At 40.9% G+C, this 239,227-nt stretch overlaps 1 protein-coding gene and 4 long non-coding RNA genes across 10 annotated transcripts; 4 read left to right on the forward strand and 1 right to left on the reverse strand.

Moving 5' to 3' along the window:
- Positions 1-17,379: 17,379 nt before the first annotated feature.
- On the reverse strand, positions 17,380-225,951 carry LOC120723519 (beta-1,3-galactosyltransferase 1-like). Of its 6 annotated transcripts, XM_040015001.1 has the most exons (6): positions 225,599-225,951; positions 136,100-136,155; positions 85,920-86,063; positions 83,552-83,701; positions 80,963-81,054; positions 17,380-24,304 (listed from the first exon to the last, which is right to left on the reverse strand). In XM_040015001.1, exon 6 carries the CDS (start codon positions 24,044-24,046, stop codon positions 23,060-23,062), a length of 987 nt encoding a protein of 328 aa, XP_039870935.1. In that variant the 5' UTR covers positions 24,047-24,304; positions 80,963-81,054; positions 83,552-83,701; positions 85,920-86,063; positions 136,100-136,155; positions 225,599-225,951; the 3' UTR covers positions 17,380-23,059. The 6 variants fall into 6 exon arrangements, with proteins under 6 accessions (XP_039870935.1, XP_039870936.1, XP_039870937.1 ...); XM_040015002.1 differs by lacking the exon at positions 85,920-86,063 and having other exon boundaries at positions 83,552-85,883; XM_040015003.1 differs by lacking the exon at positions 83,552-83,701.
- LOC120723524 lies at positions 27,576-32,579 on the forward strand. The gene is made up of 3 exons (XR_005693768.1): positions 27,576-27,587; positions 31,168-31,176; positions 32,400-32,579. It is a non-coding gene; the product is annotated as an uncharacterized LOC120723524 (long non-coding RNA).
- LOC120723521 lies at positions 118,091-118,653 on the forward strand. The gene is made up of 2 exons (XR_005693765.1): positions 118,091-118,359; positions 118,558-118,653. It is a non-coding gene; the product is annotated as an uncharacterized LOC120723521 (long non-coding RNA).
- Positions 155,418-168,842, forward strand: LOC120723523. The gene is made up of 4 exons (XR_005693767.1): positions 155,418-155,429; positions 161,309-161,314; positions 166,171-166,176; positions 168,155-168,842. It is a non-coding gene; the product is annotated as an uncharacterized LOC120723523 (long non-coding RNA).
- Positions 206,161-207,263, forward strand: LOC120723522. The gene is made up of 2 exons (XR_005693766.1): positions 206,161-206,598; positions 206,754-207,263. It is a non-coding gene; the product is annotated as an uncharacterized LOC120723522 (long non-coding RNA).
- Positions 225,952-239,227: the final 13,276 nt, after the last annotated feature.

The following is a 239,227-nucleotide window of genomic DNA, read 5'->3' on the forward strand; positions in this document are numbered from 1 at the left end:
AGACGAGGAGGGGACCACCGTCCTGCACGGGTCTGTCCTCTAGTATGAGGCCCGTCTGGGTGGATTTAAGCGCGAGGATGTCAGGGTCACCGCTCTGATCGGCAGCCATGGCGGAGTAGTCTATGCCGAGAAAGACGGGAGAAACCAGCGCATGGGACAAACAGTCAGCCACATGATTGGATTTACCAGCCACGTGCCGAATGTCCGTGGTAAACTCAGAAATGGCTGCCAACTGGCGCTGCTGGCGTGCACTCCATGGATCGGAAACCTTGGACATGGCAAACGTCAAGGGTTTGTGGTCCACGTATGCGGTAAAGTGACGGCCCTCGAGAAAAAAACGGAAATGACGAGACGCCAGGTGGAGCGCCAGTAGCTCCCTGTCAAAAACGCTGTAATTGCGTTCGCTGTCACGTAGCGTACGGCTGAAAAAGGCGAGCGGTTGCCAGACACCCGAGATTCGCTGTTCCAGCACCGCACCCACCGCTATGTCCGACGCATCAGTGGTCAACGCAATCGGCGCTGAGGGGGATGGGTGGGCCAGAAGGGCAGCATTAGCTAACGCTGACTTAGCATCAGAAAACGCTTGGATGCTGTCCGGAAACCAGTCAACGGGGTCATTAGCTTTTTTACCCTTTAACGCCCCATAAAGGGGCTTCAGCAGATGTGCTGCTCTGGGGAGAAAACGGTTGTAAAAATTCACCATCCCCAAAAATTCCTGCAGTGCCTTAACAGTCGTGGGACGCGGAAATTCCGAAACAGCTCGGACTTTGTCAGGCAACGGAACCGCGCCCTCGGCGGAAACACGGTGCCCAAGGAAATCGAGAACGGGCAACCCAAACTGGCATTTAGACGGATTAATAATCAGTCCATGCTCCGCCAAACGCTGAAAAACCTGACGCAGATGGAACATGTGCTGCTCCTTCGAGCTGCTGGCCACCAGTATATCATCAAGATATACAAAAACAAAGGGCAGCCCGCGCAAGACCGAGTCCATCAACCGCTGGAAGGTTTGGGCGGCACCTTTCAGGCCAAACGGCATGCGCAGAAACTCGAAAAGGCCGAAAGGTGTAATTACGGCGGTTTTGGGGACATCCTCCGCGCGCACGGGAACCTGGTGATATCCCCGTACCAAATCGATCTTAGAAAAAACCGAGGTCCCCGCAAGATGGGCGGAAAAATCTTGGATGTGGGGAATGGGATAACGATCGTTCTCCGTGACATTATTAAGACGGCGGAAATCCCCACAAGGTCGCCACCGACCATCAGATTTAGGCACCATGTGTAACGGAGAAGCCCAGGCACTGTTCGAACGCTGCACGATGCCCAGACGCTCCATGGTGGCAAATTCTTCCCTAGCGACAACCAGTTTGGCGGGGTTGAGGCGGCGCGCGCGCGCGAACACCGGGGGCCCTACTGTAGTTATGTAATGCTCTACCCCATGCTTCGTCACCATGCTCGAGAAGGTGGGGACAGTGAGTGAGGGAAACTCAGAAAGCAAACACTGAAAAACGTCACCCGAATCTACTGAGTTAGCATGCACCACGGGCTGAGCACCCCGAGTCAAACAGGGTAATGAGGAAAAGGACACAGCATCAATTAAACGTCTGTTAGCCACATCAACCAGTAGTCCGTGAGCACAAAGAAAGTCAGCGCCTATTATAGGCACAGAGCTAGCAGCAACAACAAAGGTCCACTGAAAGTCACGGTCGTGAAAGCAAACAGTCACCAACCTTTCACCGAAGGTTTTGATGGGAGAGCCATTAGCCGCTGTTAGCAATGGCCCGCAACCCTCAGCTAGCCTGTCCGAGCCAGCCGGGGGGAGGAGGCTCTTCTGTGAGCCGGAGTCCACCAGGAAACGCCTCCCCGAGCGTGAGTCCTCTAAGAAAAGCAGCCTTTCCTTGTTGCCAGCGGTCGCGGCTGCTACAGAGCGCTGACATGCCCGTTTCCCTGGGTCTGGAAACTGCAAGGCGGGAGGCAGCGCCGTGCCTTCGCTCCAAAACGCTGGTGATAAAAACAAAGCCCCTTCCCGCGGTGCCGCCGTGCAGCGATTCCGGCCACCGTGGACGAGTCGGAGGGCCCGTGGAGCATCGGTGAGGGGGAGGGGGAAAACGCTGGTGGGTCCTGAACAACCGTCTGGACGCCGAAAGTCCTGGTAGCCAGGAGGATGCGATCCGCCTCTTCCGCAAGGGAGCGGTAATCCTTCGTGGCCAATAGCGGGGAGTTGGCAAGGCCAGCGTGCACTGGAGCCGGCAGCTGTCGAAGAAAGAGGTGGGTGAAGAGAAATCCTCCGTCCTCCGCGCCCAGCAAGGACAGCATGCTCTCCATGAGCTCGAGGGCGGTGCCGTCGCCCAGGCCCGCGATGGAAAGGAGTTTCTCGGCCCGCTCAGCATCAGAGAGGGAGTAACGCCGCAGCAGCAGCCCCTTGAGGGCGGCGTACTTGCCCTGGGCTGGGGGATCCCGGAGGAGAGTCATCACACGGCGGGTTGACAGCGGGTCAAGTGAGGCCACCACATGGTGGTATTTAGTGTCGTCGGCTGAAACTCCACGAAGAGCAAACTGAGCTTCTACGTGCATGAACCATGAAGGAGGATCGTGAAGCCAAAAATCCGGCAATTTAAGCGCCACAGCAAACGCAGCCATCGGCGGAGGTGAAGGTCCGGCGGCCGCCGATGCTTCCAGGCCAGAGCTGGCTTCGTCATCGAGCCTTAGCATGTTCACTACAGGGGTCACCAATGTGGAGGTAAAGTAACAACGACAGGAGAGGTCTCAGTGTCTCACTCCAACAACTTTATTAACTGACAGAACTTCACATATAATCAGCGCCAAAATCTCCACCCCCACACTTCCCTTCAACTTGTGTGTGAGTGGAGCCACCTGGTGGTCCGCCACACTAGTAACCTTTCATTACTTAGCCAAGATGCCCACCACCTAAGATGAGAAGTGTAGTTTTCCACGCTCAACATTTTAACCGTATGACAGCACCAACCAGGTATTCTTAGTGCATTGCGTGTTTCCATACTAACAATAGAAAGTATAAATATGTTAAAAGGGAGTATTTTCCTTCCAGTCTGACAGTGTCAAATTATTGGGGGTTTCTCTGAGATATGGCAGGATCTTTACCTTACATTACAAGAAGCAGAGTTCGAATCTCTGCTAAGACAGGTTACACACTGGGCAGTTTTTATGTTTAAGGGAATAGTGCTGATTTTTTTGTATATTCATTTTGTTTTCTTTGTTCTTTTTGAGCATTCTTTAACGCTTTAAATCAAATGAGGGTAGGTTGACACATGTTTACTTTGATTTCACAGACATTAGGAAGAGGTAATGGATAATAGGTGCTGATTTGTAAATAACTGAACATGAATAACTTGACCTTATTATATATATTATCTTGCAGTATATTTCTAACTAAGCAGTTCATTCTTTCACTTGACAATGCTTTCTTTAAAGATATAACACACATTAGTGTGAACTTTGCAAAAGGGCAGATGTGAAAATGTAAAAATGTAATTTATGGTAAATTACACACACTGAGCAGGTTACATTGGGGAGCAATGTGGCTGCATAATGACAAATGTACTGGAAACAAAGGATCTACTAAAAAAGATTCAAAAGAGTGGAATTAAAGGAACAAGGTTAGGCTCCTAAGGTTAATGATTATGGTCAGGGGAACCTTGTAATTATGGTTAATAAAAAGACAAAAGCTAATTTTAGAGCTTTGATTCTTTAACACCTTTACTTTCTTTGCATTTCAGTAAAAACACAAGGCTTCCTCAACCCTGAACAAGCACCAAACACTTGGAACAGATGTAATTTGTGAGGTCCAGACATACCCATTGTGCCCATTATTTTCAGCTAACAGATTCCTATTTTCTCTAAATAATTAAATTAGCAGTATCATGAATATTCAGTGGACTTGTGGTTGTTTTCAGCCTTCCATACTTGCCAGCTATTTAATGTAAGATGCCAGCTGTGAAATTCTGATAAATGGAAACATATTTGTGATGCACATCCATGTGCAGTATCTCAGGATGAAAGCCCTCAGAGTGACAGGCACAAAATGATTGCATTTTTCTCCATGCTGTTCTTACAAAGCATTTCGTGTTGACAAGTTCGGAGAAAAATGTCAAACAAGTGCAGAGAGAACATCTGAGTTTCTTCTACCCTCTACACTCTGTCTATAAATTCATACATTCCATCACTGCAAAGCCAGCTTGAAATAGCCTTGTTTTCACATTCGAAGCCGTGTTGTCTGTCAACAGCGTGGAACCAGCCGAACACTCTCTCAGGCATCTGCTGAGGATTTCCCAGGCCTTGGAGTAAGCATGGAATCAGAGAGGAGGCAAATGTGAAATGCAGATAGAGTAGATGGAGGCTTAAGCCTGGCTTAGATTTTCAGAGACAGAGAGAGATGGAAGAGGCTGTGGGAAACAGAGAAACTGGGCCACAATGTGTAGACAAAAATAAATAAATAGAAAAAGATACAAAAAGCTGACATGTAGTTATAAAGAGAAAGCATAGCTTCTTTTATTGTTGTGAACCTCTGGTCTTTTTCAGTCATCTGTCTTGATTTGATACAGTTTTCTGTGTGCTGTTGCACTCTTTTCATTATCATCTCTCTTAGTTTGTTGCCAGTGGTTTGTTCACTGACGTGCAAGGTGGGAACTGGTTTTAATGGAGCTTAATCACATGTCAGATGATGATTTGGATAATTACAGTGCACAGTGGTTATTGACAGAAAAAATCTATTCTGCGAGAATCGTATAATAGTTACATAGACCCTGTGAGAAAAGTGACCAAACCTGATAAGCTTACCCTGGCATGAAAACAGACAGAAAAACAACCGGCCTTGATGTGGAAAATATCCACAAGAACAATCACTCTAACTGCAACTAGGACATCCACTCCTTCCCATGAGTGCAAGTATAAGCAAATTAGGTTCTGCAACAGGAAATCTACAACACAACGATTCAAAAAGAAAAGGTAGCTGCTCATTCAAAGTCCCAACATCAAACCGGCTTAAGTGCTGTGGTGAGACCTTAAGAGAGCTGTGCAAAACAAAATGTCAACAAGCCTTAATGACCTGACACAAAGCTGTAAAGAAAGTCGGCCAAAGTTCCTCTATAATAGTGACACAGACTGATAAAGTCACACAGAAAACATGACTTGAAGTTATTGCTGTTAAACACGACCCTACACACTACTGGTTGTAGGGTTGTGTGTGGTGTGCACTTAGTTTTCACACACACACTTCTGTACTTTGGCTTTAGATTTTGCAAATTAAACAATAAAACAAAACTTAAAAAGAGTTTCATTTATTTTCACAACTATATTTTATGACTTTGACATACAGTAACAAATAAATAAATTAGATTAGATTTATATAGCACTTTTCAAGGCACCCAAAGCACTTTACAATGCCACTATTCTTACACTGGTGGAGGCAAGCTACAGTTGTAGCCACAGCTGCCCTGGGGTAGACTGACAGAAGCGAGGCTGCCATATCGCGCCATCAGCCCCTCTGGCCAACACCTACTGGCCAGAGGGGTGGCTCTACCGCCTACTGGCGGTGGGGTAAAGGGTCTTGTCCAAGGACACAGCGACGAGGGCAGAGAACCCGGGGATCGAACTGGCGACCTTCCGCTCTCTTAGAGATGCGCTTCCCAACCCTCTGAGCCACAGTCGCCCGTATAAAAGTATTGACAAACACACTAAGAAATTACAGTATTAATAAAAGAGCACCCTCGTGTGATGAGGTTTGGAATTCCAAGTGGAAACTGTTTAAAGAGAGGCTGATTCAGTTCTTTGAGTACATGCAATAACTAATTAACCATTTTCCCCAAAGTATTGTGGAAAACACCTTCAGGCCTCAGCAGCGTCATTTCACTAAGCTCTAATTAAGACAACAAGGATTTAGTATCCTCCTATCACATTAGCCGGAAGAAGAATTTTAAGTGGCCAAACTGTTTCTCTAGAGTTTGGAATAAATATGAAAGGGGTGCATTTATTGCTTTTGTTTTTTTTAAATAAGTTATGTGACTAATATATATGTTCCCCTTTGAAATGTTGCAAATATGGTGGATCGCAATTTCAGTAATGGAACTCCCAAGTCTCAGTGTACTCAACCATACAACAGTCAGTTAGCATTCACGATTTAAAAGGACAACATGAAAGAATACACTGAGACTGACTATGCAAGTGATTCACCAGCAGGCTCTCAAACACTCCAGGGGAATTTCTTCAGTAAACCCCATAATTCAGTCACTTGTCAGCTTCAGCAGCCATAATCTAAATTAATCATTTTCTGTATGACTTTATCTGTTTCTCATTGTTTCAGTTCTATGAGATATGCCAACATTTCTTTGTGCACAGCACTTAAAGGTCCTGTCACAGCATTTTAATTGGGTCTGGACTTTTACTGAGCCATTTCAACACCCTTGATTCTTTTCTTTTTCAGCTAGTCTGTAGTGTTTTACAGGAATGGACAGAGTGCAGGGTAAATCAATTTGGTGTGGACTATTAAACATTAGGTCTCATTCTCTCTTTTTATTAGTGAAACATGGTTAGAGTAGGATGAATGTAACAATGTAATGTAAATGACTCAACATGCCCCAAGTCATATTAACTTTCAAAATCCTCAACACAGGCCAAAGAGGAGGAGTGACAGCAATCTTTCACTCTAGCTTGTCAGTTAACCAAAGACCTGGACTGAGTTTTAGTTCATTTAAAAGCCTGGCTCTTAGCCCTGTCCGTGGTTGTTGCTCAGGCGACCTCTTTAAATATTTGGAAAAGGAGTCTGATATGAGGACTTGGTGAATAAACTCTCACATTTCATGGTGTGAAAATGTATTTAAACTGTTTATAAGAGGAAAGTGTGATTTTTAGGCTAACACCACCTGGCATAATGTTAGCTTATATCCAGCTATTGTTGTCTGCCTGTTTATGTCTACTCTACTGAGAATAAGTAATTGCAACAGTACTAACAATAAAAAAGCATGTTTACGCACTTTTTTCTGTGCTGCAGCCATGACCTAAGTTCAGAAGATGAGACTTTGAGGCGAAGAGGAAGAAGATGATGATGAGGTGAGAATGAAGGAGCAGAAAGACATAATGAGAAAGAGATTTTGAAAATATACATGTATCAATGTTAAATCATCATATAGAGTTTGAACGAGCTATTAGTGATCTTCAAATTAAAAGTGACTTCTAAGGTGCACTATCTATGTGGCTGGTCTCTGACCCCATACACAAAACATGATTAGGTGGAACAATAATGTGGGACAAGATGGCAATTTACATGGAAGCAAAACTATATCTTAACCAAGAGGGAGCCTTTTATTTATGGCCAGTGTTGGGAAGGTTACTTTTAAAATGTATTCCACTACAGATTACAGAATACATGCCCCAAAATGTATTTTGTAACGTATTCCATTACGTTACTCAATGAGAGTAACGTATTCTGAATACTTTGGATTACTCAATATATTATCATGCTTTTTTACAACTAATGAATGTACTATTGCTGTGTGAATTATTACTATTACTGAAGGCTACTCGCCATACCAATAGCAACTAGATTTTTAAATCTTAATATAAAATGAGTAACAGTAGGGTGAACATTAGGCAAGGCTGCACTTTTTGCAGCGATCTCGTATAGAAAACTATTCCGCACTTATATAAAACGGGTCCGCGGCCCCGAACCGTATTAAAGGGATCTCTGGCTAATAAGTCGGGTTCTGTGTCGGCTCGTAGCTGGAAACTAGCTTTACTTTGTTGTCTGGATCAACTTTGCTAGCGAGAGACAGAGAGAGGCATTGAAAGGCTGCTGCAACAGAACTTATTGTTTCGGAGGAAAACACGAACACAGTGTACAGTTGAGTCTTAATAGCTTACTTACAACTGGGCTCATCAGGCACTCTTCTTAGCTGCAGTGGTTATTATTATATTTACATGCTTCCAGCTCCCATTTCTGCTCAGTGACAGCTCGTACGTTTCCACTCTCCTTTTTTTCCCTCCCTCGCTCACAGACACATAACAGGTATGGTAGTCCATTCTCCCTGCAGCACGGACTACACTGCCCATGAGGCTACATTATTTAGGGCTATGCCTGTAACACTCTGCTATTGCCTTCATATTAAATCATTTTAAAAAATATATATTCTTATTATGAGATGCGAGATTCAGACACAGGCATTTGAGCCTCTTAATGCGTGTTTTGTTTGAAACTAAAAAAAGAGAGGGCATAGCCGAACATATGAAACAGGAAAAGACCGCTGTGTAATCCCTTTATTTCAACAAAGTAACTGTATTGTAAATACCACCCTTCTAAACGGTAACTGTAACGGAATACAGTTACTCATATTTTGTATTTTAAATACGTAACGGCGGTACATGTATTCCGTTACTCCCCAACACTGTTTATGGCTGGTGAAATATAACAAAACAAAAGGCAGAAGAAAACTAAGACAAAACTGTTAACACTAAACTGGGGAACTAAAACACTAAACACTAGAGGCAAAGAACATAAAATCTTGAACAATGGAAAAAACCTGAATGTGAGAATGTGAAACTTGACACGAGATAAACAGACGGCCTGACGAGGGACAAAGGGAAAGCAGACACAATATATACACAGAAGGGTGATGAGGGAATGGAAACACGTGTGGAACACAGCAGGAAGGAATCAGACGTGACGACACAGGGGGAAGGGAAATTGAACGCGCCGAACACAGTAACGAGACTGTCAAAATAAAACAGGGAACACACTGAGATGCATACTAAGACACGGAGGCTTGACACTAAGGTCGGGGAAGAAACAGAGATGGATGAAGGCAGGCTGAGGAGATAGAGAGGGTGAGAGAAGGAGGGACACATAGACGAAGACAAAGGCACAAAAGGAACTAAAAGACAAGAGAGCATAAACCGCGAATTACAAATAAACCCAGTAACATAAAAAGGACTAATCTAATTACTAACTGTAAAAACTTGAACTTAAACATCTTCCAAGTGTAGCAAAAGGACTCATGAATAAAAAATAAGCTCAAAATCCTGGATCAACGACTCAGCACCCTGACAGTAAGAGCTGCTGTTTATGTGTGAAGCAGAGTAATAATTCCCTTTGTTCACGTCACATAGACAGATTCATAAATCCTCTGCATACTGTGTAGCTCATGTAAAAGTAAGTGTCATATCTGTTTCAAGTTTACTAAATTATAACAAACACTCATATCAAATTCTCAAGAAGTCTTGGACACCTTGTTCCTCTGCCTGCTCTCTGAATCAAATGATCTTCATATTTCTAGCCCATCAGCTATTTATGCGACTGCACACTCATGTACTCATGCAAATATGCTCCTATTCCTCTGAAGCTTGCAGCTGGTCATAAATATGAGACTGCTGCTTTCAGGAGAAGGTGAGGCTGAGCTCTGTGCTTCTATCAGTTCCATGAGATCAGCTTCCATCCCAGGGCATTAAGAGTTAATTTATCGCTCACGCAATTCAAATTCAGCCCGGCTGTCACACTTATCTCTGTCAAATGCTTGCGGTGCCCCGCCTCACGTCCCGATGCATGCCTCCTATTTAAATTCCATCTATCTGCTGTGGGTGACAGAAAATAATTCATGCTGCCGAGATGCTGTCATCGACAAGGACAGTTTCTCCTGAAACATATCAATATTAATGCCACATATCAATATTTAGGCTTGTTTTACACATCTGAGTCGCTCTGCAGCAGGGGTTGACTTTTTTGCTTATGGACATGCATGAATAGCTTGGCGAATGTGGCTGCCTTTAAAACACACAGTGACAAATCCATCATTAATGGAGTGATGCAAACGTAAACACAATGGGAAGTCTGGAGCTCATTCTGTTCTTCTGCCATTGATTTGTTTTGCAGAGTAAAGTTATTTCAAAACAGATCTGAATGTTCAGTCCCGGTGGTGGCCAAAATCGACTTTGGTTTGATGCATATTTATCAAATTTTTAAAACTTGGCATATAGAACAAAGAGTAATAGCTTATGTGCTTTTCATAGATGAACTGCATCAAGGTTTGATTTTTGAAGAAGGGAATTTTCCTGCCTTGCTTCCTCTGTATGCAACAGCTAATGTTCCATGAAAATAAATGTCCACATGCAGGCCAGGGACACATTTTACGTGTATGCACATTTTTTCTCATTATCTCCAATTTCCTGTTTCTTTAGAGCAGATGTTACATTGTCACAGCCATGTTATAGAACCAACTTAGGAGGAGCTTTGTGCAACGTAACCTCCCCCCCCCAAAAAAAAGTTCAAATTTAAACATTTTTGTCCAATCATACTGTGGCACTCTCATGACAGGAGTCAGCTGATAATTCTACATTTCAAACGGATGGAATATTGTGTCATTATCGAGAACTCCTACATCTCAGTCAGACAGACCTAAAGACTAGTTGGCAATAGGTTCCCAATTGGCTTTTCCTGTTGCAAATGATTGTTACTAACTGCCGTCTCTTGGTGAATTTGCTCACAAAAAAAGGGGTGTTGCAGCTAAAACCCAATAGTGGTTGCTTAGGTTGCTGGCAAATTGCTGCAGTCCACCATAGGTGCACCTTTTACTTTGCTGGAACCACTTGCAGCATACATTTTTCTCTTGCAATCAGTAGTTGCCATGTGGTCACATACCAGTCACTTTGGTTTTTAGTGTTTCGGCCTGATTCTGTGTTATTCCTGCTTGCTTTAAATGGCAGTAGAACATCCTATTAATTCACTGTATTCTGCTTTGGTAATTTTATTTTGTCTTTTCTGTCCTTCGTTTTATTTTTTCTTGCTGATATTTATGCTGTAAAATATTTGATGTTTAACTAACTGTTTTGCCAGCTTTGTTTTTCATATCACTCGTTTCTTTTCTTATTTTTCCTGCCATAGTGATTTCCACAACTTTTCAGAAGCTCATGTTAGACCACAACTTGGGCTTCTTTTTATTTATTCCTGCAATTACATAGTTGCTGATCATGGTTTCCAGTAATGTTCCCACTAGACTGTGACCACAAGAGTGTGCAGTCAGATGATTGAATTCGGCTTTGCTAATCTAATTCTCTTTTGAGTTCTGCCTGAAAAATCAAAGACAGCAAGACTGGGTCGTGCTGCATGAGCCACTTTTTACTTTGGTTCTATTCATAGACATGTTTCCTGATATTTTCTCTTAGAAATCACTGTGTTAATTCAGGATAAATTGTTCCATAAATAATGGTAAGCCATCCTTGTGTGGGGAATGCATATTTTCTTTTCTCTTCAAAAAAGCTGTATATTGGTCTCATTCATCCATAAGACATCATTCAAACTGTCATCTGGTTTCTTTAGGAAACTGTGGCCAGTGTTGCTTTTGGAGAGCAGCAGCCTTGTCCTTGCAGCCCTGGTATGCACACTGCTGTTGCTCATTGTTCTCATTGTTATCGATGAGTTCAGTTGTTTACATTATACACTGGAGACCCTGCACAGTATTACATGCCACGCTCTTAGACTGTTCTTTGTTGGTCAACCACTCCTGGGGAATATAACAGTGCTATAGAAGCTCTTTTATGGTGGATTGGTAGAGTTCTAGCCTGATGTACAGCAATAATATCTCTGTCCACATGCAAATGTAATAAAAAATAGCATAATTAATTAATAATCTCCCTCAGTGATGTGACCTTCAGTTTAGATGAATGAAGTCTCAGCTGTATGATGTATCTATTAGTAATATCCTGTTGTGTTGTGGCTTCATGGAACCTCAGTTCTGTTTGATAGGCAGAGACAGGCATAGTCAGAAAATGGATTTTCATTTTTAATTGAATTTTTCACCCATTTCTAAGTGAATAACAGTTTAATTGTCAATACCCACCAGCATGAATGAATAAAAAAAAAGAATATTTTTGAACAGTTTAGAATCCTGAGTGAAATTCAGAATTTTGTCAGAATTGCACAAAAGTTTTATTTTGCTGTGTGAAAAGCATTTCCCCAAACCAAAGAGTAAACATTTTGTCTGGTTCGATGGGTAAAATTACACTGATGATGTAAACGTCTCAAAAAGTCATGTGATCAAATATGGCACACTTGGCTTTAAAGGGTTAACTTAGCTTTAGCAGCTCATTCTCATATCTTTGATCACTCTGTTGATGCTACAGCTCTGCACATCCTTCTTGTTCTTGAAGATCAGCACCAGCACACTTCTCCATTCCTCGGCTATGCTCTCACTCTCCCAAGACTATGTTAAAAAAATTCCACGGCCCTCTCTCCTCCACATCTGGAAACTACTTTCTACTCTTCATCCTCACAGCTGCCCTCACTCCTTTCTAATCCTCTGCACTTCATGATATATGAACCATCCCTCCTCCTTTGTCTCTCATTTTCTACATTCATCAGCTCATCAAAGTACTCTTTCTATTTCTCACCAAACTCTTCACTCATTACTTTTCCATCTTTGTCTTTAATCACTCTAACCCACTCCACATCCTTTCCTGCTCGATCTCTCTGCCCAGCCAATCAATACAATTCCTTTTCTCGCTCCTTAGTATCCAGTCTCACATACAGCTCAGTATAAGCCTTACTTTTGCCTTTACCACTTCTGTCTTTCCCATGTACTTTATACATTTGCCTTTTTAGGCAGCTTTGGCTCAGGTGGTAGAACAGGTAGCCTAGCAAATGGAAGGTCGGATTGATCCCCAGCTCCTCAACTTATCTCTGGGCAAGATACTGAACCCCAAATTACCCCCCGACCTATCACTGTGTGTGTGTGTATTCAATAAAAGCACTTGCTCAAATTGAGTATAAAAGTGTTATATAAGTGGCAGTCCATCTACAATTGCTTTTCTTCATCATTTAATCCTGGCCTCTGCCTTCACTCGCTTCCTCTTATTGTTTCCAAAGTCATGCTACAGACTCGCAATCCTATGCTGCCATACAGAATTCCTTTTTCTTTGCAACCGACATTCAGCCAAACACAAAGTTTTTAAATTTGACAATTAAAATACACCAAAATTGTTAACCGCCCAGTGGGCTGCACAGTGTCTCCCCAGCAGCTCTCAGCGAGCCCTTTTCCTTTTACCTTGGTGGAATTGTGAGTGCACAGGTGGCAGATTGCTCACTGCCCATTTTTCCAAGGCTATTTTCTCGTAAACGCACATCCTGTGTGTCTCGAAGGGCAGGTCATGATGAGGTCACATCAGCTGAAAGGCTTTAGGGTGACAGAAAATTCATAAATGCATCCATTATATAGAACGATTAAAAGAAGCAGCTTCTTCATGAGCTACAGATTACGCTGCATTAAGAAATGTTCTCCAGTTTTTGCATAATGTAGAGCATAATGCCAAACCAAGGTCTACTCTGTGCCCTAACAGTGCTTCATTTCTCCTCCAGGCTCTAGAGGGCTGAATTCCAATGCTTTGTTTGGAACGCTGAGCGTTCCCAGTTGTCTAGCACTCTGCCTTGCTCGTTATGAGCTTCATTTACCACAAGCCCTAGAATAATCACTGGCTTTTCATTTTCCCCAAGCTTTAGCCTTTTAAATTCTCTAACACTGGGTTGTTTGGCCAATTACAGAGCAGCCTTTATATTACTCAGCATATTAGATCAAACTGCATATACCATAGGGGGTGATCAGAGAAATGCACAACACAGCACCGAGGATAAGAAGCTGTGAATAACAATTATTTAACATGTACTACTGGGCATAATGTGTGTGTACATTTTAGAAGAAAATAAAGTCACTAAGTGATAACACGCTGCGGCTGCTGGAGGATGAACTCACATTTTTCCAAAAAGCATCATAAGCTAATCAAGCATAAGAAAACTGCTCCAATTATGTTTTAGTTTGGAAAACTGTTCTAGAAAGTGATCAAAAGAAGCATTTGATGCAAAGACACCAACCGGGAATACTTTTATTATGAAGAAATGATAACAGCATTGGCGTGTTTTCTGCCTACAAGCTCCCACAAGGATCACCAGTGAAACTGTCTGAGGAAAGAGCCACACCACTAGTGCTTCCCACATTTTCATGTTTGACTTTGCAAGTGCAGAACAGAAGACATTTTTCATTTCTCTGGCACTGAATCCCACAGGAGCACTGCACTTCCCTCGGATGATGATGAGAATGCCTGAAACAAGGAGTTCACAAACCCAATAGTCACCCACACCTGTAGGCATCTAATTACAGTGATGCTGCCTGATGCTGATTTATCCTCACTCACCGACACCGACTGTGTGTGTTACTGACGCACACACACACTGCAAAAATGCTCTGTGCTGAAGCTGCAAGCAAAGAAAATGAATGAACAGATCAATATTTCAGCTTTTTATTTATTTATTTATTGGTCAGGCAAATGGAAAATGGGAAAATTGTTGTTTAACTACTTGATTATCATAACTGAAAGGAAAAATTTTAAAAGTCTTATTTCTGATTTATTTTTTAAGATCATTACCTTATCACGGCTGAAAAGTGTGGGCCTGTAGAGGCATCATCAGCAACATATAGGCATTATTAGAATGTCTAACCTTTGGGTTAATAGTGCATGAAGGAGCAAATAAAATTAATGACTACAGACAAAGGACAAAACATCAAATTGCAGAAGATGCGGAAGAAAAAACTTGGTTGTTACATCATCCTCTAACGTTCAGACTATGCTACATGTGGCACAGGCACTGAACGTACAGTAAAGCTCCAGGTCTGGCAAGTGAAGCCATTACCAAAGTAAGGCCCAGTCTGTGACCTCAGTAAACACTTCCTGGTGAATTTACAGGCTCAGTCACTGACATGCATTCTTATCAAATACAACATAAACTTTATTTTGAACTGATTCATGTCCAGACGGATGATAAAGCTGGGTGTGACTATTATGTGACTATTATCAACTATGGTGTACGTCCTTGAAACCTGGATTTTTTTCCATGGCCACTAGGGGGCAATATATGTAATTGCAAAACGACTTCTGGTCCTATACAAGTGGACATTTTTCATACTTGGCTTATTGGCTACGGACTTGTAATTGAAGATTGAATGAGGTTTCATAGTTCCTCTCATCACATCCAGTTTCAAGACACCATGATTGGGACAAAAGTTAATCTCAAGGCTCCGAAGCATGACTTTACAAACAAGTGGGTGACATCTCTGTTCCTATGTTTATCCTTTTCTATCGATGGCTGTTCCACAGGGTTGGCTTACCTTTTAAGTGGCAAACTGCTATTCAATGTAGAGTGTCCTTCTGTCATAATGGCTGGTTTTAATGACCTAAGATGGTGACATCATTCAACTGAAGGGTTCAGGCTTGATAACCAGCGGGCAACTGGCTCACTTGCCACATAAATCTTCTATACCAACAAAACTTTAGTTCAGTGCTAGGACCAATTCTGTTTACATTATACATGCTTCCCCTAGGCAGTATCATTAGAAGACATAGCATACATTTTCACTGCTACGCAGATGACACCCAGCTCTATCTATCCATGAAGCCAGATAACACACACCAATTAGTTAAACTGGAGGAATGTCTTAAAGACATAAAGACCTGGATGGCCGCTAACTTTCTGCTTCTTAATTCAGATAAAACTGAGGTTATTGTACTTGTGTCACGGCCCAGCGGCACGAGGGAACAGAGATGGACACAGGTGCAGAAACCAACCCGGAAGCGAGACGATAAGGGAACAAAGGATTTATTTCCGCCCACAGGCGAACACAAGCAAAAACAAAACGACGCCACCACACTAGTGGCGCGTAGGATAATCTAAGATAACTGAGGGTGACCTAGACACCTCTAGGAGACGGCTGAACAGCAGAGGCAGCGGGGAGGTGGAAACGGGACTAGGTAGGGGCCGGAGCATTGGTTTCAGGTGGAGGGGACAGGTGGGGCGGTGGGTCGGCAGGCAACGTCGTATCAGCAGCGAGCGGCCCAGGTCCAGGAAGGCGGGAATGAGGGAGACAAGACCTCCACTCCAGGTGCTACCTCTGAGAACAAGAAGAACAGGTAAGTCATCACACAGATTCTGGACAGAGCAATGATGCTCCACTTGACTAACATGGGGATAACAGATACTCAGGCGATGAACGGTTGAGTGCGCAGGTCTGATATACTGCCGGAATAATTGCTCACAGGTGGTCAGCCAGGGAGGAGCAACCGAACTCCGCTTAAAGGAGGAGGAGCCGCTGTTGGAGACCTGCAGGTACCCACCCAGACCATGACAACTTGGCCCTGAAAATCTTAGAAATATGGTATCTAACCAGATTCTTACTCTGGATGGCATTACCTTGGCCTCCAGTAACCCTGTGAGGAACCTTGGAGTCATTTTTGACCAGGATATGTCCTTCAATGCACATATTAAACAAATATGTAAGACTGTTTTCTTCCATTTGCGCAACATCTCTAAAGTTAGAAATATCCTGTCTCAGAGTGACGCTGAAAAACTATTTCATGCATTCATACTTCCAGGCTGGACTACTGCAATTCGTTATTATCAGGAAGTCCAAAAAACTCGGTCCATTCGCACCAGAACCTCTCGCCATAAGAACAGTTTCTTCCCCTCTGCTGTTGGACACATGAACAATAACCACATGACTGTCCCCGCCACTAACACATGACCCTACGCTGTGTCACTGCATCATTTCATGTTTGGCACCGATCACCACCTGCACTCATGTATATATCTTTCTACGTAGCACTCATAAGTCTTATTCTCATGTATATATCTCATGTATATCTCATGCACATATCTTTCTTTCATATCTTTCATATCTTTCATATCTTTCTTTCTACATAGCACTTTAATTCTTATTGTTTGCACTGAAGCACCGCAGCAATTTCCTAATGTTGTAAACCTCAACATCTGGCAATAAACCCCATTCTGATTCTGATTCTGATTCTGATTCTGATTCTGATTCAGCTAATCCAAAATGCTGAAGGCAGCAAGAGTACTGACAGGGACTAGAAAGAGAGAGCATATTTCTCCTGTATTGGCTTCCTGTTGAATTCAAAATCCTGCTCCTCACATACAAGGTCTTAAATAATCAGGTCTATAAGCATATAGTTAGGGCTGGACCAGGTGACTCTGAATCCTCCCTTAGTTATGCTGCAATAGACGTAGGCTGCCGGGGATTCCCATGATGCATTGAGTTTTTACTTTCCAGTCACCTTTCTCACTCACTATGTATTAAGAGACCTCTCTTTATTGATCCACATCTGTTATTAATCTCTGTCTTTCTTCCACAGCATGTCTTTATCCTGTTTTGCATCTCCCACCTCAATCGGTTGCAGCAGATGGCCCCACCCCTCCCTTAGCCTGGTTCTGCCAGAGGTTTCTTCCTGTTAAAAGGGAGTTTTTCCTTTCCACTGTCGCCAAAGTGCTTGCTCATAGGGGTCATATGATTGTTGGGATTTTCTCTGTATCTACTTTACAATATAAATCTACCAGCTCTTGTTGTGATTTGGCGCTATATAAATAAAATTGAATTGAACTGAATTGAAAAACTGTATTGTGTGAAGCACATGCAATCAGCATGGTCCTTTATTGTCTTGTATTGCTGTTGCTGCATTCCTCACATTTGTACTCAGTTTTCACTGGCTTTGTCTTGTGCCAGAACCAATCTTGGAATAGGAGCTAAAAAAGGAGCCTCTCTCTATGGGTTATTCATAATACCTTAATGATGTTCATTTTTAAATTAGGGTTATGCAAATGGTAAAGCAAACAAACAAAAACATACAGTAAAAAAATAAATAATAGTAATGTCAAATATGATAACTGTAAGGGCCCATGAACAGACAGCAGTTCCCGTCTGTCAGGCTGTGACTGGCTGACAGGTCAGAGCACCTCTGAAATATAATTTGGAGTCTGGCCACAAAAAGCCTTAAATGTAATCCATAAAATCAGTCCTAAAACAAATTTGTAAGCAGTGTACTGGTGCTGTAATGTGATTCCCTGCTCCAACAATTAGCTGAAGCCCACTGAGTAATTTCTGACTAATAAAAGTCCTGTGTTGTAATCCAGTCGTGATGAGACAGAGAATTGAGAAGCAACACAAATCTGGTTAAATCTTGGTATTTTTAGATGGTGAAAAGAGGAGAGTTTACTGATGTGAAGACTGAATCCAGAATCAAAGAGTACCCCCACGCGTCTTACCATGGCCTTGATGTTGTTAGTGAGATTCAAATTGATCTGAGTGTGCAGGCTGCCCAGACAAATAAGAGAAATGTCAGCTTTAGACATGCACAAAGCATAGCTTTTCACCCATGCAAGCAGTATAATTAAGGCTTTACTTCTCTATAATATGAAACAATTACCTTGTAACCTAATAATTCCATGTTGGAGGACAATAGGCTGCATGTAACTTATGAAGGTCTCCAGTGTCTCTTAACATTAACGCTTTAAACAGTCAAATAAGTATGTCCACACGTCACAAAACACAAGTGCAATTACATCCACCAGATACCACAATCACTGTGACTGTTACAATAACCTGCTAATCCCAGAGAGGAGCCATGACCCACTGGGTTGAAGTTTCAGCATTTTGTGGCCTAAATCAAAAGCTAACATGGATTTCACATAGTTCAGAATGAATATGTCCCTTCGGCTACCCCAAATGTATATTTTTGGACATTTTCATCTTGCTTTTGATTAAAGGTGTTGAGACCATAGACATAGCTAATTTTTTTAGAATTCAACATGTTTCAACTCTAGGCAAAATGATGCACTTACAGCAATCACTATAGGCATGAATCTTCATGTTACTGTAGGTGTAATGAAAGGTTCCCAAGTCCTTCTAATTTCTACCTTATATCAGGGTTGCCAGCTTTCGTGTGGAGTCAGGTTTTTTTTTTTTTACTTTACAAAGTTTTGAGGTGAAAGTGTAAATATATGTAAAGATGTTTGCAATTTGCTTGCTTTGGAGACATACTCTATGGATCCTAACAAGCTTCAGGGATTTAATAAACTCAAACAGCTGGAAACAACAAAAACAGGTTCAGTCCCTGTTAATGTTTGGTCAAATGGGGACAAGGCTCAGCAGAGAAACTCATTAATCGTCTCTCACTGAGAGGTTGTGCGCCTCAGGCAAATCAAACACTGTTTTCAGTTCTCTAGTGTTTGCGTACCAGCAGATACACCAAAGCTGATGGTAAGACTAAGAAAGAAATTGAAATAAAGCAGTGGTTTGATTCTTCCCATTATCTGGTGTGAGATTTATTTTGGGTGTGAGTCATGTGTCATAGGCCAGAAGCCTGAGAGCTGGTAACACTGCCCATATCATGTCTTTCATAATGAGAATGAAATCAAATAAGTGAGGGAGAGAGACGGAGAAGTCAAAGGATTGACGATGCCTTCTGTCGTGTTTTGCCGTTGAGTTAAAAACTTTTGCAAAAATACAGAGAAAGGTTTTTGGTGTAGCAGGAGGGAAATGCTGACTGTTTGTTTTCAACTGCCTTTGCTAAGCAGTATCCTGCTAGCAACTGTTGCACTGCACAGAAAAAAAAAGGACACAAAATTGTGTAAACTCACTCTCCAGGATTGTTTTTGTGTCAAGGTTAGACTGATCTCCAAACTTCTGACCTGTGCTTTCCTTCAAAATATCTGGAAACGACTATTTTTAAAGCTAATTTGTGATTTTATATGTTTTATGAAACATAAAAGCTCAAATTCAAATACGTATACATTTAAAGCAAAACTCTTGAAAACATTTTTTTTCCACACACATCATCCACCAACAGGAGGACGTCTCTGCCCTCTGTCTCTGCTCTCTCTGCAGTACCGACTTATACTGAGTGGTACGTTTGTGCTTTTTGTTTTTTCATGCTAGCTTTTTTGTGAAACAGGACACTGTTACATCTGGATAAGAAGATTGCATATAGGTTGGAGATCTGGACGGGCTTTCAAAGCCACAACTGTGTGAAATTGAAAGCTGGTTCGGTTCCTTCGCTTTCACCTTCACGAGCAGGTTCTCATATGGGTGTTGGTGGATGCAATCCTCATTGATAGGTGAAATTAATAAAACATAAAATGTACTATAAACCTACTGTTTTAATCTTATAGCATTGGCATAAAGTCATCAAACATAATTGGTAGCTTTGGTTTGCTAATAGTTGAACTCTGGAGTCAGAATCACTTGGTGACTTGTCTGTAGCGTTTCCCACATAGTACCTATTAAGCAAAGTGTATCAGGATCATGTCTCACTCACTCTCTCCAAACAATGTAAAGATATGTTGATTTACGTCAGACGTTGCGATACGACTGATAGCAGCTCGCCCTCCTGCACTGATTTTTAATATCGTTTCTTTAATGTTTTAACATCAGTTAAAAACTGATTTTGACATATGTGATTATGTAAGATGTAACTTTACAGTATTATTACTTTACAGTATTTATTGTAGCATAAATTACATATTATCTAAACCAGTGTTTCCCAACCATTGTGCTGCGGCGTGTGTGCCGTGAAAAATGATCAGGTGAGCCATGGAAGATTATCTGGCTCCACCTGATTAGTACTGTAAGCGACTGGCGTGAGTGACGGGGAGAACAATTACATTCTCTTGCACAAGAGGGCACTACAACTACCTGCTCTAAATAAAAAGGTGCCAACTGCCAGAAAAACAGAAGAAGACTAAGAAGAAATGACATAATAGTGAGACAACGCAGCGCTTAATAGCAATAAATAAATATTTGAAATGAAAAAATAGTCAATCTGACCCGGGTCCTGGAAAAAACTCTAACCCAGATGAAGTCCCTAGCATGAGTAGTGGTCAGAAGAAAGCAAAAAAGGTATACTGGGGACAAATGGAGCCAATTCCGCTGCGCCTGGTGCGTGGGGAAAAATGATCAATATGCTTTTTGTGACATTTTTGTTTGGTGGTGTGCTGTGTGATTTTTCTAATGTGAAATATGTGCCGTGGCTCCAAAAGGTTGGGAAACACTGGTCTGAAGGACAGTATGTAATTTATGCTACAGTCAAAATAGGGAATATTGGTTTAGGACCATGGCACAACCAAAAGTACTGTTCACTGCCTTGTTGCCTTTTAAATGGTTGCTTCAAAAACAGGGATCTGATCTGTGACCACTTGCTGACAGTTACCAATTTTAAAGCAACTTTTAATTTTCAACCCTTGCTGAACCCCAATTTCCCACTTTACTGAGACATTTGCCCAGGATTCTGCTGGTTCACCTCATGCTACATTTTCTTTTCCCTTGAACCTCATCCTTTCTGGTCTCTTTGACAGCCCGCAGCCTCATAATTGAAAGATTGTTTTTCATATGCGTAAATTTTCAATATCTTTGGAGTCAAAGCTACTGTTTGTGTGTATTTGTATATTTCTTCAGAGGAAGGAGGTCACCTCCCCCCATGTTATCTAACAGCCAAGATTCATTGAGAGGGAGGGAGTTGCATAAACGCCATTAAACTTTCCTTCACATTTAGTCAGTGAGTTTGCACTTTAAGCCTTTATAATGTGAGTGTGCAAAAAGTCAAAGTAAAACATGCCAGGAAAACTAATAAACATTTGTCTTTTCACCTGAATTTTTTTTCTTTCACTGTCTTTAACAAAACAGAATTTACAATTAAACTGAATTTGCAGTGCGTGGTTTCACCCGCTTACTTGATCACACACCCCAAGATAAAAACATTTAAGTTCCCCAGTGTGAATAAACGAGAGACAGTGAAAACTAAGAAAGTGTTTTCGGATCAGTTCATTTGGACACATAAATCTACCGCAGCAATTCCTCTGATTCAGACAAAAAAACAAAACAAAAAAAAAAACCCAGTCAGTTGCTAATTACACATCTTATTTAATTACAAGTTGCAATGGTCTGCCTGCCTACTCACCTGCATGGAAAAGAACAGCAGGTCGTTTCCAGAACCATGCCGAGATTTCAGCTTGCGCCCATCAGCGAAGCGTTGGGAGCTGGGATCTGCTTCGACTGGAGCACAGCTGCTGCACAACTAATGAAAGGCTTTCACTTCTGCAGCTTCCACAGTGTTTTCCTTCAGAGACCAAAGAAGATCCCTTACAAGCTCACAGGCATATTAACTACCAGGTTATGTGTATAAATCTGAAGAATATAAACTTTCATATTATTTGCCTTAATAAATGCAACATGGAGTCTTATAAAAGCCTTTATTTAATCTCAAGTAATGGAAAAGAAGAAAGCAATCAAAAATGCAATATTTGTTCTCAATATACACTTCTGCTGCTCCTATAGTACATCTGCTCTCCTTCATGTTCAAGTAATAGAAAATAGAATGATCTGCAGCCTCCTGCCAGTACTGCCAGAGACAAATAACTGCACATTACACATCAACAGAAGTTACATTCACTTGGGAATGCAAGCAGCCCATATCTTCTCTCTGTATAGTTGCTTTATCTTTCCTCATTGTACAATAAGATCTGTTGGTCTCTTGTAAGAAAATATGTCTAATTCTGTAAAGAGCACTACACACTCTGATCATTAATTCCCCTAATCTGCTTTGCTAGAGGGAGAGCAATATGATCTAAATGAGTCATCACACTGTAAACTCATCGAGGTCCTCACGATGACGTGGCTGCTGCAGTGCCAGACAGTACATCCAAACGTTAACACCTTATTCAGAAGTGCACAACAGCTGAAAATACAAGAGGAACATTCATAATTAGAGCCTGTGATGAACCCAAGAAGAGAGCGTCCGGGTCCAGACAAGCATGTCAGCATTTATTCCATCTGCAGTTGACAATTTTGGGACAGTTTGAGTCTCGTGTAAATGAGGAGTTTAACACAAACCCCTCAGCTTCCTGATTTGTAATGTCTTATAAAAATCACTCTGGCAATCACAGCCAACCACCTGATTGTTTCACACATTTCTGGAAAGCATTTTCCCAAGTTTGTGCCTAATGTATGAGCACTCAAACAACTTGGAGTGACAGCAGGCAGGATAATACAGAGGGGTTTGCTTTGGCCTCGCACTGTAGAGCTTCATGGTTAAAGAACTGACAGCTTCATTGTTGATATTCAGTATTAGCCAATACAACCAGTAACAGAGAAACAAGTGGTAAGAGGGGATTCAATGCCACGCTGACTCTGTACTGGTGCCAACAGTCCTGCTAACATTTCAGGTGTTTCTTGCTGGTCATGTCGTTCCAGATGCGGTGCATCTCCTCAGGGGAGATCTGGTGGACGGTGACCACCCTGCGGTAGCGACAGAGGCTGTAGGCCATCTTCCAGTGGTTGAAGCCACTGTTCTGGAAAGGGTGAATTCCTAACCTCCGGAGGCACACACCAACGTACACGTCCTCCAAGTGCAGCAGCCTGGTGTGTAAGGACGTTTTGTAGATGAGTTCAGCCACGTCTGCTGAAAAAACGTAGCCGGTGCCAGAGCAGAACGGGGGATACTTGCTCTCTGGGTACAGATCCCTGGGCATGTACCACTTGCTGCGCATGTCTCTGATTGGCCCACCGTTGATGACATAACCAGTGAAGTACCTCCTTCGGGGCTTTGTGGTAGGCTTCAGGAGGCTAAAGATGAGGTTCTCCATGTTGACAAAGATGTCACTGTCTGTCTTGAGGACATATTGAGCTTTAGAGCAGAAGGTGGCCACCCAGCGCATGCCCATAAGAGTCTTGAGCGTCAGGTTGTGGTATGAGTCAATAAAATCCTCCACTATAATGTCATGAAAGATCTGACTCTCCTGCTCCACCATCTGGTTGAGGACAACATCAGTGCTTCGGCCTAACAGGAAGAGCGTGACCACGCGCACATCCTGAAACGTGCTCTCATCCCCCCATGTCTCTCTGATGGCTTGACGGGCATCGAATTCCTTGTGAGTGGTGCTGATGAGGATGACAAGGAACGGGGGCTCCGACTCACACTTCTTGTCCTCGTTGATGAGGTAGCCGAAGTCGTGTGGGTTGACAGAGCGCGTGCGGATGTTGCTGAATGTGGAGTTCTTGTTCACCTTGAGTGTATTGCGTATTGGGATGTTCACCTGGCCCACGTAGGAAGTAGAGGGGCGGGAAACACTCAGGTACCACAAAGCGCTGGCCCAGCATACCACTGTCAGCAAGTATAAGCAGGAAACCTTAGAAGGCATCTCTGTTCACTTGGCTGGTATTACCAGTGGCAACAGGGTTGGAAATGTTGAAGCCACGCCTCCATGGGTTGTTAGAGCTTGCAGCGCAGCGGGAGGCTGCCTCCGCAACGCAGCTGACATTAATTTCAAGACTTCTCTGTAGTCTAGTGCTGCTATTGTGATTGAAAAGCAGAATGGCAGAGATTTCTCATCATGTCCATGCCCTTACTGTGTCCCATCGCAGCTCACAGGATGACTTTCAACTCTTTCTGACAGCATCTAAAAAAAGATGAGAAAAACAGACATAAATCAGAACCACATAATGAAACAGCAGGAGTGAGACAAGGTGAGACATCTAGCATCCTGTGTCTTACATTTTTGAAAAGGCCAGATGTGTGACTTATTTAGCAGCAATTTTTTATTCTCTATTCATTATAGCCTATAACATCAACTCAGCGACTGTGCAAGCAGAAACGTGCCACAGCACATCATTCCATTGCTGCCTCTGACGAGAGGCGCCGTGAGCTGAAGAAAGTGAATATCCCACGAAACACTACCCTACTTTGCCTCGACTTTGACCATCTTCTGTTTGCAAACAGTTTATCTCCCTCTCATCCCAGTGAACTAGACACAGACTGACGAATCAGAGCAGTCACGGCGGAGCAGGAGGAGACGGTGATATTAAGGCAGAGAAGGTGTAATGAGCTCACGGTAAAAATGTAACCTCATTGCCATGGTTGTATTCACCATTCCCTCCCCAGCTATCCTTTCCACACCTTAATGTCACCACCAACTTAGCAGCTTAATTTTGCCCTGTAATGAGCTTCGTTAGTTGGATGTTGTGGAACTCTTTTAAGAATACACGCTGTAATTGGGCATGCTGACATGGGCTATAAGGATGAATATAACATGGAATATTTATTTGGATGCCAGAATTCATTCAAAGAAAACCAGATAAAAACATAATCCTTCACAAACAGACTTATTTGATCCAGGTGTAATCTCTTACGATATCGAAACAGCCTTCTTCTGTTTTTATTCTGAGAAAACACATTTTTGTGTTCTGCATAACTCATGACGAACCAGAGAAAGTGCTACAGATCCTATTAGAGATGCTTCTTGCGCTCTGTTTTAAGATGGAAGTCCTACGATAAGAGCAGCTTATTCTTTTATCAAGCCAAGATTTTGGAATGTCTTGTGGGGCCTGATGGTTCTTTTCATCGGGACTTTTTTCTTATTCCCCCTCACCCTCTCCACCCTCCCCTATCTCTTTTCTCTCTTTCTTAAGCAGAGCCATCAATCTCACGGTCCAGTAGAATCCATCTCATCATGACTGCTTTTCCACACCTCCACACTCTCCATCCACTCAATCACTCTTTCCTCTACTTCAGTGGGCGCTTGATCCATCTTTATATGTCTCACTGCCTCCCGCTCTCGCCTTTTTTATTATTTTTTTGGTCTGGTTTCACGTTTCCCACACCATCTTGTTTCTTTCCTCACATCAACCATGAACCTTTACCTTCTCTGCATATCATTATTTTTGGTGCGGTGCAATATTTATCACATCAGAGCTCAACTCCACCTAATTGGCAGCTTCTACTGCAATCGGTCTACCTCAAGTTCCACAGCCTCCTCCCTCCCACCCAGACAAAGTCACTACATCATCATATTCATCCCCTTGCCACGACCTCGCTCACCCTTCTTCCCTCTCCTCCCTCTCCCATCCACGTCGGTTTCTTTTCACCTTGAGGAAGCTCTGTCTGTTTCATAATCCTCCAGAACGACTTTATGCTCACAATAACAGATATCCCACTTTAGTGATTCATCTCACGAAATCCTGACACTTAACTTCCTCTCAGAGTAAACTGAAGGATGGCTGTATCGTTTCATGATGCTATGCGACATAAAATTACATTAGCATCTGAATACACTCTTTCCCAAATTATCTTACCCTTCTAAAGCAGTATTGGGTGCTTGGGATCACAGTTATTAACTGTGATGATCATTAACACCAGTGTCAGTGTTAATTTGTGGTTAGCAAGAGGTAATATTGAATGGCAAAAACAGCTCACGCAGTTTACTGATACAACCAACTTATTACCAGACAAAGAATGTTGGATGATAATAGTAGCAGTCACAAAACATAAAAACTTTATTTGGACATGTGGATTACTTTGTTTTGTACTTCTATTTATCCTGCTCACATGAATTATATACTCTCAGGTGCTGATGTTAATCAAATACACCTACTTAAAACTATCCAATCCAACAGTCATGCATACAGTTGTGGTTAAAAGCTTGCTTACACTCATTATGGTCATTTTAGACTTTTAATAATTTCTTTGACTATACATGCAGGCTTAAATATATACATGCAGTTATTTAAGTCTTTTTATGTGGTGCTGAAGGTTCTACAATGTTTTTTTTTTCAGATTAGCTCAAGTACAGTGTGTAAAAAGCTTCATGGAATGGGTTTCCATGGCCTAGCAATTGCACCCAAGCCTTGCATCACCAAGCACAATGCAAAGCATCGGATGCTGTGGTGTAAAGCAACTCACCCCACTAGCTACAACATGATCGCCCACCAGTGCACAAAGCAAGATCCATAAAAACATGGATGAATGAGTTTGGTGTGCGAGAACTTGCCTAGAAAAAGAACACCAATGGCATGAATTAGAGTGGAGACTGCATGCCAGGCTTTCTCATTCAATATCTTTCTGACCTCACAGATGCACTTTTGGAAGAATGGCCCAAAATTCCCAGAAACACATTCCTAAACCTTGTGGAAAACCTTCCCAGAAGGGGGTAAAGGCGTTATAGCTGGGATGTCACTCAAGTTCATATGGATGTGAAGGCAGACAAGCAAATACTTTTAGCAATATAGTGTAGTTTGGAACTATTTCTAAACAACTGCAGTCATCACTTTAAAAAACTCTACATTAAGTACAAGTTATCTTGATTTGTCACAACTTTGCCGAGGTCTGAAAGAAAAACCAAATGGTCAACTTCTGATGAGAAGAAATTGGTTAAAAACAACCTAGGAACCACCAAGGCTCAAGCCTTCCATGAGCTGGATACTGCTGGAACACCAGCTTCACTGGTCACAGTGACACAAGTCTGACATAATCATGGACTGTGAGTGTGCCGAGCAAGAAAGTAGCCCCTGCTCCAAAACCTTCAAGCTTCAGCAAACCTTCAGCCGCCAACATGAAAAAGCCAAATGCCTTTTGGAGAAACATTTTATGTTCACATGATACAAAGATTAAGCTATCTGGCCACAATGACAAGAGCAAGAGTATTTGGAGGAGCAAAGGTGAGGCCTTCAGAGCTAAGAAAAATGTCCCAGCTGACCAGCGTGGTGGTTGTAACATTATGCTCTGGATCTGTTTTGTTGCCATGGGTTCTAGTACATATCACAAAACAGATGTAATAATGAATACGGACTACTGCATCTCCTGTTGCTAGCAACAAGCATCATTGAAATGTCTTGAGCCTTGTGAGCAAAAAGATTCAGTGAAACAACCTGAACTGACCAAGGATGACATGGTAGTTTTGGGACCATGTCCCAAAACATGGTGAAGATCACTTCTATGATCTTCACCAAAATGTAATTCAAGTTGAACAGAGCGCTTTTTATATAATAGAAAAATCCAACATGAACAGGTGTCAAAGAGAGTAATCCAAAGGAAACAGGAGCTGGACGCAGTGCAGAGATAAATAGGGAGACAAATTCTTAAATACGACAAGGTCTTAAATAATCAGGCCCCATCTTATCTTAATGACCTTATAGTACCATATCACCCCATCAGAGCACTTCGCTCTCACACTGTAGGATTAGTTGTTATTTCTAGAGTATTTAAAAGTAGAATGGGAGCCAGAGCCTTCAGTTTTCAGGCCCCTCTTCTGTGGAACCAGCTTCTAGTTTGAATTCAGGAGCATATAGTTAGGGCTGGATCAGGTGACTCTGAATCCTCCCTTAGTTATGCTGCAATAGGTGTAGGCAGCTGGGGGATTCCCATGATGCATTGAGTATTTCTTCTTCAGTCACCTTTCTCACTCAGCATGTGTTAATAGACCTCTCTGCACTGAATCATACTTGTTATTAATCTCTGGCTCTCTTCCACAGCATGTCTTTATCCACGTCTTCCTTCTCTCACCCCAACCGGTCGTAGCAGATGGCCCCACCCCTCCCTGAGCCTGGTTCTGCCAGAGGTTTCTTCCTGTTAAAAGGGAGTTTTTCCTTCCCACTGTCGCCAAAGTGCTTGCTCATAGGGGGTCATATGATTGTTGAGTTTTTCTTTGTATGTATTATTGTAGGGTCTACCTTACAATATGAAGCGCCTTGAGGTGATTATTGTTGTGATTTGGTGCTATACAAATAAAATAAAATTGAATTTGGGCTTTGTAGTTTTTATTAGTGGAGTACAGGGACAAACCAAAGCATTTTGGAAACTCAACCGAATATATATCCTAAATAGTTAGAGACATACTGTAATTTCCTCTAAACCTCAACTTTAGAGGCAAGGAAAAATGAATGTATGGTGTTTTGAGAAAGAAAAGCATTCTGAAAATTGGCCAAAAGAATTATTTTGGACTTGCAATTTCATTTACTTAGGAAATAGAAATGGCAAATGGAAGGCTGTTGTCCTATAGTTCTAGTAACACTGACTTTTATTAGTAAAAAATGTTGAAAAGGTAATCATGAAAGCATAGAGTATAAGGCATCAGCACATACAAGTTTGTTTGCTTTTTTAAATATTGATGAGAGCACATGGGTGCTTATTTTATGAGTAATGAAGCTTTGGCAAAAAGCTCAATCATCTTTTTATTCTCTCTTCTTCTTCTTCTTCTTCTTCACTTCTTATTCCATCAAAATCCTTTTCATTTATTGTTTGTTTATTCAGAGATCATTCTGCTTTTATTCCTTGAATCAGTCCAAAGCAGTCATTCTTTAAATATAGTTTTACACTAAGAAATCTCCCTGAAAATACTCTGTTAGGAAATATCGAGGAAAATATGTTACCATGGATACCTAATCATTTGCACAAATGTATGACTCTTACAGATAACTTAAAAGGAAGTTTCTATGGGAGTTCATGGATACAACATTGATTTAAACAAAATTCATTTTTTACTTTTTTTTTGATTAAATGACATAACCACTACCACAGTGAGTGATACTGGTTATGCCAGAGAATATAGTTAGTATGGTCTCCCTTACCACCACAAAAGAAATTCAACTGTATTTTATCACATAGGTTAAAGATCCCCTCGAGGCATGCTAAGAAAAATACTCTGTTTGAATAATAAATTGTAGTGTTGCGATACGTGATAAAACCCTGTATGCAGGATTTAAAACTCACATTGCATATTAGAACCTGAAAACTCTCTTGTGCCAAACCCAGAGGACTTATCATTCTGCATAATAAAGAAGAGGAATCACTGATTGCAATTATTTTTGATTGGAAGGACATTATCCTCAAAAATCATAAAATTAATGACCCAAAATTGTCCATAATATGAGGTTGTGCATACCATAACTGAATGTCACATTTGCTTTTGGTGTGTGTGACAAACAGTGGGAGAAATCTTAAATTCTGCACTGGTGAACTGGATCCAAGATAAGATCACTCCACTGCTCTGTTTCAGTATTCGATCATAAGGGAAATATAAGAGCCAATTTTTCATGCTGCGTTACACGTCAAATCTGCTGAAAACTGATAAACCACTATTGAAGATGAACTTGCCAATATTAAAGACATGCCTTTTTGTAACCCTGCAGCAAAAGTTATTTTTGAGAGTTGGAGCTATGAAAAATGCTCATATTGCAGTGTATAGTATATATATATATATAGTGTTGTTTCTTCTTGTGATACTCAGTGACACACGTATTACAAGAGAAACACTGTGACAATTGCTAAGGACATGAAGTTGCCCTGAATGATTTGCTAAAAACTTGCAGTAAAGCTTAGCCAATGAATGAGGGAATAGATGTACTGTAATATAATGAAAACTGCATGCTAGTTCAGGCAAACAGCTCACACTGTACTGTTTGATGGTGATGGTATGTGATATGTCCATCAGGCTTGCAAAGTATATTTTTTCATCTCAACCTCATACTAAGCAAGTGTGAATGCGTTTGGCAATGTGCCTTTGGTGCCAACAGCTAGAACTGGTAACAGGTACATTACAGTTAATTAAGGATTCATAGGTCCTTATAGCAGCACTGTTTCTTCCATAACAACTTTTCATGCATTCATACTAATTTTCCTACTTCCTATTTTCCTTTCATACTAATGTTCCTAATGATTGACTAATAAATACACGCCAATAAATGTATCCCAGAAAGTTGAATCTCTTCATTTGGGAGAAATATTTAATCGCCCATTTAAGTGACTTCTTCAGACTCAGCTGAGTGCAGGTTTCATAACCTTCATAACCTTCAACCTTCATAATCAAGGATGCGTCAAGACATGTATTATACAAAAAACCCCAAATGAAAAATCCCAGTGCTAATAATCTGCTAATCTGAACTGGTCATGACAGCACTTTGACAGGCCAGAAAGAGACAGAGACAAAGAGTGAGAGAAAGAGAAATTGGAAGGAAATAGGTGGGGAGATTTGCAGTCAGTCTAATGTATGCCAGTGTTAAGTGCTAAAGTGTTTTACCCCCCACGTGCCGTGAAGTCAATTTAGCTCCCTCACACAAGTCTCTCCTGCCTTGTTCGCTGCTCGCTATGTGTGGCAGATAAGACAGTACAGTACTTTACAACAGTGATCCAACATCTAATTAATTCACAATATAGAAATTTAAAGAAAGTACATTAACTTTGCTGGCACAAATTATCTTATCAAATCTGATGTGCTGTAAAATGTGTTACAATAAGTTAATATTTCAACCAGAAATACCCGAAATTCTCTTTCTCAACATTCTGAAGGGTGAAGGTTTTGTCTCTTTTTGAATTTGACTGAGTCTAAGTTGAAATTTAAAGTTTTGATATAAAAAAAACAAGGCATTACCTTCAGCTTTAACAGACCTATATATGAAAAAAACTTTTTTGATTAGTGATTAGTAATGTGATTGGAGAACTTAGCAGTACAATAGTGCAATACTTCTGTAGGACACATCTATTTGAACTTAGCTGCCATTAGTGATTGGCTGAGACTGATGGGTTCCACTGCTACAAAACAAGCAAAAAGAAATTAACTGAGGTGGTTTACTTACTTATGGGCTCAGCTATTTATTTTACTGGACTGCTTCTCATTTATTATCAACCTGGACTACTTGGCAGTCAATTTATTCTTGTGCTGACTAAGCAGCTGCATTCATTTTCTATTTCAATGTTGGTGAAACTGCCTTTTCTTTATCTCTGGTCCTCCATAGTTGCTGCAAATCAGGGGTGACAAATGAGCAAGGCAGGGAAGACTATTATCTATGTAGCCTAGCAATGCATACCCCTAGGTAACATTCACAGTGAAGTTTGGTCTGTGTCACTGTATGAGCTGGCAGATCGTGCGGAGATGAGAATGAGGACGCAAATTCAGACACCGAAGACAAAGATGGATGTTGAACAGAACGCAAGCCTTTATTAAAGCCTTTACTAAACTGGGAAGACTAAACACTACATGAAACCTGAAAACTTGGAACAAGAAACCTGAAAACCTGGAGACACGGGGGAAATACACCGGGGAGGATACACAGACGATCCAACAGGGAACAAAGGAAAACACTCACTATATATCCAGATGGTAACGAGGAAGGGAGTAACCAAAAGGGGACACAGCTGAACCAAATCTGAGAAGAGAAGAAAGGAAGAACGCAAAACTAGATACACTCACAGAAGACACAAGACCGTCAACGTAAAACAGGAAATACAAGACAGACACTGAGGCGCAGACTCGACACTGAGGCGCCACTGACTAGATGGAAAACATGAAAAAAAGAAAGGCAAGGTGACAGAAAGCAACGGCAAGAACTATGAATATAACATAAACAGAAAACCATCAAGAGAATTTTATATATATATATATATATATATATATATTAGGGGTACAACGATACTCCTATCGATATTGAACCGTTCGATACAGTGCTTTCGGTTCGGTACGCATATGTATCGAAAAATACAACATTTTTAATTCATTTTATCAACTTTCCTTCTGACGATGCTGTCTGTGTTGAGCGCTCAGTGGATCTGCACTTGACAGTGCAGCCTAGGCGGAGTAGTCAGACGCAGATTCACTGAGCGCAGGGCAAGGTAGCCAGACAGAAGTTAAGCTCGCCTTGCAACATGGCAAATTGAACCTCCCCCACCCTATTTCAGATGTGGCATTTGGAACTATTTTGGTTTTCATGTGACGTATGACCCTGAAGGTGTCACGGTCCGGGGCAGCGGCCGTGTGAAGAGTGGAAAGGAGGACTCAAATGCAGCACTTACTCAGATGTGAAGGCGATTTATTGACAATATCAAACATAAAGTGGAGATGGCAAAACAGAACTAAGGATGAACTAAACTGGGTGAAACTACACAAAGGAGTGGCAAACCTGAACATGAAGGGAGAACAGCAGGGAGAGCACGCAGGGGATTTCACAGGGTATGAACACAGACGACGCGACGAGGAGCCGAGAAAAACACACACTATAAGTACACAGAGAGACACTGGGAAATCACACACAGGTGGGAGACACAGCTGGACCTGGTTAACCTGACGAGACAGGGGAACACTGACACCAGGGACCAATAGAGGGAGCACAAACCCAAAACCCAGTATCTAAAATCCCAAAACACAAACCATCCCAAAACAGCCACGAATAATAATGAAAGTAATAACAATAAAGAACACAAACACAAAGTCACCGAGTCATGGTCGCAGGACCATGACAGAAGGTAAGCGCGTCATGGACAAAAGTAAAACAGTATGTTGGATGTGCCACGCAATGCTCAGTTACATTGGTGGGAACTAGTGTGTTAGCGCAGTTAGCTCGTTAACGTGTTGGCCGTCCAGCCCCAGGCACAGGGCGATCCCCGGTAGCTCGTGAACGAAGAATTGCCATGTTGTGGCGTTAACGTCATTTCAATGAGATTAACGCTGACAGCACTAGTGGGAACACAACGAATATGACTGCACATTTACTCCGACAGCATCCTAGTGGAAGCAGACAAAAACAACAAGCACGCATGCTACAAACTTTACCCGAGTCATTTAGACAGCCATTAGTACATGATTCTCCTTATGGGGACCTGATATGTTTAATATGCTGCTGAGAATATAGCCCAGAAGAAGCGTATAGTATAGCTTTTATTTTTTGAAAGAGCCATTTCTCTGTAATAAACTCTCTTTTCCAAAGATGAGTGATTCCTCAATCAGATAGATTTATTTTTTTTGTTACTTTGTTGTTTCAGCAACATTAAATTTAAAAACTGTACTTTTGAGTTAAAATATATATTTATAATTTTAATAAATGACAAATGAAAAAGGCATGAACATTTTGTATCGAAAAAATATCGAATCGTGACACCAAAGTATCGAACCGAACCGTGAATTTTGTGTATCGTTGCACCACTAATATATATATATATATATATATATATATCTTCCACAGTGGAATGAAAGGGTTAGGCTATTCTTATGTTTTCCACCAGCTATTTCTACTCACTCTCTGAAGCTTCTAATGCACTATTAAGTGGAAAAACTTGAAATATTGATAGTGATTAAAGTTTAACTCAAAAGTTCTTCTAAGTTTGACCTGACACCATTGACATGATTAATTCTTCAGAGACAACTGGCAGCTCTTTTCTTCATGGAGAACTCACAAAAAACTGATACTACTATATCACAAACTCATATGTAAACCCAGCTCAAAACGAGAACCAGGTAATGAATCCAACTTTCAGTAAAGAGTCAAACAGCTGGATCCTACAACTCCCACGCAGTACTTAAAGGCACTAAGTCTAAAAAAAGCTCAAGTTCCAGCCCCCTAGGTGTCACTACAGAATTTCAGATAAAAATATCTGATGTCAGCAGCCAAAGTCAAGATAACCTTTATGTCATTACTGTGATAGTTTTGGAGGCTCCTCTATAGCTATAAGCTACATTATACAACTGTTCATGGCATTTGCATCGTGTAAGTACGACGTAAATTCGATCACCTACCTAGATCTTTTAGCTGTGAGGACGCCATCATGTTTTTTTCATCTGCAATTGTGAAAGTAAGCATATATACTTGCTGTACAAGCCCACTCTCAAAAAAGTTGTGACGCAATGTAAATGTAAATAAAAACAGAAAGCAATGAATGTCATGAACCCTTATTTTATCCACAATAGAACATAGAAAACACAGAAAATCTTTAAAGTGCAACATTTTACTATTTCATAGAAACTTTAAGCTTGTATTCAGCAAAAATCTGGGACATAGGGGAACAAAAGTTGAACACATATGTGGTGAGTAACTGGAGGTTCACCAGTCTGACAAGAAAAATCAGGCAAGAATGAGACAATCTGGAACATTTTTGAGATGTTTTGATGCCATCAGTTTAAAATAAGCTAATATTTTCCTTTAAATAGTAAAATGTTTAAGTTTAAATATTTTATTTTATTCACAGCAGATCAAAAAATTATTTTTTCTATGTGCCAAATATGGTTTTGAATGAGATTAGAATACTTTCATTTATTAGCATTTTACACACCATCCCAATTTTGGGGTAATTAGGGTTGTATACAAGAATGTGTAAATCCAGTTTTCTTTTATAACATGTATGACCTGTGATCAATTATCAGTTGAGTCAGACTTTTCAAGCCTCAAGGCTCTGCATCATGTGAGTAGCTCTTTGTTTTAACTGTTCAGTGTATTAACTGTGAAGGGATTATCAAAGTAGAATTCAATTCAGTTTAATTCACAACAACAGTTTCCTAAAATTGCTTTATATTGGAAGGTAAAGAACATACAATAATACAGAAAAAAAACAATCAGATGACCCCATATGAACATCATAGGGTTCACCACCTGGAACACTCCCCAGATTTGGCTCCCTGTAGTTCTGTCTACATCCACAAAAATTAACTTCAGCTTGAAGGTTCACATAGGAGCAAATCTTGTTCCTATCACAAAGGCACTTGTGCAATTGACCATAATAGGACTTTCACTGAGATAAGTAACGGAGTGCTAAAAAAGGATCCAGAGATATATCTTAACGGGCTCTTAAATACCTCTTTTCTACTTAAGCACTTTGGACTCACCGTTATTTCTATGCTTAAGTGATTTCTAACAAACATTCATATGTTGCCCAAGGATACTATGGCAACAGTCAGGGATCAAACCATCGACCGTCCAATTAGTGGGAAACTTCCTGAGTGATTGGATGACCTTGAATGTGAAATCCCAGGTAATGCTTTTGACTTTTATGAACCTAATATCAGCATATGTACAAGTTATGAGCCTAAAACTCTGGCTTCTTTCTACTCTTGGATTAGTATGGATTAGTATAGAGGGCGAGCTTCTGTTTGTTGGAGAAGCCAATCAACAGAAAGTTGGCTTGAAAATGAATGGAACTGAAACGGCTTATCCTAGCATAAGACAAACAAATTAATAAATAATTAATTAAAACAAATACATTCTTAAGAATAAAAATCTAGACAAGAATGGGATTTTTATTCAGATATATAATAATATATGGTGTTTCTGTCAGGGTGTAGGGTGGTTAAAATTTTTTTTGAAAGGCATGAATCATCAGCTCTGTTGTCTTTCTAATCAAGTGACCTCTATACGCCGGTGCAAAAAAGCTTGAAGGCTATGTAGATGTGGGAGTTTCAGTCTCGTTCAATGTTGCACCAGGTAATTGATTGCAATCATTAGTGCCGCGTAGAGTGACCTTGCTTACGGGAAAGAATGGGGTTGGGGGGGTTGGGGTGACTTTGCAGGAAGACAGAAAAACAAAGGCAGCACATGAGTGATTTAATAGACTGTAATGTGTGTCTTCATTGAATTGGAGGTGTAAGAGATGAGCTCAGAGGGCAGACACATCTGAAGGTAAATAAATCATATTCCCAGCGCTGGGCTGACATCTTACACTCCTGCTGCCTGCTCCCATATTACAGATTTAATGACTGACAGAGGGAAAAAAAACAGCAAGCAGCTACTACCACTGGCTGCTTTCATGACTGCTGATTTAAGCAATGCTGTCAAAACATTTACTTCTTTACATCGTAGCATTATGATGTGGAAATACCATTTGAAAGCGAGGCATGACCTGTAAATATAGCTCAACACAAATGAACAATGAAGTGGAAAACACACTTGCCACTCTGCATTGCTTAAACCAAGGCTGGTTTAAGCAGTACAGGCTGGTTTTGCATTATGGTGGTACTGCTTTTTAATATTTAATGATTTAATATTATTCCTGCTGAATGTGTGAATGTGTCTCCTGTTCATGTCATGATAGAAAAAGACATAGCAAAGAGTAGCAAGCCAGATGGATGAGTGAATAAGTATGAAGTGGATATTAAAACCACAGACTGTGTATAAAAGATGAATGTAGTCATGGCGATGTCACTCAATGGGTTTGGACAAGCTGCAGGTTTAGGGGTGCAACGAACAGATACGCATATCTGCTAATTGGTTAATGAGTTAATTAGTGCTTTCACTACCCAAAACAGAAGTAGGAATTTCTTGGAAGGTCTGTGTCATACAGCAGTCCATATTATTTCTTAGAAAATTCCATCAAAAATGCTCCAAAAGACACCAAACGCACACAAACAAACCTATGCCCCTCAACCTCAGATCCAGACAGATTAGATAAAAATATTCCTCCGTTGTATATATTTTCCTACAGGAGCTGTAAACATGCTTCTAATGCTGTAAAGTCAGCATTTTAACATGGGAGTCTATAGGGATTGACTCACTTTTGGAGCCATCCTCAAGTGGCTGTGCTGTTCTGTTTGTGCAGTAAATTTCAGGGACTTGGGCAGACGTTATAATCGTGGCTTTAATCTGCAAATTTAAACGATCTCAAATGCACATACACATTTTTCTCACTGATGCTGAAATGGGCTGTCCACAGCACATAACTCAACACCTTATCTCACGCTCCTGCTGTTCACTATGTGATAAGCTCAACAGGAGGTTTATAATTGTCAGTCACAAAAAAAGAAAAGCTATCTTCTGTTTAATGTTTGATCCTCTTTTCCTCCAATCTTCTGCCAAGTCTAAAATCCATTATGTCAGCTTCAAACATTCAAAAGAGGAATTAATGTGGGAAGAATTTAACAGCAATGGCCAAATTGGTTTGCATCCCACCTAATATGAAAGAGACGCAATTAAAATGTCAGGGCTGGAAGACTCCCAGTGTGGCACCAGCTCCGCTTTTGTTTCCTGGATAATAAAGGAGTCAATGATTGTTGAGGAGCAGCACAACCAGACATATAGTCAGTATTACAGTCCACAGGCTGGACATTGTGGGCTTAGTGGAAAGCCTCTGAATGCAAAGTAGCTTAGTAGTGCCAGAGGAAATGGGATATCAATAGCGGCCAACAGATTTGGCTGCTGTTCAGAAGCCTGATGCTCCACTTCAGTGCTGACTTGAGCCCAAACTGTGCTGGGGCATATTAGTTTATAGACAAGCAGTGTTTGCAGAAAATTCTCAGCATTTGTTTTAAGGTACCTGGAGAATTAATGTCTGCCTCAGAGGACATTCTAACACTTAGTTTCCCAAACTGCCTGAAATGTAGCAGATAATCTTTTGTGGTGTGCGGTGAACTCTGACTCCCACCCATCTTGGGGACTTATTTGCTAAAGTGACGTTTCTGCTGGATGACAAGGCGAGAAAAAACATGGAGTCTGGTTCCAAAACACAGCTGCATCTTAATCATGACAGTGTTGAGAAAAAAATAGCTACTACAGAAGACAAGGTGAGTTGTTTTTTTTTTTTATTATTATTATTTTGCAGTGCTGGGTATTGGAGGAGGCTTTTACTCCAAATAGATTCACTGTGCTCCCCACACCAGCCAGACCTGTGCTCTGAATGCTAAGCTCTCTCATAAATTGTAAATGACAACTTGATTCATGCAGGTAATACATTTTACTGTCCGACTGGGTGACATTGCGGTTATACATTATTGAAGATCTGGGACGATGCAGAGGGAGGACGTTGGAATTATGGTAATACCACTGAGGCATACTCAGCAACAAAAATTAAATATTACGACACCAGCTGGTGAGGACAAATGCTTGACTAGCAAGGACAAGGCTAGACACAGTGCTGCCCCCCTCCTGATTTTTTAGTGTTTTTGTTTTGGGGTTTTTTTGCATATTTTTCATACTTACATAGAGGAATTTTAAAATTAGCTTTTAAAACTCAGCTTTTAAATTTATGGAGGGGGAAAAAAATCTATCAAAAAGGACCAGAGAGATGGTGACTGTGAATCTAGGGCCCTCTTGCTATAAGACCAAACCACTGGGCCATGCTGCTCGTGGGCTGATGATCTCAAACATGTAAGCATGACATCAGAAAGGGGGCAAATACTTTTTCACCATGTATCACCATGCTGCAGGGGAGCAAAGGTGAAACTAGTGTAGGACTGACATTGGATAGTAAGATGGGAATAACCTTCAGAGATCTCCTGAAGATGTCAAACTTTTATAGTATTGATGGAATATTTCAGCTGTAGTCACTAGAGAGCCCAGTGGCAAGGCCTTTATCTGGGTGCACATACTCTCTGCACTTCAGCAGTGGCCTGCCTCACATCTCTATACCCACAGTGCAAGCACAATTTTCCACCTACAGGCACCTGGCATCTGCAGTGAAGTGGAAGTGCCAGATTCAGGGGCAAGTTATATTTGAATCTTTGTTTATTGATGTGAAAGTGCCGCAGAGCTGTTGACCACACATCACACCACTGACACCATGTTCGATGAGCAATAAAGTGTATACTTTATCACCTAGAGCAACATAAGAAAGTATTAGTCGGTAAAAAAATACAATAAATAACAACTTCCGCAATGCCTTGGCAAGGTCAATGTAATTCATCAATCCAACAGATGAAGAGAAACCTCTGTGAAAGAAGGAATCGATACTACCGCAACAAGCGGTGGACGTAAAGACACACCTGGTATCATCATCCTCACATAGCCATTTCTTTGGCTGTCGTTTAAACACCTCTTCTTTCTATGCAATCTCCCTCCCCCTTTCATTCAAACAATGACCTTAAACCTGTGAGTGTCTACAAGCAGAAGCAGCAGTGGTGAGTCTCTGATGAACTTGTAAATTCTCTGCTATTGATCCAGTTCTGCAGGGTCTGTTGGAGTGATTGGCTATAATTTTATTTTCCCTCAGTTACATCCATCAGCCAGGCAATTAATCAGACTTAATATTATATAATATTGTTAATATACTATTGTGTAAGTACAGTATCTTGGAATGGAAACTTCTATTAAAAGCACCAAATCCATACTACTGTGTAAAATTATAAGATAAGACAGCCTGACAGACATAAATGAGTACTTTTGCACCAACAAGATTCCCAAAGAGCTATTAGCCAAAAACTGGTATATGTCAACATGCTGTGCAGTGTGCCCTAAAAAATACTTGAGGAACCAGGAGAATGGAAATCCAAAGGAGAAGCAGATCAAGAAAAAAATATATACACTAGAAGAACAATATCAGAACGCAAGCAAGAGTAATAGGAATACTTCCAGCAAAGACCTGACACAGCACTTGAGACATGGATTTGGCCTTTCTGTTGATTCATTCACTGTTTGCTAAAGCCTCATCAGAAATGGTCTCGATGGAAGGATTGCTGTCATCAAGCCGTTCTTAATGATGGGACACAGAGAATGGAATAAAAGGCAGCCAGCATCCAAAGAAGAGCATCTTCTTTCTTTCAGGAAGCCTGTAGAATTATTCTGAAGAAGGAAAGAAAGCTAGCATTCAGCCTTAAGTTAAAATCAGAGCTTCCCAAGGTGTGGGGCCTGCCCCCCTAAGGGGGGCGCAGAGCCATTGCAGGGGGCATGAAAGGGAAAAAAAATAAAAAACGCTTCGACACTGCTAGCACGGGGCTCCCACACAAACGCAAAGCAGGAGATGAAGCATGGCTGAATATGTTTCCAAACCAACTTCATTCTAAGCCAAAGACTAGAAAATATGGTGAAGCATATCTTCCCTTTGGTTTCACCTGCACAAGTGCCGAGGTAGGTCTGCCCTGCATAATTGGTTTTCCCTTCCTCGGGAGCAGCGCTGGGCTCTCCAAATCACGGACAAACAGTATTCCACATTCTTGACTTTTAGTTCACAAACACTTGTTTTAATGACTAACTACTCCTGACATTTTGGAGATGTTAGCTCTTTATACAGTAAAGTTACAGTGGGATACAAATAATATCAGGCTGATCCTGCCACAATTTGTTCCCCCTGTTCAAATCACGGACAAACATTATCCTACAGTTGTTTATGTTTTTGAACCCATTTTGCACAGAGAGACATTTGTTGAAAAATGTATTAATAGCAATGTTGAATATTATTACACAGGGAAAAAAACAACTACACGTAAAATAATTACACCGTGACGCCTCTGCCTTTCCAAATGGAGGGACAGTAACTGCCATTCTGCAATTCATCTCATGTAAACAATAACGTGGCGCACAGCATGACGTGAAAAAAGGCACATACCTTTGACGTTGCATGACGAGCTCTATTCCTCGTCCACACGTAAACGCAAAAAAGGAGTTGTAAAAAATCTGTTTACGTGTGGACAAAAGGTCCAAACACATAGAAACACCTGCTTTTTTAAAAATACCCGTGTAGGCGTGGACATAGCGTAAAAGAGTTACGAGTTAGAGTACTTGTATTTGCTTAGTTGTTTACTAAAAGTTTGAGGTGTGAAATAAACCCCAATGGAGCAAAATATGGGTGTGTGTGGTTGGAGGATGTGTTTGTGCGTGCGTGCGTGCGGGGGGGAGGGGGTCGCGAACATTTTTCTTGTAAAACAAAGGGGGGCCTAGCAAAAAAAGTTTGGGAACCACTGAGTTAAAATAAAGAAAAATAAATGTGGTCATACAAAATATTTATTTTCAAGCTCATTAGACTCTGTTTTTGTCTCATATATCATATTTGTGCAGGGCTGCCACAAACGATTATTTTGATAGTCGACTAGTCACCGATTATTTTTGCGATTAGTCGACTAATCAGATCATGCATCCATTGTACGTAAAACGTACAGCTTATTGCACCAGCATGCATCTGCTCTTATATAACTATCATTAGCTTATAGCTTTAAGTGTTTAAGGTATGTCCTAACTAAAAATAAAGACAAGATGATAGTTTATTAAATTTTTATGAAATTTGCAGATTGTTTCGGTGGAGTTTAATAAACTCAGCCGTCTGCTTCTTGCTATCTAAATTATAACAGGACACCGGAGTATATTTTCGAGCATCTCACACTTCTGATAATCAGTTGTCTGCTTGACGTTTATTCAGCTGTGTAAAAACTGTAACTTTAATCTCAGCCAAACCGATTTACTCAGGAACAAAGAAAAAACTGAAAAATAATATTTTTAAGTTATCTAAGTGACTTATATATCATGTTTAGCCTGAGTAGCGAAAGACGGCGGTGGGTTTGAAAATGATTTGCCGGGAGTCCGGTGTTCTCACCGGCTCTAGTGAGCCTTGAACCCCGGCTAGCTAGAGCTGGTGGGTAACAGACGTCTCCGAAAATGTCGGAGCACTTTTGAAAATATGTGGTGTCTTGATAAACTGAGCAGATATTTGAGGTTTACACAGCTACAATCTTGTCTGAAAATATGTTAAACGTTTATTTTATGACCCAGAAAGAATAATAAGAGTAATATTAAAACTAGCTGCCGCCATTGTTGGAAACTGAGCAGGGCCGCACTTTGAATTCTGGGATAGGTTGGGCCACAAAGTATACACCGGACCCATCCTTCAAATCTGGGGAAATGAAGGGCGCATTTGACGGAGTCTTCGAATTCGGACAGTCTTCGTCGTGACGCTGTAATGTAATCGGCCTTATAAATGCGGGCATAGGAGGATGCGGCCCCTGTATTTGGACACAGCTACGATACTGGACACTGCTGCTGCTTCTTCGGGGTTTAACGGCAGCTGAAATCCTTGTACATGCAGTGCTGCCATCTTCTGTTTCAGTCCGTTATTACACTCTTAAATCCTACTACTTATTCCCACATCTTTTGGGATCTTACAAAGCTTCAAACGACGCGTCGACTATTAAATTAGTCGTCGACGATTTTGATAGTCGACGTAATCGTGACTAGTCGACTAATCATAGCAGCCCTATATTTGTGCACATTTCAATAAATTGAGTTGCCATTTCAATATGGCAAAAGAAATTGGGGGCACTAAGACTTGTGCACAGTATTGCATTTATAACTGAAATCACCACTAAAATTACCATTGTACCATTGATCACATTTGTTCTACCATGCTCCTCTGACCACATGGCAGCTTTGAGTGCAAAAAGATCAAAGATTCGGTATATGAATTACATTACTCAGATGAAGCGTTCACTCCAAAAATGAGCACCTATCAATTTAAAAAAGTGCCACTTGAGCACACGATGGGCAGTGCACATATCAATTTAAATAATATTCCATTGTGCACACAAATCGGTAATTTAGCACTTAGGTGATGAAATTACTTTGCTTTTAAGTTCACAATCTTTTCTGCTACATCTCTTCTATAATGAATGGTGATTAGAGGTAAGCATTAAATCAGCCAAAGTGAAGTGGAAGCATCCTTTAGCGCTTTTTTTGTTTTTCTATGAGCATATCTATGAGTATTTTCGATACTGACCAGATTTTCACTAAACTGAAACTAATGACAGGAAGGTCTGTGGACTGAGACATTTTTCTAGATGAGTTTTTAAGTGCTTTGCAGAGCAGGGAAAAATGTCTTTTCCTTTCAAATGAATTGAGGATCATAATTTAGTAAGTATTTCTTGATGGTGTAAAGGGTAGGAGAGGAAATATTTTGGTAACAAAGCCAATATGACTTTGTATGAATGCATGTAGTTTCTTGTTCCTGCAGAACTGCTGCAAACTTTCAATTAATCATGACCAGTGTAGGGACTAACGTTATTAAGTAACGCGTAACAGTAACTACGTTATTATTGTGGTAACGAGCACGGTAACTAGTTATTATGCCAAAATCAGGAACACGTTAATCGTTACTGGGATTTAGATTGGGTAATTTTTCGTTACTTCGCATGTTGTGTTTGCTTACCTCGGAAATCAGAACACGGACCTGGGAATAATGTCACACTTGAGTAAACGGAGTTCTGGTTAGCCTTGGAAATGAAAGATGGCGCCGGTGAGGTCGGCTGCCGTCACGACTGCTCCGACCACTTTTTCTTTGTCTTTGTTTTTTAAGTTAGTTTTCAGCGTTTCTAAATCGGCAAAATCATCACCATTGGGTACATTAGGTATGACAGTGACACTCTTGTTTCTATTGGTATACAATGTACTCACAATTCGAAGTTTTTAACTCCGGATCCGAGCTGGCCGAGTGAGATCTCGAGGGAGAACAAAGGGAAGCGGCGGCGGCCTAGAGGGAAGCGAGCCGGCGTCAGGAACAGGCTGAGAGCTCGTGCACACCGCACACCTCTGCCTAGCATCCTGCTCGCCAACGTCCAGTCACTGGAGAACAAGCTTGACGACCTCAGGGCCAGGATAAAGTTCCAGAGAGACATTCGGGACTGCAATCTCCTCTGCTTCACCGAGACATGGCTGAACCCAGCGGTGCCGGACCACGCCATCCAGCCGGCCGAGTTCTTCTCGGTTCACCGCATGGACAGGACACGGGACTCGGGGAAGTCAAGGGGAGGCGGCGTGTGTTTAATGGTGAACAACAACTGGTGCAACAGTGCGAACGTTGTTCCTCTCACACGCTCCTGCACACCAAATCTGGAACTACTGTCCATCATGTGTCGTCCTTTTTATCTACCTCGGGAATTTACATCGGTCATTGTAAGTGCCGTTTATATTCCACCACAAGCGGACACGGTCACCGCCTTATGCGAGCTGCATGAGGCACTCACACAGCACCAGACACAACACCGGGACGCTGCGCTTATTGTGATGGGGGACTTTAATAGCGCCAACCTCAAACGCGCAGCGCCGAACTTTTATCAACACATCACCTGCCCCACCAGAGGTGAAAGGACACTGGACCACTGCTACACTACGGTCAAGGATGGCTACAAGGCACAATCCCGCCCCCCGTTTGGCAAATCTGATCACGCCGCCATTTTCCTCATGCCAAAATACAAACAAAGGCTGAAACAGGAAGTTCCGGTTCAGAGGAAGGTCGCGCGCTGGACGGACCAATCGGTGGCCGCGTTACAGGACGCACTCGATGACGCAGACTGGGGCATGTTCAGGAACAGCTCCGACGATGACGTCAACGTGTTTACGGAAGCGGTTGTGGGATTCATCGGGAAACTAGCGGATGATACCGTGGAGACAAAGACTATCACAACGTTTCCCAACCAGAAGCCGTGGGTGGATAAAACCATCCGCCACGCTCTGAGATCCCGCACCGCTGCCTACAACACGGGACTCATGACGGGGGACATGGACCCGTACAAAGCCGCGTCATATAACGTGCGGAGGGCGGTGAAAGAGGCGAAGCAGCGCTACGGGAGGAAACTAGAGTCACAACTCCAACAGAGTGACTCTAGGAGCCTGTGGCGGGGACTAAGGACAATAACGGACTATAAAGCACCAACAACCGGTATGACGAACGCGGCCGTGACTCTGGCAGACGAGCTGAACACTTTCTATGCTCGCTTCGAGGCTGCAGCTAAGGTCTCCAACAATGCTAGTGTTAGCGGCGCTAACGGCTGCAGACAGGAAGATGCTGCCAGCACCGGAAACGTGCTCGTCATCTCCGAGCATGAAGTAAGGAGAGCCTTCAAGAGAGTGAACACCAGGAAAGCAGCAGGACCAGACGGCATCCCAGGTCGTATCCTAAGAGACTGCGCATACCAGCTAGCTCCTGTGTTCACTGAGATATTCAACATCTCTTTATCTCAGTCGGTGATCCCCACATGCTTCAAAGAGTCCATCATTGTTCCTGTCCCGAAGAAACCCCACCCTGCTTCTCTCAATGACTATCGCCCTGTAGCCCTCACCTCAGTAGTGATGAAGTGCTTTGAACGCCTGGTCAGAGACTTCATCATTTCTTCACTACCAGACACACTGGACCCACTACAGTTCGCTTACCGTCCAAATCGTTCCACAGACGATGCCATCTCTCATCTCCTCCACACATCACTCACTCACTTGGACACTAGAAGGGGGAATTATGTTAAAATGCTCTTCATAGACTACAGCTCTGCATTTAACACCATAATTCCCTCCACACTCACCACCAAGCTGGAGCATCTGGGACTCAGCTCATCTATGTGTCAGTGGATCTCCAACTTCCTAACTGGCAGACCACAGGCAGTAAGGATGGGCGGACATGTCTCAGCCTCCACCACTCTCAGCACTGGAGCACCCCAGGGGTGTGTTCTGAGCCCCCTGCTGTACTCTTTGTACACATATGACTGTGTGGCCACTACCAGCTCCACCACCATCATCAAGTTTGCTGACGACACCGTCGTGGTGGGCCTGATCTCTGATAACAACGAGACGGCCTACCTGAAGGAGATTAGGAATCTGGAGAACTGGTGCCAGAGGAACAACCTCCTTCTAAACGTCAGTAAGACAAAGGAGCTGATAGTGGACTTCAGCACTAAGCAGGAGAGGAACTACCAGACCCCCGTCATCAACGAGTGCCCAGTGGAGAGAGTGGACAGCTTCAAATACCTCGGAGTTCACATCACGCAGGACCTGTCATGGTCCTGTCACATCAACACCGTGGTGAAAAAGGCCCGACAGCGTCTCTACCACCTCAGACGCTTGAGAGACTTCCAACTGCCCTCCAAGGTGCTCAGGAACTTTTACTCGTGCACCATAGAGAGCATCCTGGCGGGAAACATCTTAACCTGGTTCGGGAACAGCACCATGCAGGACAGACGAGCTCTACAGAGGGTTGTGCGGTCAGCTGAGCGCACCATCCGCTCCGAGCTCCCTGACCTGCACTCAATCTACAGCAGGCGGTGCTGGACCAAGGCCAGGAAGATCGTGAAGGACCTCAGCCATCCCAACAACAGACTGTTCTCTCTGTTGAGGTCAGGAAAGCGATTCCGCTCCCTGAAGACCAACACAGAGAGACTGAGGAGGAGCTTCTTCCCGCAGGCGATACGGTCTCTCAATCACACCACCACACAGTACTGACCCACACATATGGTTCTTACACACACACTGGACTTTCTGGACTTTGTTTTTGCACAACACTGGTCACTATATTCTTCATTTCCGGTTAATACTTGTACAGCTGCTGTTATTGTGTATATATTTATTTATATTTAGATTTCTTCATACATTCTTATATAGTTCTATATTGTGTATTGTGTATTTTGTTGTACAGTTATTTTATTTTCAACTTTAATTTATATATTTTATCTTATTCTTCCCAGTTAAATTTACCCTTCATTCTAATTTGTGTTGTACAGTTATTTCATTTTTAACCTTAATTTATATTTTATTCCTTCCTAGTTAAATTTACCCTTTTTAATTTTTCTTTTTAATTTTTCATATTTATTTCCTATCTTATTCATAGCCTTTCCTTTTTTTGTTTTCTTTAGGTCACGAGCAGTTGTCCAAGCATTTCACTACATATCGTACTGTGTATGACTGTGTACGTGACAAATAAAATTTGAATTTGAATTTGAATTTGTCAGAGAAGTCGGGATTCCAATACGGCAATGCCCGCGAAAACGTTTGTTTTGCTAGCCCTCTACAAAAAGAAATTACTACTAAAGACATATGCAGCCATAGCTGGACTCTTTTTTTCCCGTTACAGTATAAACAATGAAAGGTGGTGGATTGGCCAGATGCTGGCAGATGTGTAAAAATAACTCAATTGTTTGGTGGTGGCTATGGCGACGCTTCCACAGATTCAGTAACATTAGCAAGTGGTGGTTGAGGGAAAGGTGAGGCAGAAGGAGGAGAGACCCGAGGCGAGTAGGGGTGCAACGATACACAAAATTCACGGTTCGGTTCGGTTCGATACTTTGGTGTCACGGTTCGATATTTTTTCGATACAAAAAAAAATGTTCATGCCTTTTTAATTTGTCATTTATTAAAATTATAAATATATATTTTAACTCAAAGGTACAGTTTTTAAATTTAACCCTAACCCTTGTGCGTGTTTTTTATTTTGACAGCGAATGCGCACCTGCGGACCACTTATGTGCAGCCCTGGTTATTTAGCTCGTCATATTGCAGCCACAGAAATTATTTTGTCCATGAAACCATAAAGCTGCACTTTCTTTTTGCCTTATAGTCTGATTTGTCATAACTTCTCCGTTTTGTGGTAAGCTTTTCTTTGGCTGTCACTTCTTCACCCTGACCTGTCTTATTTGGCTCAGCAGAACTAAAATATATATGCTGCTGGTTTTACACACGCACTCACATAAGCTCAGCGATTCTCTGCGCGATCAACCTCTCACATGTTTAAGCTTGCTGTGGGAGATTTCACTTGTCATGTTTGCATAGTAAGCTAACGATTGATAAGACGATGTCAGAGGAATTGGTGCACAAATTATCATCACTCACAGATCAGTGCTGTCGCTCTCTATACACAGTTCGCACGATTGCAAAGTGAAAGCAAAAAACAAGCGCAAATTCAAACGCGATTTCAATATGTCACATATTGACAGTGGCTCACCGATGCCAATGACATAATTACCCAGCTACATTTCTGAAAGAATGCAAAAGCATTGACATATATTTTTCCTTCCTACAATAGCCCGACGGGCAGGGAAGAGATAGATTTTGGTAGCCCGACTGAAAAAATCGCTAGCTCCAGGACGTCGGGCTAGCGATATTGCAAGCCCTGTATCTGATTGAGGAATCACTCATCTTTGGAAAAGAGAGTTTATTACAGAGAAATGTCTCAAAATAAAAGCTATACTATCCGCTTCTTCTGGGCTATGTTCTCAGCAGCATAAGGAGAATCATGTGCTAACAGCTGTCTAAATGACTCGGCTAAAGTTAGTAGCATGCTTGTTGTTTTTGTCTTTGCACTAGGATGATGTCGGCGTAAATGTGCAGTCATATTCGTTGTGTTCCCACTAGTGCTTTCAGGTTAATCTCGTTGAAATGACCTTAACGCCACAACAAGGCAAATCTCCGTTAACGAGCTACCGCCGATCGCCCCGTGCATGGGGCTAGACGGCCAACACGTTAACGAGCTAACTGCGCTAACACACTAGTTCCCACTAGTAATTGAGCATTGCATGACACATCCAACATACTGTTATACTTTAGTCCATGACTCGCTTACCTTCAGGGTCATACGTCACATGAAAACCAAAATAATTCCAAACGCCAGATCTGAATGAGAGTGGGGGAGGTCCATGTTGCAAGGAGAGCTTAACTTCTGTCTTGCTAGCTTGCCCTGCGCTCTTCCTTCTGACTATGCTGTCTGTGTTGAGCGCTCAGTGGATCTGCGCTCGACAGTGCAGCCTAGGCGGAGTAGTCGAACGCAGATTCACTGAGCGCTCAACACAGATGGCATCGTCAGAAGGAAAGTTGATAAAATAAATTACAAATGTTGTATTGTTCGATACATATGCATACCGAACCGAAAGCACTGTATCGAACGGTTCAATATCGATACGAATATCGTTGCACCCCTAGAGGCGAGTATTTTGACAGATGCATGAAACTATATCTTTTTGGATATAAGTTGTAACGGCCGCCATTTTCTTTGTGAGTATTTATTACATGCCATGCTGTGGGAAAAAACTGTTCCGACATTGGAGTCTAAGGTTTTTTTTGAGTACCTGCCGGCTCTTTTTTGCATCTCATCCGTAGAGACAGCTCAGTAGGTAGAGTGTTCACCCCATGACTGGAAGGTCTGGGGTTAAATCCACTGAAGTTCTACCCTGAGGTACCCCTGAGCAAAGTATCGTCTCTACACACTGCTCCCCAGGTGCTGTGTTGGTGGCTGCCCACTGCTTCACTGAGTGAATCTTTATATAACCTTAAGCAGACCAGTGCTAATCAAATTTTATTTGTTTATTCATCAGGGAGAATTCATTCTATGGAGCAACTCCCTTGCTCCAATTTCTAGTTTAAATACTGGTAGCCTTCCTGTCTTCTACTTTCCAACTGGCAGGCTGAATGTCATTATTGTGACAGTCCTCAATAACCCTCACCCTCCTTTGAAAGCCTCCTGTCTCCCAACTGAATAGACTCCAACTCCAACTTGACTGTAATTTGTTCTTGACTGTAACTCTTTGTTTTCTGAGAGCTTGCAGCAGATCTGCAGAGTGTGTAGCGGGGGGAGAAATGGTTTTTGAACCACAGAGAAATGAAAGAAGCAGCCAGGCACCCATGGTTTATTGGAATACATATGCATCAAATAAAAAAATTAAATGGTTTTCGATCAATAACTAATTATTATATTATTATTACCTCAGTTTGCCTCAGTAGTAGGAGCAAAGTGAAGGAGGAGATGAAAGCAGCACAGCAGGAGGTGAAACGCTGCCTGAGGGAAGCAAAGGACACCTACAGGAGGAAGGTGGAGCAGAAGTTGGAGAGGAACAATATGAGGGAGGTCTGGAATGGTGTGAAAACCATCACAGGCCACAACACCAAGAAAAGCACAGTGGGGGGGACTGTGGAGAAGGCAAACGAACTCAACAACTTCTTCAACAGGTTTGACCAGCCCACAACCCCCCCACCCTCACCCTCACCTTTACTACAGAGTCCTCTCCCCACTCTCCTACCTCCCTCGCTTCCCCCCCTTCCTGACATCATGACACTCCCCTCCTCCAATCACTCTCTCAGCAGCAAGACATCTCCCCCCCTCCCCTCCTCCCAAACATCTCCCAGTGTCACAGTGGATCAGGTCAGGAGACAACTGAGGAAGCTTCGCCCCAGAAAGGCAGCAGGCCCAGACAAGGTGTGTCCTAGGATGCTAAAGGCATGTGCTGCTGAACTTGGGGAGCCGCTACAACGAGTCTTCAATCTCAGTCTGCGACTGGGGAGAGTGCCCGCCCTATGGAAGACATCCTGCATCGTCCCGGTCCCCAAAAGGAACCGGCCCAATGAGCTGAATGACTTCCGACTGGTGGCACTGACGTCACATCTTATGAAGACTCTAGAGCGGCTCTTCCTCAACCTCCTCCAACCACAGGTACAACATGCCCAGGACCCACTACAGTTTGCATACAAGGCGGGTGTCGGAGTGGAGGATGCCATCCTGTACCTCCTGCATAGAGCCCACTCACACCTGGATGGGGGAAAAGGCACGGTCAGGATCCTGTTTCTTGACTGTTCCAGTGCCTTTAATACCATCCGGCCCTGTATGCTTCAGGAAAAACTGAACAGGATGGAGGTGGACCCCTGCCTGGTGGCTTGGATCTCTGACTACCTCACCGACAGGCCACAGTACATCAGGCTGAAGGACATCACGTCTGAGCTGTCCCCTCTTCTCTTCACCCTGTACACCTCTGACTTCTGCTACAACTCTGAATTATGCCACATTCAGAAGTTTGCAGACGACACAGCCATCATGGGGTGCATCTGGGATGACCAGGAAGAGGAGTACAGAAGTCTGGTGAGGAACTTTGTCGCATGGAGTCACACAAACCACCTGCAACTCAACACCTCAAAGACCAAGGAACTGGTTGTGGACTTCGGGAGGTCCAGAGAAGGTCCACTGCCGGTTCAGATAGAGGGGGAGGAGGTGGAGGTGGTCAACAAGTACAAGTACCTCGGGCTGTGGGAGGACAATAAACTGGACTGGTCATGCAACACAGAGCACCTGTATAAAAAAGCCCAAAGCCGACTGTACTTCCTCAGCAGGCTGAGGTCTTTTAACATCTGCAGGAAGCACCTGAGGATGTTTTACCAGTCAGTGGTTGCTGGAGTACTTTTCTATGCTGTGGTGTGCTGGGGGAGCAGCACAGCAAAGAAGGACTCATCCAGGCTGGAGAAACTGATCAGGAAGGCTAGCTCTGTGGTCGGCATGAAGCTGGACACTCTGGTGACAGTGGCAGAGAAAAGGACACTAAAAAAACTGCTGGACATTATGAACAATGCTTGGCATCCTCTGCACACGGCCATTAACAACCAGAAGAGTCTGTTCAGTGACAGGTTGCTTCTCCCCAAGACAAGAACTAACAGACTTAAAAACTCCTTTGTCCCACACGCCATCAGACTGTTTAACTCCTCTCTGGAGGGGAGAGGGAGGGGAAACAGGAGGACAAAGGAGGGGGGAACAACTAAGCTGTAGTGCCTCTTCACCTCACTGTGCAATACCTTTGTGCAATACTTTTGTAAATAGTCAATGGTGCAAATAGACCTCAATACTTGAAATGTGCAATTCACTTGTATTTTTATTTTTTATTCCTATTTATTCTATTTATCCCCTTCGTATATTTTATGTTTATTTATATTTGTCTCTGTATTTATATATATATGTGTGTGTGTGTGTGTGTGTGTATGTATATATATATATATATATATATGTATACATATATATATATATATATATATATACATATATATATAACATTCTGTAACTGTAACTTCTGTCGGTGCTGTGCTTTTGGAAACCGAATTTCCCAGAGGAACCCACCCGAGGGATTAATAAAGTTCTATCTTATCTTATCTTAGTGTGGCTCTAACATTAAAAGTCCATTTGTTTACCAGAGGGACTCTATGGGCATCAAATACTACTGACACAAATCATCACACAGACAAAAAGACTCCAGTTTTTGGTCGAAAAGCTGCCATGTTTAATTTCATGCAGCTAATTAATGTCTAGGTGTCAGAATAACCACATTTCTTCTTCATCTTAACTAACTTACCTATTTAAACATGTGGGAAACGCTAATGTGGACATAGATAAGAACATGAATGCAATGCTGCTGTCCACTGCTGTCTTTCACTGTGTTTCACCCAGCTGCAGAGTCACAGCCTCTATCAGGGGGGGTTGAGAATTATCGGGAACACCATCTCAGACCTAGCAGACAAGTACAGCATGGAACAGACTGAACACATCCCATTATACAGCAGGGTGCAGACAACCGCACCTGCCTAGGTAACACTCCAGTGATGCCGGGGGAGAACACACACACACACACACACACACACACACACACACACACACACACACACACACACACACACACACAAGGGTGATAAATGCAGACAAATATACTAGTGGGGTTGTTTTTATCTTTTCTTTCTTTTTTTTTATTGAACTTGTGCCTATGCACAGATGCCTTCCTGTTTCTCTTCATGTAAAAAAAGGCTATGGGCTTCATTTTTTTAAGCTTTTGTGCACACACTGGTGCCTACTCACATATCTCCACTGCAAGTTCAGCTGACAGAGCTCCTCTTTGTTGCTCTGTTGAACTTGAGGGGTGAGTGGAAGCCAGATGAAGGGTCCTGTGGTAATTACCTTGTCTCGCAGCCTGTCTACCACACGCACACACACACACACATACACGGTTGCACACAAAAACGTCCGTGCCACTGCTGATGGCAGCACAGGCTGAGGACATGCAACTTCAGCACTCCTTCCACTAAATAACACTACTCCTACTGAGGGGCACTAAGAACACCACATGCACACACACGCGCACATACACGGGTACTCTCTCCAGAGATGAAGTCTAAATTATCTTCCAACAGTGTATAAATCCAACAGTTGCTTCGTAGAGACCGCTCTTAACCCTGCGACAGATCACTGACCTGTCCAGGGCGTACCCTGCCTCTTGCCCTGTGACTGCTGTGATAGGCCCGAACTCCTAGTGACCCTGAATTTGGTAAGGAGAAGAAAATGGATGGAAAACAGAGATTTTAGTAGTATTCATTTCAATTCAATTTTATTTATATAGCACCAAATCACAACAACAGCTGCCTCAAGGCGCTTTGTATTATAAGGTAGACCCTACAATAACACATACAGAGAAAAAAACAAAAATCATATGAGCCCCTATGAGCAAGCACTTTGGCGACAATAGGAAGGAAAAACTCCCTTTTAACAGGAAGAAACCTCCAGCAGAACCAGGCTCAGGGAGGGGCAGGGCCATCTGCTGTGACCGGTTGGGGTGAGAGAAGGAAGACAGGATAAAGACATGCTGTGGAAGAGAGCCAGAGATTAGTAACAAGTATGATTCAGTGCAGAGAGGTCTATTAACACATAGTGAGTGAGAAAGGTGACTGAAGAAGAAATACTCAATGCATCATGGGAATCCCCCGGCAGCCTACGTCTATTGCAGCATAACTAAGTGAGGATTCAGCGTTACCTGGTCCAGCCCTAACTATATGCTTTAGCAAAAAGGCAAGTTTTAAACCTAATCTTAAAAGTAGAGATAGTGTCTGTCTTCTCAATCCAAACTGGAAGCTGGTTCCACATAAGGGGGGCCTGAAAACTGAAGGCTCTCCCTCCCATTCCACTTTTAAATATTCTAGGAACAACAAGTAAGCCTGCAGTGTGAGAGCGAAGTGCTCTGATGGGGTGATATGGTACTATAAGGTCATTAAGACTACTTTGCTATATATATTAGTACAACAGAGAAGATAAATGATGTGGCATATCATCATAATATTTCATCATAATATATCATCGTATATAAGTAGAGAGAGAGCAAAACAGAGATAGTAATGCTCATTATATTATTGTTTTATTTTTCTTTCACACACAGAAAAACATACTTATTTTTCTATTTTGTCTGCATTCATATTCATTACATTCATTCTGTTAATCTCTGAGCTGTAATAGACGGGTATTTATGTAAAATGTTTAATAAAAATTTATACTGATACTACTAAACTACTAAATTGATACTATTAAAAGTCGTCACAGTTTTAAAAGGTTGGTCAGGATTAGAAGTGCCCTTAACTCCTGAATTGTGTTTGTTAGGAGACCAGTCTCATATTCCAAGAATTCATAATAATATTTTTACGGTTGTTATGGTTGGACTGGTAATTGCATCGAGGATTATCCTTTGGCACTGGAAGACCATAGTACGTCCTGAGCTGAAAGACTGGATCGGATTAATGGCAGAGACTGCTTCCTATGAGTCCATGCTGAATAAACTTAAAAATGATGCAGAAGAAAAAGATAAACATTGGGACTACTCTTGGAGCTATCTGAAGCAAACAGGAAATCATGACCATAATATCATAATCTGAAGGATTATTAACTGTGACCACCGGTCCAAATGTTACTTTACTCTCAATTTAATTTGCTCGTTTCTGTGTTTCTTCTCTTGGAACCCACTATTAGTTAGTTTCTCTTTCCTTTTCTTAGACTTTTAAAGGGGGGGTGCACACCAGCAGTTTTCTTGTGTTTTTTGTGTATTTTTCCCCCCTCTTATACAGGTTTAAGTATATGTTTTCAAAAAAACTTGCAAAATCAATAAAAACTTAAATGCCAAAATTGATACTATAACATGTACATATAACAGACACATAAAACAGAGTATCTGTACGCTACCTAATATTGGTATTTTAGACTGTAATTTGTACAAGGCATTTTGGTTAATTTCTTAGTGAGACAAGTTTACTAGTTAGATCTGTGGCTGTCTCCAAGTACATCTATAAACCCAACTCCACAAAATTTCTACTGCGTGTAAATTGCAAATAAAAACAGAAAGCAATGATTTGCAAATCTTATAAACCAATATTTAAATGTTTAAACTGACTCATTTTAAATGTAATGGCACCAACACAAAACCCTGTCCAACTCAAAAAAAAAAAAAAAAAATGGGCCAAGGCCACTATTTTCCACTTTACATTAACTAACTTTCCTGTTATTTGTCTATTATATATTGTTACTTTTCAATAATCATGTGTGTAAGGAGTTTCCAAAGACATCCTTCTTTTCAGGAAATGACCAAACAGTCATTTAAAAGTTTCATTGGGAATAAGTACCAAACAAATCCAATTTCAAGGGTGGTGGGTGGGGTTTAAATGCTTCTTGATACCCATGTTTACCTGTGTGTGCACAGTTTGATATTTAATTTTAATGTCATCATCCAGCACAATATGACAGTTTGTTCAGTGGGACCCCCGAGTAACTCACATGAACCCAGCAAACCATCTTTGCGATGTGGTAGAACAGCAACACAAAGAAGAACTTCAAAATGTTTTGGAAACCAAGAATGATAGGACCGTAAATACAGGTCCTATTAGGGCTGCTCGATTATGGCAAAAATGATAATCACGATTATTTTCTTTTTTTTTTTTTTTCTTCGCTCTAAGGACTGTGAGTGCTGAATGAAATCAGATAGATTTGCTTGTGCTCCTGGTACTATGCAGAACATTGGTTAAAATAAGAAGGAAAGTAAGGCCATAGTAGCAAATGATGTGAACGTTTAAAGGTTTAAAAATATAACATAAAAAATGCTTCAAGTGTTATGCCAGACTCAGTGTAAACACTGAATTGTTTGAATTTGTTCTCTATTTAAATATACTTATCCAGTAAATGAAGCTTCTGGTCTGTATTTTTTTTTTTTTGCCTGTCCCGTTTGGCTCTCTTGCCATCAGAATTATTGTCTAAAGGCAAAGAAAGATGCCCAACGGATTTACTTTACCAAATTGACCATCCCAGCCTTGCCATAATGGTCCATTTGATTCACCTTTTATTGTTTATTTTATTTTCACTTGCTGAATACAGGACAGACTTGACTGGAGGAAAGAAGGGGAGAAAGAAAGAGGGAAAGAGAAACAGCTGAGAAGAGGGATGGGGGAGAAGGGCAAAAAACAAAAACCAACAGAATGGGCAGCAAAAAAAAAAAAAAAAGCATATATCGATCACCTGGATCACCTGTTGAGAAAGAAAAAAGAAAACAAGCAGAAGAGAACAAGAGTAATAGAATAAACAACATCACAATGATATATGGGAATATGACAGTAAATACTAAATATTAAACATTATTGTGCAGCACATAAGATCAACAGAACACAGTGTGCTTTGAGGTAGGAGCCAAAAAGGGTGTAGTTTGTGTGTGTGAGCACCCGTGTGTACACCTGTGAGCATGGACGCACTTGTTTTTTGTTTTTTAAAAGGTTCCTTCATGTAATGATCTGCTAGAGGGTGTGGGGGGGCCACTGCCCCGTCCTCCAGGGCATGAAGCAGGTATGGAGGAGATCAAAACTCCAGACATCTAGAGGCCCCCAGAACACAAGAGACCAAGGAAGACCAACAGAGGGGCAGCCGCGCCACTGTCCCAGAAAGAGCTGAGGAGAGTCCCAGATGAGGGCTCACCCAGCAGCCGCGGAGCAGAAGCCAGGGGGAGTTGCAGTGACGCGCCCGTGAGCTCCGCCGGCAGCCAGCTGTGCCTGAGTGACCGAGCCCCAGGCCGAGAGGCCGGGGGCACCCCACCTCCGAAGTGGCCCGAGCGAGCCCCAGGCTCCAGGCCCCGATAAGCGGCCGCCAAGGAGTGAGCCGGTGTGTACCTGGACGCCCATCCCCAGACACAAAGAACCACCAACGCACCGATGTCTGAGGGAGTCCGCCACTGGCAGGGGAAGTGGTGGTGGGGGGAGATAGGCCTCCAAACCTTGGAGGGCCTGAGATGTCCCCAGAGAGGTGGCGTCTGATACCCAACCTGACATATAGACACAGACATACAGGCACACACAGGTACAAACATCCATTCCCACCCTCATGCTCTCATATGCACTTACTCCACACTCAACCAACGTGGAGACAGACATAAAGAGACGCTGTACACACGATCACACTCCCCAAGCGTACTCTACGAACCGGGTCTAGGTACCCTTGCCCCTGGAGGGGGGAACTGCACCCAGACCCAGGTGGTGTTACCCTTTTCCCTGCGGTGGGGAGAGGCAGACCGCCCCGACTCCGCAGCAGCAGGGAGGCCCCACACTCCAGACCGCAGTCGGACGATAATGATAATCACGATTATTTTCACTAAAATTGAGATCTCGATTATTTGACGATATTTATTTAACCCTTTAAGACCTACCATAGAACCAAGTCCGCCAGAGCTTATATAATTTTTTTACATGCTGTAGTGCCATTTTTGGGAGCATTTCAAGTTGCTATACATCAATACAACTGTTATAGCCCATATTTTAATAATATGTATGCATTAAGTCCATAGTAATTACATTAATTGCCAAAAAGTGCAATAAACTACAAAAAATTGAAAATCGTTTTTGTTTTTTTACATATATTTCTACTTAGAGAAATTTAAGAGGTTTATCCCTCAAAACTTTAAATACAAAAAAGTTGCAAAAAATAGTTTCCCACCACAGGAAATTTATTTTGAGTGTCTTCATAGTTTTATTTTGGAGATACAGCAATTTTTATATACTGCAGGAAAAACAAAAAACAATCCTATGATGCAAATTTGCAAAGAAAACAGCATATGCATCAAAATAAACTATTTCCAGCTGTGCAATTCGAGTTCTAAGCATTCCAGAAACTATTCAGAAAAGTATGAAGTCAAACATGACTTATAAAAACACCAGTATAGGCTTTTAAGGCCTACAAGTACAAAACACTACATTTTCCGCGAAAATGACGTCACTCCCGGTTTCGGACAGGAAATGGCAGACATGCGATAGTTCGCGTTGACGTCTTGTTCAATGTGGAAAGTGTTACGAACAGCTGATCGGATCGGCAAAGCTGTTTCTGGAATATTATGTTTTTGTTCCTGCAAGCGCTTTTTATGCAATTTTTGCAAAGCTTTATGTGGAAGGAAACCATGACCTAGGACAAGCTGATGGCATAAGATGTAAGTACAACTCCTCTGGTTTCATATGCAAAAAAAATTATTGCGCTAGCTTACGCGGTTCCGGTTCTACAGGGATTTAAATAGTTAACAATAACAATGTACACACGGGTGATCACACCGACAAACTACACCCTTTTTGGCTCCTACCTCAAAGCACACTGTGTTCTGTTGATCTTATGTGCTGCACAATAATGTTTAATATTTAGTATTTACTGTCATATTCCCATATATCATTGTGATGTTGATTATTCTATTACTCTTGTTCTCTTCTGCTTGTTTTCTTTTTTCTTTCTCAGCAGGTGATCCAGGTGATTGATATATGCATTTTTTTTCTTTCTTTTTTTTTCTTCTGCCCATTCTGTTGGTTTTTGTCTTTTGCCCTTCTCCCCCGTCCCTCTTCTCAGCTGTTTCTCTTTCCCTCTTTCTTTCTCCCCTTCTTTCCCCCAGTCAAGTCTGTCCCGTATTCAGCAAGTGAAAATAAAATAAACAATAAAAGGTGAAAAAAAAAGAAATTGCTGACTGAAGTTTGCCATCAGAGCTCTTCTGTACATCTTTTAACACTTTGGGAGGCGAGCAGCTTTTCCTTTTTTCCTCAAACAGTTACTGCAATGTGAAAGTTGGTCCTACAGTTTAAAAACCAATGAAAGATGGTTCTGTTTATAAAGCTGTCACTGGGTAGCTATGCTGGATAGAAAACTAGATTTTTATTTTTTTTTAAAAGAGACAGAAAAAAAGAAGAAAACAAAACAAAACAATAACAATGTATTGAATAATGACTTTAAAAAATAATATAAAATAGTGTGCAAATACTGATAACAGTGCAAATGTTTGCAATATAAGAAATAAATGAAAAATGTAAACATCTATGTTTAGTGAACTTTGCAGTGTTGCTCTGTGGTGCAGCTACGACACTGTAGCAAAGTTTACACACTATGTTTACTTGATCCACGTCTGACTCCACGAACCCATAATGTTTCCACACCACTGAAGTTTTTTTTTACCTCTCTTTTCAACCAACAGCAGTCACTCTCCTCTCCAAATAACTTCTGCTTCGCTTTCCAAGCTTTCCGAGCTTCCCTCGGGTCCTCTTAATTGTTGTGACGTGTGTTCGAAATGCAGAGAGGTGCGCTCGATTTGCCACACGGAGCAGCGCGAGAGTAAAGCACGAGGGAGGGGCTAATAATCGGCTCAGTCATTTTTAATGATCGTTGAAAGCCCAGATCGTAATCGTGATTAAAATTTGATTAATTGAGCAGCCCTAGGTCCTATCACATGGTACATGGACGATCGTGGCTCAAAGAGTTGGCAGTTCGTCTAGTAACCGGAAGGTTGCCGGTTCGAGCCCCGGCTCGGACAGTCTCGGTCATTGTGTCCTTGGGCAAGACACTTCACCTACTGGTGATGGCCAGAGGGGCCGATGGCGCGATATGGCAGCCTCGCTTCTGTCAGTCTGCCCCAGGGCAGCTGTGGCTATAACTGTAGCTTGCCTCCACCAGTGTATGAATGTAAGATTGACTGAATAGTGGAATTGTAAATGCAATCCATTATTATTATTATTAGCATGGTGTTCCTGATAAAGAGCTTGGTAAAGAAAAATCCCCTATGGAATAAAATAACATTTAATATAAACTGCACTCACCTACAACTCAAAATGATTCACTTGAGCTTAAATATAATAATCCGCTTATATTGGCTGTGAAGGCCACAGCTGGAAAGGGCAGTCTAATTAATGTTGACACCTACAACTACAAGCTGAAAATTAAATGTTAATTAAACATACAGGTATCTGACTACACTGTTGCAGTGCTTACATTAACTCTGCACCTACTAAGTACCTTGCTTCTGCTGGTTTACAATTATAAAGTCTATAAAGCTGCCAAGTTTAAAATATGAATATGACTTCCTGAAACTTTAATTGAGTGTCTTCTTAAATGTAGGTGATACCAACTGTTTTTTTTTTTTTTTTTGGTATAGTGCATTGGATGTGTCAATTTGGTGCTTTCTTCCCCCTTATGCATGACACAAAACTGAACAGGCTTTTCCATAGTAATGTTGCTCAGACAACATTTGCAGGCTCACATTAAATATTTTACATTACCATAAAGGGGTGTTTTTTCCTTTTCCTTTTAATAGATTATATTACATTGAGTACAGATAATAGTTTGCCTAGTTCACCAGTACCAGCCTAAAAGAATATTCTCATCTATATGTTTTCTGAAATAAAATGTTCTTTCTCCAAAAAATGTAGAAAAATTTGAGTAAAAGTTCAAAACACTGGACTTACTGTGGCCTACATAGTTAGTCTGTATGAATTCTTGTTTAAGTTAGTAAAATTTAGGTCAATTGTGCCATTGCTACAGGTCTGTGATGTACACTCAGATTCTGAATGATTAGAAACTTAATTTCTAAGATTACTCCTTACACACATATGTGGTATTTAGATTTTTTGAACAGACTTGAAGACATGAAGTTGAAGAATTCAGTGTTGATAGTAAATATATTTTTACTTATCGTGCCAAAAGAAGAAAACATAACAGACCTTTAAACAGCCTTTTTCACAAACGAGCCCACTATGAAGTTAAAAGATATATAAATACCGTATTTTCCGCACTATAAGGCACACTTAAAATCCTTCAGTTTTCTCAAAACTAGACAGTGCACTTTATAATCTGGTGCACCTTATGTATGAATTCTGGTTGTGCTTACTTATCTCGAACCAATTTTATGTGGTACACGACGCTCAAAAATCTGTCAAAAATGTTTTAGTACGACTTTGGTAAGTACGAAGCCGCACTGCTGGTTGGATTGCTACCGTAGTCAGAAGCCTGGCTCCAAAACTCCGTCTACTTCAGGTCCCAAAGTAAAACGAACACTGTGGCATCACTGAGAGTTAAAAACTGTCTAAGGCTATGTCCACACGTACACGGGTATTTTTGAAAACGGAGATTTTCCGTTTTCGTTTTAAAAAATAATGAAGGAAAACGCTGCTAGGAACATGCCAAAGCAGCAGGTGGCGCTATATTCCTAACCGTGTAGAAATGTTGGCCAATCAGAAGTCTAGAAGCCTCGGTGGGAAATAGTAAACAAAGCTGGGGCATAGAAGCAGAACCGAGTCGTATGTGTGGAGGGACAGTAACTGTGTGTGTATATGTAAGCATTTAAACACTGCAGAGAGAACAATTAACAGTAACGGTATTGTAGAAATTCATTTCACCGAAACAATAACGTGGCGCACAGTGTGACGTCAAAAAAGGCGCACACCTTTGACGCTGCGTTTTCTCCGTTTTTCTAGTCCACACGTAAATGCAAAAACGGAGTTTTAGAAAATATCCACCCTGGCCGGAGTTTTTAGAAATCTCCGTTTTCAGTGACTGAAAACGCCGTTTACGTGTGGACGAAAGGTGCAAACGCATAGAAAAATCTGCGTTTTCAAAAATACCCGGGTACGTGTGGACATAGCCTAAATTCTTCCATCTTAATAATATGATCAGCGTTGCTGCTTTACCAATTGAGTTTAACATCCAGGCATCCATGGAAACAGCATTTAACAGCGTTAGAAGTTAGCAGGAAGTTAGCTCGCTGGTTTCCACCTAATCATGATATAGCATGTTCTGACTGAGATTTCTGAGAAAATTAAAACGTACAGCTCTGCTATCACTTCCAACATAAATGAAGACAGAAAACTAAACAGCAGTGACGTTTGTAGGGTTACTGAAGTTTGGCTAGCTGGTATATAATACTGTGCTACAAAATCGCTAGCCACTGCAGCTATGTTAGCATAACATAAACAGTGAAGCTGCAGGATGAACACTAACTTTTTTTCCCACTTGATAAAAGTTAACATGAGGGTTCCCGATGGTTAGGAATAGGGATGGGTATCGTTTAGGTTTTATCCGATACCGGTGCCAAACCGGTACTTTTGAAACGGTGCCGGTGCTCAAACCAGTGCTTAAAGAATGGAGAACACAAAATTGGTCCAAAAACCTCTCATGTTCAGCGGTTTTTTTTATAAAAGATAACAATGTTAGCCTTTTCTGCAGCTATAGGGGATTTATGGCATCACTCTTGGCTGGAAGCAGTGCTTAAACAATGGAAAAAACACAAACTTTGTCCAAAAACCTCTCATGTTTAACTGTTTTCCACTTTTTCTTTGGTCATTTTAGCCTTTTTGGCCAGGGTGAAGGGAGTATCTGCCATCAAACAAGAAGACAGCCGCATGTAGCTATGATGATGTTTGCTAGTTCACCTTACATGCATTAATTTAATAACGTGGTTAGCCTACTCAATGTAAATTACACACGAACAACATTAAGCTACACACGCAGAGAAGAACGGCTGCTGCTGCCGTCATCATTTCTGCTACACTGGCAGGGCTAGGGGCCAGGACTCTCCTCTTCGTGTTTTTGGGGGATGTTGCTAACTCCGGGTCCGATAACAGGCAACCCACCCGCAGTAGATGTGCTCGGTGTGAGGTCTCACAGCAAGCTATCAAATACGGCGCATTTCTCGGCTTTTTAAAAAAACGCTATGCGTCGCCAGGTGTTTCATCGGATTTGAGGTGTTACCTCCTTTGACAGTATCACAGTATCAGCTTAAAGCACTTGTTGCAGACTGCTGAGTTTGCATCTTTTGCTGTGAAGTACAGCCAGACTTTTGACCGCTTCGCCTTGGGCATTTTTAATCTGTAGCTCTGCCTCGGCTCTAAAAGAACGTACGTACCTGGCCCCGCCTACTATCCTCGGAAACGTAAAATGATTGGCTAGAATCTAAAGTGTATCACAGCTCAAGAAAAAAAAGCACCGAAATAAAGCACCGAAATGTGCACTGCTTTTCGGTCTGGTTACTACAGTTTATGTCAGAACCGGTGCCATCCCCATATGGAAAAGATATATATAAATCTTATAAAGTTTTTATCTGTCTTGTATGAAACTTGTATGAAAAGCATACAAGAGTGAAAACACATATAAGATCCCTTGAAAAATTATATAATGAAACTTGTATGTTTTGTATACTTACTAAAATCATGTAAGCCTTATATGATTTATATATGATTTACTCATGAAAGTGGCCAGTTTCATGAGTAAATCATATATGTTTTTACTATTTCTTTTCCATATGGGTCATGGCACCGGATACCGGTACCCATCCCTAGTTAGGAACAAATGCAATTGCATGGCAGGATGCTGTAAACGGACCAGACTTCAGTCAGGAGAACAACTGAGATAATCCATCCACAATACGAGGTTAGTCATTAATATACTGCAACAACACGGGAATAGAGCAGCTGCGAGAGAATTCAACATTAATGAATCAATGGTACGGAAATGGAGGAAGCAAGAAGAATGAGTTGAGTAAAGTTTGACTGACTAACTGACTGTTATGTTTCGCTTAATGCGCCTTATAATCCGGTGTGCCTTATGGTCTGAAAAATACGGTAATGAACTCCAATTTGTTATAATCAAAAATTATAAAACAGACTTCGTTTTTTAATCAATACGATCCAAAACATGTTACTGAGCCCAAAAAACTCCAAAAAGATTTCATCCTCTTAACCCTTTAAAGCCGGTCAGAGCAGGCACGCTCTGTTTTGCATAACTATTTTTAAATCCCTGTAGAACTGGAACCACGTAAGCTAGCGCAATAATTTTTTTTGCATATGAAACCGGAGGAGTTGTACTTACATCTTATGCAATCAGCTTGTCCTAGGTCACAGTTTCCTTCCACATATAGCTTTGCAAAAATTGCATAAAAAGCGCTTGCAGCAACAAAAACATAATATTCCAGAAACAGGCTTTGCCGATCCGATCAGCTGTTCATAACACTTCCTACATTGGAATAGACGTCAGCGCAAACTATCGCATGTCTGCCATTAGTTGGATTGCATCGCGGAACAGCTCACTGCAGTTGTGAGTTCTCAGAATCGGCTGTTTGGGCAAAAGAATGAAAACACCAGCAAGTTTGATACCATCATCGGGAAGCTCGCGGTTCTCCAACAGGAGATTTTGAGACCAGTGTCGGAGTGTTAAAGAACAGCTTTGAAATTCTCATGAGTTGTCGCAAAGAAAAATTACCATCATAATCCGGCTACCCCTTCGGCGCCAGCTGTGGGCTCAGGGCCGGAGCTCAAGGCCGGAACAAATACTCCCTAATAACGACTGTGTTGAGTCTGTTCCTTCCCATTCCATGCAAGGCCACCTGGGTTGGCTGGAAGACTGTTTACTTAGCTTGGCAGGGCGAAGGACACTGTCTCAGCTGAACTATGGACACGCACACACATACATACAGTGGGGCAAAAAAGTATTTAGTCAGCCACCGATTGTGCAAGTTCCCCCACTTAAAATGATGACAGAGGTCAGTAATTTGCACCAGAGGTACACTTCAACTGTGAGAGACAGAATGTGAAAAAAAAAATCCATGAATCCACATGGTAGGATTTGTAAAGAATTTATTCGTAAATCAGGGTGGAAAATAAGTATTTGGTCAATAACAAAAATACAACTCAATACTTTGTAACATAACCTTTGTTGGCAATAACAGAGGTCAAACGTTTACTATAGGTCTTTACCAGGTTTGCACACACAGTAGCTGGTATTTTGGCCCATTTCTCCATGCAGATCTTCTCGAGAGCAGTGATGTTTTGGGGCTGTCGCCGAGCAACACGGACTTTCAACTCCCGCCACAGATTTTCTATGGGGTTGAGGTCTGGAGACTGGCTAGGCCACTCCAGGACTTTCAAATGCTTCTTACGGAGCCACTCCTTTGTTGCCCGGGCGGTGTGTTTTGGATCATTGTCATGTTGGAAGACCCAGCCTCGTTTCATCTTCAAAGTTCTCACTGATGGAAGGAGGTTTTGGCTCAAAATCTCACGATGGCCCCATTCATTCTGTCCTTAACACGGATCAGTCGTCCTGTCCCCTTGGCAGAAAAACAGCCCCATAGCATGATGTTTCCACCCCCATGCTTCACAGTAGGTATGGTGTTCTTGGGATGCAACTCAGTATTCTTCTTCCTCCAAACACGACGAGTTGAGTTTATACCAAAAGGTTCTACTTTGGTTTCATCTGACCACATGACATTCTCCCAATCCTCTGCTGTATCATCCATGTGCTCTCTGGCAAACTTCAGACGGGCCTGGACATGCACTGGCTTCAGCAGCGGAACACGTCTGGCACTGCGGGATTTGATTCACTGCCGTTGTAGTGTGTTACTGATGGTGACCTTTGTTACTTTGGTCCCAGCTCTCTGCAGGTCATTCACCAGGTCCCCCTGTGTGGTTCTGGGATCTTTGCTCACCGTTCTCATGATCATTTTGACCCCACGGGATGAGATCTTGCGTGGAGCCCCAGATCGAGGGAGATTATCAGTGGTCTTGTATGTCTTCCATTTTCTGATGATTGCTCCCACAGTTGATTTTTTCACACCAAGCTGCTTGCCTATTGTAGGTTCACTCTTCCCAGTCTGGTGCAGGTCTACAATACTTTTCCTGGTGTCCTTCGAAAGCTCTTTGGTCTTGGCCATGGCGGAGTTTGGAGTCTGACTGTTTGAGGCTGTGGACAGGTGTCTTTTATACAGATGATGAGTTCAAACAGGTGCCATTCATACAGGTAACGAGTGGGGGACAGAAAAGCTTCTTACAGAAGACGTTACAGGTCTGTGAGAGCCAGAGATTTTCCTTGTTTGTGGTGACCAAATACTTATTTTCCACCCTAATTTACGAATAAATTCTCTACAAATCCTACCATGTGAATTCATGGATTTTTTTTTCACATTCTGTCTCTCACAGTTGAAGTGTACCTCTGGTGCAAATTACTGACCTCTGTCATCATTTTAAGTGGGGGAACTTGCACAATCGGTGGCTGACTAAATACTTTTTTGCCCCACTGTATACTGATAAGCACTCACTGACGCATCACCCTCCCTAACCGCGGATCCAACGCTACCTCCAATGCTTACCTCCCCTCTGATGTGGACATCGGGTCAGTGGAGGCGCAGTCGAAAGATTGCAGCGGTCCTAGATCAGATGTACACACCGTAACTCTTTCCCATGTTGCTGCCTGTGTTTATTGTGCTGTGGTGTGTTGATATCTATGCATTCCTGTATTATCCTTCTGTGTTACACATTTCGATGTTTTTTTTCCTCGCTACCTAGCCTGACCTGTCTCCCCAATGTGATGTTTGTGTATTGTATGTACAGTCGGCAAGGTCTGTCATCTCGGTTGTGGGCAATAGACCTGCAACTGACAAATAAAGGCTATCTCATCATCATCTCATTAGCTGCCCGAGACCGGAAGTGACGTCATTTTCACGTAAATGTAGTTTTTTTTTTTCAACTTCAGGGCCTCATACTGGTGTTTTTAAAAGTTATCTTTGACTTTATGACTTTCTGTATCATTTCTGGGATGCTTAGAACTCAAATTGCACTGCTGGAAATAGTTTATTTTGATGCACATGCTGTTTTTTTTGCAAATTTCCATTACAATATTTATTTTCGTTTTTCCTGCAGTATATAAAAATTGGTGTATTTCAAAAATAAAACTATGAAGACACTCAAAATAAAGATCCTGTGGTGGGAAACTATTTTGTGCAACTTCTTTGTATTTACAGTTTTGAGGGATAAGCCTCTTAAATTTCTCTAAGTAGAAATATATGTTAAAAAAAACAGTAGTAGTTTATTGCACTTTTTTGCAATTTATGTAGTTACTATGCACTTAATGCATACATATTATTAAAATTTGGGTTATAATGGTTGTATTAATGTATAGCAACTTGAAATGCTCCAAAAAATGGCACTACAGCATGTGAAAATATACTATAAGGTCTGGCGGACTTGGTTCTATGGTAGGTCTTAAAGGGTTAAAAGGGACTTTTTTTCTCCCCATTGTCACCAAGTGCTTTCTTATACAGGGCATTATGGTTTGGCGTTCTTTCTAATATTGCAGGGTATTTACCATAAGGCAACTGTTATTGTGAATTGGCGCTCTATAAATTAAACTGAACTGAATTGAACAACAACAAAAAAACAGCAGGTGCTCGAACCACTATGATGTTGTGTGCCTCCCTCTGTGTGTGTATGCAGAAGGCACAATAACCTTTTGACCAGCTGCCCACAGCTGTCACAGGCTCTCCGAGGTGAGGCTGCCATCTCTAGCCAACAAGAGATCTGGTGAGAGGCCATGCTGTTCAGTATGCCCCCCAGTAAATAAATGATTTCACCTGTCACAGCTGCTAAATTCAGCTTCACAAGGGTGAAAGCATGTCTTTGAGTTAATTTTATTTATTTGGGCTTATGTGTATGTGTGTGTGTGTGAGAGAAAGAAGAGCATGATGAGCAACAGAGGGCAGAGTGTGGATACTTTTACTGGCATTTGACATAAATCCTGACAGAAGTACACGGGCTACTTTCCATTGTTCTGTCAACCTGTCAGACACAATTTGGCTTTAAAAACCTCACATATATCAGCATACAGAGATGTGCACACTCACACTGTGCAGCCCTCTAAACTTCTAACCTCATAACGCATCGGTGCTGGCTGAAGGTGTATTCAGAAAATTATATTAACCTGTGCTTTTGTTTGTGTCAGAGCAGCCCAAAGGAAATGCTATGAGATCAGAGGGATTATGTACAGTGTTTTGAGTGTGAATGGCTGTGTGGAGCGTGTACTTATTTGTGGATTTCTTTCTTTCTTTATTTTAACAATATGAATGAAGAGCCATGATGTTAAAATGAACCCAGTGACATTTTGGGGCAGTGAGCAGGGAGGGATGGATATAATTTTGAAAGCATCTGTGCACTTCTGAAAGAAAAGAGGACACTGATTGTAAATGATACCAGCAAGAGGCCTGCTGAAAGATTAGGTTCCTTTGTGAAGAGGTAAACAGGGTTAACTGGTATGGATACTGGCTCACTGTACCTCCAGCTGCGTGTCTGGATCTTTGAATGCCACTTTAATGAGAGCTTTTCAAACGCTTCCACCTCTGGGCCAGACTTTGACAGATTAGCCTTTGTTACACAGAGGGAGGGCAGTAAAGGTAAAGGGAGGACAGTGAAAAAGAAATCGGTAGAAGCCATAAAATATCTGCAGCGGCTCTAATGGGATTGTTGATCAATACCAGTGACTCAAAGACTATTCTGCCACCCTCTGTGGCTTCTAGTTTCAAGCCTTGTAAATAAAACACCCATTAGATGACTTAACACCCCTTTAAAGAATTTCTCTAATTAGGATTAAGGAGACGTAAAGAGGCTACATTTAAAGTTAAGCATTTGGGAGAGTTAATGTAGTCTGTTGGAGGCTTTAGAGGTTTTCAATAGCCTATACTAAAGCCTGGGTGGTGGGATCTTCTATTGCCACTCTATGTTGTTAATATTTCCCAAAGTTTGAATAATTTAAATGAATAGAAGGCAGATTTCAGATTATATTGTGACCTGATGTCACAGCTGCAAAAGATTAATATCTTAATCATTTACAAAATGAATTTACCCTGACAACGTATATTATAAGCAGCATCTCTAAAACAAATAAACTGTTATTTCAGACACAAAGTGCTCACAGCAAATTATACTGCTGGACACATTTTTCTGGGTTCTGGTGATATTTTATAAACAACTGTCTTTATTCATCTAAAAACATTAAACAAAATTAAGTATAACGAAGCAAGCTCAAAGATTGCTGTCAAATATGTATTATCTTGCATTCTACATTTCTGAATTTAATATTAAACTTGTGTTAATATGCATACACATCATGTCCTCATTTGAGTCTTCACTTAGCTTCTTTAAATGTGCACGTACCACCTGTTCATGTCATGATGAATGAATTCATTCATTTACATTTATTTGTCAACCTGCAGATCTGCACCTCGACAACATGTCACACATTTTTTTAATCAGCTTTTATCTCAAAGATGTTATTGGAAATCACATTTAATGGCAATAAGCTGAAGTAATCATTTTCAGCATGACTTTATTGTTAGGATGCCTGGGTCGTTGACCCAGGGTTTTTGAGTTTATTATATTATTTATAATTTCTAGTCTTTGGGTTTTTGTTAGAGTCATGTCTTATGGTTTGTCTCTGTGTAATCCTTAGTTGCTGTCTCCCCTGTCCGCTATATCCCCGTGTCCAGTCAGTGTCTGTGTCTGCCCTGGTCCCACGTCTCTGTTCCCTCTGTTGTAGTGCCTGCATGTGAGTCTGTCTTTTGTTCAGTCTGTGTTATGTGTTTCCTGTTTTACTTTGAAGGTCTCTGTCTTATCTCAGTGTGTTCAAGTTACGCTTCCTTGTCTCGTCAGTTCTGATTTGCCCCAGCTGTGTTTCCCTTCTGTTGTCCATTCCCTGATTGCTCCCTCTATGTATTTAAGCCCTGTGTTTCAGTTTGTTTCCCACATGTTGCTCTCCGATACGTCCATCGGAGTATGAATGTGTGTGTGAATGTTAGATAGCAAGCACTTATGTGAATGAACATTTCACACCTCAAACATTTAGTAAACAATTAACTAAATACAAGTAATCTGCAATAAATGACAGGTAGTAAGAAATAAAATAAACTACTAACTCTTTTACGCTACGTCCACACCTACATGGGTATTTTTGAAAACGCAGCTGTTTCTATGTGTTTGGACCTTTCGTCCACATGTAAACGGCGTTTCGAATCACCGAAAACGGAGATTTTTTAAAACTCCTTTTTTGCGTTTAGGTGTGGACGATGAATACAGAGTTGGTCACGTAACGTCAAAGGTATGCGCCTTTTTTCAGATATGCTTCACCATATTTTCTAGTCTTTGGCTTAGAATGAAGCTGGTTTGGAAACATATTCAGCGATGCTTCATCTCCTGCTTTGCATTTGTGTGGGAGCCCCGTCAAAAACCTGTCCATTATGCAAGCAGTGTCCAAGCGTTTTTTTTTTTTTTCCTTTTCATACCGTGCCCCCCCTAGGGTGTGGGCCCCACACTTTGGGAAGGTTTGAGTTAATTGAAGATTGTGGTCATTAATTTATGCATGGGTCTCTTAAGGTCCCACCACAGCGTTGGTGGAGGTACAACATTGGAACACAAACACCCATTTTTTGTGGGAACTTTGTTAACCTGAGCCTCCTCCGTGTTTAGAGAAGCAACTTCCTGCTGGCAACTCAACCAAACAAGCCTTCTAACTCTCCTGTCTTGAACTTGAACTGTAGAATCTGAGATACAGCTGGGGGTTTTTTCCAAAGTCTCTGAGGATTGGTAAATGGACTGGTTCTTAGATAGCACTTTTTTTTTTCTCTATCTGAGCACTCAAAGCACTTTATACAACTTGCCTTATTCACCCATTCATTTATGTTCTTTCTATGTAAGTGCTGTCTATTTATCTAACATTCACACACATTCATGTTAGAATGGGGGTTAGTATCCTGCAAGGATATTTAGCATGCAGACTGGAGGGATCGAACCACCAACCTTGCAATTAGCAGATGACCTGCTCTACTATCTGAGCTTCAGCCTCCCCCATTCATCGGGATGTGTTTGCTTCGCAATGGTTACACAGATTATGGTACTGCCTTAACAAACACCTGATTGTTCCACATGTTGCAAATTGCCTAAAATTCTGGTTTTGTAGAGGTGGTAACATTTGCTGATGATCAATTAATCAAGTGCATTTCATTAACAGCACCTGGCTGCTACTTATCTTATTGATTTCTATGGAAGTAGTTTTCATAGCAGAAATACTGTATTTACCAGGAATATAATTATCAAATGTCATATGTCTCTATAACACAAATACCCATCCCTCTCTCTTCATTTATACACTAACTTAGCTCTATCTCAGGCTATTTTTTAAGGCTGTAAAGTTTAGACCAGTGTTTGATCAGTGTCATGAGCTGTGGTCTGTGACTGGAGTTTAGCTGCTCTTTTGCAAAGCTCTGACAGGTTGGGTGTTCAGAGGGCAGTGCAAGCCATGTGTCTGAAAATGCTCAATTTGTTTTTGGTGGATTCCAGTCAGTATGGTGAAAAAAGCAATGTGGACAATAGAACAGGATAACTGCTCTGATAGAACAGGTTTTTTTTGATAGAACACTTTTTCTTCCTGAAAACACATTCTGTGCACTAGGGCTTCTCAAGAATCCTAATTTTTAAGCAGTTAAAAAGCAGTTTGTTGTGATAGTTTGACAATACATTTTTGTTAACAATTTAGTACATATATATTTCAGTTCAAATTAAAGTACTTTGGCCTAACTTTGCATCACCTTAAACATATAAATGCAAAAACCTAAACATATGAAGTCATAAAATTGAATTTATGCATTTTCCTACTAATTATTATTAAATAATCAATGCCTCTCATTTATGCAATATAGCTATGTGGTGGGGTGTGGTCTCTGGCTCAGCTGCAGGGAAAGGGTGGTGCAGCAGGTTGAGGGGCAGTGCCACGGTAAGGCTGGTGGACACAGCTGATGATGGTTATACAACTGTCCCTCCCCTTTTTCAGTAGCGTGCTGAGACCTGGTGAGGAGAGGAGGACAGAGACAGGGCTGCAGCTGTGCAACAAAGCTGGAGCTGTGCTGGCTGTGTATGTGATAGCAGCTGAAAAGCTATCACTGTAAATAAACGTGCACCAAAAAATCTCTTTGTGTCCTTTGTGCCTTGACTGTGGTCACAGAGAAGTGTTACAAACTATTTCAGTTTGTCCTACTCTTTGTTGTTGAAGGATTGTCTTTTTTCACGTCTTCCTTCTCTCTCCCCAACCGGTCGCAGCAGATGGCCCCACCCCTCCCTGAGCCTGGTTATGCCAGAAATTTCTTCCTGTTAAAAGGGAGTTTTTCCTTCCCACTGTCGCCAAAGTGCTTGCTCATAAGGGGTCATATGATTGTTGAGTTTTTTTCTCTGTATGTGTTATTGTAGGGTCTACCTTACAATATAAAGCGCCTTGAGGCGACTCTTGTTGTAATTTGGCGCTGTATAAATAAAATTGAATTGAATTGAATTGAACTGAATTGAAGGATAATATAGCTCTTTATTGTTTGGACAAACTCTGCGTGGTGAGGAGGATTTGAGAAATGTCACTGAAATAACTTATGGAGCAGGATTTTATATTTCCAGTGAACTCATAGTACATGGCATTCCTACCACTGTTACTCTAAAAATAACTTAAAAGAAACATGATATGGTGTATTACAGTTACTTAAATAAAAATACTTTTTTTTCCTGTTCTGTTCAGCTGTGTAGCAATCAGAATTGTTGTTTGAAGGCAAAACGTCAAACAGATTTACTTTCACAAGTGGAGCATTACAGCATTACACCTGTGTGGACACTTGTGTGTACACATATGTGTCTAATAGTGGGTGTGGTGATCCACTCGTCCTGGGGGAGTGGAATGGATAAGACCCGGGCCCCAGACATGCAGAGGCCTCCCAGAGCATGAGAGCGCCAGGAGGACCATCACAGGGAGAACCGCGGCCCCCATTCCTAGAAGAGCAAAGGGAAACCCATCCTGAACATCTCTTACCTGTATAGTGCACTCTATGCAGGATTTTGTTTTTGTATTAATTGTAGATTGGGGTTTCTAGTTATTTTAAAGGTTTTTAAACATATCTGGGAGCAGAAGTTGTGGTCAAAGCTGACTGACAGAAATCTACTGGAAATCCATCTGGGCCTGAAACCTTTTAATTGGGCATATTTTTTAGGGCTTCCTGGAGTTCAACTGATGTCAGCAGTAAATCCAGTGCTTGCTTGCTTGACTGTCTGATAATTTGAGAAGGGTTAAGTTATCAAAGAATTGATCAATTTTGTCTTTGGGTTTATCTGAGGTGAATATAAAGTATTGTAAGAGTCCCTGAAAGAGTTGTTTATTCTATCAGGATCATATACTGTATTTCCAGTTAAGACTTTAACAGAACATATAGTTGTTGTTTTTTTATTAATCTTTAACTGGTTAGGTAGAAATCTACCTGATTTGTTACTAGGTTCAAAAAGTCTTTGTACTACTAAGAATTGATTTCCTTTTATCAATAATTTCATGTAATTCTAGTTTTGCTTTTGCTCAGCATTTGCTGATCCAGCGTGGTCATGTAGGCTTCTTCTAAGGATTTAATGGTTCCCTCTAATTCCTGAATCTCTGAGCAGATGCTGATGTTCCAGGCAGGTCATTTTCATCTTTAAGCAATAATGTTTTAAATCTCCAGTTTTTACTTGATAAAACTTGATAAAATAAGGAATGACCTCCTTATTTACTACAGTTAAAGCCACAGGAGCATGATCGCTGACAGCTATAGGCTGTATCTCAGTGTCTGAAATGTCACTCAACAGTGAGCTGCTGACTAGGAAATAATCCAGACGTGAGAAAGACTGATGGACATGTGAGAAGAAAGTATATTCCCTATGGTTAGGGTGAAGAAAACACCATGCGTCGCAAAGTCCAGTGTTTAACTATATTTGTGGATCGCTTATTGCACTGAGTTCCAGCTGTACTTCATTTAGTCCAAAGTTGAGGTTGCCCCCAAGAACAAGTGAGCAGTCTAGGTGTTCAGGCAGTGCAGTAAAAAGTGTTGAAGAATGAGGGGATCATCAACATTTGGGCCATATATACTGACAGTACATACGTGAGCGCTTCTGAATGAAGCCCTCTCGGATGGGCCTCTTTACTGGCCAAGAACAACTTCTTTCAAGAGAAGTCACCTGGCAGACTCCCCCAGAACAACATTGCCACCCGGCAAAGACTTTGGCAACAACTCAATCAATAAGCGCTTGTCTATCTTTGACGACCTCAGATTTAGGTTTCTTGCATCAGCTGACCAAAACACTGGAATGTTTGACTGAAGCTTTGCGGCTTCCAATGTTAGGGTGCTGCCTTACTGTGCACATGAGGACAGAATTATGCAGATGCATTTTATTAGTTTTATAAAGGTGGTTTTGAACTGAGCAATCATGCACTAACCTAATTTCATCTCCCAGAGTTCCTATGAAATGGACTCAGACACACCAGGAAACCTCAGTTTGCAATCAAGACTTCTGCCGTCTCCATTACTCAACAGACCAAGTAAGTAGAGCAGTTTAACTGATTGTGTCACATCAACAAGGTTCTGCAGCAGTACAACACCTTTCTTTAATCGTTTGCGATTTAAAGGGCTAACACAAATGCCTCCATGCTCAATAATCAAAGCACCGCCTTTTGAGATCATAATCTATGATAGCTGATTTTATTCCTGCATTTCATGAATTTATCTCCTGTGTAGCAGCAAAGCACACTGCAAGCACAATCTCCTGCAGGTTAAGCTGGAGTAACCAAGTAGGTTTTGTATTGATCGACCCTGAAACACTGTAAACACACCAAGTGCACTCAGCAACATTAAAACTCCAAAGAAGACCCGAAAAAAGTCTGCAACAATCAAAAAGAAAAACACAGAATTGGCTAGTTCTGTTTCATAAAAACTGCCACTGTCAGACCAAAACAGCTTATTTTCCTAGTTTTAGGGAACTACCACTAGTTTGCGTAAAATCATTTAAGAGCTTCACACATAAATCTTATTTAATTAAATGCAAACAAAAATTCTAGAATTTCTATCACTATGAAATTTGACAATAATGAATTTGCTTTGTATAAATATATAAATAAATATTCAATTTTCAATTTAATTCAATTTTATTTATATAGCGCCAAATCACAACAGCTATGGAAGCCCGTTTCCGCCACTAAAAAAAAAAAAAAAGCTAGTATCCATAACTCGAAATTTCGAGTTATTATATCGAAATTTCGAGAAATATAACTCGAAATTTCGAGTTACTTTTCTCAAAATTTCGAGTTAGCTCTGCCAATCAAAAATATACGTGAATGAGGTTGCTTTCTTGTTACCCGGAAGCATATGGCGCAGGACCCCGCACTCAAAAACAGATCCCAACAAATTAAAGTATGTTTGCTGATAGTAACACCATGTGATTCAGCTAATAACACAGGGATTTCATCATTTGTGAAGCCAGGCTGAAAACACTCAGCAATCTGTGCATTCACGACTGGATGTAATACCGGTAGCTTAGCTGTAGCATTTGTAGCTGAGGGCTTCAGCTTCCGGGTAACATGGAAATGACGTCATTCACGTAGATTACTGATTAGCAGCGCTAACTCGAAATTTCGAGTTGCTTTTCTCAAAATTTTGAGTTAATATGTCGAAATTTCGAGAAAATAACTCGAAATTTCGAGAAAATAACTCGAAATTTTGAGTTATGGATCCTTTTTTTTTTTTTTTAGTGGCGGAAACGGGCTTCCATACAACAGCAGTCGCCTCAAGGCGCTTTATATTATACAGTAGATCGTACAATATATATCATATACCTACATGAGAACACTGATGTTTTCAAAACTGTTCCGATTAAAGTAATAATTGTTAGAAAGTAAGTAAGATGTAAGAAAATCTTTCATTTTCTTCACTCCAAAATAATTGGATAATTATTATCCGCAAAACCTCGGTATCTGTCAGGATGCTTTAAAATAAATTACACAAATGATACTAAGTTAGTAAGAATGAAATTATTAAGCAAAACAAAACAAGGGACACACTACATACACTTCCTGATCCCACGGTGGATAGATCGTTTTTTTTTTTATGCCAGATGTCCTTTCTTCCAACACTGCCGGGGATTTGTGCCATTAAAATACAACATCCATTATTAATGCAAGTTTATTAAAGAGACATTCCTCTAAAGTCACAAGTGCATATTTAATGGAAAATTAATGATATTTACAGATCAGAACATTAATTCACTGAAAAAGACTATAGATTAGATTGTGTCGATTTCGAAAATAAACACACTGATGTGATATCATATTTCTTGTTTGTATTTATTCTCATTGTCATTTCAGTGACTCCTTGTTTCTCAACCCTCCAGCTGATGGTTATAGATTTAGTGATTGTTTTAATGAGGGACAGTCTCCCACATCACGAAGTGAAGCCACAGCACACAGTGAATTGTGCTGCATCTTTGTGTTGCAGTGTATCAGTGACAACAGGAAGTTATCCAGCAGTGGTCTTACTGTTTTTGATGGTTATCAGACAGCAGATCTATCTGTAAGATTACCTGCTGGATTGCTTGGCTTCTTCTGGGAAGGATCAATTTCTGGCTCCACCACCACTCCCGTTCCCCCCCACCACAAAACGATGGCTGTGCATGTGTGCGAATATGTGCAATTCGCCAACAAAAGTACAGTTTCAGGGAAGTACATGCCTTCAATTTACTATCTCTCCTCAACTTGCTTTTCTCTCTTACTTTCCCTTCCCCTTTTTTTTAGTCCTCTAGTATCTTCTCCCGTCTGTCCTTGACCACATGTAAAACAACTTCCATCAAAGTAGGATCAGTCAGCTCCTTGTAGAAATCCCTAGGGTTTAGTCTCTACCAAAAACAACCTCTGGTTCATGGACATTCAGCTGCAGGGCAGCCTGACAGTTGAAACCAGGTCCTCTTCTCACAGTATTTCTCATTACCCAATTCCTTTGTGCAATAAGGTTGGCTCTTCAGATTTTGACCAACATGGGGAGTGATGTCTGCATGGTTCTCAGTTTCTTTATCAGACTCCTGCTCAGTCTCATGCTGGCTGTCTCACTGAATGAATGACAAAAACATCTCTGAAGCAGATGGCAACATGAGCCTGATTCAAGTCAATGATATCAGCTGGCCTTACAAGAGTGAAATCCTGAAATTGGACATTTTAGCCACTAAGGAAGTTCTCTCATCTGTCTACATTTATTGACATTTGAGCTTATACCTGCTGCTCTTTTCTTTTCCGTAGTTCTACTTTTCCATATAGTCAAACCTTCACCAGATTCACCAGATTTTAAGGTTTGGTTATTAGGGTTTGGTTAAGATGAGTCCTTTCTGAAGCATTATCATCTATTTGAAAACACCCAAATGGAAAAACTTACAAATTTGTTTCTAGTGTAGCAACATTAACGTTTACAGCAGTAAAGTCACAACATGAATTGAATACAGCAAAGTGAAACCTACCCTCTTAACACTGATCAAAATAAAACTGCTCAATGACAAAACAAAGAACCTCTAAATTTTTAAGGAGCTTTGACAGAAAGCTACTGGGCTTCTTTAAGTTTTGTGAAGAAGTTTCACCTCTTATCCAAGATGCTTCTTCAGTTCTAAGAGTGCCAGGTATTTAAACCCCAGTGGAATTGTTCCGTAAGAGTATTAATTATGCACTTAAACACATGAGCCAAGGTGTGAAAAAAGACCTGGATTAATATCGCCAGAGGTTTTGGGTAAAACCATTGTGACACCTTGAATGAGGCCTCCCCTATCGTGTTGACATATTGAGGTCAAAATTGCAATGTAGGTGGCAGACGCCTGGTGTCGTAAGCCACCCCCTCTTTTTAAAAAATGGTGATTCACAGTGGACATAGATGGCCATTCGTGATATTTTATATACCAACTATGCTACATATAGACAACTTTTCATTTAGTTTGTCCATAGCAACTCATATCAACCTTACAAGCACACGTTGGTTGTTTAAAACAACTGGATGAGAACAGTTGAAAGAGCTGTTTTTATACAGTTTTCAGCTTTATTAATGTGTAAGCAAGGACTCTTGTTGGCTTTTTGCAAATGCTTTGATTCCACCTACATCATCTGTATCAGCAGTAATTCACTTGGGTTTACTTTTTTCCCCTCACATTGCCACATCTTTGCTGCCTTTTGTGCATTTGTGTAAGTCTTACCAAACAGGGCTAAATATAAGTGGTCAAATGTTCATATGATGTGCCCTGCTTTCAAATGAAAGGATTTTTCCTATTGAATATGTTTCAGGAACTCTTTTATGGTGTGTATTTCATGCATGTTCATTTCGCAATGACAATGAAAATATGATTAATCTGTAAGTGCTATTTATCAAAGTAACACTTATTTTGACAAAGTAAACCATTTTAATCTACATTTCTTTCAAGGCTGCTTTCTGTGTATGTGTAACGTTGGTAGGGTCGGTGTATTCTCTGCAGGACTTTTATCTTATTCTGACAGAACAACACATGATGATGATGCCAAGAGTAACAAAGTTCACAAACGGCGAGCACAAAGGCTTGTTTACCCTTCCCTCCTGAGCTCACGGTCATACATCCTTTTAAATGAAGGTCCTTTTTCACCTTTCACTCAAAAAACAACAAACAATAACAACAAACTCTACACCCACTCAATGCTCTGAAAATGAGTAGTTTAGTGTGTAGTTGTTAGGATGTGTCAATTAAGTTGTAATTGACTGTGTTGTTACCCTCTCATTGATTTCTAAGTATACTTTTTCATTTGCTATGGTTGGATTGACTGTTGTGGCAATGGCTACAATACAGACAACAGAGTTGTTCACCGCCTCTCACTTCTAATACTGCTTTCTGTCTGTCCTTGAAAGGAGCATGTCTAAAAGCTGCTGGAATATAACAGCAGAAGCATGGTAAACTAAATGGGTACAACCACAACCAGCCATTCTCTCAGATTGTTTTTATTTTGTGCTTGGCCTTTTTTTGCAATAAACTGTTGGGTGGGATTTGGGGAAGCAAACAAAATCACACATTAAAAAACAAAATCTCCCTGTCTCCCTCTGGTTTCATATCTAAAGATATCTAGATATCACATTTTGCACATTCTTTTGCAAAACTAATTTGAAATCAGTATTGAAATTTGTACTGTACTGTACAAAAATCTCAAACTTTAGCCTAAGAGGATCACAATGATGTGACTAATGCCAGACTGCACTAGAGTACATACACACACACACAAACATGCACACACACACACACACACACACACACATTTATGAGAGGTTTGAGTTAGGCGTACCCCCTGAATATTTCTGGCTGCAGGCTTTGGACAATGACTGGCAATAATGGTTATTATTATTATTATTAGTTATTTTTGCCTTAACATGCAAAACTCGAACAGTTCTCTACTGCCAGGGGCACAGTGCATAATCGGAAATTATGGACTATGTAATACAACATACATTATAGCATAGAAAATGTTATATGGGATTATACAGACTCAGTATATACTGTACAAGTACATAGACAAACTAAATTAGCTGAGGCTGACATGAAAAAAGGTTATGAAATACGTTACAGTGCGACAAATTTTAGAGTAGACTGTTTCTCCGCACTGTACTCTGACCAGAATTACAGCAGTCAATACGCAATAATCTGGAAATGTAATTTTTACCATTCAGTGACCAGGCCTGCATTGCAGCGTGCATTAAATCACCAATTAAAGCACCCATAGTCAGTTTTAAGAGCGTAGCGATCATCTTTCCATTGGTTTAATTAGGCTAATTAATTGCTATTTGAAACATTGCTCATTGTAATTACATTTAATCAAGGGGTGACCTATTAGATGGCGAGAATCATAATGGTTGTGAAGAAGACCTTTCTGCTGGTTACTTAAGCTTGACTGACTCTTGATGAAAAGAAGAGCTGGTATTTTAATTCATATTGTAGATGTAGTTAGACCAGACTAAAATAAAACAAACAAAGGCCTACTTCTGAAAAAAAATCAAAGGAATAGTTCATTATTGCAAAGGCACATTTTTGCAGTCTTTCACAGTCAAAATACGTCTGTGCAAAAATTCATTCACTGAAAATTGGCGGTATATTAGAAAACATCAGCTTACATCAGTTTTCATTTATAATGCCCCATCTTTAGACCACTTGAATTACCTAAAACGGAGGGAAGTTCCTTCCCTTTAAGGGGTCATTACTATTTTGTGTTAGATAGTGGATGAACTAAGCTGCACCAAGGCCCAGTATAAGAAGTTGGGGTTAATTTGGTACTCTGATAGAGCCTAAGAAAAAATATGGAGTCGAAAACATAAATAAGATTCCTTTAAAAGAGCACAGACCATCATTCTTCTGAGGGAATTTAACCACCCTCTCTGAACATTATGCAACTGATGAGACAGGCAAAACAAAACTGAACATGATGCACACAGGACAAATGACTATCAGAAGCAGGAGCAAAGCAGGAAACAAACAGAGGCCAGTCACAGGAAAACATGGAAAACACACAGACTCAGACTGACTGAATACAGGGAACGGGAGACAAGACTAGCAAGACAGAATGAGGACAGAGAAACAGAGAAACCAGACAGACAAAAAAAGAACAAAAACTAGACACACCAATGAAGTCGGTGTCAGAAATACACAAATCCACGATGTTGTAAATAAATGTTTTAAGTCATTTCTAATTTTTAATGACTAGTCTCATTTTTGTCCAGAGTGGATGCCCATGAAAACGTTTCCCAGTCCAGACTTCCACTTTGATACAACACAATAACCAAATATCCCAACTGGGAAGTGTTAAACTTGAAACTTTCAAACAATCTCTTATTTTCATTAGGATGGAAATAATTACGACAAAGAATCTTTCCAAATTTGGCTGGGCAAATAGAAAATATTTTTAACGATCTGTGAAGGAACACACAATGAGCCAGCTTTTAGAATAAAGATGATAAACATGCAGAATATTCAGGCCTAGGCTACAGTACATCAGCCAAATCCACATTTTATACCCAATGATAGCAGACCTCCATATAACATGAGAGAGGAGATTGCTGTGGTGAAAATCACTGCAAAATGGTATCTGCAAACCACAAAGTACAAGACCCAGAACCACTGGCTTCACCTGCAGTTGAAGTACTGCAGAGAAAATTTACAAAAAGCCATTCAAGAGCTTCAAGAACAGCTGGGAGAGGCTCGTAGGAGCTGACCCGAGTCTAACACTGAGATGAACTTCACCCCTGAGGTGACTGAAGCTTCTGTTGAATACAGCAAGACAGCTAACACCACTGCAGAGCTGAGTCTGGAGACCTCAACACAAACAGCAGAAGCTCCACACACAGACTCCACAGAGCTGAAAACAACTAAGAAGCAGCATGAAGAGATCGAACAATTCTCAAAACTCAAAAACATCAGGAAGAGGAAGCTGCAAAATGCAAAGAACAAGAAGAGAGAATCCGCTGTGAGATCGCAGAGCTCAAAGCCAAACTCTGCACCACTGAGGCCCTGCGTGAAAAAAGGATTTGAAGACACAGAACTTGAAACAAGAGCTGGAAAAGACCAAAGCTTCCTACCTGGAAATCGTAGAGAAGCAAAAATAGGAGAACGCAAACATCACAGAGAAACAGACGTAGAAAAGATCGTACTGCGGCAGACTTTGCAGTCTCTGCAAGAGACAAGAAAAAAACAAGAAACAGAGGCCAGCATTACTGAATTAGAAAATCCTCAGGACCAAACTAAGACAGGACAGGAGCCAATAGCAGAGAAACAAGCAAAAGTGGGGAAGCAAAGAAAAAGAAAAAACCCAAAAAGAAAATGAAGCACATTGACAAAATGAAGTTTTTCCTCCCCACTGTCACCCAAGTGCTTGCACACAGCTTGTTTTTTTCTTTTATTCAGTTCAGTTCAATTCATTCAAAAAAAAAAAAAAAAAAAAATCGGAATTGTGAAGATTGAATTTTGTCTGATTTAAAAAGTATTTAAAATGTCAAATTACCACAACGCAACAGCAGAAATAGTTTTTCGCTCTGTGGATAGTTTCCACTATATCTGTGCTGTTGATGCCTTTGGGGGCATTTTTTATCAGTTAACCTGTTTTGGTTTTATCTCTACTAGCAAGCCCCCGGGCTCCACGCGGGAGACGGGGAACAAACAAACATATATACGCACCTGTAACCATGACATTCATTATGAAACAGAAAACTGGACACGTGACAGCAGTGCGAGAACTTTCGTCACTCACATCACTCATACTTCAGTGCATGAAGATGTACAGTGGGGCAAAAAAGTATTTAGTCAGTCACCGATTGTGCAAGTTCCCCCACCTAAAATGATGACAGAGGTCAGTAATTTGCACCAGATGTACACTTCAACTGTGAGAGACAGAATGTGAAAAAAAAAAAAATCCATGAATCCACATGGTAGGATTTGTAAAGAATTTATTCGTAAATCAGGGTGGAAAATAAGTATTTGGTCAATAACAAAAATACAACTCAATACTTTGTAACATAACCTTTGTTGGCAATAACAGAGGTCAAACGTTTACTATAGGTCTTTACCAGGTTTGCACACACAGTAGCTGGTATTTTGGCCCATTCCTCCATGCAGATCTTCTCGAGAGCAGTGATGTTTTGGGGCTGTCGCCGAGCAACACGGACTTTCAACTCCCGCCACAGATTTTCTATGGGGTTGAGGTCTGGAGACTGGCTAGGCCACTCCAGGACTTTCAAATGCTTCTTACAGAGCCACTCCTTTGTTGCCCGGGCGGTGTGTTTTGGATCATTGTCATGTTGGAAGACCCAGCCTCGTTTCATCTTCAAAGTTCTCACTGATGGAAGGAGGTTTTGGCTCAAAATCTCACGATACATGGCCCCATTTATTCTGTCCTTAACACGGATCAGTCGTCCTGTCCCCTTGGCAGAAAAACAGCCCCATAGCATGATGTTTCCACCCCCATGCTTCACAGTAGGTATGGTGTTCTTGGGATGCAACTCAGTATTCTTCTTCCTCCAAACACGACGAGTTGAGTTTATACCAAAAGGTTCTACTTTGGTTTCATCTGACCACATGACATTCTCCCAATCCTCTGCTGTATCATCCATGTGCTCTCTGGCAAACTTCAGACGGGCCTGGACATGCACTGGCTTCAGCAGCGGAACACGTCTGGCACTGCGGGATTTGATTCCCTGCCGTTGTAGTGTGTTACTGATGGTGACCTTTGTTACTTTGGTCCCAGCTCTCTGCAGGTCATTCACCAGGTCCCCCCGTGTGGTTCTGGGATCTTTGCTCACCGTTCTCATGATCATTTTGACCCCACGGGATGAGATCTTGCGTGGAGCCCCAGATCGAGGGAGATTATCAGTGGTCTTGTATGTCTTCCATTTTCTGATGATTGCTCCCACAGTTGATTTTTTCACACCAAGCTGCTTGCCTATTGTAGGTTCACTCTTCCCAGTCTGGTGCAGGTCTACAATACTTTTCCTGGTGTCCTTCGAAAGCTCTTTGGTCTTGGCCATGGCGGAGTTTGGAGTCTGACTGTTTGAGGCTGTGGACAGGTGTCTTTTATACAGATGATGAGTTCAAACAGGTGCCATTCATACAGGTAACGAGTGGGGGACAGAAAAGCTTCTTACAGAAGACGTTACAGGTCTGTGAGAGCCAGAGATTTTCCTTGTTTGAGGTGACCAAATACTTATTTTCCACCCTAATTTACGAATAAATTCTTTACAAATCCTACCATGTGGATTCATGGATTTTTTTTTCACATTCTGTCTCTCACAGTTGAAGTGTACCTCTGGTGCAAATTACTGACCATTTTAAGTGGGGGAACTTGCACAATCGGTGGCTGACTAAATACTTTTTTGCCCCACTGTAGTTCACTGTCAGCTTTTACAGCCACGAGTGAAGGATCTGCTATCTGTTTAAAGTCAACACAGCTACAGTGCACATTTGTATCATCCCCTGTGTTGTGAATTTTATGAGCCATGTATCTGCTGATACATATGAGAAAGCAGCTTGCAGTGATGTATCTTCCTACTGCCATGCGGGCACGACAAACAGACAAGAAAAAGATATATAACTGTAACAAGACACTGCATTTTTTAATTATTTATATAAGAGCTTATAAGAAACATTTAGGATTAGATAATGCAAGACATAGATACCTCTGCATTTTACACAGTCACATAGAAGTGAAATCACAGTTCATTCTGATGAGTAAGTGAGAAGAGCAGCAGACACTCAATATCTCTTAGTACAACCAGTCCAATAGCTTCTTGTAAGGACAGGATCAGGTCTCACAGTGGAGGGAGCAACTGTGGATATAAATCCAGCACACACACTGTTTGAGAAATACACACATATATCCAAGGCTAAAGATTTTGGCAGGAATGGGAATGAACATGAATAAAGATTTTCTGTTGTGCATGCTGAGGGCTTATTTGTAGTCTCTTGTTTAATTACAAAGCTTCTCATTCATATGTCTCTCTTTACACTGTATTCTCAATTTCCTAAATATCATCTGTTGTTTTTCATCTCCAATTCTCACTGTTTCTATAATACCCAGATGGTGTTATTATGTCATGATAGCAGGTGTTTCATTAAGACTTGTAGTGCTGATACTAAGGATTGAGAAATTTACAGACAGGGACATTTTGATGACCCGGGCTACGCATCGAAAGGTACCCCTGAGACAACGCATGATGATGTCTTTTAATTCAGCCTCAATTGGTATCTGGACAGAGTCAGGTCATCACAATCACACACTCCAGCAATCAACATTTGTATACATGCAATAGTGTCGTAATGTGTCGAAAGCCTAGATTAGCCACACAGAGATATGGGAAATGTAGATACAATTACAGTGCCTTGTGACGTTAAATATCTGAACACGGTGTTACCCACCACCACTGCTGTAACTGATCACTATGGCCGTTCATAGAAACAACATCAATGTAGCTTTTTTTCTGCTTCAGGGTAGATTATGTTTGAGATATCCATTCAAGATCTAAGAAACCACTGATTACTGATCAAACACTTCTCTGGAAATTAGTGTTACAGTCTATCAAAGATCCCAGTTTGTGGATAGTAAGAGGGCATATAGCTGAGCATGAGTGACATCCATCCATCCATCCATCCATCCATTCTCTTCTGCCTATCCCAGCTGTCGGTCGCAGCCGGTCGCCAGTCTGTCGCAGGGCACATTTCTTTCATATAGTAATTCTACAACAGCAAAGCCATGTCCTTGCTGACCAGAGCCTCCTCAGTTCAAATTCTGTTTTCCTGTTCTTTAATCTCCTCCACTGTGAACAAGAGTTTTGCAGTCACAAGAATAACGCTACTGTCTTAACAATACAGCCAAAGAACTCATTAAATAAATGGATTAGTGTTATACTTTTTTAATACTACTTTTCAATATTTCAATACTTTATAAATACTTTTTGAAATATACTTTTTAAATTGTACAATTCATCCATGTAGTGGTGGGGATTTTTAAAACTTGGATTTGTACTGCTCATATATATACAAAAAAGTCCCACTCCCTGGAGGTGGCATGTGTGCTCCTTAAACTCGACCTCGATTAGGGGCCGTGGACTCTGAGGGTTCTGCACAATATCTTAACTGTTCTTAGGACTGCACTCTTGTTACACAGACCTCTGATGTTGTATTGTCTTATGTTCCTGCTCAGGTGGTTGATGTAATGTCTAAGAGGAGTTTTCATGTTGTGGTGAGAGAGGTAATTGCGGTTGGAAAGATCCATCATGATTATAATTGTTATTCCTTTAGGAATAGAATAGAAGAATAGAATCAAACTTTATTAATGCCTTGGGGAGGTACCCTTAGGGAAATTATGATTAGAGCAAACACCAGTTCATGTTAAATCCAAAAAAGACAAAAATAGGTACAGTAGATGTAGGTCATGTTGGGTGATGGTGCTGTTCATCTCTTCATTCCAGAGACTGGTTAGATGACTGCCTTTGTGATGTTGACTGGTTCATGCTCTTCATCTCACTCTCCCAGATGTTTTTCCAGCTTTCCCAAGTTTCAGCTATCTCCTTCTGCTTTTATTCACTTGTAAACCATGGATGGTTCTTCAGAGAACACATTTATTGCCTTGGCTTCTGCCTCTCTGATATTTCTCTTTAGCCCCGTAGCCAGAGCTCTGAGTCTTTGCTTAGCAGTTTCTTGAGCCTCAGTTATGGACATCTCGTTGTACCTCTATTCCATTTAGGACCTGTTTCTTATGACGTATTTCTGCACCTGAGTTAGCCTCCAGCATTCTTCCCCATGGGGGTTTTCCTCTGTTGCAGTAGCATATATGAGCTCATTGGTTTCAGTGAGTGAAACTGGCAGTGGGGATGTTGCATAGAGCAGTATTCACATCTGCAAGCGTCTCCTCAAATGCTCTTGGTTGGGTGGCTCCTGTCAGCTGGACCACAGTTTTCATCCTTAGTCTAGATGCTGGGCATCATGCAGTTCTGGCCTAGCCCGGGAACCCTTAACGGATACATGGAAAAAAAAAATAGGACTTACTGAGTTGATAAAGAACGTTGTGACACCACTCAGTGTGATTGCTCTTATTAAGTATAGTGAAGACAGATAACAGGACACAGGGTAAGTTGATGTTGCTTCATAGTACAGGATAGTACAGGCTCCATGGTACAGGATGTGGTTCACCTGTGAAATATTAAAATATCAATTAGGAAAAAGACTGACACAGATCACCCAGTGGTGCTTAAGACCTCTGCATGTCACATTGATGAAAACTGCATAATTTTGTTTCTCTGTGGTTCCCAGTTTCTCAGAGCTGTCTAAGTAATGTTTTAACTGAAAATGTTCACTGCTGTTATTTCCATAAGAAGCAGTGTTTGCGTTTGATGTTATTAATCGGCATTAAAGCATTGTTCAGTTCATTATGTATCTTTACATTTACTGTTACCTGTTTTTCAGGATTTTCCACTCTTAACTAAAGATGAAATGTTTATGTTAAACAAATCTATGTGATTTGTACAAAGCAGCATGGGAGAGAAAATGCGATGTTTGCTGTTTAATGTCATATGTATGTTGTATTATTTTACTGTTGGTCAAGGCAGTAACAGCTAAGCCTCAGATACAGACCTTTAAGTCTTAAAGCCAAAAAGCCAAAAAACACGAGCAAAAATAAGTTTATGTTTACAAAGAATAACAGGACTAAAGACAATTTAAAGAGAGCGCCTCATTTTCACTACAAACTGACAACAGTCAATAAAATGTCTCTTTCTTAGTTTAAAAACTTGCCCAAGCTCAAACTCATGGCTGCGCCTTTTAAACCCACTCTTAATTAGGTAGAAGTTGCCTAGCAACACAGCAGAAATTGTGAATGTGATAAGAAAAAATGTATGATGTTTAAAAGATCAAAACAAGCCATATGTTTAAAGGAAGAACTCATAATGCTTCAGTTCAGGGAAAGTCAGAACGGAGACATTAGTAAGATTTCAATGTCATCTTTTCACTTTATCGGACTCAAGCAGGATAACATAAAAACTTTCAAGCTGAATTTTATTAAACTTGTTGGTAACGTGTAAAATTAAAGGTCCTGAGTGAAACATCAGATGAAGGATCTCTTAAATTTCTTGAAACCCCCCCCAAATATGCTATTAGTCAATCAAGTCTTAAAAATGATTAAACTAAACTAATATTGATAATACCACCTAATTTCATGAAACTTGGAGGAGCTACTGCTGCTATTAGACTGGCAGGGGCAGTGTGAAACATGCTGCTTCCCCAGTTTGTTAGTGATTCAGACATCGGCCACTTTATGTGTGAGATTTGACCCAACAATGAATGGAACCTAATGCAGGTTAGTCAGTTGACTATTTTTTGATAGTTACCTTAATATTTGGGTAATTATGGTCTATGGGGACACACCCACCACTTTTTAATCATATCACATAATTATCAAAATATAGTTTATAAACTGTGAGTCTGTGTTTGGATCCCATTTTAATGTCTTAGAGGCTTCCTCTCCTTCACCGTTAGCAGTTTCCCCCCCCTTATTTTTTCACTGTTTAGGACATTTCCAAAACAGTCATATCTTTTAGTGAGGTGAGCAACTGAAGGGGCAAAGACATGAGATTGTTCTATTAAAATAGTCATATTCAGTTCATATTTTAATAAGGGAAATGAAAAAGAGTGCATGTTAAAAGGGGCTGAAATGGCATTCAGTTTATTGGCCTTTGGCAAATTATTATTACATTTAAAATTCTTTATTTAAAAATGAAATCTCATTGAGATGGGGATTGCTTTGTGAACAGAAAACATACAATCTGAGACTAGACAGACATAAAACAAAACACAAATACATACTGCAGGTATATTGCAAATATAACCTTTAAAATATTCTGATTAAAAAAGAGAGAATGTAGTTTCTATTTTTCATTCAGTTCATTTTATTTGTATAAAGCAGTTTTTTTAACCTAGTTTGGCTAAGTTCAGCGTTATTAAGAGGTGCAGCTTGTGCTAAAATGTCCTGTGACCTGACATTGTAAGTACTATATTTAAATGTACCAAGGGAGAAGAGGAAATTGGGCATTCTTTGAAGTAAAACTTTATAAATAAGAATTGTGCACGTTTTTGTTTGATAAGACAAAAAAGATCAAACCTTTTCGTCTAGGATCAAATGGTGAGTGAGAAGTATTTGGACAAGAAAAACATAGTAGTGTACCAGATGTTTTCAGGTCTCGAAAGCTATTAATTCATATGAAATAAAACATGAAGGCAGAGTTTTACTGATGGCTAAGGTCAGATTTTTTCTCTGTTCTGTACTGTAGGTTTAATGACAGAAAAATAAAGGGTCAACTCCTTAAAACTTCTACCTAACTGATAGGTCAACTAAAATAGACAGAAGAAGACATCTCTCACATAGAGGCCAGAATTTCCATCACTGTGCCCTGATTTCACTGTTCCATCAAGTTTTCAATATAAATGGAGACTGGCTTAAGCTCGCCTGCCGTGTCAGATGGTGCACACAGGGACAACAGGACGAGATGTAGACTGTGATTAACACTTCTGATATCCACCATCATTTCTCAGTTCAGATGGCTTTTTTCTTCTATCCTTCTTGGCCTTTAGATGTAAGATAAGATGAAACTTTAATGATCGCCCTGGAACGGGGTCAATGGAGCCACAAACAGTAACAAGACAGAGCGAAGAAATAGAATACAAAGGCGAGAGCAGGCCATATAAATACATGCAGACAGCGAGTATGGAATAAACTAGAAAAAAATACTCATATAGGTGATAAATGGGTGGAAGTACACAAAATGTAAACAGCATTACTATAATGTATTGAACAAAATTACGTATACAAACATGAAAATGTAGTTCCTTTAAAAACAACAGTAATAAAGCAGTCACTGAAATGACAGCTCTACAAATGTTGTTCTTTAAAATGTCTATAGGGATGATTTAGTTTGAAGTATTCATGAGCTGACAGAGTTTTCCTCAGAACTGCAGGCAGGATGTATCATTGACTGCTAACTCCTCTATTTTTCATCAAAGACTCATCACCAAAGGTTGAACTGGAGACCTCTAGGTATGATATTCGAAAGGAAAAAACACACAAAAAAACAACTCTAGCTGCCGTCTGGGATGTCTTGCATGTTACACCTTCACACAGGCACTTAAACATGAATGTGGAGGCAACAATCAAAACAAACTGAAAAGGTTTTCACACTGTGAAGCGAGGAGAGGCTGGTGGAGAGGGTAAGGCATGTATAGTAACTTACAGTATTCGACTAATATAAATATACGTATATGCTATGTGAAAAAGGCAGTGAATGCTGGTGTTGTGAAAACAGCGGGAAGTTAGTTATTGTTGTTTGGACCGACAATTTACCTCACTGTAGAACTGCCCTTGAAAACCATTAGGGTATTTGACATAAAAAGTTTTACTGATGGTATAAGGTCAAACAGAAAGAGAGTAGTGACTTAGACACCTCGTAAAAAACATTTTTAGATACTTTTCATGGGGGGAAATAAGCAAAAATGGCCACAATCACAGAACTTGAAAAAGTCTATATATTGGCTGCCATGTGTAAAAGTTCTTCATCATTTTATATTAACTAAAAGGATACCCTTGCTTAGCTTGTGCATTGTTTGTGATTGAGCAATGAGCTTATTTTCTGCCTTGGTCATCAGACTGTAACAAATCAGTGAAAAAAGCTGAGGAGTCATTTATTTCCCCACAGGAGTACTCACCAGGACCCAAATTCAGGTCAAACTGAGTACTGTGTTCAGCGGCACTGGCTAATCACCACATTAGAGCATCTGATTTGCTTGTCAGTGTTTTTGCAAAATGCAAAGCTGAGCTCAAAGTACCACAAAATGACAGACATGGAATAGCTGTTTCTCACTGTGGCAAAACCACTGGAATCCTTAAATGGAGTTTTAAGATCGTTCTGACCTTTGAACTCTTGAAAATGCTTTTCCCCTCAAGCAGGAGCACGCTGCGTGACTGCTGTTAAGAGTTCATAATGTACAGAAGCTGCTGGGAAATCTAATTTGGACATTTGTCCCAGACTCTGCACTGCAGCTGCATAATGAATCCAATAAACACAATACACAACTGCCAGGCACTGATGTTAATGGGAACTCCAGAAGTGCTCTAGAAAAGGTGGAGGTCTAGCAGTGTACATTCAGTGGGACTTAATGTCTACTGACCAAACTGAGCATCTGAAAAGGTGCTGCTTTTGGTGTGACACGTCACTGACTTTGTGCAGATACAGAACAAGGCTATTATACAAACTGAGAGAGCTTGATGATTTGTGTTTGTCATAACAAACAATTTTCCCTGAATTCAACTTTGATCAGCTGTACAGCAACAAAGATGAATCACAGATTTATTAAGTTTCACAAGGAGATTGATGCAAATTGTGTCATAGTTTTATTCATGTATTTAAATCAGAGTTGGAATCACTGCGGGTGCCAATAATTCCAAACATCCTCTGGTTCTGCCTTCTAAATATGAGGATTCAATACTTTGTTCCTTTTCTTTTTTGTTTCTTTTTGACATTTAAAAAAAATGTTTTCTGATATTTCATTAATTACAAATAATTACTAATTATTCTTAAGTAAGAATTATCACTGTCGTAACCCTGTTCTAGTTGTGCTAACATATCTGAAATTCAGCACCCATGAGTCTTTCTAATGGTACACATCACTGCCGTGCAATATGGAGTGCTATTAAAAAGTACTGTGGAAAGATTTTGAGCCATCCCTCATCTTTTTTATATTTTGCTTCCAAAGAACCAGAATCTCTTGTATTTTTTTATTGGTCTTGAGCTAGCATTTCTCAGGATTTCTGAAGGTCTTTTAAAGTTTTTCTTTGTCTTTTGCTGATTTTCACTCATTTTCAGTCCAGTCCTTGTACCTGATCAACATTACTTAAGGTGTGTGAGATTATCTTGACAAAGAACAGAATAAAAGGCAGCCAGAGTCCAAAGAAGAGCTTTGGATTGTCCATCAAGAAACCTGGAGAACAACTGCTAAAAGCTAAAGGCTTAAGAGAGTGCAGACTGTGTTGAAGAATAAAGGTAGTCATGCCAAATATTGACTTTAAAGCTCTGGAGTGTATTTCCATTCATATCTGCACTAAAGCCGTATCATATCATCTGAGATTAAAAGTTACTTTCAGCTGCTGTTTTAATCCCAAGGGGTCACCAAAGTAGGCGGATCTGCATATTTGCTTTGGCAAGTTTTTAAACCACATGCACTTCCTGACACAAGCTGCAGGGGATTTGTGTCTCCTACGATAACACTCATTCAATGACTTTGCACAGCACTCTGTGTCCTAAATTATAATGTGATTTTTAATTGTGTGTTTTTCTTTTTGTAAATTATGGCTTGCAAATGACTTGCTATTTGCAAGTCATTTACAAGAATTATTGCATCAAAGGTGTTCATTACTTACCCTTAGATAACTTATGCAACATGCAAAAGGGTCTTAAAAACAAATAAACACTGTAAATATACTGTAATAAACTTTGTATATTTAAAAAAAACAAAAAGGAATACTTGATTCAAATTACACATTCCTCATTAAAAAAAAACTTTGCAAAAGTGAACCATGTCCATTTTAGAAGTATAAGACTGATTTTGGCCTGTTAATGTTATGGTGATCTGTTATTCTTTACATGCATAAAACAATCCGGGCCTCCCTCTGGACCCCCCCAGAATCAGCTGTTTTGTACAATACCTTTACTATACTTTATGAAGCTTTGTGAAATTTTACCGTCCATACTATAATGTTAAGGTTTAATCTCTGGCTCATTCAGAGAGCCTAACTCTGGATATTAAAGTGACCCTGGGCAAGATACTAAACCACACGCATCCATTGGTCAGTGAATGTGCATACATTAGACAAATAAAAATGCTTGTAGTTAAAGGACTTTGAGTGACTAGACAGACTAGAAGAGTGATATTTCACATGGTAGTCAGTGTTTACCTTTGAGCCCCACTCCTTACTCCTAGTTTAGTGTATATCCTGTGATGGGTCCTGAGGCCCTAAAGTGCTGTTTATTTTCAGGTCTTCACATTCAATTCACTTAAACCTGAACTGTAGTTGCAGTGGGAAAAATAAAGATAATAAAAAGTAGCAGATCAGTCCTGTGTGAATCTCTCTTTGATTCAAGAGTTGTGGAGTTTGAGTAAGAAAACATTAAAGAAAAAACAAGCAAGCTGATAAAGACTGATTTTTTGTGCATTTGCAAAAAGAATCCATATGTCTTGAAAATGCATTTCTTTTAAAATGCATATATGTACTTTAACACCCTCGTATTGTAGATAACAAGTACGCACAATTTTTGCAGGGAAATGTGTGCAGACATAAATATGTTCGCCTTATCACCGACTGCAGGCAGAGGAGTCTTCACACAGTGACAAAGTGCACAATGCCTGCATTGCGTTGCCCATTCTTCCTATCCCCATTATCATCTGAACGTTATTTATAGATAGAGGTGGCATACATTCAAGATAACATGTCCAGCGGTGTGAAGTCGTTCATTCATAAAAGATGTCAGCTATTGTTAATCAAAGTAAAGTACCGTGTTCACTCTGTTCTATTTATTCAAGCACTTTTTCCTGATTCCAAAGGACATGCAAGAATAGCATTCATTGAACAGGAGCCATGTGCATATGTCTTCCTTTTTAATCCAAATATGTTTATAATAAAGCAGCTTAGCACACAAGAGCACTCAAGTATGCAAACGTGAGCGCACACCTGCCTGCACAGAGGCCACAGAAAGAGCTGGAACCGAATATTTCCGCTGCTAAAAAAAGGAACGGATGATGATGATGATGATGATGATGCGGCCGCACTGGTAATTATGGTTTCTAATGTGGGACCAATTATCAACAACCATAAAGCTTTACTGCTGCCAGCGTGCAATTAGATTTAATTAGATGTTGGAAATTTGACTGTCAGAAAGAAGACCTAAAGAATAAGTGCTTTTCTCCCAAATGTTGTCTGTTCTTTGAAATGTTAAACTTATGCTGATTGATCAGTGAAATAGTCCAAGCAATAAAGCCGGAAGTTTAATGTCATACAAGTACAAATTTAGGCATATATTTTTGTGGGGTTTTGAGACCAAAGTGTAAAGGCTAATTTGGATGTGAGTGCCACAGGATATTATATCAATAAACATGTGTATGGCTTTACTTTCTCCAGCCATTGATTCTTATGATGTTTTCTTCATTTCACAAAAACCTGACTTTAAAAAAAAAAAAAAAAAGGTCAAACATGGTGAAATGAGAACATAACTTTATTAGGAACACCTGGCTCATTAAATGATATCCCAAATCTGCTCTATGGCTAGAGATGAGATGACTGTGTAGGCCATCCTAGTACAGAGACAAGTGCAACAATCATTTTTATGATTTGAGCTTTATCTTGTTGGAAGCAGCCATCAGAAGATGGGTACACTGTGATCATACAAGTTGTGGAATTTAATGCTCGATTTAATGCTGTTATGTAATATTCTGACCCTACCATCTGAATGTCCCAACATAAATCAAGACTCATTAGACTGAACAATGTTTTTACAATGTTTTGTTGCCCAATGTTTGTGAGCTGGGCCAAATTGTAGACTTGGGGTCCGTTCTTCGTACCTCGCTTACTACATCCAAGATCAAATGACACATCCAAGATCAAATCATCGCGCTAACTTTGAGCTCGCTATTCTGGTTCTCCGAACACACCTGTTGTTGACGATTAGTATAGCTGGATGAAGTAATGTGAGATCACTGGGTGGCTTAAAAGGGGTTACGCATCGATAGTAGAAACATTGATCGGCAACCCTTTGATTGGTCGGCGAAAATGTCGAAGGAGCGCGCTCGGTATTTTTCGGCAGCAGAGCAAGAACTCTTGATTGAGGGATTTCAGGAGTTTCAGAGTTTAATTAAAACGCAAGGGAACACTGCAAAGGCTGCAAAAGCAAGGAGAGAGGGCTGGCAGAAAGTTGCTGACAAATTAAACTCGTAAGTAATTTAATAATGATAATAATAATAATAATGGAGTGGATTTATATAGCGCTTTTCAAGGCACCCAAAGCGCTTTACAATACCACTATTCATTCACTCTCACATTCATACACTGGTGGAAGCAGCTACGGTTGTAGCCACAGCTGCCCTGGGGCAGACTGACAGAAGCCAGGCTGCCATATCGCGCCATCAGCCCCTCTGGCCAACACCAGTAGGCGGTAGGGTAAATTTATTATATTACACTATATTATATTATATTATATTATAGTATATTACATTATATCCTCTTTCACATTAGAGCCACGACAGGACCCACTAGAACATGGGAACAAGTAAAAGTGAAATATAAGAATATGCTACAGAATGGTAATATTTATCACTTATATTGCTTTTAGTCTCTTGGAAAGAGACCCTGAAATAATCTGTTTGTTTGTTTATAACAGCAACCAAGAAAAGGGCAGAGCAAAAAAAGACAGGTGGTGGTCCTGCATCCCCTTCGTCAACAAGTTGGTTAAGTAAATAATACCCTCACGGGAAAATCGATATCTCTCTATGAGCACACTGTCGCGCTGAGCTAAAGGATCCTGTCTATCCCGCAATATACGCTGAGTTCTGAAAACTCTCCTTATCAATCTTGCACCTTCCGCAATGGGTGGCTCGCGTATACGGACAGGACATGGCTGCGACAGACTTCCCAAATCCACCTTCGCTTTTATAGCCGTGGTCTCTCATCTTGATTACATGAAGTAATTTACAATTACTACTCTAAAATATGAATTACATCTGAAATAATCAAATACATGAAATTGAATGATTAATAGTACATTTCCCTTTTTTTAGGAAATGACCTGTATGTATCTGTATGGAATCAATAAAAGGATCAGGTACTGCATTAACTTTAGTTACATTGATAATATTTATTTATGGTAAAACAGTGGTAAAATATTGCTGTTGCTTTCGTATAAATGAAGCGGACATACCTGAGTGGCCGCGATCTAATCCTGTTTACATAAAGTAAACCTGCTCCCGAGCAGGTTTACGCTTACGGATCTGTTGCTATGACAGCAAGTCCCGGATGAGCTTCGGAGAACCGAACGATCCAAGATCACGCGAAATCGTCAACAATCAAATCCAGCTAATTTACTTAGCGAGGTACGAAGAACGGACCCCAGGTTTCCTGTTCTTAGCTGACTTGGTTGGCACTCCTGTGGTCTTCTGCTACAGGAGCCCATCTCCTTAAAGGTTTGTGTTGGGAATTCAGAGATGTTCTCTGCATGCCATGGTTATAATGAGTAGTTCTTTGAGTTACTGTTGCCTTTGTATGGGTTTTAAGCAGTCTGGCTATTCTCCCAGGAAAAATCACAGTAGATCAGCAGTTTATGATATACTCAGATCAGCCCATCTGGCACCCACAAAGATACCACATTCCAAGTCACTTAAATCATCTTTCTGCTCAGTTCTGATGTTTAGTTTGAGACTTACCAGGTTGTTTTGACCATATCCACATGTGCTGAGTTGCTGCCATGTGATTTGGCATTTGTGTTAACGAGGGAAGTATGGTAGGTACTGGGGTTTGGTTAATTGGTGATTCTAAATTGGCCACAGGTGTGAATGTGAGTGCAAATGGTTGTCTGTCTCTATATGTTAGACAGACTGGCAACCTGTCCTGCCCTGGTCCTGAGCCATGTGAGACATGAGGTCAGAGCTCACTTTTGACTGTCCACTTAGTGAGAGCTGTGAATTCTGCTTTATTGCTGCTACTGCAGCAGTGATGAAGTGGGACGTAAAGCAGTTAAACTCTCTGCAGTCACTCAATACCACTCATATTTCTACAAGGATTTCTTCATATTCATACAACTAAGTACATTCCAGAGTCTTTAATAGTCAGAAACGTTATGTTGGCTTGAAATACAATATCTCCCTCTTCTGTTACTGCAGCTTGAGGTGGTTCCACAGAAAAGGAGCCTGAAAGATGAAGGTTCTGCCTTCAGTAAGCCTGTAGTCTGAGAGCAAAGTGCTCTGTTGAGGTGGTACTATGAGGTCTTTAAGATACAATGGGGCGTGATTAATCAAGACCTTGTATGTGAGGAAAAGGATTTTAAATTCAAGTTTGAATTTAACAGAGAGTCAATGAAGAAAAGTCAACATGCCTTCTCTTTCTAGTCCCTGTCGGTAATCTTGCTGCAGGATTCTGGATCAACTAAAGGCTTTTCAGGTGTTTATAACAACTGGCTGATAATGAATTACTGTAGTCCAGCCTAGAAGTGGTGCTTTGAGCTTTCTTTAAAGTTCTTCATTTTTCTTCTTTTCATAATTCCAAATACAGTCTAAAAATCTGAAACAGGAATGCGAAGGCTAGTTATTGTGGAAAAGAGAGTCATTTTAACTGTATGAATTCTTCCTATGGCAAATATTGGTAGATTTATTTATTCAATGCTGAAAGTCTTCAGGTTACTCTATAGTCGACTGAAATTAAGATTGATTGACTCTAGGAGACGAGGACGAGGATATCTCATATTGCCAGCATGCAGAGAACAGAAGAGAAAAGGATGATGAGACACAGGAAGAACAATGAACTTTAACCAATTAATAGTGCAATCTGAGGTGGTGGTAAACGTGTTTATAAGGTTGGTGGCTGCAGGCAGAGACTACAATAGATCCTGGCTGCAGGTAAAGTAATAAATCATATGCATCTTATAGTTTATGATTTGGGATTGGATTCAAACAATGTTTATGTTTTGACAGATAGCTGCAATAAGTGGTTCACTGAATATGGCAAATAAAGACAGACAGACTGAGCATCCTGATACGGTAGATAATCATATCATATCGTATTAAACTGCTTCCAAATGACTTTTACAAAATCACATAGAGAAGAAGGTAAATTAAAAAAAATATGAAAAAAAGGATGCTGCATCATTATTTTAGCCCTTAAGCGGAATCAATAGTAACTGATTTGTTGTTTATTATGCTAGTCACCTGATTTGGAAAAAAATGTGTGTGATTGTGTTTGTGTGTGTGTTTGTGTGGGTGCTTTTACATATTTAAAGATATATAAATTCATAATTGTCCATATGAATTAGGTTCTCTTAACTCCTTGTCTGATGAGGAATATTATCAGCAGTGTTATTCCACTTTCAGTTGTCAGTGTGCAAACTTCCAAGAAGCATGACTCCAAATGTTCCAGGATTAGTTAATGTTGCAGTCGATGTCACTGAGGATGTGCTTTTTGTTAGCTGTCACCTTGGTTTCTGTACAGGTCTTGTCAAATCTTGTGATCACAGACATCAAAGTTGCAAGTTCTGAGAGATCTCATTTCTTTGCCACAATTTCACCATCTACATCTTGACTGTTTGTAACTTAGTTCATTCTGATTCAAAAGTTTACATATTTTTATCTTAAGAAACCCTTTTTTACTGAACAGTATGGACCTGTAAGTACAATTTAAATGCAACTGACCAGAGACAAACTGCTGGTCACAAACAAATGTGATTGGCGTCACTTTGTTTGGCATGCTGCCTTACTTTGTCAATATTTACTGCTCACAGTTTGATCTTAGCTCCTATTCTAAGTTCGCCTTTCCCTTAATGAGATTTGTTCTGCTGATTCTCCGTCTGCTTCAGCTGACAATAACCAGGAGCCATGCAAAGGCAAGCCAGTCGGGCTTGGATCTGAACTGAGACACCATAATGAGCCCAATTTCACAGCCTCCACCACAGGAGAGCCTAATGCCTAATGTCAGTAACCCACTGTGTAGTAATCACTGTGCACGTCACTCTCTAATGCTACTTCCTCAAACATACACACAAACACAGATATGGAGACATGTACACTCGTATGCAGACAAACAACAGTGTTGTCTGAAAAAAAAAATGTTTCATTATGCTCTTTTACCCCAGATACACTAATGGCCAATTATTTCTGATATTTTCCAGCAGTAACTCTAGCTAGTGTTTAAACCGCAAATACCCAGCAGACTTTGTCCTGCGAACTATGTTGCTTCATGATAGCTTTGTGTAGAAGAAGAATGCTCGGGCAGCTAGTGAGAGATGGGGTTCATCCACAATCAGCACAGCTTCTCTGCAGCACTGACATTTGTAGGATCTAATAAAGTATATAGCTGTATTTCTCTTTCCATTTAAATAGGAGTTGGCTTTCATCCTGGTTCTTAGCTGGTAGCTCTTCAATATCTCCAGCACATTGTTTCCCACTGAAATTTATTGTAGCACTGAAAATGCCTAGGAAACTAGCTGGACACCACAGCACTAAAACTCTTCACTAAATCTAATACCAGTGAAATTGCTTCAGGTTGACTGCAGGTCAACTTCAGAGCAGAAAGATCTTTGCCTGGTGCTCAGACACATACGTTTTTCACACTGAAACTAGAATCTACCCGAATTTAAAAGTAAGTGGACCAAACGTCATGACCTTTGTATCGCAGAAATACGATGACTACAACCCGGTTCGATTATTAAAGATTTTATTTTATTTTTTACAAGTTGGATTTGTTTACTTAACACAGGAGCTCAGACTCATCAAAGCCACAGACCTGTGCAGTGATCATTGTCAGTTTGAATGTGTGCTGTCATGAGTTATAGAAACTGATGGATCAATAAAAGTGTAAAAAGAAAAAAAAGAGAAGGACACAAGTTTTTGTCATTTTCTTATTCCTATTTATAACAATACATTAAAATTTCAACCCAGCAATATCAATATTCATGTCTCTTAAAACTGTCATCCTTCCTGTAATCACCGAGTTTGATTTTTACATTGAGCATCAGAAACTTCAGCTAAATGGTTGGGCACAGCTTATGCACCATGCCACCACAGTCTTAACTGTTTTAACCTACTTCCTGAGGCAAGAGGAAGTAGAGAAGCATCACTTGCCAGCCACAGACAGTGAATCTAAAGCTTGTATACTCAAAAATACACATTTATCGGCCATAATAGGCTTAATCAACAAATAAAATGTTAAAGATGTTCAACTGTGTGGAAAAATTCAATGATTTATGATGAGAAGACATTGTTCCATGTAAACTGTCATGGTCAAGGATGGAGCAGAAAGAGAAGAGGACAAAGTGAATCCTATGGACTAGAACACACAGAAAGGCAATGGTGCATTTAAATGTAAACACATTTGCCAAACAAGTGAATGATGCTTTGTTTAGTTCTGGGAGGAGACAGAAATCCCTTTGCGATTTCATCCACCATATCAAACACAGTAGACGGACTGCTTCTAATATGGCAGTTTTCTACTCTATGTCAGCGCTCAAGGCACTTTATACAACGCTCCTCATCCACACATTCATACAGGTATTTTTTTCTGTGCTCAAGTGCTTCTATCTGCTATTTGCATACATTCCCACTCTAATAAAAGCATCGGCAAGCAACTTAGTATCTTTCCCAAGGATATTAGTATGGCATGGATACTAGAGCAACCAGGGATCAAACAACCTTGCGATTAGTAGAAGACCTGCTCTACTTCTACCCCAAACATGTAGCACTACCTGCTCTGGTGATCTTTTCTGAGTTATGGGGCAGCTGAAAGTAGCTACCACTCAAAAGTAGAGGATATCTGTCTCCTGAAGTAAACTGAGAGTTGCTTCTACGTCAGAAGAGCATGATAGTTGAAGGCTCTGCCTCTCAATCTAGTTTTGGAAGCTGTAGTGAACCGCAGTGTAGGAAAGTGCTCTACCGGGAATACATGACAGACCTGTTTAATCAGAATATATATATATATATATATATATATATATATGTTATTAATAATTACACAAAGAAGAACTAACTGACCAAGTTTTTCACAAACTTGACCACAAGTATGTCTCTCCCCAAGTTGAACACATTACACAAAACACTGAAATGATGCTTGGCTCATGTTCTGCTCATTAGCTGCCAAAGAGCTGCACAGGATGTTTGACTTGTCTTTGAACATGCTGCTGTGTTGCAGGTTGGACTAACATTGACATACTGATATCAAAGAGAATACGTGAGAAGCTGAGAGGTACAGCACGTCACACTGAGGTGACAAAGCCTTAAACAAGCACAATGCACAGACAAATCAAAGAGCTGTGTGTGTGTGTGTGTGTGTGTGTGTGTGTGTGTGTGTGTGTGTGTGTGTGTGTGTGTGTGTGTGTGTGTGTGTGTGCTGGAGAGCCAAAGTTAAAGGAATGGAAAGAGAGTCTGTGAAGGATTTCTGACATTTGTATATGCTGTTATTTCCGGCTGCCAGTGTTCAGCAGGTTAAGTTTGAATTCTTGTGATTCTGGTATTGCTTTGCCTCAAAAGTTTTGGCACTTATACTTAAATGAGAAATGTCAGTAGCACCCCTGTGTGCTGTCAAACTTTAAAACAAGCACGAAATGCACAAATAACAGTTTCCACTTTAACAAAATAACAGTAAATTGTACTTGTAGCTCGACACAATTTCCACATCCTCCTGTTTTTCAAACAGCAGGGAGCAGTACAGAGTGAACAGGATTCTGAGGACACACGATGGATTGTAATTATAATATCCCTGATGCTGGTGTCCTGACACAAAATGACAATAGAGAACCAGTTAAAATGTTTCCAGATGCAGCAGCATGTGATAAGCATGAGTGCTAAACAAAACTTGTATTTTAAACTGTCAATTGAATCATAAAGGAAACAAGGTTGTAGAAGAATTGGGCGATAGAAGAAGGAAATATCACATGAAGAAGCTATGAAGTAAAGCGAAACAACAACTGGATTTGTTTCTGCCGGTGTCACAAGGGACTGAGAGCAGAGGGAGAAGAAAAACACAAGTCTGTGACCTCAGACAATAAAAAATTTGTTTTGTAAACCAAAAAGTCCCCTGCGACTCCCCACTGAGGGGCTTTGTGATCTCGTGTTGCAGAGCAGCAGCATCTTTATTCCCTGCGTGCATGTCAGTGTTGCCTGTTTACCTGTGCATAAAGAGAGAAAACAAAACCGAGCATCACTAAGAGAGATGACTGAGCTCATTTTGTGATTCACCGTATTACTCAAACAAAAGGCATTAACACACAGATTTGTCTTTGCTTTGTCTGTGTAATTTCAACATGTGGGTATTTGCATACATGATGTAGAATTCAAGAATTCATCAGTGGTACAGACCCAAGTACATTTTCACTGCTGACATGAAACTCATGCGAATGCACATAGAACAAGTGAGAGGTGGTTTGTAGGTGTGGGTGTGTGGGTGTTGCATTGTTAAGCATCCAACTGTTCCTATCAGTGTACCAGTGTATGTGACAGTGTGTCTCACCAATTAGTGAGCCACTATTGAACTTCAACACACTTGAGTTCTTTTTCAGGTTGAAACAATTTGCACTACCGATGGATTCTACATTTTTTCGTCTATCTTAGAAATTAGCAGAATATTTTAAGCTTGTGAGCATGACCTAGAGTTCTTGTTCCAGCACTTGACTAACAAGGCCAAACCCCATGCTTTGGGCGTTTGGCCTTGCAATAGAAGTTAAAAAAAAAGACAAGACACAAAAACTTCAAATATTAGCACTGCTTTAGCTAATATTATGAGCTATCTACTATGCAGATGATACTCAAATGTATCCATTAGGAGAGAAATCACACAAACTGACTGTAAAATATTAAAAACTGTTGTATATATCTGTCAGACCACTTAACAAATATCACATTTCTCTCATAAGTTTGAGACAAGACTACAAATCCCACTAGGGTTGTCACAATATTAAAATTTCACGCTTGATACTCATACCCAGGAAAACAATATTTGACACCATTTTCTATAAGGACAAAGCAATTGTAAACACAAAAATTAGAAAGATTAGAAAAAGACAAACAACAACTGCAAAGAAGGACTCATCCTGGCTGGGAAAATGAATCAAGGAGGCTGGCTCTGTGGTCGGCATGAAGCTGGACATTCTGGTGACAGTGGCAGAGAAAAGGACACTAAAGAAACTGCTGGACATTATGGACAATGCTGGGCATCCTCTGCACACAGTCGTAAATAATCAGAGGAGCCTATTCAGCGATAGGTTGCTTCTCCCAAAGTCAAGAACCAACAGACTTAAAAACTCATTTGTCCCACACGCCATCACACTATTTAACTCCTCATTGGAGGGGAGAGGGAGGGGAAATAGGAGGACAAAGGACGGCGGGAACAACTGAGCTGTAGTGCTTTTTTTCACTGTGCAATATTTGCAGTATTTTTTCCTTATATTCGACTGTGCAATAATCACTGTGAAATAGACTCACTCAAATGTGCAATGCACTGGTATTCCTTTTTATCCCTATTATATATTCTGTATTTATACATGTGTATTTGTGTATATATGCTATATTTATGCAAATATCCTTACTCTCATTCCCCTTTATTGTATCTGTAACATGCAACTTCTGTCGGTGCTGTGCTACTGGAAACTGAATTTCCCAGAGGAACCCAAATGAGGGATTAATAGACTAACAAGTTTCATCTAATCTAACCTAACAACATCAGTGACACCACTATTCAAGATGGCTGAAAATAATATATATGAATATACCTGTTATGTGTATAAATGATAAATGAAATATATTTTTAATTTATAAAGAAAATATTTGGAAATTTGATCAAAATTAGTAATTGGTGTGTTTGTGTTGCACATCAGCTTTTTTACTCTGAGCACCCAATTATTTATTTGGCTCATTCACCCATTCTTACAACTTTTTAATGGTTTTTCTACGCAAGCGCACACACATTCATACTCTGATGGATATGGTACAGTGAACGGGCTTATTGTATAACACGAATTCTGGTTTGTGCTAAATGTTTATGCATTTATACGGTGATAGTTCTATTTGCTTTCAACCAGGCAGTCAGAAAATCACTGACTCTTTGTTTTCTTTTTTTAGCAACTTCGCCTTTCTTATTTTTTCAATATAATTTTGTCTTTTGATTTCAACCATATATCTCTGGCTGCTGTCAGTAAAACTGGTAATTTAAAAGGGGTACTAAGTTTGAGGAAGGATTTTGATTTTGACTGTTTCAGCCAATTAATGCTACTGGAAAACCGATCCAATGTAGTCGTAAAGTTCTGACAGCCTGGGGTAAACAGAAATACCTAGATATTTAAGATATTTAATGTTGTGAGTGTGAAGTGGGAGGGTAGGGTGCTGAGCTGTAGAGTCCCATGCATCATCACAAAGTATGGTTGCTTTATTCCAGCTGATTGTCTCATTTGAGATTTTGAAGAATTTGTTGATTGCACTGAAAATTCCTGAAATGAGTTTTGTGGGTATTTTAGATACAATATTAAATTGTCTGCACAGAAACTGATTTTGTGTTGTGAATTATCATCTAGTGTTACTTTATTAGTTTTTATTTTGTCACATTCCTGCACTGAGTTAAAAAATCCTTGTCTGGTTCTCTGCAGAGTAATCTATGATGTGACCAAGTTTGTGGTTATTGCGGCCCTGTTATTAAATAACAAATATTTTAAGATTTTCTTTGGTAGTGCAAAAAGTCACGGTGTAGTGTTGTGCTTGTGGTAACCTCTCGACATATTTTTGTCACTGTAGACTGTCTAGCTACTGACAGACTTTCTCAAACAATCCTTAAGTGAAACAGAACAGTTTTTAGACACAAATAATTGTAATATCCTGTTAAATTAACATCATCTATTATTATATCCCAGATGGGCAGGACTGATTATGTTTGCTGCATAGCTCCAACATTAACATTATTGTTTTATTATTAGGCATAAGCGCTAATGCCTTACTTAATGATAACTTAACAGATGGCCGATGTGGCTGTCAGACAAAGGTGCTTTCTCTTGCTCCCTCTGCACAGAGGTTACCACAGCTGATGTTTGATTTAGGAAAGACTTTATGCCAGCTGCTCTTCCTCATATAACTCTTCCAGTTTCCAGGCTTGGCACTAGTACTAGGAGTAGACTATTTTGTGACACCTTGACGTCACCTTAATTGGTCATCAGGTAAACATTTATAACTTTAATATTTCAATGTTATTAAAACATGAGTTTTATTGACCTTTTGAAATTCCTCCTAAAGCATTGTTCAGTGTTGTGAACTCTAGTAGTACGTATCCATACTGGTGGTGGAGTACACCAGAAAGAAGTATGCCATTTTTTTTTTCATTTTTACCAATAAAAATATATTAATTCATAAAGTTTTGTTACTGAATGTGTAACAAGAAAAGAACAGGTTCTTTTTCTACTTAAAGAAATACAATGGTCAAACCCATGCTGTCCAGAAGAGAGAATTAATCAAAGTAAATATTTGCCACCCCCTACTTGTTATAAATTCATAGATGGTTATAAATTTAGATGGATACTCATCTAATACACTGAATGTTGTGACAGACAACAGAAAGTTTTTCCTTGGAGGAAGTTTCATTAATTTTCAAATCCTCATCATTGCCTATCTCGTTAAAGGCTTACATGACCCCACGTGTAGAGCACTGTACGTTACACATCCACGAAGTGTGTCCTGCAGAGCCAGCGTTAAATTACACAGGCAGTGAAAGGCAGGTCATTACGCTGTATGGCAGATCGTTTTCCGTTCTACTCAGCGAGCCTTGTTTTACTCCTCCTCTCATTTCATGCACAATAACTCTCTTAGATGGAATGCCTACAGCAGGAATGATACAACGCATGAACTATTACTGAATATTTTATGGCAACTCCATATTAAATTTTTAATTACATTTTAAATGGGATGATATTTAGAGATTTTTTTGTAACCACTTACATCAGAAGATTCTATGATCAGTAATTTGAATTCATTCCAGTTATTTTTGTTCAAATATCATAATCAAAAGCCTTTGGCCTTTGTTGACACAGATGTAAACATGTTTATACTGCTTAAGGCTGTTTGAATTCAAAGATGTGTTAGAGAATTTTTAGTGTTCTGCTGTGGAAACATAATAACTGAGTTGGTGTTAATCATCCTTATGTATTTAATGGCTTGTCTTAGCCAGGCTTGATATGTTCATGGCTCCAAAGTGAAATGTTTTTCCCCCTGCTTTGTCTGTCTTCTATCACACCTTTTACAGTTATTCTGCAAACATTCCATGTCCAGACCAGTACAGGCAGTATCTGCAGGCCTCCTAGACAGCTGCTGCCCAGACCTGGATCACATATGCACAGCCGAGGTTTAGCTCACCATCTATTCGTCTTCCCTCTCTGCCGTGTATATTTCATAAGTGTTATCAGGGTCAGCATGGCATTAAGTCGGCCTGGAATGAAGCGGACTCTTGTTTGAAACCGATTTATTTTCTCATGAAATGGTGTGTCATTGCAATTTCTTCATCAAAGTGCAAAAAGAAGGGCAGAGGAGCGAATCGGAGGATGTGCAACGTGGAAGAGGGAGTAAATGAATTGTTTTATTATCATGTCTGGCCATTTTACATGACTTATTAATCAGCGCTAATCAAAGCCATTCAGATATAGAAACACGCTGGCTTCTACAATCAAAACATGCAGACCTCATGTAGACATAAACTGCGTACACATAATGTCTCAGGAGATATTCTGTAATGGAAGTGAAATATGCACATGCAGCCTCATAAGAAAATAAATAAATATATTGCAATCTTCCGTACTTACATCTAAATATGGAACTTGACGTCTTTTAGCACATGCAAATCATAATGGACTTTTAAACAGAAAGATTTCTTCTGCTCCTGCTGCATTTACCCCTGGCATACTGTATGTGTGTTTTGAGCATTGCTGTTATCAATGACGCACCACTGGCCCACTATCCCTACAACGGCCACATCTACTGTACAGCACTTCTACAGTGTGTCCAAACTTTTGACTGTTACTGTTTGTCTGTGAATATGTTCTGCACGTTATATTATTGTCTCATGCAGGTTATGCAACAATGTATAATAGCATTTCAGTTAACACAACAGAATATCTAAACCAACACAGTTCCTCATGCAGCTCTACTTGGAGCATTTATCATAACCGCTGTAGCACTTGCAATCCTTTTTTAGCACAGACTACAGCACTGACCTTATATTTTGACTGGAAAACAATATCACAATGAAGAGTACAGCATCTTTTTGTTGTATCCCCTCAAAGAATCATGAATTAATTCCAAAATAGCACATAGTTGTATAACTTCTATGAAAAAACTGAGATGAGATCCTGAGGCCTAGCTCGAGTATTTCTAAAAAAGAAAATGTATAGTTGTGGAATGACAGCTGAAAACAAGAAAACAGGCTCTGTATGGAAGCCTCAAGCCAATACGTTACACCCTTGGACGATAAAAAGGGTTTCTACATCATTACTTAACAAGTGGATAGAGGCATTATGGACTGCATGATATGATATGGAGGTGGGCACTTGGAAGCTGAAGGTCAAACACGCATGCATTGATCACCCTCAGGAAAAAATATGAGGCTTGTCTTTATTTCCTGGCAAAGCCAGACCTGGTGAGTCATTCCTTTAATATCATGAATTGAACTCTGAGCGATATGAAACAGCAATCTAAGTCAAAACCAAAAAAGAGGGAGAAGAAAAAGAAGAGGAAAAGAAGAGAGACAGAGATACAGTGAAACTACAGCACTCTCCTCTGTGCTTTAATACTGAGGTTTGTCCTTGAGCTTGCTGTCAGCGGAGGGTCCCATGGCAACGTTCCACAGGAAACACAAAGCTCATAAACCCACATGAAGCATCCTTTAGCAATAGGTTAGTGTTAGGATGCCTGGGTCGTTGACCCAGGGTATTTGAGTTTATTATATTATTTATACTTAGTCTTTGGTTTCTTTGAGTTCTGTCTCATGGTTTATGTCTCTGTCTTCTTTAGTTGCTCTGTCTCCCCTATCACCTGTATCCCCTTGTCTAGTTTGAGTCTCTGTGTATCCTTAGTTCCTATATTCCCGTGTTCAGTCAGTGTTTGTGTCTGCCCTGGTCCCACGTCTCTGTTCCCTCTGTAGTGTCTGCATGTGAGTCTGTGTTATGTGTTTCCTGTTTTACTTTGAAGGTCTCTGTCTTATCTCAGTGTGTTCAGTTTACGCTTCCTTTTGTCTCGTCAGTTCTGATTTGCCCCAGCTGTGTTTCCCTCCTGTTACCCATTCCCTGATTGCTCCTTCTGTGTATTTAAGCCCAGTGTTTCTCTGTGTCTGTGTCGCGATCTACCGTGTATTTTGCTGTGTGTTTTGCCTGTCCACCGGTGTTAGTTTATTTTTGACATTTTCCTGTTATGCCATGTTTGCGTTCAGCATTAAAGCTGTTTTTGTTTAAGTTCTGTCTCCGGAGTCTGCACCTTGGGTCCTTTTCCTGTCTGCACACAGCCTCACCTAACAGTTAGAAGAATGACTGTATTACAGCAAGAAGAATTGAAAAGTGTTGGACATGTCCTCAAATTGACTATGTACTGTTACTGTACTCCACACACCCACCTGCTGCAAGTAATCATGCCAGCACACACCGCAAGCCACCCACATATACCACCTTTAACAAGTCAGTCTCTCTGATCTCTCTAATCTCTGGATGTGCATACAACATCACTCTTTCTCCTGGTTTATATTTATATCAGGGCTGAATGGCAGAGTATTCAACATAACACAAAAGTTTGTACGACAACACCGAAAAAGTTTTGAGGCTGCTTGTTGTTTCACTATCACCAGAATCGGCCCAGCTGCTGCTTTTGGATGCAGCCCAAAACAAATGTGGGGATTTTGTTGTTTTCGCTGCCCTAATAGTTAGCCACGCATCCTTTGAAATAATATAAATATGTAAAAAAGGTCTTGGAGGTTGACAATTGTAGCAAATCTCACTTCAAATATGCATAAATTACCAACATTAGCACCGTGGTGCTGAGTGTTGTATTGTTTTTCAAATTATATTGGTGTGTGTGTGTGTGTGTGTGTGTGTGCATGTATGCATGTGCAAAAGCTGCTAAACTGGAAACGCTCCTAAAGGAAAATCTGCCAGCATGTACAAGGCCACTCTCCTTTGTGTACCCTGTCAGGTGGAAACAGTGCTCTTATAAAATGTCAACTTTTCACAAAGGCAGAATTTTCTCCAGCCTTGAGCACCGTGTACTTTTCATTCAGCCTGTGGGTTCTGAAACATGTTTGAAAAGACTAAGATTATATAAACTCTAACAGTACCAAGCAGCCTTTTAGTTAAGGTTATTTTTTAAGGATTCTTTAGCTTGTCGGGATAGGTTAATTGGATAATCCAAATTGCCACTAGGTGTAAATGTGAGAGTGAATGTGAGTGTGAATGGTTGTCTGTCCTTGTGTGTTAGCCCTGCGACAGACTGGCGACCTGTCCAGGGTGTACCCCGCCTCTCGCACTATGACAGCTGGGATTGGCTCCAGCACCCCCCGCGACCCTGAAAAGGATAAGCGGAAGCAGATGGATGGATGGATGGATTCTTTAAATATAAAAACATAAAGCTAAATGTGCCTTGGTCTGTTTCATTCATTGGTTTAAATATGGACATAATCGGTATCAACAACTAAGATTACAACATAAATATTCTGTTATGCCTATGCCTATTATGGCTACCGCATGCTGCTCAGGCAAGGTCAATGAGTACCCCAAGGTGAGAAAAACTCTGCATCACCATCCCTCCTCCTCCTCTACAGAGTGGCTCTTCTTATTTCTCTCTGGGCTCTCAGTCCTTCCTGGCAGCTTGGGCTCCAGAGTCCCTTTTGTCATTTCCACTTCAATTGCAGCCACTTTCGCAAGGGAGCCCCGACTGCACTGCGCATTTTCAGGTGCCCCGTGAATGACAAAACTTCTCTTCCTGGTGAGAGCATATATGCTAACTTTACAGAGTGATCAAACAGTCCAGCACCTTAATAATCTCTTGCCCCCTGTTTAAATCCGCTGCTATCCTCCCGGACAAGCTGTGAGGAATGAGATTGGGGTCCGAGCCAAGCTGTTTGGCTGTGTAATTCCTCTCATAATGACCTTCACTGGAAAACCAGGGGTTCATAAACAAACACTGGAGCGAGCGGCAGTGCGGCATCACAGACAGCTGTGAGGCAGCAGTGAGGCGGGCAGGTTATAAATTGGTCATGCCTAGGAAATGGGTCGGGGTTATAAGCACTGATGACTGAGAGGGTCACACAGTGCCATGATGTCACTGCTGCAAGTACTTATTATGCCAAAGGTGTAGTAGGTGGAGAAGAAGAGAAGAGGAAAAATAAATGGCAGAGCTGTCTACAGGTTATGTTGACTGCTGGCCCTTGTGATGATAGGAAGGCCCCGTGGGAAGACGGGGCACCTAGAAACAGCTTCCCACTGCAAATGCACTCTTTGTAAGTGTGTGTGTGTACATGTTTAGACATCTTTGTGAGGACAGAAACTTGGCATGCCACTATACTTGTGGGGACCAAATGCCCATGCCCATGAGTTTGAAGGCATTTTTGAGGCTCAAAATGTGGTTTTATTGCCAGGGTTACAATTAGGTTATGGTTAGGCATTAATTTCTGATAGTTAGGGTTAGGGTAAGTGGCTAGGGAAAGCATTATGTCAATTAGATGTCCTCACTATGATATGAAAACGTGTGTGTGTGTGAGTGTGTGTGTGTGTGTGTGTGTGTGTGTGTGTGTGTGTGTGTGTGTGTGTGTGTGTGTGTGTGTGTGTGTGTGTGCATAACTGAATGTGTCTGCCAGGACGTGTTTGTGCCAGTGCTGGTCCGTCAGCTGCACAGCTGCAGGTGTTTCTTTTCCTGTAGCGGTGAGCTCAGCAGCATATTTCAGGTGCATATTTGCAAGTGGCTGCAAGGTCAGTGTGGGCCTCATTGCTCAGTGTCAAAATGGAGGACAGGAAAAGGAGGTAGGTGGGAGTGAGAAGGTGGGAGGAGGAGCCATCATTGTCTCTGTGGGTGGCTGAGTGGGTGGGGAAGAGGGAGCTCCAGGGACTTGAGCCCTTGCTGAGTCCTTGAACTCATGTCTTCTGTGGCCACTCACATGCAGAAATAAACGCTTTTCTAAAATACAACTCCACAGAGTCCACTTCTGTTTATAAATCGTAAGTATTTAGCCTAATACATATTATGTATAATTACATTACCTTATCTAATATTATTTTCATTCAGTGATGTGGGTATAACAGTAATAACACACTACACCCCATATTGTCCTTTTGGACATTACATTTGTGTCTTTTGACAATGGTCAGATGAATAAACCATAATAATAAAGACATCACAGCTACAGATTAACAGAAAACGATGCTGTGTGACACTCAGCACTTAATATAATTAATTTTACTTATTTTACAGCAGCGGAAAAGCCCGCTATATCCACAATCAGCCTGTTAAAAAGATGCACAAATCAAGTGCATATTAAATTAACTCCATCCCTGTATGAGACTGAAAGTGTTGGAATCGTTTATGTGATCGCTCCACTGATGCAAAGTTGTGATAGACCCAAGTCATCAATGTTGTGCTGTTTGCATTTTTCCAGATACCAAATTTTAAATGCTGCAATGACCCTTTATTTCTATTGGTATAATGTTACTGGGCATCTGTAACGAGATCATAAATATAATCTCTGCATCATCTAGTCTGTAGCTCTGTATTAAATCATTGCTACTTAAACAAAGCACTCTTTTGTACTGCTTTGTTTAAGTAGCAGAGTGCACCAATGATGTGCATATTCACAAAGTTGAATTGGAGCTTGTTTCTGAGACCTGATCAAGGAGAAATGCAAATTAGTCAGTAATAACTGACCAGAAGATCATACAGTGCATGTTTAAATGATAAAGTCATCTATCTTTGAAGTCTCATCTCTATCTGTTTACATCTAAATTAGTCAGACAGTAGAGAAAGAGGAAATAAGAGTAGGTCTCACTACCGTTTTCTACACCTTCTCTTTAACACTTGCTGTGTCACCCCTGACTCTCATCTCCACCCACACCACCCTGGCTGTGCTCTCTTCTTCAGCTCTTATGTACACTTTTGCTCTGTATGGTTGACCCCAGACATTTAAATGTATGTACCTTCACATTACACCTCTCTCCCTCTCACTGACTTTCATTCCTCTTCTCGCCAGTGCGTACCTCCACCCCTGTAAGCTCTGCTCCATAAGCTCCTTGCTCTCACTACAGACCATAAGGTCATCACAGTCCACATAGACTCCTGTCTGACCTCATCGGTTAAACTTTCCATCACCACTGTATACAAGAAGGAGCTCTGAGCTAATCGCTGATGTAATCCCACTGCCAGCTTGGATCCATCTGTCACTCCTACCACACATCTCACCACTGTCTTCATGCATGTCCTGAACCATCCTCACGTACTTCTCTACCACTCCGGACGTACCACAGATCCACACTTTGTACCCAATCACATGCTGCATCCACAAAGCCACATTCTGACTCCTTCAGACTCTATATTTCTGTGTCAACACTCTCAATACAAACATTGCATCTGTAGTGCTCTTTCTCAACATGAAACCATACTGCTACTCACTAATCAGCCTGTTATCTCAGCCAAGCTTCAACAACCAGAATTATATAATTTAGCTAATCAACTCAAATATCTTGCATTTCTTTCAAAATAGTCTCTCATTTTTCTGGTAATTTCAATGAAATAAAGAGAGACAAAATCTGGACAAAATATTACAGGAAAGTAAAACGTTTTGATTTGCATGTCATCAACTGAAATAAGTATTTGATACACAAGGAAAACGTGACTTAGTTCTTGGTGGAGAAACCATTGTTGGCAAGCACAAGCGGGAAGACATTCGTTCTAGTTCGTCACCAGGTTTGCACACACCTCAGGAGGGATTTTGGTCCACTCTTCTTTCATAAACTCTGTAAATCCCTGAGGTTTCTTAGCTGCCACTTGGCAACTCGAAGCTTCAATTCCCTCCACAGGAGAATTGAGGTCTGGAGACTGGGTAGGCCACTCCAGGAACATTTAGCCATTCCCTTGTTTCCATCCACGACCCATCTTAAGTGTTCTAGCTGAGGGAAGAAAAGTTCTCATGCAAGAAGTTATGGTACATAGCCCTGTCCTTGGCCCTACAATACAGTGTGCACTTAGCAGAAAACAGGCCCAAAGCATGTCTCAATGCGTGACTGCAGTCCAAGGCAGGGGGAGACAGTCGTATTCTGTCAAACTGGTATTTACATTTTCATCTTTTAATTGGAGAAATGTCATACTACATCATTTGTATTATCCATTTATAAAGATAGTTATTTGTAAAAGTACAAACTCTAACAACAGACTGTTTCAATTCAACTACTATTTGACTTTTTGCACTGAAATGGATCATTTGAATTTTCAGTGTAGTCTGCAGTAAGTTTCCTTCTTCCTTTTTCTATTTGCTGATTGAATTTAAATTAGTCCAAGAAAAGTGTCACTTCAACTGAACGTGAGCACGCAGTCTACTGCAGCCCACCACTGTGCCACAGCAGTTCCCCTTTAAACTGAAATTAGACCTAGAATTACTTTTACATAACATACCACCGACACAAAGTACTTAGTATGCTATGCAACCCACTTTGAACCACCAGAGACGGCTACAAAGCCTGCACTCCCACGGATTGGAGTAGAGAGTAAGCGTGTGTGGCAGAGTGCTTACGTCCAGAGAAATAGTTTTGGGCACAACTTTAAAAGTTCAAGTTGTCTTTTTCACTTCAGTGGAAGCAGCAAAACAAAATTGTTCCGAAATGTAAAAGTGTATGTCAACATGTTTGCCGAGACACTTCAGTGAAACTGAAACTAACAGATGGACACAGTGGGAAAAGTGTGGACAAGAAGATGAACACACTCAATCTAGAGTATACTTTTCTTATTTTAACTAAATTTCACAGAATTTTTTAGTGCCCTATTCTGCTGCTTCCATTTACTTCCTCTCATTTAATTCATCTCACAATACAGGCGGAAAAAATGAAAAATGACCAAGTTCATAAAGGTAGACGTGATATATGGGCATCGAAAGGTCTGCCTTTTGAACCTCGCTTTAATGTTATGCGGCATCAAGACACTATTGTGCCAAAGTCCATTCCTCCACACTGGAGGAATGGCAACATAGCACATGAAAGCCCCCTTATGAAGTGTGCTGTCAGCGCACGGAGGGAGGGCCTATTTGTCTACACAGAGTTTAGCTTTATCAAAGTCATGCATGGTTAAGTGTATGCAATCGCTCATTGAATACACAAAAGACTTAAGGATTTGGGTAAGGAGAAAGCATCGCTGCCCGCGCTCGGCAGCTCATTTCTAACATCAAACATCTCTGTTCAAAGAATGGTGTGTGCGTTCGTGTGTGTGTGTGTAAAACACCTCCAGGAAATGGAAAGTGTAGCAAGTGTAAGAGAGAGGCAGGGGGTAAATGGTCAAAAGCAGGGTGAGCAAAAGAGATTTACCATAGAAAAGGAGTGAAGAGTGAAAAATGCATTGGCTATACAAGGAAGGTAGCAGCGCCTCTTGGTCTCTTTGGAAAACATTTTCATTTTCAAATGCTTTCATCTTGATACCTTGCCATCAACAGTCAACCTCAAACACCAGGTTCTCCTCCAGTAAACCACTCACAGGCTTTTTTTAAAGTCTTCAACAGGCTTACAGACAAAGCCTTTAAAATATTTTAAACCAATGAATGAAACAGTCATAAAAAAAATTAAAAAACAAAGTGCTGTAGAAACCATTGTTTCTTGGACTAAAAATCAGCATTTATGCTAGACTTACCAAACATAAATGACTCTTTACAACCGATTTAAAACTCTAGGCTAGTAGCCACTTTTTAAAAATTAAGTACTATAAGAAACTTCATCAACTTCATAAAGCTGTAGCTTCAGAGAAAACTGGAAGGACACCCACCAGTTGGATGCCTGTCAATAAGACCATCCCACTCACCATCGACTGGCACCAACAAGGGAGTTTTGTTACTATATTATACAGTTACATGAACATCTGAACACCTGCCAGTTCACAGCAAACTGTCCTTTATCACATTCCCACTACAGTAAGTGTCTCTCTTACACACAGACACAGACTCAGAATACCAGCAAATTTAATGCTGCTAGTAATTAGCTGCTTTAGCACTCACAGTCTCTATAGTTAGGGCTTTCTATGACTTTTCCAGGTTTGTCATTATAAAAATCTTGTTGCAATTAAGTCAGTGGTTTTTTTTTATCATAGTAGAAGAAGAGTGATTCATTTCTTTGATCCTAACTTTAGCAGAATTTTAGCTAAAATTGATGCCAAGCTTGCTAGCTAAAACTTTTACCAGCAGCAATACTGTTTACTATAAGTTTTTGATTTTTTTTAAAGAATACTGCAATAATTATTCAAATATTAGGAGAGCAGCACTTTGTTTCTGGGACTTTTCCTTGAAAGGTTTAATTAATAGGACCTCTTTATCACCTCCACTTACCCAGTGAACTGTATGAATTGGGCGTGCTTGACGAGTTGTCAGAAAGTTAAAACAATTTGTTAAAGAGGTGTGTGGGAGGGAGGCGGAGCAGAAAAAGAAGCATTGTGACATCTTTAAGCCTCTGTGGACGAGGGTAAAAATAAACACCTGCTTTTGTGCCTGCTAAAGTGAGAGCTGAACTGCAACGCTCTGGCAAAGCAGAAGCAGTTAAAGCAGCTCGGCCTTGTGACTGACTGTTTATGGTCTGCTCACAAGGACGTGTCGGACAAAAACTTTAAATTAGCAGCAAACTGAAACAAAACTCGGGGGTGAGGTGTCAGTCAACTGATTTAAAAAGAAAAACAGCTTGCGACCTTCACTTAAGATGAAACTGTAATTTGTCAAGAAATTCTCTGACTGGCACTGAAGGCGTGCATTATCACATGTTGAAAAACCAAAATGATCCACATAAAATGAACTGCTCTTTATAGCACTAAGCCAGGTTCAGCCGGCACTGCAGGTACAATTTCTTCTCCTCTTACAGACATTAACCCTGCAAACTAGAGGTGACCATAGTTGGACTGCCAGGGGAAATCGTAAGGTGCATCCAGCCTTTAGACATAGCCATGGCTTTGTGGTAAAAGGTTAAACGCTGGAGTTATAGAGCCTGGAAGCTGAGGTACACACCGCCATCACAGAGCTGGGGTAAGTGCAGACTCATAGATCGATCTCATTGATATTTCTAAGGCCTGCTTTAGATCTGTTTAACCGGCTCAGAGTGAGATAAGTGTAGATCAACAAAGTGTTCAAAGCAGCCTGAAGGAAAGCAAAGCCACGTCAGTATGCACACAACTGTAGCCAGAGAAAGGAAAATACAATCTTCTTCTTTATATACAAGTAGCATACGATAATTAATAGGAATGTGGAACAAAAAAAAATGTATCCTTCAGTCTTGTGCTCTGTGCTGGATCTAAGGTGTCTAAAGAGCGCTTACTGAAATGAAGAACTGTATTATTTATTTTTCCGCACTGACACGAGCCACATATTAGTTTCCCCCCAGCTGACATAAATTTATGACACAGTCCAACAATGTCAGTGCTGTAATTTGATTGGTGCAGCATCTGTGTAGGTGGCCAGTAAAAATAGTTTGTAATATCATTTCAATTTCAACACCCACACAGGCTATTATTTTCGAGCTTGGAGGCCACAGCTTTGTCTCAGCTGTGATTTTCACACTCACTGCTTTACTCCCTGAGTCCCACTGGACCCATGAATCAGGGCTAGTGTTAGCTTGGTTTCCTACATTTTATTTAAAAAAAAAAAAGATGAACAGAGCAATAATCCACAAGTGGACTATATCATGAAATATAATAAAGGCAATAATTAGAAGGAATCTCTAATACTGCTGGCAGGGCTTTTATCCTCCAAGTGGAAGCTTTTCAGGTTTATTTAAGCTAACTTTTAGGCACACCCTATTAGTACTAGGCTGTAGCGCTTTTTGCATTCAGAACTGACACACATTCAACAAGATATTAGAAACTTTCTTGAGATTTTAGTCCATATTGACATGCTAGCATCACACAGCTGCTCCAGACTTGTCAGCTGCACATCTCCTACTCCACCAAATCCCAAAGGTGCTCTACTAGATTGAGATGTTTGTTTAAGAAACCAGTTTGAGTTGATTTTAACTTCTTAAACAGCCATCACAACACACTTTCAGTACACTGCAGTCATAGTTTGATGAACATGGTCATTGCATTACTCAGGCTGTGCTACTGAAATTTAAACCATTGTACCACCAGCAGCAGCCTGAGGCATTAATACAAGGGAGGATAGAGCAATCCTTTCTTGGTGTTTATGCCAAATTCTGACCATACAATCTGAATGTTGCAGGAGAAATCAAAATTCATCAGCCCATCCAAACATGCTTCATCCATACTATAGCAATACTCAGACCAGCCAGTCAAATGTCAATCACTTCAATTCCCTTTCATCCACATTTTGCTCAGTTTGCACTTCAGGATGTCATCTTTACCATGCCTAAATGCACTGAATTGCTGCCGTCTGCCGATTGGCTGATAAGATTTTTGTAATCCATTAGCAACTAAACAGGTAGATCTGACAGAATTAGAATAAAAATATTTACGATGGGGCCAGCTTTTATTTCATTATGCTGTTAAGAAAATGTGTCCTACTTTTTCTTTTACTGTGAAATATTTTGTTATTTTTGTGAGCTTCATCTAAACATGTTAAATTGTTGTACTTTCAGTGCTTTGACCTACTATTTCCTTATGTTAACTCAGTCTGCCTTGGAGTCTGCATTTGGGGCCTAATTCATAGTATGTGATAATAAAAAAGTGCACAAAAAAGCAAATTAGTGCTTAAACATGTTCAAATAGTGGGAATAAAATATTACAAAGTGGCTACAATGAAATACATTCATTGATTTAAATGAAAAAGTTTAATGGTGAACTGACTGCCCACACAAGGCCGGATTTATTATACAGGGCAAAATAGCATGTGAGCACAAGCCTGAAATAGCGCTGATAGTAATGTGGTTAGTTTCATGGTTAATTTACGAAGTTGAGCTTTTTTTCTAAACGCAGGTGCAGCCACTTCATTTCAATATAAGGGCCCAATCTGCCAAGAGCTGCGCAATTTAGAGCAAGGTCGCAAAGTTAGAGATGATATTCAGCTGCGGGTAATTTACTAACCGAATAGGTGCAGCTTGTTAATTGTAATCAGAAAAGCATATAAATACAGGTCATACATGGTCATACGTACTGTCTGACCAAACTGTCTGGCACACATATTTGCTATAATGGAAACAGGCGTTAGTAACTGACAGGCTCTAATGCAGGACTATTATGGAATCAGAACGATGCCACCTTGAAACGAAACCGAAAAATGGATTGAAACCGAAAAAAAATATTGTAACTGAAATAAATGTACTGAAAAATCTTGTATTGAAACCGGAAAAAAAATTGATAGTGAAAAACAATTAATTGAAACTGTAATTTTTTTGTTTTCGCTTACAATTTTTTTTTTTTCGGTTTCAATCCACTTTTCGGTTTCAAACCATTTTTCAGTTTCACTCTGCTGGCACTGTTTTGGCGTACGGGGGCGCGCTGGGGGGCGGGGATTCCGACCCGCATGTATTTGCATATATTATAATGCTGACCAATGACTGGAGAAAACACTGACGACGCGGCTGCGGTCACGGACAAACTCGCACGTGTCTGTTCGGGAATGGCAGATGCCAAGAAGTCCAGCGTTTACATTACCGACTATTTCAAAGTGACAGCCTGAGGTGTTCTTCAGTAAATTGGACTACCAGACAGGAGGACCTGAGGCCCCACCGCATTATTTTTGGTAAGTTAAATGTGTTTGTAAGCTAATCCGTAATTTAGGTCCTTAGCTAGCTACCTAAGGACCTAGCTAGCTAAAATGAGCACTCGGCTGTCGGGGAAACATGTTTTGTAAAGTTCGTTTAGCTAACCCGTGCAGGTGAATGAATTTACCCTGACTAAAGAAATCAAGAGAAACGCACCGGGCTGCTCAGTGACTAACCACGGTTACTGTACTTTTATTATGAGTATTATACTGTAAGAGCAACAGGCTGGACTCTGCTTCTGCTCCTGTGCAGAGCTGATTATTAAACATGTGCAAACAGCAGCATGTTTTCTGTCGCTTTCCACATGTGGAAGGACATTAACGCCAACTTTTAAATTCCCCTCATTAGTCAATAGCTACGGATTAAATAGCAAAGCCCGATACTTATGTACTGAAACCAACTACTTCCGCTTGTCAGCTTAACTTAAAATGTTACATTTTTCCCCTGATTATTTTTTTTAGCTTTTTTAAAAAAAATTTTTTTACTGAGTTTGTTACAAATATTCAGGTTAAAAAACTGTCCAAATTATTTTTAATGAATTATGTTCACAAAGTCACATGTGCAGTACTCTGTACAGCTTGCATCCTTTAGGACAAATAATTTGAAACGTTAATATTTCTTGTTCAATACTGAGCTGATAACACCTCTGTATGTTGTGACCAGGATGCAGCAGCAGACTGAACCTCGACTGAAACCTGCTCCATCATCTCATCTTTGCAGATGTCCATTTATAAAGCATCAACAACTCAAAGGTAAACATGATATTAGAAAATGTGTTAGTAAAGCCTTTAAAACAAATAAAAAAATAAACAGCTGTCGGCAGAACTGTAGGACTGAACAACTTCAGATCCCGAGTGTGTGAGGCCGGAGAAGGATCAGCTGTATTTCAGATTTGAGAGATAAACTTTATATTTCAGTTTGTGATGATTCTGTTCTGTTTGTGATTACAGGAGCTGTCCTCAGATTCAGACCTCAGCACCACCCAGTGACAGCAGACAGATCATCCTATATCTTCAATCTTTGTAGTAACTCCAAAATTAACTGAAGAAAACAGTACAAAGGTTAAAGTACCACATGTGCTGTCAGTGAAAGCTGCAGCTGTTTTATTGATAAATTTAAAGACAAAAAATCAAAAGGATTAATCACCCCTGTAACTGTGTCACTATACATCAGCATTAACAGTACCTCAGTTTGGTGTTTCAGAAAACTGCTGATCTCAGACCTGCACAACTTCTGTTTTAAACACTGAATGTACTCAGCTACATGAAGAGCACATGATGTTTTCTCTGACACAATTAAATAAAACCTGATTAAAAGTCAAAGGTTGTTACGTGCCCTGTACCTGTGCATGTGCAATGACAACAAAGTTGAATTCTATTCTATTCTATTATGTAAAAGTCCAGACCCTCTGAGGATTATCTGAGTACTTCTAACATTACACAAAGCAAAGGTCTCCATCAGTGTTCATGAAATGCTGGGTTTATCCTTCTTGTGAGGGAGCTGCTGTTGAAGATCACGAGCCCTGCTTGATCCCGGCGATGAGTTTCAGTCTTCCTGGTGTTTCTGAAATGATGCCTCTCACTGTGGGTCAACAGAACTTCTGGCACAGGACAGCTGTAATGAAAGAAATTGAAGTTTTGAAAAAAAAAAAAAAATCTTGGAAATGCCCTAAATGTGAGAAGCAGATTTTGTATTTACTTTTCTTTTGCCAATCAAGATAACAAAGTATAATTTTCACCATACAATTACTAACCTTGTCATCTCCTGCACTGTCTGTTTTGGGCTCTGGGCTCCTCCTTCCCAGTGCTCATGAGACTGCTTTGATGCACTGTGGTATGAGGTGCTAACCTGTTGACAGTGTTGGGAAGGTTAATTTTAAAATGTATTCCACCAAAGATTATAGAAGTAATGTATTCTGAATACTTTACAACTACATGAATGTGCTATTGCTGTGTGATTTATTACTATTACTGAAGGCTACTCGCCATACCAACACCAACTAGATGTTAAAATCTTAATATAAATGAGTAACAGTAGGTGGACATTAGGTAAGGCTGCAGCGATCTCGTGTAGAAAACTATTCCGCGCGTAGATAAAACAGGTCAGCGGCTCCGAACCGTAGTAAAGGGACCTCTGGCTAATACGTCCGGTTCGTGTCGGGCTCATAGCTGAAAACTAGCTTTACTTTGTTGTCTGGGTCAAGTTTGCTAGCGAGAGACAGAGAGAGGCGTTGAAAGGCTGCTTATTGTTTCGGAGGAAAACACGAACACGGTGTACAGTCGAGTCTTAACAGCTTACTTACAGCTGGGCTCGTCAGGCACTCTTTTTGGCTTTAGTGGTTATTATTATATTTACATGCTTCCAGCTCCCGTTTCTGCTCCGTGACAGCTGTACTTTTCCTTTTTCTCCCTCCTCGCTCACAGACACATAACGGGTATGGCAGTCCATTCTCCCTGCAGCACGGACTACACTGCCCATGAGGCTACATTGTTTAGGGCGATGCCTGTAACACTAACACTCTGCTATTGCCTTCATATTAAATCATTTTTGTATAATAATTTTTAGAGGCTCTTATTGTGTGTTTTGTTTGGGTTTCCACCGGCGTGGAATTACCAAAAAATAGAGAGACCATAGCCTAACATATGAAACAGGTAAATACCGCCATGTAATCCATTTATTTCAACAAACTAACTGTATTCTCAATATCACCTATTGAACAGTAATTTTAACGGATACATTTACTCATATTTTGTATTTTAAATACGTAACGCCGGTGCATGTATTATGTTACTGCCCAACACTGCCTGTTGAGATCCTGAGATCCGCTCCTAGAACACCGGCCTCCAACTCCTGAAGAGACACGGGTGTCCCTAAATTTAGCAAATATTAGCTTCAGGCTAGCTTGCTACAACGAATAGGCTAATACCAGCATTTTACCACAACTTCACCAGATGTAGCTAAAAAAACTAAACTAATGTCCAGCCCAGTGGGACAGCAAGAAAAGATGACAAAAAATGATTACTTACTTGCGGTTTGGAGGTTCAAGCTGAAATTGAAGCAGCCATTGAAAGACGGGAAGAGAGAAAGATGGCAGCTTGGTCAGCACTAGTGGCCTCTATAATATATGCAAATACATGCGGTTATATGCAAATACATGCGGTTAAAATGTTATTAAGAACATTTTTTTAGGGATTGAATGGATTGTGAATGCATTCCTCTGAACAAAAAAAACAAACAAAATTTTTGTTGCTGCTAGTATGACTTCTTTTGGTTGGAGGTTCAAGGTCATCTCTAAATTCGTTGAGCAAATTTAGAATTAGGTGGCTTGGTAATCTGTACGTTTTTATCACATCTTCATCTGACACTCCAAAAACGTCAGCATGAGTGGATTGTAGCACACTCTCTTGAATCTCTGCAATAGCTCCTCCAAGCAATAACTGCCATCATATCAAGTGCAAATAATAAAACAAAATTATAAAGCATTCAATAAATAAATAAATAAAGCATTACATATTGGCACAAATAGCGATAAATTACATATAATCACTTTGCGTACTTGATTTAAATACAGTCCTCTCTATATTCTGCACATAAAGAAAGGAACTCCCAGAAACGCATATGCAATAGTCACAAAAGTCACATTTTAGTTCCACATGCTGGTCAGATCAGGGTTTTCAGGGAATGATCTAAAAGTGTTGCACAAGAACACAACTTTAAAGGGGAAATCAGACAAATTATTGTTATTATTTTTTTTACTTTATGATGACTTTACCATCCCATCTTGTATTACTTCGACTCCATGACTCTCACCTGACAGGTCACACATATGATTTGAAATTTTACATGTCAACTGAGAGACCAGGAGCAGGTAAGGTAGTGCAATGAGGCCGCTGTGATTCACGTGTCAGCAAAAACAAACAAGAGGGTCTTAAATAATTCACTGTTTCCTACACGGGACTTACCTGAACACCCCCACCCCCCTCCACACACACACAGACAGACACACACAGTCTCACACATGGCCAATTTTAAACCGTCAGATGAATTCACGCACCTCTGGCTTGTTTTCTCACAGCCATGAGGCGTTATTGTTCCAATCAGGAGCCTCTTGCTGCTCTCCATTTGAAACCCCACTACACTTTCATTTAATCTGACAAGTATAATCTTCTGAGATTGCCCTTTCCCACTGTGATGTTTAGAAAGCTTATAAAAGACTCACTTCATTGATCTGAAGACACTTTAAGAGGCTTTATTGTGGTTCCCACGCCACAATCACAACTAGACCTCTTGGAACAGAATAGTGCCAACAACACACGTCAGTAGGCAAGTCAACCTTTCAATAAAAACGTAATGTTTTTATTGTTGCAAAGTCCACCTATCTATGTGTAACACACATAGATAGGTGGACAGCAAGCCGTTTAAGTACAACTCATTTTGATGCAACCACAAAAATCTGCTATGTGCTATAAAATCCAATCTGTAATTGGACAATTTACTATTCACACTGACATTCAATTAATTAATTACAGTCTGTACACTCTAAGTCACATGGGACTTCCCCTCTACTTTGGCCAGGCCTGCTGTATGCATTGCCTCTGTCTATCTGTGGTTGTGTTTAAACAGTCCATTCATTCACTCACTCATCATTTTATAGTGTTTGCTACATAGTAATCTAACTAGGAAACAAGCACCCACACCTGCTGATACACTTCTTCTTCTTACTTTTCTTTTTCTTTCAGCTGCTGCTTTAGAGCTTACCACACCAGATCATTTGCCTACATCTAACTCTATCCCTCCATGAACCTTATCTGTGGTCTTCCTCTTTTTCTCCTGCCTAGTAGATACATATTCAGCATCCTTTAGTTACTGCTTAGCTTAGCTCTTCAGCTGTCTCTCTCATGCACTTATATCTAGTCTTGTCAATCCTGGCCACTGGCAAACAGAAATTTTAGCATCTTCAGCGGTGCTAGCTCTTGTCTTTTTGTTTCTAACCCACCATTTCCAACCTACACATCACAGCAGGTCTCATTACCATATTGTTAACCTTCCCTTTCACTGTACTATTTGTCTTTCTGTCACAAATTACCCCTGATACTTCTCTTCACCCACTTCAACTTCACCGCATTCTCTTCTTCACCTCTCTTTTCATTGTCGCTATTGCTACACCTTGAATCTTCACTTTCCAACTATCTTCCTCTTATTCATACACATGTATTCTGTCTTCCTTCTACTGATTTTCATTGCTCTTCTCTCCAGAGCATACCTCCACCTCTCCAGGCTCTCCTCCATTTGCTCATTACAGATCACAGTGTCATCTGTGAACATCACAGTCCACCGATAATCCTGGCTGACGTCGTCTGTCAACCAACACCACTGTGCACGAGAATGGGCTCAGAGCTGATCCTTGATGTGATCTCACCTTCACCTTGAATCCATCTCTCGCTCCGATTACACACCTCAACATGATTTCCCCGTCCTCATACATATCCTGTACCACCCTCACATACTTCTCTGCCACTCCTAACTTCCTCATACATTAGAAACGTTCTTCTCTTGGTACCCGCTCATGCTTTCTCCAGATCCACAAAGACACAGTGCAACCTTTCCTGACCTTCTCCATACATCTCTATCAGCACTCTCAAAGCAAACATTTGTAGTGCTGTCTTTCAGCCGAAGCTATACTGCTAGTCACTGATTGTCACCTCTTTTCTTAACCTTGCTTCAAAAACTCTTTCCGATAGTAAATAACAGCACAGTGTCCCCTAACTGTGTTGTTGTCTAGTAATTTTGACTAGTGTGATACTAATTGTGATTTAATGTCACCCTGTCAAAGAAGTGCTTGGGGCTTGTGTGTCTTGAAAAAGAATGTGCATGGTGTGAGTGGCTACTACTATTATACTGTATCCATAATTTATTTACATAGGGGTAGAATTTCAACACACCCAGTTTTCTTCCATTTCTCTGCTAAATGGATTTGATCACTGAAATTTAAAATCTAGGTATTTAATTACTAGGCACCATGGCTCGACATACACACACACACACACATGCACACACACCCTTTCTTACTCATCAGCCCTCCACCTGCCACTAAGCTGAAAATAGATTTTCTTCTAAGGGCAGCGAGTTCAAGTTTACATTCCTAATGACCAACAATAATTTAACTGATTGACGACTGATTGTGAAAATTATCTAATGACTAGCAACCTCTGCACTTGATAATGCCATGCGCTGCTTCACGACTTTGTTAAGCATACCGATCTCACTGCACGGTTAAATAATTCACTGCCATTGGCCAGGTGCAGGCTGATATTTCAGTGTGGTTGGCTGACATGATACTGTGCGTGACAAACTGTGCCCTGCGTTCACACTTAATTCAGGGGACGACTGCTCTGCATAAGGACAGCTTGGAAAGATGTATGAGCTGGGGACTTAATGTATTCATAGCGAAAAGGATGGAGAAATTGGTCTTGAGATGTGATAAAGCGCCTGCTGAGGTGTCTTTGATAAATTATGATGAAGCTATGCAAATAGTGCCTGGAGCAGCTGGATCTTCGGCATGTACTGTTCAATTAGCCTGTCACTGAGGTGGTAGTGTAGCACTTGGACTGGATGAGCAATGAATCGATTTATTACTGAAATTCATGATAACTTGATATCGAACATTATGATTAAATTAGAAATACTATTTAGGAGGCCGGTACAAACCTAAATAAGAGATTAAACCCTGATTAACACTTTGTGCATGTGACCTTCATTAACACATCAACTACATACATACATGCTCTAGTCTTTGAATCTTTTACAGAGAACTGCTTCGCTAACGCTGCTAATGTGTATGAGATATAGGTCCCAAGAGCTTTCTTATCTAAACAAATTCAGTTTAGATAAGAGAGTTATGGACTAGTGCCCTAAAGTAGACTTAATTTTACTTAATTTTGCTGTTCAGATTCATACCAAATCCACTGTAACTCCCACAGTCCTAATCTGCAAAAAAGGGAAGAAGCTCAAAGAGCCCTCTCAGATATAGTCTCTTCCACCCCATGGCCCATCATCACATTCAGTCCCTTTCACTAAATATTTCACAACGAGCCCGTGCATTCAGATCTTACATTCCTGATATACAGTCTGCTGCCCAAAAAAACTCTCTCCAGCCCTCTGAAGTATGAGATTAGAGCAGCTTTGAAGGCCATTTTTTTTCCTTGTAGCCATAAAAACAAGGCACTGGAAAAAAAAATATATCCAACATCCACCGCAGCCAGATGTGTTTCTCTAATCTCCTGTATTTCAATTAGGTTACTACTACTGAGTAGAGTTTCTTCTTGGAGCTGTCCTCACTGATGGGTTTAGAAAATGACATTTCAGTGTAATTAGAGCTTGGAATATCATAATGCAGCAAGAAACAAAATGTGTCCAGCTGAAAAACTGCTACAATTAAACGTGCCGTAACGTAAAAATAATCTTCAAGGATGAAAATTGTAAAATATAGGCTGGTTAGAAATACGACTAATTTATTAATTTGGTGGTGATTAGATGAGTAGGAGTAAGCAGCAGCCATTGAATTGCATCAACGTCTAAAAACAGAACGGTGAGGGGAAATAAAAGCCAGCCATTTCTTTCTTTTACTCAGTGTGAGAGTTGACCTTTTCACACATTCCCTGCCTGCGGCGCTAAGGGAAGTGCACATATGCAGGGGATTTGAACTTTAGCTTCCATGGAGCATCTGGCATATGTATGCTAACTGTTTAAAGTCTCTGCAGGATATTGCAGACAGTAGCATAGTGTGAAGAAAAACATACAGGATGACGGCTGATAGCGATGTCTTATTTAAACAAAATTTTGCCAAATGTTATCCACTGGCCACAAGCGCGTTGTGGAATTTGTAGCTACTGTGGCAGGGGTTAATAGTGAAATCTCACATCCTGAAATTCACTTTGGCATGAGCCTACTGAGCCTGTGAAAACAGCTGTATAATGTCTCCTTTGGCTCTGGAGGACCTTTTTAAACTCAGCTGGTATTAGATTTATGTCGGTTAGAAATATGTAGGGAGTTTTTTAGGCTGCATTACAGACTAAGGGGAGGGAGTTCTTTAAAAGAAGTGGCTGTATGTGCTACAGAATTGCATTATGGGAAAGGATCCATGGTAAAAGAGTAAGTTTATTTTGAATTCCACTCCAACAATCATAACTTTTTTTTTCATTTCATGTGCTTCTTTGGCGACCTGACAGTGCTCCGTTGTAGTGCCATGGCATTTCCAAATGTGCGTGACCCAATAAAAAAGTCCAAACATATTATGTAAAAAGATTTTGTCTTTTGTAAGCTGTAACGAAAAAAAAAAAGAAAGAAAAGCGAAGCACACAAAAATATGTGCCTGTCTCACCATCATTGGTAACATCACTGCACAGCAAAACTGTCACAGCTTAATAAAATAAAATAAATAAAATAAAATGTTAGACTTCATTTAAACTACTCTGAACCAATGCAAACTCTAATTATCAAAAATGAGACCCGGGGTGATCTCAGCACTGTCAGACCAAACCCAGCATAGCTGATGCAAAAACCTGTGGTCAACCAGTACCTGAGCTGAGTACAAATTCCAATAGGTCTCTTGAGTCCCAGATGAAGTGAGTAGTTAAAATGATTTTCCACATTTTGAAGGCTCTATAGACCTTTCATTCTTAGCTCTATAGTTCTAGAAGTCAGCACAGCAGCTTTCTAAAATCTGGCTTTTATTGAACTATTTTATCAATAACTCTGAAGAAAGCCGGGAAGACGGCCATGAAACACACTGGTTTTATTTGATCTAATATTTTAATTTGTGCCCATTTTCATTGAAATGAAGTTGAATTTAGTTAAAAGTTGAAATAGCAACTGCCTTTGATATAAAAGCCCCAGTGGACTTGAAAAACTGAAGCAATCACTTGAATCCTATGTCAGCAACCTGTCTGTTCTGTTTTACAGTACGGAGTCTTGTCAGACTGACTGTTAATTAAAAGAAGGGCTGTACTGTTGCTGAGATAGAAAAAGGAAGTACATGGGTGCTAAATAGAAAACTTCCACAACAAAATGGCGACGAGGATGGGATGGTCCGTGTGGTCGCTGAACAACGGTTCCGTGGACGGGCTGATCACCCCTGTGGAAAAAGGTACCTTTGTCCTACCAGCTGTTGAAGCGAAGGAAATGGAGGAGTCACAGAACCGTGTGTTTCAGTTACCACCGAGATCATCGATTTTGAGGGGACTGCTGCAGATGGGTGAGTTGTAGCTAACTTTGTATACAGTTATGAGGCGTTTTTTTGTCTGGCCGAGCGGTGAAGTGCTTGCTGCTCCGGAGTTCAAGTCTCTGGAGGGAAAATCCTGGGGTTCGAGTCCCCAGGCTTGTGTTCGGTTCCGGTGTTGTGCAAAAGAAAAGGAGTTGTCTGCCAGAGTAATTGCAAAAACACCGGTCCATCACAGGGAACGGTGGTTCGAGTCCACCGTTGATAATCACGTCTGCACAATACAGTGTGTGGAGTGATGGTATTTTAGCACTTTTCTGCCGGTAAGGGAAGAAGGCCATTGCAGGGGACGCTCTGAATGTAAATATGGGATCTAGATCCAGTAGCAGCGCTCCACCGGGCAGCCAGAGACAAAACTCAATGCGTGACTGTATGGTAAGAATTGAATAAATGTGTGGTGTGTAAGATTGCAGAGAATGGTTGTGTGGGAAAAGTTGATGTGTGTGTAAAAACAGTGAGAAATGGGGTTACAAAATGTTGAAAATGGGGAACAAAAAAAAAGAAAAGAAAAAAAGAGAGGAGTGTAGAAATGTGTGTAAAAGTTGTTTCCAACTAGAGGGACAAGGTGGTACTGCAGGCCACCAGCTCCTCTAGGGTGGACACATGAAAAATTTCTTTTTAGCAGAATTGTTGATAAAAATAAGCAATAAAAATAGGAAGAGGGTTTGGTGTTTTTCAACGTAGAACAACTAAAATCTCTCTGGGATTTTAAGAAAGGGGAGATCAGAACCAGAGAGGGGAGGTGTGTTGTTTCAAGCAGTGAGAAGAATGATCAAAATGTCTCAGTGTGTCACTTGCAGGTGAAGAGCAGACCCGGATCAATTTTCCACGTGCAGCAGTCGGAAGAAAATTATAGGTTAACATGATTAGAAACACTCAAGCCAAGTTTTGGCTGAATTATTTTACAGCTTAACTTCCATGTGTTTGTCACCCTGAGAACACAAGCTCCAAGAATCTCTCCCTGAAGACAAGAAATGCAGTTCCAGACCAACAAGATGGATCTCAAGAGCTCACAGCAGTATCCTGAGCAGTGACGAAAAGGTCCAGCAGCAGCAGCTGTGCAAGACAGCAACAGCAAGGAGAAAAATGGCATCATCATGACTGGATGGATGGATGTGCATTTCCAACGAGCTGCACCTTCACTGTGTGTGAATGGACCTTTGAAAAGACTGCCTGAGTTGGACATTTGCCACTTTCGGCGCAAAAATGGCAAGATGAGAGTGTTAAAGACACAGGACAAAGCTGAAAGACAACTGACTCTCACTGGACTGCTGCAAGGGGGGAGATGAGATGAGACCACAGTGGAAGGAGCAGGGGAGAACATGGAGGAAGGCTGTTTTAGTGTGGGAATGAAATTTGGGTTTAGGAAACTGGGAGTAAAAACGACTGCCTTGCATGGAGAATTGAAAAGTGTCTGGAGCACCGCAAAGAGGAGAGGTACACAAAAATTACACAAACAGAAAAATGCATTAATCCTACTAACACAAACACACATGCAATGAAGCTCATGAAGATCAAACAGTATTTTAAGCATGCATTTCTGTTAACATCATCTTGTCCGGTTCACTTAGTGGGTTAAGAAGTGATACACAGACTAGTGAACTAGTATTATTTTTGGGGAGGGATGATTAAATCATTGCAGGGGTGAACAGAATGCTGCAGAGGGGTCAGATGAGTGGAGACTAATAGATTATTGAGTTTCTGGTTTCTGATGTGGGAGGGAGGTCTTATCATGACACACATCTGGGTACATGGGGGAAAACAAACACTCATTATCTAATAGAATATTGCTGTTGTGTGAGGTGTGACTGGTGGATGAAAGTTTTGGAGATTTACTGATGCATTTTCCTTTGGTACCACTTTGAACCTGCCAGTTTTGATCTATTATTCTAAAAGAGTATGCTTAGACAACTTCTAAAAAGAGGCCTTCATATTTTTTGATTTTAACAGTGCACTGAGATTTTTTGTTTGGCAATTTTCTCTTTTTCAAGCAGGCCTGCAAGATCGGAATCGAAAGCACTACACAACATGTTGAACAATCGCAAGTGAGGTTCTCCAAAATTAAAATGGGCTCGGGAGAAAGCCACTTATTTGGGACAATCAGAAAACAAGTCCCTGTCAAAAAGGATTCAGCGAGGTAATCCAGTCTAAATTATTTTTTCTTTTTTTTGAAATGACGTCATTGCTGGCAGTAGAAACTTATTGCGTCACGAGAGGTTCTACTGTCAGCAAATAAAAAATGGGGACTGACTGTTGACTGACTGGACACCAGTATGCAAGATTGCACCTCCACCTAGACAGTGACAAAAGGGTGGATGTATGTATGTTTCTTTTTACAGGAGCAGAAAGGTGACAGCAACAGGTTGCATGAGCTTTTGGGCCGTGTTGATTTAACCTTTTAATTGCCACTTTCTGTGTCTGTGAATTTACCAGCGGTGTGTTATTCATGACCTTGTATTGTTTACAGTGCAGAGGTCACTGTGAGAAAGTGTGCATACAGATGCGCTGCGTTAACATCTACATCACTTTTTCCACAGCAAAGGGTTAATCGTGGGATCTAATCACATGATTTACAGCAGGACACACCACTGACTAATGTTTTTTCTTACAACAGGGCCTGGAGTGAAACTACTCCAGGGGAGAAGCCCTGGAAATTTTTAAGAGACAATGCACAACTTCATTGTGCATGTCCAATTGTGATAAGCTGACAGAGGGCAAAAGAGGTTTTTCCGGGGAAGTTTTCATTTTAAAATTGCAGAGACCGTGACATGAGAGATATGGAAGGATTGACTGAGGCGCAGATCCAGACCATGACCATGAGAGAAGGCTTCAAGAGGACCATTGAGAAGCAGGAACCATCTCCAGGACAGCAGACAAATGACAGTGGGCTGCACCACTGGGCTTCCAAAGGATTGTCACGAGGAGATTTTTAACAGCAAAATCTTAAATAAAATGAAAGAGTTTCGCCGTTGACGTTGAGGAAGACAACTAAGGTGTACGACGTGCTCTGCCTTAAATCTACAGCCGCGTTGGAACTGAAATCGAGGGATGTAGAGAGCGTGCCAAGCTCCAAAGGTGACAGCGCAGAGGGAGATCAGCATTGGAATTATGACTCTGTAAACGGCACAGACACCAGGAGCCATGACCCTGACTGAGAATGACCACCTAATGCTGCTTCACTTTGCCATGCAAAGTACTTTGACACTCTGGAGAAGACCTTTCCTCTGTATCATTGTTGCTGCCATTTGCATGTGAGAGCTTAGATTGTGGGGAAGATTAAAGATGAACAAACGGTGGTGGGAGAACAGTGAAGTGAGGATACACAGTGTGAAACTCCTTTAAGTGAACAATAATGTTGATGTGATAAACAGAATGTCAGGAAAGAAATTCTGGTTTTAATGTGATTCTTGATATAAGAATCAAAGGGTGGGATTTTATAGGAATTTCTTTCATTTATGTATTAATCACATTGTTTTTGTATAATGCCTTGGTGCCACTGGATTTTAACATGTCTGACACCCATACTGAAGACAAATGGTGGGGGTGTAGTAAGGAAGTTGGGGGAAGCAGACCAGAGTCTTTTGTCTCTTCGAGGACTCTGGGAAGTAGCAAGGGAGTGTGAACCTTAAGGTGTGAAACAGCTGTGTACTGCCTTTTGTTCCTGGAGAAGGTATTTAACTGAGAGCCATGCTAGGCTCAGTGAGAACTCTGCTGACCGTCTGTCCCGCGGACATGCAGGGGCTCCATCAAGCTTGGTTGTCTGTTGTCTTTGTGTGTTTGGATTAAAGAATGTTAGCCACTACTCACCGCTCGTCTGCAGGCTTTATTTAAGTGGAAAACTTCCACAACAGTAGACAGTAAAGTCTGTGAAGGTTGTGAAAACCTCTCAGTCAAGTTGTGATAATGTACCCACTTCACCATTCATATTGGTTTTGAGATTTCACATGATCAAAGCTGAGACACCAACAACAGGAGGACTCATATTGACCTAATTAGTTTCAGACAGGCCCTCTTTTGGGTCTTGATAACCAGAAACTAACTGCACTTGGGAAGACCATTTATCCATCCATCTATGCATCCATCCCCTGGAGCCTATCCCAGCTAACATTGGGCCAGAGGAAGGGTAACACCCTGGAAGGTTTACCAATCTGTCGCAGGCTACGACCTATTATTCAGATTTTTAATTATTTGGATTTTACACCATCAGCTCACTCATCTCAGTTAAAGACTAGAAAGAATGCTTATATGCACAGGACTTCTGTGCAAAAGTCCTGAGTCATCCCATTTATATTTTCTCAAGAAAATGGGAAATGGGTGCGTCAACTTCTTGAAATGTGCAAACAAAAAAATACAGTACAGAAGAAAAAAAAGATTGTAAAAGTATAAGCTCACGCCTATTAGATCTGTACAAACTAAAAGTCCCTATGTGGTATGCCCCTCTTTGAGCGATCGTGGCTCAAGAGTTGGGAGTTTGCCTTGTAATTGAAAGGTTGCTGGTTCAAGCCCCGGCTCAGACAGTCTCGGTCGTTGTGTCCTTGGGCAAGATGCTTCACCTACCGCCTACTGGTGTTGGCCAGAAGGGCCGATGGCACGATATGGCAGCCTCGCTTCTGTCAGTCTGCCCCAGGGCAGACTACAGTTGTGGCTACAACTGTAGCTTGCCTCCACCAGTGTGTGAGAGTGAATGGGTGGGTGACTGGGTGTGTAAAGCGCTTTGGGGTCCCTAGGGGGGACTAGTAAAAGCGCTATACAAATACCATTTATTCTTCAGTACCTGAAATTTCTTAGGTAAGGTTCATTGCAACTTCTTTAGGGAGCCTTCAGGAATAATTCTTCATGCGTCTTTAAGGATTTTCTAAAGTTCTTCTTTGGATCTTGGTTTACTTTTCTTCTGCTCTCTGTCTCCAATAGTGTATTTTCTTATCCAGCTACTCTTTTACTGTATAGACAGTGTGTTTGGTATCACTACTTTTTATTTTTCAGATACTTGTTTATTTGCTGTAAATAATTTAGGTCTGCATCTTTTTCCTTTGTCCTCCATTTGACTAGTTCCCTCAGATTTTTTTTAATGACACACTGCACACCATGCTGAGATAAGCCAAGTCTTTGGCTAATAGCTCTTTGAGAATCACCCTGTTGGTGCAAAAATACTATTTTATGTCTTATTTTTTCTGTGTTTAAATGAATACCAACAAATTTGTTTAGATTTTTTGCCACAAGGTGCTACTAACAAATTGCCTAAAGATGCCATTTAAATAGCTTCTATGCTAAGCTGTCTATTATGTGTAGGCACAAACTGGTTCATTCCTTGGCTTATAGTTGAGGTTTTCAGACACTCATCCAATGACATGGTAAGTTTGGGATTTTAATATTTTTTTGAATTGTTGTAGGGTCAAATGATTGCACACCATACATATTTAATGATTTTGAAAAGCAAATATTAGGTGCACAAGTTTGATTTTATTTTGGATTTAATTTCATTCACACAAAGTCAAAACTATACATACAGATTCAAAAGTATATATATATATATATATATATATACTCCCACTAATATTTGGCTAAATGTTCTTTAGTATTTTACACTTCAATCAGACAGTTTCGGTTTCCATCAACAAGCATCTGGAATAATTCTGGCTGTATATTTGACAACAGTTATTTTATTTGGTCAAAGGTAGCCTTGATTTCACCCAGTGTGAATAACAGTATGGACTAGTTCACCACAATTATGGCTGAAGATGGGTAAAAGCTCCCCATTTCACATAGCTCCAAACTGTAGGAAAGTGAACTTCAGATAAACCTCACATTGTCTCTAAAGTGACGCCATTTACTAGCATCTATATTTCCTCCCAGTCTTTTCTTTTTGTTACTGCACTCTCTCTGAAGAAGCTTTCAATCTCAAACCTATTTTTCTTTTAAAAGGACACAAGGCGGAAACAGTGATGGCAAGAGGGCAGCACACTGATTTTGCAAGGAAGCCACATTAAAAGTAATTTCATCACTTACTAAAATCCTTATGTTATGACTAATTACACCATAACCATTTAAACTTAATGAAAATTATTAGACAAAGTGCGATGGTTATGATGGCTAATAACAAAATGAACATTGAAGGAAGTATCATCTCTTTAAGATGTTTCTAACTCAACTGCCTCCATTCATTTAGCACTACTACTTACATCTGTAGAGTACTTAACAGATGGGAACATATATTTCCCATCACTTCAGTGCACTCAGAAGCATTCTGCTTTTCTTATTACAAGACTTTCCTCATTCTTTCACTTAGTGCACAGCCCAGTAGTAAGAACTCAAAGCAAGAGCCTTGATCCAGACCTTTGTATTGTCACCAGACAGATTGCAAAATAAAGGTATAGAACAAACCTGATGTTCAGATGTGCCATGAGATGACATTCACGCATTATTACTGCAGTAGTAGTATTGTAAATGTGAATACAGTACAGTTAAAATTTACAGTTACAAACTGTGGGCTTAGATGCGTTTTTCCAATATACTCCACCTTACTACCTTTCACGGGGAAATTAATTTTAATCCACTAACTTTACTGTGCATTTAGAGGAGAATAATTCTGAAACCAATCAATAAATATTAATATTTTTTTCTAAAAACAAAAGAAAAACAAACAAAAAAAACCACATCTATTTTGGCCTTGTCCAAAAATTGGGTTTAGGATAGTGTTATCACCTAGGATGACTGAGATCTCATCAAATCAAATTACTTTTCAGGATTTAAACCTGCTCCTCGAAATTTAGCTTTGATAGCAGGCCCCTCTCTTGGAGGGGTGCCTGTATGAGTCTGTGATGTGTTTAAAGAAGGGCAAATAAATCCATTATTATAATTTGCTAGAACTATATTGCTGTAGATTCAATGACTTCAATGGACTTTTGGATTTTGGATGTGACAATGGTAAAATATTTACATAGCAAAAGATTTGTGCGACACAACATGAATAAAACAGGTAAATATCACCCTTTATACCTTTGGCTGATTTCTAACCATGATTTTATTTATCATTTTTTTAAAGTTAGAGGCTGTTGTGTTGACTCTTTGGGATGTTTCTACATAGTTTGGGTGGAAAAGTTCAAATTCTTTTTGGATTTCTCAAATCCACACAGATTAAAAACTATGCATACAGGTCCCTTACTAGTTGGAGTTTTGCTCGTGTAGTAGCTATCCAAAAGAATCTGGCATAATTCTGCCTGGATATTTAACGACTCTTCTTAGCAGCATTGGTAGAGGTTAGTTAAAGTGGCAGGTTTAACCTAGCCCTGTTGTGGCCCACAAACCACTGTAGTCCTAGTGCCAGTCCCAGACCCAGTAAAATGGGAGGATTGCATCAGCAAGGGCAGCTGGTGCAAAATCTCAGCTACATTAGTCATGCAGATCATAAAGAATGTGATTTCTGGGCCTGGATTTACAACGACCACCTCCGGTCCTGTTGGCCAACAGTGTGCCGGTGAAAATTGTGCTACTATTAAATGGTGGAAGTTGAAAAGAGAAGAATGTGGCACAGAGTTCAGGGAGGTTCGTACATGTGGGTGGTAGGAAAGAATTACCAGATAGCTAGGGAAGTAAACCTGTAGTACTGAGAGAAACTGCCAAGAAAGTGTTTGCTGCATCCTCTGAACAGAGGAAAGAAGATAAGAAAAGTATGGAAGTACAGGAAAGTATTCAAAGTAAAGGGTTGGTAAATGAAAATGAGAAACACTATGACAATCCCCAAAGTGAGAAACTGAAAAAAGAAGAAGGTTTGAGTTGGCTGATTTATTTGGCATAGACCTGGTTTTTAAGCATAGTCCACAAATTTTCAACAAGGCTGAGTTTGGGGATTTGGGAAGGTCACTCCAGAAGCTTAATGTTGGCATGTTTTATTCATTCTGAAACTAGTTTTGTTGTGTGCTTTAGAATCACTGCCCTGTTGGTTCATGCAACTGTCTAACTTTTGATTTGAGGTGCAGTTGAAGAATTTGGAGGTAGTCTTCCGTCTTCAGTGTTCATCCACTTTGTGCAATGTATCAGTACCACAGGTAGCAAAAAAGCCCCAATGCATGATGTTACTACCACCATGTTTGACAGTGGTACAGTAGTTTTAGGTTTAAAAGCCTCACTTTCAGTGGTGGTTCCTGTTCTATTCCTGAAGATCCACACCAATTTCCTCTCATCTGAGGAAGACAATTTGGCTCTTCTTCCAGACCTTCGCAAAGTGGTTACACATCACATCCAAAAAATTGTCCTTACATGCAGTTGTTTGAACTGATTATCTGCAGGGTTTTTTTTGAAATGGTTCCAAGAGACCTTCGCTGAGTTGCTTGGGATTTCACATTGTACTGAGTATTTGTCAATCCAATAAGTGTTGTCAAACAAATGTTTTGGTTTTTTTTTATTTGACAGAGAGAAGCTACCAGATGTAGTCAGTTATAATTAAGTTAAGAAGCCTTGGCCAAATTGGTCAAGTTAAAGGACATTGTAGAAGGGTGTAGCATATATCTGAGCTGTTTGAAGTCTTTTTACCCTGCATGTGTTAGAGAAAATCCTAAATAAATTCAAACTTGTGCACCAAATTCTTTTTTTTAATTCATTAAAGATGTATGCTATTTGACCATTGAAAAAGAACAGTTCAAAGAAATCAAAGAAAAAGCCCAAAATCACTGTGTAATTCATGCACTTGATGAGTAGAAATTAATGTAAACTTCTACCTACAAATAGTAACAAAATATATTTGCACTTGTTTTGTAACATTTTGACATTTTGTACTTTTATCCATATATGCATCACTATAATATGCAGTGCATTAATATTTCTGGCCCCACAGTACAGGGAGACAAGAATGTCTTGAGAAAGAAATTGATATACTGGGAGGCACCACACACCGTGTTTTCTCTTCAATTATTAATTTAGTCATTCTCTTTGAAGACAAAGAGAACACAAGAGACTTAAATGCATGCAGGGGTGATAAAGCCTCTGCTTCATCAAACAGCAAGATTGGCCCGGTGAACCTCAGAAGCAACAATAGGTTTTATTCAAGACTTCAATTCTCAACTCCCTTTGGCTTTCTTCCAGCAAAAAGCTCTGAAATACACCACCACTGTGTCTGCCTATTATGAAAACCCTTTTAAAACCAGAAACAGGCTACACCCATGAGTGAGCAGCAATTTGACAAACGGACAGGAAGCTGAGGTCAGTGTAACACACCGTACCTGCCACAGCTGGCTCTCATCCAGTGTAATTTGGGCCCCGTCTCTTCATAACATCCCTGTAAAAATGAAAACACAAAAAAGAGAGAGAAAGAGGCAGGTCAGACGATGTAATGAGACTTGAAGAAATAAAGTATACAGGAGAGGACAATGGCAGATTAGATCGCATGGAGTATGAGTGGCTTTCAGACTTAAGTCTTAACATTTTAAATAATGTGTTTTATTGAGGCTGAAACATCACCGGGAATCTCTAAAAAGAATCTCTTTAACTTGAATAAATGAATTTTCATTTACTTAAAAGCTGAACCCATTCTGTCAGAAAATAAAACAAAGAATCAGCTTGCACTTCTCTAAACTGTGCACACACAAACGCTTTCCTTCATGTAAAGTCTCAGCTGAACTCAAATAGATCTTGACGTGAGTTTTAAGTGTAATCAGCCAATGCTTGATCAGTATGCTGCAGCCACCGCCACTATCTCCCCTAACTGTGGCAACAAACAGGAGGAGAAGGTGGAGGGATTTATCGGCATATGCTCTTTCATGAGAACTTATCATTCAAGACCCACTCACGCCCGGAAAAGGTCAAATGAAATTCTCTCGTATCAAATTAAGGTTTTCAATTGATTAATAAGCCTCAGTGGCAGATGCTGAGCCTGCACATGGCAAATTTCGCAACACTTTCATGTTTTCTTTTACCCGGTGTGCAGCACCAAGTAATACAAGCCTAATTTGAAAATTATGTGAAAAGGAAATATTTCAGTCACAGGACATCAATATGACCTGCTTGGATGTCCTCCTGTTGTGTCTGAAATCACTCCTTCACCACATTCATCACTCCCATTTTAGTAGGCAGGTACTACATGGTGAAAATAAACCATGTATGTTATATACTCATGACTCAGTGCAGGACTGACAGCTGTAAAATGCGTTGATGGCAATATTCTACCCAGCATGTGCTTTTGGGACTTAACAAGCTAATGGATGACATCACAGTTTCTATGTCCACCTTTTATCGTGTCAATATTTACATCCATAGAATTGTCAACATTTCCCAATGAAGCAGCCCAGGAACATAAGGTGATGTCCTCAAATGTATTTATTTGTTGTTATTAAAACAGCATGCCAAAGTCAAACTTCAAATCAAATTAAAATCCCTTCAGGTTCAGTTTTAGTTAATTATCAACTCATGATTTCAGCTTTCTGGTGGTCTCTGAGATATTTCTATCTTTTACTACAGAACTACACAGCTAGTAACTCTAAAATGAAAATAATAAATCTCTAACAACAGTATTTACCTTTAAGAGAGAGAGTACATACATGGATTTTGTTATTTGCCCTGATATTGTATTCATTACATACATTCATTTTCCATCAGTCCATCAGACTGCTGAACACTTCATAGACACCTCACCTTCACTTACCAGAACTTCAACACTATGCACTCCATACTGTATATAAATGCCACCTATTTTTGCACATTTCCAACTGCCAACCTCTGTATATTTTATTTTATTGTTTATTCCATTTAATTTTTAAAAAAGATAGATAGATAGATAGATAGATAGATAGATAGATAGATAGATACACACACACACACACACACGTACATATTTAGTATACACATTCAGTAATGTGCATACACTCTTATATTGTACATATATTATTCATATAATTCTCAGATTTACCCATTCTTATATTTTGCTTGTTCTTATGTTATTGTATTTTTGCACACCTCTGTTGCTCGTGGAGCTTGCACACAAGAATTTCACTTGCATGTACCTGTCACGGTCCTGGGTCTTATGACCCAGTGTTTTGAGTTTCAGTTCATTTGTTACCATGCCTAGGTGATTCTAGTTCTTATTAATTCCCCCTCGTGTTTCCAACCTATGTTAAGTCTCCCCTGCTCTTCATGTGTTTCATGTCTGTGTCTTACGTTGTCAAGTTCTGGTTGTCATGTCTGCGTCTCATTATGTTTCCTGTTTTATTGTGAAGAGGTCTGGTGTTTCTGGGTTCATCGTGTTCAGTTTACTCTTCCACTGTGACGTCGTTATGTTCACGTGTCAGCTGTTTCTCCATGTGTTGCCACTTTCCTCATTATCCTCCTGTGTCTATTTAGTCCGGGTGCTTTCAGTCATTCGTTGTCAGGTCGTCTGCTCATCCATGTCTCATCTCCAGGTATCTCTGTCAGTTCACTATGGTTAAGGTTTTTCATGTTTTGTTATTAGTTCACCCAGTTTAGGTTATTGTTTAGTTTTCACCGATGCCCTATTATTTTGTACCCTCGTTGCTAGCCTCAATAAACGGCTTGTTTTGTTAATCCACACCACGTTTTGGTCTGCGTTTGAGTCCTCCTCTGCAACACATACGGTCTGCCCCAGCCAGACCGTGACAGTACCAGTATACCTGCACATGTGATGCGACAATAAAAGTGATTTGATTTGATTTTGATTTCATGTCACCTAAAATGTAAACCTGTTTCTCCATCACCTGTTCAGCTCTGATGATTCAGTAAGGACATCTCCTGGTTTCATCTTCATGTTTCCCTCTCACCACATATCCAAACCGATACCATGACCAGCAGCTTTACAGCTGTGGCTCCAGCAAACATCAGCTGATACTAGAAAGTATTAATTAATAATATTAATATTAAATAAATTCTAACAACAGCTTATCAAGCTTAAACGTGCTACTGTTGTTTAGCGCAACATCCGCTGGTTTCCTCTTTCTGGTGCAAAATGGGCGATAAACAAACGAGACAAAAGCCGATCAGCCGATCATTGATCAGTTTCACGACTGAAGTAGCAACAGGAGAGGGAGAGAATGAGAGAAGAAGAGGCAGCTGACAGCGTGAAGACGCAGAATAACTCCAGCTTTGTATCTTTTTCCATTCTAGCTGAAGTCTGGGACAAACTGTGCTCCTTTTCGGCTCAATACGAAACGCGTAATATTTTCTCTGAATACGGGACGATTAGGCTTTCTACGGGACAGTTGGCAACTCTACTAACTAACCTTATGAATAAAGTTCACTATCAGTAACATCATAGCACCCACCCAGCTGTATAGAAATTCTGTCATGCTAGCTAGTACGCAGTACGAGTTATTGTAACTGATTGTAAAAAGTCAGCACAACGAAAATAAACTACACCTAAACTTGGTTTATATCTGACCCAGATAGACTGCAGGTCATAACTTCTTACCTGAAGTTCAGGTCACCTGATAAGCGGCCGCCTCGGATCTCTCCTTCTCCTGCCTCCCCTTTCCCTCATCCAACTGCTGGCCTCTGTGGAAGCTCCGGCATAGCCACCACCAAACAACTGAGTTATCTGGCCAATCCACCACCTTTCATTGTTTATACCGTTACAAAAGAAACCAAACAAACAAAAAAAAAAAACATCGGCCCATAAAAACGAAAAATCACCATCGGCCGATAGCCATATGCCCGATGGCCAGTCCAGCTACGGTTGTGCCATCAGTTAACCCTTCAGTTAACCCTGGGGTGCCCAGGGTTGCCGACCCCTGCACTAGAGAGCACGACGGAGTTACTGTCACACTGCTGTCAAGGTTATAGGAGAGAGGAAGCGCCACGTCAAAGTCAGGATGGAGGCCTGTCACCACCACTGCTAACAGGCAGGAAGCAGTAGAAGTAATTGGGAAGAACTTCCTGCCCTCAAACCTGAGTGGGTTGTCTCAGCCGTCGCGTTGAGTCAGTCACCCGATAGGAGCTTAGATACACCGAGCTGTCAGTTCAGCTCTGAAGTAATCACATACCTCCATTAACAAGCCACTTATGCACCAAAAACCATCTCTCACAGTGTGAACAAATACGCACGTAACATGCTTGCAGTAGTTCCAGTGGGTCAGCTGATTAGCAGTCACCTTGTACCTTTCAATAACAATAATGCACTTATTATCGCCTTTTATATATGCTCTACTGGTGGAGCTGTGCCTTACTATGGAAGCTATTTCACACTTCTTTCTAATACATTTGCCTCATTGTGAAATCATTCTTCTGCTTTCCATTAACATAATTTTTCTGATGCCTGGGAAGAAAAAAAAAACGGGCCATTTGCAATGCATTACCACCCCCCGTCACTGTGCTAATCAGCATAATATGAATTATTGCTATCATTACAGTGGGTGGCTGAGAAATAACAGTGGGTCTTAATTATTCAACAACGAGGAATAATAAAGGGAAAGCAAATGCACCTTTAGTTTGTGCTGCCAACAACCATTTCAGTTTGTATCTCTCTCCCCCTTTGGGAGAACAACTCAGCTGTGGTTTTCTGTTGTAGGAATCATTTCTAAGGTCATGTGACTGATGAGAATGCCCCGACCCTACCTGAATATACTCTGCGTGTTGTTTGTGTTGAGCAAAGAAATTGTCAGAATAAGGGCCCAATGAAAATGTCCTCTGAAATAAGATTTTCGTGTTAGATTTTTTGTTGTGTAATCATGATTGTTTCTGTGGCCAATAAAACACCATCTTCTGCTTCCCTATTAACCAGCTGACCAATCATACCCTTTTCTCCACTCTGTAGAGTCCACTGTGGACTTTACTTCATCATCATGGAATACAGCTGGCCATAGTGCTTGTTCAGCTCTGAAGAGCTGCTGTAAGTTAAGAGCTACTCTAACTAGAACTGTTGCTATGCTAAGTTAACAGAGACTGCAAAGCAGAACAAGAACCACCAGCTGGAGTCAGTGACAGTCTAGTTGAGGGTTCCTGGCATAACTGACATTACTTCCAAGGATAGAGGAAGAATGAGTTGAAATGTCTATAAGCAACAGTTGTATTTAAAGAAAAAAGCTTTGGTATATTGCAGTAAGAAAGATGAAATATATGGTTACGTAGTTCCAAGCCGACTGTTGTCTGAGGCAGTAGTGTTAAATAAATGTATAAGGAGAGTGAAGAAAAAATATGCAGTGCATCATGGGGAGCCTTAGCCTATAGCAGGACAACGAAAGTTTGATTTATACTTGTGTTGAAAATCTATGTTGTAACCTACGACGTAAGCAGAGACCCCTCCAGTGGTGCAGGTCATGTTACATGGATGGGTTAAAAGGAGTTTTCTGGTGACGTCAAAAAAAGATCCCACTGAAGGCATAAGAAATAGTTCTGGGTCACCCAATTCACCTCTAACTACAACCTTTGTCAAAAAGGAAAACTTCAATCCTAATCTTAAAAGTGGAGCGTCAGTGTCTGTCTCCAAACTAGGACATGACCTCCCATTCTACTTTTAGAAATTCTAGGAACCAAAAGTTAGCTATCGGGATAGATGATACTCAAGGGTCTTTAAGAGATTTAAGAGAAACATTCACTAACAAACCACCAATATTTAAGTTTTAACCAAGTTGCAACTTGGGCTGAAAAATGAAGACAATGGGAAGACAAAGTTACACTAACTAAAACCTAACTTCAGGCTGGCTCCAAAACCCATGAAAGGGCATCAAAGTCAGCTAAATGCCCAGCCAAATAGCATTAAAAAGTGTGTTATGTTCCCTATTCACGGGATTGTGCAGCTTGACAACCATGCCTGCTGTCATTCACTAAAACTGTTATCCAAATGTAGTCACTTCTAACTCGTAAATCAATTAATAAAAAAAGAAATGGCTGTGGTCAAAATAGTGACTACATCTGTTTTTCATAGGCTGTGGTTTCTAAGTACTATACTGATCATGCCAGACTACTAGACTGTTTCCACTTGTGCTACAATTCATGTATTCTTTAACTTTCTCTGTCATTTAGAATTAGCTCTTTGCACATTTTTAGGGTAAAATATGTCAAGCAAATATGCATGTGAAAATATGCACTATGGTGAAGTCAACAGTAATTAGCCTCAAAAGTGACAAGGACATATATGAAAAGCAGTGCCTAGCACTGTTGAATGCCCAACTGTTTAAAAACCAAGGAAGAAAGAAACAACAGAGGAATTAATGCCAATTAAAACCTGCTGTATTCAGCACCACATTTCCTGTTAGCTTTAATAAGCCCTGGGTCACTGCTTTTGATTGTTTTCCAATGATCTAAGCTCAGATTATTCCTCTAAGGGTGTTTCAATTGGTCTTTCCATCTCTCATCCCCGCTCTGGAAGACATGTAATATATATTTTAAACATAAATTATATCTGGATATCATAAGTTGAGGTTGCCAAAGTCAAACTCATTATGGTCGACTTTTCTTGAGATAAAAGCTTTAGCTGAATCCACAAATCCGCCAGTACTTCAGGGTTTCTCTGACCTTTCAGAATGAACTGCCAATCAAATTTCAGTTTGTCTTAATGGAGACATGGTGATTACAGCAGACATGATTCACAGCTATAAACTGCTGCCCTTCAAAAGGAAATTAAGTAACAAAAAGAGTGAAATGGCTTCAGTGAGATGATTCCCACAAAATACAGAAAAACAGAGTAATGTTTTCATTAGGGAATCAGTTTCTCTCTGCTAATGATCTAATGGCCAGTAGACACATCTGTAATCACTATCATTTGTCTTCTCATCCTATTGACAATCCTAATTAATAATTGGTGCTGCTAGCCATGAAACAGGTGCTTATAATACAGAGTGCCTGTGTATGGTCTGACAAGTTGAAAGCATTAAGATCCTAAAAAAACACAGAGAGTAAAATTATGCAAACGGTCCACTGAATGACATCATAATCTGGTCAGTTATCATGAAAAAACCCCTTAACTCAAGGGATGAACCAATATCATGTCTACACATAAGAGACAACTTAGCAAAGAACCAACTTGAAATTGTATCTTCATGCACATTGTTACTAGCAGCATTATTTGGGCATCCATTTCTTAGTTAAATCTATAAAAACACAATTGTTCAAGCACAAATGGACTTTAATGGAAGGACTTATATTTGATATTTTTTGTCACAGAGGTTCTGTTCAACCCTTACTGCTTACTACTGTTACCTGTGCCAAGAGACAGGAAATTCAAGGTACACTTTAGTCCTCTGCTCAATGAATTCATTCTGAAATTGAAAGTCTGACACATATCCAGATCATATATAGTTTTGTGTCAAACTAAAGCTCTATCCTTCACATAAGCACCTGTCAGCTAGAGCAGGGCGATATGACCAAAAATATTTATCACGATATACATTTGAAAATTTGCGATAACGATATAATTGACGATATAATTGTCACGGGAGTGGAACGGACTCAGGCGCAGACTGAGGTAGCACAGTTCAACGACACTTTATTAATCACACTGGTGCACTATATACACGTGAAGGGGGGGGGGACACCAGGGTCCCGGGGATCAATAGGCTGGGGAGACACACTTCTTCGCACTCGCTCTGCTCCTCGTCCAAACAGTCTCCACACAAGCAGCTCACTCTCCTACTCACGGGGTCCAGGGGTCACAAAAGGGCTGATCCAGGTAAACCTGTTTACACAGACGAGGGTAAGTCGAAGGCAAACACGGGAACAGTAGAATCGCAAGGAAGCCAGGCAATACTAACGAGAGTTACTCAATATTCCAGCGACGAATAGCTCAGAGCCCCAGCCTTAAGAGCCAGAGAACTGCAATTCGCTCGAGATCAGCTGCAGGTGCGTGGGCCAAGGGCAGGAGCCCAGTCAGAGCTCCGCCCAGGCAGACAGGTAGGAGAGAGAGAGCGATAGAAAAACAACAAACACTTGTGGCCACACTAGGCTGGCCGGGGAGGCACAGGGACCATGACAGTACCCCCCCCCCTCAACGGGAGCCACCCGGCGACCCACCAGGCTTACCCGGGTGCAGGCGGCGGAAGTCCTGGAGCAGACCCCTACCCACGATAGCCGACTGGGGCACCCAGGAACGTTCCTCTAGCCCGTAGCCCTCCCAGTCAACCAGGTACTGAAAACCCCGACCCCGGCGGCGGGAGTCCAAGATGCGCGAGACGGCGTAAACCAGCTGGCCACCCACGAGCCGGGGGGGCGGCGGGGGTCTGGAAGGAGGGCACAACGGGCTGGAGACCACTGGCTTGACCTGAGAGACATGGAATACATCATGAATACGCATGCGTGGCAGAGCCAAGCGGACGGATGCAGGGTTGATCACAGCACTGATTTCAAACGGGCCGATGAAGTTGGGGGTGAGTTTCTTAGATTCGGCACGTAAGGGCACGAAGCGAGTGGAGAGCCATACCTTCTGCCCCACCACATACTCAGGGGCGGCCGTCCGGTGGCGATCCGCGAGTGCCTTATTCCGTTCCTTCGTCCGGAGTAAAGCCGCCCGAGTGGCCCGCCAGGCCCTGTGACACCTGCGGAGGTGATGTTGGACAGACGGAACAGTATGCTCACCTTCAACCATGGGAAACAGAGGTGGTTGGTATCCCAGAGACGCCTCGAAGGGTGACACGCCGGTAGCAGAGGATGTGTGACTGTTGTGAGCATACTCTATCCATGGCAGGTGTTCGCTCCAGATGGCCTGGTTATGAGAGGCGACACAGCGGAGGGCGGCCTCCAACTCTTGGTTGATGCGCTCCGTTTGGCCGTTGCTTTGCGGGTGGAAGCCAGAGGAGAGGCTCACCTTGGCTCCTATGGCAGAGCAGAACTCCCTCCACACCCGCGACGTGAACTGAGGGCCCTGGTCCGAGACAACGTCCTCAGGGATGCCATGGAGCCGAAAAACGTGTGTGGTGAGGAGTCGGGCAGTCTCCAAGGCTGTGGGGAGCTTAGGAAGCGCAATGAAATGGGCAGCTTTGGAGAAACGGTCAACGATGGTCAATATTGTAGTGTTACCTGCAGATGGTGGCAGACCAGTGACGAAATCCAGAGAGATGTGGGACCAGGGTCGGCTGGGTGTGGAGAGTGGCTGCAGACGTCCAGACGGATGTTGATTGGAGTGCTTATTTTGAGCACAAGTGGTGCAGGCAGTTACGTACTCCCGTGAGTCTTTAATGGGGGCGGGCCACCAGAAATACCTGCGCAGGAAGGCAGTGGTGCGGTTAACTCCTGGATGGCATGAAAAACGGGCCATGTGAGCCCACTGGAGCACCCGGGACCGGACAGCCGCCGGAACAAAGAGTCGATCAGGGGGGCCCGTGCCAGGATCAGGGTCGGTTTCTTGTGCCTCCCGGATGAGCTCTTCGATCTCCCACGTAACTGCTCCAATAACACAGGAAGTAGGCAGAACAGATCCAGGGTCGGACTCCTCTCCGACTGGGGCGTATTGCCGGGAAAGAGCGTCTGGTTTAACGTTACGGGAGCCTGGCCTGTAAGTGATGGTGAAATTAAACCGGGTGAAAAACAAAGCCCACCTGGCCTGCCGTGAGTTGAGCCGTTTCGCCGAGCGGATGTATTCGAGGTTTTTATGATCGGTCCATACAATGAACGGCTGTGCAGCCCCCTCCAGCCAGTGCCTCCACTGCTCCAGAGCCAACTTTACGGCCAGAAGTTCGCGGTCTCTGATGTCATAATTCCTCTCGGCTGGGGAAAGACGACGAGAGAAAAAGGCACAGGGGTGGAGCTTACCCTCGAACTGTTGGGAGAGCACGGCCCCTACTCCAGACTCCGATGCATCCACCTCCACAACGAACTGCAGGGAGAGGTCAGGCTGGCGAAGGATCGGGGCGGTGGCGAACTGTTCCTTGAGGTGAGAGAAGGCTTCCTGAGCCAGCCGGTCCCAGTGGAATGGCACCTTGGGTGACGTTAACCTAGAGAGAGGCAGAGCAACTTTACTAAAATCCCTGATGAAACGTCTGTAGAAGTTAGCAAACCCCAGAAAGCGCTGAAGCTGCCGGCGATCGGGTGGTTTGGGCCAGTCCAACACTGCCTGAACTTTTGCCGGGTCAGGTTTCAAATCCCCTCTGGTGATGACGTAGCCCAGAAATGCCACTGAATCCATGTGGAAGTCACATTTCTCTCCTTTAACAAAGAGCCTATTTTCCAGCAGGCGCTGCAGGATCTGCCTTACATGGACCTCATGTTCCGCTTTAGATTTGGAGAAGATGAGAATGTCATCTAAGTAGACAAAAGCACATCGGTTAATAAAGTCTCTGAGAACATCATTAACAAGAGCCTGGAACACGGCCGGGGCGTTGGTCAGGCCGAACGGCATCACAAGGTACTCGAAATGGCCCAGGTGAGTATTGAAGGCCGTTTTCCACTCATCCCCTTCACGGATTCTCACCAGATGGTAGGCGTTGCGCAAGTCCAACTTACTGAAGATCGTGGCACCCTGAAGTAACTCAAAAGCAGAAGAAAGAAGGGGCAGAGGATACTTGTTACGAACGGTGATTTTGTTAAGCCCGCGATAGTCGATACAGGGGCGAAGGGTCTTGTCTTTCTTAGCAACAAAGAAAAACCCCGCTCCCACTGGGGAGGACGACGGCCGAATGATGCCCGCAGCGAGAGAGTCTGCAATGTAATTCTCCATAGACTCCCTCTCTGGCTGAGAAATGCTGTACAAACGACCAGATGGAAGCGGAGCCCCAGGCAGGAGATCAATCGCACAGTCATACGGTCTATGAGGGGGAAGTGAACGTGCCCCATCTTTACTAAACACTTCAGCCAAATCATGATAAACACGCGGGACCGAGGTCAAATCCGGAGGCTCGACCGGCTGGTCAGACCCTTGAGATGTGGTTGGAGCAGGTGCAGCTTGGAGACCACATCTCAAGGGTCTGACCAGCCGGTCGAGCCTCCGGATTTGACCTCGGTCCCGCGTGTTTATGTAGCAGTCAATGCTCCACCCGGTTACTCTCTCTTTCTTCCAATCGATGTGCGGATTGTGTTGGAGCAGCCAATACAAGGGGGGTGCGCGGTGCTTGAAACACGAAAAGCTCGATGCGCTCTGAGTGGTTTCATTTCATTCATGAGGCAGAGCCCAGCCGCCGCAGCAGTGGAGCCCTTATCAAAAACACTCCGAAACAGAGACAAAAAATCATCATAAGTAATTTCGGGACTAGCGCTCAGCACAGCTTGTGCCCAGGTCAGCGCACGATCTCGTAGCAACTGAACAAAATATGAGATCTTACTCCCGTCATTAGAGAAGGCATGAGGCCGCTGGCGAAACTGGAGTGAGCACTGCATAAGAAAACCCGCACACTTCCCTACATCCCCTGAAAACAGCTCAGGTGTGGGGAGATGAAACTCACACACAGCCGGGACTAGAACCGGTGAGGCAGCACTTACTGCGGAGCTTGATGATGCCTGGGTGGGTTCGCTGGTAGGCGAGGGTTCCGGCAATGGAGTGCGCTGAGCAGCTACTAGTGTTAAGGCAGCGACGTTCTCGCTGAGGTGAACAAGCATTTGCTCGTGGCGTTGTAAGATCGCTTCCAGTGTGACCGGGGCGGAGGGAGACGGGGAGGAAGCTGAATCTGCTGAGTCCATGGTGGCTGGAATATTCTGTCACGGGAGTGGAACGGACTCAGGCGCAGACTGAGGTATCACAGTTCAACGACACTTTATTAATCACACTGGTGCACTATATACACGTGAAGGGGGGGGACACCAGAGTCCCGGGGATCAATAGGCTGGGGAGACACACTTCTTCGCACTCGCTCTGCTCCTCGTCCAAACAGTCTCCACACAAGCAGCTCACTCTCCTACTCACGGGGTCCAGGGGTCACAAAAGGGCTGATCCAGGTAAACCTGTTTACACAGACGAGGGTAAGTCGAAGGCAAACACGGGAACAGTAGAATCGCAAGGAAGCCAGGCAATACTAACGAGAGTTACTCAATATTCCAATGACGAATAGCTCAGAGCCCCAGCCTTAAGAGCCAGAGAACTGCAATTCGCTCGAGATCAGCTGCAGGTGCGTGGGCCAAGGGCAGGAGCCCAATCAGAGCTCCGCCCAGGCAGACAGGTAGGAGAGAGAGAGCGATAGAAAAACAACAAACACTTGTGGCCACACTGGGCTGGCCGAGGAGGCACAGGGACCATGACAATAATTAACACTAGACAAAATGCTTTACAACTCCACAACTTTATTAGTGCAAAAAACCCCATCAATGTATTTTCACTTAAACAAGCAGCTGTTTTTTATGTGCATTAAAGTTATATAAAAATGTAACAGTGCAAATTCCTTGCTGACAGTTTAACCAAAAGGCATTTCCAGTGGAAATTGGCCGACATATCCTCAGCATAACCATGTATAATATCCACAAAACTTAAAAAGAGGTTATACACACACAATACGGTAATATTATGTTGAAGCACAGTACGTATCACTCCGCGAGGCTCCTGCCTACGATAGCCGTAATGCTCCGACAATCCATCAAGTTCGTAGCTTAGCAAAGTCGTACTAAAACATTTGACAGATTTTCGAGCGCCGTGTACCACAGAAAATCGTTTCGAGGTCAGTAAACACAACCAGAATTCATACATACGGGACTATAAGGGGCACTGTTGATTTTCAGAAAAATCAAAGGATTGATTTTAAGTGTGCCGTATTTTCCAAACAACACGGTAATAACGACAGCCCGCTAGCATGCTCTACCAAAAATAGTGCTTTGTTGTGTATCTGACAGACGAAAGCTAAATCAGTTCCACACCACTGAAGTTGCAGCATTTTTACAAACCAATTCTGGTTCATCGCCATGTGCGGATGAACATAGGCACTGCACATGCGCGTTTTAACTATATTCTATTGCGATATTTCATTTTCCTATCGTGGCCCAAAATTACACCGGTATTACCGTGAACGGTATGATATTGCCCAGCCCTACTGTCAGCTTTACATAAATGTCTCCTTTCTTACCTATGATCATATCAGACTTCTGAGAGTGACTAGACGGCATGTGGACTGAATCGCTGTAAGTATTCTTAGTCCCGGCCAAACAACCGAAACTACAGGCGTAAAAGACTTTAAAATAGGTGTCATGACAACCAGACAGGTCTGCACACAAAAGAAAAAAAATAAACAAAACACAAGAGAAGTAGAAAAACTAAAATCTCACAGAAGATAACAAAGGTGTTTCTGGGGACACATTAATATGACGGACCAGCTGCAGAAGTATTCCACGGCAACAAGCTTACAGTAAAAGAAGAGGGTTCGTCAGTGTTGTGAGAGAGAAATAGGTGCAAAGTTAGATGTGTGCTTATCACTTCAACAGCTGTTCCGTTAGGTAACTGTCTCTCTTTTGTGATTCATTTTTAGCTTTCGCAGCATTTTTTTCTGCTTCCTTTGTGTTATTCAGCTTTTGCTTTCGCAGGGTTTTTCTAATTTCTGGTATTTACTTAAGTTGCACTCATTTTACCCCTCAAGGCCACCATACAACAGTGTCATTAAGGTATTAACATCCATAATTATGCAACTGTTTGCTGTGTATAATTTCATGGTTACATGGTTACAGATTCCACGCACTTGCATTTGTAGTTTAAGTAATTTGAGAAAGAGACAAAACCCAATAAAGAAAGGCACGCGCATTTTGTTATTAATAATAATTATATATATATATATATATATATATATGTATTAATTTTGTAGTCTTGTAGTGTCATATGGTAAATGGTAAATGGACTGCTTCTTATATAGCGCTTTTCTATTTTCCCGGAGTACTCAAAGCGCTCTATACAACATGCCGCATTCACACGCATTCACACTCCGATGAACGCATCGGAGTATATGACACCACAAGACTACAAAATTAATACACAATCTTAAAAAATTATTTAACCTATTCACAGCTCTTTAATGTTTGAGCATTATATTTAAAAATATTTTATGATGTATTACACAACAGATCAATGATTACTGTAATGTTGTTTCTGCAGTTATGCTTCAACACATAATCAAAACCTTTGCCACAGTGAATACTGAAAAATTGAAATATCTCTCAGATAAATACCACACGTCAGGACACAGTTGTGACTGGACCTGATAAGAGTTCTGTTGGGTTTCGCAAAGGCAAATCGTGTGGAGAGAGTGAGGAGTGGACCCAAATGCAGGCAAACGGAGACCAGAATGGATAATAACAGAAGGCGAGCCTTTATTTTGGCTGGTACACAACTACAAACAGGCAGAACAGGAAAAACTAACCAAAACCTATACTGGGAAAAACTAAGCATGAAATAGCACGGACCTAAAACTAGAAACTAGACAAGTAGGCAGACTGACGAAGAGTAAGGGACAACACGCACTATAAATACTAGGGGTGCAACGATACTCGTATCAATATTGGGGTGGCTGTAGCTCAGGCGGTAGAGCAGGTCATCTCCTGATTGGAAGGTTGGTGGTTCGATTCCTGGCTTCCCCTAGTCTGCATGCCAAATATCCTTGGGCAAGATATTAACCCCAAATTGCTCTCCGATGCATCCATCGGAGTATGTGTGTGTGTGAATGCACTTAGAAAGCGCTTAGAACAATGTGCTTGTGTGAATGGGTGAATGCACAAGTTGTGTAAAGCGCTTTAAGTGCTCAGAATAGTAGAAAAGCGCTATTTATTTTATCAACTTTTCTTCTGACGATGCTGTCTGTGTTGAGAGCTCAGTGGATCTGCATTCGACTACTCCGCCTAGGCTGCACTGTCGAGTGCAGATCCACTGAGCGCAGCGCAAGCTAGCAAGACAGAAGCTAAGCTCATTGCAACATGGCAAATTGAACCTCCCCCACCCTCATTCAGATCTGACCTTTGGAACTATTTTGGTCTTCATGTGAAGTATGACCCTGAAGGTAAGCGCATCATGGACAAAAGTAAAACAGTATGTCGGATGTGCTACGCAATGCTCAATTACATGGTGGGAACTACTGCGTTAGCACAGTTTGCTCGTTAACGTGTTGACGCCGTCCAGCCCCATGCACGGGCGTTCCGCGGTAGCTCGTTAACAGAGATTTGCCGTGTTATGGCGTTAACGTCATTTCAGATTAACGCTGACAGCACTAGTGGGAACACAATGAATATGACTGCACATTTACGCCGATATCACCCTAGTGCAAAGACAAGTGGAAGCAGACAAAAACAACAAGCACGCATGCTACAAACTTTACCCGAGTCATTTAGACAGCCGTTAGCACATGATTCTCCTTATGGGGACCTGATATGTTTAATATGCTGCTGAGAGTATACCCCAGAAGAAGCGTGTAGTATAGCTTTTATTTTGGAAGGAGCCATTTCTCTGTAATAAACTCTCTTTTCCAAAGATGAGTGATTTCTCAATCAGATAGATTTATTATTTTATCCCTTTGTTGTTTCAGCAACATAAAATTTAAAAACTGTACGTTTGAGTTAAAATATATATTTATAATTTTAATAAATGAAAAATTAAAAAAGCATGAACATTTTTTTGTATCGAAAAAATATCGAACCGTGACACCAAAGTATCAAACCGAACCGAACCATGAATTTTGTGTATCGTTGCACCCCTAATAAATACATACCAGGTAATGAGGGGGAAACGCACAACAGGAGGGAGACAAGTCTGGGAAAACTCTGACATAACGAGACACAGGAAGTAAAGCAGATTATACTGACAAAGGACCAAGACTATCAAAGTAAAACAGGAAACACTCAGGCTGAACTCAAGACACATAAGCTAAACACAATGACTTTTCCCAAGAACACAGAGGAGGCACAGAAATAGAACAGAAACCCCAAACCCAGGAACTATAAATATAACACAAACAGAAAACCACAACTCACAGAAAAAAACTTAAACCAAAAACACAACACACTAGGTCGCAGACGCAGGACCATGACAAGTTCATTCAGGCAATCAAACTGGCGACAGAGTTCCTGATGAATTTGATAACAAGTGTCTGTTAGAATCCACCTTCATTATGACTGTGGCTGTTACTTTAAGAGCTTCATACGATGAATGATTAGAAATGCTTGTGACTTTCAGTTTTAATGGAAATGACATGGATCTAATTGGAAATGGCCTAGATCTTAATTACTCTAATTATGCTCTTGGAGCAGACAACACATAGTATACTTGTTTTAATCCCAGTATTTTTAATATAACTATATGCTTAATTGGTTGACCTTTTTAAAGCTCATGGCATTATCAAAGCTGTAATTAAGAGTCCCATTAGAATCTGAGATCCCGTCAATTAAGTCCTTGAACACAAAGATTTAGGTCTCTCTAGAAACCCTCAGCAGCCATCAAATGTCAGCTAATGACAGTCAAAAGCAAACTTTCAAAACAAAGTTTGAGAAACGGTCCGAGCAAAATAAATGAAAAATGTGAAGTTATGGAACAGAGTTACACAACAGAGAACACAGATGAAGACATGCTCAACATCCATCTACAGTATTCATAAAACACTTTGTGCTCACATCTTATAGATGGTTTTACCAGTGGATGTTAGAGATGGCCCTCTTTAGTCTGCCTATTTTTCAAAACTGTTGATGCATAGGAAATCAAGACAATTTCACATTTGTCAGCCTGACTCTATTCCTCCTCCTCCTCCCTCTGCCTTCAGTGTTGCAGTGCAGACAAGCTGCACTTGGGAGACAGAAATGGGTCATTTCGCCCCAGATCGCCTTTGTAACCTCTCAGTTCATAATGACCATGTTTAATGAGTGAGGCACTCTCCAAGGCATTCTTGAACATGGAAAATGGAAGTATGCCAGCTTCCCTGTTACAACGCTACATTAGTTGCCTTTCAGCAGGAACCACAAGTTAGCAAGTTACCCCAATCCCACTGTGCAATGGGTTGAGTGTTCTTCTGGTTTTATTGAGGGGCCAGCCTGTCAGTTTGAAGCCTGGGTACTGCTGCGAGATGCACAAGTTTTATCTAAACACCATTAGTGGAGCACACTGCATCTGACACATGACTGTGCAGACAAAGTATGAATCCCACATCAAACTAATCAGTATAAATTATAATAATTCTAGTATTGTGCAATTAGCTGCTCCCTCAAGTTTCAGCAAACCCCTAAAAATCAATTAATAAATAAATTACACAAACTAATGAAAGGAAAAGTAAAGAGATGGCACACCTTCAATTCAGATTAATTGCTGTACACACGTACACTCAGCAGCAGCTGCAAGTATTGCTGTCAGTAATGGGGACATATCATGCTTAATCCCAGATTCATTTTTATTCTTGAACTCTACTACAGCCTTCTAGTTCACCTTGAAATGAGCCATATTAGCTCCATTGCCTCTCCCTTAAAGCCAAATATCTTCTGACTGGCTGCTTTACAAACACAAGGTTGATGAGGGGCAGCCAGTCAGAAGGTTTACCAGGACAGCAGGTGGATTGGGCTTTTGTGCTTACAGCCAATACTCTGTATCTGGGATGACCATGTCAGGGATATGCCCTCTTTTTCAGAACCAACAACAGAGAAAAAAAAGAAAAAGGGCTCAGAGGGATTACTTGCAGATACACTGGCCTGAAACCTTAACCACATTTAATGTGAATGTCCACAATTTAAGAGTGTATATGTGACAAAAGGAAAGCCATAAACATCTCCTTCAAATGCAAACTTCAAAGCTACCTTTGTCTAGACTGCTATTTTATCTGTTCGTCTTTTCATATATGTATATATTTATGTGTGTGTGTGTGTATATATATATATATATTAGGGGTGCAACGATATTCGTATCGATATTGAACCGTTCGATACAGTGCTTTCGGTTCGGTACGCATATGTATCGAACAATACAACATTTGTAATTTATTTTATCAATTTTCCTTCTGACGATGCTGTCTGTGTTGAGCGCTCAGTGAATCTGTGTTCGACTACTCCGCCTAGGCTGCACTGTCGAGCGCAGATCCACTGAGCGCTCAACACAGACAGCATAGTCAGAAGGAAGAGCGCAGGGCAAGCTAGCGAGACAGAAGTTAAGCTCTACTTGCAACAGGCAAATTGAACCTCATTCAGATCTGGCGTTTGGAATTATTTTGGTTTTCATGTGACGTATGACCCTGAAGGTAAGCGAGTCATGGACTAAATTAAAACAGTATGTTGGATGTGCCATGCAATGCTCAATTACATTGGTGTGAACTAGTGTGTTAGCGCAGTTAGCTCGTTAACGTGTTTGCCGTCTAGCCCCATGCACGGAGCGATCGGCGGTAGCTCGTTAACGGAGATTTGCCGTGTTGTGGCGTTAAGGTCATTTCAACGAGATTAACCTGAAAGCACTAGTGGGAACACAACGAATATGACTGCACATTTACGCCGACATCATCCTAGTGCAAAGACAAAAACAACAAGCATGCTACTAACTTTAGCCGAGTCATTTAGACAGCTGTTAGCACATGATTCTCCTTATGCTGCTGAGAATATAGCCCAGAAGAAGCGGATAGTATAGCTTTTATTTTGGAAAGAGCCATTTCTCTGTAATAAACTCTCTTTTCCAAAGATGAGTGATTCCTCAATCAGATACAGGGCTTGCAATATCGCTAGCCCGACGTCCCGGAGCTAGCGATTTTTTCAGTCGGGCTACCAAAATCTATCTCTTCCCTGCCCGTCGGGCTATTGTAGGAAAAATATATGTCAATGCTTTTGCATTCTTTCAGAAATGTAGCTGGGTAATTATGTCATTGGCATCGGTGAGCCACTGTCAATATGTGACATATTGAAGTCGCGTTTGAATTTGCGCTTGTTTTTTTGCTTTCACTTTGCAATCGTGCGAACTGTGTATAGAGAGCGACAGCACTGATCTGTGAGTGATGATAATTTGTGCACCAATTCCTCTGACATCGTCTTATTAATCGTTAGCTTACTATGCAAACATGACAAGTGAAATCTCCCGCAGCAAGCTTAAACATGTGAGAGGTTGATCGCGCAGAGAATCGCTGAGCTTATGTGAGTGAGCGTGTAAAAGCATTTCAGTTCTGCTGAGCCAAATAAGACAGGTCAGGGTGAAGAAGTGACAGCCAAAGAAAAGCTTACCACAAAACGGAGAAGTTATGACAAATCAGACTATAAGGCAAAAAGAAAGTGCAGCTTTATGGTTTCATGGACAAAATAATTTCTGTGGCTGCAATATGACGATCTAAATAACCAGGGCTGCACATAAGTGGTCCGCAGGTGCGCATTCGCTGTCAAAATAAAAAACACGCACAAGGGTTAGGGTTAAATTTAAAAACTGTACTTTTGAGTTAAAATATATATTTATAATTTTAATAAATGACAAATTAAAAATGCATGAACATTTTTTTGTATCGAAAAAATATCGAACCGTGACACCAAAGTATCGAACCGAACCGTGAATTTTGTGTATCGTTGCACCCCTAATATATATATATATATATATATATATATATATATATATATATATATAGAGGGAAGGTAGTCAGAACTGAGGGGATTGAACTACCAGAAGGCAACATTGCAGACATAGAGGACAGTTACAAGTACTTGGGGATCCCGCAGGCGAATGGGAACCATGAAGAGGCCGCTAGAAAAGCTGCAACCACCAAGTACCTGCAGAGGGTCAGGCAAGTCCTGAGGAGTCAGCTGAATGGTAAGAACAAGATCCGGGCCATCAACACGTACGCCCTGCCCGTGATCAGGTACCCTGCTGGGGTAATAGGCTGGCCAAAGGAGGAGATAGAAGCCACTGACATAAAGACAAGAAAGCTCCTCACCATGCATGGAGGGTTTCACCCCAAGTCCAGCACCCTGAGGCTGTACGCTAAGCGGAAGGAAGGGGGCCAGGGACTGGTGAGTGTCAGCACCACAGTCCAGGATGAGACAACGAACATCCAAGAATACATTGGGAAGATGGCCCCAACTGACCGAGTGCTCAGTGAATACCTCAGGCAGCAGAAACCCAAGAAAGAGGAGGGAGACGAGGAACCATCATGGAAGGACAGGCCCCTGCACGGTATGTACCACCGGCAGATAGAGGAGGTGGCTGATATCCAGAAATCTTACCAGTGGCTGGACAAAGCTGGACTGAAAGACAGCACAGAGGCACTAATCATGGCAGCACAAGAACAAGCTCTGAGCACAAGATCCATAGAGGCTGGGGTCTATCACACCAGGCAAGACCCCAGGTGCAGGCTGTGTAAAGATGCCCCAGAGACAATCCAGCACATAACAGCAGGGTGCAAGATGCTAGCAGGCAAGGCATACATGGAACGCCATAACCAAGTGGCCGGCATAGTGTACAGGAACATCTGTGCCGAGTATAACCTGGAAGTCCCGAGGTCAAAATGGGAGATGCCCCCAAGGGTGGTGGAGAATGACCAAGCTAAGATCCTGTGGGACTTCCAGATACAGACGGACAAAATGGTGGTGGCTAACCAACCGGACATAGTGGTGGTAGACAAACAGAAGAAGACGGCCGTAGTGATCGATGTAGCGGTTCTGAATGACAGCAATATCAGGAAGAAGGAACACGAGAAGCTGGAGAAATACCAAGGGCTCAGAGAAGAGCTCGAGAGGATGTGGAGGGTGAAGGTAACGGTGGTCCCCGTGGTAATCGGAGCACTAGGTGCGGTGACTCCCAAGCTAGGCGAGTGGCTCCAGCAGATCCCGGGAACAACATCGGAGATCTCTGTCCAGAAGAGCGCAGTCCTGGGAACAGCTAAGATACTGCGCAGGACCCTCAAGCTCCCAGGCCTCTGGTAGAGGACCCGAGCTTGAAGGATAAACCGCCCGCAGGGGCGTGCTGGGTGTTTATATATATATATAACATTCTGTAACTGTAACTTCTGTCGGTGCTGTGCTTTTGGAAACCGAATTTCCCAGAGGAACCCACCCGAGGGATTAATAAAGTTCTATCTTATCTTATCTTATCTTATCTTATCTTATCTATCAATCTAGATTTGTGGATATTTATATAAACATTAAAACTCATTACCTGGTGGTCACTCAGCTGTAAAACGCTTTGAATTGCACAGACATGTAGAATTCTGCTATATAACTCAAGTTTGATACACTAACTGATATAACTGTAAAAAGCTGACTGCGTTCTATTATCAAACTATTCTATAGAACATAATCCATAGGTTTTCAGCCTAGGCTTTATTGAACTGCACATGCATAAATATAAATATATATAGCCTTCAGGAAGGGTGTATAGAATGTAAATTATATAATATTATGCTGACACAAGTATAGAGAGACTGAGCCACAGATGGGAGTACTTGGTGCTCTCCGGGTTTATTACAGCTCTATGGCGTCTCGGCCCCCCACTCCCCCCTTCACACCTCTTTGCCCCTGTCAAAGTAAAGAAGAGACAACCCCTTGATGAGCGCACCTTTGATCTCTCTGACGCACCTCTGCTCCTCCTCCTTTCATTCTCCAATCACCCTCCTCCTCCTTTCTGCTGGGGAGCTGTCAGAGTTCTGAAGCCTTGGTCTGCACTCTGCTGTCTTATCCGGCCAGTCTCTGGCCTCTTTTATCCTCACGCTCCAATGCTTCACGAAGGGCTCGAGTCCAAGAAGGACCAAAGTCTTTTCTCAGCCAAGCAGCCACCACCTCCCTCCACTCAGCCTTGCAGTTAATCGTAGTGGGCTTTTTCTTTCAGTCAGTGCAGCTTTTAGCTGGCATTAAGGGCTCATTCCTCACTGCTAACAGTTAGCTGTTGCAATCACTCTACTGAAGCACCAGCAGTGTAGTATCTAAGTGTGAAGAACAGTGATCCTGCAGTATTAAACATCCAGCTCTGTAAAGGCACTCTCATTTTCTGTTTATTTATTAAAACGGTCAGGGCCAGAGGGCAGCGTTTCAATCACAGCTTGGCCCATGATTTAATCTTGTTATTTACACTACGTCCTCCAAGTTCCTTGTTTATCATCGCTCCGCAGATCTCGAAGCAGAATTTCACTTCAGAAGAATGGCTGGAGTCGGAGCTCCCGTTGAGGAATTTGCATGTGACATCTCTGCAGCCCAGCATTTGTTATCTTCCCATGAAGAGATCCATTGACTGGGCCATGCTTTAACAAAGCAATGAGGCAAGGCCTGCTTCACTCCCTTGTGCTATTATATATTCAATTAAATTCATAGTCTCCTCGCAAGTAATGGTGATGAATATGCAGCGTGTTAATTTCTTTGTGTCACAGTCTCAGATGAAGGAGACATTGGGAGTTGACAAAGCATGCAAGTTGATTGGATCCCTCGTAGCTGCAGGGCAAACTGGTGGAGGTTAATGCTTTACAAGGACAAAGAGTTCTAAATGAGATGTTGCTCAGTGCCAGCGCAATTGGCACGATAAGAAACGACACAAATGAAGAAACGACTAATTCCAAGAAGGACGCTCAACGCTTTGTTAGGCTTCCACAATTTGCAGTTTCAAAGGCAAACGGAAGGTTCAGTATGTACAAGAAGGCCTGCATAAGATCAAAAGATGATCAGGACATCTCTTTCTGTTAACAATCCCCAGAAAAACAGTAAAGGTTCTGGATAGACTCTTTTGGTTTGTTGCCTCTAGTCCCACATTTTCACCTGCCTGATGGCATGATGACCTCGAGCTAAGACAAAGAAATGTTAGGCAAGTTCCAGTAATCACAGTTTTGGGTTCATATCTGAATGAAACCTTCACTAACAAGTATCTTTTATCTTAAAGTCAGTATTTTCACACTAAAGCACACATGAGGCTAATAATAGAAAAAGCAAAGGTGACATGGTGGTGCAGAGCTTCACAGTCCAAGTGTTTCACTTGCACTCACTAAAAATAGAAGAATGCAGACTGTGAAATTCATTAAAGAGCAGGTGTGCAAACAAAATGTAATCTAAAACACAGCTTCGATAACACAACAGTGAAGAAACTGCTGCTACCGTGGAGGTACAGTCGCCTCTGCGCTCTGTGTACCATACGTACAGCCCTGTAACTGAAACACTGAACCCAGCTGTACTGTAATCGCAATCAAATCATTTGCAGGTAAAAAGCCAATAATTCTTGTATCAAACCAGGTTTGCAAAAGTTTAAAAGAGAGAACAAACAATCTTTTCACCTGCTCCCATCCATCAACAATTTGTGTAACAAACAGTCCAAAGTGATTATATAATTACATAAATGCTGTTTAAATGTCTTATCTGGCACAGTGACACAGATTGCCAAAGTAATCATTTGATGTAATGACTAACAGCCTGGACTTAACACTAACATTAGAGAAAGGATATAACTAAAGTTTATTAAGAGAGAAGCAATCACACATTTGGTATAGTAAGAGCTCTGCATGTTTTGGCAGACGCCAACAAATGACTTGAAATTCTAACATTCCAAATATTTACAGGTACAGAGCCAGATGTTATAGTGTATACCTTACCGTTACTGTCAGAGAAGTACAGATACATTCAGAACGAGAAGGGTTTTTTCATTTTAGATGACATCCAATTGCATAAACTATATCGGCCTGCAAGCCATCGAGACCTTGAGGTTTCAAAGCAGCCCCACACCATGATGCTCCCGCCACCATGTTTCATAGAAGGAATGAGATTTTGGTGTGTAGTGTTTTATTTTGGGGGTTTTGTCATCCTTTTGTTCATTTTTTTTGTCTGAGTTTGGTCAAACTGTGTGTTTACAGTGCTTAACAAATTTATTAGATCATCCATATACTTCTCTGACATATGGATGATAATTATGATAACTATTTTTAATGGGTAATCCATGTTTAGGATTTTTGGTAGCGTGACAAGAAATTGAGCTGAAATGTCTTCAGAAACAAAATAACATAACATAAAATAACACAACATAACATCTATTTCATAATTATTTGATGTGAAGTTACCAACAAAAACTATGTGGAAAATTCCAGAGTGACCATCCTGCTATGAGGGATCATGGCAGTCATGAAGAAAGATTTAAGAACTGATATTATATTATCACTTGTCTGAAATCGCTCATATGACACCTCAATATAAACTTTTAAAATCCATGTTCCAGAAAACTGAGATGCTATACCCCTAAACCAAACGCCTGATAAATGTATGTCTGGTTTTCCACAGTCATTTGCACTTAATGTGAAGATGCAGAGATATTATTGAATTCACATAGCACAAGCATCATGATTTCACAGGTCTCCTATTTGTTAATAAATAGAAAATCTTTTCTAAAATCTGTCAGTTACAAAATGGTAATTTAATCCTGAATGTAATTTGTAAGCAATGCTGAAACAGGCGGCTGACCATGACTCACACCTTACCAAACAAAAGGAGCCAACCAGTGGTTGCCTTAGGAACCCTCTGAGCGGTGAGAACAGTTTGCACTTTACACTCCACATGAAAAGGATTTATTCACTCGTACTCCAAAGTTACCACTTGTCTTGCTGCAAAGCCATTACGAGTTCAGAGGAATCAATGGCTTCAAATGAGTGTAAAAACTAAAATTGTGAGCAACTAACATACTCAGGCGAGCCTAAATTGCTTTTCCCCACACTCGCGATAGCTCAAGCTTTGACCTGACAATAAATGAGAGTCTGCTTTAAATGCTGTGGCATTAGTGTGGTTGTAATACACTGAGGAGAAGCCTGTATATCGCCTTGGCTTAAGTAGTAGTAATTTGCTCAAAGAAACTGAACGAACACTTGCTAGAAATCACACTGATACCTGAGGAGGCACTTTGTCTGCGGCAATAGTAAAAGAAATGACCGAAGCGCGCTGATTAAATGTACAGATGATGGAAAACAAGGTTCAGCCACTGTAGTCATGTCAGAAGTGATGTGGTTATAGTAATCAAGCACCTCAGTGGAGAGTTTTACATGAGTTTACTTAGCATTACAAGAGATGATAATATAGATAATAAATCACTGAAGATGGCTTAAATACATTGTTTTTGTCTGAGGGCATCATCATTTCACACTTGTTCTATCCTTCAGTATGAGGCTACTGGCTCAAATAAGGGCAGATTTTATAACTTAATGCTGTTTGTGCTTGGATCTTTTTATACGCCTTCTACACAAATTGCTGCCTTAAAACCTGAAAAATGAGTACAGATAAATATTTTGGGCTGTGAGTGACAAAGCAAGAGGAAAATAGGGAAAATGATATGGGATCCTCTCTTATGGAGCGAGACAATAAAACAGTGTTTCTTCTCAAACATCCATCCCCTTCATTCAAGAAAACTTTGACTTCCAAATATAACCAGTTTATCTTCCACGTTTCCCATTCCTCCGCTTCCCTCCCTCTTCCTCTCACAAAAGCCACTGTGAAAATCGATGATAGTGACAGAGCGTAGGTGGCAGAGTCTGCCAGAGCAGTGTCATCCAGAGTCGCTGATGTCACCTCTACTGTACACTGCACCGGGAACGCTGCCAAAGTGCGACTTTTTACCGCTGATTCAGCCGGCACTCAGCCTGGCAACCATGGTGATGTGCATCGTGGGATGCCTGTAAGTGTCATTAACTGGCACGGATGAGTGTTGGTCGTGGCAGGGTACTGTCACATGCTTTTGCCATCACACAGCTGCAACTGGTGCAGGGCTCAAAGGAAAGACGGCAGGTAGGAGGGAGACAAAGAAAAGCATAAGAAACGGAAAGGGAAGAGACAGTATGACAAAAAAACAAAAGGAAGGACAGAGAGACGAGCATAGATTTGAAAGGTTGTATAAGAGCATGAGTAAAACTCATGAGAGACAGCGAGTAAGAACGCACAACACGAAGTGAGAAAGTGAGAGGCAGAGTGGGAAGCAGAATAAAGACAAGCGAGTGAAGTCGGGCTGACTCATTCCCCACGGTTCATTTGAAAATGCTCTTTTGCCTTCTGTTCTCTGTCTACCAAGTCCTAATAACACCACATTGAAAAGGGCCTTAACAGATACAACAGATTCATAAAGAACTACCTCTTTATAGTAAAGGCATTTTCTGAATCTGAAGCAGCGTTGAGAACAATGACAGCAGACTCGTGGCGTTAGCTTGGAAATGCATAAAGCTACCAATCGTATCATACGGCGTTAGACACCACAATGCCCAACTTTGCTGTTACAGGATTAGGAGGGATCCAAGATCAACAGGATTATGGCTGTCTCAGCTCCCATGTGAAGAAAAAAAAAAAAACAAGACACAATGACACACACAAAACAACCAAAAAAACAGTTATTCTGAGCAGCAGTAATCTCTACTTGGAAGCAGGAAAAAAGTCGCCAATTGCACAACATTAAGAAAAAACATGATGGAGGAGGAAGTTTTTTTTCCAAATAGAAAAATCACTGACAATAACTGCACCACCTATCTTCCCTTTCCACATCTAGAGACAAGGAGAAACAGGCCTCAATATTTGCAGAGAGCCCTGTCTTTCAATGATAATTGGCTACTTTTGGTGCACCTACTATCAAATCCACTTTCAGCTGCTTTCAGCCCATTGCATCCATGAAGGGTGAGGTCTTATTAAACCTGCAGCTTTCAGGTAAATCACAGAGGAGAGAGCACACTGCAAAAAGCTCTATTTGTTCCCCACTTGCAAAGTGACGCAATTGTTGTTTACATGCTGGTTATTGTTCAGCTGCTTATCATTGTTATTAATACTTCCTTTTTCTGCTTCTACACACACAATGTATCCACGTGGACAGTATATGTAAGCCTCCCCAAGCACCGACAGGAAAACAAAACCACTCTTGCCCAGGTGTGTTTTTTTGTTTTCGAATATTTGATGTCTGTGTGAGCACTGCTCCCATCAGCCCCTCACTCTCAACAGCACCAGATGGATCCTCTGGAAATAGCCGGGGAGAAAATTAAGAACAACAGCTGTCAAATCAGCAAGCGAAATGAGCAGGGGAAAAAGAAGACGGTATGAGAAGAGGAGGGGGGGGGTGGGGAGTCGTACCTCACCCAGGTAAAGCCAGACTGACAATCAATGAAAGGCTTATTAGGAAATTTCACGGGAGTCTTGAAGTGATTATCCTGAAGCTGTCAGCTGCAAACAGCATGTCAAAATGCCACCCAGGCATTTCTCCCATCTCCAGGTGGATGGTGTACCTCTGTAAGGAAAACTGAGCGTGTGTGCATGAGACTGACAAGATAGTGGAGCAGGTGAGGTGGTGGCTGGTACAGTACAGACAGAGGGCAAAAATACACACCTGAACACACACCAAACATTATCTCTTTAATAAATAATTTATCTTAAGCAAAGCAGGCATGTGGGAAAACCCAAGCACACTCAAGTGTCAATGTTTTCCCTCTCCCTCTCTCATTTGTCTGTCTCTTGATGCGTGCAGAGCAGCTAATAACGGGTGTGAGTGAATGAAAGTGTGTCATTCTGTCTGCCCATCTCTCCCTCATCTGCTGCCACTCTGATGTTTAATAATCACAAATCACCTACAATGTTTTTCTTTCAATACACATCCTCGAGGGGAGACACCTTTCTAACTCAAAAGCTATTTTCACAAGGTGTATGGTCAGCTGTCCTATTGATTGGATGAACAGGAAGAGGGAGCAAAGTGAGGAAGCTATCCCTGAATTACTGAAGTAAAGTTCTTACTTTAGTCCCCGGGTGCAATTTAATACCTGGTTTCACTGCTATAGCAGCTGAAAGCCAAAGGAAACCAGTGTGTATAATGAGGCCTAAGTGCATGAATTTCCATTTGACATTCTTGTCGGTATGTCTCAGCTATACCATACTAATAAAGCATCAGGATACGCAGAAGAACAATAAAGAGGAAACAAGCTCAAAAACTGAAAATCACTGCTTTTTAAGAGTTGGGGTTGCTGGCATTGGCAGCTATAGGATTCAGAATATCGTAAGAGTGCCACAAACACAAAAACGTGTGAACTCAAACCAGTGCATAATCTTTTCAAATAATTGGACCATTTTTCAAGTGTTTCCCACACAAACTCATTCTTGTACTGTTTGAGTTGCTGGGTATGCGTGTGTCTCTATGTACTGTATATCTGCATGCACACCAGCACTTTCTTTAAAACACTTATATAATTATACAGTATACATTATAAACCCAGTTACATAAATGTTAGTGTGCTAGTGTGTGTAAAATAAAAATTAAAAACAATATTAATAGATTTGCAGATTTCATAAACCCATATTTTAATCCCAGTAGAATATGGAAAATATACCAAATGTTTGAAGGGAGACATTTTTTTTCCATTAAATTTTTAGCTCATCTAAAACAGGGCAACAACATCCATCTTACAGACACAGTTTAATGAAAGTAGAGGGGATTTCAATGTTTCTCACCCTAAACTTTTAACACTTTTAATGTCTCATTATCTACAATACATAATATTATCAAGAAATACCTCCGCCTACAGGGAGGAGGTGGATCGTCTGGCTGAGTGGTGCGACACAAACAACCTGCTGCTTAACACCGAGAAGACCAAGGAGCTCATCGTGGACTACAGGAGGAATGCTGACCCACATCCACCCATCCACATTAAGGGGACGGCTGTGGAGCGTGTGAGCAGCTTCAAGTTCCTGGGAGTCCACATCTCCGAGGATCTCATCTGGACGACCAACTGCTCCAAGGTGGTCAAGAAGGCTCACCAGCGCCTCTTCTTCTTGAGGACTCTGAGGAAGAACCACCTGTCCTCAGACATCCTGGTGAACTTCTATCGTTGCACCATCGAGAGCATCCTGACCAACTGTATAACAGTCTGGTACGGGAACTGCTCTGCCTCGGACCGGAAGGCGTTGCAGAGGGTCGTGAAAACTGCCCAGCGCATCGCCGGAGCACCACTTCCTGCCATAAAAGACATCTACAGGAAGCGGTGTCTGAAAAGGGCTGGGAAAATCATCAAAGACCCCAGTCACCCATCACATGGACTCTTCACCCTCCTGCCCTCTGGGAGGCGCTACAGGAGCCTCCGGACTAAGACCACCAGGTACCGGAACAGCTTCTTCCCCACAGCCGTCAGACTCCTGAACTCTGCCTCCTGACATCTGACCCACGTTAACACATGGACTGAACATACACACACCCACAATGGACAACTGTACCCTCAAACACACAATAATAACATGGACTGAACCACCACTCACAACCACCAGCACTTTATATAGCCTCTGTAGAATTATCCACATATCTCACTTATCTTAACTGCACTACTGTATAGCTCTGTAATAATCATTCTGTACATACGATAATTTTTAACCCTACAACTGTTTACAACTTGCACAGTTCCCATTTCTGTATAACTGTATATCTCAGATTCTGTAAAGTTATTTATTTCATATTCTGTACAGGTATTATTCTGTCATGGAAAAGCACTTCCAGAAATGGACATAGCTTATATACAGTTTTTCTACTCTATCTGAGCACTCAAACATTATGTAACTTGCCTCATTTACCCATTCATACAGGCACTTTTTCTATACAAGGACTTTCTATCTAACATCCACACACACATTCATCTATTGGAAAGCAACTTGGGTTTGGCAAAGCTCATCAAACTGACTCAGGTAAAGAAATTTGAAAATTGTTCTGTGGCCATATCGAATCAAAATGTTACATTTTTTAATGGAAAACAACTAAACCTCTGCATTTACTACAGCAGAAGACTTAAGAGTCTGAGCTGACCTGTCTGTAGTCCATAACTTTCACCAACTGGAAACCAAATATGAACACATGAAAGCCTGATTGGATGTAGATCATTGTCAATCAATCTCCTCCGTTCCATGCATCCTGTACAGTACAGAATGCGTTCAGCTTTTTATGACCTCCTTGCAGGGGGTCCTGCAAGGAGGTCATAAATACAAGCAGCACAAATGAATTTCCTTCAAAAAGTGGCAGGACTCTTAGAGATGGGGTGAGGAGCTCAGTCATTCGAGAGGTGGTTCAGGCATCTGAACAGAATAGTTACTGGGCATCTCGTAGGTGATTCTGTGATTCCAGGCATGTTCTATCGGGAGGAAGCCCCAGGGCAGACCCAGGACTTGCTGGAAAGATTATACATCCCACCACTAGAAGACCTGAAGAAGGTGGCTGGGGTGACAGAAGTCTGGGCTTCTCTGGTCAGACCCGAATCCACATAAGCACCAGCAATGGTGGATGGATGGACTGATGGTGTTTTGAAGGCAAAACCTTCCATAGGTCATGTAAAGGCCATGGTATAGATGTCGAGGTAAAAATTTATATCATTATAAACATTAACAAATGTAGTAATACACTGTGATCAATGGCTGGGAGATGAGAGCCTGGACAGCCAACTCTCATTGGCCAATCAGTGAGTGAGTTTAAAATACTTCTATTAATGTTCGCATTTATAATTTTCTATATTGTTTTATATTCTTATTTTTAATTTTGTTCTAAAAGTTATTTTGCCTTCGTTTAAAAGAAATGGCTCAGGAGATATAGGTGGGGGGTTTGCGGGATGGTGTCTAGTGCTTTTCAATTTTCAAAATAAATGAGAAAATGTTTTTTCACACACTTGTTTTGTTTTGTTGCTGCACTGAAAAACTGTGATCTGAAAAATGAGGCACATAGAAAACCATCAATTTAGTGTACCGTTACTCTGGTATTGCTCTAAAGGGAAAGCATGGATTCTGAAAATTATCTGCAAATGCACAGGCCATATTAAAGGTTTTTCACACGCAGGACATTGAGTACTCTGAGATTTTATTTCCTGTTTGCATTTGTTGTGGACCTTGACTTCAAAGAGCACCTTTGTGCACTCAGTGTGACTTCTTCAATTACTTTTTCAAAATTACTTTTACTTACCGAGTGCAAAGGGTCACTCTGGGTTTCTTCTTTTTTGGCTCGGCAAATTACCTCTCAAGGACAAAACAGAAGCACGATTCCAGCTGTGCTGCACTTTTCAGAAATGACACCTGGAAAGGACTTTTTCTCCTCCAAGCACCACGAACAGCAGGTTTTTCTGCGGGTTATTACACTTGACGGTGATGTGAGCTCAACTCGAGTGCTGACAGGAGTAAGTGACAAGACAGGCAAAAGTGAAAATCAGGTGTTTCTTTACAGAGCAAGTTTAAGGTCTGTTGCGCACCAGCACTTTAGGTTTCTAATTAAGGACGGAAACAATGAGGCAGCTGACAAGATGGAGACAGCTTACGAGTTAAGCATTGTTTTACACTGTTTTACATAAGCCTGAAATCAGCTGTTGATAGGAAAGTACTCAGAGCAGAGGCCTGCTGCTGATATTTTTGTCATTTATCTATTTTTTATCTGCAGTTTTAGAGTTTTTGTTTTTGTTTCGACAGGCATTAATGCAAATTTGAAAGGCTGTTTACTTATGCATTTATAAGATGTTTTTTTATTCATTTATACAGCCCTTTTCATGCATACATATGCTTCATTTGGTGGCAGCATAACAATTTCTTACACAGAAAATATAGTGTTATCCTGAGGATATTCTCCTGGATGCTCTCTGTCACCTTTATTATCCTTCCTTATATACTCACGAGCCGCAAATGATTTTTCATTTTGATGGAGTGACAGCTTCTCTTTTCTTTTTTCACTCTCCACTTTTATTGATGGGATAGCTTGACTTGACAACGCTGATTAGATTCTGGCAGACTGGAAAAATACCTCAATTACAACTCTGCTAATTTCAGAAATAAGTGATGTAATGATTTAAACATGTCAGGGAAGAACATTACAGAGCCAATGTTGTCAATATGCAAAACTTTATTGTGTGTGCATTCTGTAATAAGCTGGAGAGCATATATTTCCACTAAAACTGTGTGGATGATGAATGACAAGAGAAAAGCAATTGTGAAAAAAATATCAGGCAAAGCGATTGTTCAGGCCAGACAGAGTGATATGTGTGTGTCTGCGTGTGTGTATGAGGTGGTTTTGCATGCAGGGTTGCACTACAGCTGAGGAGACTGATTAGCAGCAACATCTTATGCCAAGCTATTTCTTAGCTGTAATGATTTCACACAGCTATCTGTATTCATTTATGCACAGAGTGACTGAGAATGACGAGCGGTGTGCAAAACGAAATATATTTTCCTACATATGGTCTCTATTTCTCTATATTGTCTCCTCAATATTCAGTTCTCACTAATGCTATCTTCTGTTTTTCAAGTCTTCACTCGCTTCACAGTTGCAGTTCAACATTAGATAAAAATGTTTCTGAATTTTCTTTTTGTCTTTCTTTTTGTGTTTGTATTCTAGACTAAAAGAAGTACAATGCTGTTTTTTTTAGGTTTTTAAAGCCAGCATGTGTCCACCTACTGTGGAGGAACAGTCTGACTGGGAATAATAACTAAATGACTCGGAGAGGGTGCAAAACATCTGAGTGAAAGCAAACTGCTGGGCATTGCACATTATCATCGGGCTCTCCGCCATCACTCCCCTCTCTGTTCATCCATAGGGGTGTGTATTGGCAAGAATCTGGCGATACAATATGTATCATAATACATGGTAGACAATACGATATATTGCAATACTAAAAGCCAGACGATATTTGTGTTTAGTAGGACTAAATTTAATTAGGAAAACTCACAGTAAACAGTCCAAACTGTTTAATGCTTGACATGAAACATCTGAAACAAAAACACTCTCTAAGTTCAAAATGAATGGAGAAATTAACATCTGCCTTATTAGAAGTCATGTCAAATAAACAAACAAAAACTACTTTACTGAAATATCAAGTATTTTTTAACATGAAAAAAGTAAACATGTAACACTGAAGTCTTTCTAAGTACTATGATTGTAAAATACTTATCCAAAAACTGCTCTATGGAGCATCAAAACAAAGTACTTTTTATGTGACCTTAACATAAACAAATATAAATCAAAAATGAAATTGCTTGAAGAATCCATCCAAGTAAACATTAACAAAAAATGTAAAGTGCTATTACAACTAAGTGTTAATAAAATAAAGTACAGCTCTGCAGTGTCCATCAATGGAACACTTTTAGTACAACCTGAAAAAAGGAATTTACTCATCTAAATAAAAGTGCTTATGAGACTCAACCAAAATGTCAAACATTCTCATATCAGAGATTTTACATGTGTAGTGTTTTCTCAGTGTTTATTTTTCAATTTCCAGATTTTTGTGCAGGAACACAAGCTGATCGACATGGTCAGCTCTCAGGACACTTCTCTGTGCATTTACTTGTTCCAGGAATGCATAGGAAACTCCTTGCTACTTTGGATAGCTGAGGGTATTCCTGTTCATGGTCCTTCCAACAACTGAGAGGATTTCCTGTGAGAGGCAAAGGGGTCTCATCTCTATACCTCTTGATCTCAGCTGCAGCAACATCATGTTCTGATTTTGGTGCAGTATTGTCACTAGTAGAGGCAAACGTAGCTCCGAGCAAGTCCACCAATGCACATGAGGTCCTCTGTCTCTTTAGGGGTGGCCGAGGGATGGAGTCAAAGTTGTCTTTGATATGTGGGTGATGAGCCTCCTCTGTGGCATTCTCTTCCTCCACCTGTTTGTCAGTCTCCTCATTCTTTTGCTGCTGAAAAACATTAAATTCAAATAGTATTAATGTCAGAAAGTCAAAATTCAAATCCAAGATTCACCCTGTTTTTCACTAATATTTGATGACAAATGTCATCAATATGCATTTTTTTTTTTTGCTTTTTACTTTATTCACTTGCTTATAACTTCAGTTGAATTTTTCCAAATAAATTAATTTATTTACTTACATTTTCTTCCTTCTTTATCGCAGTCACCACAGTGTCCAACAGTCTGGAATAGGTCTCACTGGTCTCTACTTCACACAGGAAGGGCAGGTCCTTAAACCGAGGATCAACAGTTGATGCCATCCATAGTGTCTCCCTCTCATTTACATATCTCTTTCCCAGATCTTCTGCTATGGCAGTCTTAATGTCCCTTACTGTCGGTGTATCATCAACACTTTCTTGTGCACCCATCACAAGCTTGGCATGAAGAGGAGCAATGATGGACAGGGTTGGCATACTCTCCTCTGACATCACCAGGGTGGCATCCTTCATAGGCTTGAGTGCCCTGACAACTTCTTCTGCACATGTGATGTCAGACTCACTTAATGTGAAAATTTCTTTTTCCCTCTTCCTAACTTTTGCAGAAAGCAGAGCTGCACAGATGGCTGGTTGCTGTTCTAAAAATCGTTCTATCATATCATAGGAGCTGTTCCATCTTGTAATTATGTCCGTGATCAATCTGTGAGCTGGTAGCTGAAGGAGGCACTGTTTCTGCTTCAACTGGTTGCTGGCTGTGGTGCTGCGCCAGAAAAAGGCTGTTACACGTCGGATCCTCCCGAGAAGTCGCACCACGGATTGTATTTTCAGTGCTTTCTGTGAGGCGAGATTCAGACTGTGTGCAAAACATTGTATGTGCATCATGCCTGCAAGTCTAGCAGCGACAGCCATGTTTGGTGCATTATCGGTAACAACAACAAGGTCCTTTGCGTTCAATCCCCATTCAGCCACAGCGTCAGTTAGTAACGCTGCAATGTGCTCACCTGTGTGACTGTCATGCATGGCTCGGGTTTGTAGTACATGAGACTGAAGGTTCCACTGGTCCGTTATGTGATGTGCTGTAACAGTTACGTACGATTCAGTGGCTCTCGAAGTCCAAGCGTCGCATGTCAGAGCAACTGTCTCAGCCGAGCTGAGAGAGTCCAGCACTGTTGCTTTGACTTCTTGGTACAACTTTGGCAGAGCGATGTCCGTGATGTGTTGTCGAGAAGGAACGGTTTAACGGGGCTCCAGCGTTTTAATCATATTACGAAATCCTTTATTCTCCACAACACTCAGAGGGCGCATGTCTTTGCAAATAAAAACAAGTACTGACTGCGTTATTTTTGTTGCACGAGTTGAAGTTGCTGGTAGTTTCGAAAAGTTAACTTCTTCAATTGTCCGTTGAGAGGGATCACCTCGTTTCGTTTTAAAATTAGCATTTGACGCTAGTTCGTAAATTTGTTGTGTTACCGGAATATTTGACTCTGGCGGTGCAGATTTTACAGACTGCATAGCTCTTGTCATAGTCTTTACTGCCTTCTTTTGTCCTAAATCCAAAATAAGTCCACACATCAGCTTTGAAAGCTGCGGGGGCCGGCTGTATCCTCTCCTCTTCAGTCATCAGTTAGCTAGCATCACACACGTCCACTGACTGTTCTACTTCGTTCTTTTGGCAAACTAGACGCTTCTACAGTTATCGCGAGACCTCGTTTTTACGTCATAGTAAAGGCGGTGAAAACTGCAAACCAGTGGCCGGAGTTTGAATTCCAACATACAAAAGAAATAAACAGTAAATGCATGTCATTTTTCAATTAAAAAAATCGATAACACTGATTTTAAATATCGATTCAGTATCATTGCGCGAAATATCGCGATATTTCGTTGTATCGATATTTTCTTACATTCCTATTCATCCATGTGCCTTATTTTCCAGGCTGATTTGGAAAAGGGAGAAACATATGAATTCATATCTCGATATTCTTTAGCTGGATGGCGATATACAATATATATCTTGATATTTTTTTAAAGCCATAAAGTAAGAACAAAAGGAGAGTTCTTAGTCAAAGCTGTGTCCCAGATCTCACACAGGCACTTTTATTAACATACAGCGTAGATGTACATGAAGAAATTACTCAGAAATAAATTATCAGCATTTATTAAATAATAATGCTCCATGAATAAAATAAAACAATGTTGTTTTTGTGCATAACAAAAAGCTCACAATTGTGCAGTCAAAATGTAAACTAAAAGACGCTGAGCATAATAACAGAGACAGACAGATTTCGCAGCTGCTCTGTTCCCAAGTTCTACTGCGTGAAAATCTGCTTCGTAACCATGTCTCTTAACAGGTGCCATTTGTGGTCCTTATACGCACACAGTACGGTAATATTACGTTAAAGAAAGTACGTATCACTCCGCGAGGCTCCTGACTACGGTAGCCGTAATGCTCCGATAATCAATCAAGCGGTGCAGCTTCGTAGCTTACCAAAGTCGTACTAAAACATTTTTGACAGATTGCTGAGCGCCATGTACCACATAAAATCGGTTCGCGGTCAGTAAGCACAACAAGAATTCATAAGGCGCACTGTCGATTTTTGAGAAAATGAAAGGATTTCAGGCAGCCACGCACGGGCTGTTAACTCGTTAACGGAGACTTGCTGTGTTAATTCAGTTATGGCGTTGACGTCATTTTAACGAGAGTAATGCTATCAGCACTAAAATAGCAATCTCCAAATGTTTTCTTTTTTACCAACCAGCTCCTCTTTGATAGCTGCCGTGTCCGTCTTGTCGTTGCCTGCAGGTGAAGCAATGGGGGAGGGGGAGTTGTGTTCAGTGAAGGAGAGAGGCGAGGCAGAGTAACGTTGCTTAGAGACAAAAGTGGACAAAAGAGAGGCAAACTTGCGGCTCCACAAGTATAATTATAACGTAGCATAGACTATATCAATATAAACGATATTGTCACATCTCATATCTTGTATAAAAATATATCGATATAATTAAAAACTCGATATATCGCCCAGTCCTAATATGAATATGTCTGAACATTTGTTCACAACTACAGTTTCTTTTTTAACACCTAATGGCAGACAACAGTGAGACACGACTGATAGATAGGCAACATGTAATTGCAGTTTTTTTAGAAATACGATTGTAATTTTCTACTAAAAGTAGGGATGGGTATTGATAAGATTTTCACGATTCCGATTCCATTTTCGATTCTGTTTAATGATTCGATTCTTTATCGATTCTCTTATCGATTCTTTTAAAAAAGGAGAACACTAAGGTCGATTAGATTAGAACTTTGTTTTATATCTTCTCTTTGAACACGATAGAAATTTAGGAGTAACGTGGCCTTACAAACCCAACAGTGAGATCTTAAAGAGATCCACAACCTACGGCTCTTCAATGGGGTGTCACAGGATCCCCAGGAAAAAAAATTGTAAATATAAAACAATAAAATAAATATTCTTCTGTAGCAATAACAAAGTATACCACAAATTATTCTGTAGCAATTACACAAGAATATCCTGTAATGTCCCTGCCTACAATTAAACACACTCACTTACCGAAAATCAGAGGGATATACTGTGGCAAATGGGTGCAAGCCTTTTACCACAAACTTAGTCACTGCTTGGTGACATTCGTCTATCCTGGCCTGAAAGGAGACGCTACCGGTAGACTGCAGCAAGAACTGCCAGCATCTGAGCCAGCCAGACTCTGTCTGTCTCTCTCATCATGGTCACCTAAATGCACAGTAATGGCAGGTTTTGTGATAAGGCAGATCGCGCTAACATAATATGCACTGTTAGTTGATTATTTACCTTCCGCAATAACGGGAGAGGACATGCAAACGTTACCGCTGCTGCTGGGTTGAGATTCACGAGTCTGGAGCGGAATTAAAAACACGACATTCATTTAAGGTCATTGCGTGTTTTGTGAGCAAATGCTTTTGCATCTTCGTAGTGTTTCCTCCCTTAAATGAAATCTCTACTTTGCAAGTATTGCAAGTTGCCCTGTTGCCATCCGTTCACGTAAAGTATAACCAAACTTTTGAGTGTTTGAGCCGCCATGTTTCCTGCCAGGTAAATGACGCTCCGCAACGTGGTGATGTCATTCGGGGCGACTGGAATCGATAAGGGAATCGTTTGCGAAAATGGCAAACAATTCCAAGGAGTGGGAACCGATTCTCAACAAGAACCAGGTTTCGATACCCATCCCTAGCCAAAAGGTATAATGCTAAAGTAAGCATGATACTGTTATACCAAAGCTATCATACTTTTGTGTGAACAGAAAGATGCAGTTGTTCTGGCTGAATGCAGACCATTAAGAACTGCCTTTTCTCCATGTTTCCCTTCCTTAAATATGGCTTCCTGACAGCCACCCTTCCATTGAGACCGTTCCTGATGAGGCTTTGGTGAACTGAAGGGCCAGATGCTCTCTCAGATACCGTGTCGGGTCTTTTCTGGATTTTCTCCTTTTTTTTTTTACTGCCTTGACTTTCAGACACTCTTCATCTGCTGTAGATATTTTTAGCCATGGCACTTATTTTGTAGTCGACACTTGTCCAGTTTCATCACACTATGCCGAGATATGCAAAGTTCTTTGGGAATTATGCTTCTTTTGCAAAAATACCAGTGAAGCTGTTTTTATTTTTATCTTTATCGTGTTTCTTGTAGATTTGGCTAAAAAAATTAGATCAAATTACATATTTTTGTAACAGGCAGCTAGCAACAAAGTGCCTGAAGGCACAAATTTGATTGTTGTCTGATTTGTTGAGATACAAGCCTGTTTTATCCCTTGCGTTTGGTCAGTGTTAAGTGGTTCAAACAACAAAAGGACATTCCTCTGAAAGTGCTCAGGTGCAAGGTCTGGACTAAACAAGAAAAAACTTTGAACACCATTAAGCAAGCCTGGAGAATCTTTGCTCAAGACCACTTAAAAAATGACAAGAATGGAAGCAGAATATGAGGTTTGACTCAGGACTGTGTACCCGGCACTGTTTACCTATCTACTTTTTTCATTTGAGATATACAACTATATATAGGGAGACTGAAGAAGTCACTTGGATGAGTGACAAAATGTTTCTTCCACTGAAAACGCTACCCCCTGATGAACACAATCAACTTTTTTGGGATTTCCTTACCTGGATGATTGAGCATGCATCAAACAACTATACATAGAGCTAGTTTTTCAGGGAGGGTGATGTGCTGATTGTGTTGGCAACATATCACACCTATCTGCATTAAAAGGATGATTGTTTATAAATAATGTGCCTCACCTATATTAGTGAAGCTAACTGAAAACAAAAAGGTTCAGTTAGTAAAGTAGCACTTCTAATTTACAAAAACATGAACTTAGTGGCTCATAATTTGCTTGGCTTTGAAACTTGAGAAGAAAATATTCTAATACTGGACTTGATCCTCCACGGTAATCACCCTGCATCTGTGAGAACATTCCCAGAGGTCAGACATTCATTAGCAAGAAAAAAACAGAACACAGCTTGTAGCCTTTCTGTCAAGATGAAAAAACACACTGTTCATTTCATACTCACGTCAAGTTGAACATGGTATCAAAATGGGAGAAAACTGCAATGTATTTCCTATTTTTCCTCAGTCAGAAACTATAACACATTCAACAAAATAAGCCTACTGATGTGAAATGATGTACAAATTAGTCCAAATACTAATTCACTGTACACCCATTCAATATAGTTACAATTACATATCCATGTAATTGAAAAAACAGACAGGGCAACATCTGCCACAAATAAAAACACAATATCTTTTTTGTAAAAAACGACAACAACAAAAAACACACATAAAAAAACTTGCCACTATATCCTGTTCTGACCAGCAAGTTTTCCTGAATCCCTACCATGGAGGTAGACAGCATTAAGGCGGAATGACCATTATGGACACAACAGGCACATTACAAGGAGACATGATCTTGAAGTTTCCTTTCACTTAAGGCTAATTTATGCTCATTAAATTGTGAAACTGTGAATGCTACTTTCTGAAATCACAATGTTGCTATAAATTCTCTATGTGCAGCACTTTGAGGCTGCTTTTGTGACTTCTCTTCTCACACATCCAATGAGATAAGAGCATTTCAGAACTACTGGTGATTTTTGGAGTGCCAAACAGACCACAAAAAGAAAACTCTACAAAGACAATAAAGGGGACCTTTTCCACTCTGAGCTGAATGCTGTAGAGCTGTTGTACCTATACTGTGGTGAATTTGCCGACACATCCACTCATGGGAAGTTTGGGAACTGTAACTGAATGTTTTAGTCTTGTGAAAGATGTTTCTCACTGTAAAATTATAATTGTTTTTGTTTGGTAATGATCGTCTGTTCTTCCCCACCACCTGGGAAGCAACAATTGCTTCTCAAACATCACTACTGATGTCTTTCCTCCTGGGCATTGTCTTCATGCACACTTGAATGCTTCAGATCCGCAAACTGCCAAAACGTCTGGTATTATAGGGACGGTCACACTTGCTGACGATTAGTTAATCAGGTGTATTTGATTAGCAGCACCTGGCTGCTACTCTCCCTCTTAAGCCCTGTGGAAGCAGGAAGGGTGTACTTAATTTTTCAATTTTTCAAACATTTTTTTACATGACTGTATACCTTCAAAAATTTAAATATGACTTATTTTTGGAGTGATGCTCAATAAGGTGGGGCCACAGATGCAGGGAGAGTGTGGGGGCATTGCTGCATCAGTTAGACAGTGTAGAGAGAAAGAGGAGATGCCACTGAAATGACTCTAATGAAGGAAATGGGGCAACATCAATTTATATTGTAATAAAAAAATGGTCTTATCCTCTTTTTGATTTAAAAATATATTGATGCACGTTAAAAAGTCAATATACCACCAGGCCATACTTGATGTGATGTGGAAATTTGGAAATGGTAAAAATGTGGACACTGACATTGAATCAATCAATTTAAGAAAAACAAATCAATACCAATAACAGGGCCTTGAACAAACTATTATTTTTACAATTGATTCAGGTACAGAATATTCTTTCCAATTAATTATAAAATGTCTAGAAAAGGAAAAAACCTAAATTTCCCATAGCCATGCTGACGTCCTAGAACAGAATAGGCTTCTATTCTATTAAATGTTTCAATCCATACTTCATTTTACCCTATTTTTTCCCTCTGGCTTTCTTTGTAAAGTGTAATCTCCACAGAGAGCTGCTGAAATTACACAAACCTCCTGCTGTTCATGTGTTGCAAACTCTTTAATGGCTCTGGGTTTCACTACAAGATTTCTGTTTTCATCCACCCCTCTGGAGAAAGTGGGGGGAAATCAATACAACTCCATAAAAACATTGTTCTTTTCCTTTTGCACAGTCAAAATAAACTGTTCCTATCTACTAAATTCTTTACTATTAGTTAGCCTGTCAAGCAATTCTCTCCTCAGTTACTGTGCAATGTTGACAGACAGCTAGTTCTGGGTAGAGACACCAGATGGACATATTGACTGAAATGCGTGTATCTTGCTCACATGTTGTTTTTAGTGTTAACTGTTGCAAAGAAAATCCCCAAATATCCATGTGACCCCAGTAAAGACCCAAGACACTCAGTGTGCTGGTGACCGTCTTTTTATTTACAAAATGTGTGTTTCTCAGTATCAATCCCTTGTCCTGACAGCTTTCCAGCTCTCTCCACCTTTCCTCCTTTCCTCCAGGTCCTGGGGAAATAGGGAAATCGTACTTACTGAATTGCTTCCAGCTCCCATGCTAGCCTCCCTGGCATTGCCCCTCGAGCTCGCTGCACCACACCACACACCTCCATCACCCAACGGAGGGCCGGGGAGCCATCTGGATCCAGCAATGGCTGTTGTTTTCTCCACCTGTGGGCGCACCTACCTCCCAAGTGGTACCCCAAATACTGTACCTCCCTCCATCCAACCGCACACTTCTTCGGGTTGACCGGGAGCCCCGCCTGCACCAGGACCATGGTCACCACCCAGGTGTTACTATCCATGATGATGTAGGCAGCAGGATATGAGGTGTGGATGCAGCACCTGGTCCATGAGGCGCTGTGGCCAGGGCTATATTGGTACAAACTGTCGGGAGTGGAGAAGGCCATTTTTTTCTTGGACTCTGTAGACAAGGGAATCTGCCACTAGCCCTTGGTTAAATCCAGTGTCATAAAAAAGCTAGCAGTGCCTAACCGATCCAAGAGCTCGTCGACGTGGGGCAGGGGGTAGAACACATCTGCAAAACGCTTTTGCAATGCAGCAACATCCACTCTCTGTTCCTGTGTAAGATGGCCATCACAAAGGAAGGAGGTGGGAATCCTGGAATTTGGCACTGCCGACCCCAGTATTTTAATAATTGTACAGTAGTCTGTTTTTGGTAACTATAAATATGTAAAAAAAAATGTATGTTTCTGTTCTGTGTCCTGTGTACTGTTTGTATATGTGTTTTTCTTGCTTGCTGCTGTTACAACCAAATTTCCCCTTGTGGGACAATTAAAGGATTATTCTATTCTATTCTAACTTATCTCTCTCCTTAACCATGCTCACCAGATAAGTAGTTTCAGCCTCTCTCAAAGCTTTGAGGAGGTTGAGGTGATATATTTGTGTGGCTGCTGCCCTGTCCAACCGTACCCCTTTATAATCAACGTCCCCCACTCACTGTGTGGCCACAAAGGGTCCTTGCCATTTGGCAAGTAACTTTAAGGAAGAAAAAAGTAGTAATACAACCACTTTGCCTCCCAGTGAAAACTGCTCCTCTGTTGTACAAGCGCGTGACAACCTTTCCAAGGTGTGTAGCTTTGCTCTCAGGTCCAAAACATACTGATTTTCATTTTTAGCTGGGCTTGGACCTTCCTCCTAGTTTTCTTTAATTAGGTCCAACACTCCCTACAGCTTTCTGTCAAACAGTAACTCAAAGGGAGAAAATGCTTTGGAGGCCTGGGGTAATTCATGCACTGCAAACAACAGAGGGTCTAACTTGCAATCTTACAGATTTAATCCCCAATAATTCATCGACCCAGAAGGTTGCCGCCCTCGGGGCAGACTGAAGAAACGGTGGATGGACAAAATTAAGGAGGACATTAAGACTGTCAACACATCACCTGAGGATGCCTTGGACAGAACCAAATGGAGACACCTTTGCCGAAGAGTGGACCCTGCACCAGCGGGAACAACGCCAGGATGAAGAAGAATTCATACAGCTCTTTCAGTGTGGGAGACACAAACGATGTGCCCTGGTCGGTCAGTATCTTTCTGGGGATGCAAACTCGGGAGATGACCTGAAACACCACCTGCGTTACACTCTTTGCAGAAATGGTGTGCAGCGGCACTCCTTCTGGAGGTGGCATTGCATAATCCACCAGAACTAATACAAAGTGGCCCAATGAGGTCCATGCCAATGCGCTCAAATGGGACCAGCAGCTGGACCGGCTGTGTGGTGGTCTGACATGATAAACGGGACACTCAACGTCCTTGTGACTGTGTTTTTATTTACAAAATGTGTCTTTGTTTTATACAGCAAAAATCTACAGTGAAGCTACAAAATTTACATTCAAATATGCAGACAAACTTAGTCTGATAGGATGTTTAGGCAGCTTTTGCTGAAGGCTAACAGCAGCCGTCCCACTTTCTATCGCAGTGATACCTGCAGCAACTAGGGGTGAGACATGGGGTGTACAAGACCATATTTAAGGCTTTCGTCACATTGTTTTTCAGATTTAAAGTGAAAGTGAATACAATTTGAATAAAACTGTGTTATTTTTTAAAATGTAAATATAAAAGTCTTTACTGCCAATAAAAATTAACAGGGGCGAGTAAAACTCTGAGTTACTGACTGGGGCTGAATTATTATAAACATTTATTATAGACATATAGACCATAATAACATCTTGTTTTCAGCAGCATAAACACACATGAAGTCTACCTCATCTAGAAGACAGAAAACTACAATTAAAGGGTTCAGGTTTTTTTTGACAGATTCTGTCCGCAGTTCAATTATTAAAACGCTGCAATTTCTAAAGTGGAAACCAATGAACAGTTTATTTTGAAAGACCTGTGTTTTTTCTCTTTTGAATATTTATACTTGCTCATTAATAAAATTTCTGTTCAGATTACTAAATTAAAAGATGGAATAATTGATTGCATACTTGATTACTATCGATGGTTGATAATTGCAGACCTAGATCAATCTGTATTTATAAATATGATATGTACCACAGTTTGCTGTAAGTAGCCCATTATATATCATAGACCTTTACTTGATCCATCTGTCTTAACTAGTTATAGACCAATCTCCAACCTTGCTTTTTCCCAGAAATTCTTAAAAGAGTAGTTTCAGTCAGGATTTAGAGTGCACCATAGTACTGAAACAACACTAGGTTACTTCATACGACCTTCATACGACCTCCGACAGTGGACTCGCTTCTATGCTTGTGCACCTCAATGCAGCATTTGATCATACTGATCACAAAATTTAGACCAACACCAGAACACACCACATCTATCAAAGGAGTCATGCTGAAATGGTTTGAATCTTATCTGATAGACTCCGACATGCTCATGTAATGGAGAGAATTAATATTATTATACAAATAAAAAAACAGATAGATAGATAGATAGATAGATAGATAGATAGATAGATAGATAGATAGATAGATAGATAGATAGATAAAAGAAAGCACTGCATATATTTCCATTGCTATGCTGATGATACCTGCTTTATTTATCCACAATGCCAAATTCAGACAAAAAGACTTTATTGTACTATACTGATAAGGCATTATTCAAGTACCAGTGTGAGGATTCTCAGAACTTGTTTTATTTACCAAGATATGTCCTTCAACATGCAAATTAAAGAAGCACTTTTGTGTGTTTCGTTGTGATATGCCACAATGTGAAATGTCTTCTATGAAAAAGGCCGATTGAAACGTGATTTTTGCCTAGAAGCATAGTAGATGGCAGCAATAATCACACACATCACAATTCCGCACTACCATGAATGAATATCAAGAGTTACAGAGTATGAATACTTCTAACCAAATATCAAAGGCCATCATCTTAAAACAGTTTAAAAATGTATTTGTTTGTTGTTTTTATACTGTATTAAAAACAACTTCATTCTACTTTGCAGTGAAAAGACATTAAAAGCCATTTTCCCTCTGTTTCAGATTAGGCTGATGTGATTTATAGGCATGACTCTGCCTCTACTCTTACACCCATGGGCACTGTCTATCATTCTGCCCCGGGATTCATTACTGGTAATCTACAGAGTGCTCATCACTGCATCCTATATGAAACGGTTGGGTGGTATTTTTGTCTGAGAAACATGATCTGAATACGTTATTTTTAATCTTCAAGTTCTCTGCACATATCATAGTCGATACTAATAACAGGCTTTCACTGCAAATTTCTCAAATCTGCATTAAGCTTTTAGTTTTTATACTCCAAACACCTGAAACTCTCTATGATGTACCCTAGAAATTAATTCTGTAGTCACAATGTTTCTAACAATGTTGCTGATTTAGTTGCAACTATTAGATTTGTATTGCATCTTGATCTCATTCGTCAAGTAGCTGCTATGAATTTAACTAAAGTCAACTAAATTAAATTCATAAAAATAAGGTAAACCAGCTAAAGACAGGTAAAGACAGACACTTCATATAATTCTACGACACTTCACAACGTTCACATTAAGAGGCTCCAAAGACTGATACAAACTGACAAAAAAAAAAAGACTTTTTGAGTTTTTAGCAAAAAAAAAATCAATTTTTTAAATTAATGTGCTGTAATCAAAGGATTATGATTTTTTTTTATCTCTAAAAACTGTGCAGTCTTTAAACCATAATAAAATAGAAGGCACTGTTAGGTTACACAAGTGTTGTTAAGTTCGATGTCTGGATGTATAAACAGTATATTCATGACATTAGGTGACTTATTTATTAGGAGCTGGGATGCACCAGTTTATTGTCAGCTTATTATTGGTTACTGGACTCAATGACAGTCATAGGCATATAAGATGACTCCACTTACAGTGATGTCAGTGTAGCTTTATTTTACTCTGGCTAACTTTGTTGGCTATTTGAGGTGCTACATAGGTTTAGGCTGGTTGGCTGGACATGGCTCAAATGAAAAACAGCACAAAAAGAGCCTGACTGTTCTGTAAGTGCATCAAATATTGTTACAACAGGGTGATAATTTACATGAAGTGAGTGGAACATTAAACTAGTACCTTCAAAATAATCTAAAGGAGCTTATCAGAAATTAAAATCAATAATGACCTTAGTCATGCAAAGGACGGCCAGTACCGAGGCAGAATTCTACAATCCTCCCAATAAATAAACAGTTAAATATGAGAGAGGCAGTAAATGTTGTCCTCATGCTAACAAAAGGCTTATGCTATATAATGAAGGCTGGGATCCACATAACTGTGGTTTATTGATAACTTTCTGTTATTGATGAGCATCAAGTTGTTTGCCGGCGTCGCTGTAATTGTAACTCCCAGGCTTTGCCACTGTTTTGTCAATGTGAAAATGTGATGTTTAGAACACAATGGCTAAATGATAAACTGCTTGTTTTGTGCACGCCCAGAGGGAGGTATGAAAAACTACTCTGTTAACAGTCCCTGAATTTGTAGTCAAAACTGAATCCTTAACATGGTGCCTTCAGATTCTGCATCCAAACAGAACTACAAACAGCTCATGGGCCATTAAAGAGTGAGCTGTAGAACAGCCACTCCCTGGCACCCTGGCATCTTTTGATTTATTACTGGGCTAAGTTCTTCATCGTATGGAGTAGCCGACATGCTGATGTATCCCTGGAGACACATTGCAATAAAATGAACTGCCATTGTTTTCTTGCAGAACTGTACAAATTGCCTCATCAAAGCCACAACATGGGTCCTCCACCTCTAGCCATTAATCAGTGGGAGAGACATAGACGCCACAAAATGCCTTTGCATTTTCCTGAGATGAGCATCAGGCTGACAAGTGTTGTTGTTTCCATGTTTCACTACCTGCAAGTCAAATACAAAAGCTCTGAGTTCAGTGCCTCTTATGAGACACGGCATTGTTCGAAATGACATTCTACAATGGAAATCTTGCCATCACCTTCACCCTAAATATGGGCAGATCCATAAATGAATGACATCACTTTGGGAATAATTTAGAGGCACTGCGGGCTGAATTCTAATGACCATGTTAACCTTTGCTAACAAAGTTCCCTTGACATTCACTTTTCAAAGAGGAGTAAGAAGAAGAGAGTCATTTGTAATTTCCACTTACTCGTAACTGTTCTTTTAATAATTTTCCACTCTTGTCTTCACAGTTTTTTATTTCTAATTAGGACAAGAGTTGTAAGGAGGTTCAATTTTATTAAATTTCCAAATATGGATTTAATACCATTAAGATGTGCAGTGTGACGCCCTATTTTTTGCAAGTTACTGGTTTAAGAGCATTTCAAGCAAAAACTGTATTAGGTATTCACTGGGCCTATTCAGCTGTTCTTCAAAGATTGTTCTCAAATGTCTGTGCACAGCTGTAGCAGACCTGTGACATGCAAGCCTCACCTGGCAGACTTTGCAAAGACCTTGCGAGATGGGCTTTATGGTCAAATACACCCCCTAGTAACAACCCAAACATCCTCCAGTTTATTTATTAATTTAGTTAGTTATTTGTGTCATTTTAATTGTATTTAACCTCCTAAGACCCAAACTCTTTCATGGCATGCATTTTTAATTTCTCTTTGCTATTTGGGCTGATTGGGACTCGATGGATGTAAAAACAAAGAATTACCTGATTTTTATTTTTTACCTGATTTTTGTTTTTGACAAAAATGAGATCCACATTTAAGGACTTTCTTTTTAAATTTCAATAGAACAGTGGCAGTATAATGTCCTCTTAAGTGGATATCAGGCCCTTGTAGAGCAAAATTTAGTGTTTTGGTCTAGACGACCCAAAACCTTTTGGGTTAAATAAACAGATCTGTAAAAATAATTTTTCTTCTACTCGAGCAGCTTTAGTGTTGAAACAGTTTCAAAGAGTTATTATCTATTAGAAAATTCGTATTTTTGACAACACTGGACAATCTGTACATGCTACAGAAATTTACATTAGTTCAATTCAAGTTTGTATTGCCACTGCAACGGAGAAGCTTTATTCCAAGCATACTCTGTATGAAAAGCCTGTGACACAACAGGATTTGAACTCTACTGCTCTTATAAAACAGAGAAAAACAAACAAGCTATTCCTCTGAGCACGAGCCAGCATGGCCACTTAACCTGAACCCGCAACATTCAGACAGGCAACAAATGAAGCTTTCTGTATGACTGGGTTTTCACAAACTCCCATTTTGCTGTATAAACTCACCTCGATCAGACTAAAATCTCATGCTGACTTCATGAAGACGTGACGTGTCTCAGCAGGTGGATCCATGCTAACTGTTTTTCTTATTAGGAGCAATGGAATATCATACATAAGTGCTTGTCAGAGAAAACCAAATGGTTTAACCTTTAAACGCTGATACTATTGCACATTCAGCTCAACAAATTTCAAAGGATCTCTACCAATATAATGCAGCAAGTGTTTCACTCTTATTGCAACCATGTACTGAAATGCTTCCTATGTTTGTTGTGATGCCAGTTTGTGACGCTACTAACTACTGTTCACTGTTAAACCAGATAACCAGTCAGATCAACCATAATGTAACAGTAGGCCTTGACTACTTTACAGTTTGATGTAACAAAGACACTACACAGTTGTGCCTGTTATTTCCATTAAATTATGGAGTAGTGTTTAGATGATAATTAAAAATTGATTAATGGAAAATTTAGGAGTATTTGGGATTTTTTAATGTCAACAAAAACTATTATCTGGCATTTTGTAGACCATTAATTAAGTAGAAAACCAAGCAGAGAACCAACAGACCAGTGATTCCCAAAGTGTGGGCCAATGCCCCCTGGTGGGCAGCAAAGGTTCTGCAGGTGGGCTGCAGTAATAACAGAAATTCAGTTTGAAATTAGTCAGAAATATGTACAGTTGCATATTTATATATTTAAAGAAATGTGGGTAGTTTATGATGTTAGTCATTGCACTAAATTTACTGCTCTTTTATTGATACTCGTCTCCCTGTAGCAGTGGGTCAAACATATGACTGGGTAGCATTAGCAATTTATAGCCAACATCCTTTGTTTGTTTGTTTTTAATACTGTGGGGTAGCATAACGTAAGCAGCGAGGAAAGTGATAGGAAGACAGCATCAGCAGACTGTTCAAAGTTTCTTTTATATGTCCTTTATTTTCTGGTGTCGCCATTCAACAATTCTTTCACTCAAACATAAGAACCCACCTGCTTTATACAGAATTCCACCCACAGCTGAACCTCATTAATCCCTACCACTGAGAAAACAGGTTAGACCAAATAAAACAGGAATAAAATTCAGACAAAGAAACAGGAATAAAATCATTCTTCCACTTAACAAACTCATTTACCCAACTAAACAGTTTGAAAAGTTAATCTCTTCACACAATCTGACTCATGAGGTTATTTTAAATGGAAATAAACAATTTTACACAAACGAAACACCCCTTCATTTGGTTACACCCAACTGACTCGATCAGTGACATCATACCCTATATAAACAGGAAGTACTGGGGCGGCCCCTCCCACATACCTGTTTCACATATAGGACTTGCACAAAGGAACACACAATGGTAAATATAACCAAACTACATAAAAAAATGAAAGATTCAAATCAACTAATGATTAAGTGACATTTGGCTTTAAGAACATTTGCACAGATGTAGTGAATGTAGCAGACCTGGGATAGTAAGTAGAGCCAAGGTTACATTTGCAGTGTCTACATTAAAGCATTATGATTGACTATAAGATAACACAAGACAAATTAACAATATATGGAAGTGACAAATGGTAAATGAATTCAATCCACTTTGTCACAAATACAAATTTCACGTCAATATATGACTTTCCGTTGTATTTTTATTACAGTGAAGATTTAAGATCGGGTGGCCCATGTGAAATTTTCTGGTTTTTAAGTGGTCAGTAGCCTGCTTGGCTTTGGCAATGGATACTAATATGTACAAACTCCAGCAGATTCAACAACTATACCTCTCAGTTACAGCCGCTCAGTTCGTCTAACCACACAGTCTTCATTTTGAACTGAAGAAACTGAAGAAATCCATCCATCCATCCATCCATCTTCATCCGCTTTATCCGGGGCCGGGTCGCGGGGGCAGCAGCCTAAGCAAAGAGGCCCAGACCTCCCTCTCCCCAGCCACCTCCTCCAGCTTATCCGGGGGAATACCAAGGCGTTCCCAGGCCAGCCGAGAGATATAATCTCTCCAGCGTGTCCTGGGTCTGCCCCGGGGCCTCCTCCCGGTGGGACATGCCTGGAACACCTCACCCAGGAGGCGCCCAGGGGGCATCCTTGTCAGATGCCCGAACCACCTCAGCTGGCTCCTTTCGATGTGGAGCAGCAGCTGCTCTACTCTGAGCCCCTCCCGGATGGCCGAACTTCTCACCCTATCTCTAAGGGAGAGGCCAGCCACCCTTCGGAGGAAGCTCATTTCTGCCGCTTGTATCCGTGATCTCGTTCTTTCGGTCACTACCCACAGCTCGTGGCCATAGGTGAGGGTAGGGACGTAGATTGACCGGTAAATTGAGAGCTTCGCTTTTACACTCAGCTCCCTCTTCACCACGACGGACCGGTGCAGCGTCCGCATTACTGCAGCTGCAGCCCCAATCCGTCTGTCGATCTCCGGCTCCCTTCTCCCATCACTCGTGAACAAGACCCCGAGATACTTGAACTCCTCCACTTGGGGCAGGAACTCATCCCCGACCTGGAGTGGGCACTCCACCCTTTTCCGGCTGAGAACCATGGCCTCAGATTTGGAGATGCTGATCCTCATTCCCGCTGCTTCACACTCGGCTGCGAACCGTTCCAGTGCGAGCTGGAGGCCCTCACCCGATGAAGCCAACAGAACCACATCATCTGCAAAAATCAGAGATGAGATTCTGAGGCCACCAAAGCGAAAGCCCTCCGCCACTTGGCTGCGCCTAGAAATTCTGTCCATAAAAATTATGAACAGAACCGGAGACAAAGGGCAGCCCTGGCGGAGCCCATCACCCACCGGGAACGAGTCCGACTTATTGCCGGCAATGCGAACCAAGCTCTTGCAACGGTTGTATAGGGATCGAATGGCCCGTAGCAATGGGCCAGACACCCCATATTCCCGCAACACCTCCCACAGGACACCCCGAGGGACACGGTCGAATGCCTTCTCCAAGTCCACAAAACACATGTAGACTGGTTGGGCAAACTCCCATGCACCCTCAAGTATCCTGGAGAGGATAAAGAGCTGGTCCAGTGTTCCGCGACCAGGACGAAAACCGCATTGTTCCTCCTGTATCCGAGGTTCGACTAACGGACGAACTCTCCTTTCCAGCACCCTGGCATAGACTTTCCCAGGGAGGCTGAGGAGTGTGATCCCCCTGTAGTTGGAACACACCCTCCGGTCCCCCTTCTTAAAGATGGGGACCACCACCCCGGTCTGCCAGTCCACAGGTACTGCCCCTGATCTCCACGCAACATTGCAGAGGCGTGTCAACCAGGACAGCCCTACAACGTCCAGAGCCTTCAGGAACTCGGGGCGGACCTCATCAACACCAGGGGCTCTGCCACCAAGGAGTTGTTTAACTGCCTCAGTGACCTCGCCCCCGGAAATTGGCGGGTCATTCCCCTCATCCCCAGACTCTGCTTCCTCCTCGGAAGACGTGTCAGTGGGATTAAGGAGGTCCTCGAAGTATTCCTTCCACCGCCTGACAATTTTCTCAGTCGACGTCAGCAGCGCTCCGCCAGCACTATACACAGTGCAGGTAGAGCACCGCTTTCCCCTCCTGAGACGTCTGACGGTTTGCCAGAATCTCTTCGAGGCAGTCCAAAAGTCTTTTTCCATGGCCTCTCCGAACTCCTCCCACACCCGAGTTTTTGCTTCAGCCACTGCCCGAGCCGCATTCCGCTTGGCCTGTCGATACCTGTCGGCTGCCTCCGGAGTCCCACAGGCTAACTAAGCCCGATAGGACTCCTTCTTCAGCCTGGTGGCTCCCTTCACCTCTGGTGTCCACCATTTGGTTCGGGGATTACCACCACGGCAGGCACCAACCACCTTGCGGCCGCAGCTCAATGCAGCAGCTTCGGCAATGGAGACGCTGAACATGGTCCATTCGGACTCAATGTCCCCAGTCTCCCTCGGAATGCTGTTGAAGCTCTGCCGGAGGTGTGCGTTGAAGATCTCGCGGACTGGGGCCTCTGCTAGATGTTCCCAGCACACCCTCACTTTAGGTGCACCAGGTCTGTCCAGCGTCCTCCCCCGCCACCTGATCCAACTCACTACCAGGTGGTGATCAGTTGACAGCTCAGCCCCTCTCTTTACCCGAGTGTCCAGAACATATGGTCGCAGGTCTGCTGATACGATTACAAAATCGATCATCGACCTACGGCCTAGAGCGTCCTGGTGCCACGTGCACTTATGGACACTCTTATGTTCGAACAGGGTGTTCGTTATGGCCAAACTGTGATTAGCACAGAAGTCCAATAACAAAGCACCGCTCGGGTTCAGATCAGGGAGGCCCAATCACGCCCCTCCAGGTCTCGCTGTCGTTACCCACGTGAGCATTGAAGTCTCCCAGCAGGACAACAGAAAAGAAGAAATTTTATTTCTAAATCCTCAAGTGCTGTTTTGATGAATTTAAAGAGAGCACAACTGAGTCGAAATGTATTTTCAACCTGAGTTCCTCCAAACTAAACCCACCAAGACTTTTTCTGTGAACCTCAGACTTTAATTCCTGACTGCCAATCCAGCAGCAATCCCCCTCAGACAGCTTTTCACATAAAAAGAGCAATTCCCCCCTCGATTTACTAAGTATAACTGTGATGTCACACAGCATGTATCGGAAGATTCACGTCCAGGCTTGACTGCCATTCATTTCTCATAATTACTGTGTCACACTTGTTGCCCACAAGCGCAGCTCGTCATCCACCGGGGCTGTTGTCGGCTCACCTCTATCAGCCAAAAGGCCTGGGAAATCAGCCAGGCACTGAGAGAATAATGGCTTCTGCACGCCAGTGTCTCACACCTGACTAAACAGAGGAAAACGCAAATGGGTAGGGCATTGCTCTTGTGTGATTACAACAGATGGTGACCTACTGCCTCCCAAAACTTGTACGGAGATGGTGGGTAGGCACTGCATCACAGTACAAAAGGCTGTGAGGAGTTCATAAGATGTTTGTTTATTTTGCTTTTACTGCTATGAGTCACCTGTCTGCCTATGAAATGTTTTCTTTCAGCCTTATTTGTGAACTCAGGTGTTTTTTTTTTCTTTTTTTATCAGTTTGATCAAAATGTCAACCTCCTCCAAAAATGTCACTTCAAAGATTACCTCAAAGAAAGCAATTCTCACACCAAGGGGTTAGAAACCAACGTAACAATGCCGTTCAATGGAAACCAATATGGTGGCAAACATTAGATGCAGCTGCACTAAGCTGTGGCTTTTCTGCTGCTTCTGAAAGTTACAGTGTAGAGTATTACACAGGCACACACTGGAGATTATGCTGCTAATCTTTTCTGACAACCACACTGTCATTGATTATTAAGAGCCCGATCTATAATCCAAAAGCATAAAGAGAGGACGGCTCAGCAGAGAAAAGCTTCTGTAAGCATTCATTCATTATTGGGAGCTGTGATAAGCACAGCAAGCACAGCTCATAGCAAACTTGTGATGTATACATTAGGGCTGTTAGCTCAATCAGATTTTATCTGTGATTTCAGTTTTTTGCCTTTAATAAAGACAAATACAGAACAGTAAAAGAATTACTGAGCTGAATTCATTGTCACAATGATGCTCTTATTTTGTCTTGTTACAACTCTAGTTTCTCCTTTTTCTGCCCCTCTAGTCTAAACTCACTCCTATTAAATTAGCTCAAGCCAACAAGACAGAAAAACAACCTCTGTTCCAAAACCGGTTCCACCCAGAGGAAGTAAAAGTTATATAAATGAAAGTTTCTGTATTGAACCTGCAGAAACCCTGCACTGTGTCTCATGCCGATTTCCCAAGGCATGCCCACATCTGCATCTACACAACTCACACGGTGAAGTCTTGAGCCGGTGGCTGCCTGTGTGAAAAACACCACTAGTCAGAGCCTAATGAGGGATTTACAGTCCCATGTTGCTCTGACTCAGAGGGATTCTGGGAATTCAAATAATACTGAGGCACTTGCATGCAGCCGTCCAAAAAAGTCAACATCAAATAACTCCACAGCTATGATGCTATGCACAGATGGTATGCTGACTGGCTGAAAAGTCCAATTTAAAGCGAAGAAAAATACACCCGAGTTCCTCATGAACTGAATCATAGGAAACAAAGGCAGCCCACATTACCACCTATTCCACAATTTTTGACATGTCTCTAGTGAAGTACACAGCTACAAAGCTGTGGTCAAGTCTTTTCAATCAGCAATCATTCTGAAATGCTTCAAGGCAACTGTTTTGCAGCAGTATTGTTAACTGTTATCAGTGTCTACTTTAATTTCTAAAACTACCTTTAATTTTACTGGATATAGTAACTACTTGTATAGAGTCACCTGTCAAATTTGATCAAATATAAGTGCCTAAACAATTTGCTGCCTTTGCCTCCAAAGATTTGAAAAGCTTGTTATACCTAAAAGTTGCCGTTGCACATTCCCCGATGTTTCAATTCAGAATTCATTGAGTACAAGGTCGCGTGGCACTAAGTGAGCTACCATGCTGTGAGCTTGAGTTTTCACAGGAAATCCCAGTATACAACAGCATCATTTTCCATTTTCCTTAGATATATATATATGTTATACATCACATGAATATTTAACACTAGAACCACAAGAGTCATTTTAACCCTATCCTGCAACAACCACAGATAATTTCAATCTAGTTTTTCTAATTATAAGTCATATGTCACAAAATAAGTATTATTAGAATTATTATATATTATTACATTAAAATTCACTGATAACTGAAGGGTACAATAAACAATGCCTAGATAATACACATCTAGATAATTTAATTATTGTAAAAGAAGAATATGGCAGAAGAGTTAAAAATGAATTTTGGCTAATATGTGGTATTAGTTACGTTTGACCAACTCATTGACTACATTTTAAAGTTGATGTCACAGCTACAAGATCATAAGAAACACATCGGATGGGCCTTAAACCCATCCGATTCAGCTGCTCGGCTCAACAATTCACTGTTTATTGCTCGACTTAGTACTCCACACTCTTGACTCTCTGTGGGCTGATAGATCTGATATCAATTGTGCTGACACCAACACTGGTATTGGTATTAAATTGATACTAGCATGATAGGACACTTTGTTTCTATTCTCTAAGTTCAGTATGTAGCCCACTGAATTGCGTTAAATTATTTATTTTTGGGAAATGAAAAATATAACTCAACATGCTCTATGAAAAAATCTAAAATCAAATGTAACCAAAAGACATTGATCCAAAGTCAGATTGGTCCAAAGTGAGACAGGTACAATTCCATTCCAGGTTTATTTCATTAATTTCATTTCATTCATTAATTATTGTGGAAAGTAAAAATCACAGTGATTTAGTGGTCATTAAAGCGTGCGAAGAATTTCCAAACTGATTGATGATTAATCTCATAAGTCATGACACACTTCTCTCCCCTTCATACTGTGAGTTGCATTTAAGTTAAAAGTGTCGGTATGGCCCTGTATTTAAATGGTATTGGATCAAGACCAAAGTTTGCAGTATCACAAATCACAAAACATGTTTCATTCTCCATGTTTTCTATCACACACTATTTTCCTTTTATTCAACACACCCCAAAATCCACTATGTGATGAATAAACTCATTTCAGGAAAAGTCATTAAATATTAGATGATGGTGTTTTAATTTAACAGAGTAATGTAATTTTTAGGCTGTTCTAGAGTTACAGTTCTACAAATGCATATCAGAGAGTTCCTTATTGTTGGTAGAATCGGGCAGCTGTCATACAAATATAAAAATACAGCAAAATAAACAGCAAAAGGACTGTTTTTCATGTGTAGTTGGTTGAAAAAAAGTTAATTTCCACTATGTACCCAGACATTTTAAAACATGACTTGGTGCTTTTGAAGAAGGTTCCTGATCTGTATCGATTGGAATGAAAAAAATACAGCAGATCAAAGGTGAGTAAAATAACATAAAGCTCAATTGCTCAACTGTATTATGAGACTGCAAGACAAAACTCTCTTTGCACTCGCCCAAATGCAAACAGCCACGATGTCCTCATTAATAATAAACTAGAGGGCAACCAAATGATACACAAGAGGGGTTATACAGAAAATGACAATTTCACAACATTACAGCTGTTAATCTACAGTAAATTAAAGAAAAACTGTGCCCATACATGAAAAAGAGGGAGCATGAACCAGCAGCTAATTCCTCTCCTCCCTCTGTGAAAAGTCCCCTGCTCAAAAACAGACGAGCACAATGAGGTCCTTTCTTTACTAGCTTTAACAGATATTCAATTCTGCTATAATCACAGAGGTGAAAAAAAAAAACCTCTTGTAGGACAGATTCTCCTTGTTAGGTAGACATGCTTTCACTGGTAGCAGATGAAGGAGACGGGCATGCCTGTTGCAATTAATATCACGCTGGTTTTCAGCAGCCTATTTTATTATGACACGGGCCTATCATTTGCTGGAACACAAGGCAACTCTGGGTGCCAAAGTCTGAAAGCCTGGCATCCTTCGTTGCTCTCCAGACACCTGTAACGCCGGCATCCCTGTATGATGCAATCCGTCTTTTCTTCATTTTACTCCATTAATCTCCCAGCATAGTAATTCAGTTTTCATTTGTTCCTCCTCTTGTGGGCTGCTGAATGCAAAGCCAGCAGCGCAGACTCATGCCAGATGACTGCTCAAAGCTCCAGATTTTTCGCCCCCTCACAGACAGGATGAGGTCGGGGGACAGATTAGACTAACCGCAATTACAAGGGAAACGGCGAAGGGGAGGATTCTCTTCGTTAGCTGTAGACCTCATCTACAGTAACCCTGACTGGTATCACACAACCTGGTCCGGCCCTTGTGGGCTTCTGTGTTTTACTCAATTAGTAGAGATCCTTTGTTGCACCTGTGCCTCCCATTCAGCAGCCCGATTATGCCCTTTCTCTTACTGATGATGGCAAGCATCCAACAGCATAGCAAAGACAAGCCTTTTATCACCGTCTCTCCTTTTAGCTCTCACTGTGTGTCTCTCTGCCTCTCAGATGTTTCCTCTGCTCACACTTATCAAAAATAGATATTTGAATGATTCTTGCAGCACCTGAGAACGATCTCAGCCTGCCACTTTCTGAGAATCAATCGTCAGGTTGAAAAACTGTGAAAAAGATAAGGACACGACTTCAGAAGGCATCAACGTGTGTGTGTGCTATTGCTAATCTTTTTCAGGGGCATTTTGATATTCCTAAAAATAATCCCTGCTGACCCTTGTAACCACATTGCAAAAAAACCAGAAAAGCAGCCTTTTTCTCTCTACAGATCATCCATCAGTGACTGCCAGAAGTTGCCAAAAGAGCTCGTCTGTGCTGTGATTCGCACATTATAACGACACTACAGTGGCCTCTCACATTTAGTTGGCCTTGAGGAACTGGCTCTTTATCACGAAAACACAAGCCCCCGTGAAATTGAGCAAAACACAAACTACAGATACCACAAGTGGAGCGCAAAAATTCACTCCACACCACATAGCAGAAAAGCCTATAGGGATTTATGGACAACGGAGATGACTTGCAGTGACACTATAGGATGTTTAAGCTCTTTTGTGCTCCCCATGAAAAGGAAATACTCACCCACAGTTTGTTTTATGCTGACTTGGTGTTTGTGCAGTCTTTTGTTGGAGGATTGATATCAGAAGCAAGAATAATAAAGTACGAGAAAAGCTGGGTAAGCCGAGGCAGCATCACAGAAGACACTTTAGTGGAAATGTAACTTTTTTTTATCCACATTGCATAAAAAATACTTTCTCATTGCTTAATGTTGCTAGACATCATTTAAGCGACACTCATTTCATCTTATTCCGTGACCCTACCCTAGATTTTTAAGAATTGCTAAGTCTTTCTTCTTAAAACGGACCTTCTTTTCATACCATAGGGTGCAGCTCACAGTTCAACACGTGTAATTTTTAAAGTCAGAGTGAAGAATGTACCATAAGTGTCTCTACATTACACCTATGGGCTTTAACAATGAACAACAAAACGGCACAGTAAAAATAGTAGTAAACAGCTCCATAAAACCGCAGGTGCTAGTATAACTGCTGAGCCAGAGAGTGGCTGAGATAAAATAACCCATACACAATGAACTTAGATAAAGCAAGTATGAAGGTATATAAAAGGCCAACACTACAAGATAAAATTAAACTGATGACAATAAAATGACTTCCTAAAGAACTTTGCTATTGCAGTGAGATATTAACACAGAACTTTTTTCTGGTTTGCAAGCAGAAGTTGATGTACAAAATTCCAAACTTTATTAATGTGGAATGCTTAAGTCTATTTAAAAAAACACAGTAGACTAGAGCTGCAGGGGGGCAAACGTGACGTGGGATAACAGGTAGGCTACAGACACCCTGACAACACACTAGCTACAGAGGCTTTTAATTAGACACGGGGGGGTGATCAGAAAAGTTCAAATGCAATACTGATACCCAGAAACACCATAAATACTCAACACCAGTTTCAATACGATGAGGGAAAAGCATGAACAAATTACAAAGGCATCTTTGGTGTTGTGCTGACTCATAAAAATGTGTTCTGCTACAGGCCTGTTTATTTCCTATGCTTCTGTTGACTTGGCACCATATTTTTATTGTCGGTTAAATTGAGTTTTTAATGTAGATATGGGCTGTTTCTGTCTAGGTGCTGGTAGACTTTACTTCTCAGCTTCAATCAGGAACTTACAACAAGAGCAATAAAACACTTCACACACAAATATCCTGTTAAAATAACAACGCCTGTTATAACATTAGAGGCTTGCAGGACTGATGATGTTTGCTGTCTAGCTTCAACATTATTGTTTTATTATTAGCTATATAGCTACTACATGCTACCTTAAAAATAACTCAACAGATGGCTAATTGTTAATGTGTGCAGCAGCCAGGTTAACATTTATGGTAACTGTTTAATATGTCAGTGTTGTTGAAATGCGAGCTTTACTGACCTCACAAATTTCCTTAAAGACCAGGATGTCAGTCTCTATGGAGTTTGTTGAACTACTGTTTATTTTTTCAGCTGCTAGCGATAGGAGGGGCTGTGAGTGTCTGTCTGTGTGTCTAGGGGAGGAGGGAAAGACTTTACTATTAGTATTAATATTAACTGCAAATTAATATTAAACCCAATAGTAATTTTTAGGATCAATTACAATCTGAGATTTTTTTAACAACTCTACTCAGTATATACACTGTCACTTTTGTCAAAGACAAAGGGACAAAGAGTGTAAAACTAAGGAAAAAGCACAAGAAAAAAAAATGACATGCATACACGGGGCAATCTAACACAGAGACAAAGACTTGGCAACATGACAAAATATAACACTGGGGACCCAATGGAGTACAACCAGCCTACTAATGCAGAAGAAGGACTAGCAGCTGGAAGTGTACCACCTAAAAATAAACACATATCTCAAGTACGCATGTTACTGGAGACTAATTTGGCGACTAGTCTAATTTTTTACCTTGTCTAAAAGTAAAAAAACACTCAGATATTAAGTTAAATTTAAGAATTGCCTACAGTTCAAAATGTAAAGGCACTTGAAACCATCATTCACATTCTTCAATAACGGATCATGGTGCTTAACTGTGCGGCACCTCATGTAATGAATTATGAACATTGCATGCTATACTTCAAACAGACAATATACAAGAACATTTATATTATATGAAAACATGTTACTAAAAAAGATGTTCACGTATAAGGGAGAGCCCATCCACCCTTTAGAGGAAAATAATTTCTGCTTCTGTACGAAATTCAGTTTTTAAATGGTGATTTTATTTATTCAGGGACAAGAGCCACTCAAACCTAGCTGTCCATAGATGGCCAAGTGTGAAAAAAGAATTGCCTCCCCTTTTGAAATTGAATTAATCACCTGTGATTAAACACATCATCGTCAAGGCAAAAACCACTGTTAGCCAAAAAGAACATTAAGACTTTTCTTATTTTTCCAAAACACATCTTCACAATTTCCAAGACTTAAAACATTCTGTGAAATGACGAGACAAAAGTTTAACTTTTTGGCAGATTTGGATCCCATTACATGTAGTAAAAAACTAACATAACCTTTAATAAAAAGAACATAACAGTCAAACATGGTGCTGGTAGTGTGACCATCTGGGACTACTTTGCCGAGGAGGAGAATGCCCAGCCATTAGTTCATACCCTGAAGCTCAAGCACACTTGGGTTATGCATGACAATGATCCAAAACACACAAGCAAGTCTACCTCCAGAATGACTAAGACATAAAATGAAGCTTGTGGAGTGGCTTAGCCAAAGTTTGATTGTCAGCTATTGCAAATTCTTGACTGTAGCTCTTGATGGTGGCACAATTAGGTTTAGGGGGTAAATACTTTTTCTCAGCACTATTTCACAACTTAGCATTGTCAACTTTGGCATCTCTAACTCCACTTCCTTACAGTTTGTTAGTGCTATTGTCCCCAAGCCATTCATCACACCAGATCTCAATATTATCTTGTAAAACATTCCTCTGACTCTTGCTTATATCGTTCTGTCACAAATCACCCAACACTAGTCTCCACCCACTCCACCCTGTCTGCATTGTTTTCATCACCACTCTTGTGCACTGAGCGTTGCTTCAGATAGCCCCAGGTATTTAAACTCTGCCTCCACTATCTCACCTCCATGCCTCTTCATGTTTTTATCGGTCTCTTTCTCACACACACACATGCTGTATTGTTTCTAGATACCTTCGTTCATCTTCTCTCCTGAGGATATCTCCACTTCTCTTCCAGCTGCTACTTACTTTCACTACAGATCACAATGTTGTCTGCAAATCCTCACCTTGAGGGTGAGGACTGTATCGAGTCACAGATGTGGTGAAGGGTATAGAAGCAGTATTTAAGATCCCAGTATGCACAGTGGCCTCCATCATGTATAAATGGAAGGCATCTAGAACTGGCCATGCAACCAACCTGTGTGTCGGGGTAGGGAGTTGACCAAAAAACCCAATGGTCACTCTGACAGATATCTACCATTGCTCTGTGAAGAGAGGACAACTGTCGAAAAGGACAACCCTTTCTGCAGCACTCCACCAACCAGGTCTGTATGGTAAAAGGCACATGACTGCCCGCCTGGAGTTTACCAAATCACACGAGAAACTACATTGTGTGGTCTGATGAAACGAAGATTAAACACTCTGGTCTGAATGCCAGGCATCTATCACTCCAGAGTGACCTGAACCCCAAACTGGGGCAAAGGTTCCCCTTCCAACAGGACCACAATTATTAGCACAACAAAGACAACTAAGGAGTAGCTTTGGGACCACTCTGTGAATCTAGTCAGAGCCGAGACTTGAACATCACTAAACATCTCTGGAGAGATCAGACTGAGATTGAGAATAGACTGTAATGTTTATTACAATAACCACAAAGGTTTTCTGCCGTTTTTGGAGAAGGTGCTCGCCACCTTTGGAATAAAACCCTCAAATATTTGATGTGTTTAGCTGACTTTGAAGCACTTGGAAATAAATATTTCATTAACTGATGTTTTCTGTGAGTTAATGTTGTCAGGTTTGTTCTATAAACTGTCAAACAAAGCTAGTCACTACAGTGGCATGAGGTTAATTAATGAAATTAATGAAATAATAGTATTGTATGAAACAATGTCAGTAACAATGCTTAGGAAAACTACCAGTAACAAACTCATAATTTAGCTGTGTTTAGCTTAGCGAACATGTAAGGAAAATCAGTAAAGAAATGAGCCACAGCAACATTAGCTTCACACTCACCACTAAAATAACAGCTCTATTTTGCTGACTTGATGCAACTGAATAAGTAAGAAAAGAAGTCAATCTGTGTTGTTGGCCATGTGCACACTCAGGCCTCTAGAGGGCATGGGTTAGTCCCGTAACTCTTGGATATTAAACTTTGCAAGCGCAAAGTTTTTGTTTCTTGAGATTTGTGGAGTATAAGTCAAATAATGAATTTTGTCTGTATTTAAAAATAAAATCATCACTCAGGAAGAAGTCACCTCACTTTTCTTTCACAGTACTGAGCCTCCATTCAGGTGCTTAATTGCTGAGCAATTTGGAGGAAGACAAATGTGTTCATAACTCTTGGTACAGAGTTCTTGTGGGATAGAAAGACCTGAAATCCATTAGCATGGATTACAGCAGAATAACAAGTTTTTATCAAGTCAGTTGACTTCATCTTCTGTTAATCCTGTGTCTCTTGTGCCTCTGAACTCTGCCCCTTTCTTCTTCTTTTGCAAAACAGAAACAACCAGTACGCATAAAATAAAACACGGCAAATCTGGAAACCTCTAGTTGAGCGCAGTACCTCCTAATGATGTAAAAATTGCTATAACTTAACAAGTTAGGCTCACCAACAGGTTAATGCTTCTGAGTGACAGCAGTATTTGGTGTTCGCAAATACTGCCTGGCCTGTTCTATTTTAGAGTCCTGGCTGTTCTCATCAGCATTCACTCTGGGGAGCACCTGCTGCTGAGGTGGATGCTCCACGAGTTATTGGATTGCTAATCTCTTCCTGGGAGGCCTTTTCAGCCAGCCAGACAGATGAGGTTGGAACAGGCAATAAGCCATCTACGGCGAGCAGCTCATGATAAACTTGAGTGAGAAGGAAGCAACAGAAGGGGTGTCGGGTTGAGGGGTGGGGTAGGTGGAGAGATGAGAAACGTATGTTCATATACACGGCTGAGTTGGGAGAGGTATGGTGCCTGGCTTGCTAGGACACTTCTTCCTCCTGATTTCCTTCTCCACAGCCACACAGTTATTGCTTTTATTTGAAGACTGCTCCAGCTTTCTCCTGCAATAGATCATAGTGCTCGATAAAGTGGTAGTGGCTTCGGTGGGTTGGGGGTAGGGGGTGGCATGAATCTGGTCCTGCCATCTACACTGCATGCTTCCTATAGCCTGGCTGGCGTCCTCCACCGCTGATTGCTTTCTTAATGGTGATGAATGCAGAGGAAATGGCGGGCCTACTGCCACAGATGCAGTGATTGAAGGGAGCAATAACTCTAGATCATGGGGACCATTCTAGTGTGAACATGGCATGGGATTACACAGAATGCACAGTGTCATCAAAGAAACACTAACCAAGTCCAACAAAAGGGGTCTGCTCACAGCTTTGCCTGATAAGACCAACATATTATTTTAAGATGATTTAAAATAACACTTTGTCTGTGCCTTATTTTCTTGATGTAAATGGTTACATTTAAAGGTTACTCACATTCTTTCTTATTAAAACAACAACTTAAAGTCCCGTTTTTAAATAATGAAACTTCCTGCTCTTTTGATCCTCAACAAATCAATGCAATGTTCCCCATATGCACACCAGGTATATTAATGACTTCCTAAGTACTTCATTCAACTGATTCTCTGAAAAAAGTGATCAGCAGGCAAGAGGATTACTAACCAGAAAGTACTGAGAACTGGTTAATGCTGTGCTCACTGATGCCACAAAAAAGAAGATGCAATTTGTTGTTTCTATCAAAAAAAAAATCTGGCAATTAAAATATTTGCAGAGAAAAAAATTATAAACAGGATTTAACCATTAATGCAAATAAGCATGCCAGTCTGAATCATGAAACAATGCCACACTACACCAGTGAGCTTACATAATGCTACTGCTAAAAGACCTCCCTCCCTCGTTATCTTGTCCTTCTCTTTGGGGGTGTTCAGTGCTTTGATGCATGGTCCAACGTTTGTTTACTGTTTAGATAGATGAGCAGTGTCTCAGCACTACAAAAGAAAAGATAAAAGGTATAATTCACCAGATCTTTATGGCAGTCTGCTACACTTCGAAAATGATACTGTATGCAACGATATAGATTGTGACATTATTTCACCTCTCTCGCTTATCTCAGTGTAACATGCAATGTCCAACAAGATTATTTATTCCTGCTCAGCTCCATAAAACACAAGGAGGCCATTTTTTTGCCAGGCAGTTCTTGTGGAGATTCTTCCTTTAATTGTACAGATGATCAACATGACATAATTTCTATTATTAATAATATAGAAATCTGTACAGAAAACTATTTTATGTGGCAAGTTTCTTATTGTAGTTTTTTTTTTTTTTTAGCTCTGTGAGTTAAATTCAACAGTTTCTCCTAAACTGCAAAACCTAATCTTGCATCCAGCAGCCACTTGCTGCCAAGCAGATGCCAACCAGTCTGTAGTCCTGAAAAATATTGCCATTAGCATCAACTTTAGCTGTAGTTTGTTTTTATGCTTATTGGAAAATAAAAGTACATAATACAATATCAGTAAATCACCAGTATAAAGTTGGGCATATCTTCTTGGTCAGGTCTGAAAAGTTAAGCCAACGCAGAATGTGGATCGATGCTAAATGGACTGGTTCTTACACATTCTATTCTTAAAGCATTTTATACAACATTCAAACAAACACCTTCTTCCTATCAAACATCCACACACATGCCTACTCTGACTAGCACATTGGGAAGAAACTTGGGATTCTGTATCTTGCCCAAGCATACTTTGGCATGCAGACTTGAACAGCCAAGGATCAAACTACCAACCTTTGGATAAGCTGTAGATAACCTGCTCTACCTCCTGAGCTACAGCCACCCCAATGATGGGTTCAGTTTCTATGGAAGCCCGTTTCCGCCACTAAAAAAAAAAAAAAAGGATCCATAACTCAAAATTTCGAGTTATTTTCTCGAAATTTCGAGTTATTATCTCGAAATTTCGAGTTATTTTCTCGAAATTTCGACATATTAACTCAAAATTTTGAGAAAAGCAACTCGAAATTTCGAGTTAGCGCTGCCAATCAGTAATCTACGTGAATGACGTCATTTCCATGTTACCCGGAAGCTGAAGCCCTCAGCTACAAATGCTACAGCTAAGCTACCGGTATTACATCCAGTCGTGAATGCACAGATGGCTGAGTGTTTTCAGCCTGGCTTCACAAATGATGAAATCCCTGTGTTATTAGCTGAATCACATGGTGTTACTATCAGCAAACATACTTTAATTTGTTGGGATCCGTTTTTGAGTGCGCGGTCCTGCGCCATATGCTTCCGGGTAACAAGAAAGCGACCTCATTCACGTATATTTTTGATTGGCAGAGCTAACTCGAAATTTTGAGAAAAGTAACTCGAAATTTCGAGTTATATTTCTCGAAATTTCGAGAAAATAACTCGAAATTTCGAGAAAATAACTCGAAATTTCGAGTTATGGATACTAGCTTTTTTTTTTTTTTTTAGTGGCGGAAACGGGCTTCCATAAGTTTCAGGCTTCAGGTCAGTCTGGATAAAAAAATATGTTCATTTGGTGAATTTTGGCCACTTCAGTGAAGGAGAATTATCTACATTATGATCTCTGGCAAACAATCTGTTGCTGTTTAACATCGATCCACTAACAAAGACCATGCAGTTTCACAGTTAGCAACCAATATGGCAGTGGCAATGGCACCGGAACTTCACTGCCCTCAACAGCTACTCAACTACTAAAGCTGGAATATTTTTGTAGTAATATGATTTTGCTCTCAATCACTGAAACTATTTTCTTGCAGTTTTCTGTTTTCTTCTATTTGTTTGCTGTTATCTTTACTAAAGGTAAAATATGTGTACAAAGGAAAGGACATGGTACTTTTTTATATTATTTTGTTTTATCGATGTTAAGCAATTGTCAAGATTAGATTTACCATTATCATTTAGCTCAAAGTCTTCTAGAACAGCTAACATAGCCATGGATGCTTTGTTTTATCAGCCTACCAAGCCAAAAATTAGAAGCAACATTACCTGTTATTCCTGACCTCTGCCCTGTTATACTATATTCCACGGCTATGTACAGTACAATAACTAAGGCTTACCAAAATGCTTTGAAGCTTTGTCCATTTCCATAGCAATTAAAGTCATCATCAATGCAAGAGTTCATGACAGCCCATCCATTTGCTGAACCCTTTCATGGATGAAGTATGACAACCTCAATCAGGATTTTTTTCTTAAGTATTTTTATTCATCTTTAGGCATGAAAAAAAGATTTTTGAACTTCATTTGTTTAAACACTTAGATGGACCACTGGCTGACTAGTGGGTGGTCAGCCAGTGACACATCAGTGTCCAATGTAGTGGTTTATGTGCAAGCATACCATCAACACTGACACAAATACAAGAAAACAACCTTTGAATAACTGTCCACTGTAGTGACCACTATCCATGAAAGGGTTAAATGCTTATGGTGGGGCTGGGGACCATCCCAGCTGCCATAATGCAAAATGCGGGGCATACTCTGAATAGGTCACTAGTCCATTGCAGGCCTAACACATGACATAATGAATACCAATCAACATTATACATTTATTGTTATTATTCATTTCCAGATAAGGATATTTAAGTTTAGATAGTTCTTATCTAACATTGATAATACTAATACTACAACTACTACAACAAGATTATGAATTTAAAATGGCACATGAAAAACATCTATTGCCAGATTTGACAAACAAAGCTTTTATATGAAAACAAGATTTTCATATTACCTGTAAAATTTAAGGAACAGTTTAGCCATCTACTGTGACATGCATGCTAACAAAGTAAGCTACCAACCAAGGCTAAATGTCACATAAGTCCTATCAGTGAGACAACTGACTAACAGCAGTTGGAAGCGTCTGATCATTTGAATTGCTGACATTCAAAGACAAGGCCTAGTCTACTTGTAATCAACAGTATTTACCAAAATGACAAAACTGAAAACAGCATCTTACTGTCATAAAACTCTACTATGTATGTTACATATGGAAACAGCTGTGTGGTTGACTTTGAACCTGCAGGATTATTGTAGCATTGTTTGGCATCATAGCACATCAAACACATCTCACAGGCTGTGGGGAGGCAGAGCTGCAAAGTCAAACCACAAAGCAGGACTACCATCCACTGGTTCATTACACAAAGGCTGTTTATACTGATATGAATAGGAGGACTGTCAGCAGCAACACACATATGATGGCTTCCTGTTTCCTCTCTACAATAACAGGTGAACACATCTTTTATCAGTAGAGTTTTGTGACATGACGGAAACATGATGGAAAGTGAGTGACAGCTACTCTCCCAGCTATCAGTGGCTGAGAGAGTACCTTTAAGTCAGTGTAAAGCCAGCTATATTAAATGACTTAGGTTCTAATTTTTCATTGCTGGAAAGGTCACCAGGTGTATATAAGACACCCAATACTGCCATTTCCTAAGGGCAGAGTGTAATGATGACAGCTGAATGAATGACAAATGATCCAAATATCAAGATTATCCACAGAGCTGGTGAGTAGACAAACATCTAATGACTGCATGGCCACATGAAGAAAAACTAAACTGTTTTGTTCTCCTGTATAAATCATACAAAGTAGCTGAACATATTCTACTTCTAGCTGATGACTTTTCTTCCACATTATTACAATATGTTTGTTTTGTTGCTTTCAGGTGCCATTACAATCCTCATTATCGTTTACTTCTTTGCATTTTTTCTGTGAATTTTCAATATAAAATAGGATCAAATCTGTGCTAACTGAAGAAGAATCACTAAATACATGATTACTTTTCACATTTCTGCTCTATAAAAACTAGAACAAATTAAAAGCAGAGAATGGATGATTCGATGAAGATTCTTAGCATATCAGCGTATGCAATCAAATGCATGTTATATGGATATACTGGATAGTTATGTCCACTCAAAGTAAATTCCAAAGCCTGCAGTTGATTAACTGTAAAAAAAAAAAAAAAAAAAAAAAAAAAAAAACCCCACTATGACAATATAATCAACCACATTTTTAAAAGATACATCAAGAGCGGACGTACTGCTTATCTCACCACGGTGCATATTAGCCTAGCCATATTACATTATTATTTTTCTCAAGGCAGCTAGATAACACACACATTCCTGAAGTAATCCAAGCAGATAAAAGCATCTTTAGAGCTAAAGCTCTAAACAAGCCATGCATTCATGTTGTAAAGCATGCATGCACTCTAAAGTCACGGTGTAATGGAGTGCAACATACAGTATTCAAATCTATAAAGAACATATTCATGGGCTTTTCTGGGAAGATAAGCCTGCGCTGCCTGTCTTGACAACAAAAATAATGAAAAAAAAGTGCCCTGAATGCCTGAGAATAAACACGCTCCAAGAAATGATTATACCAAACAAACCTCAAATGTGTTTTGCCTCTCCTAGTGTTTTCTTGGGTGCTCAAGGGGAAGAATTGTTTTTTTTTTCCCCTACCTCGGTGCCAATATGAGAGCATAGTCAAACAGCAAATAAACCATGTCTGGTGTCATAAATAAAAGAGAAGAATTGAGTGTGCACACTTGCTTAGATATACTCCAAATATTGATACTCATTTTTCAATGTTTCAGACGCATGGGGTTTTGTAGTCCACGTGCCCAGAGAACACATCTTTATGGTGGTGTTTTTATTTTGGTCGTGTACCACAGTGTCTGACTTTGATCGATCGTTTGCTTGGTGTTTGGTTAGACAACATGACACTTGACCAGAAAGTAAAACCAAAATATCGCTGTCGCCCCCTGGTGGCCGGCATCCTGGCTGAATCATACAAACTTCAGAGAGCTGTTTAATGGCTCAGCCACACTAGAGTTAAAATAGAAAGGGAACTTGTGATGCACCTGATGCACTATTCACCAAAATCATTTTGGTGGTGTCTCTTATCTTATCTTATCCACACATCCATCCATCAATCCATTTTCTTCTACTTATCCATTTCAGGGTCGCAGGGGCTGAAGCCTATCCCAGCTGCTATAGGACAATAGGTGGGATACACCCTGCACTCTAAAAAGTAATTCATCAGGCCTTTTACCACCACTTGACTAAATCCATGGCTGCAAGATAAACATTCTAATTTACTGATTAAGATAGACTTTTTAAGTTGCAAACTTTATTTTTTGGGGTTGTGTTGAATTAATAATGTTGGTAATTGCATTCAATTAATTTTATATGTAATTTGAAATTAAATCCCAATGTTAGTGGGTTCAAAATAAAATTCAACTTGTAATTACTTAAAGAAATTGAATAGGTAACTTATTTTTTCTCCACTGTAACTTCTGATTTCAAGTTCCCTCCCCTGCCCACTTAACTAGCCCAGGCAAATTCACATATTGTGAATATGGCATGATGGACTTGCAAGCTTATGTAAAAGACATTTCAAGGTAAGTAACATTTCATTTACAAATAACAGTTCTAACAAAGCAAAGCATTTGTGCTAGTCACTTGTAGTAGATTTGTGTACGATGTTATGCTCATACAGTTAAGGACATTTTTGCATTACCACATGTAGGTAATGCTAGCCATTCTAAACCTTAGCACAGGAGAGGATAAGACTTATAAAGTTTCATTTGACAAAGGTCTTCAGCTAGAGAGTGCTGCTGTGGCTAGGAAAAACAAGTTTTGCTACACAATGCAATCTAATTTCGATCATAGGCTGATTTTGTTTTTCTTTTTAACAAAATTAGAAGCCTTTAAGCTGTGAATAGTTTTGTCAGAGGGGTAACCATAGAGGCTCCTTTTTTCTGTCTGGCTCACCTATTTTATGTCTTCATAAAACTTGCATGACCTATACATAATATTACATTGTAAATGATTTTGGTTACTATTGTGATACAGCTTAAAGTAAGTATTGTTCTTGATCTTAAGAGCTGTAGCTATCTTTGTTTTTTTTGTTTTTTTTTAACACATCAGGTTGTGTGAAATATTGTTAATGTCATTCCGATAGCATCATTCTGCATTGGCAATGTGAATCTACTTAACATTAAGACTTTACATTAGTATATTAGTATAGTGTGATAATCTAGGGTCATTAGTGCGTTGTTAAGTTGGGACATATTGTCATGGTCCGTGGTCCTGTGTCTGTGGAATGCGTGATGCTCGGGTAGCCACACCCCCGGGCTGGGCCATCACCGGCACACCTGCTCTCCATCACGGTGACTACACGAAGATCTACTTAACCCGGCACTGACGGATGCTCCACGCCAGTCCGTTAGTCACCCCACAGGGGTAACTAGACTTCCACGAAAGCGTGCATTCACTTCTGGTTGGAACTGTGTTTAATCCGCCTACTTGTGTCCAGGTTTCGACTCGGCGTCTGCCACCTGCCTGTCCTCCGGCTCAACTGGATCACTCGGTGCATCATCTGGCCCATTCGCTATCCCCACAGACTTCCTGCTCACGGACTGCCACACTTCCCTCCCGAGCTCCCACGGTCCCGTTCTATCGTAAGCCCCCTACTCTAACTCAGTCCTGATGTGTTTTCCCCGCTTCCCGGCTCCCTAGTAATCATCTCCCCTTTCTATTGCAGCCTCCCACGGTCCCGATCCCGGCTTCCTCGTGTCATTGTTTCCCCGGGTTTTTAGTTTCTTGTTTTGCTCCCTAGTTTTCCCGGGTCGCCTTTCGTTATTACAATAAAGTGTCTTTTCTGTTAGCGCGGAGTCTGCGTCTGGATCCTTTTGTGCACGCACACACATATGACACATATTTTTTACAAAATGGGCTGGGAGTGAACAATGTGTAAATTTGAAACCTCTGCAAAAACAGGGTTGCTAAAACATTACAGATTACGCCATGGTTATGGTGGGGAATGTCTCTCTTGTCTTCACTAAGATTGTTTTTGTTCCCTCCAAAACTTGGGGTAGCCTTAGATCACATCTATCATCTTTAACTAATGTATTAGAGCATTAATTAATGCAATATAGTCTGCAAGATTGAATTCTTCTGTTTGGGTGGTCTACAGATAAAGGAGATGTTCAAGAGTTCAACCACTGTAAGCCTTGAATGGCTACACTTGACCATTGCAACTGATGGATGTCATTTTTTCAAGGGGAGGACCTAAAGGAGTGAGAATGAGGCAGATCAACGACATGCTTCTTGAGGTAGGACAACTATTTAGACTTTGGGTAGCTTTGAAATGCACTTTGTTGGCAGTAACCCATGTAGTTTATACTCATATTTTTTTTCTTAAATATTACAATACAATTGAAATACTTAGTGAAGTAGCCATCTGCTGCCTTATCACATACCTTGGAGAGACGGAAGAGGACCTTTTCATGCGGTTTGGTGTAAGTAATTCAGCATCGTGTGTGTGTGTATGTGTGTGTGTGTGTGTGTGTGTGTGTGTATTCCACTGATCATCTGAATTCATTAAGAGTCAGTAAGTATAAATGTCTAATGCATAATCCACTAACCTATTTTTTTTTTAAATTTGCTTTACAAGGACACCAAAGAATTTAAGGCCAACCTTGAAAGGCAGGTGATGAAAACTGCCATCATCAGTGACCAGTACACCCCTGGATCTGACCATAAGTAGCAACCATTGTGATGGGAACAAAAATCCTGGAGGGCCAGGATTTCCCAAGGCGCCGTGTGTTACTCATGGGAATAATATAAGATCTCAATCTGAGCTAATGCAAGGATCTGAAATACACTTTTGAAGTTGTTCAGAAGCTGTTCCTTGACCTTGATGGAACCAGCATTATGTTAAAAATGCTGACTCTGTTTCAAAAATTGTTAACTGTTTTGAATCCTGTAGGTGTAACATTGACCTTAAAGGTGTTTGCTGCATTGTGTAAAAGAAAGATGCAAGATCTTGTAAATTTTGGTAGGCATTGAAAGTTGACATTTACTGAACACTTGCTTGGAAGTATTACTGCAACAAAATGTTTTCTAAGTGTTTTTTTTTTTTTTTTTTACCAGTTGAACACATTTGTTTCTGTGGTCTTAAATACATAAAGGCATATTGTTTAACTTGGCTGCGATGGTATAAATTGAAGTTTCTGATTTATTTTCACTTTTTAAATATAAAGTGTTGAATGCCTACAGTTAAAAAATAAAAAAAAGTTATTTGCTACAAAATTGTTGAATGAATTCATTTTTTAAAAGCTATTACAATAAAAAAATAAGAAAAAACTAAAATGATGATAATAATGAAGAAAATCAGCAACTTAATATTTTAAACGATTAACTTGAAAAAAATTGCTTTTGTAATTTATTATTAATTACATAACACTTAAAACTCATTTTAAATAATGTGGAAAACGTAATTGGAGAAACATAATTTTTATGAGTAAGCAACTTAAAAACATGTTTTTAAGTGGTAATTAAAATCACCTTTGATTATGGAGGAAAAGTTAAGTCCCCTAACTCTAGTTTGTTGGTTTAATATAATTTCAACATAAGTTATCGTAACTCAAAAAGATTAATGGAAACTGTTGTGTTAATTTTTTTTTGTTGAGCTTAAACAATAGTTTGTAGAGTGTGGACAGGTCACAAATCTGTTGCATAGACAACAATTCACACTAGTATTCAATTTAGAATCACTAATTAACCTAACCTCCACTAACGGCATGTCTTTAGACTATGAGACAGCCAGAGAACCCATGCAGACATGTGAAGAACATCCAAACTCCACACAGAAAGGACCCAGCCAGATAGTGGGCCCAGGGCCTTCTTGCTATGAGGCAACAGTGCTGCCCACCATGCTATAAAATTAGTTTTTACATTTGTGTAGCTATGTAACTTGCATTGGTCTAACCCTTCATGTCAGTTTGAAATCAAGACAGCTTCCTGGTAGCTGATAAAACCTCAGCCACCTCCCTCCATGTTAGCAGATGGAACAGGAGAAAAACTGGAGAAAAAAAATTACAGTAAATTATTCTGAAATTAGATTTCTGACAAACTAAAGTCATATTTGAAAACTTACAATGCAACTCTTCTCCCAGTGTCTGATTGCTTTTGGTTTAACAAGTCGTGTTTGCATTAACCCTTTAAGACCTACCATAGAACCAAGTCTGCCAGAGCTTATATTATATTTTTACATGTTGTAGTGCCATTTTTGGAAGCATTTCAAGTTGCTATACATCAATACAATCATTATAGCCCAAATTTAATAATATGTATGCATTAAGTGCATGGTAATTACATAAATTGAAAAAAAATGCAATAAACTACATAAAAATTGAAAATAGTTTTTTTTTTTAACATATATTTCTAGTTAGAGAAATTTAAGAGGTTTATCCCTCAAAACTATAAATACAAAAAAGTTGCACAAAATAGTTTCCCACCACAGGAAATTTATTTTGAGTGTCTTCATAGTTTTATTTTTGAAATACACCAATTTTTATATACTGCAGGAAAAACGAAAATAAATAACAAAATGCAAATTTGCAAAACAGCATGTGCATCAAAATAAACTATTTCCAGCAGTGCAATTTGAGTTCTAAGCATTCCAGAAACTATTCAGAAAGTCTTAACGTCAAACATAACTTTTAAAAACACCAGTTTAGGCTGATGAGGCCCTGAAGGTTAAAAAAACTACATTTTCCGCGAAAATTATGTCACTTCCGGATTTGGGCAGGTAATGGCGGACATGCGATAGTTTGCGCTGACGACCTATTCCAACATAGGAAGTGTTACAAACAGCTGATCTGATCGGCAAAGCGTGTTTCTGGAATATTATGTTTTTGTTGCTGCAAGTGGTTTTTATGCAATTTTTGCAAAGCTTTATGTGGAAGGAAACTGTGACCTAGGACAAGCTGATGACATAAGATGTAAGTACAACTCCTCTGGTTTCACATGCAAAAAAAATTATTGCGCTAGCTTACATGGTTGCAGTTCTACCGGGATTTAAAAATAGTTACGCAAAACGTAGCGTGCCCGCTCCGACCGGCTTTGAAGGGTTAAACCAAATGCATTCAGCTTTTTCAACCCTCTCAAGTCCGGGAGTTCCCTCCTTTGAGTGAATGCTAGTCTGACGTTCACTGTTTCTAACACTCCCTCTTTGCCTTCCTTTTCCATGCAGTTTCCACACTTACCTCATTTGCTCCATTGTCCAATACTGTTCTTTGTGCAAATAAGACTATTTCAAAATTTTTCCCTTTCAGGGATTACAGGAAACTGCACAGTGTGAAGCTCTAAATTAAGCACACTATGGGAAAAAATGTCCAGAACAATCAAGGATGCAGCCAGCTATGTGAAGTTCCAAGGAGGGGTGGGCAATATATCAAATACACACAATGCATCGCGGGATTTTCCACGTACGATGGTTAAAGTGGCTTTATCATAACCATCAAGACACAAGCACACATGCATGTATTTTTCTCCCACATGCTGCAAATGCATCATTTTCCAACCAGAAAATCTTCTACCCGGTACACTGCACTGAGCTTGCATGTTTATACTACCAGATAGAGAATATACTCGCTGTTATTTGGATTTCACAAGGAGGATGCAGAACAAATTGCAGAAATTTGCAAAACATGCCGTAAAACTATTGCTGCTAAAGGTAGAAGTACCACGAATTTATTCTATGGCAAAACGAAGAATGTTTTGAACCCCGCATGCCAACATTCCCTGATACATCAAAGAAAAGGTCAAATAAACCAGGTGTGATACCTGTGACTCTTCTACGTCAGTCTTTTTTATAGTCGCTGCCTAGACTTTTGTTTCTGTAATTTGAGGGCATCACATTTGTACTTTACAATTTCATATGTTAGAAGCAATGTTCCCTCTAAGTTGCGCGTGTGCGCAATTGCGCACTGCTGGCACGGTCTCTGCGCACAGAAAATCTGCGCTGCGCACAAAAAAAAAATCTAACCTGAATTGAAATTAAAATTAATACTTTAACAATTCTGTTTTGCAGTGTTAGTCAGTAAGTGACTTGCTGCTCCAGTATGGGATTAGAACGATGCCACCTTATCCCATAGTCCAACCAATAATGCGATTCACATTCGTATATAGGCAGCTAATTAACGTCGTTGACAGGCTATGACAGCGTCCTTGACACTGGTGTTTTAGCTAGCAAAGCGGCATGGCTAATAGTTTAATAGTTGAATTATTTATATAGCACATTTAATTACAACAGGAGCGTTGACCAAAGTGCTGTACAAGAATACAACATACATAATAAAACAACTTAGAGTATTAAAAGCAAACACCAAATATGAATTAACAAATAACTCTCATGCTGTATTAAAAGCCAGTAAATAAAAATGCGTTTTAAGATAAGATTTAAAAAGATTGACAGTATAAGCCTGTCTGATGTATAGGGGTAAATTATTCCACAGCTTAGGCGCTACGACTGCAAATGCTCGATCACCTCCATGATCAAGATGGCGCCGAGTATGGCAGCCTCGTCGCGAGCTCCCCCAAGCAACAGCTTTTTTCTGTGTTTAATTTTACTTTTCCTTCATTTTTTCGCGAGTAGCACATGTCTCCTTGTGTACGACCGACAAACCTTACTGGACATAAAAGACGGTCTTTCTTATAACTTTCCGGAGTTCAAGTTTTGCAACACGGACGCTCCATTTGCAGACCCCCCATTCATCTCACCTGAGACGCCTTTGTTCTCTGGCCCTGGAGGCCGCAAACGCCGACGCAGAGGGAGAAGATCTGGCGTTCTGGTTCGACTGAGACGGCGCACTAACAGACCACCGTTACCCAGTTTATTACTGGCTAATGTGCAGTCTCTGGAGAACAAGCTGTGCGAGCTTCGGGCACGGATCTCATTCCAGCGAGAGATGCGAGACTGCTGCGTGATCTGCCTCACAGAAACCTGGCTATCGGACAAGGTACCGGACTCCGCAATACAACTACCGGGGTTCTCCGTGCATCGCGCGGACAGGTCACAGGATCTTACTGGGAAAAGCAGAGGCGGTGGTGTGTGTTTCATGATCAACAACAGCTGGTGTGATTATGCGAACGTGCACCCGGTCAAATCCTTCTGCTCACCGGACCTGGAGTACCTGATGATTAAGTGCCGGCCATTCTGGCTACCGAGGGAATTTACAGCAGTGATTATTACGGCTGTTTACATTCCCCCACAAGCCGACACTGACCGAGCACTCAGGGAACTGTACAGCGCGATCAGCAGCGAGGAAACCGCACACCCAGAGGCAGCGTTTATCACGACCGGGGACTTTAATAAGGGAAACCTGAAGAAAGTCTCACCCAAACTCCACCAACACATCCATTTTAACACGCGTGGAGACCGGCTACTCGACCACTGCTACACCTCTTTTCGGGATGCGTACAAAGCCCTCCCCCGCGCCCCATTTGGCCAATCAGATCACCGCTCCATCCTGCTCCTGCCCGCCTACAGGCAGAAGCTGAAACAGGAAACTCCAACCCGGAGGGCGGTGCACTGTTGGACGGACCAATCGGAGTCTGCGCTGCGGGACTGTTTTGATCACGCGGACTGGGAAATGTTTCATGTGGCTGCTAGGGACATTGACGAGTACACAGACTCAGTCTGCGGATTTATCAGGAAATGCGTGGAAGATGTCGTCCCATCCAGAACAGTTAAATCCTTCCCAAATCAAAAACCCTGGATTAACGGAGATGTTCGCACGGCACGGAGCACCGCCTTTGCCTCCGCGAACACATCGGACTACAAACACGCACATTACCAACTCCGGAAGACGATCAAAGCAGCCAAACGTGAGTACAGGGACAGGGTGGAGCAACAGTTTGACAACCCTCGGAGTATGTGGCAGGGACTAAACACGATCACAGACTTTAGAGGGAAAACCAGCACACCGCAGACCACGGCATCTCTGTGTGAGGATCTAAACGTATTCTACGCTAGATTCGACACAGCAAACACCATGAGACCGGACAGTGTGCGCACCGCGGATGACGTCAGTGCGCACACTGTGTCTGAGGAGGATGTGCGGAAGTGCTTCAGGAAGGTGAACGCACGCAAAGCTACTGGTCCGGACGGGATTCCCGGCCGCGTCCTCAAGTCATGCGCGGCTCAGCTGGCTGGAGTGTTCACGCACATCTTCAACCTTTCCCTCTCTCTGTCTGTAGTCCCAGCCTGCTTCAAAATGGCCACCATCGTCCCTGTACCCAAATCCTCCACCATCTCCTCATTGAACGACTGGCGACCTGTAGCCCTGACCCCCATCGTAAGCAAATGCTTCGAGAAGCTGGTCAGGGACTTCATCTGCTCTGCACTACCCGACTCACTGGACCCTCTACAGTTCGCATACCGCCACAACAGGTCCACTGATGATGCCATAGCCCTGACACTACACACTGCCCTGTCACACCTGGAGAAGAGAGATACGTATGTGAGAATGCTGTTTGTAGATTACAGCTCAGCATTCAATACCATCGTTCCCTCGAAGCTGGACAGGAAACTGCAGGATCTAGGACTGAGCAGCTCCCTCTGCAGCTGGATCCTTAGCTTCCTGTCTGACAGACGCCAAGTGGTCAGACTGGGCAGCATCACCTCATCCCCCATCACACTGAACACTGGTGCTCCACAGGGGTGTGTACTGAGCCCTCTCCTATACTCACTCTACACCTACGACTGCACAGCCACTAACAACTCCAACATCATTGTGAAGTTTGCGGACGACACTACAGTGGTGGGTCTTATCACCAATGGTGATGAGACGGCTTATAGGGAGGAGGTCAGCGCCCTGACCCACTGGTGTCAAGACAACCATCTCACCCTCAATGTCGCAAAGACAAAGGAATTGATAGTGGACTTCCGGAGGTGCAGAGAAGTACACACCCCCATCACCATCAACGGCGCTGCTGTGGAGAGAGTGAGCAGCTTCCGGTTCCTTGGTGTACATCTGGCTGAGGATCTTACATGGTCAGTACACACAAACAAAACAGTGAAGAAGGCGCAGCAGCGCCTCTTCTTTCTCAGGATACTGAAAAGATTCGGCATGAGCCCCCGCATCCTCAGGACCTTCTATCACTGTGCCATTGAGAGCATCCTCACTGGATGCATCACCACCTGGTATGGCAACAGCACCGCCTACAACTGCAAAGCTCTCCAGCGAGTAGTGCAGTGCTCTGAACGGATAATTGGAGGTGAGCTTCCCTCCCTCCAAGACATCTACAGGAAGCGGTGCCTGAGGAAAGCGGGGAGGATCATCAAGGACTCCAGTCACCCCAGTCATAAACTGTTCAGACTACTTCCATCAGGAAGGAGGTTCTGCAGCATCCGGTCCCGTACCAGCAGACTGAGAGACAGCTTCTTTCACCAGGCCATCAGACTGCTGAACACGTCATAGACACCTCAGCTTCACTACTGGAACTTTAACATTATGCACTCCATACTGTACAGTAATGCCACTGTTTTGCACATGTCTCAACTCTGTATATTTTTATATATTTTATTTATTGTTTACCCTACTGTGTATTCCTGCCAATGAGGAAATATTCCTGCAGTCAGTGTTTAGAAACATGGTTAGTGATTCTTCAGTTACTGGTACGTTCAAAACAATCCATCCTTTCTGAAACTTAGGAGAGGGTGCATGGACCAAAGCAAATCAGAATGGTTGAAAATAAAGAAAATACATGGTTTTCAGTGGCTAAGTCAGAGTCCAGACCTTAACCATGAGAGAAGACCACTGAGATGCTGTGGCATGACTTAAGAAGAGCTGTGTAATTAAAGCATGTCATAAATATTAATGAACTGAAAATATGTAGGAGGAATCATCTAAAATTCTTTCTTTCCAATGTGCAAGACTCATTAGCATCCACAGGAAATCTCTGATGGAGTTGCTACTGTTAAGCTGAACTGAAAATTGAACAGGCTATCAAAACCCAACCCTACAGATGATTGTCCGAAATAATACTCACAGCATCATTTAAGCAAGGGCAGCCTCACCATGAATGTAGTTCAAGGTATATCTTCCCAGTATTTATTTGTTGGCTTACTTTCCAAACTGTTCTAACTTTTCAGGGGGTGATTCACTCATGTTACAATTATCAATATTGAGAGTTGAAAGAAAACTCCTCAACTGAGAATATTAAGTGAATCCCACAAGCAGCCAGAGGTGGATATTGACTACACTTAAACATCCAAAAGGATGTTCCACCAAAATAAAGCAAAGCATAGTGTTAAGATTGCATAAAAGCTTTACCTATACGATCTAAAGAGAAAAACTTGATCAGAATGAAAGCACCAGTGGCAAATCATAACACTGTGTACACAGTAACCTGCTGCACCCTCTACCACGAGTGATCTCAATGAACCTCTCAGTTATTTTACAGGAAGCACCTGTTCAGTCCAGAAGGTCAGCTCAGAAACGTTATCATACGTATATCTGTCTGTCCCATGTAAATATATTTATCTTCCAACAACTGAGAACGAAGGCTGTTAACAAGACCAACTGGGATGAGATGAGAATAAGATTGCTCCACATTTTATCTGCCTACTCCCAAAATCAATTTGGGAGACATTATTTTGAGAAGCAAATGTCAAATTTACATACTGGGCTCAGAGGATAAAGACATTTAAACACGCAAGTGCATCAAATATACCTAAAATAATTGGTGCTATGTTTAGTTTGGCAAGGACTGACAATATTCTGGATGGTGCTTGTGCACATGCAATAGTGCATATTCTATAATTAGGTCTAGATGTCAAATGTACAACTATTCAAATGGGTTAGTCGGGTCCACTGAGGAATATGTGCTCATTGAGAGCAGATGCTGATTGAAATCAAGCGTGCACACAGGGAGATATTAATATCACCTAAAGGATTATGCCAAAAAGCAGTACAACATATTACACACAGTGCCTCAGAAAGTAAAATTAAATAATTTCCTATGTGGTGTCTGAGGGCCAAGCTGAACTCTCTGTATTTAATTAATTGAGCTGAGAGAACTATAAACAGCAAGCCTTTGACTCTTCATCCCATTTCCCCCTAAAGCTTGCTGGATATAAATATCAGTATGGAACCATGCTGGGCTTTCACAAAGAGGATTAGAGTGAGGAAAGAGGAATCAGACAAAACTTGCTTTACTTTATTTAGTGACACCAGCATTTGTATTTGAATCTGGAAGCCATAGCAGGCATACAAGTCCAACATGCCTTCCATTTCCAATGTGGGAAACAGCTTTGTTTTTGACGCATGAATTTTGAAATGGATGATTTCTGAAATTCTTTCACAAGGTTTTTCCAAATATTCTCAACATAATGGACTACAGAAATTTTAAATTTAGACCCTCAAATTTAGTTTGACAAGGAATTTGCATGGCAGCAGAATACAGAAAGATGCCCTAACCCAAACAAACCTTTGCTTTCCTACTGCACTGGAGGTTAAACAATCTTTGGAGTTGGACCAAGAGAGGTTTATCCATCTGCTATTTGACCACTCTGATGAAAATCCAATCATCTACTTGACCAAAGGGGAACCAAGAGACATCAGAAGTCACAGTAGCCAGCTTGGCAAACCAGCAAAAGTCCCATCATCAGAACCTAATTTAAAAAAACCGGGGCTAGGAGACTTAGATCTCCACTCTTCCAACACTAAGCGTGGTGGCAGGGGAGGGGCTCAGAAGGCTTTTGCAGCAGACTCACATGTGGAAATGGGAAGGCAGAAACAGCCAACATGCAGCCAGAGCTGACAGACTGAGATAAGAGGGTGCTGGGAAACACAGCTCTGATTTGTGATACCATAACTGGTAGAAATGTGAGCTGACCCTCAAAGGTGTGAGCAAAGAAACAAAACAAAAAAAAAAAGCACTGTGATTCATACAAACTCACTTTAATTCAACAATGTAATCACAAAGTTGTTCTATTAGACTGCAGAGGATTGCTGCAAAGGACATTAGACATTGCCAGGCTTTCTTTGTGTTCGCTGGTGTGATAAAACCTAAAACCCCAGTCACATATAAGTCTTTCTTAATCCGGTATCTCTGCTTCAGCCTCTATATGCGTTCACATAAAGGAGTCATCTGACAAATCGTTACTTCTTTAACAAAAACTAAGCAAGCGTGCAGAAGCAAGGTGTGAAACATTAACTGTTGCTGTTTCCATAGGAATTAAGATGGCAAGTAGCACTCGGGTCCCGCTAAACTGATTATAAGCACATGTGTGCACCTCTACATAACCAGATATTAGAGGTGCACACATGTGCACCAACAGGCCTGGAGCATTCAGGTGTGTGCTACCACATTTCCAAGGAGTAAGTAATCTCAGACGAGCAAAACCCAGAAGCCACATCTCAGGCTACGTCCACACGTACACGGGTATTTTTGAAAACGGAGATTTTCCATTTTCGTTTAAAAAAATAATCCCGTCCACACGTAAATGCAGAAATGAAGGAAAACACTGCTAGGAACATGCCAAAGCAACAGGTGGCGCTATATTCCTAACCGTGTAGAAATGTTGGCCAATCAGAAGTCTAGAAGCCTCGGTGGGAAATAGTAAACAAGGATGGGGCATAGAAGCAGAACCCAGTCGTATGTGTGGAGTGACAGTAACTGTGTGTGTATATGTAAGCATTTAAACACTGCAGAGGGTACAATTAACAGTAACAGTATTGTAGAAATTCATTTCACCGAAACAATAATGTGGCGCACAGTGTGACGTCAAAAAAGGCGCACACTTTTGACGCTGCGTTTTCTGTGTTTTCTCCTCTTTTCTTGTCCACACGTAAATGCAAAAACGGAGTTTTAGAAAATATCCACCCTGGCCGGAGTTTTTAAAAATCTCCGTTTTCAGTGACCGTTTACGTGTGGACGAAAGGTGCAAACGCATAGAAAAATCTGCGTTTTCAAAAATACCCGGGTACGTGTGGACGTAGCCTCAGACTCTACAGGCCAGTTAGCATGTTAAATGTTAGCATTTATGAGAGTATAATTAGAAAAAAGACTGAACAAGTATGGCTTTTTTTTTCTATAATTAAAACACGGCAGGAGGTTTGCAAAATTGCAACTGAACAAAGGACACAACGTCTGGAACAATGCCCTTTGGAAAGACAAGACCGAAGTGGAGTTGCTTGGCCATAATGCAAAGCACCACATCTGGCGAAAATCAAAAACAACATATCAGTACAAACACCTACCAACTGTCAAGTTACAGTCCTTGGGGACTCATAATGTGGGCCACAGAACCTTGACCTCACTGAGTCACCAATAAACTCCTGTATATACAAAAATACCCTAAAATCAAATGCGAGGACTGAAAGCTGTAACACAATGTAACAAAATAATGATCCTAAACACATCAGCAAATCTACAACAAAATGACTGAAAAAGAAAAGAACCAAAGTGTTGCAATGGCCCAATCAAAGCCATCAACCCAAAATTCCTCTACTGATGACCTCTGACCTTGTCAGAAAATGATTACTGTTGCTAAATGTGGTTCTACAAGATATTATAGCTGCCAGGGAAAGATTCAGCATAAGCATGGTGCTAGAACACACCCCAATGGCTTTAGAGATGACTAACCTATCTTAACTGCACCAGCAGTGAAAATGTGACATTGTTTCAGCTCAGGCTTTTCATTTTTTGTTGGTTTGTTGTCTGCAAGAAAACAATAGGAGGCATCTGCCAACTGAGCATTTGAGATATTAACAGCTTACTGTGTTGTCATTCATCATTTTTGTAAACAAAACGAGAAAAACACAGATGACAACACGTTATTTAGTTTCAATGTCGCTGTGCCATTATTATAGTATCACTACAGCATGCATGTTTTTGTGTCAGATCCTGTAAAAACAATCAGACACACTGACAAATAACCAGGCCATTTATTGTTCTATTCGTGTGCCAAGTTGCTGAAAGGACTTGTGTTTGAAACAAAAAAAAAAAACCCCAGTGTAACCACAGTTTTGGGCTACTGGATTCAAATCTATCTGCACCTGCAGGGTCATATGCAGAACTGTGTGACGTGTGGCTAAGCTCTAGCCAACAAGATTATCAAATGATCCAATAAACTTTGGATGATAGTCACAGACATGATCACAAAGTGCTAAGCTCGATGGAAAACAGAGTCGCCTGTGCCGCTTCCCAAAGCCTGCTCCACCGAGAGGCACAGAGAGAGCAGTGCTGAAAGAGCGAGGGCAAGATGGGGAGCGTAGAAACTGCATAGGTCACAGCGCATCAGTGAGAAAAACAGTGAACACCCTCGGAGAAAGAAAAGAATCAGAGAAAACTCGTACTGCTGTAGCAGCGCAAAATTCAGGGCTTATAAAAGATGACAGCCTTGTAAGTTACAGCCTCCTCCTATCAGTAATTACAGTGTAGCCAGACAGTCATAAAATCTAATGCATTGTAAATTATGAGTTGTTACACAGAAACCATTAATTCTGCATGAGAACAGGCAACTGGGCAGTGCTCTCTCCATTGCTTTGCCTCCTCGTGCTGCGATTAAACTGACAATTAATTACTGAGAGAGAAGGCCAAGCGAACAACAACAATCCGATACGTCACTGATCCCCTAAGGGAAATGCTCTTTGCTGTTTGCCCTGCTCCAAGAAGAGGTCAAAGGCAACAGCTCCAATGGCCTGCAGAGAGATGCTTCGACACAGCAGCAATTACAGGGGTTGGATGCAGTGGAATTCTGTACAAAATAGTTAAAGAATTTAATCAAGCAAGTAGAGTTAGGGCCCAACAATTTAGGAAAAAACAGCCAACTGATTCTTCAACATAAATAAATGTTTACTTCACCTCTAAAATAAATCAGACCACAGAGAATAATACTGCCGGTTGTGTCCTCACAGAGTTGAGACGAGTCAAAGAAGCATCATCTTTTAGGCAAATACTACATTATTAGCAGAATTAGAATCACTCAAATAATGATAAAAACTCTTTGGCCAGTCAGTGACCATGTTTTGGGCTTCCTCTGATTTTGCTGACAGCTCTGCTCAAAGATACCCTGAAAAGTGTCTTATCTCTAGAAGCACAATGAAGCATTATTTGTTTGTGGGATCCTATGATGTTTGTATTATGCACATGCACAGAAGACAGCAACTAGCCCCTCAGCTGTGGCTGCTGCAGGCTTTTATAAAAAAGGAAAACTATATATATAAAAAATGCAGATCTTCTCACTGTTTGGTAGGAGGGGCTAAAATGGCTCTTTTTCATGTTGAAGGTTGCCAAACCCTGGGTTAGGCGATCTCGGAGACATAATAGAGAGCTTCCTCCGAAGGGTGGCTGGGTTCTCTCTTAGAGATAAGGTGAGAAGTTCAGCCATCCGGGACAGGCTCAGAGTAAAGCCCCTGCTCCTCCACATCAAAAGGAGCCAGTTGAGGTGTATCGGATAAGGATGCCTCCTGCCCGCCTCCTCTGTGAAGTGTTCTGGGCATGTCCCACCGGGAGGAGCCCCCAGGGCAGCCCGGGACATGCTGGAGAGATTATATCTCCTGGCTGGCCTGGGAATACCTTGGTGTTCCCCCCGACAAACTGGAGGAGGTAAAACTGGAAACAGACTTGAAAAGAAACAGTTCTGGTGAAGCACTGATGCCTCAAAACTAGAAGGTCTTAGTTTGGTTCTCTGTGGCGTTTTTTGTCCCCTGTGGCTGCATAGGTTTCCTCCTTCCTCCCAAAGGAAGCATAAAGTCCAGAGCATAAAGTGTTGTATAAATATGAGCAACAAAGGTAAATATGGCTTGTCGTATAAAGTGCTTTGAGTGGTCAATAAGATTAGACAAGCGCTAACAGATTTTGTCACCAGACATAACCTGTGTGGGGGCTGTGTGGGGGAGAGCTACCTCCTCTGTGAGCTCCACAGATTCTGGTCAGTCAATTGATCTGTACAAACTAGCAGATTAAAGCGTGTTGTGTGAGTTAACGTATAGCCTGAGATCAATAAAACTGATGTGTCTGTCAGATTTTAAGGTTAGGGTAGTGTGCTCTTTTGGGGAATAAACCACTAAAAAGACACCACCCACTCATTATTTCTCCAAGGATCAAAAATCATAGAGATGTGTTTCTTTGACAAAAGCCTCTTTAGCTAACATAAATCTAAGCACACCTCATTAACCAGGGACCAGGCTACAGTTTCCTTTTTGTTGTCATAGGGCTAATGTTAATTAGTTACAGTGTGTAAATGTACTCATCATTATAGCTGGTGAAATCAACTTGCAACAGCTTGTTTAAGGCACTTTTAACAATGTAGGCTGTAGGGCTGGGCGATATGGCCTAAAATCCATATCACAGTATAATTTGAAGCATGTGCGGTAACGATATATATCGCGATATATTCTTTTCTTCTGTATAACGTATGTTACACACTATAAGGCACACTTAACATCCTTTAATTTTCTCAAAAATTGACAGTGTGCCTTATATATGAATTCTGGTTGTGCTTACTGACCTCGAACCGATTTTATGCAGTGTACGGCGCGCAGAAATCTGTCAAAAAATGTTTTAGTACGACTTTGGTAAGCTATGAAGGCGCACCGCTTGATGGATTGGCGGAGCATTACGGCTGCCGTAGTCAGGAGCCTTGCGGAGTAATCCAAAACTGGGTCCAAAGCTCCATCTGCTTCAGGTCCCAAAGTCAAACGAACACTGCGGCATCACTGAGAGTTAAAAACTGTCTAAATTCTTTCATCTTTAATAAAATGATCAGCATTGCTGCTTTACCAGGTGTAACAATTAAGTTTAACATCCAGGCATCCATGAAAACAGAATCTATTAAATTTAAGGGAGTTAGAAGTTAGCAGGAAGTTAGCTCGCTAGCTTCCACCTAAACATGATACAGCATGTTCTGACTGAGAGATTTCTGAAAAAATTTAAACGTACAGCATTGCTATCACTTCCAACATAAATGAAGACAGAAAAATAAACAGCAGTGACGTTTGTAGGGTTACTGAAGTTGGACTAGCTGGTATATAATGATGTGCTACGTGATCGCTAGCAAAACAGCTACGTTAGCATAACAGTGAAGCTGAAGGATGAACGCTAACTTTTTCCCACTCGATAAAAGTTAACGTGAGGGTTTCTGGTGGTTAGGGACAAATGCAATTGCATGGCAGGATGCTGTAAAAGGACCAAACTTCATTTAGGAAAACAAATGAGATAATTCATCCACAATACGAGGTTAGTCATGCTGCAACAACATGGGATCCACCGAGTGCTCAACACAGACAGCATCGTCAGAAGGAAGAGTGCAGGGCAAGCTAGCAAGACAGAAGTTAAGCTCTCCTTGCAACATGGCAAATTGAACCTCCCCCACCCTCATTCAGATGTGGCGTTTGGAATTATTTTGGTTTTCATGTGACGTATGACCTTGAAGGTAAGCGCGTCATGGACTAAAGTAAAACAGTATGTTGGATGTGCCACGCAATGCTCAATTACATGGGTGGGAACTAGTGTGTTGGCGCAGTTAGCTCGTTAACGTGTTGGCCGTCTAGCCCCACGCACGGGGCGATCAGGGGTAGCTCGTTAACGGAGATTTGCCGTGTTGTGGCGTTAAGGTCATTTCAACGAGATTAACCTGAAAGCACTAGTGGGAACACAACGAATATGACTGCACATTTACGCCGACATCATCCTACTGCAAAGACAAGTGGAAGCAGACACAAACAACAAGCATGCATGCTACAAAGTTTACCCGAGTCATTTAGACAGCCGTTAGCACATGATTCTCCGTATGGGGACCTGATATGTTTAATATGCTGCTGAGAATATAGCCCAGAAGAAGCGGATAGTATAGCTTTTATTTTGGAAAGAGACATTTCTCTGTAATAAACTCTCTTTTCCAAAGATGAGTGATTCCTCAATCAGATACAGGGCTCGTAATATCGCTAGCCCGACGTCCTGGGGCTAGCGATTTTTCCAGTCGGGCTACCAACTGCCCTGCCCGTCGGGCTATCGTAGGAAGGAAAAATATATGTCAATGCTTTTGCATTCTTTCGGAAATGTAGCTGGGTAATTATGTCATTGGCATCGGTGAGCCACTGTCAATATGTGACATATTGAAATCGCGTTTGAATTTGCGCTTGTTTTTTGCTTTCACTTTGCAATCGCGCGAACTGTGTTTAGAGAGCGACAGCACTGATCTGTGAGTGATGATAATTTGCGCACCAATTCCTCTGACATCGTCTTATCAATCGTTAGCTTACTATGCAAACATGACAAGTGAAATCTCCCGCAGCAAGCTTAAACATGTGAGAGGTTGATCGCGCAGAGAATCGCTGAGCATTATGTGAGTGCGTGTGTAAAAGCAGCAGTATATATATTTCAGTTCTGCTGAGCCAAATAAGACAGGTCAGGGTGAAGAAGTGACAGCCAAAGAAAAGCTTACCACAAAATGGAAAAGCTATGACAAATCAGACTATAAGGCGAAAAGAAAGTGCAGCTTTATGGTTTCATGGACAAAAGAATTTCTGTGGCTGCGATATGATGAGCTATATAACCAGGGGTGCACATAAGTGGTCCGCAGGTGTGCATTCGCTGTCAAAATAAAAAACACGCACAAGGGTTAGGGTTAAATTTAAAAACTGTACTTTTGAGTTATAATATATATTTATAATTTTAATAAATGACAAATTTAAAAAGGCATGAACATTTTTTTTTGTATCGAAAAAATATCGAACCGTGACACCAAAGTATCGAACCGAACCGAACCGTGAATTTTGTGTATCGTTGCACCCCTACCCACTATGTATATTTAGCATTTTGCCACAGTTACTGTCACTTAAGAAGCACAGCAGCTGCCTGACTGCACAAGGAAAGAAGGCAAGGATGTAGCAATGTGCAGGGTTAACGTGCAAGTGTAAAAAAAGGGGTAGCCTTGAATATTTGAGCATCACCTAGCGACGGTAAAATCTGTTTTCCAGGAATTGGAAAATGTGGCTGGACCTGATGATGTCGATCACAGGCAAACATAGCTTTCTCAAAAAGTAGCCCAAGTATCCATGATTGCAGCCTTGACGCCCTCAACTGAAGCATCGGTGTGTGGATTCCTTCCTGCATGATGGTCGGATGGTGACTTGACGTTAAATCCCAATGATGAAGTGTTTCCAAACATAATAAGACATTGAAGCTGATGACATTAAAATGGGCTCATTTCAATGTAAAGGTCTTCGTAAAGTAGCAGTTGCCAAAGGAAAAAGAAAATCCAACTGACATTTGACAAACCACGCTGTACACTTTAAAGGAATATGTTCCCCAAGGGCACCAAAATGCCACTGCGTGCAGTAACAAACAGTAATCCACAAGCTGACAGAGTTCCCCTTAAATCGTGTGGACAAGGAAAGCGTAAGTGCATTGAAACTGTAAACGAGTTAATAAGCCCATTCTGTAATACACTTTTCTGTTGTGCTCTATACAAATGCTATTCATCAATGCCACGCGCAGTTTATCTCATCCAGGAGGGCCCATGCTGTTCCATAAATTCAGCTCCAATAATATCCAGAACTAAAATATGATGTAATTAAGAGGGCTTTTCTGCAGATTCATAAAAAACAGTCTTCATTTTCCTGCATTGCAAACAGCAAATGTTTCAAAAGATCGATTTTGTGCATTGCATTCGTCCAATAACTCAAACAGGCAGGATGCCTTTGCACATAAAACCCCCACATGAGGGTTAAATTAGTTAAAACAGGCCTATTAGATGCACACCCAGGGACTTGCTTCCTCTCACAGGATGCCAATAAGATGCAGTTTACAACGCAGCACATGTCAACAGCCTATTTGCAGATATAACGACTGAGTTTTGAAGAAGGACTGTTTGATAATGATTTAGCACAGACAGCTTTTGAAAAAGGACTCAAATTCATTAGTTTCATGGAGGAAGGTAAAAGGAGGAAAATCAGAGGGGCTCTTTCCAGCGCTGCACCAGTAATTTATTGATCCACAATCAATGTCATCATGACTTTTAGAAGGACTAGCAGCTGTGATCGCAGCACCTACAATTGTGGAAACAGTTTCTAAATCTCAACATCTGTCAGAGCTTTTGTGACAGAAAAATTGCTTCCATCAAGCTTGAGCTTAATCAAACAGAGGATTTAAACAGCATTAGAGCAGCAGAATGGAAATGAGTTCTTCTATACTTTACTTCATCAAACTAGACCTCCAAACCCACGTCCTGGTTCCCATTTTCAGATGTCATTTCCTAATTGAGATTAAACCACTGCATTTTGTGTCACAGGAGACAAATGGAGGACCGCGGGACATTTCTGAAATTAAATGGAACTTTCCTGTCATTCACACAATTCCAGTGTCTGGTCGCATGCCAGTACACAGGCTTAAATGAGAGAATCTGGCAGAGATGATCGTATTAACGACCCAGGCGGCAATGTAAAGGTTGTGCTCCCACAAAAGAGATGGTTACACTCCACCGCTTAAAAACAGTGTCAAGAAGTACTGATGTAAGCACTTCAAGGAGCATGGTACAATTCCAGAAAGAGGATCGGTCCTGTGGGAGGGAGATGCATTTGTGCGTGTGCGGTGTTTATATTTCAAAGAAACTGTCAAAGTAAATCTATAGGAATGGATTTTTGGGAGGCTTAGGCACACTGTTCACAGCAAGTATAGACACTGACCGAGAACTGTGTTATGACCCTTAGATTACAAGGTAAAATCCTATTCAGCAGCTTGCCACTGAGGGTTATATGGCTCACTTTCAGTTTTTGACTTCTTGGTGTAATGTAGCAGTATCTGACAGGGTGATAAAGGACAGCAAGGTGACACACATTCCTTTATGCTGTGCAACAGAGAGCAGACAGCTTTTCTGAGTTCATGTTAATTGACATGGATTAGAGGCCAGATAAATCCGTTATATCTGATATCAAGCTATGAAGTACAAAGCATTATGAAATGCACAATGCTCTCATCTACTTATCTGGATTTATTTTGCCTCTGCCCTTGCTCGCCTTTTTCTATGATTCTAATAAACGCAAATAAACTCGACACCTGTGAACCGGCTTCTTACTGAAATGATGCCACGCACTTAAAACCGCAGTTATTCCTGCGAACTACACAGTAGAAAGCAGCTCCGAGCACCGAGTCGTGCCATTTCAAAAGACGAAAATGTATCAAACTACATCTTCAGTAGCAAGTTTTAAATCTCAGTATTACCTTCGGCGCATGCATGCTGAAGAAAAGAAAGAAAAGAAATAAGAAATAGCCACAGCAGGAAACAACATTTACAACCACAACAAGGGTCAAACGGCGTAGTCATAAACAAAACTGCATGTGATCGACTTGGCAAGCCTTTAACTCAATGTCACTTCCAAACACAGCATCCCTGGGAGCTGGAAGCGAACGAATATGTTTAGTGGCAAGAAAAATTCCCCGACACATAAAACACCGAAGGAAAAAAAACACACATTTCCGACCCTTAATGAAAACACCCACCCGTGTTGTCGTCCGCGTCCCGTCCTTACAAGTTGTCCAGGAATCTTAGATCCGTCCGCTTCACACAGCCCTGATACCTCCTCTGCTCGGCGTCTCGAGCTGCACGCTGCGCTCATGGAGATGGAGGTGGGTTGGCGGGGGGCTGTCAGCGGAGAAGAGGAGACTGTCCAATCAGAGGCCGCCTTGATGAGGAGGGATGGCGGCCAATCTGCCCCGGCAGAGAGAGAGCGGGGTGATGCCGCTTTGTTTAACGGAGATTGACTTTCAAGCAACAGAGCGCGAGCGCCTGTGATGTGATGGCATCTGGACGAAAATAAGCATGCGTACTAGTTTTGCTGCCGGGGGGGAGGTTTTCCAGCTGCTTCCGTAAAGAACGCCTTTATTTAATTGAGACACCATTAATGACATGGATTAACCATTGAAGGGAAACAGAGTATGTATGCAGCCATCACCATTATGTTCCCATTAAATCATGAAACAGACCTACTGAAACACGAGTCAGTTCAAGTTGTCCATATTGTTTAATGGGCATTCCAGTCCATGCCTCATATTTTTTTAGACCCATGGTGGAAATGCTCTTTGCTCATGGCTAGAGCTGATCCATTTGATTGGCAGGTTCACCCGCAACAATATAATTACTAAATAATTAAGCATGTCAGCAGTTTTGCTGTTTTATTGTTTGTTTGTTTGTTTTTTAAGTGAAGTGGCTTCATTACAGTTTGCTTCCAAGGAGGCAGACTTTCTTGTCATTTTTAAAGTGGCCTTGAAATTAGCTGCTTTTTAAAAAAAAATAAAAAAAAATTGGTCTAGTCTTTGTATTTGACCATATTCAGAATAATTGTTTTAAGCCATTAAATCACTAACTAATAAATGATTCAAGCTTAACTCAAGGGATGAATGAGTTTTGCATCTAAACATAACAGATAACTTAGCATAGAAACAGTTTTAAATTGCATCTTTATACACTTTGTTACTAGCAGCCTGTTGGAAAAAAATATGTAATTTGTTCCAGTTTCTTCTGGTGAATTTGCAAATCATCCCAACAATAACAGTTATCACACAGAGAGTAAATAGTCACATTTTTTGCCCTGACTAAGTTATTCCCAATCATAAACTTGCTATTTCCCACCACTGTGTCCAGCTTATACTTCAACCAAGTTAAGATAAGTGAAAGACAAAAGAATAGGTGGCAGGCCTAAAAAAAAAAGATCTACAGCTGGTGATCATATCTGAAAGTCTTGCTCTAAAGAAATCCAACAAAGACTTTTTGCAGGACTGAGAGATGCATCTGGCCATTCAGTTAATCTGTTTACTCTTCACCAAAGCCTGAACAGAACTGGATGAGTATCTGTAAAGAAGTCATTCTTAATGAAGAGAAAACAAAAGAAAAGGCCAATGTATGCCAAATTAAACAAATGGATTGAAAATCTGAGCCAACAGGGTTTATGGAGTAATGCAATTTGAGATTTTTGGTAATATTATTTCTTTGCAAATTTTGCAAAAATATATCTGCAAAATTTTGATTCACCAAACAATAATATCTAAAAAGTCTCTAATTGGCATTTCTGACCATGACAATGATTCCAAAGACATTCCAGATGCAGTAAAAGCACATCTGAATAGAAGAAAAGCCAAAAAAGAAAGCCAAACACCATTACAAAAAGAAGGTAGAAGAACACTTCTCCAACTCCAACCCCCGACGCATGTGGCAAGGACTCCAGACCATTACAGACTACAGGACCACCAAACCCTCCCCCGCATCCTCTGATGTCTCCTTCCTCAATGAGCTCAACAACTTTTATGCTCGTTTTGATCGAGGGAACCCCACAACCACAACCGAAGCAGACGTGACGCCAGACCACCAACCTCTGACTCTCTCCCCCACCGATGTAGGAGCGGTGCTGAGCAGGATCAATGTCCACAAGGCTGCAGGTCCTGATGGCATCCCCGGGCGTGTTCTCAGAGCATGTTCTGGGGAGCTTGCAGGAGTGCTCACAGACATATTCAACCTGTCCTTGGCCCACGCTGTGGTACCGGCCTGCTTCAAATCCACCTCCATCGTCCCGATACCCAAAAACTCCAACCCATCTTGCCTCAATGACTACCGCCCAGTAGCACTCACCCACATCATCACTAAGTGCTTAGAGCAGCTGGTCCTAGCACACTTCAAATCCTGTCTCCCCCCCCACCCTGGACCCCCACCAATTCGCATACCGCCAGAACAGGAGCACAGAGGATGCAGTCTCCATCGCACTGCACTCTGTCCTCTCACACCTGGACAACAACAACACCTACGCCAGAATGCTGTTTATAGACTTCAGTTCAGCATTCAATACAATCCACCCCTCACAACTCATCAGGAAACTGACAGACCTGGGCATCAGTTCCCTCATCTGCAAATGGTTACTGGACTTCCTGACCAACCGCCCCTAACATGTCCGGCTGGATAACCACTGCTCATCTACCATCACAATGAACACCGGTGTACCACAAGGCTGTGTGATGAGCCCTTTCCTCTACTCCCTCTTCACCCACGACTGCAGACCTGCTGATGGTTCCAACACCATCATTAAGTTTGCAGATGACACCACAGTGATTGGCCTCATCAGTGACAACGATGAGGCCGCCTACAGGGAGGAGGTGGATCGTCTGGCTGAGTGGTGCGACAGAAACAACCTGCTGCTTAACACCGAGAAGACCAAGGAGCTCATCGTGGACTACAGGAGGAATGCTGACCCACATCCACCCATCCACATTAAGGGGACGGCTGTGGAGTGTGTGAGCACCATCAAGTTCCTGGGAGTCCACATCTCCGAGGATCTCACCTGGACGACCAACTGCTCCAAGCTGGTCAAGAAGGCTCACCAGCGCCTCTTCTTCTTGAGGACTCTGAGGAAGAACCACCTGTCCTCAGACATCCTGGTGAACTTCTATCGTTGCACCATCGAGAGCATCCTGACCAACTGTATAACAGTCTGGTACGGGAACTGCTCTGCCTCGGACCGGAAGGCGTTGCAGAGGGTCGTGAAAACTGCCCAGCGCATCGCCGGAGCACCACTTCCTGCCATAAAAGACATCTACAGGAAGCGGTGTCTGAAAAGGGCTGGGAAAATCATCAAAGACCCCAGTCACCCATCACATGGACTCTTCACCGTCCTGCCCTCTGGGAGGCGCTACAGGAGCCTCCGGACTAAGACCACCAGGTACCGGAACAGCTTCTTCCCCACAGCCGTCAGACTCCTGAACTCTGCCTCCTGACATCTGACCCACGTTAACACATGGACTGAACATACACACACCCACAATGGACAACTGTACCCTCAAACACACAATAATAACATGGACTGAACCACCACTCACAACCACTAGCACTTTATATAGCCTCTGTAGGAATTATATCTCACTTATCTTAACTGCACTACTGTATAGCTCTGTGTAAATAATCATTCTGTACATTTGATAATTTTTAATCCTACAACTGTTTACAACTTGCATAGTTCCCATTTCTGTATAACTGTATATCTCAGATTTCTGTAAAGTTATTTATTTCATATTCTGTATAGTTTTTCGTATTTATATCCTGTTCATAGCCTGTACATAGCTTGTACTCACTACAGCCTGTACATACTTATAGTTATAGAATATTCACAACATACTTCATACCGTGTACATTATAACATACCATAATAGACCCATTTCTGTAATATACTCACATATCTATATTATTGCTAATATATATTGTAATATATCTATATCACTAAAGCACTTCTGGATGGATGCAAACTGCATTTCGTTGCCCTGTACCTGTGCATGTACAATGACAATAAAGTTGAATTCTATTCTATTCTATTCTAAGAATGGATAATGACAGTCATGGATCGACCTCCCCTGAGCCCAGGCCTCATTAATGAAGCAGTGTGGTATCATCTTGACAGAGCAGAATGAAAAGGCAGCCTATATCCAAAGAAAGGCTCTGGAATGTCCTTCAAGAAGCCTGGAGAACTATACTTGAAGACTGTTTAAGGAAAGCTTGCATACAAGTTCAGGCTGTGTTTAGGAATAAAGGTGGTCATACCAAATAATGACTTTCAAGCTTGTATGTTTTTGCCGTATAATTTGTATTTCCATGTATGTTTGCACGTTTCAATAAAACACTACCTATTTCCCATTTTCTGAGCAAAATGTAAATAAATAAAGGGTGGCTCAAAACCTTTGCCCAGTACTGTATTTAGAAAGTAGATGTTAGATAAAGTATAAAATCTGTTCTCCTTTTAGTGGCTTGGGAAATTCTCTTAGCAAAGAGAACGAGAACAAATCTTTGTGTGCAGCAGTGCATTCTAAAGTTTAATAAAATCTACACCCTGTGTTGGACCAATTTGGCAAACATCATCCAAAGTTATTGACCTTTCTGTCCATTTTTCTTGTTTCCCTAGGGAGACGCAATGTAGACACTGTAAGACAGGCAAGATCTTTCTTTAATTCTTTTGGTCATTTTATGATTTTTATTACAGAATTTGGAAAAAGGCCGAAGATGGCATGCATAGAAGGTGCTGAGCTGGATTTAACCCTGCTATTCATTAGAAAATCACTGGTGAGCCAAAAAATTCAAACAACTGCTGCCTAATATTTCTTTGGTACTTTATGTGTTGCTGAAAAGGACCAACTCTCCAATCCCTGAGTTCTACAAAACCTCTGAAGAAGCTCTTTTCTTTCTGCCACTAAGATAGAAGCAGTGGATTCTTTGGCTTGTAAACTGGAATGGCCACCAGCATTTTCACTCACATTCTTTTGTTAATTCATAGTTATTTGTTCAAAGGTTTGAAAAATTGAGAAGAAAAGTAAGTTAAAGGTAAAGATTTGTGTATGAGCTGTAGGGATATGTTCTTAGCATAACTGAAATGTTTTCTATTGTAGGGTGTCTGTGAAGGTTCTCAGTCATCCAGGTCATCGTAGTCAAAGGAGCTTGCAAAGAAATTGGGACCCACACCCAGTTTCACACCTTGGCTCAGGCGATTAGAGGATCATCAGGGGGTCCTTTGTCCCTCTGTGGGGGGATACTCCCACTAGGTTTATATCTGGGACTCTCCACCATTTGACCTTAGAACTGAAGAAGCTTCTCGGATGAGAGGTGAAACGTCTTCAAGTAACTTAAAGAAGTCCAGATGCTTTTCTTTGCAAGCTCCTTTGACTCTATTGTAGGGTCTTTACCTCACAATTTAAACTGCATTGAGGCAACTGTTCCTGTGATTTGACACTATATAAATAAAGTTGGATTTATGTTTTAAAGGTCTATTGCCCCAATTAAAAATGTAAGAATAAAGAAGCTATGGCTTAAAGCACACATCAAATGTAAACAGTATATCGCCTAAAAGTTATTATATTTTAAAATTAATATTGAAATACGGCCCCATTTTATTTTTATTTTTTTTTGGGCTTCAGACTTCTTCAAACAAACACATTTGAATACACAATTCCAGAAAACTCAGATTTTGCCCTCCATCCTTTACCTGATTTTTTAATGAAGCTTAAGTTCAATAAGGAAGCCCTGTAGTCACACATTTGTCTGCTTCCCACATGTTTGGTCACTAATCTAAGCTTTACATTGCTTCCACTTTCCCACGCTATCAAGCTCATTGTGACATAATTAGTCTAGTCCAATAGTCTTTCTGCTGGCCTTCTTTAGGCCAATCAGCCTGCACTCTGCATACTTTAAATCTCACTGCTCATCTGTCATTCACCCTTTCAAACGCCTTTGTGCAACCCACCTCTGCCCCCATCTCCCTTGTTCCTCAGGCTCCATTCAAACCTCCGTCTTCATCTCCACCACCAGTATCTGCACTCCAGCAGGTTCTGTCCTAATCCCCATTCACCACTGGGATTCCATTCTGCAGTAATGGGCCATCAGAGTCTAACTGCCAGATACCTTAATTGAATTCTATATATCAATATATCATCTTCAGTTTCTTCAAATTATCTCTCCATATTGAATTGATTTTATCAGTAAAAAATGCACCGGATGTTTAAGTGTAGTATGTTATAAACACTGTAAAATTTCAAGAACAATTGCACAGTATTTTATTGGCTGGTTAGTCTTTTTCACTTGGTTTGTTTTCTATTGTTTTTTGTTTCCCATTTGGTTTCTTAGCTTTGTGTACATGTTTGCTTGAGTAGACCTGAAAAAGAAAATTCAGGGAATTTTCATGAATTTCCAGATCTCTGAACTTGGTCCCGCTGGAGGCTTCTTCCTATTAAAAGGGAGTTTTTCCACTGTTGCCAAGTGCTTTTTCAGAAGGGGTTGTTGATGATTATTATTATGAGTTTTCTCTCTATTATTGTAGGGTCTTAAAAAAAGCAGTTAACATTTACGTTGTTTGTTTTCATGAATGGTTAGTGTTCTTTATGTTTCTTACCAAACTGTGGCACAGCATTTCCCTCACAGTCTAATAGCAGCATTTGAACTGTCTGATTCAGCCATAATTGTGTATGTTTAGCACTTACTAACATGTATTTGTTGCAATAATCAACATGTTGCAATAATCTTCCTCACAGACATGAGTAGTAGAGGCTGTTGTTAACCTGGGGAGGGCAAATTATTATAAATTATTATCACACAAAATTTAAAATTGATATCTTGAAAACTGTACAGGGAGTGCAGAATTATTAGGCAAGTTGTATTTTTGAGGAATAATTTTATTATTGAACAACAACCATGTTTTCAATGAACCCAAAAAACTCATTAATATCAAAGCTGAATGTTTTTGGAAGTAGTGTTTAGTTTGTTTTTAGTTTTAGCTATTTTAGGGGGATATCTGTGTGTGCAGGTGACTATTACTGTGCATAATTATTAGGCAACTTAACAAAAAACAAATATATACCCATTTCAATTATTTATTTTTACCAGTGAAACCAATATAACATCTCCACATTCACAAATATACATTTCTGACATTCAAAAACAAAACAAAAACAAATCAGCGACCAATATAGCCACCTTTCTTTGCAAGGACACTCAAAAGCCTGCCATCCATGGATTCTGTCAGTGTTTTGATCTGTTCACCATCAACATTGCGTGCAGCAGCAACCACAGCCTCCCAGACACTGTTCAGAGAGGTGTACTGTTTTCCCTCCTTGTAAATCTCACATTTGATGATGGACCACAGGTTCTCAATGGGGTTCAGATCAGGTGAACAAGGAAGCCATGTCATTAGTTTTTCTTCTTTTATACCCTTTCTTGCCAGCCACGCTGTGGAGTACTTGGACGCGTGTGATGGAGCATTGTCCTGCATGAAAATCATGTTTTTCTTGAAGGATGCAGACTTCTTCCTGTACCACTGCTTGAAGAAGGTGTCTTCCAGGAACTGGCAGTAGGACTGGGAGTTGAGCTTGACTCCATCCTCAACCCGAAAAGGCCCCACAAGCTCATCTTTGATGATACCAGCCCAAACCAGTACTCCACCTCCACCTTGCTGGCGTCTGAGTCGGACTGGAGCTCTCTGCCCTTTACCAATCCAGCCACGGGCCCATCCATCTGGCCCATCAAGACTCACTCTCATTTCATCAGTCCATAAAACCTTAGAAAAACCAGTCTTGAGATATTTCTTGGCCCAGTCTTGACGTTTCAGCTTGTGTGTCTTGTTCAGTGGTGGTCGTCTTTCAGCCTTTCTTACCTTGGCCATGTCTCTGAGTATTGCACACCTTGTGCTTTTGGGCACTCCAGTGATGTTGCAGCTCAGAAATATGGCCAAACTGGTGGCAAGTGGCATCTTGGCAGCTGCACGCTTGACTTTTCTCAGTTCATGGGCAGTTATTTTGTGCCTTGGTTTTTCCACACGCTTCTTGTGACCCTGTTGACTATTTTGAATGAAATGCTTGATTGTTCGATGATCACGCTTCAGAAGCTTTGCAATTTTGAGACTGCTGCATCCCTCTGCAAGATATCTCACTATTTTTGACTTTTCTGAGCCTGTCAAGTCCTTCTTTTGACCCATTTTGCCAAAGGAAGGGACGTTGCCTAATAATTATGCACACCTGATATAGGGTGTTGATGTCATTAGACCACACCCCTTCTCATTACAGAGATGCACATCACCTAATATGCTTAATTGGTAGTAGACTTTCGGGCCTATACAGCTTGGAGTAGGACAACATGCATGAAGAGGATGATGTGGACAAAATACTCATTTGCCTAATAATTCTGCACTCCCTGTAGATGCCAGCCTGCTAACTAACAAACAGACAGACAAACAAACAGAACTGATTACATACTCCTTCCATTCAGGGGCAAGAATAACACTAAGATGGAGAAAAAAGAGAAAACAACTCGATCAAATAACACCTGAATTTGAGTGACCTGGTTGGAAGTCAACATACTCATGTCACTACAAACAGTCAAGCTCCCTTGTTCAGGCTTTTAATGCATTTCTGCATCTTTTCACTAATCTATCCAATAAATGAGCGGATAAAGACATACTGAGACTACTTGTTGACAGAAGATGCCACCTATGGGCAACATCTAAGATAAGAGCCCTTTGTTTACACTGTTCCAAAAAATAGTAATGTCAAAGTATCTTACTGTATATTTTACAGTTTTGTACTGTCTTCCTAGCATATCATTAAATTTACATAAGTAAACTGTGATTTTACATGTCAAAGGTAAAATAACATAACAGCACTGTAAATATAGTAAAACACAATTTACTTGTTTTTTAAATATATTTTTTTGTCCATATGCATATTTAGATTGTAAAAATACATTCAGAAATGTATCATAATTTTACGAATATGTGTCTGTTATGTGAGAGAATGATCTGTTAAATTCAAATGTAATACTATGGAAAAATATATAAAATGATTGAAAATTAATGAGAATAATCAACAATTAAAGGAATATTTGAATTATAATTTTGCTGAAAATTTCATGTCATCTAGGTCTGATTCAATAATTCAGAGGTAACAAGTGAAAATATAATTAATAGGAATAAAAACTAAAAAAAACATATAAATCATTGCACGGCCATGCTGTGCTAATTATATATTTAAAAAAATAAATGTAGAGATAGGAATTGCAATAATATAAATCTCAAAGTACTCACAACATTCCTGAACAGAAATAGGCCTCTGGGGTGAGGGTGTGGCCATAAAAACAATGTGACATGCCATTGGATGTTGGGACACATAATAACATGATGCTAAGCATCGGCCAATGAATGTGAACTAACAACCACAAGGTCACGGGTATGGAGCACTGTAGGAAAAAATCCTAATATAAAAGTGTTTTACTGTGCATTTTACAGTTTTGTTCTGTTCTTCTAGAATATCATTAAAGTTACATAAATAGACTGTGATTTCACATTTCAAATGTAAATGAAAGATCTTGTTTTTCTTAATATTCTTTGCTATTAAGTGTCATGTAGAGTAGTTGTTCTGGCTCCTCTGAGTCCATCCTGAGTGGAGTTTCTCCATTGAAGAAGCTCTCCGTACACCTGTCTAGTAATCAAATATGGAGTATACACGGCTGGAGTTTGCAAGATTTCTCTGACAGATCATGGTCGTCATTATTAATTCCATAATTAACCAAACTTGGATATCCACCAACTGCCCACAAACAATCTCTAAGTTTCCATTCACTCTTAACTATACTAATAACTAATAAAACTAATGACTATCACAGGTGGACCATATTCTCCTCTTCGACTCCTGGTAATTCTTTATCTCTTCTTTGACAGGGCTTCCATATGCAAACCTGTAGTGCTGCTAAATCTCCCTGCCAACTGCTCTCTATCAGTAAACCATTCACTTCTTAACTATGACTACTTTAAACTTGCCAAGTGTTGCCTGGGTTTGCTCTTTGGATCCACCTTTTGGCAAAGCATGACACCAGAACTGTTACAAACATTCAGATCTTCACTGCAGCTTCTACCAAGAAAGAAAAGGACAGGAATTATATCAGTTTATTAGTGTTTCTGTACTTTTTCGCTCCTTGACATATACACACTTTGTCTTGAGTGACTCATGTGACTGTAGATTGAGGTGCAGTACATGGAGTCTGTAGAGGGTTGATTCTGGATGCATAGGCATAAATAGTGACAAAATGGAGACACTGAGGAAATGTCAGATTATCATTTACCATCTGCCACACTGTAAAAAAAAAATGTAATATAATAGTATGTTACTGTGTATTTTACAGTTTTGTACTGTTCTTCTAGAATATCATTAAATTCACATAAATAGACTGATTTCACATTTCAAATGTAAATCAACGTAAAATCACTGTAAATGTAATAAAACATAATTTTCATGATTATTAAATGTATCTGTCTGTACATATGCATATTTAGATTGTTAAAATACATTCACAAATGTATCATGATTTCACAAATATCTGTCCATTATTTGAAAGATTGAACTGTTGAATTCAAATGTAATGCTATAGAAAAGTATATAACATGGTTCCTATAAGCTTGTGTTACATCACATAAGTATTATTATCATTGCTATTTAGGGCGATGGTGGCTCAAGAGTTGGCAGTTCGCCTTGTGATCCGAAGGTTGCCGGTTCGAGCCCTGGCTCGGATACTCTTCACCTACCGCCTACTGGTGATAGCCAGAGGGGCTGATGGTGCGATATGGCAGCCTCGCCTCTGTCCCAGGGCATGCAATCCATTATTATTTAAACCAACTGTTAACTGTATATTTCTGTACGTATTATGATTCATATTGCCACATTCATTGACCTTGTTTATAGGTAATTTCATTGTTTGATCACGTTAAAATGTTCCTAATTTAATGTCTAAAAGCACTTGGAAAAGGCAGAATCCCATGTAAAATTAGCACAACAAACTCTATTTTCATTACCGAAAATAACCGTATTTTTATGGGACAGTTATTTTCTGTTATTTTACGGTAGTATTTTGGCGCCCCAGCTGCCAGAATATTACGGTTTTTTTAAGATGTTTTTTTTTCCTATTTATAGATGATTTCATTGTTTAATCACATTAACATGTTCCTAATTTAATGTTTAGCGGCACTTGAAAAAAGCGAGATCCAATGTCAAATTAGCGCAACTAATTGTATTTTCATTACTGGAAATAACCATATTTTTATGCGGGAGTTATTTTCTGTTTTTTTACGGTCGTATTTTGGCGCCCCAGCTGCCGGAATATTACCGTTCTTTTAAGATGTTTTTTTTAACAGTGTAGTTGATAATGTTCAAAACAAGAGTCCCAGTTAGTTTTTATTGATACCAATAGCCTGTATTACATACTTTTCCCCCATATGATGTAAGTATATGAATGATATTAATGAGAACAATGATTGTTTATGGTAATGATAACTTAAAGGAAGCTCTTGGCCATCTTTCATGACAGATTTATGCGGTACGTTACCTTTTCTTGAGACCTTTTTAATCAGTTAATATATAAAAATTTGAGAATCATCCAGTTCAACCCAGCTTCACTTAGTTATTGCAGACTAAGTCACTGTTGTAACTAAATAAGCTGAATCAGGAATTGGTCCTCTTGCTTCAGAATAATTTACTTTACCTTCCATGAACTTGCTAATGGACCAATAGAAGACAACTGCATTTATGGTATTAAGCTAAGATCGGAGTACCAAGAGTTCAGAACACCCTTATAGATAAATGTGTTTTAATTGCAAAATTGAATACCATTTGGGTTTTTTATTGGTATTATTACTACCTTCTGCCCACAAATCCCATCTGTAAAAATGGCATTCTTGTTGGATTGTCCATTAAAACATTACTTGGAAAAAATATACCCCAATTAAAAAGATGCCAAACAGCCTTTCAGGAAAGGATGCTGAATTATTAAAGCAGCAACAATACTTCCTCAACTTAAAGGATCTGTCAGCATAATGTAATGGGACCTGCACAAAATTTGTGAAGCCATCACTTTTTTCTAAAGTCCTGTAGTGTTTTTTTTTTTTTTTTGCTGCTGTAATTAACACTGCAGTATATATTCGCTCGCCAGCTAATTACCTCACATGTTCAAACTGTAACTGAGGAGATGACAAAAGCCACATAATGGAAAAATCTGTAACTCGTACAGCAGGTCTGCTCGATCAGTGAAAATCAATACGCCTTTTACCAAGGAAATTTCAGCAGGTGAGGCGCACTGACCACCCAGACAAGGATTTAGATATGGTTCACTACTGCTTCTGCTTGTCTCTGCAATAAGTCATTACAGGAGTCACATACTGTTAAGTTTATGAAGCTTTATTTCAAACAGAAGACAAAATAGAAATGAAAAAAAAAAAAAAAAAACCTCCTTATGCTGATTTAAAGAAAATCAACTGCTTGTAATTACCTAATATACTGCAAAGTTTGAAAATATAGCTTTATTTAGATCAGTCAGCAAATATATAGATCCAACGTAACATAAACAGAGAACAGATATCCATTCCTCTGCACACCGGGTGCATTCAGTCTCCATCAAACAAGACTAGATTCAAAAAACTCAGTACAAAAACGCTAAATTCAATCAGAGCTGTTCATCTCTCCATGGACAGGTGAAAACACATGTTGTCATTATTAGCTGAATGGGCCCAAAATCTAAGCATTCTCACTCTCCTCACTATCGTAGTATCTGTTCCTCTTGATCTGCTCCTCCACTGTCAGGTCTTCGTCGTCTTCCTCTGCCCACAGAGAAATACCGTCCCTTCCTGCACTGTAGTCTGTGGCAAAGCTGTCGCTCTTCTCATCTTTTCCCCTCACATCTCTCGGGTCCATCCCAAAATCCAAAAGGTCATCCAGCACTGAGGCCGGAGGCCTCTCCCCGGCAGATTGACTGAAGATGTCAGATTTGAAATCAGATAGCAGGCTGGAGCTGCTGGTACTCAAGCCGGCGAAAATGTCCTCCAGGAAGCTTGATGTGCTAATCTTTGGCTCGGTGGCCTCGTGTTTGACAGCCAGCATTCCCTCGCCTGTTTCTGTGAAGAAATTTGTATCTGAAAAGCAATCTGTGGCTTCAGGACATTTGGCACCCTCTGGCACAAAAGCATCATCTGTCTGTGCCAACTGCAACACTTCACTTGGCATCCATTTTGATTCTTTAAAGGGATCGGCCTGAGATGAATCTGTTGCTCTAGCTGTATCTGTCAAAACCTGCAGATTATTTTTATTTCCCTCAGCCTTGTTAAGCCCTTCGAGCAGGGTTTCATAGTCAAACAATGTCTGGTCATTATTATTATTACTATTATTATTATTGGAGTTAGCATTCAGTGCTGCTGTTGTCTGCTCATCTATTAATGTGACCTTTACTGCCTCCCCATTGTTCATGCTTTCATTATTTCCCTTATCTATCTCCTCCTGGCCTTCACTCTCAAATGCTGCACTTTCTACCTGCCTGTCATGTCCATTTACTTTCACATTCTCCCTTCTTCCTGCACTTTTCTCTTCATTCTTTTCTGGCACTTTCACGCTTTCTCCATCTCCACCATCATTCCCTTCACTTTGTTCTTTCTCCTCCACTCCTGGGTGCACTTCAGAGTACATTTCAGAATCCCTTTGTGCCGCAGCCTCCGAGCCGCTGTTTGACTCTTTACTTTCTCGAATGTGACTGACACCCGCTGGCTCCTCAGCGGCTGCTACAGAGGAGGTCAGAAACTCGGACTG

The sequence above is a fragment of the Simochromis diagramma genome, unplaced genomic scaffold, assembly GCF_900408965.1.
Source record: "Simochromis diagramma unplaced genomic scaffold, fSimDia1.1 OVJJ01000680.1, whole genome shotgun sequence".
NCBI lineage: Eukaryota > Metazoa > Chordata > Actinopteri > Cichliformes > Cichlidae > Simochromis > Simochromis diagramma.

Excerpts from the sequence above, each read along its gene's own strand:
- LOC120723519 (XM_040015006.1), bottom strand. The coding sequence starts at position 24,046 with ATGCCTTCTAAGGTTTCCTGCTTATACTTGCTGACAGTGGTATGCTGG.